The sequence below is a fragment of the Trichosurus vulpecula genome, chromosome 1, assembly GCF_011100635.1.
Source record: "Trichosurus vulpecula isolate mTriVul1 chromosome 1, mTriVul1.pri, whole genome shotgun sequence".
Lineage (NCBI taxonomy): Eukaryota > Metazoa > Chordata > Mammalia > Diprotodontia > Phalangeridae > Trichosurus > Trichosurus vulpecula.
Window position 1 is genome coordinate 229,978,897 of NC_050573.1, and position 279,866 is coordinate 230,258,762.

Here is a 279,866-nt window from a genome sequence, read left to right on the forward strand (position 1 = left end):
TTTTCTGAAAGAAAACAAAGCAAAACATTTCAGTGACCAATGAGTCCTTGTAATGTTCTTTGCAAGAAACAAAATTCTGTTTAGAAACCAATTCTTATCCCTGGGGTCAGGAAAGTAGACTTATTGGGAGAGGGGAGCAGCTGGGGTTTCTATGAAATTTAGGCCCTGCGTGAGTCACTAATAATAATAATAATAGCAGCTCACATTTATGTAACACTATGTACCAGGCACTGTGCCAAGTGCTTTACAATTATTTTCTCATTTGGTCCTCACAACAACCCTGGGAGGGAGTTGCTATTATTAGCATCCTTATTTTACTGTTGAGGAAACTGAGGCAGACAGGGGATCTAAATCACTTGCCCTTCTTATAAATGTCTGAGGCCAGATTTGAACTCAGGTCTTCCTCACTCCAGGCACTGAGATATCTAGAAGCCTGCTAGCTCTTCCTCTGTACCTTTGGTCCTCTGATTCTGGTCTGTCCTCTTCCCATCTGGGAAGACTAATCTTTAGAGAGAGGAGGCTGGTAAAGATTTTTGTCTTCCCTCCGGCCCCATCTGCGGCGCTATGGAATGGCTTAAGAATATACCTGATGTTGGGAAAGACTGGAGATAAAAAGAAAAGGGGGCGGCAGAAAGATGAGACAGAGAGATGGAATCATGGAAACAACGAACATGAACTTGGACAGACTTTGAGAGATAGGGGAGGATAGTGTGCCTGATGTGCCATGGTCCGTGGGGTCATGAAGAATCAGACACAACTGAATGACTGAAAACAACACATGTATAATCACTTTGGATACTGCATTCACTTTAAATGGCCTGTTCCTATAAGAAACACATCTAAGAAATTGCTACCTTTGAGTCTTTTTTCTCCCTAGCATATTTGCCACCTGCACTTTTCATGAAGACTCTGGGGAACTGCAGGAGGATCAGTAACTGGGAGGAAGGCAAGGGTATCCCAGGAAGTCAAAATAGTGTCACTGGCACCAGTAGGCAGCAGAGAGGCTGGTGGTTTCCTCAAGGGTATCATAGTGGAGATATGGCACCCTTACCCCTAAACCTGAGCACTTTCCTGTCTGCCTATTCTCACCCAGTTCCCGAATGCTAACAGAAGTAACACAGGCACCCACACAGACTGGATGCCTGCCAAGGCAGCCAGTGAGCAATTTTCCAGTTACTTGCATGGGCTGCAGTCATTCTACCTCCTAATGGACCAGAATCCATTAATGCCATTGATTGCCAGCCAGGATGTACTAAAAGCAACCCCTCTTTTGATTGATGGGTCGAGTTGCAGAGGCAAGAGGATTTAGTTCCCAGGAAGTTGGGAGTGCTTTCAACACGTCTTTTGTCAGAAGCAAAAATCTCAAGACATGGAAGGATAAATGTAAGGGAGGGGAGAAATTGAGGCTAATAGTCTGACATCAGTCAAAGATGTGATGGGAGGTGAGCTCTATGGAGATACAGATGAGATGTTCTGGGAACCTAAGCTTTGGGCAGGTACTGGACCCATGAATTTGAGAAGGGCCAAACAGAGGATGCAGCACCAGACATTCCAGGAGAAGTCAGAGATAGGGTTAAACTCTTCAAGGTCCCCAGAGAAGATCCTTGGGAACAGAGATGCCATGTTACTCATTACTCATGTTACTCATGAATCATCTCCCTGGGAATGAAGCTGTGGGTGACTTCAATCAGGTCTGGAGGAGGAAGACAATAGACTAGAGATTCTATTGCCTCTGCTTATGAGAGAGTGGGCAAGAGAGGCTTTTCTGCCTCAAGAGAACCTTCCCTCTTCATAACAAATGACCAACTATTTGCATTTGGACCTAGTGGAGACAGCCAGGGGATCTTAGCTTCCCTTGAAGGTCTTCGCCACCTTTTTGTGGCAGCAAAAGGCTGCTTGACTCAGATTAATTACAATGATCAATCTTGGTTGATCACTTCCAGAAAAATAAGGAGGGAATATATCTCCCTCCTATCATTAAAGAGGGGAGAGACCATAGGTGTGGAATGTTACACACATTATTATGGTCCTTTTTTTCAGTGGATTTTGCTCAAATTTTTCAATGGTACAAGAATGAAGCAAAAAACCCCAAACTGTTTTACTAGATAACAAGGATACATGGGAATACCTAACAAGGATACACGGTGCGTTGATGAGGGTGGCTCTTTAGGCCCGCCACTTCACCATAGATGATGCTCAGGACAGTAGACACCTCAATTTGAATGGGAATGAGGAGTCTGTCAGGTCCAAAGACCTCTACCCTTTTTCTACCATCTTTGCTGTATGTGTGGTTTCTTATATCACCAAGGGCAGGTCTCAGAGCATTTAGCCAATCAGTAAATCACTTAGAATTATATTGCCTAATTGAGAACATGAACAGGCTAAGTGTTTTAATATCCTCTGATGGGACTACTTTGATCCTCTTTCTGGGGTCACTACTTATATAACCAGGCAACTTTTGGGGCCAAGAGTGGCTCAGCATTGAGGGACTTTTCACTTTAGGATGATGCATCAAATCCTGGTGGTAATCTTGGTAATCTTCATGGTGGCTGAGAAGGAGGCTATATGAGAGAGGACTGGCCCACTAAACCAGGAGGAGAGGACCATTCAGTGGATCTAAAAAAGGAAGTGGCTTGAACTTTTCCTTCAATGCTCCATGTAGCATTGTGTGTGTCTGAGACTTCCCATGAGTCAGAGGTCTCTAACTTGGCAACATGGTAACTGCTTCCATGGGGCAATGACAGCAGGGACTAAGCTAGGTAAACTTTGGCCTGGGCTTTTGGCTGCCTCTTCTACTTTGTATTTCTTTCCAGAGTATAGTTGACCAAATAGTGATCCTGAGATGAATATATCTGGTCTTGTAGGCAACCTTGTGAATTCAAGAGATCTGGAGGTCCTGGGCACGTCAGGTGGAGCTGACTAGAAACAGATGAAGATCTGCAACTACTCCCTTGTGCACCATAGAACTGAAGAGGAGCCCAGACTTTGACTCAGTTTAGAGAAGATTTCAACCTTGAGGGAGCTGTTGGATAGTGTGAAGCCAAGGTGAAGGCAGTTTCTCAAATTGCTCTATGTTTTGATGGCTTTGAGTCTCAACCTTCTGGAAGAGTCTAATAGTAATTATGATCCTGATATTTGTTCAAGTTTCTTCAGTCAAAGTATACTTGTGAGTCTTCTGTGTGTGTTAAGCATTTCTTTTGGGAGGAGGAAATAGTTATCTTACGTTTTATCTACTCCGTACAATGAGTACCTTTCTACTTCCCTATTAGGGAAGAGCTAAGTATTAGCCAGACCTAAGAGTTAAGTAATTTTCCCCCTTTGGCTCCATAGTAAGTAGTATAAAGACCCAGACACTTGGAGAAAAAGAGGTGACCCCTTTCTTTGGAGGTCAGCCTGCCCCAAGATGGTGTCTAGAACTAAGGGCAGCACTTGAGTGGAGAGGGATAGAGGAGAGGCGTGAAGGATGAGGCACCTCAGCCCCCTGGATTGAGCGATAGTTTTTATTGTTACATTTGAATCAATCCAAGATTGGTAGGATTTAAAGAGCTTTGCTAAGGAATTAAGTTGGGAGGAGGAGAGGGAGTGAGAATATAGAATCTCAGAATTACAAAGGCTTACCCGTCTTCTTCACCTTAATCCTGTCTGACCCTGTCTAGCCAGTTATATTTCCACCGTAACCTATAAAGCAACATAACTATTGACAAGCTCTTCCCTTTAGTGAAGCCAAATTCTCTCCCCACTAACCAGCTAACATGTTAGCTTGACCTGAGTCCAGTCCCTGTATAACCCCTGAAGCCAATTTTAACCAAGGGCATAGTTTTCTATTCAATGCTTGGAATCTATTGACTTTAAAAAAATAGATTTTGAAAATATTTTTTATTGATGCCTTTTTCTTTTGTAGTATACCATTTTTGGATATATACTCTTCAGTCTTTTCACCCTTGACCAGACCCAGACTCCCCACCACACACACACACACACACACACACACACACACACACACACTAGCAGTCACTGAATCTTTCTTTGTAACAAAGAAAAACACAAAAATAACAGCTCATAGTTCATATTTCAGAGTTCCTATTTCTTTCAATGTTCCCTTCGTTTCCATCACTGTAGTCAATATATAAATATATATTACCTAGCATTTATATGATGATTTAAAGTTTAAAGCACCTTGCATATGGTAACTCATTTTATTCCCCCCATAAACCTGTGAGGCAGCTTTTATTACTATCCCTATTTTACAGATGGGGAGACTGAGATGAAGTGATTTGCTCAAGATCATACAGCTAGTAAATGTCTGAGGCAGGAATCAAAGTCGAGTCTTCCTGACTTCATGCCCTGCTATTTTCTGTACCAATATATGCTTCCCTAACTGACTTCCTTATCAGGTTACCCCTCCTGTAAAATCATCATCCTCAGTGCTTTCAGGGAACTAGAGTGGCTGACACAGGCTGGGTTCAGTGAATTCTCTGCACCTTTCCCTTGCCTGCTATAACATCCCTGTTTGATGTTGATGACTCACATCCTGGAGATAACCCTAACCCCTCAGTGGTCTTTTCCTAGGATCTCCACATGTGGTTATGGCTATCTGAAATTCCCATTGGGATTCATTCTTCCTTTTCCTCCCCAACACCACCACCTGGGCCTGCCTCATTTGGGGTGTTTTCAAATTCTAGGCCTCTCCCATCCTCTCTCTATAACCCCTGCCTAATTTATTTGGCCTATGTCCCAACTCCACAGAGCCTATAAAAGTAAACTGAGGTGTAAATGGGAAATAAAATATTTATATTTTAACAATACCTTAGCCTCAGAACACTGACAATAGGTAAGAGGCTTAGGCCCGGCAGCAGGTCCTGGGAGGGGAATATCTTGGAGTAGGATCCTTTTATGTGCCTCTGATCACACAATATAGGGTATTTCTATGTCTGATTGGTAGAGAGACAGCATCATTATCTCTTTTCTGAGTCCTTTTCTGCAGGGGGGCAATCATAGAAGGTTTTGAGCATCCTTCCCAAAGGCACTTGAGGACAGATTGCAAAAGAAATAGAAGAGAAGGTACATACATACCTGTCCTCTGGGTGCCAGGACACATAGTAAGGAAAGGACAAGGGACAAAGCAGCAACTATTACTGGGATCCCTCCTCTTGCCTGCCTTGGGGTGGTATGTAGTGCTTTTTCTGAATTTCCTCATCTATAAACTGGGTGGATTGGCCTGGAGAGGCAGGTTGAATTTAAGTTGGAGAATTTTACCTTAAACAAGGTAAAATTACCTTTATTTTTCTGGGCTTCAGTTAAATGAAGAAATTGGCATGGGTGACTTCTGATGTTCCTTCTCCCACTCAATCTATAATCCCTAAAGGCTATCTACTCCAACCTCCTCATTTTACAGATGGTAAAACTGAGATTCAAAGTTGTTAAATGACTTAACAAAGGTCACATGGGTAGCAAGTGCTAAAGGCAGGATTCAAACTCAGGATCTATGACTGCAGACCCTCCTGTTCTTTTCATTATACCACAATGCAGGATCAATCCTATGAGCCTTGGAGATTTCTAAGGTCTTTCCAGTTCCAGCGTTGAGTTCTAAGGTTGGGAGATATATCCCCTAATACCTCTATAAACTGCATGTCCCCATCTCCATCCTTGATATAGCTGTTCAGGGACAGTCCAATCTGTGCCTTTCTCACACTCTGTCCCAGGCTACAATAAAAATGCTGACAAGTACTTTATGGCTGGCTAGTGACTAGGAGCCAGCAGCAGCAATTAAGGAGGAAGCAGTGCTCATGTTTGCTTATCTTCACAAAGAGCAGGAAACTGCCTGCTGGGGTAGAGCTTGCTGCTGCGTAGTCATGTGAATTGGCATTAAGGAATGGGAAGAATAGTCTAGAAAATCAGCTATTAATAAGCTAAGAGTACCTAGGGTACAGTAGCCAGGAAGATGCTGAAGAGAAAGTAAGACTAGTACTATCAAGGATACCTTTCTGTGTGAGTGTACCTCATGACTCTGTCCGAGGTCCTTTTCTCTCTATACTTTCTCTTGGCAATCTAATCACTTCCCATGGATTCAGTTATCATCTCTCTGACGGTGACTTCCAAATCTATGTAACGAGCACCCACCTCTTTCCTGTGCTCCAGTCCCACATCATTAACTACCTGTTAGATATCTCTACCTAGATGTCTCAGAGACATTTCAAACTCAATGCAACCAAAACAGATATCATTATCATTTCCCCCCTTAACCCACTCCCACGGCTAGCTTCCCAGTTTCTGTTGAGAGTACAATTGTCATTCCCATCACCCAGGTTCTCAACCTTGGAGTCATCTTCATCTCTGCTTTTCCTCACCTCCCAAGTCTTACAGATTCCACCTCAACAACAGCTCTCAAGTCCAGTCACCCAGTTACTACCTTAGATAGGACTCTCATTAATTCTTATTTGGATTATTGCCATTTCTTTTGAACTGAATTCCTACTCTCTAATCCATCCTACACACACCTGACAAACTGATATTCCTAAGGGACAGAACTGTCCATATCACTGCCTTATTGAAGAAACTTTCATGACTTCCTATTACCTCTGGATAAAATACAATGTCCTTTGAAGGGCATTTAAAGCCTCTTACAATCCGTCTCTTTTCAATCAAGCTGGCCTAGTCACTGTTTCCCATCCAAAACATTCCATCTTGCACTTCTATATCCCAGGCTATCTGACTTTCTCACACCTGGAATGCTTTCCCTCCTTATTTGTCCCTTTGGGCATCCCTAGCTTCTTTCAAAGCTCAACTCAGGCACCATGCCTTCCATGGATTCTCTTCTGATTCTCCAGTTGTTTATACTCTTCCCTGCTTGAAACTATTCAATAATAGTCAATAAACATTTATTAAATGCCAACTATGTGCTAAGTACTAAGATACAAAGAAAGGCAAAAGACAGCCCTGCACTCAAGGGGATCATAGTTTAATGAGGGATGCAACATGAAAACGATTGCGTACAAGCAAGATATATACAGGATAAACTGGAAGTAATGAATAGAGAAAAGGCATATACTTTGTATTTATTTATCTGAGTACATGTAGTATCTTCCTAGCAAAATATAATCTCCCTTGAGGGTAGAGTCTGATTTTATTTTTGTCTTTGTATTCCTAGGGCCTATTATAGGCATTTAATATAATTAATTGAATTAAATCAATAAAGAAGAATTCATTAAGTACTTACTATGTGTAAGGCCCTAAGGCCAGTCCAACATTATAATTTTACAGATGAGGAAAGGGAGGCCCAGAGAGGTGATGTGGACTTCCCTAAGATCAAACAGGTAGGAAGTAGCAGAACCAGGATTCAAGCTTCAAAATCAAAGAGGATTCCCTATCATTTCCCTACTATACTACGGTGCAGGCTGACTCAGGCGACACTTGTTGTATGGAGGGGACAGAATCTGAATGTACCAAAGACCTAAGTCTGCTAGATCTGAACACAAATACAGAGGAGATGGAAAGAGGGAGTCTCACTTTTACTCAGGTCCTCATCCCATCCTCCTCCTCAAGGAGTAAATGATGCACAACTAGAAAGTGTAAATGTCATTTCTGCCTCGGACGGGGAGGCCCTTAGGAGCTCAGCTATTGTGGGTGAGACTGATTTGCTTCATGCTTCTTAGTCATGGATATCAGAGCGAGAACCATGACTCCTCTCTCAAACTTGACCTCTCCCATATTTCCCCTGCCACCATCCCAGGAACTGGCCTTTATTACCTCTTGCCTAGATTATTGCAATGAGAGGCAGTGACCAGAGGCAGCGCTCCTGCCAGTCATTTTTGCACCTGGTGTTGGGGCAGGTGATGGGCACCATGGTAGTGTCATCTAAGGTGCTGTTGGGAGTGGGGGGAAGTGGTCCTGGGGCTTATGTACTTTTCAACATGACTGGCTCCTCTTGGGAAGGGGGAAGAGTTGGACTTTTTCTCCTGAGAAGGAAGCCAGTGTCCGTGCATTGTGGGGATTGAGGTAAGGCAAGGGAAGAGCTATGGGGTTCAGGGGCAGGAGACAAAGCTCAGGATCTGAATATCTGAATCCTCTAGATTTCCCAACTGTAGGAGGACAGAGCCCTAGATTTTAGAGCAACTAGGTGGTGCAGTGGATAGAATGCCAGGCTTAGAGTCAGAAAGTCTGATCTTCATGAGTTCAAATCTGGACTCAGACTTACTAGCTGTATGACCCTGGGCAGTGACACTTCATTCTGTCTGCCTCAGTTTCCTCATATGTAAAATGAGCTGGAGAAAGAAATGGCAAACCACTCCAGTATCTTCGACAAGAAAACCTTAACATAGAGTCACTAAGAGTTCGACATGGCTGAAAGATTGAACAACAACAGGGGAGGGATGAGAAAGGAGGAGATGGGGTGGTATAACGATGGAGGTCCTTAGCGTTAAATTTCTCAATGAGTACAATTAAATTTATCAGTCAATACTTGCAAATGATACAAACATCAGTCCCTTCCAAGAACAAACTACCAACCTGACCCTTAGATGTTCCATCAAGAAGCATTTTTCATACTCGAGTTCACTAAGAGGTATTCTTTCTGCCCAACCAGAAGCCATGTGTCTCCTTCTGGCAAGTCTCTGTCAATCAGCATTGCCCTTAATGGAATGGTGGCTGCTTAAGTCTCAAGTTCCCAAAGGTAAGACCCAGTCCTTGTCCGCACCCAGGAGCAAGCTGATGGCTAGGCCAGGCCTCTGATGGACCTCTTAGAGTTCTAGCTACAGATATTCCTATTATGACATACCACACAAGTGCTTATCTTATTATTGAAAAATAGCTTACTCAAAATAATCAATCACAAAATGGAGGCTTAAGACAAAATGGTGTCAGTGATGCTATGTTGGCAAACTTATTCCTATCATCTAATTAAAAAAATCTATTCTCACTAGACACTACTCATATACTAAGTGTATTCCTATATAGTGGTGGTGTGAGAGTACAATCCTACAAGGTACTTCTAAATTTCTTGTCTTTGGTCCTACCCAGGTAAAGAGTCTAGCACATAGTAAGTACTTAATAAATGCTTGTTGATTGGTTGACTGACTGACTGTTCAATGTGGAGGTTTAAATACTGTCTCTGACACTGGTTACCTGAGGCCACAGGCAAGTGACTTAATTTCTCTGTGCCTCAGTTCCTTTTATTAAATTTTAGACAAATACTAAAATTTAATACATAATAAGAAAAAGAAACATTGTAAACTTAAATATAAAATAAGAAAAGAAAAAAACATGTCATGTGTACAGCAGAACATAGGAGAGGATTCAAAATATATAGCAATAAATAACATCATTTCGAGAAAGACTATATATTAAATTCTGTGTGTTATGTTGAAAGCTGTCCATCTTTTTTCTTTGCTTCTTTGTAGGTTTTCTTTTGTTCCCTGCTGTGCACATTTTACTTTGTTCTTTTTTCTCTTTCTTCCCCACTACTTGCCACCCCAAGGCTACAATTTCTCAGTTTCTTTATCTATAAAATGGAGACAATTACTGTAGTCCTTAAATGACATGGTTACTGTGAGGCTCACATAAAACTATGTATGCTTTACAAATTTTTTAAAAGCCAGTATAAAATTCAGTTATTTTCCCCTGCTTTATACATGGGGAAATGATCTATGATTTCATCTGGGGAATTCCCTCCAGTGATGAGAATTCGGTAGATAAGTGCTAGGCAGTTTCCTGAGGTATGAAGAGTTTAAGAGATCTGATCTCAGAGTCTTGTGATAGCATTAAAAATTGTATTTGAATGTAGGTTTCCCTGAGTATAAGCCCAGCACTCTGTTGACTAATAAAAAACGTATGTTTAATCGAATTGTAATTTTTGTTCAATTGTGTCTGATTCTCCATGATGCCATTTTGGGGTTTTCTTGGCAGAGATAGATACTAAAGTGGTTTGCCATCTCCTTCTCCAGCTCATTTTACAGATGAGAAAACTGAAACAAACAGGGTTCAGTGACTTGCCCAGGATCACACAGCTAGGAAGTGTCCGAGGCCAGGTTTGAACTCAGGAAGATGTCTTCCTGACTCCAGACCTGGCACTCTCTCCACTGCACCACCCAGCTGCCCCTATAGAGAGTTGTACCATATATAAATTAGAAGAGGCAAAAAAAATCCAAAAATTGTCTCTTTATTTCATGAAGCCATCTTGAAAGGATGTCTGAATGGGCTAGTAATGTAGCAAAATCAATAAACTTGCGCTATGGAAAGTGGAAGCCAGAATTATTTCATTGTGAATAATTCATTGCTCTCCAGCATTAGGAATTGAAATTTTGCCAACTATTGAACTCTTTAAAAGGCTCCAGTTCTTCTCCTTCCTGTAGTAGCTGCCTTAATCAAGGGCACCTCAAGCTAAGCTAGCTGAAACAATTATCTAGATAATTCAGATCTGAAAAAAAAGCTTTTACCTGAATCATCTATGATCCTATGACGTGATTCTGTGATCTGAGAACCCATCTGGATAGCTGTTCTACTTCAGGGAATAGTCTCAGGTCTGACCTATCAATGATGTAGAAATAAGGGGCTAGAAAACTATATGCCTGTTGGATATAGCAGGCTTATTTCCACCCTTCTCCCATCTGCTAAGATGATGAAGTAACTCAGCTGTCCTATGTGATCCTCACTTCTCTTCTGAATATCTAATAGAAACACCACAGATGAAATGAACAGAATGTGATTATCCTTTAATTGGGGCAGGGCTTAACAAAGATCCAAGGTTTTGCCTCAACCAGTCTAGCCACCTTGTTTGGAGGCAGATTTGTTGTTTGTTCTTTGTACTAGAAGAAGACCAATGACAGCACAATGTTGAGGTCAAGGTACAGTGTGTCTGATTGTGGCTGATCAGTCCAATACAAGCTTGGTAATCTCTGTTACAAGTCAGGCACAAAGAGTCCATTTGAACAGTTGGGATGGAGATGTCTCTAGATTTGCAGATCTCATGTTTCATTTGTGCTACTGTGACTCTGCTTCACTCATAGAACATAGCACCTTCTTTGATGTGGGCATGCCATAGGGTGGTCCTCTGCCAGGACCTGTATATCCCTTCTCTCACAATCAGTACTAAGAGTGAAAAGATGATGTTAGGTTCAAATCCAAGCTCTGCTATGTACTTACCTATGTGACCATGGACAAATCATGTGACCTCTCTTTGTCTCAGTTTCCTCATCTATAAAATGAGGCAGTTGGATTTAGGTTCCACCCAGCTTTAAATAGTATGAACAACCATCTACAATCTTTATGAGACATCAGAACTCATCTTACATTGCAAGCACATCTATTCATTCAATAAACTTTTATACAATGGATAGCTCATTGTATGTGATAGCTGTCGTGGGAGATACAAAAATATCGAGACTCTTTTCTCATTGAGCTTACAGTCTAGTAAACATACAATTATTACCAAACTATTCTTTTAATGTACCAGATAGGGAGTTTTTTTTTTAGCTGACTGTTGGATCAAATGGGAACCAGAGTTAAAATTTATCCCACATAGAGTTTCTTCCTCTTTAGTTTCTAGTCCCATTAAATAATGTTTCCAGGCTAAGGAAGGCCTGAGTTCAAATCTACCAAATATAATATGATGTGAGTATGTATATTTTCCTTCTGCTACCAAATGGCAGAAGCAGTTATGTGGTTTTGATGGTACTTTAAGAGACTTTTGCATGAGTAGAATGTGTCAGCTAGAAATGTTTATTTTTTTTACTTCATTTTGCATATTACATTAGGCTCTTTCTTAGGCCTACAAAATTGGCAGTACATTGTTAACAAAGTCTTTGTCTAGTTTCAGGCACATACCTCTTACCAGAGGACTCCCTCGAGTTCAGCTCTTCTCCCCTTAGGACTCTTTCAGAGTGTCCTTCCACTCCTGGCTGGCTGACTGGCTTTTAGGGACTTTAATTATTCCCATTTGTCTTACCTCCTGTCAGGTGAGACATCTTACTCCTTTTCTACAATGAAAGAGAAGAAGGATTAGTAAAGTCATCTGGGGTGTTTCTTTAACCTGGCATGGGAAGTTGGAGGACAGCTTTGGCATAGTGGATAGAGCACCGGACTTGGAATCAGGAAGATTCATCTTCATGAATTCAAATCCAGCCTCAGATACTTACTAGCTATGTGACCCTGAGGAATTCATTTAACCCTGTTTGCCTCAGTTTCCTCATGTGTAAAGTGAGCTGGAGAAAACATGTAAAATGAACTGAAGAAGGAAATGGCAAACCTTCTTAGTATTTTTGACGAGAAAACCACTTATGGGGTCATGAAGAGTCAGAAACGTCTAGACTACAACATCAAAGGGACGTTGGAATAAATCACTTCTAAGGTGCTTCCGAAAGCTAGGATTTTATAGTTCTTCCAGAAATTTTCCATATTTTCTGTCGGCAACAGTGATATAATTCTTTCTAATACAGATTTACTGAACAGGAGAACATCTCACAGGTTGATAAGCATCTCAGAGTTTCAAGGCATCTCAGAGACCATCTGGCCCAACAGATCTGTGGCACAGTGTATCTAAAGGGTTGGCCCCAGTGTTAGGAACGCCTGAATTCAAATCCAGTCTATGGCACTACACTCTCCATCTGCAGCTCCACTTGTTTTCGACTCCATGAAACAAGATGCCTCCATGTAGTGTCCCCATAGTGTCCCTCCCCTTCCCTCACTCTTTCCAGCTTCCTTTTGTGTGTTGTCTTCCCCCATTAGATTGCAAGTTCCTTGAGGGCAGGAACTGACTTTCTTTTCTTTTCTTTTCTTTTTTTGCATCTCTACTATTTAGCACAGTGCCTGGCACATAATTATTATGTGTTTAGTGAATTTAATTCAACTAATAGCTGTGGGGCTGTGGGCAAATCACTAAACCTCTGTTTGCCTCAATTTCCTCAACTATAAAATGTAGGTAGTAACAGCACTTATCTCGCAGGTTGTTGGAAGGCTCAAATAAGATACTTGTAAAAGCATTTTAGCACAGTGATGGGTATGTTTTGTTGTTCATTTGTTTTCAGTTATGTCTGACTCTTTGTGGTCTCATTTGGGGTTTTCTTGGCAAAGGTACTGGAGTGGTTTGCCATTTCTTTCTCCAGCTCATTTTACAGATGAGGAAACTGAGGCAACCAGAGAGAAGTGACTTGCCCAGGGTCACATAGCTAATAAGTGTCTGAGGTCAAATTTGAACTCAGGAAGAGGAGTCTTCCTGATTCTAGGCTGGGTACTCTACCCACTGTGCCACCTAGCTGCCCCTGATTGGCACATAGTATGTACTACAAAAATGTTAACTAGCATTATTATTATTATTATGATTATTATTATTTTGGAGACTCCCTAACAAGTGGTCATCCAACCTCTAGTTTAAGAGCTCCAGTGAGGGGAAACCCATTGCGTTCCATGGCAGCCCATTCTACTTAGGGAGCTCTGCTTGTTGGGAACTTTTTCTTTACATGGAAACAAAGTCTGCTCTTTTCATCTTGGGCTTACCTTGATCTTGAACTTCTGCCATTAGGAATAAAGCAGCTGTCTAATTCCTCTTACCTCCTCCATATCTACAAACATATGAAGATATCTGAAAATTTTTCAAGAGAGATGCAAAGAATCTGGAAATAGTATTTCCCTCATCTGCCCTCTCCCTAATTCATAGCAAAAACCGTTCATATTTACTTACTTTTTTAAGGTTTATGAAGTACTTTTCCCTCACAAAAATCTTAGAAGGTTGAGTACATATTATTATGCTCATTTTATGGAGGAAGAAACATGCTCAGCAATTTAATAATGTAAAGGGTCAATCAAGGCAGTTCCCCAATTAATTTTTTTTTTAAAGTTTGCTTTTTGCCTTTTTATTTTATTTATTTATTTATTTATTTTTAATGCAGTTTATTTATTTAACATATTTGGTTTTCAGCATTGATTTACACAACATTTTGAATTACAAATTTTCTCCCCATTTCTACCCTCTCCCCCACTCCAAGATGGCTTATATTCTGGTTGCCCTGTTCCCCAGTCAGCCCTCCCCTCTATCACCCCCCTTCCCTCTCATCCCCTTTTCCCTTCCTTTCTTGTAGGGCAAGATAAATTTCTACGCCCCATTGCCTGTGTATCTTATTTTTTAGTTGCATACAAAAACTTTTTTTGTTTTTGAACATCTGATTTTAAACCTTTGAGTTCCAAATTCTCTTCCCTCTTCCCTTCCCACCCACCCTCCCTAAGAAGTTGAGCAATTCAACCTAGGCCACACATGTATTATTATGTATAACCCTTCCACAATACTCATGTTGTGAAAGGCTAACTACATTTTGCTCCTTCCCAACCCATCCCGCTTTATTGAATTTTCTCCCTTGACCCTGTCCCCTTTCCAAAGTGTTTGTTTTGATTACCTCCACCCCCATCTGCCCTCCCCTGCATCATCCCCCTGCCTTTTATTATTTTTTTTTATCTTCCTCCCTCTTCTTTCCTGTGGGGTAAGATACCCAACTGAGTATGTATGGTATTCCCCCTCAGGCCAAATCTGATGAGAGCAAGGTTCACTCATTCCCCCCTCACCTGCCCTCTCCCCTCCTCCCATAGAACTGCTTCCTCTTGCCACCTTTATGCGAGATAATCCACCCCATTCTATCTCTCCCTATCTCCCTCTCTCAGTATGTTACTCTCTCATCCCTTAATTTCATTTTATTTCTTTTAGATATCTTCCCTTCATCTTCAACTCACCCTGTGTCTGCTCTCTCTCTTTTACATATATATATATACATAAAAACCCATATATACATATATATACATATACATACATACATATACACATAGATATATACATAACAACACATTCACTTATATATATACATAAACATATATATATACATATATATATATATATATATATATATATATATATACACATACATGCATATTCCCTTCAACTACCCTAATACTGAGGTCTCATGAATGATACTCATCATCTTTCCATGTAGGAATGTAAACAAAACAGTTCAACTTTAGTAAGTCCCTTGCAATTTCCGTTTCTTGATTACCTTTTCATGCTTCTCTTGATTCCTGTGTTTGCAAGTCAAATTTTCTATTCAGTTCTGGTCTTTTCACTGAGAAAGCTTGAAAGTCCTCTATTTTATTGAAACTCCATATTTTGCCTTGGAACATGATACTCAGTTTTGCTGGGTAGGTGATTCTAGGTTTTAATCCTAGCTCCATTGACCTCCGGAATATCGCATTCCAAGCCCTTCGATCTCTTAATGTAGACGCTGCCAGATCTTGGGTTATTCTGATTGGGTTTCCACAATACTCAAATTGTTTCTTTCTGGCTGCTTGCAGTATTTTCTCCTTCATCTGGGAGCTCTGGAATTTGGCAACAATATTCCTAGGAGATTTCTTTTTGGGATCTATTTGAGGAGGCGATCGATGGATTCTTTCAATTTCTATTTTGCCCTGTGGCTCTAGAATATCAGGGCAGTTCTCCTTGATAATTTCCTGAAAGATGGTATCTAGGCTCTTTTTTTGATCATGGCTTTCAGGTAGTCCAATAATTTTTAAATTATCTCTCCTGGATCTATTTTCCAGGTCAGTGGTTTTTCCAAGGAGATATTTCACATTGTCTTCCATTTTTTCATTCCTCTGGTTCTGTTTTATAATATCCTGATTTCTCATAAAGTCACTAGCTTCCACTTGCTCCAATCTAATTTTTAAAGTAGTATTTTCTTCAGTGGTCTTTTGGACCTCCTTTTCCATTTGGCTAATTCTGCCTTTCAAGGCATTCTTCTCCTCATTGGCTTTTTGGAGCTCTTTTGCCATTTGAGTTAGTCTGTTTTTTAAGGTGTTGTTTTCTTCAGTGTATTTTTCAGTATTTTTTTGGGTCTCCTTTAGCAAGTCATTGACTTGTTTTTCATGGTTTTCTTGTATCCTTCTCATTTCTCTTCCCAATTTTTCCTCTACTTCTCTAACTTGCTTTTCCAAATCCTTTTTGAGTTCTTCTATGGCCTGGGGCCAGTTCATGTTTTTCTTGGAGGCTTTGGTTGTAGGCTCTATGACTTTGTTGTCTCCTTTAGGCTGTATGTTTTGGTCTTCTTTGTCACCAAAGAAAGAATCCAAAGTCTGAGACTGAATCTGGGCGCGTTTTCGCTGCCTGGCCATATTCCCAACCAACTAACTTGACCCTTGAGTTTTTCAGTGGGGTATGACTGCTTGTAGACTAACGAGTTCTATGTTCTACATTTGGGGGGGAGGTGCCAGCTCTGTCAGAGCCGCACTCCTCCTTCCCCAAGGACCCCCAGTCTAGGCTGGGCTTAGATCTTCAGCGGGCTGTTGCGCTCCTGCTCTGATCCGCCACTTAATTCCTCCCACCAGGTGGGCCTGGAGCCGGAAGTAACAACAGCTGTAGCTGCCCCACCTCCGCTGCCCCCGGGGCTGGAAGCCGAACCGCGAACTCCTTCCACTCCTGCAGCTTTTCCCACTAACCTTCTCCGCAGTCTTTGGTGTTTGTGGGTCGAGGGGTCTGGTAACTGCCGCAGCTCACATATTCAGGGCGCTAGGTCCCCCTGCGCCCGGCTTCTGGTCTGGATCGTCCATGCCGCTCAGGCTGGGCTCTGCTCCACTCCGTTCCCAGCTCCCAGCTCCGTGTGGAATAGAGCCCACCCAGAGACCATCCGGGCTGTCCTGGGCTGGAGCCCTGCTTCCCTCTGCTGTTCTGTGGGTTCTGCCGTTCTAGAATTGGTTCAGAGCCATTTTTATAGGTTTTTGGAGGGACTCGGGTACGGAGCTCACTCTAGTCCGTGCTTACCAGCCGCCATCTTGGCTCCGCCCCTCCCCAATTAATTTAACAAGTTTAAGGGAGACCTTTGGGATTTGATGGGTTAGTGGGCTTTTATTGGGGACTTTTGATTTCATCTCTCATAGACAGTATATCTATATACCTGTTGACATCCTGTTAAAAATAATAACCAAAATTTAAGTCTGCAAAGTGCTTCACAACAACATAATGAGGTAAACACCACATGGAATATCCTTATTTTACAGATCAGGAAACTCAAGAGAAATGAAAAGACTTAGAGCCACCTAACTAATAATGTCTGTGAAGGGAGACTAAAAACATCTCTTTAGGTCTCAGTGATTGGGGCTGCTTCTAAGATGAATTGGTGCATTTGGAACAGATACTTGATGCTTCCTAAAGGGGGGATTTCTTTGACAGGGGACTTTGCCCAGGATGAATTGATTGGCTTATATTTGTGAAAGAAGGACTATTCTTTTGTGTTCACCTTAAAAGGGACAGAACATTTTTTCAGGCTTTTTCTTTTTCCACCATTATTCTGGAGACATTCCAAGAGGGCAGCAGGTATACGTGTGTTCACATATGTACGCATGTGCACGCGCATATGTGTACACTTGCCCACTTTGTGGGGCTGGCTACTGATTGGAGCTGTAGAGAGACATGGCAGAAGTAGAAATGTTCTCTCCCGTGTGGTTGAGGGAGGACGTTCTTGAGAAATGCCATTATGGATCCACTATTTACTAGTTAGAAGAAGGGGAGGAACTTCCTAGACAATATGATTCTAAAATATAGCCTTCTAGCCAGAGAAGGGAAACAGTGTAAGCAGTACCAGCCTTGGAGGTTGCCTTATGAGTAACTTCAAGAGTTTGAGAATCCAGTCTTCTCTCCAGAGAAGGAAACTTTCTTGAGCAGAATGTCTCTTGGAGATAGAAGAGCCTAGAGTATGTAGCTTCTGGTGCTAGGCAAAGTAGCAGCAAGGACTGAAAGCCACAGCCCAGAAGAATAAAGGGCCTTCTCTCTTTCAGTAAGTTTAGACAGCTTGTGTCTATTGGTAAAAGTCACTTCTCTTGTAGCCAAAAATCTATTTCCTCATTATTGGCTACTGGGAGTGACTACGTATTTTTCGCATTCGTTTTAGGGCTCCTGTGTGTCCTTGATATTTTCTGCTTTATCTAGGGGTAAAAGAAAGGTTTTTCTATACTCCCAAAACATCATCACCTTGTATGTGGAACCTTTTGCTCACATCTGCAGAAACCTAGATAGGCACTAATCTAGTCAGAGATTTTCCCAGAATAAGCTCTGAGTAGGGCTATAACAAGCCAAAGGGTGAGTTATTTATTTTGGGTAAGCCCCAAGATCAGACCTGGTCTGTGTAAAACTATACTGTTGGGGTGCTAGAACATGGGATACAGATGACTGGCCCATGGTCACATTGTTAGTTTCAGAACCAGGAGCTGAAGCCAGGTGTCCTTATTCAACGTCCAGTGTCCTTCAAAACACTCCACCAGAGGTGCGAAACTCAGATAGAAACGGATGCCACTGAACCATACGTAAAGATCCCTTCAGGCTGCTTACTGACTGAGTTTTAAATTATAATATTATCTGTTTTATTATATATTTATTTTGTTAAATATTTCCCAATTACATTTTATTCTCATTCAGGCTGCACTCAGGAGCTTTGTGGGCCACACGAGGGCCAGTCATTCACAATCTGGACACCTCTGTACCACACTACTTTTCATCCTGTATCATTTTCTATCATACTGCTGCCATTCCTGTGAATTCCTTTCTGTCCATTCCTTTGGTATGGGAACAGCCACTGGAGCAGGGGATGTCAGCTCTTTCTAGATTTTTTCCAATCTAAACCTTCTGCAAACATCAACCTTAAGTGGAGCTAATTTGCTCAGTACTTCCCAGAACACACTGTAACCCAAATTCTTTTTGTAATCACTACATCTGTTTTCCAGATTTTGAATTACATCAGACTATGTTTGAGACAGATGTGTACATATGATGTTTTAAAATGACTATATAAGAAATCATCTATTACAGGACACTAGTTAAAGTGCATTCTTACAAATCATATCATTTTTCCTTAAAGAAAAGAGGCATCTGTGTGAAAGTGGAATATTTTTTCTAGTGAGGGATTCTTTTAAAGTTGTTACAGTTTTCTTTTTACTCTTCAGCACCTTTTTTTTTTTGCCAAAACAAGGAGATAACACGTTTTTCAAGTCTATAAAGTAGAGTGTTTGAAATGTGTGGGGAGGTAGGAGCAGCCTCGAAATTTAACTGAATGCCTCACAATTTTTGACTAGCAGCAAACTCTGTACTTAGTTCACTTCAAATGAAATAGAAAGTTTTGAGGATAGATTTCTTGAAGTCAGGGTCAGGACCACCTCTTAGTTCATAGAGGGCAAGTAGGTGGCACAGTGGATGGAACATGGGGCCTGGAGTCAGGAAGACATCTTCCTGAGTTCAAATCTGGCCTCAGACAATTCCTAGCTGTGTGACCCTGAGCAAGTCACTTAACCTTAGCTTGCCTCAGTTTCCTCATCTATAAAATGAGCTGGAGAAGGAAATGGCAAACCACCCAGTATCCTTGCCAAGAAAACCCCAAATGGTGTCATAAAGAGTTGGACACAACTGAAATGACACATTTATGGAACAATAATGGTAACATATTTGTAGAACTTTTAAGGTTTACAAAGCACTTTCCTCAAGACAACAACATTAGGTGGGGAGTATATTACTGTGATTATTTTATAGATGAGGAAACAAAGGCTAGGAAGGTTAAAAGTGACTTGCCCAGGGTCACAAAGCTAATAATTGTAAGGATCCAAACCCAGGCCTTTTAACTCCAAGTCCAATGCCATAACACCGTGCTTTTGTGTCTTTCTTTGAAGATTGTTTGTCCTGTCAACAGACAAAACCTCAACAGTAGATACAACAGCCTCAAACTCTCTTTGACTCTGCTTGAATGACGTGCTTCCGTTCCATAGTCTCCTCTCGTTTGAAGGATTCATTCCCAGAAACTTCATTTAAGGAAGAGATTATGCCAGCCACCCTCACACCAGGTTCAGCCCAACAGCTCGGCCCATGTCCCCCCCCCCACCTATTTTACTCTTCACCCCGTTAGGCACCACCTCTTTGTCCATTCAGTTCCTTTGTTTGTATTGTTTTCATCCATTAGGAAAGGGGACAAGCATTTAGATAGTACCTGCTATGTGGTGGGCACTGCATTTAGTGCTTTTACAAATATTATTTCTTTTGAGACTCACAGCAACCCTATGATATAAATACTGTTATTATCCCTATTTTGCAATTGAGGAAACTGAGGACAAGTGATTTGCCCAGGGTTTCATGGCATGGGTGCCATAAACTGAACTGGTAAGAGGGGAGGGACTTCTTTCCTTTTTTCTCTCTCTTTTACCCCAGCTCTGAAAAATGAGCCTCAAGATGTCTCTATCCTGTGTTGTTTACCCTTCTCAGTTTCAGGCTCAGGAACTGACCTGGGCATTAGCCATGATGACTTTGGATGCAGACCGGATGTTTCAGCCAGCCCAGCAGGGAAGTCTGGAGAGGCGAGGGCGCCTGGGACTCGATCTCAGTGGGAGTTTTGCACTTGAAACTGGACCTGTGTTCCATAGCTGTGGTGTCAAGTATATACTTAGAAAATTACAAATTAACATTATCTATGTTGTACTATATTTGTATTTAGTTTGTCAAACATTTCCCAGTTACATTTTTATTAGTTTCCTGGCATTGGACAAGAGGTAAGCCCCAAGTCTGACACCCCTGCTCTATAGGAACTAAGCTAAGTAAAAAATTTCCTTCCCCAGAGAATGAAGTAGCAAGGGAGAAAAAGGGTCTGTGTGTCATTACACATTTTTGTGGTGAATATTTCCTTGTAAAAGCTAATCTCCCTGTTAGTGACTAGAATGGAACTGGGGCACCACCCCCTACTCTTGAGAGAATACCATCAATGGGGACTGGAGTCATCTGCAGAGACCCCAGATACCCCCAAACACTCTTAAGAGAAGAGAACCCTGGGGGAAGGATGAAAATGTAATATAGCTAGCTCTCCAGGCAGTGAGGACTAGGGAAGTCACTGTTATATCAATCTACTGACCTATCTCTTTTGTTAGGGTGATGAGAGGGAAAAGAAGATAGACAAATGCCATCCTTCGTTGCTCCCAAATCAACTCGTTTTGAGGGATCTGGTTCTTCAATGGCTGGCTCCTTTTAGACCAACCTCACCTTGTTGGCAGATTTAGCTATCTAAAGGATGTGGCCAATTTTCAGCATCACCTATTCGTGACCACTTCTGACTCAATTAGAGAGAAGTGGTCTCATTTTATAACAGGGACCACCTGGGACCAGCATGTTGTTATGACATTAGCACCCTGTCCCTGTCCCTATCACCCTAGCTTTATCAACTGACCTGGGGGAGGAAGGGGAACATAATACACAGAGGACCAAGGTTTAGACATGGAGAACCACAGTGTGGTAGTAAAAAAGATTTATTGAATGGGAAGTCAGCAAAAGACAGCTCCTTAATGACCTTGCAAAAACAAGCTTGTTGGGGAATCCTTTGGCATCATCAATGATACATATATTTCCAGGGTTCTTGTAATACTTTTTTATGCCATGGTCTCTTTCAGTAGTCTGGTAAAATCTATGGACCTCTTCTCCAAATGCTTTTCAATAATTGAAAGAAATACTAAATTGTAGCTAGAGGTTAGTGAAAATAAAGATACTTTTTTTTCCTTTCTAAGTTCATAGACCCCATTAAATGTGTCTATTGACTCTAGCTTAAGAACTCTTATAGCCTGGAGACTCACTGATAGGTCTCCACCTGGCCTGCAGGATTCCAGCTCTAATCTTCATAATCACTACCTGGTTTGTTTGAGTAGTTATTGATAATTTTACTTCCCAGGGTTAGACAATCGTCACTATTGCAGCTGTAAACCAAGAGAAAGAGCCTTTTGTTCACTTTATATTGCCGTATGTCTTCTGCAAAACCCCAATTTCTTCCCCTCACACTCTCCAGTTAAACATTTGTTGTCCAGAGTATATCAACTGGGGTGTTTTCTGGCAGGGTTCATATAGTACAGTTCATAGGATTCAGAAATTCACATTCTTTTATATGGACACAAGACTTCCATAGCTAATGGACCTAGTGATTAAACTCTTCAAATGGTGTTTATGTAATTTTAACAAACAGACATTTTGTAAAGTTCTCATAGGTTGCCACTTGTTGATGTTTACAGAGGCATTTGTTGTTCTGTCATGTCCAACTCTTTCTGACCCCGTTTGGGGTTTTCTTGGATACTGGAGTGGTTTACCATTTCCTTCTCCAGCTCATTTTACAGATGAGGAAACTGAGGCAAATGGGGTGAAGCGACTTGCTCAGGGTCACAAAGCTTCTAAGTCTCTAAGGCCAGATTTGAACTCACAAAGATGAGTCTTCCTGATTCCTAACCCAGTGCTCTCTCTACTGTTCCACCAATATCTGTGTCTATCAAGACTATGTCTTTCTTCTCTCAACTGTGTTTCAAAATCTCTTGAATGGATCCTTTCAGTACTGGATTCAGGGGTGGGGAACCTGTGGCCCAAGGCCACATGTGGCCCTCTAAGTGCAGCCCTTTGACTAAATCTAAACTTCACAGAACAAATCCCCTTAATAAAATGATTTTTTCTGTAAAACTTGATCAAAAGACCACACTCAAGGACGTAGAAAGCCACAGGTGGCCTCGAGGCTGCAGGTTTCCTACTCCTGATAGATTATATCTTTCTGGTCCAATGGCTCTGCTGCTAGCTTTTAGCATCCTGGTTGATGGAGAAATGGGGAGGGATGGGGAGAAAGAAGTTCCCTCTCAGATAGTAGTTGTTCTTTAATTACCAGCTTCTGCCAGCACTGCCTCAACTCGCTGACAGGCTTAACTATTTAAAGCCTCCAAGAGCTTGGCCAGTTTTCAGTATATGGCATTGCCCCTTCTAACTCAATCATAGAAGGGTATTCACATTTTGTGAAGGTATTACCTGGTGCTAACACCTTGTTACCACATTAGCACCCCATCAGTTGTGATTATATAGGGTGACTACATTAACCGAACTGGGGAGGAGGGACTAAGTAAAATGAAATTGTAAATGGATGTCATTTCTCTCTCCACTTCTTTTTGTTTTATGCACATCATATTTTTCTCTTGGCTTAAAACCAAACAGAACTTATAGTCCAAAACATTTGTTTTGTAGATCAAAGTCTTTTTTTCTGACATCCTTCTTTATTTAAACTCGGACTCATTTTCTATTTTATTCCCATTGCCTTTTATTTTCTTGCTTTAAACCCCACCTTAGATCTTTATTTCTGATGTCAGTTTTATCTACAACATTCTTCCCTTGCCTTCTCAAGTCAGATAGTCACTGGTTTTTAGTGAAGAATAAAGGTGCTTATGTTTGGAGCTTGATCAATCAGCAAATTTTTGTATTTGTATTAAATCATATTTCGTATAAATTCATGTGTTAAGCCTGTGTTTATATGAAAAAAATACATGTTAAATAACGTTTTAACCCTTTGTCCTTGCTGTTTCATGAAATTTTCCATTGAGCTTTGCTCTCTGGTTTGAAATTCTGATATTTTTTGCTTACAGTAGACATTGAAAACGTATTTGTAGAATGCCTGTGTAAATGAATGAAATGACTAAAATGATGTCGCTGATTAATGAACTCCAATGGCAAGAAATCTGTAATGCAAATAACAATTAGTTTGTTAGAGGATAACACAGGAATATGTTCTCTGTTGTTGAGTCATTTTAGTCGTGTCTGACTCCCCATGACCCCATTTGGGGTTTCTTGGCAAAGATATTGGAGTGATTTGCCATTTTCTTCTCCAGTTCATTTTACAGATGAGGAACTGAGACAAACAGGGTGAAGTGACTTGCCCAGGGTCAAATAGCTAGTAAGTGTCTGAGGCCATATTTGAACTCAGGTCCTCCTGACTCCGGGGCAGGTGCTCTATCCACTTATGCGCACTACACCACCTAACCGTCCTGTATATTCTCTGCTAAATATAGCAAAATAATAGCTACATTTAGGCTTTGCTACCAAAAGTATTGACTGATCTAAGTCAAAGGGACAAATCTAATCATAGGAACAAAATCTTAAAAGCAGTACAATATTAAAATTGAAAAACAATTTGTGAAATCTTCAGCAAGTGCCGGGCCTAACTTTAGAATGTAATGAAGGCTGAAAATTTTTAGAAATCACTGGGCTGCTTCCCAGTCCCTTCCCAGGACTTGTGTGGACTTTGGTGATGTCTATTTTTCAGCCTTTAGTTTCAGCTAAAGTTAGAACTGGCTCCTACTTGATTCAGAATTTGTCTTGCGGGTGAGCAGGAGGCCAATTCTGGGTTCTGACTCAGTCCTTGGCAAACCAAACCTCACCTGCTCATCTGACCCACCCAGAACACTTGGGTGATAAAAGCTGCCTTCAGTTAGAGGAGACACTACTTCAGCTGTTTGGAGGGGAGGAACAGAGAGGTTGTTGAGAGGGAGATCGACACCTGCTCCCCTCCCAGTCTAAGGAAAAATCTGCAGACTGCAGCCTGCCTTGCTTCAAAGATTCTGCAGTCCAGGCATCTCTACTTTTTAGCTGCCAGAAAATGACCCTCATAAGCCCCAGCAGACAACCCTGGAATTCCAATCCCATCCATTTACCCCCACCCTTGTGTTTCTTCATTATCTCTGGCTTGGTTTCCTTCCTCGTTCACTGTTTAACAAGTGGGCCATCTGATGTGCACTTCATTTTATTTATTGGCTCTAAAGAGAAAGAGAGTGTGCTCCCCAAACCAGGGCCCCCTTTTATCATTTACAGAAAGGAGTCAGGAAGAGAAGCCCTTTCACTATTGCTGTTTTGGAAACAGTCACAGCTTTCTAATTCTATGGCCTATTTTAGGAGGACTCAGCCAATCGATCACAGCAATGTACAACAGTTTGAAGTTGTTTTAAATCGGCCTCAAACTATAATGGACAGGCAGCAGCACATTGCAAAGCCTGCTGCATTAAATGGGGGTCATCTATAAAGCTGGGCTCTATGCCAAAATGTAAATGCTAACATTCCCCTCCCCCCCACCCCCAAAGAGAGAGAGAGAGAGAGAGAGAGAAATCCCAAACTGAAGAGCATTGTTAGTTTTCTAATCCTTTGTCTAAGGATAGTTTACAAGAGGAGCACATATATAGGACCACATATGAAGGTTATAACCTTAAGGATTACAGCCTTCATTCATTCAATATTCATTTATTTAGTAAACACCTATGGTATGCTTAGCACTGGGAAATATTACGATTAAATAGAGAGGGTTTGTATACTCAAGGACCTTGGAAATCACGTAAGGCAATATCAACTAAATGAGACTGTCAGAGAAGGATTTTTTTTAAATAAGAAAATGTGAATCTATTAAGTACAGCCTAGCTTTTTAAAAAGTATGTATTAAATTTAACATGGTAATACCGATACTTTCCTATTTGTTTGTGAATCCTTCTTTCTGTTTTCTTCTGTGTATTTTTAGATGATTCATTTCTTTCTTTCTTTCTTCTTTCCCTTCCTTCCTTCCTTCCTTCCTTCCTTTCTTTCTTCCTTTCTTTCTCGTTCTTTCTTTCTTTCTCTTTCTTTCTTTCCTCCCTCCCTTCCTTCCTTCCTTTTTTCTTTCTTTCTCTCTTTTTTTCTTTCTTACTTTTTTTTCATTACTACCAATCTCACCACTTAACCCTCAACAAGAATTCCACCCCTATCCCCCCAAGTCCTCCCTTATAACTAGTAAGTGTAGGAGTATACGCTAGTCAGTCCTCTGTTACATAAGAATAGTCAGGTAAAATAAATTTGTGTTGTGTTGGTCATGTCTAAAAATGGATGTCTCATTCCTTATCTATACAATTCATCACCTTCCCTCCAAGAGGAGGGAGACATGTTTCATCCTCAGTCTTCAGGAGTTATAATAAGTCATTTCGTTGGTCAGAATTCTTAAGTCTTTCAGAGTTATTTTCCTTTAAAGTGCTGCTAGTCAGGGTATAGATTGTTCTCTTGTTTTTGCTTACTTCATTCTACGTCAGTTCATATGAGTCTTCCCAGGTTTCTCTGAATCTGATCCTTTTGTCCTTTTTATAGTGCAACAATAATCCATTACATCAATATACCACAATTTGTTTAGTCATTCTCCAACAGGGCATCTACTCTGTGTCTAGTTCTTGACTACAACAAAAAAATTTGTTTCTATACAACAAAAAAAGTTGCTTCTATAAATTTTTTTTAATATGTGTCCTTTTCCTTCTTGTTTAATCTCCTTATTGTATCTCAGTTCAGTTCTTCATGTCACTAAACTCTAGCTCTGTAATATTGACTAGACAGGTAGGTGGTTCAGTGGATAGATTGTGGGACTTGGAATCAGGAAGATCTGAGTTCAGATCCTGCCTCAGACACTTATTAGCTTGCCCAAGGTCACACATCTCCCTGTGCCTCAGTTTCCTTATCTGTAAATTGGAGATAATAATAGTGCCTATGTCACAGAGCTATTGGAAAGATTGAATGAGTTAAGATATGTAAAGCACTTTGTGAAACTTAATGTGATGTCTAAATAGTAGAAATTTATATTATTATATTTATTATTGTTAATTTAATTATTTCAATTAAATTAATTAATTAAAAGCTATTATATTAATTACATTACTACTAGCTATATATATTGTCACTCGACCTTTCTAAGAAAGTTACAACTTCAGAGGAGGATTCCAAGGCAGCATATATAAGCAAGTGTGGGCTAGTGTACAGAATGTTTACCTAAGAGAAGAAGGAACACAGAAAAAGGACAAAATGGGGGCAGAGGGAACCATAAAATCTGAAAAAAAGGACCTCGTGAATATGTACTTCAGAGGAAACTCCACAGTGGTTAGATTCTTTATTTTTCTGACATACCCAAATCCTGGGTGAGCTCCACTGCTGAAATGATCTGGCTTTACACAGCTGTGAAAGAATAAAAGTGAAGTTTAGGACTGAGAGTTAGGAGGAATTGGGGTCTGTGGTCCAAATATCCTTCCCCTCCTCATCATCTCCCTACTGACTTTGAATAATCATACCCCGATTATATAGTATTTTATAGTTTAAAAAATACTTTCATATGCACTGTCTCACTTGATTATCACAAAAATCCTGTGAGGTAAGATGGAAAGATATTTTCATTCCAATTTAAAAGATGAAAGAACTGAGTCTTTGAGAAGTTACAGACTTATCTAGAGTCTTGGAAGGAGTAAATGGTGGGTCCAGCACTAGAATATGGATCTTCTCACTCTTAATTCAGTGTCCTTTCCCCTGTACCATGATGCTCATTCACTCTCACAATGAGCTATCAGACATCCTCAGACCAAGGTTAGACATGTTGTATGCCTCACAGCAATAAGAATGGTTTTGTAACATCAAGCTCTGGATGCAATGGAATGTATGATGTATCATAAATCTGGAAAACGTAATGGGATTGATACAAAGCAACCAAATGAATCTAACTTGATGTGAAGTAGGACAGAGAATAAACCACAAGACCTTAGTGAGTGCGGATATTAATTAATCAAGCTCTATTCCCATTTTTCAGACTTGAACACAGTAGGGGGAAGATTTGGTCATGTGAGTTCAAATTGTGGTCACTGATGACAAAGTATGCCATCATACTCAGCCAAGAAGCTGGGGTCAAGGAGTACATTGCATTGAGCAGGTGCTTAATACATGCTGAAGCAGCTGTATTGGCAACCAAAAATGGGCTCCTTAGCACTTAGTCAACAAGTGCCCTTGACTAGTTTGGCTTTTTCCCCTGAACTGAATGCTGTTTGTATCTTGGACTGGAGTAAGCTTGTCGGCCCCTTCACCTTGCTTCCCTTGCTTAAGCTGATGGAAAGAACCTGTGCTTTCCCGGTCAACCCCTTCACCTTGCTTAAGCAGATTGAAAGAACCTGTGCTTTCCCCGGCGTACCTTACACCCCCGCAGAAGCTGGATGGTTAAAAGCAGCTCCCGTTGGAGCCAGAGGCTGCCACAGCCACAGTCACAGCTGAAGCAGGAGCTGCCAGTAGCAGAGCTGACCTACAGGAGGAAGCTGAACAAAGACTTCAGGCCAGTGGGTAATCTTTTTACCATAGAGGGGGAAGCATGATTTTGCTTTACGCAATCATGCTTCTCTGTAGCCTCCTGGTTACTCTTTCAAGGCGTACTTATTGGGCCTGGAAGCTTTTGATCAATATATCAAAATGGGGTTGCTGGTTCATGGGTTGGTTACTGTGGAGCCTAAATATATGTTTTGATTCTTCTGCCTTCTACTTTGAGAGTTTCTTATATCCGGCGGTTCCGAACCTTTCAGACATGTTTATGATCCTCTTTGAGATTATAAACTCTGCCCTCCTATTACAGCAGCAGATATGGTAGATAGAGCACTGGACTTGGAGTCAGAAGGGATGGGTTCGAGTCCTGATTCCAACTTTTGTTAGCTGTGTGGGTGAGTCACATCACCTCTCTGAGGTCCAGTTTTCTCAACTTTTAAAGGAAGGTAAAGACATTTGTGCCACTTACCTCAGAATAATGTAGTAAGGAAAGATACCACAGTGTAATGGAGAGGGGGCTGGACTTGAGTCTGAAAGACCAAGCCACACTTTCACATGGAGTTTCAAGTCAGCAAACATCTATTAACTGCCTACGGTGTGCCAAGCACTATGCTAGAGGCTTAGAATACAAAGACAAAATAATGTAGTCCTGAACCTCTGATTATTTGGGCTCTCAAAATAATAAGTGGCTGCTAGGTGACATAATACTGAACTTGGAGTCAGGAAGACCTGAGTTCAAATCCTACCTCAGACACTTACTTAGTATTTCAGCCTCAGTTTCCTGGAGACAATGTTGGGATAATGGATATAATAATAAACCTACCTCACATGGTTGTTGTAAGGATCAAATGAGATATTATGTGTGGAGTGCTTTGAAAACTTTAAAGCTATATACAAATGCTAGCTGTTATTATCATTAATGACATATCAATAAAAGATAATAATAATATAATAATCATGGCTCAGCTTTATATAGCACTTCATAGTTTAGGAACCTTAAAGATCATCAAGTCCAGATAACTTTTCAGATGAAGAAATTGAGAGACAGAGAGGTTTTGACTTGCCCAGAGTTGTGGGGGGCAATTACGTTGCATAATGGATAGAGCACTGGGCCTGGAGTCAGGAAGACCTGCATTCAAATCTGGCCTCAGATACTTACTAGCTGTGTTACCCTGGGCAAGTCACTTAACCATGTTTGCCTCAGTTTCCTCATTGGTAAAATGAACTGGAGAAGGAAATGGCGAACCCCTCCAGTATCTCTGCCAAGAAAACTCCATGTGAAAGATCATAAGAGGCAGTGGGGCTCTCTGTTGGATAGAGAGCCAGTCATGGATGGTCAGGAAGACCTAGATTCAAGTCCAGCCTCTGATACAAGTTGGCTGTGTGATCTTGGGCAGTTCACTTGTCCCTTGGCAATTCTCTAAGACTGACTTATAGATCAGGTGCTAATTTGCATTGTCAGAGGGAAGGAATTTTGTACATTGATGAAATCGTAGGTTAGATACATAAAGAACAAAGCTTCTGGAAGGAAAGTCAGTCAGTCAATCAACATTTACTAAGTGCCCACTATGTGCCAAGCATGTGACTCTTCACCCAATCCTTGGGGTCTTTAGAAATGGAATGTGAAAATAAGGGCAACAGTACCCCTAGCACTCTGTTAAAACATCAGATCTGGGTAACTGAGACTCTCTCAAAAGATGCAGCATTTCTTTCCCCTTGTATTCACTTTGGTTGCCAGCAAGTCTCTAATGGAATTTCTACGATGAATTCCAGATATCCCAGAAATCAATTTCAAATAAAAGGCACATGGGGTATAAATTGTCTGGTACCATGTTACTGAGGATGACATACAAAAAAAGGCATTGAGGACCTCATCATGGACACATTCGAACAGAAAAGAGGTGGAATAAGGTATAAAAGATGGGAAACTCAGGGCCTGAATTAATGTCCATAAACATTATGAGACTCAACAAAGACCTCTAGCACACTGGTTAGACTCTCTCCCAAGAATTTATGGGAGGATGTAGACAGGAATTACACAGGATGAGAAGATGTGGGTAGGTGGTGATCTGTACTGCCGGAAGATACCTACACTGATGAGGTCACACATCCATTAAAGTAATTTTGAAATTCCACAGTTTCCATTAACAAAGGCCAACACTCAAGAAGCTGTTTATTTTTTTCTGAGGCATTTTGTCTGTTATTTGAGTAAGCTTGTGGTTATGTGACCTAAGGTCCAGTCTTTATTCTGACAGAGAAGGCAAAATTACGAATGTGTGATTTGTTATTCTTTTTTTAGATTAAAAGAAAATTGAACCCTTTATTAAAAGACCTAAGCCTAAACATTACAGGATGTAGTTCTAAAGGATGGTTCTGATTTTTACTATTACAACCCATCCCTCATCTTAAACATCTACCCTTTAAAAATGCTTTGGTCAAAATTGTCTTTGTTTATACTCCTTGCTATTCTATTCCCTTTCCACTGTATGGATTTGGTCTGGGTCAATTCAACAAATTTTTATGAAGCACCTACTATGTGTAAGATCCTAAGGATTCAAAGACAAAACCCCAAACAATCTCTGCCCTTAAGGTGTTTATAATTTAACATTAAGAATAGAATTTATTTATAGGACTTTGTCTTACAATGTGCTCTTCTCAAAGGATCAAAAGTATTTTCTTGGTTAAGAAATGGATTTATCTTAACATATTTTGTACCTTTTGTAGCAGATTAAGTGTTCAATATCCCAAATTTCTGCTTAAAGCCTTTCACAGGCCAACTCAGATAAAAAAAATGCCCCTACGTCATATCTCATTCCACTTTGTATAGGTATGTTAATGATCATTTAGCATTATCGGACATTATCCGTAAATTTTGCTTATGAAATGTAAATTCCAATGGACAATTTCCTTCACCTTTTCAAGAAGTACAGTTTTGAAAGTAACATGCAGAATTTATTATATACTTTAAAATAAAAAGCGAACTGCATGAAATGGAGATTCATGGTTTCATAGAGAATCCTCTTTTTTTGCTCTGTTATGTATGGAAGAGATTTTTTGTGTTTAAGTTAAATTTAAAAAAGTAAAAATTTAAAAAGAGATGATAAAGGAATACTGTGTAGTAGAGATACTCAAGCATGAAAAGACAAGGAAGGCCCTCTTTCTAATGGAGATTATACTCTAAGATTAGGAGCAAACAGTTTCCATGTGCAGATAGTTACTTACCCTACTGAGGAAACACAAACACTATTGTGTGAAAAGTTGAAAATAAGAAGATAACTGGATAATTTAATAAAGGGATCTCTTGTGCTAAAGAGACTTATACAGTTGTGTTGCTTACCATTATGGAAGGTTACAGCAAGGGTAGGAAGGCATAGATATGGGCTAGGGATAAGAGGCCTGGAGTATGGAGGAAAGACATTCAGAGGGCAAAAGGAGACAAAGATTATATTCTCAATACAAATAAAAAATGTGACCAGCTTCCCAAAAGCTAAACAATAATAGCTGACATTTATATCACATTTTAAAGTTTGCATAGCATTTACATATAATATGCGTATATTTGTATAGGTATATGTACATATACACATATAAATACACAGAGGGCTTTCCCCTCCCAAAGCCCCAAGTGGTCAGACAGTCCCAGGATAAGGACCTTGGAGGTGCCAGAGAAAGGCAATGGGCAGGAACGCTGATTAGCAGTGTGGCAACACTCAGATCTAAACATTCCAGATATATACATATAGAAATATCTATCTATATACACACATGTGTAAATATGTGTCACAAAATAATAAACACTATTTCACAGTTTACTTTATGATGATTATCTAGCTGGATTGTTTGACATACATGATTGCCATAAGAAGCACTTGAAAACATGCAATTGGGGAACTGGAGCTATGTTCACTTTTCTAGGGACATGGGTAAATGACAGCATAGATTTTTACCTAGGATCAATGTACTACTGTTTCAACAATCCGGCTAGCAGCTTCTGTGGGGGTGTAAGATCCACCCACAGCCAGCACCCGGAAAGCTGCCAACAGCCCAGGTTCTTTTGATCTGCTTAACTAAGGAAAGCAAGGTGAAGGGGTTGACAAGTTTACTTTAATCCAGCATACAGACAGCATTCACTTAGTTCAGGGGGAAAAAGCCAGCACTCTGAACTTTAGAATAAAATACAAACAAATTACAAACATCAACAGACAGACCCGATACAGATTCATAGTTACCAACATCTAGGTTCAGCCCGGGAGCTCAGAACAAGGGCTGGCCCAGAGTCACAAGCCGCCACTGCTGCAGCAAAGAGCTCCAAGGAACAGACAGCCAACCCCTGGTTTTTATATCTTTTTCAGCATCGGGGTGAGTCACACATGCGACTCACACACATGACCTAGAATCGTCACAAAGAGGGGACTTAAACCCACGTGGTCTAAGAGCCCCTGCTGTCCCAGACACGTAAACTAGGCCCTCCCTGGAGTTAGCCCCACCTTGGGCCCCACCTTAGTTGCCAATCCACAGCCACTAAGGTTTTACACCTAGTAGGGGTTTGGGCCTGGGGCTTAGCACTTAGTAAGGATTACTCAAAGAAAACAAAGGCCATTTTGCTTCCCAACACAACTACATGATTCTTAACACTATGCCAACTGGCATTCTATCTGTCTATCTATCTATCTATCTATCCATCTATTTATATCTACCTATCTGATAACATAACATAGGTATGTGTGTATGTATATATATATATACATACATCTCACATATACTATGTATAACATTTATGTATCTATTATGCGTATAGATACATGTACATGTATATGTGTGTGAGAAACAAAAGAAAGAATTCTGTTTCCACAGGATTAGTGTTAACAAGATGTAAGTCAGAGATGACTAGTTCTAATCAGAGCTGTGACCCAGAAGAACCAGGCTTCCAATCAGGTAAAAGGTCAGAAGCTTGTATGAATGCTTAACGAGCTGTTGGAGGGGGAACATATCAAACAGGAAAACATGAAGTAGGCGGTTCAGGAGTGTGCATCTATCGAGAGCAAGGGAGAAAATTCAAATTGGGAACAGGGCATAAAAAGCCTTGCATTTGTCTGAGAAAGAGTACTCCAGTTAGGGAGTTACCTATTCACTAAGAATGTAAAATAAATGTAAAATAAAATGAGAACTTTCCTGGCTTCACAACAAGCATTGTTCTTTCTGGAGTGAGCACATTTCTCACAACTGTATACAAATATATTATGAATATAAATATATACCTCCTCCAAACTCTAAGATAATTTCTACAGTTGCTGTTTATCCTCATATTACAGATGAGAAAACTGAGACTTACTTAAACAGTTTTAAGTGACTCACCCATAGTCACACAGCTACTAAGTATTGGAAGTTGTATTTGGACCCTGATCTCCCTTGACTCTAAATTCTTCATTTAATCCATTATACTACAACGCCTCTCCCAAACACTGATAATTTTTGGGGGTGGGAGGGGTGGGGTTGGAAATCGTTTACCAAATTTCTATTCCTTTCAAGGGTAACTGAGAATGGTAAAAGGATTTCTTTGTTGTATTTCCTCACAAAGCTTAGGAAAAAATCTCTCCTCTGACAGACCAGATATTTCTGCTGCTTTTCACAGAGCTGACCCTCTAGCAAGGTGAAATTTCATAGATACTAGAACATTAAGACTTTTAGCCAAAATCTAATGCAGAGGTTTGACAGCTGTTAAATGTGGACAAGGCATCTAGCACCTAGTAAAATAAGTCCAGATGTGAAAAGATTCCGTTTGCCAAACATGCCAAGATTTTCAGATCACACCATAATAAACAGTTTCACAGTTCACTTTATAGTGAATATACAGCTGGGTTGTTTGACAAACTTGGTGCTGTAGGAAGGACTTGTAGGAAAGTGGAATATGCAAAAGGAAAAGTGGGGCCATGTTTGCTTTTCTACAGGATGAATAAATGGCAATACAGATTCTTGCTGGGACTGGCACACTGTATATATACCATGGTGCCACATATTGATTTATGTACAATATATGTAGATATATGTACATAGTAGGCACTTAATAAATGTTTATTGACTAACATCATGACAAATGGTGTTTATATGTATACATGTATATGTACAATAGAAATGATGATAAAGAAAGGAAAAACTCATATACTTCAGGGGTAAAGATCAAAGACATTTCTCATTGCATTTCACAGTTGCCCTACAAATGTTACATGAGAGTAATAACAACTTACATTTATGCAATCCTCTGTGGTTTACCAAGAAATAGAGGAAAGAAATAATTCATAAAGGTGGCTGTTATTTATTTATTATTACATTAGTATTTATTATTATTATTTATGAGTATTATATATTAATAAAAATTAGGACACAGATCATTTTAGTGGACCTTTCCTATTGCAGCAGAGTTCACGGTTGCCATCTTTGTTCCTTCTCCCTCCCCCTCTGCTGGTATTTTGGGTACTTTCTTGAGGCTTTGGTGAACGTTGGCTTAATTGGCATGGCTTATTCTTGATCAGAGTGTGGTGATTACAGGATATGAAGATAGTTAGTGAAAAGGGGTACAAATGTTTTACCTCTGGTCTCAGAATCGTTGGGTTATGCTGATCATATGGGAATGGAAGGGACAAGTCACGTGACTTCTGTTTGCCTCCGTTTCTTCATCTGTAAAATGGAGCCAATGATAGTACCGACCTCCCACGGTTGTCATGAGGATTGAATGAAATAATAATTTTAAAGCACTCCGCACAGTACCTGGCACATAGTAAGCACAATATAAATGTTAGCTATTATTAGCTATTGCCCTCCTAATAGCTGAGGCATTTCCTATCTGGCTACACTCCTCTGGACTTCTCCATCACGTCCCAGGAACTTTGGAAGTCATACCTCAGCAGTACCTTCTGCCTTGGGGCCTCTCTTTGTGATTAGAGGGTGGAAAGCATAGAGCTCCTCTGCGAACCTCCATCTAAAGAGGACCCCAGGTTAGCCATCTCTTCCTATGCCGCTATGCTATGCTCCTCTGGACTTTTCTGTCATCTTCTTGCCCTACCCCCCAGCCTTTCAGCTTCCTTTTATGTGTTATCTTCCCCTATTAGATTGTAAACTCCTTGAGGGCAAGGACTAGCTTTTGCCTTTCTTTGTATTTCCAGAATTTAGCCCAGGGTCTGAGTAGGTACTTAGAAAATGTTTATTGACTGACCGACTGAAGAAGTGGATGGAATTAATTCATTGGCCCCAGTGGAAGCTAGGAGGGAGGGCTAAGGAACTGCAGTTAGGGTCAGTTGGGGCCAGAAAGTCTGGAAGTCTTTCTAGTTTCCTTAGGGATTCTTTTTTGTGCCCTCCAGGCATGGTTGTGGACCTGACTAATGAAAGAGCTGGTAATGTATTGATTTTTCCTAAAGTTACATTGGCCTGGGCTGGCTATAAAAGAGCTGTAACACTTGGCTGAAGAAACGGTAGCAACAGCAGTAGCAGTGGTGGTAATATCAGTCCTGTGGAATCATAGAGCCTGTAAGTCTCAGCCACAACAAAAGGCTCATAACAACTAGTGTGTGTCTGAGGCAAGATTTGAGCTCAGGAAGATGAGTCTTCCTGATTCCAGGACCTGTACTCTATCCGCTATGCCACCTAGCTGCCATTAATGTCAAACTGCTTGCTCATGGGTTACAGAGAGACAGCGGTAAGAAATGGGAGGAGGAGTTTTGTTTCCACAGAACTAAAGGTGTACTTCCCTCCCCTCCCCCACCCCAGCTTTAGCAGAAACCCGGCCTCAAGGTCGGTCAGGTGAGAGGTCAGAGGCTTGTGCATGCTTTTTGAGAAGGCAGTCAGAGGAATTAGAGAGGCCAAACACACTTGAACCAGTTCAAGCTTATCTAGGGTCTGGTCTTGGTCAAGAATCCAGCCCTACTGATTTGCATAATTTGCATATGTTAAAGAGGGAAAGTAGGGGAAGTAAAAGAATATAGTTTAATCCTAAACTAAGACAAGGAAAATCTAATTAACTTCACTTTTGCTTCTGTATCCTTATTATCCTACCTGTATAACCTAGAAAAACTATGTAAAACATAAAGATTGTAAACTAACGGTAACTCTAGCAGGAGTGGAGGGAATGGTTACCCCTGCTCCTGCAGCTGTATCAGTGTGTGTGTGTGTGTGTTCCAGTGAGCACTACACGTGCCCTCTCAAGGAGCGTCATAAAATGCTTTCCTCTGCCCACTCTGGTCTTGAATTCTTTGGGTGGGAATGGGTAAATCACATGGATCTTCCTAAGGTCAAGTGAAGGGAAGTAATAGGCAGCAGAAGCTCACAGGGCTTACTCCTGGATCTTGCCTTGGGGTGTCCTGTGATCCCCACTTTGGTGTTAAGAGGGCTACCGTTCCTGATTCCCTTGGGGAACCGTGTGGTCTACACAGCCTTCTTAAGGGGACATCACTTGGGACTTCTGGCCCTGTCTTAAGAGCCTTGTGATGTTACCCCCATTCTAAAAGGGGCCATCACTTAGGTCCTCCTTAGGGTCTGACCACTAGGAGGCCCTGTGATCCCCACAGATTAAGGGGGGGCTACTACTTGGTCTTCCTCTGGGAGTCCTGTGGTCTGTACAGCCTTCCCTAGGGATTATCACAGGGTTCTTCCTCAGGACTTTGGCCCTGCCTAGGAAGTCCAGTGATCCCCAAAGCCACGTTTCTCACAGGTACCATATGAACTTTGAGAGTCAGAGGCAATGATATTAGTAGCAAAATGATGTTAGTGTGAACATGGGCTCTGTAATGACTGTACTGACCAATTAAATATGCTAGAGTGTCTTTTTTTTTCACAGGGGAACCAGACAATGGAGACAATGAGTCAGCCAACCAGGAGGACTTCTGAAGCCCAGGGCTTCAGTGAGCCTTTGTGAGTAAACTTTAGCTGAACTCAGAGATGTCTGCAGTTGCTGAAACCAGTCTTGACTAGCTCAGAGGGAGGAGGAAACATCCTGCTTTCTGACTTATCTAAAGAACAGCAAACATCCTCTTTCTGATTTGTTGTTTGTAGATGTCTTCTCCCTGGGTCCCCACTTCCCTGACTCAGTCTATTGTGTTTCTCCCTTCACTTAGCCATGAATACCTTATAAAAAGTCATAAATACTTCAAATACGCATAAATACCTCACCCTTTCCCCACTCCCCTTTGACCAGTTGAGAACTTGTCTCTCTGCTCCAGTTTGCAAGCTTCTCAGACAATAAATGTTGTTACTATCTTTGTAAACTGTGATCGGACTGGCTCATTGCAAGTCCCCATTTTGGACCTGGGGTTTCTTCTGTTTTATCAGCTAACAAGGAAGTTTTATTTTAACATTTACACTGAGGAGAAAGATGAAAAAGAACAGTCAGGAGCCCTGAACTCAAGCCCAAGAGGTCAGGGTATGACATGGGTGAAGTGAGGCCACCAGAGAGGTAATGTTTTCTTGATCATCTGCGAACTTGTATATGAGTCTTTTCTTTGTTGTTTGTTCTATGGTCCCCATTCCAAGTTCTATGTTAGTTTCTTGGTTGCAAGAAAACTGAGGACAATTCGATGAGAGCTACATATGAGACAAATTTGGATGTTCCCAGGACAATTCTGGGCAAGAGCATGAGACAAACAACACCATTGCTGAGAAGCTTCTAAGACATGAACTTGGCTCCATGTGAGTCTAGAGATACTTTGAGCCATACATTATATTTTAGGGCTACTTTCAGGATGTTTGATTTTTTAAGGGGGAGGGTAGAATCTAAGATACTTACCTTAGTAGTACAGAAGTCACAACAGATCTCCCCAAACAGACCTCCTTAATGAATTATATTGTGGGGATTCATCCATGGTGCTTTTTGATCTTTTGCTGTGTTATAGACTACATTGATGATTTAAAAAAAAATCTAGATTTCCTGACATAAGAGTGCATTAATCAAGGCAGACCTTCCCATATTATACCTAGAAGGTGACATTTTGAGAACTTGGCCAGGATTGTTGATTTTTGTGTTGAATTTCAGCTTTCTGTCTTAGCTGCAGTCTAGTTCAGATGGCACCCTGGCAGGCACCAAAAAAGCTATGAGCCTGAAGCTTTGGAGGGTTGATACACAGTGATGGGCAAAGGCCTTTGCCATGGATTGCTGATTTGGATGAGAGGTGCAATTAAAAGAAATTTTCACATAGCACATTGGACTCTTCAGAAGAGGGTAAAGTACTACGGCAGCTAGATGGTGCAGTGGATAGAGTATTTGGCCTGGAAGCAGGAAGACTGATCTTCCTGAGTTCAAATCTGGCCTCAGATACTTACTAGCTGTGTGAACCTGGGCAAATCATTTCACCCTGTTTGCCTCAGTTTCCTCATCTGGAAAACGAGCTAGAGAAGGAAATGGCAAACCGTTCTAGTATCTTTGTCAAGAAAACTCCAAAATGGGGTCATGAAGGGTTGGACATGACTGAAAAAATGACTGAACAAAAGGAATTAAGGAAAGTATTAAGAAAAAAGGATGAGAAAACTTCTGCCTTGAGTAAGCTGCCTAATATTGTAGAGTTTTCCTGGGTTCCTAAAGAGACATGGAGAATTCAAGCATCTCACTGTTGGTGGAGTTGTGAACTGATCTAGCCATCTTGGAGAACAATATATGCCCGAAGGGCTATAAAAATGTGCATACCCTTTGATCTAGGAATACTACTCCTAGGTCTGTATCCCAAAGAGATCATAAAAAAGGGAAAGGTATCCATGTGTACAAAAATATTTATAGTAGCTCTTTATGTGGTAGCAAAGAATTGGAAATTGAGGGGATCTCCATCAATTGGGGAATGGTTGAACAAGTTGTGGTATATAAATATAATATAATACTATTGTATTATAAGAAATGACAAGCAGGCAGATTTCAGGAAAACCTGGAAAGACTTAACATGAACTGATACAAAATGAGGTGAGCAGAACCAGGAGAACATTGTACACAGTAACAGCAACACTGTGTGATGGTCAACACTGACTTAGCTCTTCTCAGCAATACAATGATCCAAGGCAATTCCAAAGGACTCATTGATGGAAAATGCTATCCACATCCAGAGAAAGAACTGATGGAGTCTGAATGCAGATTGGAGCATACTATTTTCACTTTTTTTGTAGTTTTTCTTTTTGTTCTGTTTCTTCTTTCACAGCATGATTAATATGGAAATATATTTTACATAACTGCAAATGTATAACATTTCAAATTTCTTACCATCTTAGGGAAGAGGGAGGGAGAAATTTTGGATCTCACAATTTTCTATAAAATGAATGTTAAAAATTGTCTTGGGGCAGCTAGGTGGTGCAGGAGTAGAGCACCGGCCCTGGAGTCAGGAAGACCTGAGTTCAAATATGGCCTCAGACAGTTGACACACTTACTAGCTGTGTGACCTTGGGCAAGTCACTTAACCCCAATTGCCTTGCCTTCCCCCCTCCAAAAAACAAACAAAAAAAAACAACAAAAATTGTCTTTACATGTAATTGGAAAAAAAATACTATTTTAAAGAAAAAAAAAAGAATTCAAGCTTCCCAAAGGCACTCTATTTCAATTTGCAGGGACAGATAAAAAGAAAGTCAGGGTATTAGTGTGAGAAACACAAACGAAATACATATATACACAAAATAAAGCTAAATAGATTATAGGGATAATGTGTGAAGGTCTCAAAACTCACTGGTATGGAACTCTCTCTTCATTGGCAGAGAAGATGTCCTGTCTTGTGTGAGGAGCCTGGTGGAGTTGGGAAGAGTGGGAGAACTTGAGCCTTCTTCAGTCTTCTTGTGGACTCTTTAAGTGTTGAGCCCCTTCGGGTGCTTCTGTCTTCCAGCTTCAAGAAGGAAAACAGAAGAGGCCAACTCCGCTTCAGTGTGCTGAGGTAAAAGACTCTGGAAAGACATGAAAGGAGCTGGCAGTCTCCATCATGTCCCTGTTCCCAGCTTGCTAGACTAGAGACTGTGGGGAATTTCCCCTTGAGAGCTCCAGAACACTGTCTCTTGGTTGAGCTGACTTATTTCACTCCCAATGGGCGAACTCCTTCATTCTGTCTAGTACATAATTCTCGTATGTATACCTTTTCTGTTTTCTGTTTTGCTATGATTTGGATAAGTAGGTTTCTTGGAACTAGTATTTGGTGAGAAAGGGGTCAAGACTTGGATGTAGAGTTTGGCATCTGCCTCCCCTCAATAATGAATAACAGTGATCAGAAGTTAGCTTGAAGGGGCAGCTAGGTGGTACAGTGAGTAGAGCACTGGCCCTGGAGTCAGGAGGACCTGAGTTCAAATTTGGCCTCAGACACTTGACACACTTACTATCTGTGTGACCTTGGGCAAGTCACTTAACTCCAATTGCCCTGCTTTCCCCCCTCCAAAGAAAAAGAAGTTAGCTTGAACCCTATCATATCCCCCAGACTAACAGTATTTTAGAGAGCAGATAGAAACAAATCTAGCCTGGTATGCCCTCTCTGAGGAGAGTAGAGTGACCCCCGGTCCCAATGTCCTGCTATGCCTTGTGCTAGGAATTAAAGTCTGCTTTGGAGAAGGGTGGGGAGTGAAAAAGCTAGAGATGTCTATCCTGGTTCCCTTTAACACCCCTGTGCCACAGGCTGATAGCCCCTTGCAACTTGTAGGTCCTCAATACACATGGGTCCTCGTTACACATGGGTGTTGCCATAGGCAGAGACTTTCATTACATTTATAACTTCTCTTTTAAAAAATGTATTTCATCATAAACTTAATTACAATCCTAATAGACAATATAATCTCAAATAAAAGCATTTACACTATGATAGCAGAAAAATTATAAACTTTAACAAAATAATAATTATAATTTATATGTTTGAATCTCCTTCCAATCTGTCTCCTTATAAACTTTTCCACATCAACTTATAGTTTTATTGTTTCTATTTTTATCTATCACTAACCAATGTGAGTTTCTCTACCAATTCTACATTCTTCTTTTTGCATCATTTCGTGTCCTTTATTATTTTGTTATCTTTTTCATTTTTTCCTATAGTGGCAATAATATTCTATTACACTGATAGTTCATAATTAATCATCCATTCCCCACTCAATGCACATGTACGTAGTTTGTCCTAGTTTTCCACTATTCCAAATAAAGCAGCTGTACAACTGTCTTTATTTTTTTTTCCTTTTTCATTTAGATGTAATACTAGTATCAGGAGCTTTGTTAAAGCATATGATTGATTTTATAACTCTTCCTTTATGTTGCCAAATTGCTTCTCAGAGAGTTTATGCCAATTTACAATTACACTAATGAGTTCATTTCTCAACAACTATGTTAGCATTAAATTTTATAATTTTGATGTTTTTTGCCAATTTAATAGATATAAAGTATCACCTCAAATTTGTCTGATTAGAGTGTTTGAATACCTTTTCAAGCACTTATTGGCAATTTATTTTTCCTCTTTAGAAAATCATCTGTCCCTACCATTTGACTACTCATTAGAAATTAAGCATTATTCTTATGAATGTGTTTTTGTGCCAAGGAGATTCTGAGTTCTAGATTTTAAATTAGATATATATCATGAAATTTTTCTAATATGTTTCTTTGTGAAATATTGCATTTTGTTATAAAAATCTTTTAATTTTTGTATGATCAAATCTATTTTCTTTCTAATAAATACATTTTTCTTTCTATGATTAAGAAATATATATTATATTTTCTTTGAGTATTCATGATGTCCTAAAATGTTGGTCACAGATGCAGTTGGAATTTCTTATGGTACATAGTGTGAGAGGTGAATGAAAACTAATTTTTAACCATATTGCCATAATATTTTCCTCAAAATTTTCCTGAAATAAAATTAGAAAAGTTGTCATTATGAGGTAAATATTAATATTTACCCCATAAAGACAACTTTTCTAATTTTTTTCATCTTAGATTTACCAAAGATTGATCTCAAAATTGTTTATTTCTGATATTTCTCTACTCTGTTCAATTAATATATGTTTTTCTCTTTTAGTCTTGTAGCAGATTCTTTTAATAATTAGCACTTTATTTTTTTGAAAAAATTTTATATTTATTTTGAAATATGGCAATGAATTACTCATCATCTATTTCCCCCAGTTTCATTTTCTTACCTATTTTTACTGTTTTATTTGATTCTCTGAATTGTCACTGATATTTTGGTGGGTAATGTAATAAATCTATAAATTAACTTGGAAAATATTGACATACTATCTGTATCCCAGATAGCACCAGTTCCTCGTGGATTTGGGTCCACACTTGTCTGGTAAATAGCCTGTTCTAAAACTAGGCTAACTAGAACACAGAATTAGTAAGAATATCTAATCAGAACAGAGATGGAAAAATAAACAACAGAAGTATTATCAGCAGTCATTCCTCCTACTTCTTTCTTTTCCGGAATAGTAAAGGAAGCTTTTCCACTCTAGATTCCTGCCTGTAAACTGGGCAAAACAGAAAAATCTCTGCAGCTTAGAGTGCTCTTGCCTGGAGATTGGTCTCATGCTTCATAAGTCAGGCGTTAGCTGATTCCCTGTTCCCACATGGTCTCTGGATTTGTTTTACATAGCATGAAGTTGTTGCCATGATCTCCTTTATAGCTCTTTAGAGCGTGGTATGGTACTGGAAGATCCCATCATAACTTGGCCAATAGTCTATTCGTTTAGACTATTTTGGTTTTGGTCAACTACATGATTTGGGACCCATTGCTATCTCTACATCATGGCTCTGCTTCTACTTCCTTCAGCCTTGCCACTTTGCCCTGACAACATACCCAACATTGCCAACATAGCAATGCATTGGAATTCAGTCTCATTCTCTCTTCAATAAGACCTGATTCGTAGGGGTTGGGGCCTTATAGGCAATGTAGCTCAAAACCTGGCAGATTAGGGCTTGCTTCATAGCCCAATGGGAACTACAGGCTTTCTTTTATATAATCCCTATTATATTTTTTTTTGCTATATTAGTTCCATCTAACCATATGCAAGAATATGGCTCTAATTGCTCAGTTCTCTATTTCTATCAAATAAATAATTTCCCTATGTACTAAGTTTCACCTGCACGTTAATGCTCAAATATTTAATATATTTTTATTACTGGAAATGACATTTTTCCTTCTACCATTGTTTCCCCCGATTTTAATTAGTGATGCATAAAAACAGACTTCTCTGTTTACCTTGCTACCTTGCCTGAGTCATTCATTACCTCTATTTTTTGAATCTTTTGCATTTTCTAGATATGCAATCAAATTATTGTGAATAGTTTTTTTAACCTTTCATTACTCAAATACTTAAGTCTGATATTTGTAATCTCATTGACTTGGGAATTCTACCCAGTGATACAGATTGTAACCCAACATAGCTACCCATCTTGTGCAACTCTTGTTTATGCTCTCCCCAAAGTCCATAATGCAGAGTCCACCCAACGTGCTAAAAGCATTCCTCATTTTTCTCCCAATATCACAAGGGTACCAGTAGACTATGTTGACTATCATTCCTCACTCTTACCACATTTTTTCTTCCTATGATTCAATTCCTTGATAGGGTCTTTTATTCCTCTTCTTTGGAGTTACTCATTAGTTATATATTGTAGCCTACTCACACCCACCATGCACCTCTCCGTTGTGCTCTGTGTGATACTCATCTTCAGCTCTTCTGAGATACCAGTAAGTATATTTTTAATATCCTGAAAATACTCCTGACTGTCTTCTTCCTCTTGTTTATCTGTGGGCCCAGATCGTTGTTCATCTATACTGTATGTTTCAAATAGACACATTATTGGACAAAGTATATGGGGTATCCATACAAACCCATGTTGGAATCTGGGTACTATTTCCTGTGTGGACAACCAGGCCAGAGTCCTTTAAATGAATAAAGATCTTTTCCAGAAGGCTCTCCAGTGTTTCAGGTCTTGGTGCATTCAGCGCAGGGTCATCCTTAAATGGGAGATGGTGGCAAATCTCACCATCCAGAAGAAATCCCTCTTGAACTTGAACTCTGCACCAGATTGTTTCCATCACAATAGCAAACATATCTGTAAGCCTACACTTTCCTGTTTTATGTCTCATTTAATGTTTCTTCTCAGCATTAGATCATCAAACAGTGTTATTTCTGTTGTTACTTCCTCCAATGCTTCAGAGCATTGCCTCAGAGCAAGTAATGTAACATTTCTTTATATGAAGATCATTAAAAAGAACTGAGATAAAAGTATTTTTCCTTAAGAAGATAAAAGGTATATATTCGAAATTAATAGCTAACATTACATGCAGTGAAGAAGCAATAGAGGTATTCTCACCAAAAAGCAATTTTGTTATTTCTATTTAATATAGTTAAGTAGGGGGACAGCTAGATGGTGCAGTGGATAGAGCACCAGGCCTGGAGTCAGCAAGTCCTGAGTTCAAATATGAGCTCAGAAACTTACTAGCTGTGTGACCTTGGGCAAGTCACTTAATCCTGTTTGCCTCAGTTTCCTCATCTGTAAAATGAGCTGGAGAAGGAAATGGCAAATCACTGCAGTATCTTTGCCGAGAAAACCTTAAATGTAGTCACAAAGAGCCAGACACAACTGAACAACAATAACAACATTTAACATAGTTTTTGAAATGTTAGGTATAGTATTTAGGTAAGAAGACAGCAAAGGGCATAGCACCGGCATTAAAAGCAGTCAAAACAATGCAGTTCTAACTGTGTGTTTTCTGTAACTTTTATTCCAATGGCATAGCCTGCAACAAGAACCCAAAGACATCCAAGTAGGAATCTTGTGAAGGATCTATTGGTTATATCTATTGTTGTAATTGTATTATTTTGATTAATTATTATATTGATTGTTTCCCTATTATTGAACTCCCTTTCCTTTCTGGTATAAATCTTAGTTGGTCATGATGATTTTTTTTTGTATTGGTGCATTCCGTTTGTCAATATTCAGTTTAAATATGTTTTTGTGTCAATAATTATTAATGATATTGGCCTGAAATTTTAGTTTTTTGTCTTATCTTTGTTAGATTTCGTCGTCAAAACTATATCTGCCTCATAGAAAGAATTGGGGCCTTCTGAAAAACATGGCCAAAAAGATGGAGGACTAGATATTTTCTCCAATTCTCACGTTCTCTCCAAAATAAGATTTATGTGCAAATTTCTCTCTATCAAAAAAAGGACATAAAAACCCTTAATAAAGTAAAACCCTGGGGAATTAACAGGGAAAGCTAATCCCTGATCCTTTAGGAGTCAGAGAGTTAGGTTGGGGAAAAGTGAATTTCCCAATGTGGGAGGAGTCTATGACAGCTTTGAGATCCAGAGCTCTCTGGCCCCATTTCCTCCACTGTGAAATCAGGATAATAATAGCACCTACCTCTCAGGGCTGTTGTCTGGATCGAATGAGAGGTTTTTAAAGCACTTAGTACGGTGCCTGGAACATACTTAGTGCTTAATAAATACTTGTTTCCCTCCTTCCTCAATGTCCCATGGTGATAGAGTGTGGTGTCAGTTTGTTCTTTCTAAAATTCCAGGAAAGAAGAGCTAATAGATCGGTAAGAATCTGTAGATCTAGTGTTGTTCAGTTGTTCATTTCCATCTCTTTGTGACCCCATTTGGGGTTTTCTTGGTGAAGATACTGGAGTGGTATGTCCTTCTCCAGCTCATTGTACAGATGAGGAAACCAGGGCAAACAGGGTGAATGACTTGCCCAGTCACTAGTAAGTGTCTGACGCTGGATTTGAACTCAGATCTCCTTGACTTGAGGCCCCCACTGAACCACTTAGCTGTCCTGTAGATCTAGTACTAAACGATTTGAATAAACTCATATTTATCATCACTTCCTCCTTTTCTCATCCCAAGATGGCAGAAGAGGATGAATAGCCAGAAGATACCAGGTACATGAAACATAAACTTAGCTCTTGAACGGGACTGGGATCTGAGGCCCTACTTTTGAACAAGATCTGGGGGAAAGAGGCCTGATATTTGAGTAGTCAATGGTTATAAAGAATTGAGGCATTCAGGGAAGAAATGCATAGGTTTTCCATACGTGGCAATAAGTTCTGGAGCAAAGAGAACTCCAAATCTAGTTCCTGGGTGCTTGTTGGGACACAGAACAGAGCTTTTATATGGTAAAGAGAAAGGAGGGTTCCAGAACCTGTTCCTAGGAGCAGCTGGGTAGAGAGTTTAATTCTCCCTGGGTCCAGTGGTGGAGAAAGGAGGAGTAAGTGCTTTGGGCAAGAAGCTTGGTGTTAGGAGAACCCAAACCTGTCTGGGAACTTAGTGGTGATAGAGAGACGTGGCTTTGTTGTGGCTACACAAAACAGAGTTTTACTATTTCATCCACCTAACCATGTGCAGGGATATATTTCTAATTCTTCAGTTCTTCTTTTATAAGATCAAAATACCAGGAAAGGGGCTCAGCTGGTCTTATAGTTAGGTCATTTGGACCACTAGGGCCAATAGATTAGACATGATCAATCAATCGTGAAGACAGCTGGAAGAAAGAAAAAAAAAACACTTGAGCATGCTGTGGACAGACTGTTCATCACAATGTGTCAACTCTGTCGTATGTCCTTTGTCCTCTTTTGTGTTTCTACTTCTTAAGTGAGAATAATGAGATCAGACCTGAGCCAAAAGGACAAGCACTGAATTGTTATTATTAACTTTCTTTTAAAATACGGGTCTTTAGTAACAAGCAAATCACACAAATGTGAAGATACATTACAACGTTATACATTTTATCTCAGTTGTGGAACATGAAGGTTCTGGAATCTTAATTCTGTACTGTAAGGAACAGTGAGTATGATACATACAGTTAAGCATGGAAAGTCTCATGAATTGATGCAAAGTGAAGTAAGCAGAACCAGGAAACGTATATAGATATATGGTTATCATTGTTTGAACCCTATTTGGGGTTTTCTTGGCAAAGATACTGGAATAGTTGGCCATTTCTTTCTCCAGATCATTTTCCAGATGAGGAAATTAAGCTAAACAGAGTTAAATGACTTGCCCAGAGTCACATAGTTAGTATGGGTCTGAAGCTGGATTTGAACTCAGGTCTTCTTGACTCCAAGCCTGGTGCTCTAACCACTGTGCCTCTTAGCTGCCCGGATTTATGGCCACAATGCTGTAAATGGAAAGAACACCCATAAAACAATTGAAATTGTGAAATTATGAGAACCAAGTTTGTCCCTGCAAAAGAAATAATACCAGAAGATATCTTCTCCCTTCCAAACTCCTTTTGCAGAGGTAAGGGTCCAAAGATGTGACACATTCTATATCAATAACATCAGACTTTTGATATGTTGATTACTTTTGCAGGTTTTTTCTTATTCTTTTTAAAAAATTCTTTGTTATACGGGATGATTTTTCTAGGGGTGGGGTAGTAATAGGGGAAAATGTATGGCTCTACCATCAAAGGGGAAAGAGTAAGAAAGTGAGTGAAAGAGGAATATAAGGGGAAAAGCCTGAACTTACCAAAGATCCCAGGAGGGAGAAATCTCAGCTAAAAATCTCGAGCACATTTCCCAGTTGATAAATGGCCAAGGTGACACTTGCATAACCTATGCCAAATTGCTTGCCTTCCCAATGAGAGGGGGAGGGAAGGAAGAGAGAGAGAGAATTTGGAATTCAAAATTTGAAAAAAGAATGTTAAAATGTTTTTACATATAATTGGGGGAAGATAAAATATTAAATTTTTAAAAATTAAAAAAGGATTGGGATATGAACAGGCAATTTTCAGAGGAAGAACTCAAAACTATCGGTCACATAAAATGCTCTAAATCAGTAATGATTAGAGTAGGGGCAGGGAAATGCAAACTAAAACAACTCTCAGGTACCACCCCACACCTATAAGACTGGCTAAGATGGCAGAAAAAGAAAATGACAAATTCTGAAGAGGATGTGGGAAAATGGGTATAATAATGCAATGTTGGTGGGGCTGTGAATTAGCCCAACCATTCTGGAAAGCAGTTTGGAACTATTCCCCAAAAGCTTTTGAACTGTGCATACCCTTTGATGCAGAAATACTGCTACTAGCCTATATTAGGTATAGGCTCTTTATGTGGTGGTAAAGAATTGGAAACTGAGAGGATGCCTATCATTTGGAGAAAGGCTGAACAAATTATGGTATATGAATGTGGTGGAATACTACTGTGATATAAGAAATGATGAAGGGAAAATTTCAGAAAATCCTGGGAAGACTTATATGAACTGATACTGGGTGAAATGAGTAGAACCAGGAGAAGAATTTATACAGTAACAGTAATTTTGTAAAGATAATCAACTACGAAAGACTCAGTAACTCAGATCAACTAAACTACCCATCACAAATCTAAAGGACTCATGATGAAATCTCTAGAGAGACAACTAATGGATCCAGAGTGCAGATTGAAGACTATTTTTTCTTTTTTCTGCCCCCAAAACATGGTTGATGCAGAAATTTCTTTTGCCTGTCTTCATATTTGTAATAAGTTTTGTATTTTTTGCCTTTTCCATGGGTTGGAGAGAAGGTAGGGAGAAGAAAAAATCAGAAAAGAAAAAAAATCAAAAGCATAAGCAGATAACTCAACAGAGAATGATATTAATAATAGAAGGGAAAGTGGCCTCTAAGACATCAACATATCCAAACATTTCAAAATTGCAAAACAAAGGAAAATAAATCAACACCTGATGAGGCAGAGGACCCAGGTGGATTCCCCAGAAAGCACAGAACCACAGCAGGGTGTTTCTGAATGGTTCAAGAGAACAAGAATTGTGAAAGTAGAATGTACACCCTGCAGAGCACAAATAATTGGCAGAAGAGAAAAATTTGAATACAAAATGGCAAGCCTCTCCAAGGAAACAAAAGATAGAACAACTGATTGGTAATGCAAATGCACAGAAGTGAAGGACAATCTGGAAGAAAGCAAAATGAAGGAATATTAAAAGAAAACATGATCTCTATAACAAAGAAAACATTGACTTTGAAGAGAGGGTGTGTAGATGCTATTTAAGAAGCATAGGTTTCATAGAAGAACATGATGAATCAAAAAAACATGAATACCATAATGCAAGAAACAACCCAAGAAAACTACTCAAAATTCTGAACACAGAAAACAAAGTGCAAATTGCAAGTGCACATATTGCCTTAAAAAAAAAAAACCCTATGTTGCAAACTGCAAGGCACACAGTGGTTAAATTTAACAATTCAAATGACAAACCAGCAAATTCTGCAAGTGCACAGAAGACATTTTGCATCCATTAGAGAACATTCAGAAAGGAATAAGATATTTTTTTTTCCTGAAGAACAAAGTCATTCACAAAGTGAGATATACTGAAAACTTGAGCCTAAACATAAACTTTCAATAAAAAAGAAGTATTTCAAACATTCCTCCAAAAAACCCGCATGTGAGCAGATTATTTGTTTTGCTCCAGACAACAGAAACACAAGGAAGGTAAACAAATACAGCAAACAAGGAAATCACAAGGAAATAAATTACTCTATAAATAAATGGGAAAAAATGACCCCCATTGGGTTAAAATGACAATAGCAAAAGAACAAAAGGACCATGAAAAGATCTATTTCTAAAAGTACACAAGTTTACAAGAGTGAAAGTGAATTTAAATAGAATTAGAAGAACAGACCTGAAACTCCATAGACCAAACCTTATAACACCTAATCTTACAGGTGAATCAATGATTTGTTGTTGTTTTTGTTTTTGTGGGACTAAACTGCATAATGAGAGGACTTATAAAATGGGGGAAGGGAGGAAGAAGATAGAGGAGAATGTGTGTTATACACTAATCAAGTCAGTTTTTAAAAATTAAGGGAAAATAACTCCTTAAGTCTCTCAGGATGAAGAAAAGGCTTTGGGAGAAAGGGTGAGGTGGCAAAGGGAAAGATTGAAACCAAGAAAGGGAGGGCAAAATCTTGATTCAGCAGCAGGAGGGGGTCCCGTTAAAGAATACTCCCATGGAGGGACAGAGATACTTTATAATGAGAGATAAGTATCTACATGGATATAATGTTATATGTTCAGGGATTTGATGCTTAGAGAGACAATTACCTCTGAGACAATATTGTGCCTCCATGGTGTAAGGTTAATGGGGTATAAGATCTTCCCTGCCCATTAATAGGCTTCATGTGGAGCCCATTAAGGGAAGCTTGTTTAGTGGAGGCTTGCTTGTAAGAAGGATTTCACACCTTTTGGTACTAAGTGAATTAGGCACTGAGTCATGAGCGTTGTGACGCCTTCTGGCTCTGAGAAATGTATATATACTCTGAGTTGGTATTTTGCTTTGGAAGTTGGCTTATGAAAAGGACCTTGTGATTCTCTGATTGAGACTCTGAGTAGCCCTATGTTCAGACACCCTGACTGCTCAGATGCAAAGGCTCCCTCCAGTCAGTGGTGTATGTAAACTGTATAGCAATATTGCTTTGATTCAGGCAGTCAGAGCCCTGCCTGTTGGTCTAATTTCTCTGTTTGTATTTTCTCTGATGTTCGGGGGACTGACTTTCCCCCTGAACTAGTGAATGCAATTAAAGAAGATTGTTGACCCCTTTAAAGTTACTTTTTTTTAAAAGCAGATTAAAGAACCCATGCTAGCAGGCCATCCTGGGTATGTGAGGGTGCTTTCTGCTACACATGGATAGCATCCTGCCTCACAAGAAAGAGAGTCAGAACTTCTGGGAGCAATCCAGAAGGGTAGGAAGGCATGGACTCTGAGAGATTTCGTGGCAAGTGGGAGAAAATGATCATGAGATGGTTCCTCCCATTCATTCTAATTCTTCTATACAACATGACTAATGTGAAAATGTGTTTAATAGGAATGTATATTTAGAACCTATATCAGATTGCATGACTTCTTGGGGAGGGAGGAGGGGAGACAGGGGGAGAAAATTTAAAACTTACCGAAGTGAATGTTGAAAACTGAAAATAAATAAATTAACTTAAAAGAAAGAAAAAGAAAATGATCATGAGAAGGTCTGCAGGTAGTAATGGACACAGGACAGGATCCAGGAAAATTTCTACCATGGGGCAATATTTCTGTCCTCGCTATCTCCTGTAAGAATTACACTAGAGGGGCAGCTAGGTGGTGCAGCAAGTAGAGCACCAGCCCTGGAGTCAGGAGGACCTGAATTTGAATGTGACCTCAGACACACTTGACACACTAGCTGTGTGACCTTAGGTAAGTCACTTGACCCTAATTGCCCTGCCTTCCCCCCATACCCCCAAAAGAAAAAAAAAACAAGAAACAAAAAAATTACAATAGGATTGAGACACAACAGAAAAAAGGAGGAGATGGGGCAAGATCTAAAAGGAAATAACATAGAAACTGTTTAGAAGAGAGAACTCAAAATAGGTATCTAAGAAGCTTTCATTCCATAAGGAATACAGAAACTAAAGAAGGAATAAAGAAGTTCAGTCGGTTTTCAGTTTTGTCTGAGTCTTCATGACCCCATTTGAGGTTTTGTTGGTAAAGATATTGGAGTGGTTTGCCATTTCCTTCTCCAGGTCATTTTCTCGATGAGGAAATTGAGGCAAACAGGGTGAACTGACTTGCCCAGGGTCACAGATTTGAACTCAGAAAGATGAGTCTTCCTGACTGTAAGCCCAACACTCTACTCATCTCACCACTTAGATGCCGCCAAATAAGTATAAGGACCACAAAACAAGGAACAAAAGAATACAACAGATGGAAATGAAAGAGAATTCATGAAGAGAATGAGGGAAATATATCCTTTTTTTGTTTGTTTGTTTGTTTGCAGGGGGGAAGGCAGGGAAATTGGAGTTAAGTGAGTTGCCCAAGGTTACACAGCTGGTAAGTGTGTCAAATGTCTGATACTGGATTTGAACTCAGGTCCTCCTGATTCTAGGGCTGGTGCTCTACTCACTGCGCCACCTAGCTGCCCCAAATATATCCTTTTTTAAGAAAAAGGCATAAATTAAAAAAAAAAACTGTAAAAAGTTGAAGAGAAGTTTGGGGACAGTAAGGCAAATTTTACTGAACTACTTAACTGAGAGAAAAAAGAGGGGAAGAATTAGATAACTAGATAAAAGGTAGAAAGAAAAAAGAATCAATAAATCAAGCAAAACTCCAAAACTAGGGAAAAAGGTGATGAATTAGGAGGGTGGAGTCCAATAGGGAGGAGAAGAGAGCCTGTGGTCATAGGATGGCCTTATAGTAGATTAAGCAAAAATTACTGGAGTCAAAGTCTTGTCTTTATGGAATAAGAGCAACAACAAGAAGAAACTATATTACAGACAAATGGAGGAAAATAAAAACTTAGCTCTCATAACTTTAAATGCAAGTGGATCAAACAGTATGAGAAAACAAAAGGGAGTGACAAATTGGATAAGAAAACAAAATCCCACGATGTGTTTCTCACTTGGAATGCGCCTAAAAAGCAAAGTAATACATAGAATAAAAATGAGGAGCTGGACCAAAATTTTCTATGCATCAAGTAAATTCAAAAAAGCAGGAGATCGTGTCATCAGGCAAAATAAAACAAAATGAGAATTACAAAGAGCAAGCTTGGCGCCAAAGAAGAGATTTGAGAAACACTCCTTTGAAGAGGTACTATGTTCACCAGTATTTTGTTGTCGTTGTATTGTTTTCAGTCATGTCCAAGTCTTCCTGACCCCATTCAGCATTTTCTTGGCAAAGATACTAGAGTGGTTTTGCCATTTCCTTCTCCAGCTCATTTTGCAGATGAGAAAACTGAGGCAAACAGGGTTCAATGACTTTCTCAGGGTCACACAGCTAGTAAATGTCCAAGACAAGATTTGAACTCGGGTTTTCCTGACTCTACACCTAGTGCTCTATCCACTACACCACCTAGTTGCCCTTTTTACCATTATAGTACACTGCTTACATTTTCACTTTTTTGATGTGTTGATAAGTTTTGCTGATTTTTTTTTAGTCTTTTCTTTTTTTTTGTCCTTTTCTTCATAAAAATGTTAGTTGATATTTAGGATGGCTTTCTGGGAGACTGAGAGAAATTCTGGTTGTGTAATTAACAAAAATATCAATAAAATTTTTTAAAAAGAAAAAAATGAATAGCACACTATCTTTCTCCATATTTAGAAACTGTCTGAATTTAGTAGTTTTTGAAGGTTGAAAGCCATTTTTAAGAATCTATTTGGTCTGGGTGGCCTTTTATAGGGCAGCTTTTTAATGGCTTCTCTGACTTCTTGTCTGAGATTGGTCTATTTAGGTCTATTTCCTGTTTTTTTCATTTGGGGTATTTATTAATTCATCTAACATACATTCTCAAATTTACCATCATAAAGCTAACATCCTTTATTTTTTCTTAATTACTTTAGCAATTTTTGTGATCTCCCTTTTTCATTTGATCTCTCTCTCTTTTTGATAATTTTTGCTGATCGTTTATCCATTTTATTGATATTTTTAAAAGCAATTCTTACTTACCATGACTATTTCTATTATTCTTTTGTCTTTCATATTTTTTAATATTTACATACATTTTAGTAATTTCCCCTCCTCTCCTTTCCTTTATTGTATTATACGGAATCACAAAATTTCACGCTAACGGAGTCTCAGAGGCCCTCTACAGGGAATCCTCTCTATAAAATTTCAGCAGGAGGTTTTTCCAACTTTTGGCTTAAGATCCCTAGTGAATGGCATCTACTGACTTTCAAGGAAACCTATTTTGTGTATGTATAACCAAGACAGTCTTGTTAAATGCTTAACAACTAGCTCTCCAGTAGAAAAAAATGTGTATACGACACACTTCTAAATTCAATTTGTACGATTAATATTTCTCTATCACTTTCATAAGTTTAGACAATCAACAAAACAATAATCAAGCCATGATGTGTAACTTGCTAATTTCCAAGGTGTGAATGCTCATATTGAATGTTAACACTAGGCTATCTAACTGTGACCTGACTACAGCATACCATTGTGAATTACATGATTTCTTAGGAAACTTGTTTTTTACATGGAGGTCAAGTCTGCCCCCTATAAAGTCTCTCCTATTCCTGCCTTCTGGTGCCAAACGGAATAAATCTAATCCTCCTACCGCAGGGCAGTCTTGGTAGTATTTGCAAACAGTTTCCAAGCCCCTTCCCTCCTCCCAACTCTTCTTTCCTCTGGGATAAACATCCCTAGTTTTTCAACCAATAATCATTTACCACATTCTCAAGTATAATGGTCATAACCTAGAGGCCTTTCCATTCATTAGTTCATATATTTTTGATTGCTGTGACCCATGTCATAGTCTGAGGTTCTACCTGCAGAAACTAAGGCTAAGTAATGGATGAAGATTGCCATTATAGTAGATGAGAAATAATCATAACAGTAAAAATCACAAAACTAAAAATATTATTATTACTTATCATCCGCTGTAACTATAGTAGTAAGCTCTGTTTTGTGAGACTCTTTTCCAAAGTAGAAGAAGCTTTTGTGTCAAGTATGTTTATTATCGTCTGTCTCTTTTGCTTGTATTTTGATCGCCTGGCATTTTCTTTGAAGCGCCACTGCTTATAGCCTTGGAAATTTTCTTGTCCGAAAGCCCCATGTCAGCCCCAGATCCAGGCCACCTCCCTCTGGCCTCTGAACTCCAAGGCCTTCAGCAGTGCTCAAGAGGCCATCCATGGACTAGATCTTCCACTGCCACCTCCTGCCTTCTGACTGGACGTTTTGCGGCGGGCCATACCTTCACCTGCTCCTGTCTGCTGTGAGGCCCCCTGAAGCCTCACAGTACTCAACTAAACATCCCCACCTGCCAGTGGATCTCAAAGAAGGACCTTGAATAGTCTCATTACGTGCTTCCCTCAATAGACATCTCTTCAACCACTGGTCCTCTGCCTGGACTCATGCATTCCTCACTGGTTAGTATACTTCTGCCTTCTCATCCCCTTCTTATGTTTGTGATTCTAAAATCTCGACAGCTGAAATCCAACCCAGTTCCCCATTCCTTACCCCCAACTTCCAGTTTCCTCATTCTCATCTCTTTCAATCCTACCTCCTATCTATCCATTCCAGACCGATCCAGACCTAACCTCCTTTTTCACTCCTTTCATTTCTGCCTCACTCCGAGAGCTGGCTCCCTCTTGTAGGTACTGCTTCTTTGGCCACTCTTCCCAGTGCTGGCTATACATTTTTGTCTTTGTATCACTAACATAATGCTGGCTCACAGTTGTTGTTGTTGAGTAGTTTTTCAGTCATTTTGTGACCCTCATTTGGGGGTTTTCTTGGGAAAGATACTGGAGTGGTTTGCCATTTCCTTCTCCAGCTTATTTTCCAGATGAGGAAACTGAGGCAAACAGAGATAAGTGACTTACTCAAGGTCACACAGCTAGGAAGTGTCTGAGCCTAGCTTTGAACTCAGGAAGATGAGTCTTCCTGACTCCAGGCCCAGGACTCTATCCACTGAGCCACCTAGCTGCCCTATCACACAGTAGGCATTTGCTATTGCTGGAGTCTTGATCATCTGGCATTTTACTCTGTAGTATTTTTTTCTCCTGCTATATTCGACTCTTCTTCTAGATTGTCTGTTATCTTTTTGGTGAGTTTTAATTTTCTTGTGATAATTTCTAGTACGTTTGTTTCTTTCCTGTCTCTGCTATTATTTTTGAGTGGGATCTTGCAGAGTCTGTCTCTCTTGAAACCTGGCACTCTGTCATCTTCCCACATAACCTGTCTTTCAAAACTGGGCTGGACTGTGAATCAGCTCGTATTCTTCCTAGTGAATTTTTCACAAGCATAAAACAACATCCAAAGAGAAAGAGAACAATTCCTACAGCTCTCTCTCTCCCAGGGAGGCAAACAAAACCATAACCCTTCCTTGCCATTTCCAATGGAAGAGTTGAGTGGGTCTGGGACTGATCTTCCCAAAGCAAAGAAATCTTTCTTACCAGCCCCTACAACAATCCACTTTTACTCTATCAATCACTGAAAGGCAGTTATCACAGCTGCTTTACTTATGAAGGGGAGATTACCCCCTTAACCAAAGAAGAAGAGTTTTTCCCACACTCTACTAGTCATTTCCTCTCTCTTCCTGTTCTCCAGTTAATTTAATTTTATCCCGAGCCTGAGGATATGATTTAAGACACACCTCCTGTTTAGCTCAAGCACTGAAATAACAAAGTAGGTGTTGCTACACTTTTTCTCTCCTATCAGTAGCATTTTCTCACTTCTAGACATTGAAAATGAACATCGTCGACGGATCCTAGTTCTGCCCTATTCAAATCCTTAATTCAGGCCAGGCCAGGCTCCAAATGATGCTCTGTCCCAGGTGGCTGTCAGAGCAGTGACTGACTCTCTCTACCTCATCTCTCTACAGGCCAATGTAATTTACTGCCGCCTGACCTCAAAGGCGGCAAGGCTGAAAAATGTTGCCTTGCACCTGAAAACTGGAAGCCAAAAGCTGGTCATTCAGTTTTATGAGGCATTCATCCAGACATCGTGTACAGGTGTCCCAAATTCTCCAACTGCAGAAGCAAGAAAAGAAACACTCAGGTCTGACTTCTCCCTGCATGTGGGTCAAGGTAAATTTAGATGAGCTTCTAAGTGGCTCGCCTGAGATTTGATTCAATTTGGATTTGATTTTTAAGGATGCTGTGTTCTCAAGGGGGAGAAGATGTTCCTTTCTTATTAGTCCAAGCTTCTGTTTTTAGCAATTTGACCTCTGAATCACCTCTGTTTAGTTTCTTTCTAGCAAGTCACATTATCCCAACAGTATAGAAAGAAGCAGTGTGATTCAGTGAAATGACCAATAACTCTAGTCACAGGACCTGGGTTCAAATCCTGCCTTTGATACCTATTACCTGTGTAATAAAAGAGCAAGTCATTTAACCTCTCTGGGCCTCAGTTTCCTCATGTGTAAAACAAAAAGGTTAATATGGCCTCAGACGTCCCTTCTGGCTCTAGTCCAGGGGTTTTTGAACTTTTTTTTGAAGTCGTGGACCCCTTTGTCAGTTTGGTGAAGCCTATACTTCTCGGAATAATTTTCTTAATGCATAAAATAAAATACATTAAAAAGGAAAAAAAGACACTTACCAAAATATTTTATAAAAAACAAATCTACAGACCCCAGGTTAAGAACTTTTAGACTTCTTATGAGATAGACTTTACCAAGACCCCTTCTAGCTCTTTGGAAACTTTTCTGTGGCCCCTGGGGGACATTTTTTTTTCACAAAAAACATATTCTGATTGCTCTTCAAAACTATCAGAGGCACATAGGCTTTCTAGTTATCTTTGTAGCCTGATGATTCTATTGAGGTACATGTTTTAAAGTTATAGGCAACACGATGTCCTTGGTGAAATTTTAAAAGTTTGTCTTCCTTGGGACCTGAATTCTGAGACTTTTTCTCTCCCTTGTTATTTTCCTCTTTCTTTATCTGGTCCAGTGTGCATCTTCCAGCTCTTGTCCTTATCGAAAGCTTAGGAAAATATTGAGGATGTAGAGAAATTTATGTCGGACCTAGGCCTGGAAGGAAATCTAAAAGAGGCAGCTAGGTGGTGTAACGGATGGAATTCTGAGTCTGGAGTCAGGAAGACCTGAGTTCCAAATCAGCTTCAGGTATTTATTAACTTCTGCTTACATGCTTCTTCAACTGTAAAATGGGAATAATAGTAATACCTATTTTGCAGGGTTTTTGTGAGAATCAACTGGGATAATATTTGTAACCCGCTTAGCATAGTGCCTAGCACATAGTAGGTGTTATATAAATGCTTATCCTCTTCCTTTCCCTCCAAGAGATGGTCTGCTAGGGGTTTTTAACCTGGGGCCCATGAACTTGTTTTTAAAAAAAGTTAATAACTGTATTTCAGGATAATTAGTTTCCTTTGTAATCCTATGTATTTTATTTTATGCATTTAAAACATTATTATGAGAAGGGTCCATAGACTTTTCACCAGACTACCAAAGGGTTACATGTTACAAAAAGGGTTAAGAACCCCTGTTCTAGCCCAATCTCATTTTACAGATAGGGAAACCTAGCACTGAAAGAACTAATTTGTCCAAAGTCATACTGGTAGCATATGAGGGCATCAGGATTTAAACAGGTCCAGGATTCTTTCTATGACACCACAACTGCCGCCACTATACCATACCTGATCCTTATACAAGTGTATATGACTGATATTGGCTTAAAATGGTACATCCCAAAGGGATTTGAAACTAACTTTAAACTAAAGGGATTAGAATTTATAGTATTACCAGACAGGGGAGGTTTGAGCAGAGGAGGAGACAGGGCTGTATCTTATCTTTCTTTGTATCCCTAGCACTTAACATATCGCCTGGCACATAGCAGGCCATAAATAAATGCTTATTGACTGACTTGGTGGAGCTAAGTAGTTGTGGGGTAGAGGGTAGGAGGGTGGACTAGGGAGGGGCAGGGCTTATCTCTGGGCTTTGCCTCAACTAAGGGAGACTTCTGAGCCCTTAGAGACAACACTGGGTAGTAGAATGGGGGTTGGAGGCTTGCCGGGATTTTGACCTGAGCTCCAGAAGTCGAGTGGGTGGGTAGATGGATGGCTTCCAAAGTCATTCTGTGGCTTGGGAATGGGAACTAAGGATACTTAAGAGCAAGTCTCTAAAAAAGAATCAGATTGTAGTTAATTGCTCTCCGGCCCAGGCAAGAGGCTTGAGGACACTGATTCTTAGAAGTCATCAATCATATAGAGCAGAAGTGGGGAACCTTGGACCGCCAATAGACACTGAGACTTTATTTATGTATTTATGGCTACTCTAGTCGTATGATCTGGAAGGGACTCCAGAGGCTGTGTAGATGAGGAAACTGAGATTCAGGGAAGATAAATGACTTGCCCAAGGTCACACAGGCTGTCAGAAGTGAGCTGTGAATTCAGGTCCTGCGCCATGCTATGTCCAAGGCATGAGTTAACTCTAAGGGTAAAGAGAAGAGGGCATGATTTCCCAAAGAAGAAAATGACTGTGATGTTTGTCTTACGGTAGCTTCAGAAGAGCCTGTTGGCACACCTTGAAGAGTTAATAAATACCAGCGCCCTTTTTGGATTAGCCAAGTAAACTGATTTATTAGTTTTCCACTCACCCTGCAATGTCTTCTTTCTGTGTACTCCACAGAGCTCATCAAAAGCCTGTTTAATGTTTCATAATCACAAGGCTCCCTTTTCTCTTTCATGTATCACCACGTATTCCTGACACACTTAAAACAGCCCGCTACCTTTGCATGAGAAGAGAGAGGGGAGAGTGCCATCTGACTGCTCCTACCCCAGATTTATTGTAGTTTACAGGAGAAAAACTGTCTTGAGCTGTTTGGAAGCAATATGACCTACTTGGCAGGGTCTGGCCACAAAGCTTGAGAAAAATGTTGATTTTTGTTTCAGGAACTGGTTCCTGTTTTTTCTAATGTCTAAAGCAATACTCAAAACTTAATAATAACAGCTTCAAGGGGTGAAGGACTGACAGCTCTCAGGCCTTCCCTTCACACACTGCTGCTCCTTTCAGAGATTCATCTTACTCAGCAGTCATTTGGAAAAGGTAGAAAATAATAGTAATGATAAAACTAGCATTTATGTTGTGCTTTACACATATGTACCTTGATTTGATCTTGACAACAGCTCTGTGAGGTGGATAGTACTATTATCTCTATTTTACAGTTGAGGAAAATGAGGCTGAGAGAGGCTAAGTGATTTGCACTAAGTGTCTGAGCTAGGATTTGGCTTAGATCTTCTTGAATCCAACTCCCATAATCCATTTACTGCACCCATTCATTATTTTGACTTTTGTATTATTGGACAGATTCTACCATCTAATCAGGATAGTCTAAATCCATCCACCCATCCATCCATCCATCCATCCATCCATCCATCCATCTATCCATCTATCCATCCAACAATCCACACAGATGTGCACACACACACACACACACACACACACACACACACACAACCACCAAGACACAGGAGGAGCAAGGTGGCCCAATGGGTAGAGCACCGGACCTAGAGTCAGGAAGATCTGGCCCCAGACCCTTACAATCTGTTCAACCTTGGATAAACCACTCAATCTCCTTTTGCCTCAGTGAAAGAGGGATAATAATAACACCTACCTCACAAGATTGTAGTGAAAATCAAATGAGATAACTGTAAAGTATTTAGCACAGTGCCTGGCACATAGTAGGTGTGTTATAGAAATGCTTATTCTCTTCCTTTCCCTCCAAGAGATGGTCTGCCAGGGGTTCTTCACCTGGGGCCCATGAACTTGTTTTAAAAAATTAATAACTGTATTTCAGTATAATTAATTTCCTTTGTAATCCTATGTATTTCATTTTATGCATTTAAAACATTATTATGAGAAGGGTCCATAGACTTCATCAGGTTACCAAAAAAGCTCAAGAACCCCTTTTTCTAGACCAATCTCATTTTACAAATAGGTAAACCTAGCACTGAAAGAACTAATTTGTCCAAAGTCAAATCTAAATGCTGGCTGGTACTGCTGTTGTTAGGAAACTGAGTTAATGGGATTGAACCCCAATTGGCTTTCAAAGCATCACAATGGTCTGGCCGTAGTACGGTTCTCCAGTCTTATTTCCCATGAGTCCGCCAACAGGAATGCCTAATCTGCTCCATTATGGAAGCAGCATGGTAAACTGGAAAGAGCATTGGCTTCATCAAGGATTTGTGTTCATTTTCTGCCTTGGATACTTCCTACCTGTGTGACCTTAGACAAGTCACTTGGTTTCCTCATTTGTAAAATGGGGTGGAAGTATGATTGGATCAGGGCTTCTTAACTTGGAGCTTGTAAACTTTTTTTGCTGGTTTTTTTTGACAGGCAAAGGTAAAGCAATTGGGGTTATGTGACTTGCCCAAGGTCACATAGCTAGTAAGTGTGTCAAGTGTCTGAGTCTGGATTTAAATTTAGGTCCTCCTGACTCCAGGGCCAGTGTTGTACTCATTGAGCCAACTAGCTGCCCCTATAAACTTTTTTTAAATAATATTTTGATAATTATATTTCAATATAATTGGTTTTCTTTATAATCATGTGTATTTTTATTTTATGCTCTTAAAAGCATTATTCTAAGAAGGGATCCATGATATAAAAGAAAGTTGAGAATCCCTGCACCAGATGGCCTTTGAGGTCCCTACTATTCTAAATCTAAGATCCACCGACCCTATTATCTTGCACTGGAAATAGCATAGTTGGTTCTACCTCCCTTCTGCTGTTGCTCCTGCTGTTATCCACCATGTGCAATACCCTTCTGCTTACCTGATCCCCGTCTTCTTCCATCAAGCTCTGGCCAACTCCTCCAGTCCCAACTGACGTCACCCTTCTCTGACTTTTGTCATGATATTGTAGGATCATAGTTCCAGAGCAGGAAAGGACCTTAGAGGCCATCTAGTTCAATCTCCTTATTGTTCAGATAAGGAAACTGAGCCCCAGTGAGGTTGAGTGACCAAGGTCTCTCAGAAAACAAGTGCCAGGGCTGGGATCTGAATGAAGGATAAGGGCAGTACTAAGAAGTTTAGCACCTAATTGTTAAACCTAGGTCTTGATTAATTTGGATAATGATTCTTCAAGGTAGTTTAATTATTTGAACTTGAATGGAATTATTTCCAATGGTCTAGACCCCATACTACCATATTTTACATAATTATAACTTCAACTAGTTTGAGTTCAAATACATAAAATTACTTCAGGAGACTCGTTATTCACACTAATAGGGACCTAGTTGTTTGAGCTCTTTTTACGTCCCCCAAAGCAAGTAGTTCTGGAAATGTAGTAGCATATATTTAGTCAGCTAGCATACTATGTACCAGGCACCGTGCTAGGTACTAGGGACCTAGTTCCCTGCCTTAAAGAGCTTATGTTGTCTCAGGTGAGATAACACGCACACAGGTATATATATATATCATATATATATATATGATATAAGTACAAGGGAACTTTAGAGGGGAATACTAGCAGATGGAGGATCAGAAGAGACCTCACTGAGAGAGTAGAAGGAAGTTAGGTATCTAAGAGGCAGAGAGAAGGAGGGAGAATATTCCATGGGAAAGAGACTGAGAAAATGTATAGACACAGCATGTGGAATGCTCTATGTGAAAAATGGTAAGAAGGCCAGGTTGGCTAGACCATGTGGTATTTCATCCTCCTTACCATCAGTGCTAGAGTTATATAGTACTTTAAGCTCTGCAAAGCACTTGACAAATAATATCTTATTTTATCCTTATAATAACTATGTGAAAGTTTTGCTGTTGTTCAGTTGTGTCTGACTCTTTGTGACCCCATATGGGTTTTTTTTGGCAGTGATACTGCAGTGGTTTCCTGTTTCCTTCTCCAGCTCATTTTGCAGATGAAGAAACTGAGGCAAACAGGGTAACACAGCTAGTAAGTATCTAAGGCTGGATTTGAACTCAGGTCTTCCTAAAATCCAGGCCCGGTTCTCTATCTACTGCACCACCACTGTTTTTATCCCTGTTTCACAGATGAAGAAACTGCAGCTGAAAGAAATTAGGTGACTTTCCTGAAGTCACAGAGCTAGAGAGTGTCCAAGGCAGAGTTCAAACTCAAGGTAACTGACTCTAAGTCCTTTGCTCTATTAATTGGGGTAAGGAAAGTCAAAAGGCATTTATACAGTACCAACTCTGTGCTAAGGGCCCTTTTATAGATATCTCATTTGACCCTTATAACAACCCTGTAAGGTGGATGCTATTTCACAGCTGAGAAAACTGAGGCAGATGGAAAATAAATGACTTGTCCAGGGTAACACAGCTGATGAGTGTCTGAAGCTGAACTTGAACTTGAGTCTTCCTGACTCCAGGCCAGGCACTTTATTCACCACACCATCAGCTTTCTCTGTGCTACTTAGGGTCAGAATGTCTAATAGGGCTGGAAGGTAACAGGCAGGTCGTTGTCAGCTTTAAATGTCTGACCAGAGAGTTTATCTTCTGCTCTGTTGGCAATAGGAAGATGTTAAGAGTTTTTGAATGGGATAGTGACATGTAGCAGCTGTTTAAAGGCTCTGTTGGAGAGGGGAGAGACTTGTGGCAGAGTACCAGCAAGAGGCCATAGTCATAATCTCTGTGAAAGATGATGAGGGCCTTGGATTAGTTTGGTAGTAATGGAGAGTGGAGGATTGTTGTAAAGCTTATTCCAGGGGCAGGTCCTTGTTCTCAAGGCAACTGCTTTGATGTGGTGCTAAGAGAAAATGTAGAGCCTAGGATGGCTCTGAGATGTTGAAGTTGAGCGACTGAGAAGATGGTGATGTTCTCAATAGAAAGGGACATATATAACGCGACCCCTTCTCCTACGGTGTAGTCAGTTAGTGGAGTTGATTGATCTGATATTGCATCTATGACTTCGCTTTATACCCTTAATTTCTATTTTGTAGAGTAGAATTAGGGGCCTAACATTTCTTTTGTGATTTTTCAGTTTCTGGGAAGGCTGTCCACCTGACTCCTAATCCTATCTAGTCTGCTGGTTTACCTTCATTTAAAAATATGATTATTGTTATGTGAACACTGTAGATTTTGACATTTGGTTTTTATCTTCTCTTAATTTTTGTGTTTCCCCTGGGTCAGCAATGACCTTCTTCCTCACATCATACACACACACACACGCACACACACACACACACACACGTGTTGTTTTGGTAATGCTCTATTTTTGGTGTCCCAAGTTGTTCGTCCACTCCCTAAAATTACTCTTTGTTTTGTATTTACTTATTTTGCTCAGAATTTAAGCCTGGCATATGAATCTTCTCATTCATGGAAAGAACGGCTGCATACCTCTAGAGCAAAGCTGGCCTGAGAGGTCTGGAGAAGAGAGACATTTTCCCTCATTCCTGCTTCAAGAGAGGACACAAGTGGTTCCAGACACTCCTCATGGAGAGACCCATGGAGAGACTTCATAAGGGAGACATATAAGGGAAAGTCAGTGCCTCAACACCTCCCTGAATTCCAGCTTGCCTTCCTAGAGACTTTGGGGTGAGAGAAGAGCATCCCTCTCTTTTGGTTGAGTGAAATCTCAACTCACTCCCATCTAAAGAGATCATTCACTCTGTATTTTCTGGTATAACCTCTCTGATTTTATTTGCTATATCTGCTTGAATAAGCTAATTTACTTGCTATTCACTTTTTGTGATTTTTAAAAATATATTTATGTGTGTATGTCTGTATGTATGTACTTGGCAGGAAGGAATAAAGCCTGCAGATATAAGCTTGGGTTATCCCTCCTCCTTTAAGGGATAGCGTGAATCTAAAAAAATCAGTTCCCTTAACTAGCAATAATTTGGAAAGCAAATAAATGTAATTCTGGTCTAGTTTCCAGGAGAGTGTGGCCAGACTTATGGTCCCTTCTCCTCTACTCCTCCAGGCAGTATTTCAAGTCCTCTTGGAGACGGAGGAGAAAAATTCCAGATTTATCTATCAGAGCTTCCCTGTGAGCCTCATTTAGACAAACCCATGGGGACATGCATAACTGGCCTGGGCAACACACCCTACACTTGGCACTTGTACCCTGTTTCACTCAATAGAAGGTAGGCTTTTTGAAAGGAAAGATGATTGTTTTTATTCCTCCCTCTCCTCCACTTTACATAATGCCCGGCACACAGCTGATGCTTGGTGAATGCTTGTTGATTGAATTGATAGAAGTAGTTAAGGGTCTAGTGGTTGTTGGGTTTTATCACCTCTTTTTTCAGGACGTATGCCCTTGTGTAAGCAGCTCACTCAATGATCTGCTCGTCTTGAAATTCTGTTGTCATTTGAGATCATTTCAAGGTGAACGAATCTCTTGGTTTCTTTTCCAGTTAACCATCAAAGCTCTAGCTAGAAACACTTCCCTTCATCTTTTGATCCTGCTCCACCCTCTAGCATGTGAGAGACCAAAGCTGATTATTCAACTGCAGAAGAAGGCATGGTTATGGTGTAGGTTGAGACTCCCTTCTCTCCTGTCTGTTGGCCCTAAGTCTACCTTCTACGATAAAAACATGATTAATTCCATAGATAGGACATTATCTATCAATTCATTCTTCTATCCAACGCACTGGAGCTTTGTGCTGCATAGTGTACAAATGCAGGGTCTCCAAAAGGGTCCAAGCACTTGAAATTATTGTGATTTAAAGTAAATGTTCCCTTAATCCCCTTAACTGCTCCCCCATTCAGAAACGTGGGTTCTGGGTCAACAACTTCAGCAACAGTATCAGGAAGGAGAACACTTGTTTGCTTTTAGGATTTTCACTTCCTGACCTTAGTGGGCCTCCTAACTAAGGATCTCCTATAAAGAGGGGAGTTCACATTTTTTTTAACCCAAGGGTCTCAAATAGCATCTTTTTTCCTCTTTATATTTTATCTCTGGTATGGCTGAAATAAAATCTGTAGCCAGGTAAACCTCTTATATACAGATAAGAGTTAAATTGTAACAGGATCCGTACAGGGTACATATACCAAGCTATGATATACTCTATCCCACACGATGCATTTTTTTAAGACACAGTACCTAGATCCCCATCTAAAGGACTCATTTGACCAAATCACCAAAATAAGGATAGAAGACACAGGAGAGGAGAAAAAACTAGGCCATTCTAACATTTTTTTAAATACCAAGGATTTTATTTTTATTTCACCACAGTCTTATACAGTGACACAACCATCTCTTACAGTTTGGTATTCTCATGTCTTTTCTTAATATATTCTCCAAGCAAGGAAGTTCTCAGTAAACACCGTACATTGCTAGCTGAACTTGTAACAACGATTTAAAAATGTGTTGTATTTGTTGCTTCAATGCAATGGTACCAACAATAAAAGTACAGTACAGGGAAATTCACAACAATACGACAGTTAAACATACTGGTTCACATTTAGGCGATGGTCAGAGTACAGTAGCAGTATGTACATGCACGCAGGAGCTTGGAACCCAAAGGCATGCAGGTCAAGCATGGCGTGTGGATTATATAGCTAACATCATAAGCCTTTCAGGGGCCTTCTTTGTGACTTTTTGTGTGTGTGTTTGTTTGACCTGTATTCCCTCCAGTCTATTGAATACCATTCTAGTCAGCTAAATTGCTTTCTTTACTACATAAAATTTAATGTTTCATATAATCTTAAACATTTCAAGAATCTTCCTTTAAAAAAATAACACTGACATCAAAATAGAACAAAATTAACTTAAAACACCCTAAGTCAACATGGAAATAAACCAAACCAAAATGGAACAGTGCAAATTGAACAAAAAGGCAGTCAGTATTTGGGGAGCGAGCGCATTCAGAATCTCTTAAAATGTACATTTTTAAAATTCTTACTCTTTAAATTTATATCTTATTAACCTTTTGTTTAATATACTGTGTGTAGAAAAGATGGAGACAAAAATAGTTTTTTGAGCTATGAAAAAAATTAAGTTATTACAGGCACATTAACTGTTTCATTCTAGAAACATTTCTGTTTCACAGGTTGAACATTCAGCAGCTGTGTTGTTTTTGTTTATTTGTTTTTAAACATTCTTTGACCTTGGGAAAACTACATCTCTCCTTACGGACAGGGATTGGGTCATGATGATGGTATGGTAATGCCAAATACAGTGAATTATTCAGTGATAATTCATGCCAACTTGCATCAATTTTTTGGCTTCTCCACTGCTGGTTCCTGTCCGCCATGTTCCTCCAAGGATATCAGGTCTCCGGTTGACTGAGACTGTGAGGCAATGGGGGAGTGTGGGGCCCAACGGGAAGGAGGACGACGTTTTGCTGGTCTCTCGGGCCGGGAGAAGCAGGATTCTAGGGGTGGAGCTAACGCAGAACAAGGTAGTTCCTTCACAGCCAAGACAAGAAAAAGACAGTTACTAACACTGATAATGTTGCTGTGGTTATATCCTCAAATGAAGCCAAGGTGAAGACCTACTAAACTGGTGAAGCACACTATAAACAAACAATGCAAGTCTTTCTATGTTCAAATGCCAAATGAAAGCTAGGGAATGTTTGGAGGAAATGAGCAGAAGAAGTGGGCAATTTCTAATTATTACTTTTGATCATTAATCATTCCTTTCCTTATGAGAGAGCAACTTAAGATCAATACTGTTGAATGAAAATTATCAATGCATACGTTAACTTGCAGACACGACAGCATGAAAAAATCAGCCAATCTTGTGTATAGAAAATTCATGTAAAGGAGTGTCATTATAGTAATGCTTCACGGTATATGGGCTGGATTGTAAGTAGGACATGGAGAGCAGAATTTGTGGCTTTAGCTAGACAATTAAATTGGTCAAATATGTGTTCAGTTGATCCAAATACTTTTCTCTTTTTAATGATGATCTGTGTAGTTGAACAAGGATGTCCAAAATGACTAGTTAAGGCATGCCATGGTCTGCAATGGTGTCCATGTAGGGATAAAGCCTGAGATTAGTCAATTCTTCCAAATGCATTAGCAATGAGATGTACAGGAAAACAAACCTGGCCACAAACTACTATGTATTCCAAGTTAAATGACAACAGGCTCAGCAAAGACCTACAAAGTAGACAAAAAATACTATCTAATGCTATAGAAAAAAAATTCTATCTACAGATAGAAATCATACTTTGGGTCTAGTTTTACTCAAAATTGATTCATTGTAGCAGCATCAGAAAAATGAGAGGCAAAGCACACCTGTGATTTTCCATTCCAGGCATGCTACACGTAGACCCAAAATGGTTATGTGTAACACATACTGAACTATTGTGCGATGCCCTAAATAGCTAAATTTAAAGGGTTCACTGGTATATCAAACTTGAAAAAAATGTTGAGTTGCCAAGTTTAGTTTTTATCTGATAAAATGAGGAAGCTATAAATGGAAACTTGATGGCATTTGAAAATATATACAGCAGAGATGAGGAGAGTTAATGACACAGGGTGTATATGTTAATCCTAGAATCAGTCATACAACCAAAAGTTGAGATGGCAAACAAGATGGCAGAAAGCATAAACCATATTATGCAAAGAAAGAGCAGTGATAAAACCAGAGGACTGATGAGCACTCAGGCAGTCGATTAACCATACAAAGATTTGATACAAGGGACATGAAGCATGAAGAAAACAGGATGATAAGAGAGAAATCTAGTTAGAGCAAGAGACATTGTAATGTGATGTCTGGATGACATGAGGCAGGAAGCAAAGATGGATGACATTGGGAGTGCGAGCAAGAGTCAGTGGCAGCTTCAGAAACAGAGAGTAGCTGAAGTGGACTTTTGAACTGTTTGAGTGGGTACGAGAGGACAGGAGAGTAAGGGTGCTCCCCCTACCTCTCTGTGTAGCAAGCAGAATGAATTTACGGATGACCACTGACATTCAAGAATATTTTTAGATGTACCCTGCCTTCCAAGTGGTCAGTGCTACAAGTTAGGAGGGGAAGGTCTAAAGTTAGTGATGCTCATGGCCTCATTGGTACTGTATCAATAAGGATGATTCTCCAGGGAAAATACTATCAGCTGCTGAGACACAAGTCAACAGTAAGAGCACCGGCTCCATGTCCTTAACTCACCTCAGCTCACCGAGTGTAAGGAAACATTTGCTTTGTGAAAAATACCTCTGTTTTGGACCTTTCTGACAGAAGGCCTTATGTGCTGTGATACCTGTAACAGGCACAATTGACTGAGAGGAAGTACTGATTTTAATTGATTTGTGTTCCTGCTTCTGATATTTTAGTAGGACTCTGTGAAGTTTTATCATGGCTTTTATGGCTTTGTTTCTTTGATTGGAATTACCACAACTCTTACTCTTCCTACCCCACCACTTTCCCCTCTAGTTCTCACACTGACTAGGAAAAAGGGCTTTTATTAGAACATTTTGTCTGCTACAAAACTCTACTCAAAATAAATTGATATCATCCACATACTTGCCAGTTCTCACAGTAAAGAAAGGTTCTGCATGAGGTGTGACTTCAAAATAACATGGCCTATTTTGTGACATACATGCCAGGACCTCTATGTCCACTTAAGAGAGGGCTGTCTCCTTCAAAAGATTCACCTTATGAGGCCATGCTTTTGTTCCATTGTCTTATTCCTTTTGATAGCCTTCAGAACCCATGACATTATGTTGAATATCCTCAGTGATGCCATATTTTGTCTTTGAGGGTGCACTTGTTTTTGGAAAAAGCCAAAGGTAATTCAGGTTCATCTGCTGAGTAAGATTATTGAATAAACTCTGTGCTGATGTTTTTGGTCAGGAAAAAAAGGATATGATTATAAATCTGGAGACAAATTTTCTTGTGTGAGCTATAAGCTGCCTCTAAAAGCAATTTTGGAGGAAAAGTTTCAAAAATGTTTCAAGTATTGGCAGCTTGACTGGAATAAGAGATCTTTATCAAGATAAAGATCAATGTGCATTTGGATGCATATATTCCAGTATCTTTTCTTTTTTTTTTAAAAAAAATAAATCTCATTATTTTTTGGTGACAGTTTGTAGATTACATCACTGTTTCTGTTGGGCAGATTGTAAATGGCAAGCAGGTCTGGACTTTGTGGAAAAATAAGGGTTCTGTCAGAAGCTTAGATGGAGAATTCTGGGTGAGACCTGTTTGTCATAGAAAACAAGAGGGCCCCTGCAAAGTCAATACCTCTTCATACTGTGAAGAAGTCTGGCCCTGCAGGTAGCTAACTCTTTTCATTGTAATGGCTGCAAAATGCCTCTCTCCTAGGCACCGAGGTAGGATCAATCTTGACCCAATCTAAGTGAAAATCAATTTCTTCCCATTAAGTGCTAGGGAGTGGCTTACAGGGGTTATTCCATATACTGACCTCCACATAACAACTGGGCTGTGCTGGGGAAGGCTAACCAGTACAGAAAGTAACTGTTATCTTTTAAGTACTCTTGCTTTGTTTTTGAGGGTACAAATACGAACTAATAGTTATGCAAAATGATACCTTCAGACAGTTTTGGAAAACAAGGTAGAAATCACTTACAGCAATGAGGCAGGCAAGGTTAGAGTCCCCAGGGGGTTGTTAGTAAGACAGTTTGGTTCTGGACAGAACAGACAGAAGAAAGAAAAAAAAAGAAAAGCAAAAAGGTTGGAAATGATTTTTAAGAATTTTTAAGAAAACAGAGTAAAGATTTTATAGTCAACAAGAAGGATGGCTGTGGATAACTCTCCCAGCCATCCCCTGTGGGAAGCAAACTGGGTAAAAACATCAAGCCCCTGACAGAACTGGGCACATTTATATCAAAGCAGACAGATAATCAGGGCCCATCATCTCTCATCATTTCCGAGCTGAGAAGCAACGACTGAAAAAATAAAATGTATCATTGAGAAACAGCACAGCAGAGATCCCTCTCCAGCTTTAAGCTGCTTCCCCACTTTCTCTGCTTTTAACTTTTCAAATTCCTTCCTGGTGAACTAAGATGAGGAAATCTGAGTGATGTGGCCTGTGGTCCCCAAGCTATAAGAAAACAGGAAAACAATTGTACTGCCTGTCTTATTTTAGTCACAAAGATCAGGATGCCCTGACTGCCCATGCTAAAGATTTTGCTTTACTCTTTTCCAATGAGATCTGTGAGAGGAGGATGGCCAAGGTGGAGAATTTGACCTTTGGAGGATAAACTCTCTCTTTGTGCTTTGGCTTCTCACTGTTTCCTCCTTGACCACTGAAACAGGTGCCACCGTGATCGGTGGGAGGTAAGAGGAACTAAACAGTGAGCTTAGCGACAGAGATGGACTGTTCTCTCCATAAAAGACTTATCAGGATGCACTATGGTGTCACTCTGGTTCCTTTATACCAAGAGCAAGAATCCTTTGTGCCTAGAACAAGATTCACTTCTGCAGATCTGAATGTCTGAGCGTTTGGGGGATATGCTTGTGGCAGGAAGTTCAGAGAGTACTTTAATGAACTAAAAGGGTTAGGTACTATTAAGTGGCATTGAGGGGGAACTGATTTACTTGGAAGTCACTCTGATTATGTTGGAGTAAGAGCTGGTACATCAATATGGATGAAGGTAGGGAAACGTACTCCTCAAAAAGTCCTATTGCATCAAATCAAGCTAGAAAATGAAATAACTGAGTTGGGACATAGAAACCAAGCAAAGCTCTAAGAGAAAAGGAAGAAGGGGCGCCAATCAATGCTCCATGCAGGTGCTGGACTGCCAACATCATGCCAGGCTGTGGAGAAGGAGGCCAATCAATGCCATTGGCTGGAAACAGTTGGAAAAGGAAGAAACACAAAGAGACTTTTCTTTCTTTTTTTTTTTAAAAAGAAACTCAAAGGGCACCAGCTTAGTCATGATAAAAACCATTTTCTATGCACCTTAATGGTGTGACTCATTCATTAAGCCCTTTTATTCCTTTCATTGCAGGTTTATAGAGAAACTCGGCAATCTGTAGACAACCCAAAGCACAGGTTCGTTTCCTAAAACTTATTTGCTGTTTCATTCCCAACCATGGAGCAACAACTGCAGGCACAGCCAAGTTAATGCTTGAGCGCAAAGCCCTTGAACTCATCCCCCAGATTCCTGGGGGAGGCAGGACATTCACACATGAAGATAGCCTCCATGGCTACGTGACTGACAAAAAACCAGCACTTACCTAGGAGACCTGGGCCCCTGAGATGGGGCTGATGGAGAACATTCAGAAGGCATCATTTGTCACCTAAGAACACTTAATCAGCAATATTTGTCTTTTGCACAGTATGTATTTAACTACAGAGGATTTTTGTCACAGGAAAAGCCTTACAAAGACAGTCATATTTTATGAATTATTTCCCTGAAGGAGAGGTCCTATTTATTATTCAGCGGGCAAAGAATGGGCCTCAGAGGCAAAAATTCTCCCTTTGATACACACTGGCCGTGTGACTATGGGTAAGTCATTTAACCTCTCAGTTGCCCCTAAGACTAGAAATTCCAAAACAATCTATATTTGTATAGCCTTCCCTAAAGAGATAAAACAGCAGATCCACACATTTCTTTTTTTATCTGATTCTAATAGATCTATAGATTCAACAAAGAAGAATGTTTTAGTTCTGAGGAGTGTATGTGTGTGATAGGGTGGAGATGGGTAAAGGGATTAGGGAGTGACACACAGAGAATGGTTATATCCTGGGAGGGAGGGAGAAGAGAGCAGTCATTTTATTTCCTGATGTACAACAAAGTGGGCAAAAAGAAAGGGAATGAAGGACACGGGGGGGGGGGGGGAATGATCTTTCAGTTAAAGAGTCAGGAGCCTCTTGAATGATTCTGAGAGGCTCTGGGCTCATCTGGGAGAGTCAGCAGTCCTACTCAAAAAGTATAAGGAAACTCATAACCAGCATATGAAAAACATGTGGAAAATCTTTGAGTTTGCTCCTGGAGAATAAGCTAAGTGACAAGCAGAAGTTGGGATTGCAGTAATTACGGGCATTTTAATCAGAAAGTGAACGGTAGAGAAAAGGCTACATAGAGAAGCAGGACATCGTAGGGGATATCCTAAACCAGTGAAATGGAATCACGGAGTTTAGATATCACTTAAGTCTTACTCCCCATTGTGCAGATGAGGAAACTGAGGCCCAGAGAAATTAAGTGACTCACCCAAGGTCACTCACAGTGAGCTAGTATCAGAGGCAGGGACTTCTTTCTTTACTTTTTGGGGGAATTTGTTTTCACAATTCCAATTTTTTTAGAAGTAATGGGAAATGGCACAAATAAATATATATCCTTGAGTAACCAGCTTTATTGCAACATACTCTGCCAAGAGATGGGAAAAGTAGTATTTGAAAGCTATAATACAATAAAATTTTTATAACCATGACTGTAAGCAAATTTAAATATCTAAGTATACACACATTTAAAAAATGTACTGAAGGCAATTAAGTACTGACAAATTCAACATTTCACAAAAATTACTGCAGCCAATCAAGAAGACAGAGTCAATGTCCTAATAAAATCATTAACCATCCTAAACAAGTGTATGAGTAACTTAGACTCTTTAACTGTAATATTGAGTAACTACGTACATTATCCACATTTTAAATAAAAGCTTTCATTTCAAGTCACCTGTCCCTCTGATACAGAAACTTATTTCTGGTACAAAATGTCCTTGCAGCACCTGAATGTTGTTTTCATTGAGTTCTTCATTTGACTGAGGAAGGAGAGAGCAAATCTCATTTGTCATCACTGCATCATATGTTTTGATTTTCTGAAACATTTTCTGGGCATATCCTGTAGTGTATCCATGTCACAGCACATACTTTGAAAATCATATAGTTTGCCTAAACGTGTTTGGAAATAACTGAGAAATCATTAACCCTAGAAGGGGTGGGAGGGCATGATTGCTTGGCTAGGGTAGAGAGGATGGATGACCTGGGCATTTAATGGAGGAGAAAAGAAATTAGCTACAGAGATGATGGCTAACTGAGGCAGAACCCTGATCACTGAGATCTTGGTTATGACCCAATAAGTACTGTTTTAAGCAAAGGAATAACAGTAAACACTAAATTAGTGTTTCCTAGTTGTCTATCCATGGACCAGCACCAGTCTGAGGCACATTTTATTGGTTCACAAGACTTTTACTCTCCCCTTCTCCTTTTTCTTCTCAAAGCCTATGACTTAAAAAACTGACACCTTCCTATGGCCTGCTCTTCCCATATGTCAGTATGGAGTAGTAGCAGGAGTAGGATCTGGAATCACCTTCTGGCTTTGACAATTCCTAGTTGTGTGACTGTGGCCAAGTAGCTTACTCCCTCTGACACTTGTCAAGTGGGGATAACGACCTACCTTGAAGGCCTGTTGGGAGGAAAGTGCTTTGTAAATCTTAAAACTTGGTAGGGTTAAGTCTTTCCTTTCACTGTTAGAACTGTTGCACTAAAACTTTGGAGGATGAAGAGGACTGTGGTAGAGAGTTTAGATATTGTACTGGTCTGGAGCATAATTTGGGTTGGGAAATGCTGCTTTTCGAAAGAGATTCTTGTTGACATATATGGCTATTTGGACAAGTGAAAAGACTGGAGGGGGAAGAGAACTCTGAGAGGAGGTTCCTGAAGGCATCTGAACACAAGGTGATTAAGGCACATACTAGAATTACAACTATTGGAATTATATCATGTGTAAAAATATACAAAGTGTTAGTCAATTTATTAAGTGCCTACCATGTGCCAGGCGTTGCTAAGCATGTAATCCAGAGAAATGCCAAAGAGAGAAAAGTCAACAAGTCTGGAGGGAAGACTATATATGTTATGGAAGGCAGAAAAGTGTGGCTCTCAACGTTCCAAATCATAGTCCTTTCTAAAGGAAGTAAATTTTAGGGATAGAAACAATTAGTAGAATATAGTGTGTGAGCTAGACACTTCAAAATTTCAGACATGTGAAATAATCTAAAAGAGCTTATAACAAAGAGATGTTTCATCAGAGAAAGCAAAATGCCTAGAATGCAAAAGCAGAATTTCAAAGATCTCTCGGGAAAAGCTGCTTTGTGAGTATATGCACATCTGTGTATGTATATATGCATGTAAATGTGGAAATAGGGTTAAATATGTACGTGGACTGAAATTTGGGGAAAATTTAAAGGCAGCAGTAAATGGGAAGAAGAGGAGAATTTAAAACATCTTTTTAAAGAAAGTTCTCTTCAAGTTGTTTACGAATTTCAGAATTACAAATTGAAGACAAGGCTACACAAAGTGTATTTTGAACTTCATAATGTGTACTTCTGGGATCTGTGATTTCACCATTGTGACCCTTCACTAATGCTGTTTACTTCCATTTAACACGGTGTCTATCTTGTACATACATAGCCATTTGCATGTTGTTTATGCCATGAGGAGACACTTGAGCATTTTTTTGTTGTTCAGTTGTGCATGACTCTTCGTGACCCTGTATTGGGTTTTCTCGGCAGAAATACTGGAGTGGTTTGCCATTTTCTTCTGCAGTGGATTAAGGCAAATAGAGGTTAAGTGACTTGCCCAACTCATAGCTCTCATAGCTAGTGAGTGTCTGAGGCCAGATTTGAATTCAGGTCCTCCTGACTCTAGGCCCAGCATACTATCCCCTGAGCCATCTAGCTGCCTCTTGAGAAAAGGTGTTTTCATTTTTCTTTCTATCCCAAGCACAATGCGTGGCACATAGTGCATAAATATTTATTGATTGACTAATAACCTTTCTGCGTCTTTTTTTTGCGGGGGGGGGGAGGAATAGAAGGGGTTTGCTTCTGTGATTTCATTGATAAAAGGAACTTTTAGCAAAGATAATGCCTTTTACCAACCCAGATAACAACTGTTCTGCAACTTAAGAGTATCATACAACTAATATGTGTCAGAAGCAGTACTTGAACTGAGGCCTTCCTGACTCAGGGAATGTTTCTCCGCTCCTCCATGTTTTCGTAAGTGATTTTTGTGAGCTGATATGGCACCCCAAATTCACTGCCAAGTAATTGACATTCTGCTGTGGACCCCCTCTAAATTTAACCAGATTATTCCTTCTATGAGAGATATACAATCTGTTTTAGGTTCGCAGCCAAAGTCTTTTCAATGTGGTGGTCTCCACTATACCCCATTCTTCACTGTCAGAGCTTCCAAGGGCCAAGGTGGCCTCCTTGCCATGAGGATGAGCATCCATCTAGGAAAAGCACCTTAAATCATTTACTAGTAAAACTCCTGGGACTGGCTAGTCCAACAGAGGCAAGAAGGTGGTTCTTCATGATTCCATGTCTGATAGCACAGGGATACCTGAAGGCTTTAAGGGGGATCATTAATAGGTCACTCTTTCTTTAGGATCTTTCATATTGCCAGGAGAAGGAAGAAATAAATAAGCAGTTCATAAGCTGGCTCATTACTGGCTTAGATTCCAGTGTCAACAGAAACAAAGACATTACTGAAACTGCAACATAGCTGTCATATTTCCAAATTCAGGAGAGTGCTAAATGTGCTGTTTAGACATTGTAAAAACATCATCGATGACTTGAGTGAGTGGGAGTGGGAGAATAAACAGGGCATGGGGCAGCTAGGTGGTACAGTGAGTAGAGCACCAGCCCTGGAGTCAGGAGGACCTGAGTTCAAATCTGGCCTCAGACACTTGACGCACTTACTAGCTGTGTGACCTTGGGCAAGTCACTTAACCCCAACTACCCTGCCTTACCCCCTTAAAAAATTAAAAAAAATAATAAGCAGGGCACATCAGGTGAAGTTTTAGGGGGGACAATGTGGCATTGAAATCAGAAAGTCCTGGGTTCAAGACCTGCCCCTTACAAGTGGTAACCATGTGACCCTGGGCAAGTCCCCTAACCTCTCAGTACCCCAGGCAAGCTTCTAAGGCTTGAAGCTGCAGGACATTAAGCTGTAGGAAGTTCCCTAGAGCAACGAAACCATAGGTTTGAACCACATAACTTGAGAAACATCACATATACAAGAGAAAACTATTCAAAACAAACATTAGACAAACAGGTAGAAACTGGAAAAAAGAAATGCCACACAGATCTACAAAGGAAGAGAGCAGCGTTACTCCATAGTGGTTAGCCTTTCTAGTGCTGTGAGCTGCTTGTGAAAAGATAATGGAAGTCCCTTGGAAATGACTGGGGATCTCACCTTCAAAACCCATTACTTAGAATAAAATAAATTGAAGAGACCCAGAAAAGGAATGGGTGGACTGATGCGAGAGACCCGTTATTTGTAAAGGGCAAATAGAATGAAGAGAGGGAATACTGGTGGGAATAATGGGGATATTAAACTAACAGGAGAGGAAGAAATTAGTTGAATGGAAAATTAAGAGGGTTTTGTTTTTGTTTTTCTTTTTTACAGCTAGAATGAGCAAACCGTAAGAGATACTTGTTGAGGACTAACCAGTAAGCCAAAGTGTAGATCTGGCTTTCCAGCTAGCTATATTTTTTCCATCTATAATTCTTAGAATTTTTTTCCAACCTGTTTGCTTACCAAGGCAAACGGCAAATTAGCACTAGAGGTCTAAGTAGGGGGCAGGTGATCAAGAATGTAGATGGACCATCTACGATGATAGCAGGTCAGAAATATTTCATGGACTCAGAAAACTATTGGCTCACATCTGGATCTTACATACTTAAGAATGGTGATTAGGTGTTCATAGATTCCTGTGAAATGAAGTCAAATACCACCAGGAAGCACCTGGCACTAGCTTCCATTTGGTTATACAAGCAAAGCTCACTTTTAAAGGAGATTACCCACCACCCACCCAAATTCACCGATTAATTAGTTGTTTAGAATTCAAAGTGTATTTTCCCATCAAGCAGTGCAGATGAAATCATAATTAGGTTATTCAACTTAACCCAGGGCCTAGGCCAAAGCCATATTTGGATAGACTTTCTAGATTGTCCTAGAAATCTAACCATTACTTATAACAATGCTTCAATGGGAAAAATTAGCTGTGGCACTTGGCCAGAAGGGAACCTGGTGGTGCTGGGATAATGTCTCCTCTTTTGCCTACCATGATATCTGGGGGAGCCACCCAACCTAGAACAAGAAGGAAGAAGGGTGGCATAGCTGTCACTATGTGTAGGATGTTTCAAAGTCCAGTGGTCAGCTGTCAGAGCATAACTGCCCTAGGATGCCAAGTATACAAAATATTAATTTACTCATTCATTCTACATTTATTAAGTGCCTACTGTGTGATGAGAGGCACCAGGAATACAAAAATGCAAAATGACATCGTCCCTGCCGTCAAGGGGCTTACATTCTAATAGTGGGATAATATACACACACGATTCAGATACAAGTTAGAATGAGATATGTGTATAGGAGAAACCAAACACACAGAGATAAGAGAAATGGGCAAAAAAAGAGATCACTACTAGCCAGGGGATCGGGTAAGTCTTCATGGAGTATAAGGCAACTGAATGGCGCCTTGAAGAAAGGGAAGGATTTTAAAGGGTAGAGATGTGGAAGAAGTTCATTTATTTAGCTGTAAAGGGTCAAGATACTCCTAACCCAGTATATCCTTTAGTTCACTTATTATAAATCACTACAGTACATATTGTTGTATGGCAACTCATTCTCTGAAAAAAAACTATAAGGCAGGTTTTATTTTTATTTCCTGACACCAATCCTACGATAAGGTTTTGTTTTATTCCTCTAGCTACAGAAATGAGGACAGTAAATTTCTTTCCAAAGATGACACGTAAACATATAACCAAAACTAGAATGGTTTTGTGCACAGTTGGCATATATGAAAGAAGACAAGACTCCTGATTGGCGGACAGAATGCTGAACCTTACCTGCATAAGGGTCTTAATGAATTGGTTCCATACACTCTTTGGGAGAGACACATGGATAGGGGATACTCCAAGGAGGCAGGGGAGAGAGAAAAAGACTTTGAAATGGTGGCCATGGGTGGGAATCCAGTCCCTTTATTTTCCTGAATTTGCTTGAAATTCTAGAGGCTGCTGAGAATGGATTGCTTCTGGGTGAGATAGCTCCCCCTCTCTTAGTTTGAGCTGAGATCTTATCTCACACCTCGGTGGGAGAGCTCATTTATTCTTGTGTATTTTTTGGTATATTCTAATCTGTTCAACTTCTCTGATTTGCTTGGATAAATGGGTTTGCTCAATATCCATTCTCTATAATGGCATTTTGTATTACTAGTAAGAGAATCAGAGGCGAGAGATTAATTACATGTCCAAGGTCACATAGTTAGTATGGGGACAGGATTAGAATTGAAGCCTTTTTATCCTGGTTCCTTCAGAAAGAAGAAGAGAGTTTTTGATATGCTAGTATACACATTAACAGCAACTTCACAACTTAACCAAAAGGAGTTAGTTCCAAACTCTGAATGATTTTGTCATCTTTAAGATCTGTGGTGCAAAGAACGGAGTCAGTTTTGATATATACACTTACCGCCAGAAAAAAAAAAAAAGAATCCTAGTTCACCATATTGATGCACACAGTGATACACGATGACCCTAAATGAAAGTCCTTAGTAAAATAAGCAGGTGTCATTGGCATATGACTGACAGGGCAGCTTGGGCCAATCCATATTTTCATTGGCTCCATGAAGGAAATGATATGACAACTTCTCTTGAAATAGCTTCCAGTTTACCTTTCTGCCAAATCCCTCTTTGCTAAGCCAGACACCTCCCCATCCCACAACTCTCTGCAATTCCCCTCAACTTTTTAAAGCCAAATGACTTGTGTAGTCCTGAGCTCAAGCTATATCAACCCTTTAGCTGAAAAAAAGCCAAGGGGTAGGAGCTTAGGATACAAAGACAGCGAACCAAGGGAGGGAAAGGTGCTCATTACCTCAATGGACCCTGGTTCAGCTTTGATCATTTCTCCCATGTTGCTGTCATTATTAAGACTTGGGGGGATATAGGCAGCCTGTCTCCTCTCTTCCTTTAAGGCATGCTCCCAGAGTTTCTTGTTCAGGATCCTGGCAGTATTTTCAGTCAGTGTGTGGCCTGGAGGAGCAGATAAGTCCTGTCTCACAGGTGTACCTTCCCCGCCTTCTTCTCTGGATGTCTCGGTACCAGCCCCACTGGGGCTAGGTGACCTTCCCCGGGAACTTGTGCCTGTTTCCTGACCTGGGCCCAGATCCGGGCGGGGTTCAGCTGAGCGAGATCGGCTGCCAGCTCGGATTCCCTTCTGGAGGGTATCATGTACCACAGGAGTGTGATCAATAATGTTGAACAGGCTGGAAAGTCCATCATTGATGGTGGTATGCACGGGGCTCTCTCTTGTGGTGGTTGAGCGGGCCCAGGCAGATTCACTGTACCCCTTTTGGGGTGTCCCTGGCAGGGTCCTGTTATTTGGCTGGTCAGCTTTGGGGAGACTCTTCCTCTGTAGCTTAGGTGAACCATACTTGGGGGAACAGCATGTGCGTTCAAATTTGGCCTGCACCTTCTCAATAGCAGGGGCTACCTGCCGGCTCCGGAGGTTCCTGGAGGGGGATGACACGGGAGTGGTACCACCCCCTGCCTTTGGTGTGAGACACTTGTGGGGACTGCTGGTGATACTTCCACCACGCAGGGTTTCAGTCTGTAGGCCAGCATTCGTGGTCTGGGTGGTCTGTGTCCCTCTTGTCTTGCACCCGTTGGTCTGACAGGCCATATCCTTGAACTGGGGCTTCGTGGGGCTGGAGTGGATAGCATTCCTGACAGAGAAGGCAACCTCTTTCATGTCGTCACTCATGTTCTTGGACATCTCAAGGGTATGCAGGGAGGAGGAGGAAAAACCCATGGCAGTGCAAACAGGGCCTTCCATAGAACGGAATCCACCCTCCAAGTTGTCTCTGTGGTGCCCTGGGTGTTCACAGGGCCACCTGCCAAATGCATGCTCATGGGAGGTGCCTTTTGCCTCCCCCATGTTCCCTTTGGCTTTGTTCACAGAGAGCAACAAGTCAGGGTCTGCCTGGTTCTTCTCCTCGCTGCCTGCCATCACTGAACTATCAAACCTTCGGACTGCTGGTGGGCTATGAAACACACGCACCCCCATTTTATCGGTAATGACGTGGCTCTTCAAAGGCTGCTTCTGGCAGTGCTCTGGGCTGGTCGTGGTGTTGGTGGTCATGGTGACACTTGTGGTGAGGTACCATGATGACCCGGGGACATCATTCCCTGACCTCCCCCCCTCGGTCCTTTCTGCCCAGGAATCTGGTGGCTTCTCGGCCAACCCATTCCTGTGGCTCTGGGGTGGAGTATAGTCCCAGTTCTTGTTAAATTCCTCAATGTACTTCAGGTCATCAGGGGATAAGGGAGGAGTGATGTCCTCCTTGTGGTTGGCAGAAGGCATGGCCTTTTCTGGCAGGAAGGGAGAAATGTCCATCAGGCGCTGGAACTCAGACATGGAGGACACTGAAACTGCCCTGAGAAAAGCAGAAAAGAAGAGATCACAAACCCGCCACATATCCTGCTAGATACAGTTCTGGCACGGTGAAAGGAAACCGGACCCTTGTCATTCTTTTTGCTCCCCCTTTGTAGATGGAACTTCCCTTTCCTAAAGAGCACTCTTAATGCTTGTGGCACACTTCCTTGTTTGATGGTGCTTTTCAGGCATCAGCTGATCCCACAGGGTGTTTTCATGGACCCTGGTATAATTCTAGAAATGTTCAGGCGGCTTTGCGTTAGTCAGAACTTAACATAACCGACTCTTCCCTATGACAAAAGGCAAGATTGCATGGAATATTTTGACTCATAAATAATATCCCTGAATCTCAGTTCAGTCGACCGTTTCAACTTCCCCACCAAGCCCTGTACTTCTCTTATCTATTGGCTCCTAGCCGTTCTCTGGTGGTCTTAACAAGCCATGAAAGTCCCCCAAACTAGACAGCAAAAAGAAAAATGACAAGTAGGGGTTACTCCACCCGGTAAATAATTCACAAATATTTCTACTACACAAATCTATGTGTTCCTGTCCACATTGACTCATGGCCCAAAGGCCCCTTCTCCTTCTTCTGGCCATGCCCGCTGTGTACTATGGCTGTCCAATTCACTAGATGAAAAGAACACCTTGGTGGCAAAGATACAGAGCATTCTGCCTTTCTTCTCCCTGCCCTCCCCCAACATAAATTATTCTGAAAGTACATACATAGACAGACAAAAGATATGGAAAAGAAAGTCAGAGCCTGCCCAAGCCTTCCCAATTTCTCTCAGGCTTCTTCTGCCAGATATCTTTAAGGTTTCATGATATATGATACTTAGTGTCTCCCCTAGGGTAAACTGCCTGTCATTGTATGGAACAGAAGTGGGCAATTAATGGCTGTGATGCCAACCACTCCAGTGACTCTGTGAGAGCTCAGCAATCCTTGGGCTTTCTCCCCTACATACACCTTCAGGCTAGCCCATGATGCTTAGAGTCTAGAGTCACATCTTGAGCATTTGTGGGAAAGGGCCGATGATTCACTTCGGAGTCTAGCTTGGTCCCAGAGGAATTTCTTTATCTCTAAAATGAATGGACTGTATTGAATGATCTTAAGTGCCTTCCAATTCTTATTTTTCATGAGTCTACAATTCCTTGGATTCTATGCCTTTAGGAGCATTCCTTAACAGCTAACCAGAGACTTAAATACCCCTGGATAAATCTCTGATCTGGGACTCATCTTCCCAGGGGGAATGGAACCCCAGAGAGATCATCTACCTAGAATTCTTCCTCAATGGGAATGATTGACCATTACTGGTTTGGACCAGTTATCTTGCCGTGGTCTTATACGTCTTTCCTCCACAACTGTGAAACTTTTCCCCTAAGATTCAGTACATGAAGGAAGCCAGCTAACCCAGGTCCCATTAACACTATTTCTCGTCCAAGTTTTTTCTCTGGGGAAAGGCGAAAAGGAAAAAGGTCCCTCCCTCCTGGGGACCATTTTACCATTCCAATCAAGACATGATGGCCAGTGTCTATTTTTGTATCAGTTTGAAGCAATCCACAAATTAGCTAATAAGCACTTGGAATAAATTGGTGGCTCCTCGTAATCAGTGCTTAAAATGAGAGAAAAAGGGAAACGGCATGGCTTTATTGACAAGTACAGTCCTTTCAGGCAAGCATGCTGAAAGTTATGAGGAAGGAGGAGGCTGAAACCTCGTCCTCTGCTCTTCCTGGCTCACCTCTAACCCCACTCCCCAAATACAGACAATAGGTTCGGTACCACATGAGCTACTAGAATCCCTTGCCTTTAAGGAGCTGAAAGCGGTCTTCTAGTGGTTTAATCAAGCCTCAGTCCTTCCCATATTTCACTGAGGTAACAAGTACAGCCTGCTAAAGCACTGATCAGTTAAGTTCCTACTCTCAGAGTTGACAGTGGCACAGACTAGCATAGAATTATGATGGAGGGTGGTGGTACTGGCAAGAATTAGAGCATGGATAGATATTGAGGACAGAGGGTAGGGTGACAGGGGATAGGTGGAAGCTCTAAGGTGGCAAAAATTGTAAGTTTTTCTCCCGTAAGAGAAAACAGGAAAGGTTAAAGGCAGGAATTAGCTCCAATTTAAGCGCCGAGGGTTGAGACTGTAGGGAGGATGCAGAGGAAGTAAACTATGAGGGAAGTGCAGATTTGAGAGAGAATGCAAGGTCAGCAGCTGATGAAATGTAGTTTAAAGAGGTCCAGGGGCTACAATCCAAAGACCTCCAAGGTCCCTTTCAACCCTATAAGTCTGTGACTCTGAGAGTAGGGGAAGAAGTGAGGTAAACAATAATTGACGGAGTCAAATTTCACAGGAGAATCCAGGATGAGGACAGCTCGAAATGTCACCATGACCTGACAAAGGCTTTCATTTAGTACAAAAGCAGCTACTTTTATAGACTGAAAGAAAGCGTTGGAAGAAAGGTAGAGAGGGACTAGATAAAAAGAGAATGGGGGAGAAAAACATAGCAGGCAGAAGAGGAACAGTTCTTAAGCTACTTCATAGCCTCACAGGCTTAGAGCTGGAAGGGACCTTAGAGATGAAGTCTCACCCTCTCATTTGGCAAATGAGGAAAATGAAAGCCAAAGAGGTTGGCTCATTTGCCCAAGGTCAAAGAAGCAGTAAGATGCAAAGCCAGGATCTGAACCCAGGTCCTCTTCCTCTGATTTAAGGGAAAATAAATCCAGTGCTCATTCCAACGTACCACGGCCACTATTTCCTTTATGATTTCCTCAAGAGAGATGACCAGTAATCCTTAAAATAAAAACTTTTCATACAGGTTTTTAACCGGATGAAACATGTTGCAGCAGACAGTTTCTTACATTTGCTTTATATTGAAAAGGAACACACTATTGTGAATTTAACTTTCAAGTAATCGTTTAATGAGACTCCTATCTGCATTATATGTATAAAATTATAACACAATTTAGGTGAATGTCAAACCAAAGGATGTAACCATATTTGATCTTTGAGTTATTCGTGATCAATGACATCATATTAATGGAACATGATAAAACCGGATCACATTTGTGTTTTTCATAATCACGAAAAGGGGACTAGGCTACTACAAAAGAGGTGAATTACATAGATCACTAAGAAATTCAGTTCAGGCCTACTTTAGCTAAGGTGATTTTCATTCACCTTACCTTTGAAGATTTCCTTTGTAGTTATCTTCTTCCTGTAAGAAAAACAAAACAAAACAAAACAAAACAGATAAATCCCATTTTGGTTGCTTCATTCTGTGGCTTCTATCCTGAGAAAATACCTCATAAAAAAAACACTTTAAACAAAGTAGAGAGACAGGTATGGAATGTTGAATGCATTTTCAGATAAGGTCCCTTGTATTGTTAGCTTTTGTTAGTTTGTTAGAGTTAGTCTTTGTTAGTTAACTGTTTTATTTTGTTACAAGAGAGCTTTCACAGGGTGAGGATAATCTAAAAATGTATTGAAAAAATAAAACATGTCAATACATTTTTTAAAATGAAAATACACCTTATAGAGATACATGGCAGACAATAGGGGACGGGATATATGTTAGGAGGAAGGTGCTGGTCAGAGAAATGCAGAGAAACATTGTGATATAGACACCACGGAGAATGGAGATGGCAATCAGGTTAAGGAGATAGGGAAGTTGACAGAAACTACTGTCACAAGGAAGGTTAGTTCTTCCATGCTCCTTTAAAGGGGCATAATTCATAATAATAATAATGATAATACCATATATTATCACGGCATTTTATAGTTTTTAAAGAGGAAGCTAGATGGTACATCGAATAGAGTGCTGGACCTGGAGTCGTGCAGACCTGAGTTTAAATTCAGCTTCAGACACTTACAAGCTGCATGACCTTGGGCAAGTCACTTAACCTAGGTCAGCCTCAGTTTCCTCACCTGTAAAATGGAGATAATAATAACACCCATATGACAAGGTTTTGTGAGGATAAAGGAGATAATGTTTGTAAAGATCCATACAAATGCTAGCTATCGTTATCTTTGAACCTCACTCTCCTTTTCTGTAAAATATGGATAGTAAAACCTGTAGTACTTTTACAAGATTGTTGTGCGGTTAAAATGAGGTGATGCAATCTCAGCATTTTGTAAAGCATCATGTGAATATCATCAATTACTATTATTAGCTACACTCTCTATAAACTTTGGTTTTAACTGTAATTCCTTCTCAAGGCTGTCTTTGGAATCCCAAGCTTCCTTAAGGGCCTAGCTCAAAGTGCCATCTCCTACACAAGACTTCTGATTTCCTCCAATTGTTGGTACCCTATTCCCCATATTACCTTTTATTTATTTTGCCTACATTTTGTATTTACCTATATGTATACATGTTGGTTTCCTCCACTATGATGTAAGCTCCCTGGGAGAGACTGGGAACTGTCTTTATTTATTTATCTATTTATTTATCTACTTGCTTGTTTATCTATCTGTTTATTCATTCATTCATTTGTTTGTTTGTTTATTTATTTTTGTATATCTAGTGTCCAACTGGCACAGAGCAGGTATTGAATAAATGCTTGTTGATTGAGTTAATTTATTAATTCATTTTCCTCCTGGGAGAGTTGCCATTAGCTCAGAGGTACAAGGAAGCACTCAAAGCAGAGGTGGTGCTAAAATACAAATCTCCTAAATCCCTCTCTGGATCCCTATGATCCCAATCTGTAATCTCATCAAAGTGGACACTTCCTCCAGTGATGAAGATTAACAACCTACATACACCTTCTCTCTCTGTGAGGCCTTGTCCAAGCCCTCCACAAGGTAGTGGGGAAGGGTATACCCCATATACTGAGGACCTTTCCTGAGATCTCTGGGATGTACGGCTGGCTGTCCATAGGCTTTTATCTCCTACACTGCTGATCAGGCATTCAGTTATTCCTCCAACACACCATTTCCCTACATTCCAACAAAGGCACTCTTTGACATTTACTCGATGGGTTCCATTAAATGTGTGGGAGGCTGCCTGACAGATGAAGCAGCTGTTATAATGGTTCCTTAGTAACAATTCCTTTAATCCATCCTTTAAACTCAATGTCTCAACTGCTTGAGTGAAAGGTATAACTGGGAGAACTCAAGTAATGCAGTGTTAAGAACATGTCAGGATATAGTGGGACTCAATTTGTTTGGCCCAAGTATTGTAACTCCTAAATTCAAAAAGCTTCCCTCTTCCCTATCTTCCCATAAAACATCTATTACACCCAAGGCACACTGGCACCATTCTGTCCCAAGAGGATAAATATAGGATTTAATTCAAACATCCACTTTAGTTTTCCAACGGTTGAATCCTTTCTTACTTATATAATACAACAATTTTCAAAATGTGTTATTATCTAGTGACATTTTCTCATTCTCTGTATGAAGACTTTTTAAAAGCATTTTTCCCTTTCAGTTAATAGATTTCTAGAATCAGAATGTTTTCCTGTCATTTATAGAATAAGGATTTCCTAGCTTTTTCCCTGCCTCTTCTGAAATTTCCTGAGCATATTCATATTTGTAAAGAACTCAATTAGATTCAACATTTATTAAGTACCTACTCTATGCAAGAAAATGAATGGTCCTTGCCCTGCCCCAATTTATGGGGGGTGAGGATACAAGTATACACATAAGTAGGTGGAAGGAAAATTGAGGAGGGAAAGAACATTACCTTCAAAGAGGACCATAGATGACTTAACCCATGAGGAGGACCGTATATGGCTTAATGGAGATGGAAGCACTTGAGGCTGAGTCTTAGGAAAAGGCAATTATTCTGAGATTTGGAGGAGAAATGGAAATGCATTGAAGGCATAAGAGGAGTGCTTGACATATATAAAGACCCAAGACAGGTGATAAGGTTCAGGGAATAATTCAGTTAGTAGTCTGGTTGACTGAATCACAGAGTATACAGGATGGTAATATAAAATAAGGCAATATGAAATACAAGAAGGAAGGTGGGATCCAGATTTTGAGTGTGGTAAATGTCAACCTCAGGAGTTCTCATTTGATTCTATGGGCAATGGGAAACCATCGAAAGGTTATAAGGAAGGGGCTGACAAAGTCAGACTTGTATATTAGGAAGATTCTTTTGGCAGCTATGTGAAGGGAGAGTGGATTGGTGAGGGGGACACTGGAAAGAGAGAAACCAATTAGGAAGATATTTTAGAGGTCTAAGTGAGGGGTGTTGAAGGCCCGAGCTATTGTGGAGTTAGGAAGAGAAAGGGATGGATATGACATATGGAGCAACTGATTGGATGGGGAGGGGGGGGATGGAGAAAAAAAGAGTCAAGAAAATTAACTCTGGTGATTCTTGGTGGCTGGGAAAAGATTTAGGAATAATCCTAATTCTAAATGACAGGTCTAGTTACTTGTAAATCTGACAGTCTCACTACCATCCCCACTTTTTCTTGTTATGTTCAATCTCTCCTTATTCCTTCCCATGCTGCCCATGAACAAGCCCATGTCTCTTTTGTCCTTACTCAATCTTACTATCCCTAGTAGATATCATTCTAAATCTCTCCTCCACTTCTCTTTGATAAAGTGATCTATATTTCGTGTTTCCATTCCTGTACTCTTTCTTAAAGTACCTGCAATCTGACTTCTAACCATTCAACTGAAATTGCTCTTTCCATAGTTACCAGGTCTAATGGCAATTTCTCAATCCTCGTCCTTTTGGACCTCTCTGGAAGGAAGGAAGGAAGGAAGGAATTATTTATTAAGTGTTTTCTGTAAGCTAGGCTCTGTGCTAAGCACTGGGAATACAAATACAAGCAAAAAGAAAATCAGACCCTGCCTTCAAAGAGCTTACACTCCAATGGGAGAAGACAACACACAAAAGGAAGCATAAAAGGGAACGGGGCATCTCAAACTGATTTTGTCCAAAAATGAACTTTGAATATTTTCTCCCAAACCCTCCCCGCCCCCCCGCCTCTTTTGAACTACACTATTACTGTACAGGGCATCACCAACCTCCCAGTTACTCAGGCTCCCAACCTTGGTGACATCCATGACTTCTTATCTTACTCTCCCCACACATCTAATCTGTTGCCAAATCTCAAAATTTCTTCCTTTACACCATCTCTAGTTATATCTTCTTTCCATTAGCTCAGCTACCAACCCAATTCAGGTCCTTATTATCTCTCACCTGGAGTTCTAATTGTTCTGCTTGTCTCAGTTTCTCCCTGCTCCAATCCATCCTCCTCCCAGGGGCCAAAATGGATTTCCTAAAGTTTGGGTGTGACCAGATTTTTCTTCACCACTTCCCTGCCCCAATTCAATGAACTCCAGTGAGTGACTCTCAATTACCTCCAGAATCAAACATAAACTCTTCTTTTTGGTATTTAAGGTCCTTTCACAACCTGGCTCTTTCCCACCTTTCAAGTCTTACACTCTCTTCTCCTCCATGAACTTTATGACTCAGCTGCATTAGCCTACATGCTGTTCCTCAAACATAAGACTTCATTCCCTTTTCTCTGGCTGACCCTCATCCCTAGAATGCTCTGTCTCCTCACCTCTGCTTCTCAGTTTTCCTGGTTTCCTGTAAGACCTAGCTCAAATTCCACCTTCTTCTGCAGGAAGTCTTTCCTGGTTACTGCAGTAGTTAGTGTCTTCCAATAGGAGATTTTCCACTTATTCTGTATATATCTTATTTACACACAGTTATTTTGCATATTGTATCCTATCTAGCACAGAGTTTTTGCTATCCTTGTAACTTCAGTACTGAGCACAGTGCCTTGAACACAGCAGGTGCCTAATAAATGCTCAGTAATTGATTGACTGAAGTTTGGTTGGTTCATGGAGCACAACTGGGTTATAAAGCCTAGGCTGTCAACCAAATAGTGGTTTCATTAATGTGAAATTAATATGATACTACATGTAAAATCTAAAGGGAAGTAGGCAAATGAGAGAATCTTATTGATGCATGGAATCCTACCCTTATTCCACAGGAGGATGTCTTTGGTTTTACTCAGCATTAGGAATCATGTGTGAATTGGAATAGATCCAATTTGGCATAAAAGATTCTTGGCATCCTGGACTCCCTTGGGAGTCAGGATGGAACTAACAGTAACTGAAGTCCCCTCTAGGGCAGGCAAAGCCCTTTGTAAATCTTGAATTTCTATGGAAATGTGATCAAGGAGTAATGGTTGCCATTGTCATTGTCTTGGGGGTCCTGTACTAAAAAAAGGCACCCAGCATTGTCTTGTGGTTTTTGGTGGGAGGTCTCTTTTCCCAGTATGTTTTTCTTCACTGAGGATAATCCTGAGTTGGACCAGGAGAATTTGGAGCATCTTCCTCAAATTTAATTCCATTGAAGTAGACAACTGAGATATTCCTCATCCCTAACACAATCCAATTCCCATGAATGGGTAGGTACTGAGGAAAATTATGAGTCTTCAGGAACGTGTAAGGAACCAAGCACTCTCAAACTCACAGGAAGATAGATCTAACTTTCATTCGCATTTGATTACTGGTGTGCTAGCCTGGGAGTGACAGAAGCATTTACTTTTAGTTCTTTCTCAGCCCTTTTAACTCGTATCTTTCAATATTTTATACCTTCCCTAAGGATTCATACAATTCTAGAATCTCAGAGCTGGAAGGGACCTCAGCATCTAGTCCAACATATAACTGCATAAGAATCCTTTTTATACCATATCAACAAGGGATTATCCAGCCCCCCTGCCAAGAACTCCAGGGATAGGAAACTCACCATTTTCTGGGGCAGCCCATTTCATTTTGGGACAGATCTCATTGTTAACAGTTTTTCCTTTAGAATCTGGAGTTCAAGAGGACACTGGGGATCGTGTAATTCAATTGTCTTAATTGACCTATGAAAAAAATGAAGCCTAAGGAGGCTAATTAGCTTAGTCCCATCTTTCCTATTAGATTGCGAGCTTTTTGCTTTACTTTGTAATTCTCAGTGCTCCCAAGGTCACGGAGTAATAACGCCTTATGTTTAAATAGCCCTTTAAAGTTTGCAAAGCGCTTTACATATAATCTTACTTTGATTACAACTGTGTGGAGTAGATGCTATTATTATTCTCACTTTGCAGATGAGGAAATGGAGGCTAAGTGAGTATAAATGACTTGCCTAGAGTCACATAGCTAGCAATACCCAAGGCAGGTCTTGAACTCAGATTTTCCCGACTCTGCATCCAATATTTTATTCACTACAACACTTATCTGTCTTACTAATACATTAAGGGCAGACCCAGGTCTCTCCACTCTCAGCACACTTTCTTTTACATCATTTGGTCTCATATGGATGGATGGAATGTTTTTTTTTTTCTCTAATCAGAGATCTACATTAGGGTCTAGGTTATTTGAATAGCTCCAATTCGGACTTAGAAATGTCTAGACATCTTGTGTACATAGCAAAGATTAGAACTGGTGCTACTGACAACACTGATGAATATGGAGTCTGTTTTCATAAGAGACTTCACCTTTCATAGAAAACAAACTGAGTCTATCTGGGAGCAACTAAATAGCGGTGTTGTTGGCAGGGACAGCAACGTGGCCAGGAGAGATGACATGGAAATATAAACACCTATTCTCCTGTCCCAGTATCCCTTTTCTTTCCTTTAGTTTTTAATCTTGACACTTTCTGCGGTGGGAAAGGATCATGTTCCATTATTGCTTAATTATAGCTACTTCATTAGGGAGCAATTAAAAATAGAGAGAATATAAGGATTACTTCATGCAGGCAAGTGATAAACTTCTCTCGTGTCACTTTCCGAGGCTGAGTGTCATCGGGCTCATCGTCCAAGGCCAATGCATCCAAGAAGATGTTCTCTGTGGCAGAGCATCGGTCCGTCTGCTTCAACTTTGACAGTGTCTGGTCTTCAAACTGCATTGGGTCTGGATTGGAGTAAGACCAGTTTCCCATTGAACGAGGCATGTGATGGCTCCCTTGGTTGGAAAATACACGGATGCTGACTTCTTTTGGTTCCCTAAAGAAACTGTCATTTTCAAGGAAGCTCATTCCATCCTGTAGCTTAAAATGTAAAAATGAGAAAGTTAGTACAGATTTCCATCAGCTGTCTTTGTAGTAGATTGTCTCTTGCCACTTGGGATTTTATTTGGACTGATTCCATAGAATGTTAGGACACCATAATAGTCCTTCTTTCCTCTTTTCTCCTACCCCTTGTCCACTCCACATCTCCCCAACTGGATGCCAAGTTTATATTAGTTTTTAAAATTCATATGGTGCACATCTAGAGAAAAGAATTGACAGTGTCTGAATGCAGATTGAAGCACACTGTTCTCATTTTCTTTATTTTTTGTAGTTTTTTTCCTTTTGTCCTATTTCTTCTTTTATAACATGACTAATATAGAAATATGTTTTACATGATTGCCCATATATATATATAACCAATATCAAATTGCTTACTATCTTAGGGAGGAAGGAAAAAAATTGGAACTCAAAATTTTATTAAAAAAAGAATGTTAAAAATTATCTTTACATGTAATTGGAAAAACTGAAATGCTTTTTAAAAGAAAAAATAGAAAAGAAATAGGGAAAAATTTTAATTTGGTTTCAGTATCTATAGTTACATCTTCATTTATTAGGCCTCTCTACTTCTTTCTTTCTTTTTTTGCCTCTGTGTCAATAGGTTTTGAAAACAAGAATATCTTCTGATAACAAATAACTCAGGAGACATCTTGTATTAATGCCCCAGAGACAAAACCAAAAGATTTTTAAAAGGAAAATTGGGGTGATGGTTGACTCTTCATTATTCATACTAAAGAAAGGTAATAGAGGTACTGTCAATCTTAAGACCCTGGAAGTTTAAAAAAAATCATTTATACCAAATAAGTCTTGGAATAAGTCTATTTATTTTCCCTAATTGTGTTTAACTGAAGTAAATGCTGAGAGGCAGTGAATCACAGTGGCTAGAAAACTGGCCTTGGCCTCAGGAAAGATCTGGGTTCAAGTGTTGACACACATAACTATGTGATACTGGGCAAATCTCAGTGGCCCTTATAGTTTCAGATTCTAAGTTGCAAAGAAGGTGTTGCAGGTTCAGTACAAAAAGAAAGTCAATGCTAAAAATAATTTGCCTTTCCCAAGCACCTGCTGCCTGGATAGTCAGGGGAGATAAGGAAAGGGTGGGAAGCAGCTGCACTCACATGGAAATTCTGTCCCAAATGACTGGCAAGGTAGACGATAAAAATCTGATGACCCTGGGAAGGACTGTTAAGTGAGGACACTGCTTGAAATGGCAACAACCTAAATTTATCAGAACTCAAGACATCCAAATGAGTGCAAAAGGGTCACCTACTTATTCTAATGATGCTACTACCATTTTGAAGGCTTCTCTTTTGGAACTGCCTGAGGGTCAATGAGGCCCAGAAGAAGAACCTCGGCCTCAATACCTAGCGTAAGTTATATCTTGGTTTTGGCCCGAGGTAGGTCATCTACATTTTTCACTAGATTTGGCCCTGAATGATTTTTGGATATTTCAAAAAACCAAATGCACCTTCAAAGGATGAAGTCTCCCGCCCTAAGGATATTTGAAAGAATGTAACACAACCTCTAAAGGCAGTACTCAAAGCAGAGCTCCCCAGGTATTTTGAATGGAAGCCTCACAGAAATGATTTCTTGCACAAAATTCTGGAAAGATTTCTGGATGTGGGGTCAGGAGGTCTGGCTCCACCACTTACTTGTGTGATCCTGGGCAAATTACTTAACCTCTTGCCTCAGTTTCCTCAACTGTAAACTGAGGGGGTTGGACTTCATGAGACTGAAGGTCCTTTCCATTTTAAAATCTATGTTCTTGTGACTCTATAACATTGACTACCGTGACTCTATGACATTGACTATTGTGAAGGGGACATGACTCACTTGGATGTATACATTCTGGTGTGCTTGTCCAAAGAGTTGTCTCCTGAATTTACAGTCACACCTGACGTAGATGACCTGATTCCTCATTTGTCATCACATTTCTTTTTAGTATTCTTCCTGTCATACATTTAGAGCTAGAAAACATAACTAATACAAGGTCCTCACTCTATATATGCAAAAACTAAAGGCCAGAGGTATGAAGTGATTTGCCCATAGATACACATTTTGTTGTTTCAGTCGTGTCTGATTCTCTGTGACCTCATTTGAGCTTTTCTTGGTAAAGATACTGGGATGGTTTGCCATTTCCTTCTCCAGCTCATTTTACAGATGAGGAAACTGAGGCAAACAGAGTTAAGCGACTTGCTCAGGGTTGTACAACCAGTCAGTGTCTGTGGCCATATTTGTACTCAGGAAGATGAGTCTTCCTGACTACAGGCCTGGAGCTCTACCCACTGTACCCCTAGCTGCCCTAAATATATATTTAGCAAATGGTAGAGTTGGGATTTGAATGCATGTATTTTTCATTCTAATCTATCACATCTTGCCACACCATGCTTCCTGTCGATTAGTGATCCCACCTGGGATTCCTTTAGGCTTTGAGCATGTGGTCAAACACTATTTCTCTGGCTGCCCTCTGTCATTGATTGTTTTGGCCCATGCAGACATTGAGAGGCTTAAGCGAGGGAAATATGCCAGTGTCAAACAACAAGGAACTGTAAAAATAGGTGGGCAACTTGCTCCCAATGAAACTTTGTTTTATTTAGAAAACTTTATAACGTTTGTTGACATTTTAATTTGGTCATTTTTGTTATTATTGCCTTTCTCCATTATAAATATTTATGCATGAGCAAACACTAGACCCAAGGATATTTTTACTTAACTACTTTTAATGAGTCCTTTATTGGCTGACATACTTGAAAATTCTATTGGGTTGACTCCTGTTTTTTTAATAAGTGAAATATTTAAAAGACTAAAGTGACATTTAGATCCAACCCAAAGGCAAGGAGGAATAATGATTTTCAGTCATTAAGTACTGAGATGCTGCCAGGAAATGCTATAAATTTCCTTGGGAGCATATCAAGATTTTCAAAAGCATTTTTCAAAAACTTAACTATGGGTCCCAGTGTGCAGCTCTCCATCTACTCCTGCTTGTGTGTGAGGATAGCCCATATAAAGTCAGGCAGCATCAGACAGACTTTGCTGGGGAGGGTGGGTTGGTGGCTACTTTGATGAAAGCACTTTGCAGAACTCTATGGTATTATTTTTTGTTTCAGATTTCAGATAGAGAAAGGCAGCAAGGTCTCTATCCATTGATAGTATTGAGTATTGGCCTCAGTGTCAAGAAGACCTAGATTCCTGTCTCTGGCATAAATTGGCCATCTGACTATGGTGAGTTACTTTAACTCAGTGCCTCAGTGCAATGTTAATGGGATAATAAGATCTTCCTCACCCATTAATAGGCCTCACGTGGAACCCTTTGGGGGAGGAACTTGCTTATGGGGAGGCTTGCTGGTAGGAAGGCTTTCATACCTTTTGCTAATTTCTAATTAGGCACTGAATAATGAGGGTTGTGATGCCTTCTGGCTCTGAGAAGTGTATATATACTCTGAGTTGGCATTTTGCTTTAGGGGTTTGCTTATGAGAAGGATCTTGTGATTCCCTGGTTGAGACTCTGAGTAGCCATATGTTCAGACCCCTCGACTGTTCAGCTATAAAGGCTCTCTCAGTCCAGTGATGTATGTAAAGGGTATAGCAATATTGCTTTGATTCAGGTAGTCAGAGCTCTGTCTGTTGATCTTTATGCTAATTTCTCTGCTTGTATTTTCTCTGACATTCAGGGGGCTGACTTTTCCCCTGAGCTAGTGAACGTAATTAAAGAAGATTGCTGACCTCTTTAAAGGTGCTTTCCTTTAAAAGCAGATCTAAGAACCTGTGCTAGAAGGCCATCCTGGGTATGCCAGTGTGGTTGTTGCTACATGAAGACAAGTCTCTCAGGCTATAACAAGCTGGAGAACAGGTGCCAATATGTGAAAGGTGAGTTTCCTATTACAGTGAAATTGCACAAAGTGCTATTTAAATGTGATTTACTGGTTTTTTGTTTGTTTAATAGTTACTAATATTGAAAACAAAGGTCAGAAGTGTTACTGCTCTTCTCCCTCACCTCCCAAAGTTTCCCAGTGCTATTCACTAGCTGTGTGACTCTGGGAAGTCACTTCAACCTTTGTGTACCTTGGTTTCCCCACCTGTAAAATGAGATGATTGGATGAATTGGTATGTAAGGTACCTTTCAGCCATAGCAATCTGTGAGTTGTCTCAGCTTATCTGCAAGCACAGAGGCTATAGGACTAGGCTGTTGAGCTAGCTTTTAGTTCTGTTGCCTTGTCCTCCTTTTTTCTTCTTTCCCTTCCCTTTCAGTGATGTCCCCATGCTTTCCACCCCATTACAAGTTTTCCTTTAAAAATTCAATTCAATCCAAAAAAAATTATTAAAATACCTGCTCTGTGCTAGCCATTGGAAAATCCCTAAGTCCAAGGCTAGCCCTCAGAAACACTTTACACATTACAAAGAGATTTTCAGAGACTGGTCTTTATCTTGAGCAGACAGCTAATTTGTGTGTTGTAAAAGGGAGAATTAGGTGTTCAGAGGGTTAGATTTAGCAGGATAGATTTAGAGCTTGAAGTTACCTTAAAACTCATTGTCTAACCCTTCATTTTGTAGAAGAGGAAAACTGAGCCCCAAGAGATTAAATGGTTTTCCTGGTCTCAAACAGCTAGTAAGTGTCCAATTTGAACCCAGAACTTCCTGACCCCAAGTTCAACATCCTTTTCACTACACCACAACTGAACAATAAGTCTTGTCTTGTCTGCATACGAACTAGAAACCCAACTCTAAGGGAAGATATGGTATGAATCCATTAAAAAAGTCTGTCTTGAAATGTGAGAGGAAAGGCATGCTAGGAGCTAACATTCATAATCAGGCTTTAGCTGAATCACCATAGACATTCATCATATAAAGGGTCTTACACGGTGGAGAAATCATGTCGGAATTTTATGACACCCGATAAGCAAGAAACATATGCTTCCAATGTGGAAAATGGATTTAGAGAGACTCTTGACCATTTGTATGAGGTTATCATATTCAAGGTTATGAGGCTTACAAAGCAGTTGTGTACCCGAGCCACACATTGTTAAACATTCCATGAAGAGTCGTTGATATGCTTCTTGCTTCTCTTAGGAATGTGTGACTAAGAGTTTAATGAGTGAGCAACAAACTGGCTAATGGAATAACCTCTGCCAACTTCCTGTTATACATGGAATGTCCCTTTGCTGTCTTAATTTGCAAGGCTGGTTACCATGATTTTTAAAAATCATACTTTCAAATGCTAAATACTTGGGGAGAGAGAACAGATTTATTTTTGTACAAAGTACAAGCTCATTAGGAACAAATATATCTCTGAGAATAACAGAGAAAGCACTGCACTAACTGACTTAAGGTCCATGATCTGAGATTTAATTTCATATGTAGGTTAAGAATACATTTATACTAAGGAGGTACTACTATAAAGGGTGAAGTTCTGAGGTCACTGCTTGAATAGATGCCAATTTGGAAAGATTTCCATTTATGTGTATTTGGTCCAACAAGGTAAACTGAACATTTGCTTCTTTTACAGACTCTCTTGCAGACTGTACATCTTTACATATGTCTTGCTGGTCTTTTTATTAGGAAAATTAAATACTCTTAAATGTTTAAAAATGATGTTGGAGGTCATGATTGTGATACATGGCCTATATTTCCCAACTCTTTCAATGTATTTATTGATCCGTTTTGCTAATTTTTTTCCTCCTTTTTTTCCTTTAAAAATACTGTTATACGGGATAGCTCTCTTGGAGGGGAGAGGTGTGATCCTGGGGGAAATTCTGGTGATGTAAAAACAAAAGAAATCAATAAAATATATTTTTTTAATTACAGAAAATTTTTTCTACAAATCTGAAGGGTGGCTTGTAAAATGAGTGCTGTGGTTGAGCCAATAAATCATTACGGTTGCTATGGAATAGTCACCGATGATGTAAAAGGGTCCTGGCATTAACCATGACAACCATGTAGGTTATTTTCAGGTACAAGAAAAGCTATTATCACAGGGATTGGTCCTGGCTAGCCAGCATTCTATTCAGGAACTAGTTGACCTCTTCAGGTTATAGCTGACTTATGATAACTGAAGTTGTATGCTGATAAATATTTGATTCCAAAGTTTGAAAGATTAGGAGTTACTTAATCAAACAGGACTCCTTTGGGAAAGCAAAGGAGTTGGAGAAGGAAAAGACTGAATGTAAGATCAGGTGAAAAAAACAAATTACCTCCTGCAAATAAAGGCTGCTTTTCACTTTTAAAAGGTTTAAAACCTTCACCGCTAATCATTGACCCACCCGGACGCAAGAGCACCCAGAGGTGTTAACCTAAAGACTCTCCTCTTGATGAGGAATTGGGGAATTTGGGATGGTAGCCACATAAAACACTCAGGAGGCAGGTAATAAAATCCATGAAGGATGGAGAGAGGAGTGATGTCTAGTCTCAAACACTCCTCTCAATCTGTACCGTCCTTGAGTTTTACTAGGGTCCCAAACAGCCTAAATCAAAAGCTGCCAACCCTGTCCCAGCATTTGAAATATTTCTTTCAATGTTATACACACACACACACACACACACACGTATCTACAATATCTACATGCTCAAGTGAGAAACATTCATCACAAAAGAGTAATTTCTCACGTAACAGGGCATGCCAGGTAGCATAGTGAATAACGTTGGATCTGAAGGCAGAAAGGCCTGAGTTCTAGACTCAGACACCTCCTAGCTCTATCACTCTAGGCAAAACATTTAGCCTTTCTTAGCCTCAGCCTTCTCCTCTGTAAAATGAGCATAGTAATAGCACTTTCCTTATAGATGAAACAGGATAATAGATGTAAAGAACTTCACAAACCTTAAAGTGCTATATGAATGTTAATTATTATTATTATTATTTTCTGAAAATAATGACCGAAAGGAAAGTAACAAGGACAACTGACATTTCTCTGGACTCACATTTTCCAAGATTAATAACATTTCTTAAGATCTCAAACATTTCTAAATACGAAACATAGACACAAATAAAAAGCAGACTTTGCAAAACTAACCAGGGATAAAAGCCAAGGCTGCATTAGTCTAATTTGTGCATCATTCAAGAATGACTGCTGCCACCCCAAATCAAGAGAGCTGCAGTGCGGACACTGATGACTGGAAATGCACAAGACGGTCACATGTAAGTGAAAAACCAATCTCCAATAATCCTTTTTCCTCTGAATTTTTGGTCCAGATAAAGATTGGCTTTGGGCTGTTTGTCTTTTCTAATGGTGGTCATATTTGATCACCACTCAGGGATATGCCCAGCATGCCGGGTCATCATGGAACAGCTTGACTCCCGGCTTTATTCAGCGCTTCCTTTATTATTAGGCTACATCTGAATTCAGGCAGAAGCAATCACTGGGACTAAATTACTAGCAGTGCACTTAAAAGTTAGCCTGCCCACCACATTTAGAGTTTAAATCAAATCTCTCTCCCTCTCCCTCTCTCCCATCCCCTCTCCTTCCCTCCCTCTCTCTCCCAATCTCTCTCTCTCTCTCTCAATCTCTCTCTCTCTCTCTCTCTCTCTCTCTCTCTCTCTCTCTCTCTCTCTCTCACTTTCTTTCTTTTTTTAACCTTTGGTATGGCTGCAGGGAAAGGAGAGATGTGAAAGATAGAGATGATTTTTCATAAACAGGAAACCCATGTTGGTCATTTTAGAGTTTTCCTCTTGTTTTCTATGTGCCCTGTATTTTCCACATTAGATAATTTAGAGAGGAAGGAAACTTAGAGATAATTTAGTTCAATCTCCACATTTTATATGTAAAGATGAGGACTGATTGAATTAATTGCCCCCAAACTACTTGTTCCCACCTCTCGCTGTTCCAGTTGGGCAAGAATATATTTCAATAGAATCAGAAGTGTAAGCTAGGTATGAAAGAGGCCTGGATACTTCTGATGAATTAATCAATCATTCAAAGGCATTTCAATGAAGTATGATAGGAAATCTGTTTGAATTGGTTGAGGGACTTGATGACACTATGAAGCTTGCATAAAACTACTGAGCTAGTTTGGAGTCAAGGATTTGAGCTTCTGACAGCTTAGTGGCAGGATCAGCTCCTGAGAACGAATAACATGGGGTGGGGAAGGGAGCTTTAGTTTCTCCCTTAATCTCTTTCTTCCTCCCTCATGATTTGGATTAAGGAAGACCCAGTGAATTTCAGAGGGCTGTTTGTTGGCATCCTAGAAGTGTTCCTGGGATAGCATCAGTAGGAAGCACTGTCTGCATTGGGTACCAAGGAGCAAACAGACACATTGAAGAAAGGAAGATTCAAGACTCTACAAGGAGCCCAGAAGACAAGAACATTTTGAATACTAAAGCAAAGCGACTTCCAGGAGCTATCAGTTATCCCTTTTGCCATACATCACTTAATCTTGAACCCATTTTCCCTTGAATTATTTTTGCTCTAGTGGGAAAAAGTATCCTAGACTTTTGGGGGGAATGTTTTGATACTCATTGATACTACACCGCCACAGTAAATGCCCCTTCCTAAAAGCTAATTAGGGCATCTAGGTGGCACAGTATATAGAGTACCAGGCCTGGAGTCAGGATGACTCATATTCCTGAATTCTAATTTGGGCTCAGACACTTATTAGCTGTGTTGTCTTAATCCTGGGCCAGTCACAATCCTCTTTGCCTCAGTTTCCTTATCTGTAAAATGAGCTGGAGAAGGAAGTGACAAACTACTCTAGTATGCCAAGAAAACTCTAGTCACGAAGAGTCGGAACTGAAAACAACTCGACAACAGCAACAAAACAGCAATGAAATAGCAATTCCATTTGCCCTAAAAAAGAAAATTTGCCCAAGGTCACACGGTACCTCAGCTGGGATTCAAGCCACAACCCCACAATGCCTTTCAAACCATTTTGAGGTGGCAAGAATCACAAAAGGACTTTGGTTTAAGTTTATTTTTGGCCTAGATTTGAGACTTCAAGATTATAGGTAACTCCATATGTGGAAACTTCATCCTCATACATATCTGCAACTTCTAGTCCTGGGGAATTGCCTGGGGCATTGAAATGTCACGTGACCGGCTCAGGGTTACATACAGGTCTTCCTGAGTCCAAGTCTATTCTCTGGCTACAGTACCAGATCACTACGCATCAAATGGTTAAGTTCTTTTTTTCCTTTCTTTTTCTTTGACATCTGTGTGAATTTATTTCATTAATTTCATGCATTTGTTACCTTCCCATGTGGTTCCTTCCTTACCTGTTGCATTCTCCGCAGCATCTCCTTCTTCTGCTGCTCCCAGTCCTCACGCTCTTTGTCCAATCGGTCAAGAAGTTCCACTTTTTCCCTTTTCCAGTTTTTCTCATTGTGATGGACTTGCCAGCGTAGCTCCATCACCAAGCTGTGACTCTCCGCAAGTAGCTTCTTCAGCTCCTCTCTCTCCCTCCTAAAAGCTCCCTTTAAATCAAAGGAGGGAGAAACTTCTCCCGGGTTTCTCTCAGAATTCTTTCCTTCCAGCTGTCAAAAAGATAGCGAGGTGACAGTCACCAAACCAGATTTGTATCATTTCTTGTGCGATGCTGATTTGTACACCTCCTAGCTCAATCTCTGTTTCTCTTCACAAAGGCTTGTGGTTCCAATACTATTGATTACATATTTGTCCGAACCAAGACAGAACAGATTGAATAATAATAACCTGTGGTGCTTTGAGGTTTTTAAACAATTTTAGAAACATTGTCCAATTTGGTCCTCATAATAACCTTATGGCTTATCTAGTCCGACCTCTTCATTTCACAGATTACAAAACTGAAGCCTCAAATAATGAAACGATTTTTCTGAATCATACATTTAGTGGAGTGGGAGGCTGAACCCAGGTTTCCTGACTCCAAATCCAGTGCTCTTACCATTTCACCACACTGCCTCTCAAAGATGATCACATCACTGACACCGTATTTAGGCCCAAGATTTGAACTATACAAGAAATATTTTTTTTTGAGCAATAAGCCACATAAGCTTAGGGCCAATTTCTCGGTTGACTACACAGAGGATGCTCTGGGAGCCTAGAGTTCAAGGACAGTGTTCAGATAGGTTTGTGTTAACCATCAACATCCTTTCTGTAATGGTAACTGTACCCATGGGGAAAAAATGGTGCCTGGTAAGATCCTGATGAATGAAGGGAGAAACCAGGAGACCAAGGGCAACAGATCAGATTTTACTTAAATATAAAAATGCTGATATAAAAATGGAAAGAGATCAAATCAGGAACTGAAAGGGGAGAAAAAAACCACTATTACAAGTCAGAAGCCAACCACTCTAGCCAGCCATGTTTTATCCATCTTCCCTACTGCTATACACTCCAGGCCACCTTGCCTTCAGGATCATGAGCTGAGTGACTTAACCCATTGGTTTTGGAACTGTCACTCTGGGGCCCAGTTGTACTATTTGGTGATTGAGTGAGGACAAATTGACAGATCCCCCTGTATCTAAATAGTTCTAGACCAAATCATACTTCATATCCCATAAAGCCGAGCTCCTCAGATGTCTTTTTGCCACCTAGAATGCTTATGTGTATTCCGCTTTTCCCACATCTCCCCTTTCCACCTTTTGTCCTGGAAACCATATTCAAATGAATACTACTAGCTAGTATTTGACACCTACTATGTGCCAGGTACTGTGTTAAGTACTTTATAAACTTATTCTCATTTGATCTAAGTATTGTTTGTGGAAAAATCAGGTCCATCAATTTCCCAATAGATCCACTGAACATTCTTATGACCTGTTGGACCAAAACACAGTTGTGCTGTCTCCTTTAAATAGAAAGTAAGTTTTTTGAGGGCAGAGACTATTTTGCTTTTGTTTTTGTATCTACATCATTCAGCATGGTGCTCAAAAAATAGTTAAATACTTGATAAATGTTTTTCATTTCATGAATTCAGACATTAGAAAATGTGCAAAATAATCAAGGGAATTCCCAAACCAAAATCTTCCTGACAGTCCTTGTCTAAGGTGAAAACACTACATTTTAAATCCCTTTTGGAAGTAATAAGCTATTTGTAGACTCCTGCCATCCCGATGATCTAAATTCCATACCTTTTTTAATCCCTCTACTTTGAATCGGGTGGTCAGCGGACAAGGCTTCTTTCAATATCCACACAGCCTTTAGATAACTATAAAATGTTGTCCTACATCCTCTCTGGTCTTTTCCCTGCTTTCCTTGCTCTTTAACTCCCTCAGTGACTGACATCGATTGGAATATCTTACAGACAGGTAGCATATCAACGTTAAATGGTTTGCTCCAGGTTACTCAGTAAACAATAACGGCATTAGAAATGTGGAATTGAACCCAGGTCTCCTTACTATTAGCTGGTCATTTTATCCCAAGGATCGAGTCATTTCACAAATCAAATTCTATGATTTGCTTAATGGTAAAGAGTAGTACACTGATTCCCAGTTCCTGGAAAGGAGGAGAGGGAATATCAAGTAGTTACTTAATTGAATCTTCTGTATATAAGCTATGTTCTTAAGGGTCCCCTGGGAGGAAAAACACAAAATCTCCCTTGGTGTTGTATAATATGGCTTTATGCCTTTGGTTGGCTTATCATTCTCTTCTCAGAAGAGATGAAGAGGTTCTGATCATCATTTCCTCTCTAATCGCCTTTTTTCTAATAGCAACTGAACATTAGCCATGGTTCTTACACAAGCTGATTGTGTGACCCTGGGCAAATCACTTAATATCTCAGTGATGCGGGCAACAAAGACCACAAATTGTAGATGAGTTCCTGAATTTCATTGGGAGGAGGTATTTCCTCATGGGTGAAATCACAGGTCCTAAAAGGAAAGTGAGAATATAGGAAAGGAGAGGAGAGGAAAGGAAAGGAGAGAAGAGAAGAAAGAAGAGAGAAGAGGAGAAGAGAGGAGAAAGGAAGAGAGGAGAGAAGAAGGGAAGAGAGCAGAGATGGGGAGAGCAGAGGAGAAGAGGGTTAAAATAGCACCTGAATTAAACACAGAGGATTTAGAGTTGGCAGGGAACTTGAAAAAAATCCTTCACAACCAAGAGATGACAGGGGAGACATCAGCATGGAAGAGGAACGTCTACACAGACAAGGCAAGCTAGGGAATTGTGACCTGCTTTGGAAGTCAGGGTAGCTGTGCACATAGTACTGCATATACCTGTTCCAGGCGGCTTTTCAGCTCGGCCCACTCCACCTCCCAGGCGGCCTTGTCCTTGGCATACTGTTGTTGCAATCCGAGACGATCCCGTTCATCCTCCCTCATCTCCGAGTGGAAGTCATCCAGCAAAGTCTTAAGGGAATTTATGAGATTCCGGTTTTCCACTGCCTGTAGGAACATGAATCAAATCCCCATCATTTGCTTTTTCTTAACAATCTTTCGACTAGGAAGAGAGAGACAGAATCATTCAATCCAATTTAAAAGTGATGGCTGTTGAAAGACTTAGGTTTAACTTAAGGTAGAAAAAAGTTTGTATAATGTTTCCTTCTATGATATGGTAAGAGTCTCCTGTTATTTGACATGTTATTCGTTATATGACTCAGCCTGGGGAGGGGATGTTTGGCAGGACTTTGCCTAATGGGAAGCCATTTTGAAAGAGGGAAATTATAAGAAATGGTTGTCAACCGCCAGTGAGAAAGTGGAACTGGATTATAGAGCTTTGGGTCCCTCAAGCCTCCTGGAGCCATGGGGAAATAAGAATTCTGGGGTACACAGGCATTTTAAGCCAGATCCCTTTGCTAAGAAGGTTGGATGAAGATGGCAGGAGGCCACAAGTAGTTTAGATATTTTTCTAAAACTGCCAAAGCAGGGAATCTATGTGAAAATCTAAGAGAATATAGACAGTGTTGATGTGAAGGAATCTGGAAAAGGACTATGCCATTGAGGAAGGAGGCAGGAGTCTAGAGCTTCTGGAGAAGTTGGGCTGCCACTAATAGGCCCCTTGAGCAGTCATCCTAAATGAAGAAGGAAGGCCTGAAAAGTGTGTTGCGGGGTAAACACACACGTATGGACCAAGACTATACTGTCCAGATGGTCTTGCAGGGTCAGTATGCTTTCTTGGATAAGAGAATTTATGGGGGCTAGTACTGGGTTAAATTTCAGCATGCAAAAGGCTGTACACCTTCTTTTAGGACAGGAACAAGATCTTTGATTTCATATAGAGAACTCCCAGAGTAGGAAATGGTCTCTGTCAAAACAATCACCACCTTTTCTTCAGTTTCCAGTCTTAGAGGGTTGCCTAGAGCACTGAAAGGTTAAGTAACTTGCCCAGGGTCACACAACCAAGGGCAGGACTTGTGGGTAGCCACTCCACAGACATAGACTGAAAAGCTTCCATATATTCTTAGATGAAATGTGAAGTCGGGCTTGATGAAAGCAGTAGAACTTCATTTAGTCAAATGGTAGGATTTCCATATTATGAGGCAACAAGGTGGTGCAGTGGATAGAGTGCTAGATCTAGAAGCAAGTTACTTAACTGCCATGTGCCTCAGTTTCCTCATCTGTCAAATGGGGATAATAATGGAACCTATGTCCCCAGGTTGTTATAAGGACAATATTAGATAATATTTATAAATTGCTCTGCAAAACTTAAAGCACTGCATAAATGCTAGTTATTATTATGGTCCTTTGGCTGAAGAGTAAGTACTGCTTGGTATTATATATATGGTATTAATTGGAATGGTGCTTTAATATACTTTAATATACTTAGGCCATGGGCAATCAACTTAAATGCATTGCCTTTTGTCTAACATTAATCATAACATTAATCATAGCACAAAACAAGTGCTCGATCGAGCCCCAGTGTGGGCTATAATGGGAACAAAATATTACCTCCTCCCTCCAAGAGGACTAGTTATTATTAGTCATGATTTATAGCATTTGGTCTGGAAGGAAACCATAGTGCAAAATATAAGCTGATTTTGGGTTGCTAGACCCAGAGAAAGAATGATCTTCAGATTTGCACATCCTCTCTCCTCCAGATTTGCTATCTCTCCTTAGTAAAGCCACAATCTTCTCCTTTTCTTTCCCTCTTTCTCTTCCTTCCTTCCTTCTTTCCTCCCTCCCTCCCTCCCTTCCTTCCTTCCTTCCTTCCTTCCTTCCTTCCTTCCTTCCTTCCTTCCTTTCTTTCTCTTTCTTTCTTTCCTTCCTTCCTTTCCTTCCTTCCTTCCTTCCTTCCTTCCTTCCTTCCTTCCTTCCTTCCTTCCTTCCTTCCTTCCTTCCTTCCTTCCTTCCTTCCTTCCTTCCTTCCTTTCTTTCTTTCTTTCTTTCTTTCTTTCTTTCCCTTTTTCCCTAATATGGAGATAATGATAATGATATGAAGTACCTCATAGGAAAACCAAGTTAACAAAATCAATTTTATCTCTTCCCCCTTCTTCATGACACTTATTGGACCATACATACATGCTCTGTAACAATGATGACATCTCCGGGCAAACTCTACATGTTATTAGAATTGTATTATGTTATAATGTGGATTTTTTAAACCTTCTCAAGAGAAGCAGCATGGTGGTATAGCAGATAGAGGACATCAGAGTCTGGAAGATCTGGGTTCCAGTCTTGCCTCTGATACATACTTTCTGTGTGACCCTGGGGAAGTCAATTAATTTCTTAATTTCTGGGTGCTCTAGGTAACTTTCTATAAGGAGAATTGCCAACCTGTGTCGGTAGAAGGAATTTTCACATCAGGAAAATCTACACTAATGAAAACACAAGTCCAGATCAAAAGATCGAATGCTTTGAAACAATCCCTATCAAGTCATGAATCAAACTTAAAACCTCCTGACAATAAAAATTTCTTTTTGTTCTGTAGCTTTCTTAAGTTCCCACCACCATTTCAGGCTATGTCTCCATGGACTTTCTCAAGGACAGTTTCAGTTCCAATGCCATTCTTTCATCTCTTCACAGATCAAAAGCAGACATGCCTTCCACCAAATAAATGAAGAAAACAGTTTCAACTATTCTGGCCTCCTCAAAAAGGGTGCTTAGGATTTTATCCTTTCCCATTCAGGGTCATTTGCCTTGAGTAGAACTCAGAGTAATTGCAACGTCGGCACCCTCAACTTGACTGATGTTACTGCTAAACTGTCTTACCTATCCCAGGTCAGTTGAACGGGCTCACATTTGACTACTGAAATATATAATAAATATCATGGGTCTTAAGAAGGAAAAGTGAATGAGAAGATATCTAATAAACTGATATTTTTGTAGTACAAATGAGAGCTATTCTTCAATATCATTCCTGCCTAATGGCCTCAATTTTTTTTTAGTAAAATGGGAGGCAAGGTTCTTAACTAAGAGGCTGGGGTGACGGAGAACCATGAGAGGTTTGAGAAGGGATTAAAAAATTTGGGAAAAGCCATTGTGGTGAGTGGGATAGTGAGTCGATTAGGAAAGTACAAAAGTTCTCTTTGCTACAATTTTGTAGTGGACCAAGTCAGCATGATTTGTAATTTTCTCCATGTTCTTTCAGTGGCACATGAATGAGAACAAAGTGGGAATAATCTAAGACTGAGGCTTGTTGTCAGGGCAAGACCGGGGGAAGGGACTTGAATAAGATGACTATGACAAACACTTTTAGCAACCATATATTCTGCCTCTTAATATTAATAATCATAGGGTTGAACAAAATGAACTCTGCTGCTACCTATTTCAAGGAATCTTATAGGATTTTGACATCTGCATGGGAGCCACCTTGATGTAGGAGAACCTTTAAGATATCCTTTTGCTTTACCAAATCACATGCTTTTTTACAGTCAATAAAAGTATGCACAGCAAAACCAAAACAAAACCAAAGATCATTCCTGTCTAAAGATGAGACTAAGCAAATATGTATAATATGTGAGACTGGACCTCCATTAAATAGCCAAACCAGCATCATATAATTTGGTTATAGTGCAATTGACAATTTGGGGGTTGACTTTAAAGCCACAATGGATATACAGGCCTACTGTTAGCTACAGATTCATTAAAAGGCAATCATAACACATGGGTTGTGCGATATTTTCCTACTAACTCAGCTTGTAATGTATAAAGCAAATGTGTTTTTGGACATGCAGAATCAAGATACTCTGCATCTATTTCCTATCTGATGTGAAGTGCAGGTGGGGAAGCAAATGTTTTGTCCAAGCTAATCCAAGGCAATCTCCTGCAGCGTTCATTAAAAATACCTGCTCTATCGGCAGGGGAGCTGAGACGTGATTAGTTGCCATGGCTCAGCTCCTTAAGTGAGATTAGCTCCAAGTGCAGCATGAGAACACCATATAGCATCTAATAGGAATGATCATTTTACTGTCCTCACCACTGTTGCCACTTTAATTGAGATGAATCACGGAAGGAATGATTGTTTCCTCATAATTTATTTTCTTTGCAGACTCTTCAGCAGCAAAGGAGACACTGTGAAGAGTGGATATGAAAATCTAATATATGATGGAGGTTTACTGAGGCTGCATTTTCATGTACAAGTAAGAATATGAGGTGAACACAATTGTAAGTTCATCACCCCAATATGCTACCTTAGTATATTTCTCACCGAGAGTTTCCTGAAGGAAATAGATGGAAATCCATTAAAACTGCAGAGTTATAGGCAGTGAATAAGGAAAATAAACATTGACCCACCAGTCCAATAGCTACAAGAAATCAGGGCAAGACTGATATAAATCAGGGGGTGGAAAATAAGTTTTTATTTTTGTTTAAAAACCTAATGCTGTATTTCCAAGAGTTTAACAATGTTATATTGAGGGAAAGGGACATGATCACCTTAACAACAGAAATGTGTCTGGAAACAAAGTCTGTAAAGCTGCAGGGAAGTTACAGCACTGTATGATAAGAAACATTAAGTGCAAATTAGGAAAAATTAGACTCTGGCTTCAAGGGCCAAAGAGTTAAGATTAAGGACAGCAGGCAGGTGGGGAAACTGTTTTCCAACTGGAAAAAGGCAAGCACAAAGATTTGTAATGCTGATGTGAAAATGAATTGGTTTTAATTTAAAAATTGGCTCTAATCATTGTTTTTTTCTTCTTTAGACTTCTTTCAAACCACATGATACAGGAAGGGACTTACATGAGAAAAGATAAGGGGACATTGTATAGTCAGATAACAAAAATAAAAAAAATTCTCTCTCTCGCTCTCTCAGGAAAGGCATCAGGAGTTTGATAGGTGGTAAAGTTGCTAAAAGTCCCAGCACTAGAGACAAACTTGGGACAAATCAAGAAAGGGTGAGGGTGGATTAGATAAGCAAACTCTACTTTCGTTTGGAAATAGATTTGGGATTAGTCTAAATTATGATTAATCACAGACAAAGGTAAGTGAGAAAGGTGTCTAATTGAGCCATGGATATTTGTATTTCTTGAAATCTTGTGCAAAACTGTCACTACAATGAGGAGGCTGAGAAAGCCTGGAAACCAGTACATGTAGAAAACACCTGATCTCCTTGCCATGTGGAGAGGCAGGGAAGCCAATGGCAACACTGGCTGGAGAGTTCAGCTTCATTTATAAAACATTACAAAGAGGCAAGACATATGATTTTGAGCAGTATTATCTCATATAATAGTAAAAAAATAATTGAGAAGCAAAAAAAAGCTTGCAGAGAGCTTGACACAAGACACCAGGTAAACCAAATCATCTGGAAAGCATCTGGGAAGAAGTGTAACAAAAAGATGTTATATGAAACATCTCTCTAACATTTTCACGGCAATCTGCTCTCATCATCGACAATACTGAAAACATTGCCCTTGGTCTTCACCACTTCAGTGCCTGATGTAAGGAGGTGGCAAGAAGATTTAAGAAAATGCAGTCAGGAAGAAGGGCTGGAAAGAATGACTACAATAGAATTTGTTAAATGCTTAATAATAATGATGATGATAACTTCAAGGTTTGCAAAGCACTTTACAAACGTCATCTGATTTTATTCTCCCTAGAAGGTTCTATTATTATTCACATTTTACAAGTGAGGCAACTGAGTCAGACAGAGGTTAAGTGACTTGCCCAGGGTCACACAACTAGTAAAAGGCTTGAAGTCAATGTAAATGACAGTCAGACCTCTATTCACCGCACCACATGGCTGCCTACATACCAAACACTATGCTAAGTACTGGAGATACAAATACGAAAATGAGCCTTTGACACTAGCCAAATACAGGAGAAATCTCTATGGAGAATGACAGTTTTCCAATTTTAAAAGTACTCAAAGATCAGTTTTCAGAGAAAGAAAGATTAAAAGAATGAAAAGATCACGCGTGATAGATACCATTAGCAATAAAAGTCAACCAAGGTAACATTAACAATTATGAATCCACATCTTCAAAAAGCTCTAAGAATTGTCTTTATATATGTATATATATATATATTTATATAAACATAAAATATAAATATAATATATTTAATAAATATAAATAAATATTTATATAAATATATATTTATGATATCCTTGATGAAAACTTGGAAGGGAGATGTTGAGGTTATCACAGATGGTTTTCTTTAGGCAACCACATCTTTATTGTTATAAACTAACTGAAACAAATAAAGGAGAGCCATCCACACTTGAAAAACATAAGCCAATTAGTTTATGACATGTAGCTGGATGGATAACCAAATGAGTTAATTCATCAGCATATATCTCTATCTCTAGCTGTCTATCTATCTTAGACTGCTGCACAGGGATAATAAGTTCAGCCTGGAATTGAACAGGGGGAAGAAATGGGGCAGTATCACATATGGGAAACTGAAGTGCTTTTATTGAATCCTGAATTGTATTAGTATTGGTAAGTATCCAAGCTGCTTATTGTCCCTCTATCTCCCCAAAAAAGTTACCAATATTATCCTGATGATGCTATCTCATTAAAATTGTGGGTAACCCAAAGGACAGTGGAAAGATGCATGGTAGCTCTAAGTAAATTATTGTTCAGTTGTGGCTTACTCTTCGAGACCCCATTTGGGGGTTTTCTTGGCAAAGATACTAGAGTGGTTTGCCGTTTTCCTTCTCAGCTCATTTTATAGATGAGGAACTGAGACAAACAAGTTGAAATTATTTACTTGCCCAGGGTTACACTGCTGATGGGTGTCTGAAGCCAGATTTGAACTCAGGAAGAAGAATCTCCCCGGTTCCCAGCCCAGTGCTCTAACCACTGCGCCACCTACCTACCCAAGTAAGCTACAGGATATTGCCAATAATGACTTGAATATATAGGAAATGGATTGAAAAGTATTTTGAGGTCATATATAACCAGAAAAGTGGGTTGGTTAATGTAGTGAGAGAGAGATGATAAGGGGGCAACTTAAGTATTACACTGGCATTCAACAATATTAAAAGAACCAGAAGAAAGCCCTTAACGCATGGGACAGATCTTCTATAAAGAATTTTAGATGACCAGGATCCACACAGGATGAGAAGATATGCATGAGTTGCCATGTGCACTAATGGAGGGATGATATCATTATGAAAAAAAGGATTTCTACTGGGTTGTTTTTAATAAAGGATTATAAAGACTGCACGGTAAGGTAGAAAGGGACTGGGTGGGTAGTCAGGAAACAGCATCAATTCTTGGTTCCAATACTTAAGAACATCTTGGAGCCTCAGTTTACTTATCAATGAAATTGGAGTAGTACTCCTTGAGCTATCTACCTTACAGGATTGTTGTAGAAAATTTTTTACAAGTACTATGTTAATATGAACTATTATTGTCAATACATAAAGGAATGTTGACCAGGAAAGCATGGTATTCTCTCTTGATTAGTTAAACATATCTACAGGAATATGGACAGCTAGGTGGTACAGCGGTTAGAGTGCCAGACCTAGAGTCAGGATGACCTGAGTTCAAATGATTTAGTAGCTGTGTGACCCTGGACAAGTCACTTAAACCTGTTTGCCTCAGTGCCTCATCTATAAAATGAGCTGGAGAAGAAAATGACAAAGCACTCCAGTTGTCTTTGCCAAGAAAACCCCATATAACAAAGAGTTGGACATGATTGAATAACAACATCTACAGGAAGCCTAGCCATTCAGATCACAAGGTACTGTTTATCTGGCACCAGGGTTCATAAATGTTAGAAACAATCCTTCATAGAGGAGAATGAATGAGGCCCTTAAAGTAATGTCAAATAGCTTACTAAGAATTATATAATACTTTTATCTCTCTTTTCTAATAGCTTTTGGTTTGGCTTTTACATGCATTGATATTGCTAGAGAAACTTGTCTGTGCCTGCTTAAGACAATTTATATTTGGAATGAAAATGGAATAGCATTTATTAAGCACCTACTATGTGCTAAGCAATGTCCTAGGCAGAGTTATTTCTATAACCTATTGTAACGTGAAATAGTAGCAATGCTGAGGTGGTGCAGGGATATAGAATAACTGGATCAAAAGATTAGGGAGTGGAAGGAATCTTAGGGATCCTCTACTCTAAACACAACATGTTTAAAATATGGAGATCCAGAGGTATAAAATGACTTGCCCATGCGGTTACTCAATAGGCAGAACTAGATTTCATTTAACAAGAGGGTAAAACTTCTTGACATGTAATGATTATTGAAAACTACTTCCAAGGCTGCCTTAAGATAGATTGAAAGATTAATAGATGGCACATTTATTATATGCACACTGCATCAGGTATACAGTAATATGTATAAAATAGGAAATTTCTTGCCTCTAAAGACATGACAAATACTGCCATCTCTTGTAACCAACTGTGAGAATGCCAAAGGTGAGGCAAAAAAAAAATCAAAGTGCAGACATGTTGGATGCTCAATCCCATTTCACTATTCTGCCTATCACCTTGACTGCTTTTCCAGTTATTATGGCCAAAGAAGGCCATAGCATCTGCTCATAAGCTTTACATGTTCAACCAAACACAAGTCTCTGTATAAATGTTCTCTGGCTAATAATAGTACTCATCCTAGCAGGAGACAAACCTCAGCTGAGAATGCTCTCATGCAACAGCTGTCGCTTACAGTAGATTTCATATATCTATTTGCTGCAGAGCCACATTTATGATGTCATGTGCACATGAGCTGCTAAACCAATCTCACCTCTGGTTTAGATGACACTACCATAAGCCTTAATTATTAAAATTCAAGTTGTTCCCAATGGATTCCACTCTACTGAACATACCTGCATCTTTGTCACATACTATGTGTAGCAGACCCACCTAATGTCTGCCTATTCAGAGGAAAGGGTATTGTTTGGGTCAAGGGGAAGGAAGGGGAAGGAGATATTAAACATGCTGTTGTGGTGAAGTTATGACTGCATAGTGTTTTGTGTCTTTCTGCTCCATTTTTTATGGCTATTATGTGGAAACCTAAGTGGATTCATTTCTTGATTTCTTCTTACCAGACAGATCTGGATGTGCCCCAGAGGAACAACCATCATATTCTTAAATGCAGCAGGCTAATGCATTAGCAGTCATGAAACATTGCTATTGGGCTAACAAACTCATCATTCAGAGACCCTTACATTTCATCAGATCACAAAAAAGAAAGGAAAGAATGGAAAATATTAGCAGATATTAAAATGTTATTAGGAAATATAGACTAACATGTCATCGCCTAACTAGATCATGGCTGGAAAAATCATTTCCTGACCTAAAATCTCTCTGTGGATATCCACATTGTGATGTATTTTCTATTTTATGTATATCTTATTTTACCATTTAAATCAAGTTTTTTTATTTTTTGAGTCAAACAATTTTGGCATTAAACTCAGCTAAATATTTATAGAAAACAGCTATTGTGTTGGAGAAAATGGATTTCTGGAGTGGGGGAGGGAAAAGCATTTGGGAGGCAAATAAGCCAAACAAAAATGTACTTCTTTACTGGGGCCAAGAATCTTGCTTTCCCCCCCACTCCTCAATTGGCAAGAAGTCAAATGTCTGATGGCAAACTCCATATTCCCCTAACTTGAGGAGGTTCCCTGCTGAGTGGGGGCTGGAGTTAGTAGCAGCTGTTACAGTGTCATATACACAGGGAGTGCCCAGTAAATCTTGGAAACTGTGGGGTTGGACTCAGGCCCAAGGTGACCACATCCATCAATATGCACCCAGCCCAGCCCAGCCCAGAACACAGAAATCTCTAGTCTTTAGATAAGTTGAAACTTTGCTGGGCCTATTGAGAAACAGACTATGAAAACAGGGATAAAGAAGACCAGAAAATAAAAGACCTTATAAAAGGGTTGGTATAAGGTGAACAACCAGTTTTACTTTGAATACTTGAAGTGTCTTCTAGATACTACATTTCTATTCCAGAGTCCATATGGTACCAGTGGTGCAATTTAAAGTGCTAGTTTGGGACTACTGTGTTATATTTTTATGGTGTTTGGCAGCATTGGTAATTATTTTAAAATTACAAAATTAAAACCACACTGTTCTTTATGCTGGCTTTAATGAAAACAAACGCCTCACATCAAAGATTTGTATCTTTGGCATGACTTTTCAGATGGCCCAAAGGAAAACCTGAAGCGTTTTTTACATGTTTGGGCATATTTTTTTTCCTTCTGTATCTTTTTTTTTCTATTTGGTCAGGATCCCAGGCACTGGTGCTGTTAATACCGAGTCAGATGGTTATCAGATGCCGGGGATATGTATGTCTGGGCCAAGTACCATCTCCAAAAGTGAAATTCACACTGGCCAGCTTGCCAACATGACAGCCCACTGTGATCCTGACTCTTTGTCAGTAGCGCATGTGCCCTAAATGATTTTTTTTCCAGTAGTGGTGATAACTTTGCTCTGGGCAATCCATGTTCTTTACCCAGATCCCCTTGAGAACAAGAACACACATTTCTAAGGCAGCTGACCATTTTCATGGAGGGAGAGTGTGACTAGGGAAGCCAGGCCATTTTATTGGGAGCCAACCCACGTCCTTGTCCTCAAAAAACATGGAGGCAGCTCGGTGGTGCAGTGGATAGAGCAGCTGAACCCTGGGATCAAATCTGGCCTCAGGTGCTTACTCACAATGTGACCCTGGGGAAGTCACTTAACTGATGTTTGCCTCAGTTTCTTCAATTGTAAAATCAGAGTAATGATAGCACCTACCTCACAGGGTTGTTGTGAGGATCAAATAAGAACATATTTAATGTAAAAAGCACTTAGCATAGAGCCTAAAACATAATAGGCCTTCTATAAATGCATATTCCCTTCCCTTATTTGTCCCATGCTTTAAGTAAACAATCTAACCAGCCCGTACAAAGAAAGGGCCGTGATAATTATGTAATTCAGTATAAATATTATATTGTATACTGTACAGTAACAGGTCACTATAAGAGTAGAGGTTTAAAGTTTACCAAGCATGTTCCTTACAATAGCCCAGTCGTATAAATATGATTGCCTTCATTTGATAGATAAACAAACTGTCTCCAAGAGGGTGTAACTTGCCCAAGGTCACACAGGAAATGCCAAAATTGGGACCGAACCCACATCTTCTAACCACAAGTCCAACATCAATGCCACTTCTCCATGAGCGGCTGCCTTCCAAAACTTTCCGATAATTAAAGCCATCTCAAATGGAATGGATGGTTCACAAGATAACCAGCAGTATTCAAACAGGCTGTCCGCTTTCAGGGATACTAGAGGGAACATTCGTCCATCTACCAGGCAGATGAACTTTTGAGGTTTTTTCATACTCTAGGATTCTATTGTTTGACTATTCAAGGTCAAAATGTTACAGCAGATGCCATGGTACTGACTTCTTGTTGGAGGCTGCGGAATGGGAGAATCCTACTCAATGTTAGAGTTAAAAGTATCTGGTGCTCAGGGCATCCTGTGTACCTGCTTCTGGTGCTGCAATATCTCTGCGGTTTGTAGCTCTGGTTCATCGTCATCAATTTCCATGCTGGAATTTTGGGAATAATACTCCATTGGGGACCCAACGCCTCTCTCTTCATCTTCGTCATCTTTTTGTTCATTCTGAACTCCAAGTCCTGGTAAATTCTCAGGATGCTCCATCTAAAAATAGCAATACATTGTACCCACAGTGCCCACTTTTAACAGTAACAGAGCCTCCCCTTAGTCCCTATTTTTCTATAGCCCATCTTTGATTATTTGGGGGCAATTTTCCACTTTTGAAATTAAAGTCTTTGGCTTCTCAGGCCTCTATTTGGGTGCACATATTCTGGAGATTAGTACTTCTTTCAGATAACAGGCAGGTTTGGTGATAGAAAAGCCTCACTAATCCATCATTTTTTTCCCCAGAGTTATAATTATTTTTTAAAAATACAGGATGAAGAGGCTGAATTTATTGGTTAACATGACTTTTTTGGATAGTCTAGGGCTTTTGATTATCCATAAGCATCTATGCCCCTGGTCCCTGAAAAAACAGTTGGTTGAATTCATTTTTAAAAATACACTCTTCTTAAATTCTGGGAGAAAAAGGAGCCACTTTCTCTCTGTCCTGCCCACATTATTTTTCTGACATTGTGTAGGCTTTCTATCACAATATTCAGACAAAACCACCATAAGGAACAAAATAAAAACAGAAGAATAAAAACGCCAAACCCAATCCCATGCAATGCCTCTAAAAAGGTAATAAGGTTCATTTTCAGAGGAACAGACAGGCTGGGTGACTTGTTAGATTCTTTCCAGTTTCACTATCTAAATCTGTGAGAAGTAGAAAGGGATTCAGGTTGAGAATTATAATTTCAATTTCTTCCCAATATGAGCCTGAGGGCCCAGTGCCAGGATCTAGAGCCTCCCCTCCCTCTCCCCCATTGTGCCAGGTGCTCTTTCTGCCTTCCTGGGCTGCCGGAGCTGGCCTGCCTGCCTCAGGTCAAGGCTGCCATTCCCCAAGTGAGAGAGAAGAGTGATTACCTCCATGAAATCCTCTGTTTCCTCTTCTCCTTTCTTGCCCCGCCTCCAGTGTTTCAGAAGCCATTTGAGCTTGACATAAAACAGGAAAGTGTTCTGCCTGAAGTTACGGAGATCCTGCTGCAACAAGTTCTTCTCTTCTTCCCATGTCCTCCGCTCCAGGGTGTTCTGCAAGGATAGGCTCTGGACTTCTAGCTCCTTCCGGCGCAAGGCATACAGGTGCTCCTGCTCCATCTTGAATGATACAAAAGACAGACTATGGAGAAGCTGCTGGTCTTGGAGGGAACGCAATTTGCCCAAATACACCAAACCCCAACCAAAACGCAACTTATGATGCAATACCTGACAAAGGTGTTACTTTTCCAGAGCCTTGAAACCCTGAAAAATCTTTAGTCCCTGTGATACATTGTGCAAATCAATCTCTGACAAGAAGGCTGTTATATTTCCTAAGTTTCCTCAAGCGTCAGGGTTAAGTACTATTCAAACATAAAGCAATGTTATTCATAGTATTACTCAAATCCTTTCAGAATGTTCTCCAAGAGTTCCACATCTTGCCAGGGCAAACATTTTTTGACTGTGTCAGCTGGGGTTGCCTAAAAGATCAAGTCCAATTTCCCCTTTGCACATGGCAAGAGCTGTGTGTCATCTGAGTGTATAAAAGGGACCATGGAGGCCCTACCAATCCTAGGGTTGAAAGAGGCTCCCCCTTTACCTGTGTTCTTCCTACCCAGGCCTAACTAGAGAGGACACAACCTAAGCAAGCAATAATTTCTGTAGTTGCCAGTGTAGACAAAACTACATCTCTTAAAGTGACAGTTAATCTTTCCCTCTGTTGAATAGACTCTTAAAGACAAAGGAAAGCACAAAATTAAATTACTTTAACAACATGGTCCCATAAAAATTCCATCCTCACCAGGTACTTTATATCAGCCTATCTCTTGGAGAAATAATTGCCCTGCTCAGAATCAAAACTTTTCAATCTCTACATTAATCCTTTTATCTCTGACCTTTAAATACCTGTGTAAGCTTTCTTTACCTCCCTCCACAGATCCCAAAGGCCTAGATGTACATAGAACAGTAGACCAGGTGTGCCAGCACACTGTGGGATTGAATTCCCTCAGGGCAAGGGCCAATAGGAATAGTTCTTCAGGATCTGCCAGTACACCCAAGTCAAACTCTATGCATGACTTTCCTTTAAAAACTATTTACTGAACACCTGTTATACAATGGCAAAACACAGCCAAGAATGCTTGGTCAGAATCTCAATCCAAGTATAGTTTTCTAAGGACAAACAATCCTAAGGCCAAGGAAATGGGATTTTGGGGGAAAAATAAAGACTTAAATTGTTTTTTACTTAAGTGATTGCCTCTTTCGAGGTTTCATTATGATGTGATGTGCCACGGGAAACTAGAAGAGGTCATGCAACTTGGCTTCGAAGCCAACATGATCTCTAAAATGTGCCATTATATACTTGGACTTCTAATATTTTGTCATGATATCCAGACAGGATTCTACAGTAACATCTGTAATAATGAGAATATCATATAATTTTCCCCAAATACTTTCAAGTCTATTATCACAATGTCAGTTCTTACAAGCCAATATGAATAATGGCAGTGATGGAGATTTTATTCATCATCACATTCAACACCAAAGAATGAGCCATGAGGTACAAATTGGTTGCATTTTATTTGAATGAGAAACCACCACCATGAAGAATGGTGGGAGATTCTAATACCAGCAGTTGCCCATTTCAAATGATCTCTATGCTCTACCATGTTACTATTATCCATGGGCATAATTAGAAGACAGAGTGAATAGTTGCTCCAGAGCAGGGAGTCCCATCCTCTTTGACTAACCGAAGCCATTACTCACTACCTCCTTCTTGAAACCTCCTTCTGTGGCTTCCATAATATAATATTATCCCAGTCCCCCTCATATACCTCTTTCTGAAGATTCTATCTTTATCTTTTTCATTGGGCGATTTTCCCTCTTCTCACAGCTAGCCATGGGTGTTCCCTAAAGCTCAGTCCTTGGATCTTTGTGTGGATTGAGGAACACCTAGCTTCTCACTCTGCACATAACATGTCAGCATCATAGCTAGTGGTCTAAGTATATGACCCTACTGCTCCCTGTCTCATTCATCTCATTATTCCCCTGTTCCACTGCTTTGAGCCCCAATGCTGAGTTGCAAAACACTGCAGATAATCAATCCCTCTATTTACAATGTGAGACTCCATTTTTCAAACACGATCTTTGTAATATATAGAAAATAAAAATGTGGATACCTACAACAAAACAAAACAAAAGCTCCAAACAACTCCAACTCTGATTTTCCATGTAACATGAAAAGCCTTTATTTTTCTGGAATAATGAAATGCAAACTCTGACCTTCAATTCAGGCAAACCACTTTAATATTCCATTACATTCATATACCACAATTTGTTTGGCTATTTCCCCAGTTGACGGGCATTCCGCTATGTTTCCAGTTCTTTTCTACCACAAAAAGTGCTATTATAAACATTTATAGATATGGGTCCTTTCCTTCTGGCTTTGACCTCTTAGCGATATAAGCCTGAAAGTGGTCCCGCTGGATTAATACAGGCATAAACTTCTCTAAGACAAGAGTATACCATTGGTAAGGGTCACCAGAAAGATACTGCAGTATCTATATTCTTATTTTCAATGAATTAGCCAGAAAGATACTGCAGTATCTATATTCTTATTTTCAATGAATTAGCTTCTAAGGACATAAGCAACTCCAAAAGATGGAGGCTTAAGAATAATGGTAGCCAATCCCTGAAAATAAAGGCAGAAATTTTTCAAGAAGTCAGAAATACAATTTTACATATGATCTGTACAATTTACAAAGCTCATGAAATTGAGATCAGTTGTTTCTCAAGGATATTCCTATCATTAAAAATGTGTATGTGATTTTTTTAAAAAGAAGCTATTCTAAGCCTTACTTGGTATTTACAACTTAATTAGACAGAGGCCTGATGGAGACTGGATGTTCTTCAGGGAGGCCTGAAGGCAAAGTTTGCCTTTATCTGTGATTCTTTTCCACCAAGAAACCTGGGAAAGGATTTGAGGGATAAGGGGTAATTAGCTGGTATTGGCTTGTTCTGTACTAGCTAGGAGAATTAAGTAGGAGATAACTGGACTCGTGATTATTTTTTGCAGACAGTATTTCAGAGTAAGACTATCACTGTGGTTGCGCCCTATCTGGTACAGCCAGGACTAGGAACTGTACTTTCAAAAGATACAGAAATACCAGTGGTTCATGTTCAAATGGGCCCCCACTACCTTATTTTATTTGACTTTATTCACTGAAATAGCAAGGGGATGGTTTCTCATCATGCATTAGGAAAAACTTGTTGATTCTAAGGGTTATAAGATACCAGAATACAATACTAAAAAAAAAAAGCCAAGGAGTCAGGTGCTCTCTTTCTGGGATAACAAATATTGTGATGTTATTGCATGACCTTCTGATATCTTTTCTGGGCTTGGGAGTCTATGATCCACTTTTATGCTGACCATGTTGGATTTTCTGGGACGATCCTGATTTTGGGAAAAGAGAAATACTTTTAGAGAGAATTTGCAAAAGAAATATCTTTTGTCAGATTATATGTCTCAACTTATGGTTTGGCAAATATGACCACTGTATCTTCCTTTAAGACCTAGTTCACAGGATCATAAATCTGGGGCTAGAAGCCATTTAATACAACCTGTTCACTTTAGGGAGGCCTAGGGAAATTAAGTGACTTGCCTAAGGTCACACTGGTAGCAAGTGTCAGAGGCAAGATTTGAATCCAGCACCTCTGATTCCAAGCCCAGTGTTCTTTCCACGGTACCTTGTCATTGTTCCTGACGGGAAAGAATATCAGGGTTCACAACACGAAGACTCCAGACAAATTAGCAGTCCCAGTTAAGTCTGGCTTATGTATTTACCTGGATGATCTTCGCTTTAAATTTTTCTTGATCCTCTTGGTGAAGTCTGGTCTCCTGCTCAAGCTGAGCCTGGAGCTCCTGTATCGATACATTCTGGACAGGTAAGACAGGGGTATCCCTGAGCTGATTGGCAGGATAAAGGGATAGGTTTAGTAGAGAGGTGAATTCTGACTGAGGTGAAAAATGTGTGGTGGAGACATGTACACAAGTCACAGTCATGGGCGGTGAGGAGTAACATGGCTTATGTATGCATGGGTCTGTAGCAATGGAGTGAGCAGGGCAGAATTCCATGGGGAGGAAGAATATATAGCATCAGATCTTATCACATGCTTTTCAAAACTACCCGCATGATCTGAACAGAAAAGTCCTATATGATGAAAGAAAACACAAAAAACACACCTATTTTTTTAATGATGTCTATATGAGAAAGTAGAAAGGAGGTCATGCTTCATTTGAACAACTTAAAAGTTTTCTTATACAAAATCCTGTTCTCTGCAGAAGTCCCTATCTGCTACCATAACTGACAATTAGAAAAAGATGGTGGGGAAATCCAAGGCTCAGTCACTGTGGTTAAGTCATATTTAGCTATTTCTTACTAATGCTTATCTTTTTGGCAAACATGCCAACCTTTTAAAAGCATCTTTTAAAATCACATTTTTAATTTGGCCCTATCTTTTCATATGGGAATCCACCCATGCACATCAAAGAAGGCATTTTTTCTTCGGACTTCAGTGTCACTTTAGATATTCTTCATTTCCCATGCTGACTTGGACTTATATAAGCATTCCATTTTGATTTCTTTGTGGATAGAGTACTGGATAGAATAGTCAGGAAGATCTGGTTTCAAATCCTCTCTCTGACAGTTACTAACAAAGTGACCTACATTCTCTGAGCCTCAGTTTCCTCTTCCAAAGAGTGAGGGTAATAGTACTTCACTATTGTTATGAGACGTAAATGAGATAATCTATAAAATGGTTACCAAGCTTTAAAGTTCATTATAAATGTCAGTTATTATTATGTGTTCAAGGCCATATAGGGGTGAAGGAGCTGCTTCATAAAAGGAGTGTAACAAACATCAAGATAGTCTATTTGAGAGTAGAGAAGGCTATAAAAAGATATAATGTTATTTTCTTTTTTTAAATCAAGACTGACCATCTTTTATATTTAAGTATTAAAGGGCCTACAGCTATAATTTAAAATGTTATGTGTTTTGAGAAATGAAAACAGTAACAGCAGAATTTTTTTTAAAAAAATCTTAGTATCACTTTTTCCCCAAAATGATGCGTCATCTGAGAAAACAATTTGCTGAATCATTTATTAAAAAGAGAATTAGAGAAAATTACTGTAAGAAAAATGTTTGCCATTGTATGTTGTTTTTCATCTTTTAACTAATTCATTTTCCAGTGAATGTGACATTTGCACTTCCTGACAGGATGTTAATCTGTGATGTGGCATGCCTATGCAAACATTTATTTGATCATTCTCTGATCTTTTAATAAGAAGTTGTTACTACTGTCACAAAAAGTTCAGATTCAGAAAAAGATTGACTTGTTTTTCTATCCAGATACTCAGAAATGTTATTTCTGAAATTGTTTTTGAAGTGGAGTGTTACTCTCATTGAATTTATCTCTCTCAAACTGCATATACTTGGTAAGTATAGAATTTAACATTTTTAAAATATCTTCCACCACCTTTAAATAAATCAGGTTACAAAACATTTGTACTATGTTGTGTGCCAAAATGTCACTTTGGTGGCAAAACATGGTGTCATATACATAGTTAGAAAAGCTGACAGAAAAATACAAGTTCAGTCTCCACACTTCTTGACTAGGATACTTAGTATTGTTCTAAACCTAGAGTATTTAATTTGAGCAAAAAATACTTAAAACAAGGATATGGTCCTCAGTGCTGGTTAATTTGACTTAAATGCTTCTCTTTGAATAGGCAGCTATGAAGTGTCTCATTTTGGGAGTTCAAGTTTTATCCTATCTTATCGGACCAGGTATATTGAGGTAGTAATAGCTACATATAACTATACTTTCTTCCACTACAATTTTATTGTATATGAGATATTAAACCAATCTGGGCAACTGTTCCCCAGTCAGTATGCCAAATGTCACTCCAGTGTTACATCAGTTGAGGTGCTCACAGATATAAAATACAAACACAATACAACACCAACTGCAGCTTAGAGTCATTCTCTGGCCACAAGACTACAGAACATTCACATGTATATGGAGGAACATGTAACATGTCTAATGCTTCCAGCCTCCTCCCCCCACTCAAACAGTTTCCCTTGTTATTCCTTTGGTCACTTACCACAATTTTTAAGATAAAAACCATTGCAAGATTTTTTTTATTAGATGCTTTGATTTTAGAGCAAACCAACTCATTTTGATCTCTTTCTCAGAACAAGTTATTTAAACATGATACTGTCATTGTTCACATCATATGCTGTCAAAACGCATTCCTCAGTACATCATAATCCTCTTTACCTTTGTTAGTTAAGAGCACAGAGCTCTATTCCCACTCCACAGAGGACCCATTGTGTTTCTTATTATGATTTATTTATTCAGCCTCCCAAATATCCTGAGGACAGGTGGCTGATAAATTATTTACCACTTTTCCAATCTCGACAAGCCAAAAACTAATGCTTTGCATTGTGCCCAGTGGGTTACTATCACTACATTTGGTGGTGAGTCCCCTTTGGCTCAGGCCAATTTTGTGATCATCTCTTTCAAATGCAGTGAATGGAATCTGTGGGTGTATATAAATGCATAGTATGAAATCTTCATCTTTCCTATTTCAGATAATGTTTCTCAGTTCAGGAAGGAAGGATTTCAGATGCTTTGTGGACTCTCATGATTGAAAGAACAAAAGAAGGGCAAAAGAGAAGAGCCCTGTGAGAATTCTGACCCTGAAACCTGACCACTGATTGCCTCTGGGCAATGGCTAGACTCACTTCTATTTGAAATGTGACTACTGAACATGGGTAGTGGCTTCTCTTTCAGAGCTATTTTTAAGCCACCCATCACATTCCAAAATACATATGATATATACAGGAAAGAGTGAGCTTCTTTCCTCATTTATACATGTAAATCTTTCGGGCAACTTAATGAGTGCAACAGAAGTATAGCTAAGAGATGAATTTAACCCACAGTATGAAAGACATGCCAATGCCTAATGAGATACATGGGCAGACACAAATATCTGCTCTTACAAACCCTGGCTTGTTTGGATCAGTTCACTCTGATATGAGTTTTATAAAATCGCTTCTACTTGGTAACAACTTGTATGTTAATGTGTCTAAATTCTGCTTTGTTTGGTCAATCTAAAAAGAAAAAGTGATGGTGTTCACAGGCTCACAGATTTAGGGCTAGATGGGATCTTTTAAGAGATTGATATTCCTCATTTGACTCATTTTACAGATGAGGAAACTGAGGCTTAGAGGGTTTAAATAAATTGATCAAAATCATACAGGCTCTGAGCAATAGATGGGTCTTGAACTTGAGTCTTCTGAGCCCAAACCCAAATTGTATTGCACTAGGCTGTTTCCTTTTTATTCATAAGAAGACTGTGACTATATGTAATTTTTTCTTCTTAGGTAATCGAATTCAGAGTTGCAAACCTTTTATATTGATACATATAAATGTACCTATAAATACATATAAATGCAAATAAATGGAGTAGACCTTTGATTTCACTGGTATAAGAAATAACCAAGCGAGGAAACTCCCGTTACCAATCACAAGTCAATGCTCCTTTTCTGAAATGGATAGTTTTAGAGAATTGCCTAAAGCAGAATGGAGACATTTAACAAAATAAATAAAAATATCATAGAAAATAGATAATGTTAACATGTGGTTTTCCAAGTCAATCTGTGGTCTGTAGGGATCGTTATGTAGTGACATTTCTATTTGAGTTGGACACCATTGAGCTAGAGCACCGAAGAGTTAAATCATTTATCTAGGACCACTGAGGTCACAAGCCAGTCTGAGTTGGATGCAGGATTTGAACTCAGGTCTTACTTGCTGCAGTCATGTTGCCCCTCCTTATTTCTTTCTCCTTTCCCATCTCTGTCACTGTCTGTCTTTATGTCTCTGTCTCTCTCTCTCCCTCTTCTCTGTGTGTGTGTGTGTGTATGTACATGCAAAATACATACAAAATCCTCATTATTTTAAGAATGAGAATACAATATTCTTCTCACCTAGTTAGAATACCCATATAATACAAAACTGGAAAATTCTTTTCTCTTGAATTAAAGGCTAGCTAAACCCTCCCATCTCCACCTGTCCTCTCTCTGAGAGAATGAATACAGAAGGTACATGACAAATGGAATTACAGAAACCAATAATAAGACTTCTAGTAAATTTAGAAAGCTGTTTTACTTGGCTGAGCTAAGAGTGCTGTGGACCAGAACTGACATATGGGAATTAAGGAAAAAAAATGCTAAATCAAACTCATACACTCATACCAGCGGCTGGCTTAAGACAGACCTTGACAGTTGTTTAGATGCAGCATCAGATATAGTAAAGAAAATTTCTGCCTTTACAAATAGCTTCTTTGCAGCCTACACTCTAGGTGCCGAGTGTAAATATTGGCCTTTGTTCTCCAATTACCATAGTAATCTTGGAGAGGTTGGACTACACATGGTGGTGACTGTGATAATCTCTTATTTTTCAGCCTATTTATTTGGCAGCTCCATTTATTCTCTATTTCTATTACAGTATAAGCAAGAACAATCATTCTCCACGGTGGATATAATCACTTCCAGAGAATCTAGTCAATATATATTTGGAATCAAGCAAAGTTTAGGTCTTAAAACACTTTTTAATATTCAACTATGTACAACTCCTAACCACATTTTGGCATACAAACAGGATCTAACAATATCGTCAGTGGCATTTAATAGCTTTCTCCTCTAAGACCACCTTTATTTTATTTTACATTCATATATATATATGCATATACATGCCTATACATATATGCATGTGTGTATATATGTATATATATTGTGTGTAAATACATAGATAGGTATATAAAGACACCTATTCATATATATATATATATGTGTGTGTGTGTGTGTGGTATGTACTTATTTGGTTGTATGTTGTCTTCTTCCATTAGAATTTAAGCTTTTAGAGGGTAGAATTTGTTTCTAAACTGCTTCTAGTCCTTCCTTTGTGTTTCTAGTGCTTAGCATAGTGCTTGGAACATAGGAAATGCTTCATAAATGTTTGCTGGTTGAAGGCAGATCACTAGATCATAGACCTAAAACAAGTGGGACCTTAGAGGTCATCTTATCCAATGTCTTCACTTTACAGGTTGGCAGCTGAGGCCCAGAGAAATTGTGTGACCTTAGATTTGCCTAAGGTCACACAGGTAAGAGGTAGCAGAAGTAGGATATTGACCCAGAGGAGGAAAACAGAAGAAGGGATCTCTGGCCGTATTGTCAGATTAGAATTTGGTAAATATGTGGGCAAGAGAAGGCAAACACTATTCTTTAGGGAGTGGTTTCCAATAAATCCAGTAGCAAGGAGACTGTGGAAACATCAACGAATAGTTGACTGTGGCTATTCACCTCAGATTTGTGACGCTAAACCCAAGTTATAGCTCTGATCTTTGTGATAGGTCATGAGAAAGAATTTAGAAGTGAGGAGGAAAAGAAGAAAGGGCAAAGGGACTATATTTGGCAGGGGAAACCTGACAAAGGTCAGCTGGGCATAGCTGGCAACGGGCTGACCTTGGAGCCAGGAAGAGCTGGATTCACGTCCTGCCTCTCACACACACAAGCTGTATGATCATGTGCAAGCTGCATAGTTTCTCAATCCTCCCTTCCCAACTCTCCGCTCCCCATCCCAGCAAGTATCTAAGAAAATAAAGTTACAGATAAATTACCTATCTGAATTGGTGAATGATTTTTCAACCTGGGAGTTCTCCATAACCAATGCAATCACAAGTCTACACCCAACAACAAAATAAAAATTAAAAGCTTGCCCTGAGATGCCTGGAGGTCTTTAATAAAGGTCCCACTCTGAGATAGACTGGGGATACAGTTCTGATTTAAAATTGGGAAAGGTACCTTCCTTTTAATTCCCCCTACTGACTCACTAAAGATTTATCAGGGCTCAGAAGTAATAGAATATTAGGGCTTGAAGAGACCTTAGAGATCAAGTTACTAGATATGCATGTCAAGCACGATTTTGTTACTAAATTAAAGTTTAAGGAAACACCATTCTTGCCTAAAAGACCTAGTTTGGAATGCAGATTGATCAAAGTTGGAGGATAAGAGTCAGGGGTCTTAATACTGCAAAGAAGTCTCAACTATCCTAGCCCCTATGACTAGGATGTGCCTAAATAAAGTATCCAATTCTAAGGCCAAATAAACTAATTTTAGATATTTCACTGAACAAATGACAAATTCTTATTCTGGGCAATGTTTGTTTTTCAGGGCCTTCCCTTGCAAAATACAGAGATATGTAGCTAACAGGCAGTTTCTGAGGTATCCATGTGACAATTTTGTTCTTGCTTGTCTGCTAAGGCTAAAAAAAAGTAATGTGCATTGTAGTGCTTTGCATGTTAGCAAAGGAAACTTGGTCATGGCAGATACTTGGCTTTCCAGTGTCCCCTGACTGTTCCTGGGGCTGACTCAGATCTGCTTTGTTGGTGTACATGAGCCTCCCTGGAGAATCCCAAGCCGCTTTCCTTTGAATCAGACAATCCTCTTTCCAGGATATCTTCACACCATGCCACCAAGTGCACATCTCCCTCCATCCTTTCCAGCTCCCCTTTATTTGTCATCTTCCTCCAAGACAATGTAAGCTCCTTGAGGGAAGGGACAATCTTGCTTGCTTTTATTTGCATCCCCATCTGCTTAGAATACCTCCTGGCACACAGTAAGTGCCAAATAAATGTATCACCTATCTTTTTGAATGGCCTCCCTGTCCATTTTAGGACAACATTCTTTTCCAACATCCAGGTTTTGTGTGGGGTACTGCCACTGTCACTTCATGATCACCGTCCTATAAATATTATATTATTTACTGTGGTTCAAAGGGCTGCTATAAGGAAAAGGAAAAATCCTAGCAATAGGAATATTTAAACTTATAAATATTTAATGTCAATTTGAGACATGCTGCCTCATATTTTCCCTTGAAAATTAGACCACCAAATAGTATTAGCTAAAAAGCTCAACAGAAACAAAATCTTTTCCTAAGAATCTCTGCTCCCCTGGTTCCCTCCTTTTACTTAGGGAAGCAACAGTTTGTCTTCCAGCTACTGGCTGATTTTCTGTTATTTGTATTCTCTGATTAAGATGCCCCATTTCCCTCCTCCCCTTTGCCCTTTTGTAACCAGCAATAAATGCTCTTGGGACAGAATCCTGACATCCCTTTTGGAAGTAATAATTAAAGTCTTTGGCAAAATCTGGGAGATGCGACTATCCCTTTTCCATTTAGGGTCCGCTGGCTGGGCTGATGCCACCAACCAGCTTTCTTCCCTCTGACAGTTTCAATCACAAAGTTCATAGGACCCCTGGGGGAAATTTTTTTTTAATCTTTAGATAGAATTACTTGCTTCTTGGAGTTTTAGTTTGCATGGCTGTTGGCAAATGTCTCTTGACAGATACAGAAGCGCATAGTGTGGAAAGATTCATTCACATGGAGCCTATTGGGACAGCTGCAGGGTTGAAAGGTCCAGAGGATATTCATGTCCTTTTCCACAGCCCTGCCCTGATCATGTCAGTTTTCAGAAGGCATGTTCCTTGTCAGGCTTCATTGTATTGCCCAAATTTACTATTAAAAAGGTCTGATTTTCATCCTGACTTCCTCAATTATTCTACAGGTAGCCATTAAATGTTTTTGAATCAGTTTCACTTGTCAAATTACATACATGGGTATTAACTTTACCTGAAAATACCATGTCTGGCATAGGAAAGGAGGGATGTTATGTCAGTTCTGTTTAAATGTATGCATCATCATGTAGAAGGAAACATGTATTCACCTCTGGTCTTTCAGAGCCACATATGAATTCTCCCAGAATTCCCCTCTGATCATTTACATTTCTAGCATATTTCCCAAAGCTATAAAAGTTACTAGCCCTTGCTTTGCCATAGCAAGATGGAATGAGATGGAAGAAAAGGTTTGGAGGGGGAATGTTGTTAGGAAGACTTGCTGTGACTCTGACCTCTAGACTGAAACAGCCTTTGTCTCCTGGCCTGTAGATTTTAATGTCTCCATCAGCTCTGCGGTGTGGTTCCGTAGTGGCTCGAAGGCGGTGAATCTCTCGCTCCTCTCCACGGTCTTGATTGGGCTGCCACTCCAACTGATCCCTCAGTTTGGACTGTTGGGTGCATGTGCATTTTATAACATAAACAAAGAACAGGAGGGTAGGGGAGGGAATAAAGAAAACAAAAATGGGTAAAGGTAGACAACTGGAAAAACTACAAGACAAAGAAAAGCGTGAATAGAAAAACCAACTTAAACACAGTGGCGTAAGAGAGTGAAGAGAACACAACCAAAATGAAGATGAGCAAAATGATGGGCTGAAACATCTGAAAAGCAAACAGAGAAAGAGAGGAAAAAAAAGAATGCAAAACACTGGTTATGAGGCGCATGCAATGGGGGATGCATGAATCAAAGAATCAACAGCAAGCATAGTTGTCATGAAGGATACGGGTAACAAGGCTCTTCCTTCCTTACTTGCGCTGTGAAGCAAAAGCCATAATCCAAGGTGATGGTTTTGGCCATGTACCCAAGGGTGATGCCTTGGAAAGTAGTCCTCTGCTGGCTGACATTCCTCCCTCACTGTGCCCAGGTCAGGGGGAGGGGAGGGGAGCAGGGAGCAAGCCGTCAACAAGAGTGTTCAAAAAACATCATCCTCTCAGAAATTTTGTTCCTCTCCCCCCATCTTATACTTTTTTTTTCCTTCAGTGGGAGTGGACAGGCCTGGGATAGACATTGCTTTTGAGAGCTGTGCTTCGCCCCTTCTGGTAACGAAGCCAAGAAAGATTCAAATGCTTGTTAATAAGTCTGCTAATTATCCTGACTGCCAAAAAATGAGTTTGTGCTTTGTTTTCGTTCCTCATTGCTTCTTCATCAGGATTGCAGGTGGTGGGAGACCAAAAAGAGGAAAAGAGGAAAAATCACGTTGATCCCTATATAAGCTTCCAGGGGGATTTAGCCTTGTATCATGAGCCTCTGAACCCAAAGTGGCTGAGCAGTTTAAAAAAATAAAAGAAAGAAAGAAAGAAAAAAAACGAAAAGAAACCAAACCAAACCAAAAACAAAACAAAACAAACCCAACCAATATGAAGGATTTGGTTGATCTTTTAGGCTTTAATACAAAAAGCAATTTGAAATCATAACAAAGCAGCCGTGAGTAGAACAAACTCGAGAAGAGCAATGCCAGCGAGAAGGAGAAACAGCATAACAGAGTGGGGAGGCAAACCAAGGAGCCCCCTTACCTGGAAGTCTGTGATTAGATCCTTTCCCAAGTTACCAATAGGGGAGTCCCGGGACATGGAGGTCATGGTGGAGAGGAAGCTAGAAGACTCCGTGAGGTGAGGCAGAGGAGAGAGGTCTTCCAGGTGCTCTTTGAGTCCTTCCTTCACCTGGTCCACCTTCTCTAGAAAAGCCTGGAGCTCCTTCCTAAAGATCTTCATCTTTGTGTTGATCGCATCCAACAATTCAGGTTCATTTTTGTCCCCTTCGCTTGTCTCCCCTTCACCCTGGAAGCCCGATTCAGGAGAAGCATCACCGGTGACGTGCAGTTTGGCATCATACATCAGGCTATCTGTATCTGTGATGAGGCGCTCAACGGTTCTCTCCAGCCTCTCCGCTACCTGCTTTATTTTGACCAAGGACTCAGTCTCCTGTTTGGCCCTCATGAACTCAGCTGAGCACAAGTCACTGGCCTCGGATGGTTTTCCGCTCCCAATGCCTGAGGTCTTCTCGCAGACATCCTCAGAGTCACTCTCACCACCAATGGGCCCCTCTCTCCTGGGCTGCCCTGGGCGAACCTCCTCTCCATCACTCTCCTTCTTATCATCCTCACTCTCGGTGTCACTTTCCCCAGAGCTGGACGCCTCCAGCCCTAAGTGAGAAGCCAGGTCATAGCGCTGAACGTTGGAGAGAAGCACCCGGTTTTCGTACTGAAGTTTCATAACTTTTCCACTCAATTCGTTGATCTGTAGCCGAGCCGACTTCAACTCTTCCTGCAGCATCCCACCACTGCTGCTGCTGCTACTGCTGCTACTGCTGCTGCTGCTGCTGCTGCTGCTGCTGCTACTGCCACCGCCACCTTTGCAGACATTGTCATCTGGCCACACTGACTCAGGGCTAGGCTCAAACTTGAACTTGTTCAGCTCATGGGTCAACTGCCTATTATGATCTTCAATCTCAGAGATAGACCGCCTGAGCAGATCCGCTTCCTCTTCAACAAACTGAAGGTGACGGCGCAGCTCCATGGATGATTCCACAGAGTCACCATAAGGAGAGGTAGGAATGCTTGGGATGTGGTCCCGGCTAAGACACTCTTTCTCATACTGGCACCTCATGTCCTCCATTTCCGCCTTGATGCCACGGTTTTCCACCTCTAGCTCCACAATCTTCCTGCCCAGGATGTTGGCTTCCTCCTCAACTAATTTGAGTCTCAGCTTCAGTTCTGCCTCCCGGGTGCTAGGTGGCCCCCCAGCTTCCCCGGTAGGCAGTGGGCTGTCCACATCACCATAAAGAGACTTGTATTTTTGGAGTTCCTGTTCCAATTCATCTTTCTCCTTTCCGAGTTTGGCCATTTTTTTGCGCATCAGGGTGGCTTCCTCTTTGGCAAACTGAAGCTGGCATTTCAAATCAGCACTGTCATCCTGCCAGGAGAAAACAGCCCAAAAAGAATTATTTTAAAATGTCAAAATTCTGTGTTTGGGATAATTTATCTGCCTTGCAGCTTGCCCCCAGCTCGTGGGCACACAAACACACACACACACACACACACACACACACACACACACACAGGATTTCCATGCTGCTAGGCACATATACTTTGTCTTTTTGTCACAAGAAAAAAAACATGCCACCAAAAACTCTCATCTAAAACGGAACAGAGGAGTCATTTTGGGAAAACGGAGCACATGGAAAACATTAAACAGGTAAGGAGCAAAGGAGAATAAAGACAAATGAAACCTAACATTGACCTGTAGCACCATGAACTCCAATGCCTTCCTCTCATTCTCCTTTCTCCTAATTAATTCCTAAATCTAACTTAATGAGTTATCAGCAGCAATGATGGGAAGAAGCCCGCACCACTACTGTGACCTGGTACTGGACAAGCATCGGTTGATGCTGCTGTTTTGGCTGCTGCTACCTTCAACAATGCTGGAACAAGGCAAATGAAATTATCATTGCACAGAGAGTGGTGGCAAGAAACAACTAGTCATTTTTGTGAAGACCTAAGGCAAAATGGAGTCCAAGGCTCTAAGACCTGGGGATCCAAGCAACTGATAATCTTGTCCTAGAAATCTACTGATTTGCTGAGAAATAGTCTGCAAATCATCAATCATACCTATTTGGCTGAGAAGCAAATGTCTTAGGAGAAAGTTGTGGTGATGAATATTTCTGTATGGGCTCTCATACTAGCACATCTGTATCATTTAATATGTTTAACCAATAGTTTTGCCATCTATAATATTCACCTTTTCCTGGAAGCCCTTCCTGATCACCTCAGCTGTCCAAATTTCCACCTTGTCCAAAATTCCTTACATTCTTCTTGTACAGATTCTGTACACATTTATATAAGCACACATTGTCTCCTCAATTATAATTTAAGTTTCCTGAGAGTAGGGACTTGTTCCCTTTTGACTTGTTATTTCCAGTGCATAGTACAGTCCCTGACACGTGGAAGGTGCTTAATAGACACTTGTTGATTGGTTGATTGCATATGATAGACAAAAAAAGCCTGCCCCACCCCATGTTACAATAATGTAGTGAGGGTAACACATTAGATGAAATACATGGATGTGCTTGGAAGCCAAAGTACCAAATAAAGAAATGAGTGAATTAGATTGTTAGTAGAAAGAATTCACTGCAAACCTAAACACCTGAGTTACTCACAAACCTTCACCATGCATAAGCAACATCAAGCTCTTTGGTTAGATTCCTTTCCCTTTAGTTGCTGGAATACGGCAGGAAATTCAACTCAGAAATCAGAGATGAGGAGCTAAGCGTCACATAACCTGATGAGGAGCTCTTTAGAGAATGCCTCTTGGGACTTTGAGAAGATTTTTGGAGGATTAGCATGGGGTAAATACTAAGCTACAGTGCAAGAAGACAACCACCAGCTATGATTTCACCAGGGGAGACACTTTTGGACAGCTTGGAAAGTTGATCTCTTGAGGGTGCTGGCTTCAGTAAAATCAAAAGGCTCTGGAGCTATGTGATTTATTCTGTGCCCCTCTCCCCTGCTTTGATCTCATAAAACAAAATTTTAAGAGCTACAACTCTCACTCAATGTCAGCAGCAAGGGAAAAAAAAAGAGGAAATAGCCTCCTTGCAAAAAACTCCCCATATCCCAATTCTGGCATTTTCACTGGATGTCCCCCTTGCCTGGAATACCCTCCCTCCTCATTTCCATCTACTGACCTCTTCAGCTTACTTCAATTCCGAGCTAAAATCCCACCATCTATAAGAAGCCTTTTTGGATTCACCTTAATATAAGTACTTTCCCTCTGATAAATCTTCACTTTGTCAATATGTCATATATCTATCTAGTGACATATCTATCTATCTCTTATTTATTCATAGTTATTTGCATGTTGTCTCCTCCATTAGACTGTGAGCTCCTAGAGGGCAAGGATTGTCTTTTGCCACCTTTGTATTCCTTAGCATAATGTTTGGCATCATATTAGGCACTTAATAAATGTTTTTTGTCTGACTGAAATGGCCAGTCTTCTCAAATTATTCCTATTTAGTGCAAAATGAAATACACTAAAAGACTGTTTTGGCAACAAAGGCCTAGGTAGTAGGTTACCTCTATTCTGCTTGGCAAATCTACATTAGCCTTAGGGTGAAGTCCAACACTTACCAAGAAAGACCAATGTAAATTATATTCTTTGAGCTATGTTCTCCTAGCATATAATCTATATCCTGGGGGTGGGGTGAGGAGAGGGGTGGAAGAGAAGCCCTCTGGAGAGGTGACTTAATTCCTTCAGGGAATTGGTATGATATGGAAACACTCATCAAGTAACTAGTTAACTGGTGCCCAAATGGTCTTAGAAGAGTTAATAATATACTTCTATATGTAAGGTCAATTAGGCTGAAGATTATTTTGACATAAATTCTCTTTTGAGCACCAAAACATATATATATCTCTTTGCGTCCTTCCTCTCTACTGACAAAAACACATACCCAATAAATTGCCTACCCATGGCTGAGAAGACTCAAGGAAAAGAATTCTAGATCAGCCTATACTCCATTCAGAAAGCATACCATGGTACTATTTGTGTGTTCTCTCATTGCGGCACTGCAATCCTCACCTTTTTTTTGTACACTTTCAGATAACTTCCTCACCTCTTTGAAATGAGTTTGTCAAGATAGAGGTGAATGAATTTTAACTATAATAAAGTTCTTTACATACTTGTTCAGTCTTAACATACCAAGTGTTAATTTTGTTAGGAGAAAAATAAAAGGAGTTTCTGTGACTGAAGAGTAAACAATTCCCAGAAGGCAACTTATTCAAAGGTAAAATATTATGTTATTGGTGCTTCTGAGAGAAGTGGAATTTTAAAATAAATCATATAGAATGGCTTAGATGACATCACCATTCAACACCAACCATGAAAGCACAATGTTGTCACAGTCCACTAGAGAAAATGCATTGTACTTTCAAAAAACAAAATAGTATCAGAGCTTTCTAAAGTAGAACAAACAAAAATGTGTTTATTTTCACTTTCTTAAAAATAGAACTGTGAGTAAACCAAATACCACAGACTGTAATATATATTCCCAAATAAGGACTCTATTTTGCAGATGGAGTCAAGGAGTTGAAGTGAAGAGAAATAGAGATGGAAGAGTTTTATGTGATTTTAAAAGTAAATTTAGAAGTCAGCTTTATCTGACAGACAAGGAAAGCATCATGGCTCCACCACTGATGTCACAGTCACAGTCACTTTGGGCAAATCACTTAAATGACCATTTTCTCCACTTTATAAACAAGGACATTCACCTTCTCATGTATTTAAATATCTCATCTTCTAAGGATTCTCTTCTCAGCACTTTAACCCAGTATGATGTGAGGAGTCTGGGCAAAAGACAGCAGTCACTAATTAGATATGTATATGGTACATGTGCACAGTGGCATCACATCTTAGTTGTGCCATACCTTACACACTCCACAGGGGAGTAGCACTGGGAGGCTCTGGGACCATCACAAAGATGGGGGGTCTCACAGGGGACACAGTCGGGGATGGGTTTCCTGACCACTTTCATATTTCAAGGATTTGATCTCATTGGCGTATTCTTGCCACTGATGTAAATGGACTTCCTGTCCATACATTATCAATGGTTTGCCACTAACCAAAAGAATTTATCACTTGAGAGCCAGCCTTCTGGTAATAAGCCTTTCTCGGAAATTAGTTAGGTTCGTCCTCAGACAAAACAGAAGGTCTATTGCTGGGCCCATAATAGAAGGTTTTTTGTTTGTTTGTTTTTTAGCTTGATAGACTTTTCTTCAGCCTATACTTGTACTTGCTTCTTTGAGAAATCTGGGACACCTTCACACCCTGCTGAAGCATCAGAATAGGCCTTTAGTCTTACAATGCTTTCAGTCCAATGCTTTTCTCCCAAGATGGTGCTGAGAGGTAAGTGATGGAGAGGACATACTTAAGAGTAGTGCTACACCATAGGGACCCTCCTTCCCAGACCTGAGGTAACTCTAAAAAAGCCCCAGGATTGCCTGAAGACTATGGATATTGACCAGAAAGTCCTTAGGCAATCTCAAATCAGGAGTCTTTTACCATGCCAGGCTCATCCTAAAAATCAGGGGCAAGATGAGTTCTGCATTTGCCCCAGAGTTCTGAATCTCTCTGAGATTTAAAGATCTATTTGAACCTCCCTCAAGCAAATTTGAATCATTACACCAGGGGTTCTTAACCTTTTCTATGTCTTGGACTCCACTGGCAGTTTGCTGAAACCTATGTAACCCTTTCTCAGAATAATGTTTTTAAATGTATAAAGTAAAATATATAGAATTACCAGTTATCTTGAAATTCATCTATAAAAATAATAGAAACAAACAAACAGAAAACACGTTCACCAACTCCAGGTTATTAATTCCTGCCTTAGGACAATTGCAGCACCATTCTGACCTTGGGGCCCTTCCTTCGCTTGGAGGCTCCCAATGACTGCTCACCAGATCAGTCCTCCTAAACCTGCATTGGATTAAATCCATATCCTTGAATTTAACTAGAGGAGTTAGGGAGAGAGGAGGGACTTTTTGCAAAGGATACCAAGAGACCTCAACTTCCATCTTATTTGATGACTGATTAAATGTCTTCTGTTTTCTGTTCCTTAAACAAGCATTTTCTAAAAACATTAAGTATGTTAATTCAAGAGAAAGGCATAGTAAGTCTTTTACAGACTCCATGCAGAAGTCCACAAAAAGACCTTAAGCATTCTGTGTAGCTGAAAGGCATCTCTTAGAGGCAACTTTTTTTTCTTTTATTACCAGGTTCAGTACATCTGCCAGGTGTGATGTCAGAAAGGGAGGGCCCATGATTTTCATTACAGTGAACGTGTGAGGAAAAGGGAGACACAAGGGAGTCCATAGTTAGCCTGCTCAGAATGGAGGAGGACAAGACTGCTGGACAGACATTCATTCAATAGGGGAGAGCCGGCATGAATCAAAACCTCACTAAGAGGCAGCAGGTGGTTTGGATACCCATCTTATCTTGTAATGGAGAACTTTCCCAAACTCTGCCAGACTCTGGGGGAAGGGCCTGGGTTTCTAGACATTCCCAGGTGCCCTAAGCTTAAGAATGTCAGGCTCAGGTTTCTGGAGCTCATCAGATATGCTTCAGGAATGCAGTCTGAAGGCAGAAAGCCCAATCAAAGTTTCCACATGGAAAGATTCCTTTTACAGGCAGGAAAATGCAGGCATGGCATGGAGGGTGATACATACACAAGACCATCACCGTCACCACCACACTACCAACCACCACCACCACCACCACCACCACACCACCACCACAAACTGAAAAAGGTCTTGCCAAGCAACAACAATATATAAATCGATGTATATATTATTTGGCTTGCAAGTCTGATGTCATGGCACCACCTACCAGCACCCCAAGCAGCGCCAACTGCTTATACTCCTACCTTGCGCCGGGGAACCAGCTTCCTTTGCGCTTTGGCTCCTGCCCTGCAGTTCCCAAGACGTTCCACTCCTCCAGTCTGCTAAACAGAAACTCCTTTTCTCAATAATACTGTCAGGAGGAGCATGGCTAAAAACATTCCCCTTCCATTGCTTTGGAGCCCTCCAGAGCAGTGACACATCTTTTCTTTCCCTCCTTCATTAGGAGGTGAATGAAAAGTTCAACTCTGTCTAGTTCATAATGGGCTGTAATTACCCTTTAAGGACCAAACTCTTTCCTCACAAAGAAGCACTAAGTAGAAAATGTGTTCCTAGCCCATGAATATTTAAGTCCCAGCAGCAGGGCTACAGCTAAATTCTAATTTAACAATTATCCCTGGCTGCACAACCAGGTTTTCTGGGGGCAGAGGGCGTATAAAATTTTTCAAATCTGCCACATTCCTGTTGTTCTGCCAGGCTTTGGGGCTGCTGAAATAACACACTGGGGATAAGTAGTTTGGAGAATGAGGAAATCAGAGAAAAGAGGTGCATGGGGGAATCAAGGCCTGGGGGTGGACAATCAACTGCACATGGAATTATGACATCGCTCTAATTGCTACTGGTTCTTGAAGCTCTGTGGGTTGATATCTCACAGTGATATAACACTTCTGTTCTACCAACTACCCAACAGGAGTGGAAACCCCCTCAGAGGAAAGAGAAAGAAAAGAATTCAGCAAAACATCTAGAAAGATCTGTTTAACTAAGGCCATATCCATATATGGCAGACTGAGGTCACAATCATTCTGTTTCCTTAATTTACTGAACTGTTAATCAACAATGTAAATTCACAGGGCACCTTCTACGCTAGCATATGTCCAAGACAATGTTTCACAATTGCCCATAAATCTACAGGAGGAGTTGATAGATCGTGTGAACCACTTTTGGTGCCAAAATACTTGTTAACCAAAGGAACCAATGCTTGAACATCAATTTTTAGTCCTTCCAGGCCTTGAGCTACAATTCAATGATGTTTTGTTGCAAAATAGTATTTTTGATTTCAGAAATAAAATCACTGGCTGATTATAGCCATAAAAGGAAACAAGAGAGATGGTTTAGAAAGAAAATTTTCAACTTACAGTATATAAATATATATAGTATACCCTGAGTGAGTCTGAAACCTTCAAAAGGACAAATGATAGGTTTTGCTTAAATTTTTGATAGTTGACACTTTTAAAGAAGATTTGAAATGAAAGGATTTCCTCGTTCAAATTAGTGAAAATGTAACATTTATTTACCTGATTGAATGTTTTCTTTTCTTTTTGCATTTCCCTGCTGCCTCTTCTCTTCAGGGTACTCTGAAAGGAACATAAATGACATTGTCTTACTAACAAATTACACGTCAAAGTCCAGGTTCCCAGGCTTGAGGTAGAAATTATATTGTTGCTACTAAGCTAAATTAGTGAAAGTATGTGATTCAACAAATGTTTATTAAACCTCTATTATATACTGGGCATGATTCTAGGTGTTCTGGATACAGGAATAAAAATGAAAACAGCCCTATCCTCAAGAGGCTTACAGTCTACTGGAGGAGGAATACAACATGTACACAGAGAAGTAAATACAAAGTAAAGTAAAGTAATTTCAAGAGGGAAGGAGCACAAAGAGGTAGGGAGATATGGAAAGGTCTCCTGTAGGCCATAGCACCTATGCCATCAGAAATATTTTTTTCTTCTCTGAAAATAAGAAACACTTCTTTTTTAAAAAAGTTAATTTATTTATTTATAGTTTTCAACATCCACTTCTACAAGTTTTAAATTTTCTCCCTCTCCCCCCTACCCTCCCCAAGACGGTATGTAATCTGATATAGGCTCTACATACATGTTTCTAATAAACATATTTTCACATTAGTCATGTTGTATAGAAGAATTAGAATGAATGGGAGCAACCATGAGAAAGAAAAACATGAAACAAAGCAAAACAAAAAAAAAGAAAATAGTCTGCTTCAATCTGCATTCAGACTCCATATTTCTTTTTCTGGATGTAGATGGCATTTTCCCTCATGAGTTTTTTGGAATTGTTTTAGGTCCTTGCATTGCTTAGAAGAGCTAAGTCTATTAAAGTCAGTCATCACACACTGTGGCTGTTACTGTACAATGTTCTCCTGGTTCTGCTCACTTCACTCAGCATCAGTTCATATGTCTTTCCATAAAGTGTTTCTTAAAGGTGTTGGAATCTGTTCTATGATAATACAAAGACCTCAGAATACTCTTGTATTGAGAGAATTCCCAAAAGAAAAGAGAAAATTATATACTGCCAACCCTCAATCAGCCACATTAATGAAGAGAAATGTGGATAATCAAACTAGTACTACACAGCCCTCCCTCACTTAAATTCAATCTACTTGCAAGTCATGGCATCACCTTCCTGATGCCATGGTCCTCTTTGAGAATGAATGACAAACAACAACTGCTAACAATAATAACAGCGGTAATGATAAGTGTTAATCTTAAGATGTGCTATTTTGGCAGCTGGTTTGCTTTCTTAATTAGCTTTTTCTTCAGCTATTACTTAAACTAGCTGATAGCCCTGAGGCCCGTCATTTACCCCAAGAAGGAGAATACTCCCTCATAAAGCAGTACCTACACAAAGGTGATAGAGTATTGACTGGTTCATACCAAATCATGTATTTCATGACAGGACCTGGTAGAAAGCAATTTAGAAATCCAATTGAATTCAACTCAACAAACATATATAAGCACCTACTATGTACAAAGGTGATCTAAAGTTAAGTAGTCCTGTGCATAGGATCATAAGTGTTGAGCTAGAAAGAACCTCAAAGGCCATTGGGTCCAACCCCTACATTTTACAGTTGAGGAAACTGAGACCCCCTGGACTCCAGTGACTTGCCCAAAGTCAACCAGGCAGTGTCAAAAGCAGAATTTTAAATCAGTTCCTCCGACTGCAGAGTCAGTGGCTTTCCCATTGCATCCAGCTGCTGGACTCAGTTGGCAAACCTTGTCTTTAATGCCATTGGCCTTAACTTTCGGCAAAGTTTCTCCTACCTCTTTGGTACCTTTATCCAACTTTGAGTTGGCCCCAGTGCCTTCTTGATGTCTCCCCTTTCCACCCTTCCTTCATCCCCATAAAACCTACTATCAGGAGAGAACTGAGAATGAATTTAAGTCAACATTACCTCTCTTAGAGACATTTCCTCCAAAATCCTCTAATTGTGGCATGAAAGGCTTTGTTCTTTCTTACATGATTTCAAACAACACCAGTGTGGGAAATTACAACAAGTAGGTCACCTCCTTCACATATCCTTAAGGATGATCATAGCTAAATACTTAGGAAAGAAACTAGTTGGGAACAAAATAACTATGGGTAAAGGGACCAAGGAGAACATAGTTACCAGCTTAGGGTGTTGGAGAATTATCTGTGTAGAAGCAATTTCAATCTGGACCAGAAAAATTGCAGTGCTGTTTGGAGAGCTAGTTGGAAAGTGACCAGAAGATTGAGAGACAACTCTCACTGGCCTGATGGGTAGAAGTAGATTTGAAAAAAAAATGAACCAAAGACAGCTGAAGAAATCAAACTTCCTGGTGGACCCAGACAAAATGAGCACTGATAGCAACAGGGCTAGATATGGTAATTATATCCCTATAGATTTTATTGTTGTTATTCAGTTATGTCTAACTCTTCATGACCCAGTTTGGAGTTTTCTTGACAAAGATACCGGAGTGGTTTGCCATTTCCTTCTCCAGTTCACTTTACAGATGAGGAGCCTCAAACAAGGTTAAGTGACTTGCCCTGGGTCACAGAGTTAGTAACAGTCTGAGGCCAGGTTTGAACTCAAGAAGATAAGTCTTCCTGACTCCAGGCTTGGTGCTCTATCCACTGCACCACCTAGCTGCCCTATCCCTATGGTTTGCTTGCCCTTATAAAGTCTGTACCCCAAGGTGTTCAAACGCTAGGATGAAGTAGTTTATTGTTCTCTAAATAAAGAGGACAGATATGGAAGACAAATAAGAGGCTAGATTTAAAAAAAAGGAATTTAGGGTTTAAATCATATATCAGCATCAAGGGGAACAAGGAGATTTGGAATTCCCTTGGTATTTCTTCATCTGTCCCTAGTGAAAATAACACAGCATTAGCAGAAAGGTCATTGGACTAAGAAATGGGTCAGTAAAGCTTCAGTCCCTATTCTGCCACTAACAACTACGTGAACCCAGTCAAATCATTTTATTTCTCTGGGACCCAATTTCCCCACCTGTAAAAGGAGGAGATTAGCTCTCGAAAGTCACTCCTACCTGATTTTATGATTCTGCATGATCTCAAAGTAATACTCTCTGTAATGAAATAGAGAAATGAATTAGCAGGTGAATGAGACAAAAATCTCTGGACCTCTGAGCTGAAGCTAATTTAGAGATATGAAAGAAAGATGCTATGTATGCCATATAATTTGAATAAATGGTTTTTGCGGGGTTGGGACTAGATTCAGGATTTCATTGGTATAAGGAACCCCCTCCCTGTATCAATGAAGGTTGAAAACTTCTCTGCACTTTATCACCTTAGAGATGTTCCAGGGCACTGGGAGGGTATGCGAATTGCCAGTATATGTTAGAAATGCGACTTGAACATGGGTCTGGCTCTCTATCCACTACACCATACTCTTCATTCTTTTCTAGTATAATGAGACTAGGGCCAGTTGCTAAACACAGTAAGGCAATATGGCCTTCATTCAATAAGGCATTATAATATGCTTTCTGAAAACCCACTTATGAAATAATGAATAACTGATTAAATTTAGCTCTATTCTGACATTGCAACATGGACTATGTAACACGGAGCTAAAACTAAATACATAAAAGCAATCTCATAGTTCTCATAAATCCAACTCAGTTTCTATATTCTTAAAAAAAAGTACATTCTACCAATTCCCCAACTATCACAATCAGTTAGTGGCCGATAGCTGAGTGAGACTCAGCCAGGGGTGTGCTGGTGCCAGCTTGATTGGAGCAGGTTGTTAAATGTTCAGTGTGAGCATTTACACCTGGGAGATCAGCAAATGCAACAATTCAGGTTTGATTTATTGTTTTGTTGACTCTCTAGACTTTACAAAGTGGTGGAGAAGATGGCAATAATATAGACTGAACTTAAAAGTGTATTGGGGGCACAGTGGATAGAGCACTGTCCCTGGAGTCAGGAGGACCTGAGTTCAAATCTGCCCTCAAACACTTAGAAGCTATGTGACCACGGGCAAGTCACTTAACCCTGATTGCCTTCTCTTCTCCCCTCCCACCTCCAAAAGTCTACCAGGTGCACATTTTTTCCGTGGGTAGTTAAACCATTGCTCTCAAATCATATAATTTCCTCACAACAGGACACTTTTACCTCTGAATTTAAGGGGATGCTCAGACTGTGCAAATGTACTTTGGAACATGAGTCAGAGAAATGTTGGGACTCCATATTTGATGAAAAAAGTAAATTTTCTCAAATCTATTTATTGGCCTCAAAATTAGAGAAGTGGGTATTAGCTGCCCTCAAGTTAGGTAGCTGTGTTGAAGCTCAGGAAAATTAATAGGCCAGTCAACTTTTATTTTCACTCCTTTTTGCCAAATTTGAAAATAGAAGGGTCAGGGTTTAGGAGAGGGCTTCCACAAAGTATGTGTTATTCCTGGCTGGGATGAAAAAGTGACATTTTGTAGACCCCCTAAATGACAACCTAAGACCCCTAAACAACAATCTTAAGACTTCCTTCCCTAAACTCTGGTGATACAGGACAGAGGTATTGGATAATAAGGCTATGATTGCCAGGTGCCCTGCTGGTCTCCAGGTCTCTTGGCATATGGCTGAATGACCAAATGCCAGGAAGTTCTGGTGTCCCCTGCGGGACAGCAGATTGTCATTGTACCACAAGTATGGGTCAAAGACAGGTGCATCTTTAGTTCATCTACTAAGAACTGCTTGCAATAGCTGAGCAGAACATGCTGTGTTTCTGCTGCCCTGTAGTTCTGGGTATGAGCTAACCTGGGTGACTTATTTATGTCAATGCTATTTATTCCCTTGGATGAACTGGGAAGTCATGGCCAAACTAAGGCCCTCAAAGAAGTAGTATTCATATCATATATTGAGTGAATTGAGCCACAGGATGGTTGGAACATTTTGCTAATTAAATCCGTTCCAGTTACTTTAAGTCAATTGCTGACCAAAGATTCTGGATTCCTATGAGGGGGAAAACCCTTAAATAGCTTCCACTCCTCAAGTCATTGAAAAAAAATCATCTTTCCTATTGAAGATAAACTAAGATAAAGAAAAAAAGGCAATTTTTCTTAGACTAGTATGGTTGCCTCTTGACTGGTCTCACTAGTATGGCAGTGTTCTCTCCCTCCTCAAATTATCTTGTTGTGTTGTGTTTGTCCTTCATTTTCAAAGAGGACCATGACATCAGGGAACTGATGACATGACTTGTACCTGACTTTGATTTGAGTGAAGGAGGGATGTGCAAGGTCACCAGCCTTACTTTCTCCTCCAGAGCCATATGGATCCATTGACCAGATATTCACCAGGATGACCGAAGATGACCCAGGATGCAAAGGGGGACACTGGTCCTTTTAGGCTAAGCCCTTTTCACGTACTCACTTAGAGTGAGGTAATGCCCATTCAGTGAATCGGCCTCTTTAAGAAGTGAGTCAAGGGACGGCCCCTTATATCTTTGGAAATGTCTCCTCAGTATAGTAATTCAGATTTAGTGTTGGAAGGACTCTTTTAGACCATTTAGTTCAAGTTCCTCAATTTACATAGAAAATGAGAAAATTCAGAAGGGTTAGATAACTTGCCTAAGGTTGCACAAATAAGGGGAGTTTCTTGCAATCAGAAACTTTTTTCCTTCAATCGTCATATCCCTACTACCTTGCACAAATCCTGTGCTGAATAAATGCTTGTTGAGTTCAGTCTTAAATCCATACAAGGCTTCTTCTGAGAATGGAATATAATTAAATAAAACAGATAACTAGGCGATTGCTAAAACCTTCCTGTGTCTTCATAGTATTTGCTGCATGTCTCCATAGCAAGCTAGTATGCTGCTCCCAAAAACTGTCACAAAAACCGACAAGCTGCTGAAGAGCATCTCAGGTGCCTCACTTAAAATTCAGGCTTAAAATAAAAGGCAAGGAGCCACAGTTTGGGAAATTTTAAGTCATAAGTAAATGTGTGGGGGGAACAGGGCTTTGATAGAGGCGGATAATTTTAAAGTTTTTAATAGATGTTCTCTCCCCAAAAATTCCTTTCCCTAGCCTATTTATAGAACATAATCACAAACCCTGACTCAAAAAATTAAGATACACATCTCCTTTGTTTATATTATCCCAGGGGTTCTTAACCTTGGTGTGTCATGGACCTTTTGGGCAGCCTGGTGAATAAGCCTTCTTCTCAGAATGTTATTGAATGCATAAAATAAAATACATAAGTTCATAAAGGAAACAAAGGTTAATGAAAATTAAAAGGTATTTTTTTTTCTAATCCAAGTTCACTGACTTTCTAAAATATATTCCTAGATACATTGGGAGTCCATGGATCCAAGGTTAAGAACTTTGGCTGTAACTAAAATTCTCATTAGAATTTCATTGGATTTAGAAGATGGTTCCTATATTAGTTTTACCTTTAGATTCAATCTCTCTTTTCTATTGTTAAAATATTCTTTTGCCTTTTTCCTTCTTTATGGGTCCCTATACTCACTTTAAAACTCCTCCAGGGAAACACAATGAAATTATTCCTCCAGATTAGTACATTTTGCAGCAACAAAGTGTAGTGTTTGTGGTACATTGCAAGAGCATATTATGCCAATGTAAAATCTTTGTCTTCTCCCCATGCCTCTAAATCCAGGTCCATAGGCTATATCCCTAGAAAACTTTGTTGCAAGGACAACATAGCATTTGTGAGAATCAAATGAGAGGTATGTAAAATACTTTGTAAACCTTCAAGTCTTATGCAGATGTTAGCTATAAACCTTCTGAAGCTACCCACTCTATTGATGAATAGACTCTATGAGTCTATTGGTAGTTCAACTTCCAAACTATCCCTCAAAGGCTGATTATTATTTTGTAAAACTCCCATTTTTTTCGTTTCTTCAGTCTTTTAAACCAAAAACTGTTTCTGAGTGTTTCCTTATTCTTCTTAAAATAATAACAAAATCGTAGTCACGGAAATTGTATAATGTGAGAATAGCTTTCATAGCAAACGAACCATTAAAACACCTCTGATGACTGTCACCAGGGTTATGAAAATATAAGGTGCAAGCAAAGTAAATATTTCCAATTGATAGCAAGTTTCTCTAAATGATCTTACGCACAGATGACCTTGTTTCACTTTCATTGAGCACTGAAAGACTACAAATTGTCCTTAGTGGAATCCTCAGTAACTTAAGAAAGAAACAGTTTAACCATCCACAGCAGAAAAACAAAGTGCATGAAAAATGCCTATAACATGTGGCTAGACAAGCAGATGATTGAATTAAGTTTAAGTATTGTAAGTAGATAACCAATTAGACCTAGGATTGAGTAGTATGAAGGGATTTTGCTGGATTGCATTTGGAAAACTATACAGTACTTTTACTGATCCAAAGTTGCTTCCTGCTATAAAAACCCATCTCTCTAAAACAATTTTTCAGTGATGTTATGTCATTTCAAATCATGGCATTTCATGGTCCCAGAAAAATTAACTGGCAAATAACTTCTCCCAAGAAATTCCTTTTTCAATAAAAAGATAAATGGTGGGGGTCTGTTCTATTGGGGGATGACTAAATATATTATAGCATATAAATGTAACAGGATACCCTAAGAATACATTCTATTATGCCCTAAGAAATAATGAAATGTATCATTTCAGAGAAATCTGAATGGCCCATAAGAATTGATGCAGAGGGAAGTGAGCAGAAAATGGAGAACAATTAATACAATGACAAAAACTTATTAAGAAAAACAACTTTAAAACATCCCAAACCACATGATTATCCCGAGATGAAGAAAAAAAAGCCTTTGAAAAAATATTACACTCATCTATGCTAAAAGACTCTATCAAGTATAGGCATAGAAAGATCTTTTTAATGTCATTAAAAAGTATTTATCTAAAACCAAAAACAAGCATCATATGCAATGTATACACTAGAAGTTTCCCCAGCAAATACAGGAGTTAGCAAGAATGTACACTTTCCTCACCATTATTTCATATAGCTCTGCAAATGCTGGCAGTAAAACTAAGAGAAGAGAAAGAAATTAATAACATAAATATAGGTAAAGAGGAGAAAAAGCTATCCCTATCTGATGATGATACGATGGTTTACTTAGGAAATCTTAAGGAATCAGAAAAGATATTAGTTGAGACCATTAATAGCTTCAGCAAGATTGCAGGCTTCAAAATAAACTCAGAAAAATCAACAGCATTTCTACATGATAGTAAACAAGTCCAAGAGTCAATAATACAAAGGGAAAGAACATTCAAAATAACTACAAAAGGCATAAAAACTTGGGGATCAATCTATCAAAACATACCAACTCTATGGATTCAAGTACAAAGTATTCTTTAAAGAAATAAAAAAAAATGAGCTGGAAGAACATTCAGTACGTCACGGTGGCTATGCCAATATAATAAAAATTATAACACTACCAATGTTAATTTACAAGCAAATTATCAAAAAATACTTTACAAAACTTGAGAGAATTATAGCAAAATTCATTTGGAGAAACAGAAGATCTAGAATATCAAGAGAAATAAAGAAAAGTGGTGGGATGAAAGAGAAATAGCACTTCCACACCTAAAATTATATTATAAAGCAGCACTCATCAAAACCATTTGATATTGGGTAAAAAATAGAAAGGCAGACCAATGGAATAAACTAGAGGGGGAATCAGGAAAAATGGAACTCAGCAACTCAGTGTTTGATAAACCCCCAAACTGAAATTACTTAGGAAAGAACTCCCTACTTGAAAATAAAACTGCTAAGAAAAACTAAAGCTAAGTGACTTGTTCAGGATCACACAGCCAGGAAATATCTGAGGCTGGATTTACACTCAGGTCTTCCTGACTCCAGGTTCGGCACATTATCTATTTCTACCTAATTACCTATAAGTTAAGATAGGAAGAGAAGAAAAGGAAAGAATGGATGGAGGAAATGGAGGAAGGGAGGAAGAATGGAGGGAGAGGGAAGAAAAGGAGGAAGGAAAATGGAAGGAAAGATGGAAGGAAGGAAGGAAGAAGAAACCAAAAAAAGGAAAATAATGAAGGGTCTTTGAGGCATCTTTTTAAAAAAAATTGCAGAGAAGAGATCAGAAAGTAGGCTGGAAAGAAATATAAACAAGCAAGACTCCTTTGGAAGCTAAAATTTTAATTCATTATATACTTAAAAGGAAAATCAAGCTGTATGCAATAGAGATATGTAGCTTCAGGTAAATACAATGTATATGAAAATGTCCATTTTATTTGGTGTTTAGGTTAAGAATAAAAATAAAATTTTTAAAAGACTCATGGTGGCCATAAATAAGACCACAACACATTATCATTGATAATTTGTGTGAAAGAATGGGCATAAATTATATTATTGAAGGTAGAGGTGACTGAAAAAAGTAGGGATGTACTATACTGGAGATGCCAGCTTCCCAACCTACATTTTCACAAAAGATCATATCGTAGGCAGATAATAAAAATGGCATAAAAGAGATAACAGATGGTCAGCCTCAGTGATACACTGCCATCTCTCACATACTAAAAGGAGAGCAAGACTTCTGCTGTATCTGAATGGAAGATTTATGGGCAGATATATCCAGGAGTCACATAGGATAAGGAGCTGTGGTGGTGCTGGGATTTGTATCATGGGAGGGCAAAGCCACAAAGATGAAATAATTTATCCATCAAAGTACCCAGAATGGGAGCTATACTTTCCACTCACAAAGCACTTCACACCCACCAAATGATATAATTGAAGTGAAAATCCTCTGGGGTGGGAGTGGAGGGAAGACCCAGCTGCATAATGCAAGGTTTCATAACAACAGCAATCCTCTTTTCAGGGGAAATTAATATAGTCCATTTTAGTTCATCCACCAAACATAAATTTAAAAATACTTGAGAACAGAATCCTTTTAAAGGGGACTTTAAAAACACAAGCCTGCTAATCCTTCAGCTAAGAGAAAAAGCTTCAGGTCATGTCTGAGTCTCTTATGATGTGATAAAGAATAATCCAATAATGCAAAAAAAATCCTGCCTTATTTTTATCAAGTGACTTGTTTCATCATAACCTATCTGAAGTTTGGAAATCATGGCTTTTCACTTGTAGCATCTTTCACATTGAGAGAGAGAGACAGACAGAGAGACAGAGAGAGAGAGACAGAGACAGAGAGAGACACAGAGAGACAGAGAGACACACAGAGAGACAGAGGCACACAGAGAGAGGAAAAAATTGAGCTAGAGTACTATCTCCTAGGCAGGATTAGCTAGGTGGCAGTGATGATTATTAGATCACATCTTCACAGAAAGGACAAGAGGGACATGATTTGTATTTGGGAAGTACTCACGGAACTGTAAACTTCTAATCTGCTTCTGGTTAGCCACAGGTCTTACTTTCCTAACAGGCCAGTCTAGTAGCAGCCTGTCTGCCTCACCTGATCTATATCTGCATCTCTCCCCCATCTGATCCTTTTTATCTGGAGCTCATAAGCTCGGTTCCATTAATCATCTCACCCCTCCAAACTGCGTCTGAAATATCAAACGTGTAGCTGTCTAGCATTCCAAATAAAAGCTCTCTGTTTCCCTTGAGGAAACTATACACAAAGCTCATCTCTAAGGACAGAGTCCATTTCAGAGACCTGCCATTATCTCAGTCTATGACACAGACTCAGGAATGAGATTTTGATGAAAGGGAAAAGGGGGATGCTCCTCTCCCACCCTTACTCCCTCTCCCACCATGAATTCACTAGTTCTTCAAAGCAGGTACTTCCCTCTCTAGTCTCCATCACTATTCACCACTACAGCAGTTGCTCTCTGTGGTCTAAACCCATGTCACTGGGTTTTCTGGATGATTCAGTCAGACAGGACTGTAAGCATTGTGCCAGGAGGAAAAGCCAGATGTTTGCTACCTGCTTTTACAATATAAGACATCCTTAGTGGCAAGACTGCAAATCTGAGTTCTGAAATGGCAACTCCAGTATTCAGTTCTAAGGGAGGATTTCATCTGAGATAAAAGATTGAGAGTGGTTAGGGAGCTTAGAGAACCTCTGGATCAGGAGTTCTTAATGTTTTGTGTGCTGATAGATGTTTAACAACTGGCTCTCCAATATGCTGGACACATCAAACAATAAACCAAGCCCCGATTCATAGCATTTGCCAATTTCTAATGCATTCGCTTACACTGAAAATTTAAAAATCAGTAGGAGATGGCTGCAACATGCCCCTTACATGGCCCCTTGGCCTGTCTGATGAAGCCTATAGACTTTTCAAAGTAATGTTTTTAAATGCATTAAATAAAATACATAGGATCACACCAGGGAACCAATTATGTAGAAATACAATTCTCAAAATATTGTTTAAAAACAAGCTCATGGTTACGTATCAGGTTAAGAACCTCTGACCAACCCACCTTTTCATTTTACAGATGGGGAAATGGTCTCAGAGAGGTTATAGGGTCTGCCCAGAGAGCACACAGGTAGTAAGTGAGAGTGTTCTCTAATCACACTGCCTTGGGTTATGATAGACCAGGGGGCCGAAGAGCTATACTCCAGCACCAGAATCCTGGGGACCAAAGTAGGGTCTTTGGACTTAGGTCTGGCAAAGGACAATAATGAAGGAATGGTACAAAAAAGCATGACCCTCCCCCACATATATCCATCCATTTGGCCCAGCTCTTCCCATGGCTAATGATTGCTGCTAGACAGTGAGAATTCCATCAGGGGCTGACTACAGGCCACTGTTTTATCTGATTACAGCCAAATCCACTGTTTTTATTATCTGTTAAGTTATGCTCCTTTGTGAAAACATAGTCTGGGAAGCTTCCAGCCCCAGAATTATAAATATTTATGAATGGCACTCGATGTTTATGAGCTTGAAAATCCCAGACAGTATAAAGGAAAAAAATCTTTTCTTCGCTCAAAGACCAGGTTTGTTTCCACTTTATGGCCTTTAACAGCTAAAGCAAAGCAGCAGGAATACAAGATGCCTCTCTGGCGGCTGCGCACCGCCCCCTCCTTCTCCCCCGCAGGCCAGACTGACTGCAGGGTGACGCACACAAAGATGTGCGCCATCAGAACCTGCGTGATGCTTTCAGCCTTCCACCCGCATCTCTGCAGTGTGAATTCCCCCCAGAGTACCTGTTCTCCTCCACCCTCAGAAGTCCGACAGTTTGAGTCTGGCTGCTGACTTTGATTCATGAATCACATTCGGAGGGGCTCGAGGATAATGTCTCAAAAACTTGGTGATCATCTCCCTGCTTTCCTTAATCAGTTAGAATGCAACAGGCAGATAATTTATTTAGGAATCTGGCCTTCCAGCACATAGAACATCTGCTCCATTTGTTTACGGCTGCACCAGCCTAAGTCTTTGCTGATCATCTGGCTCACCCCCTAGCCATCAAAAACCATCCAGATTTTTCACTTGAAAACGCAGCTTAAAAGGATCTCAATTCCTCATGGAATTGTATCTGCAGCTGTGAGAATTTGGGTCATCTGGTGAGTTTAGGTGAGAGAGATGAATCTGTATCCAAGTTCCCCTTTGATAGAGCTGTGGCCTCCTGGCCCAGATATATGTCTGTTTGTGTGGCATAGATCTGTATCCACCAGTGACTTTAAAGAAGACAGAAGGATTCTAGCAGCTGAGGAAGAAAACTCAGGAGTGTTTGAGTATCTCCTGGGCAATCTAGCACTTTTTTCCCAGGGAATTAAGTGGCCTCTACCTAAAGCTTTTCTTTGCCCTATGTTTATTGCAACACACCAGGTACACTTATCAAAATTGGTGTATTTCCTCATTTGATCCTCACATCTATCTGCGACAAGCTCAAGGCTGAAAACTGAACAGCTAGGTGGCATAGGAGCTAGAGCACTAGACCTGGAGACAAGAAGACCTGAGTTCAGATCCTGCCTCAGATGTACCTATCAGCTGCATGACCCTGGATAAGTCACTTAACTACTCTCAACCTTTGTTTTCTCATCTTTAAAATGAAGATAACAGTAGTGATTGTGAGGGTCAAATAACATAAGCAATAAACATGTATTTATTATAACATAATATATGTGTATATAATATAAAGTACTTTATAAACCTTAAGGTACTATATAATTGCTGTTCAGTCATTTTTTTAGTTAGGTCCAATTCTTTGTGACCCTATTTGGGGTTTTCTTGGCAAAGATACTGGAGTGTTTCTTCTCCAGCTCATTTTACAGATGAGGAACTGAGGCAAACAGGGTTAAGTGACTTGCTCTGTGTCATACAGCTAATAAGTATCTGAAGCTGGATTTGAACTCAGGAAGTCTTCCTGACTTCAGACCCAGCACTCTATTCACTGGCCACCTAGCTCCTAACTCTTATTTATTATCATTTCCCCCATTTAGACTGTGAGCTCCTTGAGAGCAAGGAAGGTTGTTTTTTTTTTAATTTTTAGTTCACAACACTCAGTTCCACAATTTTTTGAGTTCTGAATTTTCTCTCCCTCTCTCTCCTCCCCCTTCCCCCGCCCCCAAGATGGCATGGAGCCTGATATAGGTTCTACACGTACCTTCACATTAAACTTATTTAGATAATAGTCAAATTGTAAAGAAGAATTATAACCAATGGAAAGAATCATGATAAAGAAGAAACAAAACCAAAAAAGAAGGAAAAAAAAAGAGAGCAAACAGTTTGCCTCAATCTGCATTCAGACTCCATAACTTTCTCTGGATGTAGATAGCTCTATCCATTATGAGTCCTTTGGAGCTGTGTTTGAACCTTGCATTGATGAGAAGAGCCACGTCTATAAAAGTTAGTCTTTACAACTACTGTGTCTATAATCATGTATAATGTTCTCCTGGTTCTGCTCCCCTCACTCAGCATCGGTTCATATAAGTCTTTCCAGGTTATAATGAAGTCCGTCTGCTCCTCATTTCTTATAGCACAATAGTATTCCATTACATTCATATACCACAATTTGTTTAGCCATTCCCCTACTGATGGGCATCCCCTTGATTTCCAATTCTTTGCCACTGCAAAAGAGCTGCTATAAATGTTTTTATACATTCTGGTCCATTTCGCACTTGTGTGATCTCTTTGGGATACAGTCCCAGAAGTGGTATTGTTGGGTCAAAAGGTATGCACATTTTTATGATCCTTTGGGCATAGTTCCAAATTCCTCTTCAGAATGGCTAGATCAATTCACAACTCCACCAACAATGTAACAATGTCCCAATTTTCCCACATCCTCTCCAGCATTTATGATTTTCCTGTTTTGTTACTTTAGCCAATCTGACAGGAGAGATGTGGTACCTAAGAGTTGTTTTCATTTGTATTTCTCTAGTCAATAATGATTTAGAGCATTTTCTCATATGACTATAGATATCCTTAATTTCTTCCTCTGAAAACTATATTTATCAATTGGGGAATGACTTGTATTCCTACAAAATTGACTCAGTTCCCTGTATATTTTAGAGATGAGGCCTTTATCAGAGACACTAGTTGTAAAGATTCTTTCCCAATTTTCTGCTTCCCTCCTAATCTTTGTTGCATTGGCTTTGTTTGTACAAATACTTTTCAATTTAACATAATCAAAATTGTTCATTTTGCATTATGTAATTCTCTCTAACTCTTGTTTGGTCGTGAATTCTTCCCTTCTCCATAAATCTGACAGGTAAACTATTCCTTGCTCTCCCAAATTGCTTACAGTATCAGCCTTAATACCTAAATCATGAACCCATTTTGACTTTATTTTGGTATACGGTGCAAGATATTGGTCTGTGCTCAGCTTCTGCCATGCTATTTTCCAATTTCCCCAGCAGTTTTTGTGAAATAGTGAATTCTTAGCCCAGAAGCTGGATTCTTTGGGTTTATCAAAGAGTAGATTGCTAGGGTCATTGACTACTGCATTTTGTGTACCTTTTCTATTGATCCACCACTCTATTTCTTATCCACTACCAAGTAGATTTGATGATTGCTGCTTTATAATACAATTTAATATCTGGTATTGCTAGGCCACCTTCACTAGCATTTATTTTCATTAATTCCCTTGATATTCTGACCCTTTTCTTCTTCCAGATGAATTTTGTCATTATTTTATCCAGTTCTGTAAAATAATTTTTGGTAGTTTGATTGGTATGGCACTGAATAAGTAAATTAATTTTGGTTAAATTGTCATTTTTATTATATTAGCTTGGCCTAACCGCAAGCAACTGATGTTTTTCCATTTATTTAGATCTGACTTTATTTGTATGAAAAATGTTTTGTAATTGCGTTCATATAGGTCCTGGGTTTGTCTTAGCAGGTAGGCTCCCAAATATTTTGTAGTGTCTACAGTAACTTTAAATGGAATTTCTCTTTCTATCTCTTGCTGTTGGGCTTTGTTAGTAATATATAGGAATGCTGAGGATTTACGTGGGTTTATTTTATATCTTGCAACTTTGTTAAAGTTATTTATTATTTCAAGTAGTATTTTACTTGATTCTCTAGGATTCTCTAAGTAAATCATCATATCATCTTCAAAGAGTGATAACTTAGTTTGTTCTTTGCCTATTCTAATTCCTTCAATTTCTTTTTCTTCTCTTATTGCTAAAGCTAACATTTCTAGTACCAGATTGTTAATAATAGGGGTGATGATGGACATTCTTGTTTCACCCTCAATCTCACTGAAAATGCATCTAGCTTATCTCCATTGCATATAATGCTTGCTGGTGGTTTTAGGTAGATGTTATTTATAATTTTAAGGAAGACTCCATTTATTCCTATGCTTTCTAGTATTTTTAATAGAGATGGGTGTTGTATTTTGTCAAAAGCTTTTTCTGCATCTATTGAGATAATCAGATGGCTTCTGCTAGTTTTGTTGTTGATATGATCAATTATGCTGATAGTTTTCCTAATATTGAACCAGCTTTGCATTCCTGGAATAAATCCTACCTGGTCATAGTGTATTATTCTCATGATAAGTTGCTGCAATCTTTTTGCAAATATTTTATTTAAAATTTTTTCATCAATATTCATTAGGAAAATTGGTCTATAATTTTCTTTCTCCATTTTGACTCTTCCTGGTTTAGGTATTAGTACCATATTTGTGTCATAAAAAGAATTTGGTAGGATTCCTTCTTTGCCTATTTTTCCAAAGAGTCTATAAAGTATGGGAATTAATTATTCTTTAAATGTTTGATAGAACTCACATGTAAGTCCATCTGGCCCTGAAGATTTTTTCCTAGGGATTTCATTGATGCCTTGTTCAAATTTTTTTTTCTGAGATGGGGCTATTTAGGTATTTCACTTCCTGTTCTGTTAACCTGGGCAATTTATATTTTTGTAAATATTCATCCATTTAGGAAGGTTTTTTTCTTCTTTTTTTGGCCTTTTTTTTCTATCCCCAGAACCCGGCACATAGTAGGTGCTTAATACATCTTTGTTGACTGACTGACTGACTAACTATACTATCACACTAGGGCCTGGACTTGAAACCAGGTCTTTCTGGGGTGGCGGGTGGAGTACCAAACTAGAAAATGGACATTTTGGCTCACTCCACTCCACATCTGCTGCTCTGCCTGGTTTCAGCTCCATGGAACAAGATGCCCTTCCTATTTTTTATTACCTCTAATCTCATCACTGCCACCCCTTCCTTCAGCTTCCTCTCCCCTCTGATAGGACAGCTAGAGAATGGAATACCAACCCAATGCCTTCCTTTCTAGGGAAGGCAGAAACAGTACCTTTGGGCTTACTCCACTCTGTATTTGCTGCTTTCTCTGGTTTCAATTTCATTAAACAAGATGACAATATCCCCTGCTATGTCTCCACCTCTGCTTTCCTGCCTCCTTTGATGTGCCCTCCCCCCATTAGATTGTAAGCTCTTTGAGGGCAGGGACTGTCTTTATTAATTGTATCCCCAGTGCTTAGCACAGTGCCTGACACACAGTAGGTGTTTAATAAATGTTTATCAAATGGATACATTCCTGACTCTGAGGTCAGATCTCTGATACTGTCTCTATGTTCATTGAACATACTACTACACAATGAAAATATCAGCTTTGAGTTATGCAAAGGCAAACCCATCTCCAAAGAACATATATGTGAAGTAAACATTAGCAGCCTATAACTAGTCCCAAAGTACTATCTCTAATATTTTTTCCCATTTCATTTGCCCATTTAGACAATGGCCAGCAGTTAAATCAGTTCATTCTAGTTGCTACCAGTGCCCACCATGGAACTGAATCCATCTGCATTCACTGCTACCTACACTTTTCATTAATTATCTCAGATCTAGAGCCAGAAGGGACCTCAGATACAATCAACCCCAGCATGACTCAGGAGGCTAAATAATTTGCTCAAGTTTAAACATGTAGTAACTACAAAGGTGGTATTTGAGCCCACTTGTTCTTTCCATGGTATATATTTTCTAAATTGGCCACAAGTTCTAGACATAGCCTCATTTTAGATGGCACAATATTACCACAGTGAGTAGCACAGCCTAAAGATTTTCCTTTCATTGTTTCAATCATATTTAGAGCTATACATACAAGGCCAATATCCATCCTGTAAAAATTCTCTTGAAAGATCTAGCAGTTCCTCACAAAATTCTGTGGATTCCAACTGAAGACTTCTCTGGAAATTTTGGTAGACTCATGGGCATGTTGACAGTTTATTTTATCTCTAGGGAGGATTTTCCCAGTCTCATAAGATATCAACCTACTAGTCCTACTTTATACACAATATCTATGCCATCTCAGTATCTGGAGAGGTAGATTACTTCTATGACACTCATCCATATACCACTTTTTGACAGTCATTTTTCTCTACTACATTTTTTCCCCTTTCTCATATGACCTAAAATAAATCAAGAGATAATTCCTAGATAAATATGCAACTTGCATTGTTCTTTGTATTACCAGTACAAAATATGAGTGCATAGCCAAATGAAGCATCCTGGGGCAGCTAGGTAGCACAGTGAGTACAGCACCAGCCCTGGAGTCAGGAGCACCTGGGTTCAAATTTGGCCTCAGACATTTGACGCACTTATTAGCTGTGTGACCTTGGGTAAATCACTTAACCCCAACTTCCCTGCCTTCCCCCTCCAAAAATAAATTAAAAAAAAGAAATGAAGCATCCTATTCAAGACTTGGCCCAACATTTCCTCCAATTCTCTTGTAATCTAGCAAGTATCCCCTTCTGTTATATAGTGCAATGTTGCCTCATGGTTTAATGCCCTGTTTTGCCCAGATTTCCTACAGAGACTGTTACTGTATCTTTAAGAGTTAAATGAAGTGCTTTGGGGAAGGTAGCTTGACTAGGAATGTCATAATGGGAAAAAGCAATTTCTACCCTGGTCCAAAGTATCATAATTGTTTTTTCCTGCCTGTTTTTTTTTCTTTTCAAAAATGGCATCCTTTAATATCTCTACCCTGCACAAAAAAAGAGCTAACATTTTACTTGTCAGGCTCTTCCTTCCTCCACCTGGAAAAAACAAAATGTTTAAAGAAAGGACTTTTTTGTTCTGCCTGAAAAACACACACCCAGAGCCTAAACTTTTCCACAGATTGTGATTTCTTTTTATCCCTTTCCTTCTGGAGGTTGATTTGTTTTGTTTTTCTTTCTCTGAATGCATCCAATTTATTTGAATTCAGGTGACATAACCCCATTTCAGAGCACAAAACACCTCAATTCTGTACTACAATTGTACTACTACTGCTTACATGTTAACCTAAAGTAGCAGAAATCTCAATTCATCTGACACAAGAAAAGCTCCAAAACACAGAGGCGTTGACTAGAATCATTGCCGATGAAAAAGGTATTGTAACAGAACAGACCAACACAAGTATAGTTGACAAGCCAGGGAAAGAAGCAATGTCACAATGTGGAGGATTGGTAAAAATAACTGCAGAAGTAAACTACATTTGATGGCTTCCCCCCTGATTTTACCTCAGTTGTGAATAGGAAAGCCATATTTCAACACCTCAGGAAGGCATGGAGGTTTACCTGACTTCTTGAAGGTTACAACATCTGCACCTGAGCTCAGACAAGTTCCATCAAAGATGGAAAGGATTTGAGTATGAGCTTAGAGACAGATGGTGTTTCTTTCACTCAAGGACCAACCTAACTAAGTCTAGTGGCTCATTGTCAGGAATTTGGCCATCAGGTGATTTTTTTTTTCAGTTACAGGAATTCATAAAGACTGTCTACTAAAATCCCACACTGATGAAATCACAGATGCTTGAAATGAAGGGAAAGACAGTCTCCTTTAGAAATTTCAAATATTTTTTTCTTTAAATTTTTTTTATTTTTAAAATTATCTGTTGTTTCAAAAAATTAATCTGTCCCTTCCACTTCCCCCCATTGAAGAAAAATCTTTAAAATAAAGCCTTAAGTACATAGCTATATTATTTGGCAAAAGAAATTCCCACATTGGCTATGTCCTGAAAATACACATTAAAAAAAATCTTAAAGGAAGATAAATAAGGAAGTTAAGAGAAAACTACATAGAAAAGTGAGAAAAGGAGGAATTGGAAATGAAAAGGAAAGGAAGGTTTTTGATAAGCATAGAATCATGTTTATAATAATTTTAAATGTTTTATTGATGTTCTTGTGTTTTTTGACATCTTTGTCACTTTCCATTGATTTCCCCTCCTGTACATACTTCTTAATAGATTCCTCCTGTATTAATAATAAAAATAAATCAGTACGTTGGTCATATCAGAAACAATAGTTATAATATTCTCCTAGTTTACTACCTCTTTTTATATAGTTATAGGTACTTTGTGTCTCTCCCATCAGAATATAAGTTCCTCCAGAGTAGAGAATGTCTCATCAATTGCTTTTGTATCTCTGCCACCTAACTATGCCTGACAGAAAGAAAGTGCTTAACAAATGCCTGTTGATTGATTGGAAGTATGCTTCTCAATCAGTCTACTGAAGTCATGATTACTCACTGAATTAATTAAAGGTTGTATAATGGATAAATTGTTCTTTTGATTCTCCTCACTTTATTCTTCATCAGTTCACACAAGTCTTCCCAGCTTTCTCTCAATTCTTCATATTTATCTGACAATTCCAAAGGGAAGCCAAGGACAACTATGTTGTATTAAATTAAACCTACTGGAGTGACATCAGCTTAACTAGAACATCAATAAGAAAAGCAAGTACAGGAAATCATATACTTACATAAAAGTTCTCAGGGTAAATGAGACTATCAATTCTATTATGTCTTATTATTGAATCATGTCTTCACATGCTAAGATGCATCCTTCACTCTAGATCTTATCTGTCCTACCAGGCCTCCTTCCTATTGATGTCATCTCATTTTTGTACATTTTTCTTTTTTCATCCTCATTTTTCTTGTCTTTACAACCCTAGCCGTTTCAGGGTTCACTGTTAAGCTTGACTTTTTCGTAAGTATAGAAGGAGGGGAAAGTGGGCAGGAATTGGAACAGTCCTCTACTTAAAAAGCCTTTTGAGTCAATATCCTTCTGGCCAATGATATAAATGATATAGAACTGTAATTCCTACAGAGAATTTCTTCCTACACTTAGCAGGTTATATTCTCAAATTTAACAGTGTAGTCTTTAAAACTTTTCCCAGCTAGCATAAAAGAAGAATGTGTGTGCATATGCGCACGCACACACACACACACACACACACACACACGTTAAAGGACAATTTTCCTTACTATAAGCATCTCTTCCTAAATCTGAACTAAGTTTCTTTAGACTCCTGTCTCCTTTTTCTGTGTCTTCTTTAAAGCCTTGTCTCTGTTCTGCTTCTCTAATGGTGAGGATTCTCTACTTTTCTTACTAATTCTCTACCCAGTCTTCTGGCTTCCATCTGTGGAACTTCTCAGTCACAGTGGTGAATGCCAATCTCTCTCCTGTCACCAAAGTAAGGGTGTTCTTAAGAGAATCTTGTTCTCTGGTCCCTGGTTCTTTATCACTCTCCACTTTTTTTTTCTTTACAACATCTTTCCTATTAGCTCTTTTCTTTCCATTCTCACAGCCAAGACAAGGCCTTGGCTATTTATTTGAACTATATTATAGTCCTTTCTAGATCTACCAATCTCAGAACCTTTGGTTCTATCTTCTTCTTCAATGAACTGCTCACTAATATACCTCGATTCAAGCTCTGTTTCTACCCTAATCTTTACTAACTTCTCGAACAAACCAACTGCGGAACATGTTCATAATTTAAATTTTTATGATGATTCATTCATCTGAACCTTGCCGCTTTGACAGCTTTCTGGCCATTGTACACTTGGTGTTTCATCGCTTGTGCTTACCTCCAGGTTGGCTACTTTAAACTGTAAGCTTTAACAAAGAGAGAACCCAGTGTATATATTGGCGCATTATTGGCATGGAACGATGTTGAATAAATGATTTCTGATGATGTAAAATAAGAAAATAAGTTATATGTTCCTTGAATCTCCAAGAAGACAAGATTTACCTTACAGGAAAAAAATGTGCTTGTGAGAAAGGCAATACTTCTAAGAAGTATATTTTTAGAGAAATACCACGTGAGGCAAACAGGACTATGATTTTATTGCCATTTTTATTTTGTACTACTATGGAAGAATTGTGTATTGAATAACCTGGAGACACTGTCCTGTACTGCAGCATGTAGGAAAGACTGGAGAGAAGAATAATAGGATATTATGAGGTTCTATGTACTATGCCATATTTGTAATTTTCCCCTTTTTTGGCCAGGAAGGCAATTCTAGCCAGTACTTATTTATTGAGATGTTTAATGTGTAAAATGCACATTTAGGCTCACATTGTTTACAAGTGCTTTGAAGACAGCTTTTAAATAGTGACCAATAATACTTCATGAGGTTTTTTTTCCTGTGAAGATTTTCCATATAATTTTTTAACTGTGACATGTTTTCAGTTTTTAAAAGCTGTCTGAAGACTTGTATTTTTTTGTACCCCTCAATTAAGTTTCTACTCTCCTAATCTTTCTCAGATTGATAGGATTACAAATGACTGAAGCATACATAAGTGGTTTTCTTACAATTTTTTTGGTGATTTAGTATGGGGAAAATATACTTATTTTCTCTTTATTTTTCTTATTTATGTTCTCCTTATTTTTCATACTTACAGGTCAAAGAATTTTGCATAATTCATTAGTTTTAATAATGAGGAAATGTAGTTATATTCTAAAGAATTATAGGACTTTCGTTGAAAGAGAATATTGACATATAGGGTTTAGAGTTGGGTGGGATCGTGGAGGAAAAAAACCCCTTCATTTTCTAGGTCTGCCTGAGAGTTCATCTGAAAGGTATTATGACAGAAGAGAACGAGAAAACCCTGGGTTCAAGCCCTGCTTCATTGACATGGTAGCTGTGTGACCGTGGGAAAGTCACTTTCCCTCTTGATGCCCCAGGCAACTCTCTAAGAGGAGAAGTTACAGATGGGTTGCTGATTTGCACATGTGGAGTGAATTTCCAGGCCAGAGGTCCCCTCTATCAATAAGATCACAAGCAAAAACCCAAAACAGAAGGTCATTCAGTCCAACATTCTATCCAAAGCAAAAAGCAACAATAACAACTTCTGGTTTAGCTTTGTTTTTCGCTTTGTTCAATCAATTAACAAACATTTCTAAAATGTTGCTCATATGGCAAGGGCTGTACTAGGTCTCTCTCTCTCTCTCCCCCCCCCCCCCCCTCTCTCTCTCTCTCTCTCTCTCTCTCTCTGCCTCCCCCACCTCTCCTTAACTTTTTAAGTTTAGAAGCTGTCAAAGTTTAGAAGAACACAGAGTCTTAACAATGCATCTTATTACTAGCTAAACCTTGAGCCCTCCAGGAGACTGTTCACAGCCTTAATTTTCTATGTAGTTGAGAAGGAAAAATAGTAACATTTGCCTCCTAATGTGTCAGCTTTGTGCTGGAGATAAAGAGGGAGGAGACAAGCACTTTTAAGTCACTGCTATGTGCCAGGCTTGGTGCTAAGCACTTTACAAAATTATCTCATTTGATCTGGTTTTCTAAAGGATCCAAACCTGATTGCTAATGATTTACCATTAATTTGATAATGCTATGACACATACCACCAAAGGATTTTAAAAAATTCGTTTCAGATGAATCAGCAAGGAAATAGGTGGCTTGAGCTTCAAGTTTAGTGATGTAGAGTTAAAGGCAACACAAAACCAAGATACCAATCATCTCTACAGCCATAGCATTTCTTTTTGGTGTTTCTCCTTGGAATCCTGGTGACATTAGGTAGGATGATGCACCATTTCTCAAAAGGATGAACCACAGTGTCCCAGAGCATTTTACTAGAAGGTATGCTAATCCAAGAAAGAGTGACATAATGGATAGAAAGCTGGCCTTGGAGAGAGGAAGACCTAGGTTCAAGACTTTGACATATTGGCTATATAACACTGAGCAAGTCATTTAACCTGTAATTGTGCCAAGTGACTTTCCAAGATTATAAACTGCAAATTAGCTGGTAATATGAACTGATAAATGAAATTTTCCGCTCTAGTAGTTTGCCACAGTAATGAAACAATTGTCCTGGACCCCATGCCTTCTTCCCTTTCACTCCTCCGAAAATGCTAAATAAAAAGGATATTGCAAAAACTTATTGAGGATTTCTCTGAACTGAAGTGGGATTATCCAAAAACTGGATCAGACCTTTAAGCCTTCTTTATTGTACAATCCCTCGGGGACTGTTCTGGAGCAAGGTATATCCCCATACCAAATCAACCCAAGCTGCCAAGGCCATGGCTCGCTGATGTTCACCAGGCATGCACTGTTTCCTTTTCTAGTCTCTATGACCACAAAGATCCAGGATTCTACTATTTTCTGTACTACTAAGGGAAATAAAAAACCTATCATCATCGCAAATTAGTATTTATGCCAATTGTACTCCTTTCTAATAATTCAGGCCTGGGTAGAATTATCTTAGGGCAGCTAAGTGGTGTAGTGGGTAGAATGCTGGCCCTGGAGTCAGGAAGATTTAAGTTCAAATCTGGCCTCAGATACTTACTAGCTATGTGACCCTGGGCAAGTCACTTAACCCTGTTTGCCTCAGTTTCCTCCTCTGTAAAATGAGCTGGAGAAGGAAATGGCAAACCTCTCCAGTATCTTTTGCCAAGGAAACCCCAAATGGGGTCATGAAGAGTCAGACATGACTGAAACTGACTTGATTATCTTGCAGAAATGAAATCAGATGTGTAAATGACAAAAAGCTAGGAGGAATAGCTAACATGTTGGACAGTGGAGTCAATTCTATTACATAGGTTGGAATGAAGTTAAGATGAAATTTGGTTCGGACAACATAAATCCCTGCTCTTGGGTGCTAAAAATCAGCTGCACGGGTTCAAAAGGGGAAAAATATGACTAACAGTTTTATATGAAAAATTCTTGGAGTTTTAATGGATTGCTCAATATTAGTCATTAGTGCAACATGTTAACCCAAAATATTATTACCGGTCCAGGCTGAATTAACAGAAGCAGGGTATCAAGAATGAAGGATATGGCAAACTTGTTGTACTCTTCCTTGATCAGATCACACCTGAAGTAATATTCTGTCTATTTTTGACTACCACATTTTAGAATGGGCTCTGACAAGCTTTTGTTAGCAAAAGAAGAGTAATCAGGTCTATATGAAGAGAGTAAACTAACAAGGGACAGGGAAGAAGCAATTTATTACACCCTCTAGGTGCCCGGGACTGTGCTAAATACTTTATAAGTATGATCTTGCTTGACAAAAGCATTTGAAATGAAGATCATTAAGCCTGAAGAAGAAACTTAGTTCAGGAGGTAAGAGAAGAGAAGAGGGCATGATAGCTATCTTTAAATACTTGAGGAGTTAGCATATGAAGGAAGACTTAGTCTTGGCCTACTTGGCCAAAGGATGGAAGTTATAGGAAGGCAAACTTTGAATCAAAAATCAGGAAAAAAAAATTTAATAACTAGATTTGTCCAAAATGGAGTGAGCTACCTGGGGGACAGGGTAGTGAGTTTCTCATCACTGTAAGTCTTTAGATGGAATCAGGACACTATAGATAGGATTCAAGCTTCAGTTAGGGGATTGGATTAGCTGCTATCCAAGATAACCCTTTCAATTTGGCAATTCTCTGAATATTCAATTGGTCTGTTTTTTTTCTCCCATTTTTCTCTCAGCCAGCCCTTGAAATTTTTCAAGTTGCATATCATAAGAAATGTATCCTACTTTCTGTGTATATCTTCATAGTGAGATAATCACTTTAAAAAATGAAGGGAAAAAAAGAACCCAAAGAGACTTTTATACTTGGAGTTTTTGTTTTTTGTTTTTCTGTTTATAAAGAAGCAGCTTCATATGTATAACCTACATCAGATTGCTTGCCATCTTAGGGGGGTGGGGAGAGGGAGAAAAATTTGGAACTCAAAATCTTTCCAAACTGAATGTTGAAAATTGTCTTTACATGTAATTGGGAATAAAACACCCCATTAAATAAAATTTTAAAAAAAGAAACAACTTCAAACGACTCTCTAACCTAGAAGAGGGTGGGCTTCAACCACAGCACTTTAAACTCAATGGTGATTCCTTGAGATTCTTCTTAAACTCAGCTTCCCTATAGAATTAGGGAGGAATCATAAGGCTGTTAAGCTTTTCAACATCATGAGGTCAAGTCTTGAGCATTAGGCATAAGCTTGAAAACATAGCCCACATTTCTTTTATCCATCAAAGACACAGTTGCTATCATGCTAAAACTGAAGCCACTTGTCTCCAGCCCAGACTGCAACAGCATGTGTTTTGTAGTCTGACAAGAAGGAAGAGTATCAAAAATGAAGAATATGGTAAATTTGTTGTACTCATCCCTCATCAGATCACATCTGAAGTAAAATGTCTGTTTCTGGGTAACACATTTCTTTTAATTTAGCAATTGACCTTAATGAACGGAAAGATGTTTGGAACTATTTTTCTGATTGTTGAGATCCAATACATACTTGATATAAAGCTCATGTGTTAACCCCTCCATAAATACTTCCCTGATTTTTCTAGTGGATGGTGACCTTCTTTACTCTGACCTCATATAGCACTTTGTACCCATCCCATCACTCTGTGCTTATCTTATACTCTATGGCGGTCCTGGTGAATATCAGGCACTGGACCCATATGGCTCTGGAGAAGGAGGTGAGGCTGGTGACCATGCACAGCTCTCCCTCACTCAAATCAACTGCAAGTCATGTCATCATTTCCCTGATGTCACGGTCCTCTTTGAGAACGAAGGACAAACACAACACCCTATGGCCAAGTAGGGCAAGACAAAGTCTTCTTCATACATTAACCCCTCAGATATTGGAAGATAGCTATTATCCCCTCCTCTCCCATCCCCTGAACCAATTCTTCTCTTCTAAAGGTTAAATGTGCCTCATTTCTTCCAAGGATGTGCCTTTATCAATCAACTTTATCAACTGACTTAATATTTATACCTTTATCAATTTTATCAATTGACTTAATATTTATAAAGCACTTACCACACTGCCACAGTAAACACTATATAAATGTCAGCTACTACTATTGCTGTATTGTTATTCTTATTTTTATGCACCTAACTATAGCACAAAGTAATGCATGACTTTTATTTGTATGTGTCGCATCTTCCACCTTAGGCTGTATTCTGTGCTTTCTGTTCTTTTAAGCCATTTTTCTCCCAATCTGATTATGAAAATAAAATGGTCTAAAACTGTTGGCTCCTTTCTTTCCTTCCTTCTCAGTCTTACTTTGTTTCTTCTTCAGGTTTACTTTAATAGTCACGGACCCCATAGTTTCATTGGGCCATTTGAACTTTTGGAAGAGACCTCAGAACTCATTTAGTCTATCTCCCTTGTTTTACAGAGAAAACAGAGTCAGCAAGGTCACACAGGTCATAAACGTCAAAGGTGGGATTCAAACCCAGGTCTTCTTACTCCAGAGTCAGTACTCTTTTCATTATGCCTCATTATTGCACACAAACCACTTTGGCTGTTGTCAGGGCTTCTGTTTTCTTTAACTTTCTGTCTGAAATGATCAGCTGGTAGCTGGGTAGTACAATGGGCAGAACGCTGGGGCTGGAGTTAATTAGACCTGAGTTCAAATCTGGCTATATGGCCCTGAACAAGTCACTTTTCTTTACCTATGCCTCTCTCCATTTCCTCATCCGTAAAATGGAGACAGCACCTACCTCCAGGATTGTTATTAGGATTAAATGAGATCATTTGTAAAGTGCTTTGTAAACTGTGAAAGCACCCATACATGCTAGCTGGGCCTGACACTGCTAATACTTTACACAATTTTTCAAGAGAGAGAGAGCCTTGTTTTCTCATGCCGCCATGTCTAGCTTTTCAACCAAATATTCAGTCACAACAATAATGATTTGGGGGTATCCTACAATGTCCTATTCACAGAAGGTGAACATTAAAGAATATTAAATAAGTTCCCAAAAATGGTGGTTAAGTTTGGCAGGACCAAGTAACACCCTGCCAACAAAACTAATCTTAGTTCATTCGAGCCAAACAGGCTTTAAAAGAGCCCCAAATCTTCCTTGAGTCTTATGTGCTTTCACATAAACCCTGGCCTGAAGCCTCCAGCTGTTTAAATATATGGCATACCATCGACCTGAACGTCCAGATAGTGACTTTAGGGGTAGTAAATTGCTGGGTCCAATGATTTTGTTTTTTGAAAAATGAGTTGCATTGTAAGTTTTGGTAATGTACAGCAGCCTTCTTTGCTCATTTTTGGCTTGTGGGCTGTGTTCCACATGACCGAACTTTCTAGAAGCCTATTTTCTGATAAGTGAGGTATGGCTGTATATAGATATAAATATGAAGTTTAATCACTCATATTACTTTACTCATCAAAATCCTTCCTTCTATCATTCTCAAAAAAGATTACTGATGCTCTAAGATCCCCATTCTCCACAACTCTGAGAGACCTGGCTGATTCACCAACTAATAGCTTCCGTCTCTGATCAGTATAATAACCAGTTTCTCTTCCATCAAATTTATGGTAACTACGTATATAGACATATATGCATACACATACATATGTACTTATGTAAGCGTGTATGTATATATGTATATACACATATACATCAATTAAATAAAAAGTACAGACACATGCACTCTGTCTGCACACACACACACACACACACACACACACACACATACACAGAAAGGGAGAAAGAGACAGAGAAACAGAGAGAGACATGGAGAGAGATGAGATATCCTCACAAATGAGCTAGTTTCTCACATCAGTGAAATAACAGGTCCATAGATAGATAGATAGATAGATAGATATAGATATAGATATACACACACATGCATATATGTGTATATATGTGCTTGTGTGTGCATGCACATGTATATGTATGTATACACACATATGTGCATGTATACACACTGTGTAGGCATATATTTCCCTCTACCAATAAGATCAACAACTGTCCTGCAACTTACAGTCTCAGAGATATAGAGTTACTTGAGGCATTAAGGCATTGAATGACTTTCCCAAGGTCATCTATCTTTATCTGACACACATATATCAGAGGTGAGACTTGAATCCAGATCTTTTTTACTCCAAGGACAGTTTTTGAAAAATCTATCATTCCCTGTTGCCTCTTTTTGAACCTATGTACTACTGTAGTATAGAAGTGAGCAAGTAATCAGCCCATAGGACTTATTGAGTACCTACTATGTGCCAGGCACTGGGAAAAGCGCCAACACACTGTCAGAAACATCAATTGTCACCTATCCAGTGACCTCGAGTCTCTGAAAGACTTTGTCCTCAGCCCTTTTCTCTTTCTACACATCCTCCCTTGCCAATTTTATTCATTTCCAGAGCCCCATCTCTCACCATTATACAAATCTTTATCCCTAGCTCTGACTTCTCTTCTGAGCTCCAGACCTGAATCTCTATGGGAAGGACACCTTTACCCAAATGTCCCCAACATATCTCAAATCTAATATATACTAAACTAACCTTTTCTCCAAAACCCACTCTTCCTCCTTGTTCCACTATTTCTACCAGTGGAACCATCATTTTTGCCACCTTCTATGATTGAAATCTTGGTGCTATCCCAAATGCAATCATAGACTGACAGATTTAGATATATAGAAGGGAGTTCAGAGGTCATCTGCGCCAACCCTCTCCGATGGGAAAACTGAGTAAAATCAAGTCTTGATCTATTTTGGAAATCTCTCTCTCACATCTGCTCCTTTCTCCACATTACCATTGCTGCCAGCTTAGTATCTGCCCTCATTACTACCTAGCTGGACTATTGCCAAGCCTGTCTCCCCCAAACTCCACTCTTCCTCCCTACTATCCTAATCCCATCTTTCATAACACTTTGCCAGGTTAATTTGACTAATACATTTTATACATATACCTGCTCATCTCATTTGCTCCAATCTTCCATTCACTCCCCTTTGTCTACTGAATAAAGTTCAAACTTACTTAGGTGTCATTCGGTGCCCCCTGTATAATGGAGCTACTCTATCATTTCTACTTTCTAGCCCTTCCACTTATTCTATGCTCCAGTCAAATTCTATTACTCCTCATCTCTCATAGACCTGTCCAACTCTGGGTCTTTTCTTTGCTTTACATTCCTAATCCTGGACTACCTTCCTTTTCCTCCAAAGCCACCCCCTCCATGAATACTTCCCTGACTTGCACTGTAGGCAGCGACTTTCCTTATTCTAACCCCACATTGTACTTTATACTCATCTCTTGTAGAGGCAGATGGTGGCAGGAAGACCTGAATTCAAATTCCAATTCAGAAATTTACTAGCTGTGTGGCTCTGACCAAGTCACTTAACCTCCATTTCCTCAGCTATAAAATGGGAATGAATATTAATGGCACCTACCACACAGAGTTGTGAAGATCAAGTGAGATATTTGTAAAAAGGACTTGACACAGTGTATACCTCATAGTAGGCACTATATAAATGCTTAGTCTCTTCTCATATGCATTTAACTATGACATAAGAAAACATAATTTTAAAAAATCTATATCTTATCTTTCTATTAAACCAGGGGTGGGGAACCTGTGACCTCAAGGCCACATGGGGCCCTCTAGGTCCTCAAGTGTGGCCCTTTGACTGAATCCAAACTTCACAGAACAAATCCCTTAATAAAAGGATTTGTTCTGTGAAACTTGGACTCAGTCAAAAGGCTGCACCCAAATACCTAGAAGGCTACATGTGACCTAAAGGCCGCAGGTTCCCCACCCCTGTGCTAGACTATAACTAGTTATCATCCTATTTCTTTTCTACCCTTTGCAGCTAAACTCTTCAAAAAAGCCATCTACGATAGGTGCCTCCACTTTCTCTCCTCCCACTCTCTTCTTAACCTCTTACAATCTGGCTTCCAACTTTATCATTCCACAGGAATTGCTGTCTCCAGAGTTATGAATGATCTCTTAGTTGCCAAATCCAATGGCCTTTTCTCAGTCCTCATCTCTTTGACTTCTCTGCAGCTGTTAATACTGTTGATCACTCTCTCCTCCTTAATACTCTCTTCACTCTGGGTTTTTGAGACACCACTCTCCTGGTTTTCATCCTACTGATCTGACTGCTCCTTCTCTGTCTCCTTTGCTGGGTCCTTCCTTAGATCACACCTTTTAACTATGTGTGCCTCAAGATTATGTCCTGGGTCCTTTTCTCTTCTCCCTCTATATGTTACTTCCCTTGGGTGATCCCATCAGCTGGAATAGATTTGACTACCATCTTTATGTTGATGATTCTCAAATCTACCTTTCTTGTCCCAATCTCTCTCCTTACCTCCAATCTCACATTTCCAACTGCGTTTCGGACATCTTGAAATGGGTATCCTCGTTTCTTTTATTTCCCAACTAAAATCTCACCTTCTACAGCAAGCTTTCCTTAACCCTTCTAAACTTCAATGCTTTCCCTCTTTTTAATTATTTCCCATTTATCCTGAATTTAGCTCACTTTGTCTACATTTATTTGCATGTTGTCTCCCCCATTAGACTGCAAAAACTTCTTGAGGGCAGGGACTGTCTTTTGCCTCTCTTTGTATCCTCAAGTATTTAGCACAGTGCCTGGCACATAGTAAGTGCCTAATAAATATTTTTTGAATGAATAAATGAATAAACTTCATGAAGGTAGGATTATGTCTTAGGTATTTTTTATCTCCTCCAGCACCTGATAGTGCTCTGTGCCCAGCAGAAACTTTAAAAACATTTGTTGAGTTGAATTGAACCTGGAACATAGCTGAAAAAAAATGGAAATCAACAAAAAAGGCCTCTAAGTTATCACTAAAACAAACATATTTATCAAAGACTCCCTTGGGCTCTTGCTCAGTATCTATTTACTTCTATTTTTGACATATTTCTAATAAGCTTTTATTATCTGATTATCTGATAACTTCATCTATGCTAGGTGAAAAGCAACAAACTGAATGAGCTGCTACGGTAGGCACACCGACAGCAGCAAGAAGTGACAATTACTGACTCGGCAGTGAGGAAATAGATAGAAAAAGTATAAAAAGCAGTTGTAAAAACTCAAAAAGAACAGTAGTCTGGCACTGTTTAGCACAGGAACAATCAGCCCCAGATGCTCACTAGCTCCTGAGGGTATCACAGTATGACTACACAACACAATAATTGACATTATAACAAACAGCCCTGACTCATCAAGAAAAACTTAATCTGTCTACAATAAACTTTAAGTAATAGGGTAGGGTATGATGCCTTTGAGAAAAATATTTGACCAAAGTGGCTCAATTTTATAGACAGACAGATAGATATAGATCCAGATCCATAAAAAATATAGATAAAATACATACTTGAATAAGTAAATGTTAATTAGGGAAATGCATTTGTACAGAATGACTAATTTTCTCTGATAATGATGAATAAATGCAATGTTACTGTACTTAACGTTTCAGGAAGTCCTCTTTGGAGGTATGAAAGAAATTATTCCATTTAGAATATGCAGTATTGGGGAGCACAAATATTTACTAGGAATGATATACAGTTATCCCTTACATCTTGCAGGGGTTAGAGGGTATGGCACTTCTGCAATCTGGAAAATCCACGAAAAATTTTCTGGCCCTTCCTTCATGCCAGAGAAGGAGTGTGAATTATTATGGAATTAAAAGATAAGATATGTTGATATTCTGAGTTTCTACACTTTTTCTTTGTCAATTGCTGGCCTGTATGTGTCATCTGTGGCTTCCTCAAAACTTCCTGAAAATTCCCATATAATTTCTTATGCCAAGCTGTGATATATCAAAACTACGATGAGGAAAGTCACAATGTGGAAGGGACTGTATTGCCTTATCCTTTTGGTGACAATGCTTTTGCAATACTCCTAGAAGTTAGTATGATCCTAAAGAGTTATTGCTCTGAACATATCGTTTAATCATTTTGGGAAGGTAGGAGAGGTGCTGAAGGGAGGAAGAGGAAATCTTTGGTTTGGAGATCAATGGAGAAGTCAGAACTTGAGACCAGAACAACTGGTTTTTTTTTCCTTTCTCTTCCTCTGACAGAGATTGAAAGACAAGGAGAATGGAACAGCATAACCTTCACAATTAAGCACTGTACCACCCAAGTGTCTGGGAACAAACTTCTATTGACTTTACTAGAATTTTCAGAAAGAAGAGGACAATTTGTAACAGCAAATCCTAACACTGAGGTTTAAACTTTTTCTGTAGCAGTTTAGGCTTTAAAAATAGTAATGATCAATCATAAAATAGGCCAGGTTATCCAGCAGGCTTCTGGGAAATGCCCTGGAGCTTCCGTAGACTAAATTAGCCCCAGTGGGGCTTTCTGGGACAGGGCTAGTCACAGCAATAGAGATGGCGTGAAATTCCTTTTCATTGTTTCTGATGGAAGTGAGTCTCTGCTTCCATTACTACTCTATAGTGGTAGATGCAGATTCCATAGAGCCATAGATTTATTCTGGTTCACTGATAGACTTAAGTATAATCAACTTCATAAAAGGAAAACAAGGCCTAGAAATCTAGTAGCAATATACATTGATGTAGTAGGTTTTTTTTTAACTGAAAGCACATTGATTAAGCTCTGTATCATTTGTAAAGGACCACTAACAGCCTTCAAAACAATTTTCACAATAAATCTAAAGAAAGGAACAAAAGAAATGATGGAGTGAAGGAAAAAGGGAAAAAAATAAGAAAAAAAGAGAAAGGCAGAAAAAGAATAAGAGAAAAACAAATAGAAGATGGAAAAAGAAAGTGTAGGAAAGAAGGGATGCAGGGAAGGAAGAAATTGAGAATGAGAAAGGAAAGAAGGAAGAAAAAAGAAAGAGGAAGAAAAGGAAAAAAGAAACAAGGAAGAAATCTTTGAAGGTATATATAAATTAATGCACACATGCCAATGCATGCCTACCTCTTCTAGGAAAAAGCAGTACAATTTAAGAGTTATGGAAATAATCAAGGACTTAAGTGATTCATATTTCATTCTTGCCCCTACCGCTGAGAATCTGTACAGACTTGAAATAAATACCAATTTACCTTCCCATGCCTCTGCTCCTCCATATGTAAAATGAGAATGTTGCTGCCAGTGTAATCTATTTTAACCAAACAGGTGCAACTCTCTCTATCCCTTTGGTCATCCTCCCTACCCCATGTCTTCAACGGACTCTTCCACCTTCTAGATCAATCTGCTGAGGTTCCTCCCTTTCTCCAGGTCCTTAGAAAGTAAACACAGCCTGTTGCCAGAACCGTACTTGAAATCTTTTTGCATGGTGGAATCTACCAGAGCTCATGCTCCAATGGTAGAGCAGAACTGTCAACCCTGAAACACTCCTAAAGTCTGCCTGAACCAGATGAAAATGTAATTAGGAAATACTTAACAAAATAAGTAGCAATGCAATAGAACATAGATAATATTAGCATGTAGTTTTCTAACTCAATATGCAGCCGATAGGGATCCTTAGTTTAGTAGCCCCATTCCTGAGTTTGACACCAACGGAGCAAAGAACTGGATTGCTTTGAGGAAATTGATATTGTGCCATTAAAAATGGTTCCGAGCTCCTCTCTGATATGAAAATCCATCTTTTGAATATCAGTATTTATATTATTGTGCTACAAGAAATGATGGAAGAGATGGTTTCAAAGAGACCTGGGAGGATTTGTATGAATTAAAACAGTGTGATGTAAGCAGAACCAGGACAACAATCTATACAGTAACAATGACATTGCAAAGACAAAAAAAAAACTTTCCAGGACTGAAGAACTCTGATCAATGTAGTGACCATCTATAATTAAAGGAGACTAATGATAAAGCATACTGCCCAGCTCTTGACAGAGACACTAGATGCAGAATGAGACACACATTTTTGGATGTGACCAATGAAGGAATTTGTCCTGCATATTTATTACAAGGTTTTGTTTTCTTTTTTTCCCTCAATTTGGGGTGAGAGAAGTGTGAAAGAGAGAAAATAAATGCTTGTTAAGAAGTAAAAGAATATCGATATTCTTCTGATTATCCTGTATAGTTGGGAGTCACAGAATACCACATTCTCCAAAGATTTACAATTGTAGCTCACTCAAAAGGCAATGGAGGGGTGCGCGGTGAGGGTAAACAGGTGAAAACATATTTTGTTGTTCAGTAGTGTCCAGCTCTTTGTGACCCCATTTGGGGTTTTATTAGCAAAGCTACTGGAGTGGTTTGCCATTTCCTTCTCCAGCTCATTTCACAGATGAAGCAACGGAGGTAAAGAGGCTTAAGTGACTTGGCCATGGTCCCACAGATACTAAATGTCTGAATCCAGACTTGAAATCATGAAGATGAGTCTTCCTGACTCTAGGCCTGGCACTCTAGCCACTGTACCATCTGGCTGCCCATACTACCAATATATTACAATGAAGAGATGCACAGGGAAAGCAGCACAATATGTCATAAAAGAGATGTGTGACCAGGAAAAGAAATCACCTAATCACATAGAGAGACCTGAGGATAACTGGTGGATCTGTATGATGTCAAGAACTCTCAAGGACACCACCCTGCCACCGCCTTTGAAGGATGGAAGAAATATTTAAGGAAAGAAACAGTACTTGGTAATAATGGACTGTATGTGGGTCATACAGGAGAAAGACGAGCCTTTCCTAATCTTTTGCTGATCGCTTGATAAAGGAAACATACATTTGTTAAGTACTGACTCTATGCCAGCCACAGTTCTAAGGGCTATGGACAGAAAAGTAAAACTGTTCCTATAAAGAGATATACTCTAATGGCTGGGGGAGACAACATATACATCTGTAGGTATATAGAAAACATATACAAAGAAGACACAAGGTCACCTTAGGGGAAAAGGTACTAGCATCTGAGGAGAGCAAGACAGGCCTTCTGCAGAAGATGGCATTTGAGCTTGGTCTTGAAAGAAATCAGAGAACCCTAGGCACAAAGAGGAGGAGGGAAAGCATTTCAGGAATAGGAAACAGCCGGTGCGGCACAGAGGCAAGAGATAGGGCACTGTGTGTGAGGAACAGAGAGTAGGCCCATCTGGCCCCACTATAAAGAGCATGGAGGTGAGTAATATATAAGAAGACTGAAAAGGTAGAAAGGAACTAGGTTGTAAAGAATTATAAACGCCAGACAAAAGAGTTTATACTTTTGTTTGATCTTAGAGTTAATAAGAAGCCACTGGAATTTACTGAGTAGGATCCTCCTGACTCCAAGGACAGTTCTGACAGCATCCATGAAGCCATGCTAAGTTGGGGAGCTAGAAGCAAGATTTTTCGATTGATTGGAAATGTGGAATGGTTCAAGTGAGAAGCCAAGGATGATGCCAAGGTTGTGAGAGGTGACTTAGAGCCAGGGACCCAAGTTCAATTTCTGCCTCTGACATACTGGCTTGTAAGTCACTGAACCTCTGAGTATTCTGGTCAATTCCCTAAAACTATAAGTTGAAGAGAAGGTAGTGGGATGGAGCATCATCACTGAGAGTTCCCTATAACAATGACATCCCAGGCCTTGTTCCTATCCCAATTATGTGTTTAAATAAGTATTTTAAAATTCTTTGTAAACGTTTGTTCAAGAGAACACATACAGGAAGCATTCGATTAAGACAACTACATCTATTTCCTTTTTTAAGAGAGGGGAGATGCACACGAGAATCCAAGTGTGTTAGATTGAAATGAGGACAGTTAAGATATGATCTAACAGATGTCAGATTTGAAGGGAGGTACCAATAGATCTTAGAACATTCCCAGGCCTACCTACTTGAAGTCAAACTCTGCACTCATTTGTCCTCCCACGTATCTGTTCCCTAATGGCATTTGCCTATTATTAACAACTTCCCCTCTGCACAGTCCTGTCTGGAGGACCCAGAACAGCATATTAGCAGAAGACACACTGCAGGGCAATGATACAGTAAATCTGACCTAGCAGCTGCTCACACACAGACCTCCAGAGAAACTCTCCCACTGTATTTGTAACATTGCATCAACATATAAATAGAAAAGAACTATGCTTGCTTCCATCCCAGCAAAGCCAAAGGTTAATAACTCGTGACTCTCTGAAATAAAAGATGTTTTCCAAGCAGGCTATTTCACAGTAACGGAGATAAAACAGACAAGCTTTATCCCCTCTATCTTCAGGGCAAATAAGATCTGTTCTGATTTAAGAGGATGAGGCACTCAGGAAGCCTTTTCATAATTATAAAACCCTTTCACCTCTAGAACTCATTCCCTCAGTTTACTTCAATTTCTCTATCCTCTAGAGCAAGGGTTCTTCATATTTTTGGTATCATAGACCCACAGATTGATAGTTTGCTGAAGCTAATGGACTGCTTCTTAGAATAAAGAATAAAATTATTAAATTAATAAGATAAAATAACTAGGATTATAAAAGAACCCAATTATATTGAAATAAAATTATTAAAATAATTTTTTTTAAAAACAAGTGCATAGACCCCAGGTTAAGGACCCCTGATTTCATTTCATTCATTAAACATTTATAAGCATCTCTATATGCACAGAACACTCCGCTAAATGCTAGGGGATAAAAAAATCGTAAACAACTGGTGTTCAAGTATGGCACCCAAACCAGTTCCTGGTGCGTGGTGTTTGATTTCTCCCACCTACCCCAGCCACCCTCATAAGAAGATAGGACCAAGAACATGAGGGCCTTGAATCTTCCTTGAATCTATCCACAATTCTATTTGGTTTCTGCCAGTAACACAACAAGAGCTGTACCATAGGATGAAGGGTTAAGCTTCTTGATATCAACCTGAAGCAGCCTGGTCTTCTTTAATAATCCACCAGACAACAAACAGTAATCCAGGAATTTGTCAAAACCTTTTAAAAACCCATTTATATTTTCCGGCTGATAACTACGTATTAGGGTGAGTTATGTAAGTCACCTGCTATGAAAAATGGTATTTCCTTTATTTGTCCTGAAGTTACCTTTCTCAAGCTTTGAGAGCTCCTGCCTAGCTTTAATATGCTGGGATCTGGTTAAAATGAGCATACAAGTTCTTCATAATTTTATTGAAAGGCAATGTAGTTTCATGGGAGATGAGTTCAAGTTCTACCCCTTTTGTCACCCGGCTGTGTGACTTTGGTCCAGTCAATGTCCCCTCTTTCTCTTTCTGGGCATCTGTTTTCTCATATTTAGTATTAAGAAAAGTCAAATAACATAGGATCTGTTCAACTTACCTCACATCATTCAACAAGGATAAAATGAGAAAATAATTGTGAAAGTCCTTTGGAAAATTTAAAACACAATACAAATATATACATTATTCCTTAGTTAAGACTTTAGTTCCCCAGGACAGCTAGGTGGCTCGGTGAATAGAGCACCGGCCCTGGAGTCAGGAAGAGCTGACTTCAAATCTGGCCTCAGACACTTGACCCTTACTAGCTGTGGGACCTTGAGCAAGTCACTTAACCCTGATTGCCTTGCCTCCACCCTCCAGAAATAAAAATAATAATAATTCAGTTCAATAAATTAAATTCAATAAAAAAAGACTTTAGTTCCTGGTCCATCATCATATGACAGCCCTTACAATTTCCTTAATTATTTCAGTAGGCCTTCTCTGAATCTCCCTCAATTCTACTGTGACATCTTAGGACGTGGCAACCAAAACTACATGCAGTATTCTGGATGTGCCACAGTGTCATACAGGGGCAGAGTAGTGTTTTCCACTGCTTCTAATACTTTTCTTGACTAAGCCCAGAATTTTGACAGCCTCTCATGTGGGCTAAGCCTAAATTTGGCTTACTCCACCATGTTCAAGGTTTTCCTTTTTTCTTATTGCAATTGGCACTTATGAGCCATAAAATCCAATTAAAACGACTTTATTAATTTAAGTTTAAAAACACATGAGGGACAGATTAAAAAGGATATAAAATACAATTCCCCATCCTCAGTCACTGAGTCTAGAACTGAAGAAGGCAGCCTAGAGAGAGCTGCATTGGACCCATGTTTTCAGGAAACAGTCTACAATGATTCCTAGTTTGTCTTCTGGATCATAATTAGAAGGCAATTTCCCACCATGTCTCACAATATAGATCATTTCCCCCTGTCCTTTTTTCCCTTTATTGTTTTGTTTTTTCCTTCCCCCCACGCCCTATGTCTCCTCTCTCACTTTTTTGGGGGGTGGGAGTGGGGTAGGGAATAGGGATTGGAGAACAAGTTCTTGACATGGAACATAATAATAGAATAGAAAGCATTTAGTCAGCACCTGTGTGCTGGACCCTGGGAATACAAAGACAAATATGAGAACTGATCTGTCAAGAAGCTTGTATTCAAATAAAAGACAACATATATATGAGAATGGTATCCTAGCAAGAAAGGTCTTGATTTTTTTAAAGTGGGGGGGTGGGGTAATAAAAATGGTAAGTGGAGTCATGGGATAATTTATTGTCACACCTTTTCCAAAAGCAATAGCTCACCCAACTAGTAAGTGTTGGAGGTGGGATTAGAATCTCCTTCCTCACTTCAAAGGCAACACTACACCATTCTGCCCTGCAAACTTTCTGAATCATCATTAACTTATGTAATTAATGATGTAGCTTGACTATCATAAAACTGAGCTTTGCTTTAGTCCACTCCAACTTTATCTTCCAACTTATCTTATGTCCATAGGAAGGGTAGGGATCCTGCGAGTTGAGAAGTGTGTTGATCATGAGGAAGCTCTTGCTTCCATTACCAAGCGCCCCAGAGAGGTAACAGGCCAAAACTCTCAGGAGGTCATCTGAGGCCACTGCAGGATCTCCATTTAGAGCAGAACTAAAAGTGGAGATGATGCATGACATTTGGAGGGCAACATCATGTGCTAGCTACACAAAATGTACTTGTCCTTGTGCAAAGGAAGCTGATTTAGAGGCACTGAATATAAGAGAAAGTGATAACTCCAGAGGAGGGTCCAAGATCACCTGTGACATTATGACTGGGAAGAGACAAACATCTCAGGGCTTTCAAAAACTGCGTTGCTGTCACTGAAATTATACACTCGATTCAGATACCGTCCTACTGAAAGACCAAATGCTGTATGTATGTGTGTGTGTGTGTGTGTTTTAATAAAAAGTAAAAGAACTGCTCAAGGGCTCAGACTAATATACCAGTATTCTTTTTCCCATTTCTAAGCAGAAACTATATATTATATGTAATATATATTATACACATATTATACTTACATAATGTATATGCATGTATATTATATATAATGTATATTGTAGATATTTACATGATATCTACATGTATATATAATCTCTGTCTCTGTCTTGGCCCTTCTCTTTTCCCCTTCCCCCTCCCCCTTTCTTCCTATTTGTATATGTGTATGTATGTTTATATATAAAATATTTTATTTATGATGAAAATGAGGCCCAAAGCACGTTAAGTGACTTACCCAAGGTTACTCAAGTAGTAACAGTGCTGGTATTTGAACTCTGGCACTTTGACATAAAACTCAGCATTCTTTCCACTATACTACAACTCCCTCTCACCAGCCAGATATGGAGGGTGAGAACTGCTGACTCCAATTTATTAAGCTCTGGAGAGTCCCTGACTAAAGAGATCATTCTCTTCTTCAGCATTATCAGCCCTTAACCTGGACTCTAAAAAAGGAGGGAGGAAATGAATCCTTAAGAAGAACTATGCCTCTTGACTTGGTCCCTTCAAGAGAATTGGCTGTCCTTTAGTTTAGTGGCCTCGAAAGCAGGGGCCAGAGACTCCTTGGTAAATATGACCTGACCCCAAAGACTGAGGGAACTCAACCATCTCATCCTTTCCATTATAGTCATTTGTGAGGTTTGTCTCCAGTACAAGGGCTCTTACCCTCCCTCCTTCTGTGGTTGTCATTGGCCACTCAGGGCACCTATAACCTACCTTCTACCAGCACCTTAAGCATCAGGTGCAGCAGGCGCCATTGGGAAAATTTCACCCCAGACCTTCTCCTCTAGATCACTTTGTGGCTGTGGCAGATTCTGTGTTGTGGGCAGTGGGCAATGACCACTGAATGAGAGCCCTGCCTTCCCACTTTTCATTTTTGATGGGACAGAGTGAGTCACAGCATTAGCAGACACAGATGAGTTAGGACTGACTGCAGATTTCATTTCAGTCTCTTCCCCACCCCCCACCCCACCAAAACCTACCCCTCTTCCAAACTTCCTTCTTACTGTCAAAAGTATCAAGATCCTTCTAGTCACCCAAGTTCATAACCTCAGTGTCATCTTCAAATCCTCACTTTTCCTCATCCCATATGTCCAATCAGTTGTTAGACTACCTCTACATCTCTCTCCTCCATACCTCTCTTCACTCTTTTAGCTCAACTACCTTACTTCAGCCCCTGTATCAAGGGAAAGGGAATAAGCATTAAGTTCCTACTATGTGCCAGGCACAGTGTTAAATACTTTACAAACATTATCTCATTTGACCCTTACACCAACCCTGGGAAGCAGGTGCTATTATTAGCCCAATTTTATAGTTAACTGAGGAAAACGGAGGTTAAGTGATTTGCCCAGGGTCACACTGCTAGGAAATATCTGAGGCTTACCAAGTTTCTTCTAGTCCATCTTCCACACCGTTGCCAAAATGATTTTCCTAAATCACAAGGCCATGTCACCACCCTACCTACTCAATAAACACACCAGTGGCTTCTCAGCCATTCTAAGAGCAAATATCCTTTCATTTTGACTGTATCCTTTTCTAATTTCTATTTTTGTGCGTTTCATAATGCAAAAAAATTATTTGCATAATAGTATGTGTACATAAGTTATAAATAAATACAAACATATTGAGGATATGTGATCAACATTTTTTTAACCAAAAGGGTTGCATAATACAAAAAGTTTTGAGACCACTGCTGTGGTGGACCAAGAGGAAAAATTGGATATGGCTGGAAACTTCCATTTCAGACCACTAGTCTACACCTACTTTAAATTTATAACACAAAATTATTTGTGATACTAATTATATTCAGATATTTGAAACCTAAATTTTTAAAAGATTATTCCTTCTTCCACTGGGTTCTGCCTATGAGACGTAGCATATTTTTTACCTATGAGAAGAAAAGCCAACCACCTTTTAAACGAACAGTTCAGTTGAAGCTCTGATTTCTAAGCCTTGTGGGGCCAGAAGAAAAAGGCTTAATGTGAAAACCATCATGTGACAAGTTTGAGAACCAAACCTACTGGGTTCCATTTATCCCCTGGTACACCCAATTCATTCATTGTTACCGCAATTAACTTTTTAATAACCCAAATGACTCACACCCGCAACTCCAATAGCTTTGCCAAACCCTTAACAAGGGCTCTGGCTTTCTCTAAAAGGAAGGAGACTAAATAAACACTGGAGGAAATGTAAGAAGTTGGAGCTAGACCCGTGGGCAAGGATTTTAAAATCCTTTTAAAGTATTCCTTTCCACAAATAACCTGGGTCTTAAGGGAGGAGTAGGGGAGAAGCACAATCTTATCCCTAATTTCTCTCAGCTCTAATGGAAATTAAATCATGGTAGGACAAAATGTCTTCTTCATGTAGCCAGGGTTTTTAGCACTTAAAATTGGGTAGGGTCATATGGAATCTTGGCTAATCACATCTTTTTGTGTAGGCACAGAAAAGAACGAGTAAGGAAACCTTGGTTAGATTAGGGAGAGGAATATCTGATGTTCCTTCTTATTTAAACATTGTATCTTACTTCATGCATTTTGTGCACATGCATTTACCAGTCTCCTCTCTTTACGATCTAACAAAAGGAGTTGGATTAAATATTAAATCGTGCCGGACTTGATTCAGCATGAGCCTGCCGGTTTGAGCTCTGACCGCATCCGAAGAAACAGGGTAGCTTTAGACCAGAAGTTCCCAAACTTCCCAAACTGTCCTACTGCTTCCTTTTCAAGAAAAAAATTATTCAGCACCCTCCTGGAAATCTACTTTCTTTCACCATTTAATAGTTTAAAAAAAATTTTGTCATTTCAAAAAAACATAATTTTTAAAAAAAAATGCTGCATCTTAAATTTAATAATTTATTATAAATTTGTGGATTTTTTCCTGCATTGAAATTTTGATGATGTAATACTGTATCATGTAATCTCATGTAATGTATAGTATTATATTGTAAATAAGTCATTACATGTATATATTCCTGCAGATGCATGCTGGACTTCCTGACAATGCAGGATACACAGGCCTGCCAACACTTGTTAAGGCCTGTCAGTGGATTTGACCACTGATCGGTTATAACTTGCACTTTGTGTGTTTATTTGCAAAATAGTGTAATCACTCTGACTTTAACTCTGTTGCACAACAGATGAAATGTACAATGGTTTTTCAAAATTTTCTTCTCTTCTCTTCTTTTTTTGAGCTTCCACTGCCCCCTATTTTTATTCAAGGCCTCCTCCAATTCAATTGCACCTGGGGCTACTACCTACCACAGCCCCCCATCATTCCAGTGCCCCCAAGGGGGCAGTATCGACCACTTTGGGAACCTATGTTTAGACTATACAAGGATCCCAAAGTTGCCACCGCCATTCCCTTACTTAAATTCTCCATACTAAACTCTTGCTGTGTGGTTCCTCCTTCACTGTGATTGTTAGTTCTAAATAGTTCAAACTGGTGCAGGTTTTTTTTTTAAAGAGGTCCATTTCTTGGGTCTAATTCTCTATATTCAATCAAACATGCCCTGAAACTAAAGAAAAACAATGATTTATTTATGTAATTTAACTTTATCTAGGAGTTCAGACTCTAAATCCCTTTCAAGCATTTGTTTTATTTAAGAGAACAATGACCTTTTCTCTTTATATTGATATTACCAAGATTCTTTGGTTACTCCCCTTGCCCTCCATTCCCTGAAGAGCTTACAGGATACCTAAGATCTAGAGCAGACAGCAGGATATGGCAAAGTTGGATGGCCTTAACTGTTTACTATTCTGCTCAAGTTTCTATGACAAGGACATTCCTTTCATAGGTCTTTTTAAACATTCAATAGAAAGTAAAAATAAGAGTGCTTACTATATGCCAGGCATTGTAGGAAGTGCTAAGACTACTCCAGAGCTGTGTAGGTTTTGGAAAACTCTCTTCTTGTGCAGTAGCCTTTAAGAAGAACCAGCTACAATAGTTAACAGCAACCAATCCAAGTTTTACAAAGAGTCTCTAGCACTAGCCAAAGGTGTTAAGGAAGAGGAATAATAAGAAAGACAAAAGAATCAAGCCAAAGAGAAAAAAGAAATATGGAATTCTTTCATGAAAGAGGTACATGGGTAGGTGGTAATAGAAAACATGAATTTTGCAATTCATTTAATTTCCATACAAATTGTGCATTCAAAATGGAGTCAATTGACAATAAACTCTTGACCCAAAGGGATTTTTTTTAAAACATGGTTATATAAAAGGTATTATTCACATGATAAGATCAAAATGGATACATGATTTAGACATAAAGGGTGATATAGAAAATTAGGGGAGCATGGAAATTTTTATTTATCAGATGTCTGGATAAGGGAAGAAACAATAGATAGAAAAAGATCACAGGAAGTAAAATGGATAATTTTGATAACATGAAATGAAAACTGTTTTGCACAAACAAAACCAATGCAGCCAAGATTAGAAAGAAAGCAGGAAACTGGAGTGGGGAGAAATCTTACGAGTTTCTCTGATAAAGGCTGCATTTCTCAAATATGTAGAGAATTGAGTCAAATTTATAAAAATAAAAGCCATTCTCCAATTGATAGATGGTCAAAGGATATGAACAGGCAGTTTTCAGATGAAGTAATAAAGACTCTCTATAGTTATATTTTAAAATGCTCTAAATCACTATTGATTAAAGAAATGCAAATTAAAACAACTCTGAGGTACTACCTCACACTGATCAGCTTGGGTAATATGACAGAAAAAGAAAATGACAGATGTTGGAGGGGATGTGGAAAAATTGGGACTAATGCATTGTTGATGAAGCTGTGAACTGATCAAAATATTCTGACTTAGGTATTTTGATCAATTGAATAATCCAAGATAATTCCAGAAGACATTTGACGAAAAATGCTACCCACCTTAAGAGAAAAACTGATGAAGTCTGAGTGCACATTGAAACATATTTTTTTCAATTTCTTTATTTTTCTTTTTTTGCAACATGGCTAATATGGAAATGTTTGCATAATTTCACATGTATAATTGATATCACATTTCTTGCCTTCTCAATAAAGGAAGAAAGGGCAGGAAGGAAGGTGAGAATTTGTAACTCAAAATTTTTTTAAAAAAACAAATGTTGGTGCAGCTAGGTGGTTCAGTGAGAAGAGCACCAGCCCTGGAGTCAGGAGGACCCGAGTTCAAATCCAGCCTCAGACACTTGACATATTTACTAGTTGTGTGACCTTGGGCAAGTCACTTAACCCCAATTACTCTGGCTTCCCCTTCCAAAAAAAGTTTAAAATAAATAAATAATATTTTGAAGAGTCCAGTGAATATTTATCAAGCACCTTTTATGTGCCAGGCACTGTGCTTAGCATTGGGAATATGAAAGAGAAGAAGAAGAAGAAGAAGAAGAAGAAGAAGAAGAAGAAGAAGAAGAAGAAGAAGGAGGAGGAGGAGGAGGAGGAGGAGGAGGAGAACAAGAACAGGAAGAACAGGAACAAGAAGAAGAACAAGAAGAAGAATGAGAACAAGAAGGAGAAAAACAAGAAGAAGAAGAAGAAGAAGAAGCAGAAGCAGAAGCAGAACCAGAGCAAGAACAAGAACAAGAGCAAGAAGAAGGAGGAGGAGAACGAGAACAAGAAGAACAGGAAGAAGAAGAAGAAGAAGAAGAAGAAGAAGAAGAAGAAGAAGAAGAAGAAGAAGAAAAAAAGAAGAAAGAAGGAAGAAGAGAAGAATGGAAACAAGAAGGAGAAAAAACAAGAAGAAAGAAGAACAAAGAAGGAAGAACAGGAACTAAGAAAGAAGCACAGAACAAGAAGAAGAAGAAGAAGAGAAGAAGAAGAAGAAAGAATAGAAGAAGAAGAAAGAAAGAAGAAGAAGGAAAGAAAGAAAGAAAGGAAGGAAGGGAGAGAGAAAGAAAGAAAGGAAGGAAGGAAGAAAGAAAGAAAGAAAGAAAGAAAGAAAGAAAGAAAGAAAGAAAGAAAGAAAGAGAAAGAAAAGACACTCCCTGTCCTCAGGGAGCTCGCAATCTAATAGAGATATAGTATCCAGAATGAAGACAGGTGATCTTGTACTCTGGCTTTTACTCTGCTCTGGTCAGACCAAATCTGGAGTACTGTGCTTGCTCTGGGCTTAGATTCAGGAAAAGGAATGTGTCTCTGAGGAGTATCTGGGTAAATGCTTTTACACAGCTTCTCCCTAGGACTTTTCTTTCTTGAAGTTGAACTCTATTACAAGGTTAGGTACACCTCATGATTAAGTCAATACATCCAGCCCATCATTTCCCACAGACTACAGTTGACTTGTTTCAAGTACAATTAAACTCACTATAAACTCACTTTAATTAGCTACTGAAAGTCTCCAAATTCCTTCATGAAAAATACTTCCAACGGCAAGTTCATTCTAATTAATAGTATTCCATTAAATGTCATCTGAATCCATAAAACCAAGCACCAATTGTGATCAGTTTTTGAGTTGTATTTCCATGTTCTATTTGGTATGTTTGTTCTTTTTTAATATGTTCTTTTCCTCCCTTGAAATTTATAATTTTAGCTGTTAGACTATTCATTTCTCTCACTCCACAATCTTGCTCTTAATTGCACTTCTTGCTGTTTCTTGCCATGTAATTTTCTCCATGGAAAAAAAAGCCAATTTCTTCTATTAAAGAAAACAACTAAAACCATCCTTTAGAAAGTCTGTGTGACAATGAAGCAAAAATTATTTACAATCATAGATAATTTTTCTGTTAGAGAATCTTGAGCTACAACAAAGAATAAATCATAGTCTTTGGGCTGGAAGTCCAACCCACTCACTTTACAGATGAACAACTATAAAGAAAACAAAAAGTCACACAGGTAATAAGTGGCAAAAACAGGATTTGACCCCAGATCTCTTGACTCAAAATATGTTTTCTTTCCATGGAACTGCTAGATTGATTAAGAAACTGAAAGAATTTCATATACATTAATATCATGTAAAAAATAGCCCACAATAAAATCTTAAGAGATCTCCTAATCCGGTGTTCTATCTCTAAGCAGATCTCTAAAGCCACTAGACCTGGTCTTCTTGACTTTTTTGTGTCATGGACCCCATGACAATGAAAGTGAAGCCTTCTCAGAATGATATTTTAAAATTAATACAATAAGATACAAGGGATTACAAATGAAGCCAATGACATTGAAATACAGTTATAAAAATTTTTAAACCCGACTTCACAGAACAAAGATTTATAATCACTATAGGCCTAGACAAACTCTTTAATCACCCTCAAACTCTTAAAAAGCCATCCTATTTTTAAATTTCTGGCATAAATGAATCATTTCTATGTGAGAAAGTATTGTTTAAAAAAACCACCTCACTTGTATGGAGGAGAACTGGATCCTATCCAGGATTTGACAATACTCACCTATAGAAACAGGCATTGCTCCCTTTTTGGGGAGTTATCTTCTTTATATATTAAATGATGATACTGAATCAGATGATTCATTAAATTCTTCAACCAAAATTCTGTTCTTGTGAGTTGTTATTTTTGTTTCTCCAGTGTCTCGCAACTACTAGCAGACACTTAACATACAGGATTTCTTGACATCCTCTGACACACTTCACTGTGTTCCCATCTTTGTTCTCAATCCCTGTAGTAATGAATGACCTCCTCCCTGCTGTCTGCTGAATTCCTGACCATTCTCTAAAATTCAACTGAAATTCTCCAAGAAGCCTTCCTTAACCTCTTCACCTAATAGTTCACTCAGCAGTCAACTAACAAACACTTTGTGCCTCTGTCGTTCATATATCATAGATTACTTTGTACTCTATTTATTTGTGAGTATATATATAGATAGGTAGATAAATGGATAGATAGACAGATAAATGGATAGAAGGATACACAGACAGATGGACAGATAGATAGATAGATATGTGGATAAACATATGATAGATGTAATACCCCCCATTAGACTGTAAACTTCATCAAAGTAGGGAAAACATCTTCGCTAAAATACAGTAGAAGATTATTCAATGTTTATTACATAGAATGGAACTCAGAGTAATATCTCACTCCCATATTCTGATGTATTTGTGATCTCATCTACACAGGTGCTTCCTGTACCAGAACAGATTGCAATCCCTCCACAGCTTCTCATCCTGTGCAATTCTTGTCCATATCTTTCTCCAAATTCTCAGCCCAATGTGTTGGAGGCCTTTCTTTTGGTTTTTTTAAATATTCCATAGCTGCTGATTTTGCACTCTGGCTACATGAACGGGTCTGCTTCCATTTATAGTCAGATATATACCTGATCATTTTTTAAAAGATCTCTATTTGGTCTCTGTTAATTTAGGTGTTTTATGTTTTTGAAAGTATTCCTCTTTCTCTAAGGTTCCCAGTTTTGCTGGTATATATCTCCGAATAATAGCTGCTGGTAATTCTTTTTCTTTCTTCTGATTTTGTTGTGATTTTACCACATTCATTTGATATTTTGTTGATCTTCTGCACTCCTCTTTTTAATCAGGCTGGCTAAATGGGTCTATTAGTTTTATTGGTCTTTTCAAAGAATCAGCTTTTCATTTTATTTATCACTTCTAAAGTCTTTTTGATTGCCAGTGTATTTATTTCTCCTCTAGTTTTCAATATCTGCTCTTTTGTGCTTATCTTAGATTTGTTTATTTGTTGGCTTTCTAATTTTTTTTAATTTAAATTCAGTTCATCAATCCTTTCCTTTCTATTTTGTTAATGTGTGTTTTTATTGATGCAGTTTTCCCCCTGAGGATGACTTTAGCTGGCCAGAAATTTTGGTATGCTAGTTCATCATCATCATTTTATTTTACATAATTATTCATTGTTTCTATGGCTTGTTCTTTTGCCCAGTCTTTTCTGGGGATTTCATTGATAGGTTTCCATTTGGGTCTGTGTTTTTTGTTTGTGCTCCCTGAACTGATTACTATTTTTATTACATTATGGCCAATAAAATATTTTTTATTATTTCTGCCATTTGATATTTATTTGTAATCTCTGTGCTCTAATAAAATGAATCATTAAAAAATTTCCATAGGATGCTGAGAATACACACACACACACACACACACATATATAAACATACACACACACACATATATATTCTTTAGCAGTCCCACTTAGAAGATATCATAAGTCTTTTAGCTCTAGTTTCTTCAGTAATTTGTTCAATTTTATCTTTCCTCTTTTGTTTACATTTCTATTAGGTTTGTCCAAGACTGAGAGAGGAACACCAAAGTCTCCTGCCAGATGTGTACTATTTATTAATGTTTTCTTGTAATTCAGTTAATTTTTTTATTAATTTAGATGGTAGGGCTTTTAGAGCCTATGAGTTTAATACTGATACTGGGTTGTTGTCTATAGTTTCTTTGAGCATGATGTAATTTCCTTGTTGATTTCTTTTTATGTTGTTAACTTTTGTTTTTGCTTTGTTTTGGAGGCTGAAGCAATAAACTCCTCCATTTAAAGGGTAGAAAGAGACAGACATATCCTTAAACATTTTCTCATTTCTCATGGTAATATTGGTACTGAACTGTAATTACCTTCACAATGGTCTAACCACTGCAAGGTAGGATGGCCAAGTATGCCATGAAATAATGTCTTCTCTTGTCTTCAGGCTAATGAAGCCATATTTGATAGTCCTTTCCCTTCATTTTCCTTTCCACTTGTGAGCCATCCCTCCATTTAGCTGAAATGTCATTAATGATGTCATCCAATTCCTTCAGTTGTGTCATGAGACTGATTGGTCATTGGGCAAATGTAGCACACAATTAAAATATCAGTTAAACTGATGTTTTTAGGAAGTCTATGATAGTGGTGTCAAACTCAAACAGAAATGGGGGTCACTAAACTATATGTAAGGATCCTTGCTGGCTACTTATTTTGACTTAGAAAACCATATATTAACATTATATATGTTATGTTGCACTTTTACTTATTTTGCTAAAAATTTCCCAATTGCATTTTAATTTGGTTCCCCAGGAGTATTGTGGGTAGTGTGTTTGGTCTAAGAAATATGCTTCTTCACATCCTCTTCCTCTTTTCCACTATCTGCCACTAGTGTGGAGAGATACAGCCCGTCATCCCGTGTGGTCCCTTTTGATTCCACAAAAGTGCCATCATGGTTGATTTCTTTGAAAATGATTAAGAAAGCTCTAAGAATTGGAATTTTGGCTGGTGAAGGAGCACTAAAGACATGTGCATATGGGTGAACATTGTACAAAACGAGCCAAAATAATCCTTTCGTGAGCAATCACTAAAACATATTTAAGCCCACATCTCTCTGCAGAATGGCTTTAAGAAAACATTAGCAAGTAAAACAAACATTACAGTAATGTCTTCTTTGCCTACTTTATAACACCAATATTTGTATAAACTTTTATTCAGTTAATAATGCTTAAACCCATCCACCTCCTTAACGGACTTTTGAGATGATCAAATGCTGGCTCCCATCAATATGTCACTGATTTGATATTTACCTAGACCTTTGAATTATAGAACTTGTCCTTCTGGATACAGGATAAGGGTAGGTTCACAAAAGGAAACACATCCTTCAATACTTCTGTCTGTATCTTTATAAATAGTAAATCTTAATTGTGGCCATTTGAGGCCCTCTTAGAACTGACCAAAGACCAGGTCCACAGGGAATCCTGGGGAGTAGTGCATTCAAGCTTCTGAAAAGGCATCATCTAAGAAATGCCTATTCTCACCAGTGGCCTCACTAACCTCAGGGGGTTAAGGCACCTGCTACATAATCCTTCTAGGAGAATACATTTCCTAGTAATTGGCAGCCTCCAGTCCTGGCCTTTCTTATCTCTTCACCACAAGCTCTCTAATCCTCCCCACCACTCATTCCTTTCCTGCCCTTCTCCCCCCACCTCCATATACAACTTTGCTCTTTAAATCTGAAGTACAAGAGAATGTGACATACTTTTAGAGACATCAACCTCAGACATCTGGGACATCTTCTAAGAATTCTCTAAAAACACAGTATCCCTATGAAAAGTGAGGGTTCTGGCTCTGGTGCCCAAACAGGGAAATAAAGTCAACCAAGAGAAGAACTCACATTCCTATGTATCAAAGAGATGACTCAGCTCTATAGAGCTAATGATCGGACCTGTGATTTCATAAGTGCAGGGAACATCAGGGTGAGGATGAGGAAATTCCTGCTAAAACTGCAGGCACAGGATTGCTTAGAGAGCTACAGTCACATAGCCAGTGTGGGTCAAAAGCAAGCCATGAGATTCCTCTTCTTCCAGGCTGATTCTCTACCTGCTGCCCTATATTCCCCCTCATTCCTCGCTTCAAGGTTAACTCTCTATCCATTACGCCAAGCTAATAAAGCTAAGAGAATTCAAAATAACTAATAATAATGATAATAAATTGTACAGTTTGGCAGAGGTGAGATGAAAACATCTAGTTAATCTGTCCTGGGACAGTTAAGGAGGATAATCTGTGTCTTGCCTCAAGCTTCTAACTCATCTTTCAGCTTTAGACTCTAAAGATGGATTCCTCCCTCTCCCCACCCCCACCTGGATTTCTTGTATTTGTGCATCTACTGGCCAGGCAAGCTCCCAAACTTTAAAAGTCTCTACATTTCATGAGGTGCTTCAAATGAAGCCAGGAACCTCTGGGGCCTCTTTATGAACGGGCTTGGCACCTGTAAAGCCTAATCTTGCAAAAGAACCCAAGAGTCATTGGTTTATGCTTTGGGTTCTTAGCCTTTTATAAACTGCTGTTGATGGCTTTAGCTCTTGGGGATACCGGGTATACGGCTTCCTTGGATGAAAGGTACAATAGACCATAAATGCACAACATTATTAGGGTCCCTTTACTTGCCACTGCTTTGTGATGAGGACATGAAAACAATCTTCATAAGCTCCAGCATAGTCTGGTATCTGCCATGGCACAATAAACCTATATTGAGAAAAATTTCACAGGATTCCAAATGCAAAGTTCACTTTCACATTTTTAGGACTATCAATTCTTTTGGACCAGCCCTATAGGGGCTGGGAAATATCTTTTGGATTTGTAATTTACTAGGAAGGAAGGAGGAACCATGAAAAACCAGACTAAATGTATATTTCTTTGCCCTCTTATAAGAAAGAAATAAGTAAGGGACTTTTCCCCCATTCCAGACTAATAGGGGGTAAGAACTGTACCATTGATTTCATTGCTATTGATAACTTCCAAGTGAAGAAACTCCCTCTATCAATGAACCCTTTCTGCAGCTCAATAGTCTTAGTGTTTTGGGGGGCACTAGGAGGTTAATAACAATTATTATTAACATTTACATAGCACTAACTATGGTGCAAGGCACTGTGCTAAATGTTTTTCAAATATTATCTCATTTGATCCTCACAATTACCCTGCATTTTACAGTTTTACATTTTACAGTTAAGGAAACTGAGGCAAACAGAGGTTAAGCAACTTGCCCAGGATCACACAGCCAGTGTGTGTCAGAGGTAGGATTTTCATCCAGGTCTTACTGGGTGGCTCACCTTCCACTCTGCTATGCAGTCTCTTTTCCAAATTGATAGCAGTGAATTAATACAAAGCAACAGCTGGAGGATTCAGTAAAAAAACAGTCATAAATGTCTACTGTATGACCGTATCAGACAGCAAGGGCTTAGTTTGTGTTCCCTACAATCTGATTTTGAACCTTTTGAATCATGTAATTAAGATCTCTTGCTATCAGCCTCTCTCTGGATATGCATATCTAACCGTGCCAGGCAGACTTTCCCAGGCAATCAGAATGAAACAGCAGCCAGATGCTCTACCCAACCAGATGGAAGGGCTTGTCATGTTTACAATAATCCTGAATGGAATTAAGATGTGACAATCCATATATGTATCACTGCCCACCAGAAGCCTGTTGCAATCTGACAACTCAAAAAAATGTCATTGGAATGCAATCTTGAAGTAAAGCTACTCCCAGAGATTCCTGCAAACAACCAGTCATAGAGCTAGAGAAAGAAGGTGTCCAAAGGCCAGGTAGGCCAACCACTAGATTTTTAAAATGAAGAAACTGGAGCCCAGAGAGATTTATATAATCTCTTACCCAAAGTCAGACAGACTCTAGATCCAATATTCTTTTTACTCTATTGTAAGACCATAATGACTAGGAGATCCAGGAGGCAAAGGGTATGGATCAGACAGTCAGTTATGCCAGGACTCCCATTGACAGAGACATTGTATTTTCTTCCAAGCTCCCCTCCTTTAATTTAAAACATCCTTTAATTTTTTATCTATATCTCCCTTAAAGGTGTAGACCCACTCCTATCTATCACTCTTAAGTCCAAATTGTTTTCCTTTGCAAAAACAGCTCAACCAAGCCCGTGCAGTAGCACTTAGAGCTTGCTGGAGAATCAGTGGCCAATCCACCTGACCATAATGCCCATCACCTAGGAGGGAATAATATGTGCAATCCTTGCGTTTGATCCTTTTAAATTCTGAGGGCTGACAATGAATGTTTTCCTCATTTCCTCATTTCAAGAGGAACAGAGAACTCAAATGCAAAGCTAGGTCATCCATTGTTCAAAGCTTTCCTCCTGAATTTTTAGAAATGGAAGAAGTAAGTCATGCCCACTAAAGTGAGCTGCACAAGATATATTAAAGATTTTAATGTCTCTGGCAATCATCTTTCATCACTTGGATTCTAAAGTGGGTATGATGAACACAAAGTTTGGTAAATAAATATCTATTTCTATCAAATTATTGGCCGTAATCATTTTCATTAGCATTCTAAAAATAATCTAAAACTCTTAGCTTTAAGAATGGCACTAATATAGAAAATTACCAATGAATTTTTCTAAAAATAAGTACTAAAATCTCTTCCTAAACTTTTTTACCTACTTTTCCATTGTGAAAATGTGTAACCATTTGTTAAAATATAAATGCTAACATATGAACTAATAACTAAAAGTATGTGTAGAGAATTGCAAACAGTTATAATTAAGAAAAAAGTACTCATCCGGTGCATAGGCAGAAAAACAGCATCCATATAATTTGACTCTAAAAAATATCAAACAAGCTTAGAGATATATCTTAGCAAAATACATTCATTCAACAAACCTTTTACTGAGCCCTGACTATACATAAGGCATTGTGCAAGATGCCATGGGAGGTGCAAAGATTCATTTTTGTTATTCAGTTGTTTCAGTTGTGTCTGTCTCTTCAGGCGTTCTTGACAAAGAGGTTCACCATTTCCTTTTCCAGCTCATTTTACAGATGAAGAACTGAAGCAAATACAGTTAAATGACTTGCCCACAGTCACACAGTAAGTGTCTGAGGTCAGTTTTGAACTCAGGAAGACAAGTTTTCCTGACTTAGTCCTCGCACTGTACCACCCAACTGCCCTTCAAAAATGCATACAACACAGTATTAACCCTGAAGGAATCTATAATAGAATTATTATAATAGTTAGCATTTATACGAAGCCTTAAGGTTTCCAAAGCATTTTACATATATTATCTCATTTTTACCTTCACAACAACACTACGATTTAAGTTCTATTTAAAGTTTATTTAAAGTCTATTTAAAATTAGGTTCTTTTAAAGATGAGGAAATTGAGTCTGAGAAATGATAAGTGACTTGGCCAAGGTCAATTACTAAGTGCCTGAAGAAAAATTTGAACCCAGATCTTCAGGACCCAAAATCCACCATTCTAGCTACTCACTATTCAACGCTATCACAGTGCAAGAACTGTACATGAGTAAGCAAGATGAGACCACGGGCAGGAAATTCCACAAGAATGGCACAAGATGCTTATTCTTAAAGACAGGTCTCTGGTCAAGTTCCTGAGGTTCTATAAGCCATCCCTTTAAAAAGTCCTTTTGACTGGATACAGAGGCAGAACATGTCCACAAGAGCATGAAAACTCATTATTAGGGTAGGAAAAAAAATATCAAGTACCAAGAAAATTGGTTTTGTCAAGGGTTAAGTTTCTAAAAGGCAAAAATCAGGTGATTGGAGATACCCAGATGAATTCAATCATAAGACTCTATAATTAAATTTACCTTGAAATAGCCATATCAAATATTCACTTCAACTAAATTCAACAAGCATGGAAAACTTCTCAATTGGAGAGTTTTTTCAAAGAAATCAAATGAAGTATACCTTTAGACTATCAAACATGAACCGTCATATATGATTGTATAGCCCCACATCTATATTTTATATACATACTCTAACATCCTACAATTGACTAAAGAGGGAAAGATATTTTTCGAATATTAAAGTATATTATTTTACCCTTTAATTTGTCCCTTATAATCAATGTAGCTCAAGACTTGTCTACACATACTGCATTTTAGCCCCTTCTGTAGAATTTTTAAAAGTAATGAAAACTACTCATGTCATGGGTCAACTCTCTTCGTTTCTTCATCCCATTTTCCAAAATCTTTATCATTCCCATTTCAGGGGGAGTAGAAAAAAATCACATTCCAGGACTTTGAATGAGATGGATTGAAGCACCTAAGTGAGAGGATTAGAAGCCTAGCTCAGAGAATAAGCAGGCAGCCCTTTTCAGAGAACTGTGTGGACTGTGGCAAACACTCACATAACCAGTACTGCATTTTAATGAGCATTCCTGTCGCCTTCCATTATATCTGCTTGTGACCTGGAATAATACAGCTAGATACAATCAATGCATACCTTCTAAACTAGTTAGAATGCCATGTTATTGGGTTTTTTTAAGGTGAGATAGAATTCAAGAAGGGAGCAGAAAAAGACTAGGAGGAAGGGCTCAGGAGAATTTTATCAGTAACTGGTTCAAATTAACCTTGGAAAAACAACGGCTACTTTCATGAGTACATTTGGAACTAGCCTCTGATATGTGTTAGGAAAACCATAATTAACAAGGAGAAAGACCATATAGTTTACTAGTCTTTTCTTGCTTCTTTGGTCCTAAATATAAAATTCAAGATTAGGACATGGCTAATTTACTGGAGAAATGGAAAGATATAACAAACAGTTCTCCTCTTCAGTCCATTTAGTGGCAGAAAATTTTTAAAAATATGAGCAGCCAATAGTTTAAGAATTTCTATACGCATCTGAGATTGTTTATGCCAAGCCATCCCTTGGGGTACTCTATGCAAAATTCCTTCTCCTTTCTTTTGAGGTGACCCTGAAACTCGACCTTTCCCTGGGCTGCCCACCACTATATTCATCTCCAGACTCATTTATCAATCTCCAGAATTCCATTTACAGTCACAGAGAAGCATGAATACAAACTATCTTACAATGCACAGGCAGCAGGCATGCTTAAAGGGAGTTAATCCTTGGCACACACTTTTATCATCCCTTTCACCTCCTAAACAAGTACAGTAGCATAACAAATATCTTGTTGAAAAGTTACCCTAAGCATGGCTGTTCTCTAATCCCCCACAATAAAAACAAAGATCCAAACTTATGCATAATCATTTTGAAATACTCTTGACAAAAGGGGTACCTCAAGAAACTGAGAACAATGGTAAAACTTGGACTACGCTCGTCCTGCTCACGTCTGCTCCTTTTTCCAAAGCCCTTTATGGAATTTGCCCCTATTGCATCATAGGGGCAACTAGGTGGCACAGTGGATATACAGCCCTGGGCCTGCAGTCAGGAAGACCTGAGTTCAAATCTGGCCTCAGATACTTGGTACCTGTGGGAATGGGCAAGTCACTAACCCTCTTTGCCTCAGTTTCCTCATCTGTAAAATGATCTGGAGAAGGAAATGGCAAACCACTCTGGTATCTTTGTCAAGAAAATCCCAAGTTGGGTCACAAAGAGTCAAATATAACTGAACACACATATATCATAGCATATTTGAAAATATTTTTGTGTTTGCATATATATATATATATATATATATATATATATATATATATATATATATCTTTATAGTCTCTTAAGACTATAAGCTTTTTGAGGGAAGAATCTGTGCCTTTTTCATCTCTGTATTCCCTATAGTGCTGATCACAGTAACAGTTGGTAGTGAGCTTTGAAGTTTACAAAATACTTTTCATTTGAACTTAGTAGGCTCTCAACCAACATGCTAAATGAATAAATACATTCTAGCATCCATCCTGCTTTTTTTTAAACCAGAGCACCACACACCTTTCACTTATATTTAGCTTCTGATTCACTGTTCCTTGAATTCTTTTTTCTAACACCAATACACAAAGCATATTTTTTAAAATTTAAAATTTAATTTTTTGTTATATTTTAAATTCCAAACTGTCTACTACCCTCCCTCCCCACTCTGCACTAGAGAAGGCCATCATTTGGCAGAGATTTATAAATATATGTAAAACCATATGATGCATATTTCTATTTATCAATTCTTTCTCTGGAGGTAGCATCTTCCTTCATAGATCCTTTATAGTTGATTTGAGTATTTATAGTATGCAGAATAGCTTGGTTGTTCACAATTATTCTTTGAACGATATTGTCTTTACAGTATACATAGTTCTCTTGGGTCTGTTCACTTCACTTTTCATTATTTTGTGCAAGTCTTTCCATGTTTCCTAAAATCAATCTGCTCATTTCTTACAGTACAGTAGTATTCCATCGCAATCATATACCACAACTCGTTTAGCTCTAAACATTCTAGAACATATAGGTTCTTTTCCTTTTTACCTGATCATTTTGGGAGACAGAATTAGTAGTGTCATTTCTGGGGTACATGCAGTTTTATAATATACAAAGCATATTTAACCTAAACCCTGAGCCTGAGGATAATTCTCTCTTCCACTACACAAAGAAAACTTTCTCGCTGAAAGCACACTCAACAAAATTATTTAAATTTGACATGAAGACTAGAAAAATAGTCTGTGGTTAACAATTAACTAAATTAGAGTAAATCCCAATATTTTGGCTATTCAGACTTAGTGGCTTTAATTCATTTACTCCAGGCATCTAAATTTTAAGATTTTGTGATCTTAAACATGAAATCTAAACTAATTCTGAAAACCTGATTCACATGTGTATTTAAGTATTCTTTTGTATATCTGTTGCCATACAGGCAACCAGTAATGAAAGTAACTGATAGTGCAGGGCACATTGAAAAGAGAACACTGGAATGGAGTAAGGATGACCAGGGTTCAAATCCTTACTGTTCTACTTACTACCTGGAAGTCTCAGTCAAATTATTTAACCTTTACCTTGTTTTTAAAATAAGGGAGTTAGACTAGATGAGTAGATGTCCTCTAATGTCTCTTCCAGCTCCAAACCTATGCTCCCAGGATTCTGTGACTAATGATGATCCATTTGTAGGCATTCTTCTAAATTATTGACATAAATTTGACTGTGAAGTGGCATGGGATATAGATAATGTGCAGAGACATGGGCAGGGGTTGGCATCAGTGAGGGAGAGAATAAAGAGAAAGGAAAGGAGGATTTTCCCAGATGCACTGGGACAGTACGATGCTCGTGTCCCAGGGTACAAGCTAAATGAACAAACCCCCAAGTCCAAGTCACTTATTGACATTGTTATCAAGTGGCCATTACATGTCAATATCAACATTGATTTGTTCATCAGGGCTAAAGCAGGATACCTTTCACCTAAGCCATGGGTGGAATGGAAGGATAGGTCCCTATCTGCTAGTCTTTATGTTTACTTAAGTCTGTAAGAACAAACAAACCACAACTCAGTCCAAACAGAGTTCTCAAAAAAAAAAAGATTTCTCATACAATAAGAGCTACAGAAATGATTCTACCCTTTGGCCCACTGTTACCACTACTAGAATTGTATTCTAAGGAAGTTATCGACAGGAAAAAAAGATTTATCAATACAAAAATGTTCCTGGAAATGGGACTTTTAACAGCCCCAACCCGAAAATAAACTATATCTAGCTACTGAACAAACTATGGTATATGAACAGCATATTATCAAGGCATAAGGTATTATCAATATGGAAAATATATAGAGATAATGGGAAGACATATATGAAGAGAGCAAAGCCAAATATATATATATATGTATATATATATGGAATAAAAGTAATTTAGCTAAAAACAATAACAGCAGACAAATCATATACAGAAAAAATAGAAGGAATCATGGAAACAAACAGGGAGATTTTGTGACAACCTTGTTAAGCTACCACCACAACAAACATTTATTAAGCACTTATTATGTGTCAGGCACTGTACTAAGTATTAGAGTTACAAAAGAAGGGCAAAAACACCATCCCTGTCCTCAAGAAACTTATATTCTAATGGGAGAGACAATATACAAATAACTATATATATATATACAAGATATGTACAACGAAAGGTAATCTCTAAAGAAAGGCACTAGACATGCGGGCTAGAGGGGAAGACCAGAAAAGGCCTTTTGCAGGAGGTAAGATTGAGCTGAGTAGTGAAGGAAGCCAGGAAACTCAAGAGGGGAGAGCAAGAGGAAGAGCATTCCATGGAGAACAGCCAGTGAAAAGGTATGGCGTCAGGGGATAGAGTGTTATGTATAAGGTTAAAGTTTTTTTAATATGTTGTAAATTACAAAAGTACATGGAAACATGTATAAATATTTCCAGTTAAATTTTCTTTTGTTTTCATTTTCATTTACTTTTGCTTCTTTTTGTGCATTTGAAAACTTCTACTTGTCAATGGAAGACAAAATAAAATAAAAAATAAATAAATACTAAGGATTCCTGAATCCATGCTTACTTATCGTTCCTCAGTGAGGTTTGTAGGACTAGCAGGCCCAATTACTTTGCACAGTCAATCAAAGTATCATAAGAATTTGGAGTACATGGGGATCCTATGTGAGGTCTTTTTTATATATAATAGGAATACTTCTTTACTGAAGAGATGGCTTGTGAGTCTCTGGAAAAGAAATTGCTGATCATTATGAGCCACTACAGGTTTATCAAGAATGAGCCATTCCAGAATAATTTCTTATCCTCTTTGTGACCTTGTGCCTAGCCAAGAAGCTCTAGGGAAGGCCATGAACACAGGATACCTGAATTTCAGGGAAGTATTGAAAAACTAACCTGTGCACAAGGGATGGTGGTTTGGATTATAGTGTCTGTCTTAGATAGATTTGACTTGGGAGAATGAGAGCGACCAAAGGGGATTTTGTCAGTCTGGAGAGAGAACTCTAGTGGATTTTTTTAAAGCTAGCTTTAAGGTTTGCAAAGCACTTCACGAATATCTGGTTTTTAATCCTCCTAACATCCCTGAGAGGAAAAGGTTATTAATAATAATAAATTTTAGCCAATTTGATAGGTATAAAATGATATCTCAAGGTTGTTTTGAGACCTCATTTCTCTAACCAATAATGATTTAGAGTATTTTTTTCATATGACTCTAAATTGTTTTGATTTCTTCATTGGAAAACTGCTTGTTCATATCCTTTGACCACTTATCTATTGGGGAATGACTCATATTCTTATAGAATTGACAAAACATATCAGTTAATATTTCTATAGCACCTACTATGTGCCAGGCACTGTGCTAAGCATTTTACAATTATTATTTAATTTGATCCTCACCATGACCAACAACCATGGAAGGCAAGTGCTATTATCCCCATTTTACAGTTGAGGAGGCCAAGGCAGAAAGAAGCTAAACCACTTGTCCAAGGTCACACAGCTAGGAAGTATCTGAAGCCAAATGTGAACTCAAATCCTCCTGACTCTAAGCTTAGCGATCTCTCCACTGCACCACCTAGCTGCCTCTAAAGATGTATCACTACTGGGAAAACTGGAAAATGGTATGGCAGAAACTGGGCATAGACCAATATCTTACACTGTATACCAAAATAAAGTCAAAATGGGCTCATGATTTAGGAATAAAGGCTGATACTATAAGCAATTTGGGAGAGCAAGGAATAGTTTATCTGTCAGATTTATGGGAAAGGAAAGAATTCATGACCCAACAAGAGATAGAGAGGATTGCAAAATGCAAAATGGATAATTTTGATTATGTTAAATTGAAAAGTTTTTTGTATAAACAAAGCCAATGCAACAAAGATTAGGATAAAAACAGAAAATTGGGAGAAAATCTTTATAACCACTGTCTCTGAGAAAGGCCTCATATCTAAAATATACAAGGAATGGAGCCAAATTTATAGGAATACAAGTCATTCCCCAACTGAGAAATGGTGAAAGGATATGAACAGGCAGTTTTCAGAGGAAGAAATTAAAGATATCTATAGGCATACAAAAAATGCTCTAAATCACTGTTGATTAGAGAAATGCAAGTCAAAACAACTCTTAGGTACCACATCTGTCCTGTCAGACTGGCTAACATGATAAAACAGGAAAATCATAAATGCTGGAGAGGATGTGGGAAAGTTGAAACACTGTTACATTGTTGGTAGAGTTGTGAATAGATTCAGCCATTCCAGAGAGCAATTGGGAACTATGCCCAAAGGGCTATAAAAATGTGCATACCCTTTGACCCAGCAATACCCCTTTTAGGGCTGTATCCCAAAGAGATTACACAAGTAGGAAAGGGATGCATATGTAAAAAATATTTATAGCAGCTCTATTTGTGGTAGCAAAGAATTAGAAATCAAGGGGGTGCCCATCAATTAGGGAATGGCTAAGCAAGTTGTGGTATATGAATACTGAATCAATACTATTGTGCTATAAAAAATGGGGAAGATACAGACTTCATAATAACCTGGAAAGACCTACATGAGCTGATGCTGAATGAGGGGAACAGAACCAGGAGAACATTGTACACAACCATAGTCATATTGCCTCTGTGATGACTAACTTTGATAGACTTGGCTCTTCTCAGCAATACAAAGCTCAAAGACAGCTGCAAAGGACTCATGATGTAAAGAGCTATCTACATCCATAGAAAGAACTATGGAGTCTGAATGCATATTGAGGCAAACTATTTGCTCTCTATTTTTTCTCTCTTTTTTTGGTTTTGCTTCCTCTTTTTCATGATTCATTCCATTGGTCATAATTCTTCTTTACAACTTGACTACTACATAAGTAAGTTTAATGTGAAGGTATATGTAGAAAATACATCAGATTCCATACCAACTTGGGTGGGAGGGGTGAGGGGAGGGGAAGAAAATTTGGAACTCAAAAACTTATAGAACTGAGTGCTGTAAACTAAAAATAAAAAAATCTAATTAAAAGATTAAAAAAAAAGATGTATCACTGGCTTTCTTTTATTTAACATTTTTATCAGTACCTAAGATGAATCATACATAGTACACTTATCAAAAACATTCAGAGGACACAGAGCTGGGTGGGATAACAAATATACTAGGTCATGAACTGAGATCCCAAAAGCTTTCTACAGGCTGGAACCACGGGCCAAACTAAAGATAACGTTGAACAGGAATGAGTTGGAAATTCTACAACTGGATTAAAAAATTAACCATACAAAGTAAAGGTGATAAAAGAAGTGACTTCCTAATGCTCCAGACAAAAAACACTTGGGGGTTTCAGTGGACTTCAAGTTCAATCCTGTATGACTATGAACTGCTAATGCGATCTGAGGCTGCATTAACAGAGGAAGTGGGATTTTTAGGCTCAGGCAGGTATGAATACTATTATCCCTTGTCCTGGACAGACAACATCTAGCCTACTGTGTTCACTTCTGGGTGTCATATTCTAGGAAAGAGATTGATAAACTGAAATACAGGACAGTGTAGGGCAGCTAGGTGGTACCGTAGTGTATAGAGGGCCAGGCCTGGAGTCAGAAAGACTCATCTTCCTGAGTTCAAATCTGGATTCTAGCACTTAATATCTGTGTGACCCTGGGCAAGTCACTTAACCCTGCTTGCTTCAGTTTCCTCATCTGTAAAATGAGCTGGAGAAAGAAATGACAAACCACTCCAGTATCTTTGCCAAGAAAATTCCCAAAAGGAGTCATAAAGAGTTAGACATGATTGGTAAATGACTAAACAACTAAAACGAGAAATAGAAGAAACTTGAATATTAGTATTACCACAGAATGAGAGGAGAAAGAACAATGATACAAGCAAAAATACAGTGAGGGACTTGATGCCCCCCCCCCAAAAAAAGGGGTCAGCTGAAGGAATATTCACCCTGGAGATAAGATCGGGAAGAAAACAACAGTTGTCTTCAAATGTTCAAAGGGTTATCATGTGAAAGAAGGATTTTATTTGTTTTATTTGTCCCTAGAAGGCTGAATAAAAACCAGTAAATTAGAAGCAGGTTTCTGCTTTTCTTTTTAACTGTTAGAAAATCTTAATAGAGTCATCAAATATGGAAAAGTGTTGGTTCCACAGGTACTCAGTTCTTATCCACTGGAGATCTTCCAATGGATACTACATTGTTGTTGTAGTTTGTCCTTCGTTCCCAAAGAGGACTCTTAATAGATATGCTGCATGGTGGGACCACTACATAAATATGGGTTAGACTAAGTGACTTTTGAGGTCCTGTCCAGCTCTGAGAGTCTACAATTCTATGAAACAAAGGAGTATAGGGTGGTCTGCTATGACCTACAGGGTCACAAGCTAAATGCATGTAAAAAGACTGAAAACTTTTAAGGTTAATTGCTTCTTAAAAAATATGAAGAAAATTTTTGAATCCCATCAAATGAAATGTTAAATGGAAGAGAAATCATCTTAATTTCAAAAAAAACTTTGTAATAAATCAAAGAATAATATTTCCCTTATCTTTCTATAATACCCACAGTGAAAGCCTTTAATCATTCAGGGTTATTTCAGTCCAGATATTGTACCAGAACAGACCAGTTATGTGCTCTTTGAACACAGTTATAAAGTAGCATCTCCAGAATTTTCCAGAAGTGGTCTTGATCACTAATCCTTGTTTTTGTTTTTTTTTTAAGTGGAGGTGATCAAGAACTCAGAGACTTTTTTCACTCCCACTCCCTTATACGGTTTTTTGACTATCAAGAGCCAACACACAGCTCTGATCACAGTGTCTTCTTCTCTCTAACAATCTGCCTTGCAGCCCTTTGACCAGAGTTCCAGATGTCAGAAGAGGACTGCAGTTGTAATGGAAACACAACTGATAATTGTTTGTTGCCAACCAGCCAGAGAGAGACACAAAAACCCAGTGTAACTAAGATTGCTGGGCAGCCAACTCATACAAGCATCCAATGGGGGACATTTCACACTGGCTGAATCCTATCTACATGCAAATACCAACTGTGGGATGCACACACCCAGCATTTCCTAAATTCCTCCATTGGGGGCAAACTGGGGTGAAACACATCAAAGGTTTGTGTTCATCTGCTGTGCAGGGACACCCAAGCTAGAAACCCATTGCCCCACACAAACCTCTTAGGAATAAAATAATGCATTGAAGATAAAAAATCAATTGATAGGAAATAATGATCTGAGACAGGCCTTGTTCCCCCCCCCCACCCCCATCCCCACCACCTTGGGCCCACACTGAGCTATAGAAAAAAATACTCTTTGATCCACTATCCTACACTAAAAGTTCTGCCAGCCTGTGTGACATTTCATCTGGAAGCAAAAAAAAATACATCTCACTGTATTTATAGTGCTAAATAACTTTCTACTTCACTAAGGAAAAAACCAAAAAACAAAACTGTTCATTCAGCTTACAGATATCATATGGCTGAGTCAATTACAGCTCAAACATGAGTCAGAGACCCACAAGCAGCAAGTCCTAAGAAAGGACTACTTCGGGAGGCAGCATCTCTGTTTCTCTAATTACTACAGGTTTCCATTCCATGACCAAATTCACAGCATTAAGAGAAAATTTACATTATACACTCAAACGAAATATGGAGACAGGCACCAATATTCACCTGAAATGAAAGCTATTTCTTAAAAACAGAGGCATAAATATTTTGATTACCCCTAACAATCCAATTAATCCTTAAGACTTGGTCCACTCTAAGAAACGATGTAGAATGAATCAAGCAGGGCCAAGAGAACAGCGGATACAACTAATCGCTACCATACAAGAGGAAAAGTGAATTAGAAGGAATAGACAAAGAACCACAAGACAAATTCAACGGAATAAGTCAAAAGCTGTTATGACATTTTATGGGCTGAATTTCAATTATTTAAATGTAAATAGTTACAAAGCAAGCTTAATTAATGTTATGGCTCTTCAATTAAAGCTAGTATGTCAGAGTGAATAGACAGCCAGCTAGGGAATCAAGAAGACTTAAGTTCAAATCCTGATTCTGATACATACTACTAGCTGTCTGACCAGGACCAAGTCACTTAATCTCTCAGTGCATCAGGAAACTTTCTAAAACCACATCCTACAAAGGAGTTGCTAATCTGCATCAATGGTGGGAGTTTCTACACCAAGAGCTCCCTATACCGATAAAGTCAAAAGTCCAAAACAAAACCAATTTTTCAGTGTAGCAAAACCTTAAGTTTTTAATGGTCAGTTTTTAAGCATCTACTATTTGTTGGGCACTGTGTTAAATGCTGAGGCTACAAAGAAAAAACAAAAAACAGTCCCTGCCTTCCAAGAGCTTATATTCTATGGAGGGAAGCAACATATACCCATAAAATTATATACAGAGTAAATCCAAGATATTTTCAGGAGAAGAACTAGTAGCTGGAGGTGGCATGTGTGCTGTGCTTTGATTAGAAGGAAGCTCAGAATTCTAAGAGGTGGAAGTGAGGAAGGAACGCACTCCAAGAATGGGAGACAGCCTATACAATGCATGGAGGTAGCAGATGGAATAACATGTGTAAGGAACAGCGAGAAAACCAGTGAGGTTGCATGAAAGGGAGTAATGTGTAATCAGCCTGGAAAACTAGGGAAGCTCTTTATAACCTACTGACATTTTATAGGTTGAATTTCCATTTATTATTTATAAATATATAAATTATTGTTAACAATATCAAAAATCAGTTGTAAGGAGTTTTAAATACTTAATAGTGGAGTTGGTATTTGATTGTAAAGGAGCTACTTGGTGGAGTAACTGTCATTTCTGAGAGATTATCAAGATATAAGCACAGTACTTTTTATATTTTATTTTTTAAAGAAAACAATTTTAACATCCAATGTCTCTTATTTAAATTTATGTATGCCCTTCTGAATTTTCAAGTAGTGGAAACCTCAGACAATTTCTTGCTCTCAAAGATATTCAACTAGTGTTTATTGGGAGGATAGGGAAAAGGTTAGAATTAAACCTCTGGAGGAAATGAGTGTTGGCATCCAGACCAATCAGCAGCAAATACAGGATCACCATTTCAGATGTGGTCATCCCAAATGGTAACATTACCTCCTCTGAAAGGTCAAGTGAGGTCTCTAAGCATGCTTGTGGGTGAGACGGTGAGGGACAGACTGAAGGAGGGAGGACAAGTCAAACCTGTACAACCAAAATGGGAGGACTCTAAGTTTATTTGAATATCAAGGATATTGATCAATAGAAGCATTGTTACTCACTAAACAGGACACTTTCCATGGTGACCGCACTGCCTGTAATCATTGTAATCACTGTCAAGAAACGAGTGCCTGAGGCAGGTCTGGAGGTTATGATTAATCAGAGCATCCAAAGGTCATGAATGACTTAGAAAATTACTCATGGAGAGATTTTTTTAAAAGGATAATGGTTATTTAATAAAGGAAAAAAATATGATAAAGTCCTCATTCATTTAACAGATATTTAATTCCTTTCCACTATTGCTAAAATACTACTAGGGATGCCGAGAGGGGAGGGGACAATGTTACAGATTTATGAGACTAAAGACCAACGGTTAGTAGAAAGCTACCGCAATACTCCTGGGGTGAGGTAATAAGGGATTAAACTGGGGGTGGTGGCAATGTAAATAGAAAGAAAAAGAGAAATGAAGATTGTAAAGGAGGAACTCAAAATGTGCAGGATAATCACAAAGGAATTTTTTAACTGTCATCAACATTTTCTGAATTGTCTTTAATCTCAGAGGTGAAGTTTCTTGACCCTGTCTGTGCTCTTTTAAATGGTCTTTCTCCTTGTTTTATCCATTTCTAATGGCCAAGAAAGAGGAATAGTGTATCTATGTATACCATGGTAGCCACTTATTAAACCAATTCTGGATTATGGGACAGATTCTAGGATTTAGGAATCTTAGAATTTGAGAGTTGCAAAGAATTTTCAAGTCATTTTGCAGATGGGGAAACTGAGGTCCATGACACCATAAGTTAGTAGGAGAGTTTAGAGTTCTGTTATTTTGCTCTTTTCTTTATACTTAGCTCCTGATGAATTTAGTTCTTTGTCCACTCTAATAAATCAAAAAGCATCTATTACATTTCTACTATGTTCTAGGGTCCTTTTCAGGTGCTGGGAAGATAATGACAAAGACATAATAATCCCTCCCTTCAAGGAATTTACATTTTAGCCGGGGAAACAGTACATATGGACACGAAAGCACTCGTAGAGAGTAAATACAAGGTAATTTCAACCAGACTGACAATAGCAGCTGGGGGGATCAGGAGAGGCTCTATAGAGTATGGTATAGGGGGTGGCAAATCAGATGAACCTTGATGAAATGAGTCATTCTAAGAGGAAGAGGTGAGATGTATTCCAAGAATGCAGGGAGAGCCTGCTCAAAGGCACAGAGATCAAAGGTAGAATTTTGCAAACCAGGAACAGCAAGCAGGGGAGTCTGGCTCTATAATAGAAGGTTCGAAGAGGGGTGAGGCATGATGAGCTGGAAAGGCGGGGGTTCAATTCTTCCCTTTTTTGAATTTGTAGCTAGAAAGTGAAGGGCTTTGAACGCCAAACAGAGGAGTCTGCATTTACTCCAAGAGGCAATAGGAAGTCATAGGAGCTTTCTGAGCAGCGGTATGACATAGTTCAACCTGTGTTTTAAGAACATCTATTTGGCAGCTGTGTGAAGGATGCACTGAAAAGGAGAGAGACTAGAGGCTAAGAAACCAATTACCTACATAATCCAGGTGAGAGATAATGAGGGATGGAACTAGAGTCATTCAGTGAAGAGGTTAGATAAGAGAAATGTTGTAGAGACATAATCAAAGACCTGGCAATTGATTGGATATGGGGGTTAAGGGAAAGTGAAACATCAAGAATAACTTGCATTCTAACTGGGGAGACAAGTACATACAAATATAAAATGAATTAAGTAGAAATATATGTGAATCAGTTAAATATTAGGAAGTTTTAGAGGAAGAACACTGTAGTTGGAGGGATCAGGAAGGCCGTCATGCAGAAGATGGTACTTGAGGAGTGTTTTCAGGTAGAGAAGGACCCTATAAGACAGAGGTGAAGAGGGAATACATTTTAGGCATATGGGATGACCAGCCCAAGGAGTACCAGTAACTTGAGTTACTGGAAGAATGGTGGTACCTTTATCAAAATAGGGAAGTTAAGAAAAGAGATGGGCTTTGGCAGGAAGATAATGAGTTCTGTTTTGAGCTAGTTGAATTTAAGGTGCCTATGGGATATCTCACTGGAAATGAACAAAAAGCAAGTCATTTAATCACCTTGGGCTTCAGTTTCCTCCTCTGTAGCATGGGGGACAAAGGCTTAGATTAGATGGACTCTGAGGTCTCTTCATGCTCAAGGATCGGAATTGGCCTGCAGGCTATGGCTTGCCAACCTTTGCTCTATATCCACTACGTATACATATGTACATACATACACACATATGTATATGTATATATTATGCATGTATCTGTAAGTCAACTGCATCTAAATAATTGAACCCATCAGAGATGATGAGATCACTGAGAGAGAAGATGGAGAGAGAGAAGAGGGCCCAGGACTGGGCGTTGGAAGACATTCACCAAATTAAGGAGGTAGAACATGAATGATATTACTGAGCAGTAATCAGATAACTGGAGAACCAAGAGAGAACAGTGTCATAAAAAACCAGAAAGAAGAGAGTATCCAATAAGAAAGAGTGATCAACAGGAACAAGGAAAGGCAAGGAACTGGCATGGTGGATAGAGCACTGGACCTGGAGTCAACAAGACCTTAATTCAAATACTGCCTCAGACACTTGCTGACTGTGTGATCATGGGAAAGTCACTTAAACTCCACCTTCCTCACTGTCCCAATGGGGATATTTCTAGCATCTACCTCCCAGGATTGTTGTAAGAATAAAACGAGATAAAATTAGTAAAGCACTTTGCAAATCTTAAAGTACTATATAAATGTTAGCTATTATTATTATTAAAATTATAATTATTTGCATTAGAGATTAGAAGACTGAGGAGAGAAAAAAGGCAATTAAGATTTAACAATTAAGAGGTCACTGGTAACTTTGGAAAGACCAGTGTCCAAACTGCAGATGATGTCAGAAGCTAGATTGCTGTAAATTGAAGTTAATGAGAGGTAAGGAAAAAGGAAGCGAAGACAAGAGTAGGCAGTTTTTTTTCCTAGAGATTGATTGTAAAAGGAGAGCTATAGAATGATAGTTTAAAAGCATCAAGTGAAGCTATTTTTAATGGTAGAGAAGAACAAATTTTATAGGTAGTAGGAGAGGAGTCATGGGAATGGAAGATACCAGAGATGAGGCACAAGGTATGACTATAGCAGGGGTTGATCTGCCAGATTGAAGATCCAAACCAGAAAAAGGTACTTGTTGAGAGGGGTTACCTCTTTATCAGAGACTGAAGTAGAGGTGGAAAAATTGCGAGATGATGTCAAGGGGTTCTGAGGTATAGAGTAAGGGAGAAGAGGAGGAAGTTTGAGGCAAATGGTCTCTATTTTCATAGCAAAGTATGAAATGAGGACCTCTTCCAAGAAGCAGAGAGAAATCAGTGTCAGAGGCTTAGGGAGAAAGAAAAAAGAAAGCTTGGAACAGTCATGGTCCAACCTTAATAATGATTTTTGTAACAATCACAAATTACTACCTGGAAAACATATTCTCAGGTCAAAGAGTAAATAAGATTTTTGGCCACTTTGCTTAGGGAAGTATGAGCACTGTGGAGACCATTAAAAACAAAAGGAAACCAGAATTCACAATTTTTTAATGTTAAACCCTATCCTCTTCCACCTCTGTTTGAGAAATTCATGGGAAGTATGATATGCTAAATATATACTTCATAGGGTGAACTGAATTTGTTTCAGTACTTTAAGAGTTTGAAGAAGAAATTCAAGTTCCTTTCTTTAATGTATTGGCCATTTTCTATTGGATAGTGACTCATCCTAAGAGTGGGTTATAGAGAGCAAAGCATAATAACCAAGAGGGAGGGACCACCTGATTCTTAAACCAAGCTCCAACACAGCTTCAGCCCAGGGAGCTGCTCACTCAGAGATGCCCCCTTGGCAGTGACCTGAAAGGTTAGTGTCCTCAGGCCCTGTTTTCTAGCCTCTTCTTTCTCTGTCCACATTTTGTCGATGTTTAAAAGAGTCGAATCCAAGAATTCATGGTACTCTAAGACATTGGCGTCAAACTCAAATAGAAACAGATCCCCCCAGGACCACATGTTGACTTAGAAAACCACAAATTAACATCATTTATTTTGTATTGTATTTTTATTTATTTTGTTAAAACATTTCCCAATTACATTTTAATCTAGTTCAGGCGCTGGGGAGTTGTGCAGCTGCAAATTTGACAACTCTGCTCTACTATTCTTTCTGGCATAAACCTTCATTGTGCCTGTCTTCCTCTCTAGTAGGAGAAAAATTCACTGTCAAATCCAGTTTGTTCTCATTCCGATCAATTCATGCACATTTCTGTGAGGGAAGAGTTTTCTCTTTCTTCCAACCATACACATAGACACACAGAGAACAACAAACACTGTAGATGGCAGTGAGATTCCTGTGATTGCAGGAAGTGATTTCTTTAAATGCATATGCCCAGAGAAATGGAAACATCAAAAAAACTTCACATACTAGCTTGATGTAGCAGAAAGAATACCAAACTAGGAGCCAGAAGACTTGGGTTCTACTAGGGACTCTGCTGCTTTCTCTGTGTGACTTAGGGCAAACTGCTTGAGCTCTCTGGGCCCCATGTGTATATAATATAAACTTGCTCTACCTACCTCATAGGATCATTAAAAAGATCAATAAAAGTAAACTATTTGGAAAGCTAAAGTGCCATTACAAATGTTAAGGTATTGTTATTAAGCTAGAAAAGTCTTCTAAAATGGTTCTATTTCGGAATTGACAAGAGTTCTTTTTAAGAGAAGGGAAAAGAGGTTTTGTCGTGATGCCTAAAGACAGATTGTGATAGCTTCTCTATCTCTGCTTTTCAACAGCAATGAAAATACCTCATTAGGGGCTCTCCATGGTGGCTGTATTGAAAACAAATCTCCTTTTCTCCCTAGCAACCCAAACTCATTCATTTCTAGCTTTACCATTTCAAAACATTTATGCCAAATCTTTCTGCAGCTGCCGCCCTGTTCCTAATCCTCTCTGTGTTTTGTCTTTTTCTACAGGACTACCTTTTCATAGCAGCTTGAATCCTGAACTACCCAGTCTGACTTTTTCTGTTGGCTGGCTGAGTCCCAGTTCAATCAATCCTCTTCCTCCCCCACACCCCCTCCAAGTCTAAACAAAATGTATATAAAATCACACATTTGCAGGTGCAAATCACTCAGTTTTTCCTTCTGCTGTTATTACTATTAATGATAAAAAATAATAAAATTTTTTACTACCACACAATGCCTTTGGGGAAAAATTTAAACACAAGCTCCCCTAACTTTTCCCCCAAGCTTTATTCACCAAGCCAAACCGTTATAATCTCTTTAACACCAGCCTTTCTCTCCCAATAGATTTTTCAAAGCCTTATCTTCACTATGACCACTGGTAAACTGTAGAGAAGCCTTTACTAAAAGGATAAGCAAGTAGAAAGGTTCTCCATTTTTAGATTATTCATTATACGTGGCAGTGAGAGCCCTGTAACTCATGCACAAAAGAAACAGAACTCTGGGATTCTTTTGACCATCTTTTGAATGAATGCATGCATGCATGGATGGATGAATTAATGAATGTAGCTGGAAGGAATCTCTAGAGATTGGCTAGTTAGGTTCTCTGCCATCAGACAGGCAAAGAGCTACTATCTCCATTTTATAGATGAGGCATCTCTAAAGGCCAAGTCCATAGCTCAAGGTTGCATAGCTAGTTTAGTGGTGAAAGGAAGAATGAACCCAAGTCTTGTGCAGACTAGTAAACTGCTCATTTCACTATGTGGGACGCTTAAGCTTTCTTTTTTTTCGGCAAATCATTAAGCTTTTATTTGAAGCTATCTGTGCTCTTTCCTTTCTAAAAAGGTGGGTCAAACAGGGCTGCAAAAAAAGACAGCAAGAAGGATGCTTCAGCCTCTAAGCAATACTATGATCTTGAAGGACGTGCCAAGGATTACCTAAAGGCACAGGAATAATTGACTTTCCTTTTGTCTGAGCCTGGGAGTAGAGGTCTTTTTTTTACATTCCAGAGCCCATTACAATATAAAGGAAGCCAGGGCAGCTGAGTCTGAGTAGACACTCAGTACTGAGCCTCCCTCCCACTGCTAAGTTACCTACAGGAAAGAAATGAAGATGAAGATGAGCCAGAACTTCGGGGCTGGTGGTTGCTAAAGCCTAGGATGTTTACTGCTATTGTAGTTATTTGTCTTAGCAGGAAAGAGGATAAGAGAGCCAGGTGAAAACAGTGGGGGCCTGACATTCCTGGGGGCCTGACATTCCTGGGGGCCTTTCCAGTGTGTCCCTGCTTTCCCCTGGGTCATGGGTGCTCATAGGGAGGTCCTGGGTGTTGGATTGTATAGGAAGTTACAGGAAGAGTCAGGGCAATGATTTGTGTCCAAATCTTAGCAACAGTATTAATCATCATGGAAATGTATACTAGAAAAAGTGGGAAAGGGACCTGTATGTACAAAAATATTTATAGTAGCTCTTTTTGTGGTGGCAAAGAATTGGAAATCAAGGGGATGCCCATCAATTGGGGAATGACTAAGCAAGTTGTGGTATGTGAATGTAATGGAATACTATTGTGCTATAAGAAATGAGGAGCAGATGGACTTCATTACAACCTGGAATGACATATATGAACTGATGCTGAGTGAGGGGAGCAGAACCAGGAGATTATTATACATGATTACAGACACACGGTATCTGTAAGGACTAACTTCGATAGACTCGTCTCCTCTCGTCAATGCAAGGTTCAAAGACAACCCCAAAAGACTCATGAAGGAAAAAGCTATGCACATCTAGAGAAAGAATTACCAAGTCTGAATGCAGATTGAGGCAGACTATTTGCTCTCTTTTTTTTCCTTCTTTTTTGGTTTCATTTCTTCCTTTTCATGATTCATTCCATTGGTTACAATTCTCCTTTACAATAGGACTATTATGTAAGTAAGTTCAATGTGACGTATGTGTATATGTAGAACCTACATTGGATTACATGCTGTCTTGCAGGGGAAGGGGGAGGAGAAGGAGGGAGAGAAATTTTGGAACCCAAATATCTATGGAACTGAATGTTTTAAACTAAAAATAAAAATAATAATTAAAAAATACTTCACATACAGCCTCTAATTCATGACTTCCAACAACCACAACAGTGGTACTATAGGTGTATTATTTGCCTCATTTTACAGATGAGGAAACTGAGGTTCAGAAGGCTTAGTTAAATGATCTGCCAATGGTCAGAGAATTAATGGCAAAAGCAGAATTTGAATCCAGACCTTCCTGACTCTAGCATCTGTCCTGACAGTGTGCATCTGTCTACCATTCCTCTGTCTCTCTGCCTCTGCCTCTCTGTCTCCCACCACCACCTCCTGGTCTCTCTGCTTCTCTCTTAGTCCTTCCCTGTTCTTTTGAGGGTGGCAGTGGGGAAGGGAGAGTGCTAGTGTCAAAGTTTGCAGGACCATGGCAGTTAGAGGTGGCAGTTAGCTACCACTATGGATAATCAATGCTTATAATGTACCAGATATTCACCTTTTCAAATTATCACACACATATTATTATTAAATATGAGTGTCTGTATTTGTAGGGGGTTATATAGTAAATAAAGGAGTTTGGAATAGGGAAAACACCTAAGATGCTTTTATCCTAGGATCCTTTTGTCCTTTTGTCTTTGCTCTTCCTTTTGCCAAGAAATAACTCCCCAAAATAACCCCAAAAAATGAAGCAGTTGGCAAGGTGTCCTTCCCTGATAAGTATTTTTCCATCCACCTGTGAGTAGTGCCTTTTAGATCTGACACCTTCTGCTTCTAGTGGAGAAGAGAAGGTGAGTCCATGTCACGTCCTATGAGATTCAAGGCTGCCATCAATGTTTTTGCTCTCCCAATCATTAAAAAAATGACCATCTTCTGGAATACCTGAGTATAGTCAACTGTTAACTACACAAGTCTTTGTGGTACAGTGGATAGAGTGTTGGACCTGAAGTCAGGAAGACGAGTTCAAAGCCTTCCTCAGATACTTACTTGCCGTATGATGCTGGGCAAGTCACTTAACATGTCTGCCTCAGTTTCCTCAGCTATAAAATAGGAATTATAATAACACCTACCTCCCAGGGCTGTTCTGAGAATAAAATGAGATAGTATTTGTAAAAGCAATTTGCAACCCTGAATGTATTATATAAATGCTATCTATCCTTGACAGTGAGCTTACATGATTAATAGAAACCTGCAGTACAATAGGCTCTCTGAAGCTAACAGTAGCTCTGGGGATAAATGACTTATTTCATTATCATTGAATACTCCTTTTCAGCCTAGTTTTTGAATGTCTGGGGAGGCAACAGGTTGACAACATTCAATCAGAATGATAAAAGTGCGTGAGAACATCAAGGGAGTAGGAGGAGGCAGATTGCCCTCGCCTCTCCCCCCGCGTAGCTGTCCTAAGCAATTGTGTTACTTTTTGAAGGTTCTAGGTATTAGCTACCATTTTGAATATTTCTGTGTTAACAACCATGGAGATCACGTCTATTCCCCAATGATTGCTTATGATTTGATGTTATCAGATATATTGGCAAAGGACATAGGGGTATATAGCTAAATCTATATCTATCTGCATGGATATGTGCATATACATACATACATACATACATATATATGGAGATAGAAAGAGAAAGAGAGGGGGGAATAATTTCAGAGGGAAGGCATTGGGGATGGGGCACGCCTGGGGAAACCTCTTACAGAAGTGGGTCTAGGAGGCAGCAGTGAGGAGGGAGAACATTCCAACACAGGGGACCATCAGTAGAATCAGGAGCATCGACTGTCTTCTGTGAGGAATGGGGAATAAGCCAATATAGCCAGATAGTAGAGTACGTGGAGGCTGAGAAAATGTAAGAAGACTTGAAAGGTCAGTAAGATCTTAAAAGGCTAGAACATTGGCATGAATAGAATAAATCAATAATTTGGTGGGAATAAATATAAAATCTTATACTTGGGTCCAAAAATCAACTTTAAAGTATAAAATAGGGTGGGTATGGCTAGATAGTTCTTTGCCTGAAAACCCAGAGGTTTTGTGGATTACTAGCTCAATCTGAGATAAGTGTGAAATAACCACCAGAAAGCTAATTAATGTAAGATATTAGCTTACATTAAGAAAGGCATAGTTTCTAGGGATAACAGGGTGTTCTCTGCCTGCCCTAAAAAGACTACATGTGGAGTATTAAGTGCCACATTTTAAGAAACACATTGGAGTCATAACTGGATTCTTGCAGTGCCCCCGATGGGATACCTAAAGGTGGTATCTAAGGAGGTACTAAGGTATTACCACTCCTGTGAGCTGTTAAGGTAAACTGGAGATAAGATTAAATCAAGTTCTAATATGCTGAAAAACTGGGAGCATTTTCAAAAGTAGCAACAGTTTAGGGTAGAGAAGATGACTATAGTCAAACATTAATATTACTTGGGAGGAGAGAGAATGACTTGAAATTCATAGCTGACAATAACAAAGATCTGGCTCGGATGGCATGAACTTCAAAAAAAGAGCTGTGTTTGCTAGGTGACAGCGGTAAAAGGCGGGGCCTGAAAGTGAGAATGGGAGGTAGCAGTGTAGTTGGTCTTGCTCCTGGAACTGTGGGTCAGGGCATATGAAAGAAGAAGTGAGCAGCCTCGGATAGGGTGGGTGCCAAGAGATGTGGTGTGTCCAGAGAGGCAGGTCTCAATGAGCACAAGGAGAGAGAAGAAGTGGTAAAAGAAGAGTTCTAGGATCTCTTAGAGCTGGAAAACACCTCAATTCAACCCCATTTTTTCCAGATGAAGAAATGGAGACCCAGAGGGGTGAAGCAACCTATTAGTTATGTGATGATGAGCAAGTAGAAGAACCAGGATTTGGGCTGGGGACCTCTGACTCTAAACCCAATCAACTTTCCACAGTGGAAATGGAAGGCATAGGAGGATAAGGACTGGGGAAGGCAAAAGATGAATTTATTATGGGTGTGAATCAGGTTTAAAAAGGTGGGGGAGGGGAGATAGCTAGTACATGAAGCTTTAGCATGGCAGAGTGGAAAGTGTCACATGTGGAATCAGAGGACCTTAATTCAAATTCTTTCTCCATAATATACTATCTGTGTAAGTAACTCTGTGTAATTCACCTAACCTCTCAGTTACCCTTCCCGTAAAATGAGACCTATGTTAGATAACCTCTAAGACTTCTAAATCTCTGATCCTAATCCTCCTTGCCCCACCCAACTGATCAAACCATATGAAGGTCAACAGTCCAAGGGAGGCCTTGGGATGAGAAGAATCTCCCTAAAACCAGTGGCAAGGCAAGAGAGACACGAAGGCCCTTGAACTCTGGGGTTGGGGGTGGGGCAAGGGTTCAGCGAGGGAACCAACGTGAGAGTAGGCCAATTAGGCAAGCAATGGGCATGGGGGGGGTGGTAAAAGAGGGTAAAGAAGGAAGGAAGCAAGTGCCCCAGAGGAATCTCAATTCTCCTCCAACACCTTCTGTAAAGTTCTGGCTCTGAAGAACATTGATTTGCTCAAGATTCATGGCAACTAGGAGAGTGAGGGAAAGGAAAAAGCACTGAAGGAACTGAGGATATTTAGCCTAGAAAAGAAAAAAAATTCAGGGAAGATAAAGACAGGTATCTCCCAGTATTAAAAGTACAACCACATGGAAGGGGGATTAGGATTTTTTTTGTTTGGCCTAAGACATCAGAACTAAGTTGCAAAGATGCAAATTTAGATTTGTTATCAGGAAAAACTTTATAACAATTAAGCCTAAAGTGCAATGACCCTTTAGGATGACCACTTGTCAGTGTATTATAGATAGAATTTGTCCCAGGTATGGTTAGTCCCTGAGATCCCCACCTTCTACAAGAAGATTTTCCCAATCCCTCTTAATTCTAGTTCCTTCTCTCTGTTGACAATTTCCTATATACCTTGTATCTAGCTTGTTTGTACATAGTTTTTTGCATGTTGTCTCTCCATTCAATTGTGTTCTCCTCAAGGGCAGGGACTGTCTTTTGCCTTTCTTTGCATCCCCAGCTCTTAGCTCAGTGTCTGGCACATCGAAGTTTCTTAATAAACGCTTATTGACTGACTTACTGACTGATCTTTGCCTTATGAAATTTGTATACCTTTCAGTCTACTGTATTTGGAATAGCTCTACTTTTTCTGAGTAAAATTGGCATGTAGAACTCTGATCATCTATACAAAAAGTATAGAAGAGGGAACTAATAAAATTTATACCAACCAAAGATTAAAATTCAAAAGATAACATGATCCAATCTCAAAATTCCTCTTAAAATGGTGGCACCTTTTGGCAAATCTACACAAAAGGAGAAGGTGAAAAGTTTCAGAAACTTCAAGTGTAAAATCAGAAATTCCAAGTCACAGGAAAAATGTCCAGGGTCTCGTGGTATTTGTGCTGGTGACAGAGGGAATGGGAAGATCAACAGACTAAAGAGTGAAAATGTATGCCTGACGATGGAAGGGAAACTTTAGAATCAACAATTTATTCAAAGGAAAAGCAAAATTGAAGGTGAGTACACCAGACCCTGCCAGTGTGAACTGCCATGGGGTTGGCCACCACTTTAAGCCTTTCTTAAAACAAATAAAATGTAGGCTCAGCAGAAGTTGTTTCATTCGTAATTTTGTATCCCCAGCACCAAGCATTAACAACATCAAGAGCAACGAACAACAGTAGCGAACGTTTACATAGCTCTTTAAGCTTTGCAAGGTGCTTTACGTATATTATCTCATTTGCTCTTTACTATAACTCTTTGAGGTACGTGCGATCATCCCACATTTACAGATGAAGAAAATAAGGCTGAGAAGGATGAGATCATTTGCCCCCAGTCACACAGCTAGTAAATGTATAAGGCAGGATGAACTTCAAGTCAGGCAATCTATGAACTACTCCACACCTTGCATATCATGCTTAAGAAAGGCCTGTTGAATTGAAGTTAATTCACCAACAGTTGTCAACTTGATATTCCTGGGGAATGGGGACAAGGGACCAGACCTGGTTTATGGGAATAATCATCTTAAAACTAATAATGGGGGGAAGCTAGGTGGTGCAGTGGAGAGAGTACCAGACCTGGAGTCAGGAAGACCTGAGTTCAAATCCTGTCTCAGATACTTACTAGCTGTGTGACCCTGGACAAGTCATTTAACCCTGTTTGCCTCAGTTTCCTCATCTATAAAATGAGCTGGAAACAGAAATGGCAAACCACTCCAGTATCTTTGCCAAGAAAACCCCATACGGATTTTGTCAAATACTACTGAACAACAACACCACCACCATCAACAAAACCCCCCAAAAGCCTGATTCTCTAAACTAATATCAGAAGTCCAAGGGAAAATAAGACTTCAACTGCAACCGACTTTTGGAACACTCATTTTGCAGAAGCAAGATGAAAAATATCCATATTTATATTATAATAAATCAATAAGCATTCATTAAGTGATCACCATGTGCTAGGCGTAAAAAGAGAAAACAAAAACAACCTCTGCCTTCAAGGATCTTGTATGCTGATGAAAATACAGAGAATGAATAACCCATTCACTAGACCCTTTTTTAAGGGATCACTGTCCTGTTTCCCAAGTCTCTGATAGTTATCTGAAATGGAAAGTTCTGCATTACAACCAACCAATGATCTCTGTGTATGGCACAGTGGATGGAGTATTAGATTTGGAGTCAAAAGGACTTGGATTCAAATCCTGCCTCAGACATATTAGTTGTGTGATCCTGGAATGGTCATTTAACTTCTCTGTGCCTCAGTAGCCTCATCTGTAAAATGAGGAAATTGGACTCCATGGTTTTCTAAGATCCCTTCCCATTCTAAATCTTGGAGTCCAAGACCTAGGTTCAGGTTTCCCCAAAGCAATGCACAAGCTACATGGTCTTGGGAAAGTCACTTAATCTCTCAGTGCCTCCTAAGCAATTCTCCCACAGGTGGGGAACCTGCGGCCTTGAGGCTACACATGGCCCTCTAGGTCCTCAAGCACAGCCCTTTGTCTGAATCCAAATTCAGTGAAAGGGCCATGCTTGAGGACCTAGAGGGCCATGTGTGGCCTCGAGGTTGCAGGATCCCCACACACCCCTGTAAAAGACTATTCAACTGTAGAGATGGTGCTCATCTGCCTTAGAAGTGGACATTCACTCCACAGGAGTTCCTACATAAATGAAATCACAGGTCATATAAAACACAAAAACAAGTATCCTTATGTTCTACTAATGATACACCTCACTAGACACGCAATCACAGCACAAAAGCCGATCATTTAAATTATTTTCAAATGTCTAAGGTGAATCGGCTATTGGTGATCAAACTGACAAATCATCTCTTATCAAAAGCAAGACTCTGCCGAATGTCATCCTTTACTCACATCTTTCAACTTGTCCAGTTCATTTTGCAGGGCCTGTTTGGAGATTTCCACTTCAATTATCTTCTGTCGTAGAGTTTCATTTTCGTCTTCAGCTTTAGCACGTTTTTCCTCCACGGTCTCAAGTTCATGGTGCAGTCTGACAGACACATCTTTGGCGACCTGTATTGAACCATGTGTATGATGATCATGAGGTTATGAGGCTTGAAGATAAGTAACGGCTGTCACCTAAATATGTGGCCCCCCGGGAAAGCTCAGAAGAGAATGAACAAGAATTGATTTTTACCATTGATTCAAAGCCTGAAGTTCATGAACTTGTGCATATTTCAGTGTAGTGGTTTCCCTTATAATCCTCTGTATTCTATTTTATGCATTTAAAACCATTATTTTAAGAAAGGGTCCAAAGGCTTAACCAACTGTCAAAAGTGTTCACAGCACAAAGCTGATTAAGAATTTCTGTTTTATACCAAACAGAAGAGACAATGGAAACATCTACACCTGATAGACCTATTATGAAAATCTTGAACTGTTACACTGATCTTCTAGTTTAGAAGTGGCAATGTGAATAGAGCGCTGGGCCTGGAGTCAGGAAGACATCTTCCTGAGTTTAAATCTGACCTTAGACACTTACTAGCTATGTGACCCTGGACAAGTCACTTATCCCTGTTTGCCTCAGTTTCCTCATCTCTAAAATGAGCTGGAGAAGGAAATGGAAAACCACTTGAGTATCTTTGCCAAGAAAACCCCAAATGGGGTCATGAAGAGTCAGACACAACCCAAACTACTGACCAACAACAAGTTTAGAAAATGGAATACAAGATCAGAGACACTCAAAGATGAGAGGTTGTCTTCTCTAACAACTGTGTGAATTGCTTCTATGATGCTTTTTGACAAGTCATCCTGCAATTAAACTACATATCTAGTCAGGATATAAAGTTACTCTGAATCAGGAATTTTTAACTTCTTCTGTGTCGTAGACCGTGTGCCACCCCTCTTTTGGCAGTCTGATGAAACCTATGGATCCCTTTTTATAATAATGTTTTCAAATGCATAAAATAAAATTCATAAGCTCATGAAGGAAACCAATTATATTGAAGTAAAGTTTTCAATATATTAAAAAAGTTCATGGACCTCAGGTTAAGAACCCATGCTCTAAATTTAAAGATATTTTTCTGCAACCCAGTTTTATAGTCGATCACACACACATACACACAATGTTTTGCTATGCCTTACCTGCTTTACATTTTTAAGAGAAAAGGGGATTATTTTAAGAATAAATTAATTTTAACTTAAAATTAGTTAATTAATTTTAGATTTTTCCCCAGAGAACAGATAATGAAATGTACCCCCCTTCTCTGTGTAGAAAAGTGAGATCTACAATGAAATGTTGCATACACTGTCAGCTTGGGCAAGGGCAGGGTGGAGGGATCTCACTACTATCTCTTTCAATAATTCTTTACTGATTCCTTCAGTTACTACTTGCCCTATCTTCAAATTACTATGTATGTATGTGTGTATATATATATATATATATATGCATATATATACATATATGTGTGTGTGTATCTTGTATCTCATACTACATATATTTTCTATCATCTACCATCTGCTTATCAATTTATTTATATCTTTTATCTTACTTAAATGTCAATATGTTCTCCTTCCCTCTCTACCCCGACAAGGTAAACTCCTTGCAGGTAAGTATTATATTATTTTTTATTTGTATATATTTATTTTTGTATACCTATGCATGTATGTATTTTTATTTTTGTATATATTTGTTTTATGTATATGTTTGTTTGTATGCATATACTTGTATATATTTATATTTGTATCTCCAGTGCCTATCACATGATAAGTGATTTGTTGATTATAGATTTATTATTACATGTTTATAGAAAGTTTTTGTTATAAGGGAGGGGCCAATTTAGAGGAAAACTGGATATTTAGAAATAGCTACAGCAGCTATCAAAAGGTACAAAAAACCCAAAACCAAACTAAACTAATCATTTAGGCCTTGTAGGAAATCCCAAACCCTCTTGGGAGAAAAAAAAATGTATGTGTATATATATATGTATATATACATTAATATACAGAATATGCACAGATATGCATGTATAATTCATTAGGAATTCAAATTGAAAATATAGCTAAAAGTTTTCCATATGTATGATGTGATAAGATACTTTAAATTAAGAACCAGTTGACCATTTTTACCATCCAGCAAAGAATGAGGAAGAATCTGTTTTTCTATCATAGATGGCAGAAATATCACTACAGAAATACCAATCTCCATCACATTATATTTAATGGTACTTTGATTGCTAGTGTTTTATCACCTTCAATAGAATTGAGAACTTTTTCTGTTCTCATAATGAAAGGCTAAAATGACATTTCTCAGAAGTGCTCAGCTTTAAGGAGAGGCAGTGTGATATATAATTAATTTTTAGATAAATGACTTGCTATGTGGGTCATTAGAGAGTCTCTAAAGTTCAGTGGAGAAAGCAAAAAAGGAGAAATTCTAGAATTCCATCATTTCATTCCCCTTTTCTACCCTTAGCTTCCAGAAAGACATGGGCAAACCAATAATGCTCCGATTTCCTATTCTGTGACATGGTGACCCCAAGACTCCCTCCTGTGTTATGGGAATGTCAGATTGTAGCACCATCTGGAAATAAAAAATGACCTAAAAATGCTAAATGACTATAGGCATCTTTAGCGAGTGACCTGAGAAACTGAACTCCTCTTTAACATACTCCAAAATTATTCGATGTGTATTCCACAGATGTTCATTCACTCAACAGCTGTTATGTTAAAGGCATTGTCTAGTGCCATGATGGACTCAAGTAAGAGTAAGACAATGTATATGTCCTCGTGGAGCTCATGGCAAGATGTAATATGTATCAATAACTAAATACTTGAATTAAACTGAATTACAAAGGCAGTTTGAGGGAGGAGGAAATTATTTTTCATTTAGGGCTTTGGGAGAGGGACAGGGCAGAGAATGAAATCAAAGATGGTTTTCTGGAAAAACAGCAGTTTAACTGGACATTGAGAGATGGGTAGGAATTACACAGGCAGAACTAGGGAAAGAAGGATATCTTAGGTGGAGAGGTCAGTGTGAACAAAAAGAATGGAGGTATGTTTGAAGAACAATGAGGAGTCTGGTGGGAATGTAGGGTGTGTGAGGGAGGTTTGTCAGTGGAAAAGTCTGAGCAGGAAATTCTTGAGGTGTTTTCATCCTATTTTGGCACCAATTGACTTTTTTACTCTAATAATTCTTTTTTCTAAATGTATTTTTAATTTATGGAATAAAACAAGCATTTCCATAACATAGCATAATAAAAAAGATGATTGCACATGAAACTGCAAATCTACTTTATATAACTTGCTATTCCTTTTAAATATACAACAAAGTTACCATGTAAGTTTCTTTTTTCTTTTTTTCTTTCCCTCCACCCTAGAGATGGCCACCATTAGACAAATAGTTACATATGTATGTATCTATATGTTTGTGTGTGTGTGTGTGTGTGTGTAAAATTATTCTATACATACTTCTGTCTTTCTCTGGATGCAGATAGCATCTTTCTTCATATGTCCTTTATAGTAAATTTGGTTATTTATAATGATATTTATTCTAATGATGCTTAACCTTTTTGTGTCATGAACCCCTTTGGCAGGTTGGCAAAACCTGTAGAATTCTTTTCAGTATAACATTATTAAATGAATAAAATAAAATATATAAGATTTAAAAAGAAACCATTTTATTGAAATATAGTTATCACAAGATCAATTTTTTAAGTTGACCAGACCATAGGTTAAGGATCTCTGATCAAGATGTTTCACTAATTTTACATTGTACATATGTCTGGTTGTTCTTAAGCTTTGCTAAGAGATAGCCTAGTGTACCCAACAATATATTGGGATAGACCTCTGAAAAGAGCAGGCTACAATTAACAATACATGAAAAGTGCTTTGTAAACCATAAAATACTTGTTAAAGTTATCTATCATCATCATCAACATCACCATTCTTATACTTCAAATTTTTATAAGCAACATACTTCCAGCTTAGTGTCGAAATACAATCTTTCCAAAAACAAAGAATTACCACATAAACCACAAATGTGAGAATTCCTTAGGTTTTTTTTTTTAATTCCCAGAACCAAGATTCTATCCACAGGGGAAAAAAAACCAACAACGACAAAAAATAAACCCCTGTCTTTTGTCAAGAAGGCATGCTTGAATTCCATTGATTACATACCTTTAAATCTTGCTCCAGACTTCTGATGAGTTCTCCATCCACCTGACCAGTCTGAGCAACCTTCAAGCTTTTTTGTTCAGCTTTCCTGAGACGGTACTGCAGGATGCGGCAGTTTTTATTAGCACGGTCCAGTTCTCGTCTGAGTTCCTGCAATTGGTAAACATCTTCTTCTAAATAGCTGTCCCGCATCTCTTCCATTTCTGCACGGAGTTCATCCAGTTCATCCTGTACAAACCCAAACCGAACAGATTTACAAGCCTGTTTCATCCAAAACAAAATAAAGCAAAAAACCACCCAGTTTTACAGGCCCACAAAAACAAAACCCAGCACCCTTAGGAATTAACTTTGAATGTATAAAGTTATTCTTATTGATGCCTTACTGGCCTCTGTTATGATAAGAGGAAGTGTTTGGGATTTGCCATCCAAAGTGATGTCCTTAAAAGCCTTGGTCTAGCCTTATAAACCCAGACATCAAAAAGTAGAGGAATATTACAAGTGCTAGCTTCTGAGATGGATTCCACAGCAATTCTTTTGCTGCTATAAGCACAGCTGAAATGAAAGTCCTTTGGTCTACAACTTTAATTTAACTGTTTCTTACTGTTAGAACCACAACATACATTTAAAGGTATATAAATTTCTGCTTTGCAACATGCGTCTCAGCTTTCAGATGAGAAGCCAACTATTCCATATCAGGATCATTTTGATTATTAAGAGCAGAATTTTTCCAAACAAAAATTTTAAAAAGAGCAGAATTTTGGGGGGGTAATGTACTGTTTCTCTCACATAGAATGTAAGCTCCTAGAGGGCTTATTGACCTCCTATATTTCATTTCTCATCCATACCACTACCTTGACTCTTTAATATAGATGGATGATCCATATACATAAAAAAGACTTAGTCATTTGGTATGACAGATGGCATAGGAGATAAAGGGCTACCTTTGGAGAAGATGTGGTCCTTTTTTTCCCCTCCACATTAACCATGATGAGGGGGGGAGGGGGGAAGCAAGAAAAATAAAGTGAAAGAAAATATGCTTCAGTCTACAGAGTTCATTAGTTATCTCTCTGGAGGTGGACAGCATTTTTAATCATGAATCCTTTGGAATAGTTGTGGATCATTGTGTTGATCAGAGAAGCTAAGTCTTGCACAGTTGATCATCATGACAATATTGCTGTTACTATGTACAAGGTTCTCTTGGTTCTATTCACTTTACTTTGCATCAGTTCATATAAATCTTTCCAGGATTTCCTGAAACCATCCCGCTCATCATTTCTTACAGCACAATGGTATTCCACCACGATCATATGCACCACTTGTTCAGTCATTCCCCAATTGATGAGTGTCTCTCAGTTTCCAGTTCTTTGCCATAACAAAAAGAGTTGCCATAAACATTTTTATACATATAACTATATATGTATTTCCCTTTTTTTCTCTTGGGGCACATACCTAGTACTGGTATCACCAGGTTCAAGGATATGCACAGTTTTATAGCTCTTTGGGCATAGTTCCAATTTTTTCTCCGTAATGGTTAAACTGGTTCGTAGTTCCACCAATAGTGCATTGGTATACCTATTTTTCTACCTCCCTTCCAGCATTTATCATTTTCTTTTTCTGTCATCTTAAACAATCTGATGGGTACCTGGTAGTAACTCAGAGTTGTTTTAATTTGCATTTCTCTAATTTTTAGTAATTTAGAACATTTTTTCATATGGCTATTAAAAACTTCTACTTCTTCCGAAAACTGCATGTTTGTGTACTTTAACCATTTGTCAATTGGAGAATGACTTTTATTTTTATAAATTTGCCTCAGTTCCCTGGATATCTGAGAAATAAGGCTTTCTTTAGAGAAAATTATTATAACCACCCCCCCCCACCAAGTTTCCTGGTTTCCTTCTAATTTTGGCTGTATTAGTCTTGCTTTTGCAAAAACCTTTTTATTGAATGCAATCAAAATTATCCATTTTACCTCTTATGATCTTCTCTATCTCCTGTTTGGGTCATGAATTCTTCCCTTTATTCACAGATCTAACAGGTAATTTTCCCCCTACTTTCCTAATATGCTTATGATTTCACCCTTTATGACCAAATCATGTACCATTTTTGACCTTATCTTGGTATGTATAGTGTGAGACGTCGGTTTTCACTTAGTTTCTGCCAGATTGCATTCCATTTTTCCTGGCAGTTTTAGTCAAATAATGAGTTCTTGTCCCAATATCTTGGATCTTTGGGTTTATCACATATTAGTTTACTGTGGTCACTTACTTCTATATATTGTGTACCTAATATACTCCACTCATCAACCACTGTTTTTCTTATCCAGTATCAGATTGTTTTGATGATTACTACCTTTCAGTATTGTTTGAGATCTGGTATTGGTAGGTCGCCTTCTTTCACTCTTTTTTTTTAATTTATAGTCTTGACATTCTTGACCTTTTGTTCCATCAGATGAATTTTGTTCTTATTTTTTTCTAGTACTATAAAATAATTCTTTGGTTGCCTGATTAGTAGAGCATTGAATAGGTAAATTAATTTAGGTAGTATTGTCATTTTTCTTATACTACCTTGACCAACCCATGAGGAATTAATAATTCTCCAATTGTTTAGATCTTCTTTATTTGTCTGTGTGTATCTTGGCAGGTAGACTCTCAAGTATTTTATACTGTATGCAGTTATTCTAAATGGGATTTCTCTACCTCTTTCTACTCAATTTTGGGGGATATATGTATATACATACACACATACATATATGTATGTATATATAATATAAATATATATGCTGATGATTTATGCAGGTTTATTTCACATCCTGCAAATTTACTAAAGCAATTAATTGTTTCAACTACTTTTGACTACTCTTGTTTTTCTACTTATACCATCATATCAACTACAAAGAGTGATAGTTTTGTTTCCTCGTTGTCTATTCTTATTCCTTTAATTTCGTTTTCTTGTCATTGCTGTAGCTAACATTTCTAGTACAACATTGAATAATAATGGACATCCTTGTTTCATCCCGATCTTATTAGAAAGGTTTCTAGCTTATCCCCATTACGAATAATGCATGTTAGATAGATACTACTTATCATTTTGAGAAAAGCTCCCTTTATTCCTATCCTTTCTAGTGTTTTTTAATAGAAATATGTGTTGTGGTTTAACAAAAGCTTTTTCTACATCTATTATCACATGGTTTTTGTTCTTTTTAAAATTTATATAGTCAATTATGCTTATAATTTTCCTAATATTGAGCTAGTCCTGCATTCCTGGTATAAAACCCACGTGGTTGTAGTGTATTAACTTTGTGACATATTGCTGTAATCACTTTCATTGTATTTTATTTACCACCATTGCATCAGTATTCAGTAGGGAAATTGGTCTATAGTTTTCTTTCTCTATTTATCCTCTTTCTAGGATAGGTGTCAAAACAATATTTGTGTCATAGAAGAAATTTGGCAGGACTCTTTACTTATTTTTTTTTAAATAACTTACGTAGTATTGGAATTAATTGTTTTTTAAGTGTTTGGTAGAATTCACCTATAAATCTATCTGGTCCTGAGGATTTTTCCTAGGGAGTTCATTTAAGACTTGTTCAATTTCTTTTTCTAGAGTAAGGCTATTTAAGTATTCTATTTCCTTTTCTATAAAATCTAGGCAACTTACGTATTGGTAAATATTTATCCATTTAATTTAGATTGCCATTTTATTGACATATAGTTGGGCAAAATAGCTCTTAATAAGTGCTTCTTTTCCATTTCATTCGTGGTGCATTCTCTCTTTTCATGTTCAATATTGGCAATTTGGTTTTCTTCTTTATTTTTTAAATCAAATTAACCAATGGTTTATTGTATTTTTTCATATAATCAGCTCTTAGTTTAATTTATTAGTTCAATGCTTTTTGTTTATTTTTTAACTTTCAATTTTATTCATCTCTACTTTGAGGATCAGGATTTCAATTTTGGTGTTTAGTTGGGAATTTTTAATTCGCTTTTTTTCCTAGTTTTTTTATCTGTATGCCCAAATCATTGATCTACTCTTTCTCTCTTTTACTGATATAAGCATTTAAAGATATAAAATTTTCCCTAAGTACTGCTTTGGCTGCATCCCACAAATTTTGGTATGTTGTCTCACTGTTATCTCTTTAATGAAATTATTGTTTCTTTGATTTGTTCTTTTACTCACTCGTTCTTTAGAATTAGGTTATTTAGTTTCCAATTAATTGAAAATCTATGTTTCCATGGCCCTTTATTGAATGTAATTTCATTGCATTATTCTTTGAAAGGTGTGAATTAAATATTTCTGCTTTTCTGCATTTGTCTGTGAGCTTTTATGGCCTTAATAGATGGTCTATTTTGTGACATAAACAGCTAAGAAAGAGGTATACTTCCTTCTATTCCCATTCAATATTCTCTAAGGGTTTAACATATTTAACTTTTCTGAAATTCTGTTTATCTCCTTAACTTCTTATTTTATGGTTAGATTTATTTAGATCTGAGAGGGGAAAATCGAGTGCCCCCACTAATATAGTTTTACTCTCTATTTCCTCCTGTGACTCATTTAACTTTTCCTTCAAGAATTCGGATGCTATGCTATTTGGTTATATATACATACATATATATATATAGATATAGATATAGATATATAGATATATAGATATATGTTTAGTATTGATATTACTTCATTGTACCTTTTAGTAAAATGTAGTTTCCCTGAATATCTCTTTTAATTAAGGCTATTTTTGCTTTTGTTTTGTCTGAGGCTACAATTGCTACCCCTGCCTTTTTTGCTTCAGCTGAAACACAATAGATTCTGCCCTAGTTCCTGATTTTAACTCTATGTCTTTTCTTTTCAAGTGTGTCTCTTGTAAACAATATATTGTTGGATTCTGGTTCCTAATCTATCTTTTACCTGCTTCCATTTTATGGATGATTTCATCCATTTACATTCCCAGTTATGATTGCTAGATCCTCTTCTATTTATCCTTCTCTTTTCTTACCCTGTCCTCTCTTTAAAAATCTATTTAGCTGTTGATCACTACCTACCTTCCCTAAACTATCCCTTCTCTTACCACTTTCTTTCTCAACTCTGTATGCACATGTGTGTGTATGTATATTGTTCTATCTTTGAACCAGTTCAGATGAGAATGAGGTATAAGCATTGCCCACTTACCCCCATTTTCTCTTCTATTATAAAAAATCTTTCCTGTTTGCACCTCTATTATGTGAGATAATTTTCCCCAGTTTTCTTCTTCCTTTCCCATTCTCCCAGTGAATGTTTCTTTCTCATCCTTCCATTTTTTTGAGATGATCCCAAAATAATAGCCTTATATGCAAACCCCTGTGTATATAGACTCCATCTAACTGCCCTACTAATGATAAATTTGGGAATAACATATATCATCTTCCCATTTTGTTGTGTCATTTCAGTCATGTCTGACTCTTTGTGGCCCCATTTGGGGTTTTCCTTGGCAAAGATACTGGAGTGGTTTACCATTTCCTTCTCCATTTCATTTTGTGGATGAGGAAACCGAGGCAAACAGGGTTAAGTGACTTGCCAGGGTCACAGAACTAGTAAGTGTCTGAAGATGGATTTGAACTCATGAAGATGAGTCTTTCTGATTCCAAGCTCAGCACTCTATCAACTAGCTGCACCTCCACCTCCCACATCTTCCCATATAGGAATATACGTAGTTTTCATGCTTAACTTTTTGTGCTTCTTTTGAGTCTTCTGTCTGAATGTTGAACTTTCTATTCAGCTCTGGTCTTTTCATTAGGAATGCTTGAAAGTCCTCTATTTCATTAAATAACAATTTTTCCCTCTGTTGGATTTTACTCAATATTGGGTAGGTTATTCTTGGTTGTGATCCTAACTCCTTTACTTTCTGGAATATAATATTCCAAGCCCTCTTCTCCTTTGTAGTTGTAGGTGCTAAGTCTTATGTTATCCTTACTGTAGCTAAACAGTATTTGAATAGCTATAGAATTTGGCTATAGTATTCTTAGGATTTTTCATTTTGGGAACTCTTTCATGAGGTAATAAGTAGATTCTTTAAGTTTCTACTTTGCCTTCTGGTTCTATGATATCTGGGAAGTTTTCCTTTATAATTTGTTGAAATAGAATGTGTAGGATCTTTTTCTGGTCATGGTTTTCAGGTAGTTTCATGATACTTAGATGATCTCTCCTCAATCTATTTTCCAGGTCAATTGTTGTTCTGTGAGATATTTCACATTTTCTTTTATTCTTTTGACTTTGTTTTATCATTTCTTGATGTCTCATGGAGTCATTAGCTTCCACTTGACTGATTCTAATTTTTAAGGAGTTATTTTCTTCAGTGAGGTTTTGAACCTTTTTTTAACCAAAATATTAATTCTCTTTTGATATAGTTTTCTTGTGTTGCTCTTATTTCTTTCCCCAATTTCTCGTCTCCCAATTTTATGTGATTTTGTTTTGATCTTTTTTTGCTTCTTTGTTTAGCTCTTCTAGGAATTCTTTTTGGGCTTGTTTCCAATCTGCATTTTTTTTTCTTTGAGGCTTTAATTGCAGGTGTTTTCAAGTCCTTGTCTTCAGAGTTTGTGTCTTGAGTTTTTCTGTCATCACAAATGATTTTTATGATCAGGTTCTATTTTGGTTGTTGTTTGCCCATTTTTCCAGACTATTTTTTGACTTTGGACTTAATGTTAGAGTTGGACTCTGCCCACTTCCGAGTGGAAAGACTAGTCTAAACATCTGCAGCTAGGTCTGGTGGTATATAGGTTTCAGTGCTTCAAAGCTGGTGTGATCCACAGAGAGTTTGGGTTACTGTCCTATTGATCTGTGCTCTGGTCCTTACCCAGGTAGGACCTTGGCTCCATTGTGATTGCAGACGATGAGCACTCCTCTCTGCACTGAAACTGTGACCCAGAATTATGTAACAGATAAAGAACCTGCCAAATGGCATCTGGTTCTATGCCAGGTGCTGGCATATCATATCTTTCTAACAAAGTCTTTAATCCCCTTACTGTACATAGGTGTTTAGCACTTCTGGGACCACTGTTGCTTCTGCTGTCACTGCCTTCAACTTCCATAGCCAATGTTGCTTCTGCCATGACGAGATCCTGGCCAATCCTTGTTCCAGTGTCTGCATACCTTTCTTTTTGCCCTCTTAAGCTGTCCGCGGCTGGAAAAATGAGTCACGGTGACTTTTTTCTTGGTTACCCAGATCAGAATTTGGTTTGATGGGTTTTCAAAATGTTCTTTAAGAAATGCTCATTTCACTTCACCATCTTGGTTCCATCCCCAAAGATGTGCTTTCAAGTTCCATCTATAATATATACTGGTAGTATGATTATAGGCAAGTCACTTAAACTCTCAGTACCCCAGGCTAAGACTGTGTGTATAAGAACTATAATTCTTTATCCGTGGAAGAAGTTCCAACAGTGGAGCTTTCTTCAGGTATAAATTTCAGGTGCTGATCAAAAATAACAAATCGGGACATAAATACATCACTATTTCCTTACCATCTTTTGTTGTCCTAATTCTAAACTACTCTTCCCAACTCCAAGCAAAATTTTCCAATACTCCAAATATAAATTCTACTAAGTATTGGAAAAAAATGTTAGCTGGGATATCAAATTTACTGTGTGGACTAAGAAAGGCTTTGGAAGGAAAGGGATTAAGGCAACAGTAACAAACCTGTTCTTTGCACAGCAGGATTACTAGAGATTAAGAAGCCTCCAGAGCACAATAAACTGTCATTCCCATTCATTTAATCTTTGTATCATTGATGGCTCTTGAGAGAAAAATTTTTACACAAACCTAGCTACCTTAAACTATAAACTTTTACATTGCTGCTCTGTTGCACTAGGATTCTTGCTATTTATTGTTAATCCTGCATTCAATCAAAAACCCAGAGATCTGTAGACAGGAAGGAGAAATGTTTTCCCTAAGCTAGAGACTCCTTTCTTTCCAGTGAGATATTTTACATTTTCCTTTATTTCTTTAGTCTTTTGACTCTGTTTTATTGTTTCTTGATGTCTTGTGGATATCACAGCTCCCACTTGACCAAGTCTAATTTTTAAGGAGTTATTTTGTACCTCAGTGGCACTACCAAATTCTACTAAGGCATTTTTAAAATTTGCTTGGGGTTCGGTCCAAAAGATACAGTGATAGTTCTCATGGAAAACAAAACAAAATAAAAAACTACAGAATGACTTGTTACTTATTGGGAGTAGAGGTCCATGGGATTTAGACAGTTCTCCATTTGACCTATGTTCAACATTGTCATCATTTTCTTTATAGAAAACATCTCCAAAGTAATAGCTTTCTTCCTCTACACTGTTCAAATTACTGCATCACACAGAATGACCAACCTAATTGACTATTATCTGGAATGAGATCTACTGTAAAAAACAAACTAGCCAATAGAAAAGATGTTTTTTTTAAAAAAGCTTTACCACTTACTAAACAACTAAATGAATAAAATTGTTCATCCAGGTTTCCGAGAGTCTGTAGAGTTTACATAATAATGAAAGATGACTTCCTTGAAAACATCAATATAATAATTAATTAATAACTAATTTATGCAGTACCTACTTTGTGCCAGACACCGTGCTAAGTGCTTTACTCTTTGCTAAGCACTACAATGTCTACCAAAGGCATATAAACCTCAAAGATGAAAATGGGTTCATCTTCAACAGCAGTGACTGTTGACCTTTTGTCAAAATCATTGTGTAGGAAGCTCTGGCTTGATTGACAAAAGTGCCCTCCTTGCTCTTCATGAACTAAATATTTCAAGTTCTCATCTGAAAAGCTTAAAGTCTCACACAAGCTATTCCAAGTTTTCCCTATAATTTTAGCATTTTTGTCATTGTCATCTGTATTTCTGTAAAAATACCAAAGAGAATTAATGAGAGCATTTTAGTACAACATGAAAATATTTTCTGAGAGATAATACTTGTAGTAGTGAGTTCTTTTAAATAAACACTCCATATAAAGCATAACAGTACTTACACTACCAACTTTCTAGAAAAAAAAAAACACTTTGTAAAGCTGAGAGACCTCTATCCCAACAAATCTTACTAATGTAGCACTTCATACATTAAAAATGGTTTTACAATAACCTCATGAGGTAGGAAATACCATCTTCACCACCATTGTACCAACGAAAAAATGAGGCTCAGAGATAGTGATTTGCCCACAGTCACACAGTGCTAATAATTAACAGCACCAAGATTTCGACTCAGATCTCTTGATTCCAAGTTCTGAAATCTCTCCATTACATCATACTTATTAAATGTGAGTTTCTGTTTTGAGTCTCTGAACTTCCTCAAACAGATTTAAAGATTTTTTTTTTACTTTTTGTATTTCATAAAATTTGAAATTAATTAAGATTATTCATTCATTCAAGACAACATGCCTATTCACCACAGTGGCTAGCACCTCCCCCTAAAAATTACTTTTCTTATACTTTCTATATACTTATATGTGTGTAGTTGTTTCCCCCTATAGAATATAAGCTCCTTGAGGGCAAGGACTGTTTTCATTTATGTCTTTGTATACCCTCAATGACTAGCACAATGCCAGGTACATAGTAGGTGCTTAATAAATGTGCATTGGTTGATCCAGGTAATGATGTATAGTGCAGGTATAGGGAACCTATGGCCTCGAGGCCACATGTCACCTTATAGGTCCTTGGGTGTGGCCTTTTGACTCAGTCCAAGTTAGACAAAACAAATCCTTTTATTGAGGGGATTTGTTCTGTGAAGTTTAGATTTAGTCAAAAGCCTGCACTTGAGGACCTAGACAGCCACATGTGACCTCGAGGCCACAAGTTCCTCACCCCTGGTCAAGGCAATGAAAGAATAAATTTAGGGCTCTACTATCATGTCTTGAGTCACCACTAGACATTTTTCCATTTAAGTCTTATGTTTAGGAAAATGTTTTTCTAAAAACATGTATATATATATATATATATATATGTATATACATATATATACATACATAAAATCATAACTATAACATTATATATATATATATGTTACCATACCTGGGATAACAGAGTTTAAAATATGTGCAAAAAGTATCTCTAAAACCTTTAAGAGGAATGGAGACTTTGGCTATTCCAAAAGAGCTCATTGGACAAACAGAAAATAATCTCTGTGGCCTGCCTCAAAATCAAGTTTTAATGAATAAGTGTGGGAGAATAAGAGTTTAATGAAGAAGCGTGGGAGGGTGGCCACTGACTGCTCATGCTAAGAGCTGTTGCCTTCACTTTCTGTCATTCTTGTGGCTTTTTCCAACTAATCAAAACAAGGCAGCTCTGGGCTCTGAAAAAAAAATCTCAAAACTAGACAGGACATCAAAGGCACCTGGTCCAACATCACCAACACCACCATCATCATCACCATTGTTGTCGTCGTGGTCATCATCATCATCACCATCATCATTATCATCACAATAACAATATGTAAAAATGATCTAGTACTTGAAGGTTTGGAAAATACTTTACATGTTAATTCATTTGATCTTCACAACAACCTTGGTGGATAGGTGCTAATATTATTCCCATCTACAGATTATAGAGCTTCAGTCACTTGCCCAGAGTCTCATGTCCTCTCTAAGTGATCATAGAGCTTTTGCTTATAGGACTCTAGGGAAGGGAACCCACCGCCTCTCGGGGCAGCCTGTTCCACTTTTAGGTACTCTAATTGTTGGGAGACTCACCTTACATTAAAGCTAAATTTGCTCTTTTGCCAAGGCCACCAGCCATTCTGTGGATCCAAACAACAAGCATCATTTTTCTCCCTTGTGACAATCCTTCAAATACTTGAGAACAACTATTATGTCATAGGATCGTAGCTTAGAGCTAGAAGGAATCTTAGAGACCTTTCAGTCCAGGGGTGGGGAACCTACAGACTCAAGGCCAAATATGGCCATCTAGGTCCTCAAGTGTGGCCCTTTGACTAAATCCAAACTTCACAGAACAAATCCCCTTAATAAAAGGATTTGTTCTATAAAACTTGGACTCAATCAAAAGGCTGCACCCAAGGATCTAGAAGGCTACATGTGGTCTCCAGGATGCAGGTTCCCCTCCCCTTATTTTGCATATGAAAAACTGAGGCCCCGGAGAGGTAAATTATTTGAATACAGCAAAAAAGACCTTACAGCTAGTAAGTAGCACAGTCAGAATTCAAACCCAGCTCCTCAGACTCTAAATCCAGTGTTCTTTCTACTCTATGACATTACCTCTCTAATGTCCACTGCGTCTTCTCCAGGCTAAACATTAATAGTCCTTTCAACCAATCCTTGTATAGCCTGGGCCCAAGCCCCTCACTACCCTGACTGCCCCTACTTGTCCATGGACCCAGAACTAAACACAATAGTTCAAATATAGTCTGACCAGGGTGGTCTGTCATCTCCCTTGTTCTGAAAATAATGATTCTATTAATGAAGACTAGCATTGCATTAGCTTTTTTTGGCAGAGATACCATGCCTGGCTCCTGCTGAACTTGCAATCCACAAAATACTCCCAGGTTTTATACACATAAATTCCTACCTAGACACACCACTTCCATCCTATAATTTGTGTGGAGTGAAATGGTAGAAAGCTAGCATAGAAATTATCAGGTGCTCTCTATGGATCTGAATGCTAAAAAGAAATTCAGGAATGAGCCAATAGACAAGACTTTGCCCAAAGGGCCAGGTAGCTCTTTTCTATCAAGTTTCCACTTGAAGACAATCTCACTAAAGACATAGTCTTCAATGATAGTAATCAAGAACTATGTAGAATGTCTCCTCAAAGAGAGGGGATAGTCAGGGTGCAGAAAGGGACATATAGTATTTGGACATGGCCAGTACAGGAATTTGTTTTGCTTGATGATGCATATTTGTAACAAGAGTTTTGTTTTTCCTTATTTTTTGTTCCTCAGTTGGGGTGGGGGAAGGTGGAAAGGAAAGAAAATAGAAATTAATTTAATTTAAAAATAAAAACTATATATAGAAAACATGAATTAACCCTTAGAAATAATATATATATGTATATGTATACATATGTGTGTGTGAAAGAAATGCACACAAATTTTGTTTGTACAAAGCTTACTTGTAAAGGGGCTCAAGTCACCAAAAGCCTGAAATTATCTGCTGCTCAATTAGCGTCTTAAAAATGCTAATTTTGTCCAAGAAAAGAGAGGTTAACAGAATGCACCCTCTTTTCTTAGTCAGACTACCAACCCAGGATGAGCTGAAGCAAGGATCTACATATATACCATCAAGATGACAGTAGTTCAGTCCATGATTCTTTCACTTAAATTGCAAATAATATTTGAGCTACTAAAAAGGGGAAAGAGAGACCATTGCAGTGTCAAATCTTATTCTTAACCTAAGTCATTCTTTAGAACTAGGACAAAAGTAGTGATTCCTTGTATTTTTATTCCCTTATCAGGGTGAAATAAGCTACTACTAAGGCTCATTTTGAAAGGTTATAGAAGGAATTATAAATATTATTGGTAACAGTATGAAAGGCATGGCCATCAATAGTATTTAAGATCATAATGATAATTTTTAAAAAAATTTTAGGATGTTAATGTTATAACAATGTCCTGATAACATGTTCCTGTGTAGAACTATTTATATCACAAAATTTAATACGTCTCATCTGCAATTTAATTGACCTGAGCATAAAGTTGTACCTATGAAACCATTTTGATATTGTAAAAACAGTCATTTTTGCATATGCAGAAAATACTAAGGAAAACCTGAACTATATCCAATTCCATATATATTAAGTTATCAGTGTCACTTCTGTCAGGTACATAGATGCTATCTATTACCTAGGTGAGAGGTTAGTCTGATTTTAAAAGAATAATTTTTTTACTACAAAAGAAATCCTCTTACCACACAAGTGTTGAACTGTCAAACTATCTTCCTCTTCCTACATTACAAACTAAACCTTACTATGGATCTCAAACCAATGTACCATGTATTGGAGAAAATCCTGAATGAAAATGTATGTGTTTTTAATATTTATGGAAATCTATAATTAGGTATTACCCTTTTACAAATTTTAAACAAAAAACAAATCCCTGGTTTTTCTTGTGCACTGTATTTTTGTTTTTATTAAAATTTTTACCTTGATTACATGGCTTTAAATCAATTTTTTTTTCATATTTCAATAAGGTTTCTTTAAATAGACACAATCTAGACAGTGAGAATAGTCATCTGGCTAGTGTTACAATAATGCATTCTGCTGGGAGCTTCAGACAGAAGCTATTGTCTCTTGTAATATACAAATAATCCACTTCATTTCCCCCTGGACAATGGAAGTGTTTGGAGCAGAGTCACAGCTGTGGCTAACAAGGCCTATGGACCTGCTACCATTGTTTACCAAACTGATATTTCATTCCAACAGCTGATGAACTCAGTGAGCTTCCAGTGATCAACATGATTTTTTCTCCTCAGATTATTGCATCTATTCTTTCACATGACTAATACAGATCAAGTTTGGAAAGAGAAGCTGTAGGAAAAGAATCAGGAGTAACTTCTGTTTGCAAAATGAAAGGGGGAGGGAAGAATAAGTGAATTAAGAAGGAGAGGGAGGGTTATTTTAAAAATACCGCATCATACAGGCACAGGCTTCCCTGGCAGTGTCTCTGTTCTAAACTATATGGAGCTTTTGAGCTCCTGTCTGCACAACTGCAGTTGTAACCATTAAGGATCTGAGGACCCTCCACAGTCACTGTCATGGCCCCCTTTGGATGAAGCCTAGAAGCACTTAATTTAAAGACTACCCTAAGAAAATAGAAGCTGTGAAATAGGACCAAGGACCCACTGTGTAAGAGGTTTAGTGATTTGGTATTAGGGGTGGGGGAGGCAGAAGTAGAAAACAGGTCACCAGCCCCTTTCAGTCTTTTCCTCTTGGCTCCAGTGATTCGTTTAGACCATGATTATCATCAAGAAAGGAAAAAGACATTAAAGGAATTTTCTCACTTTCAAAATTTAGTCTGAGAAACTCCTGGGAAGTCATAAGAGTTCAAAAACCATTTAAAATGACTAAAGGCAATAATAGAAAGGAAAATTCCATTCCAAATAACTATGAAATGCATAAAATATCTGGGGAATTGACCTGCTTAAGCCCATAAAAGACATAATGATTCAATTACAAAGTGCTCCTTAAAGAAATAAAAAACAACTTAAATAGATGAAAGAATATTCATTGTTCATGGCTAGGCCATGCCAATATAATAAAAGACAATATTACCAGTTATTTTATGCTTTTAATGTTCTACCAATCAAATTACCAAGGAGATATTTTATAGAACATGATAAAATAATAACAAAATTCATTTGGAAAAACAAATGATCTAGAACATCACGAGAAATGATGAAAATAAATAGGGATGAAGGGGAAATACACTTCCAGACCTCAAACTATATTATAAATCTGCAGTCATCAAAGCCATCTGGTACTGGTTAAAAAAATAGAGATATAGATCAGTGTAACAGACTAGACAAGACAGGATCAGAAATGATGGAACTTAATAACCCATCGTTTGATTAAGTAGAAAACATAAATTACCTAAGAAAAAGCTTTCTATATTTGATAAAAACTGCTGGGAAAACGGGAAAGCAATCTGGTAGAAATTAGGCTTAGACCAACATCTTATACCATATTCCACAATACATTCTAAAGGGATTCACAACCTTAATATTAAAGACCATACTATAAAAAAATTAGAAGGGAAGCATATCATACACCCCTCATAGCCATGGGTAGGAGCTGTATTCTTAACCAAAGAAGAGATAGAGGCAATTACGAAAGATAAAAGAGAAAACTTTGATTACATGAAACTGAAAAGCTTCCACACAGACCAAATTAATGCACCTAGGATAACAAGGGAAGTGGTCAAAGGTGGGGAAAAAATCTTTATATAAAATTTCTCTGACAGAGGTTTGGCATCCAAGCTATACAAACCACACACACACACACACACACACACACACACACACACACACACACACATAATTCCCTGATAGGTAAGTGGTCAAAGAGTATGAAAAAAGTCTTAAAATAATTGTAGAGCATTCACAAACATATAAAATAACTCTAAGTCTATATCACTAACGAAAAAGAAACACAAATCAAAACAATCCTGAGGTTTCACTTTATATCCTCCAAATTGGCAAAGATGACAAAAAATTGCAATAATCAATGACAGATAAGTTATGGAATGATAGTCACACTAATACACTGTTGGTGGATCTGTGAAATGGTACAACTATTTTGAGAAGTGATTTGGATTTATACAAATAAAGTGATTAAAATATCTATTATCTTTGAGCTAGAGACTTTATTCCTGAGCTTATACCCCGAGGAAGCCATCAATAAAGAGAAAGTCCCCATATACACCAAAATAGTTAAAGCAGCACTTTTTGTGATAACAAAAAATAGGAAACAAAGTAGATGCCCATTGATTTGGGGATGGCTAAACAAATTATGGTACATGAATGTAATAGAATAGGACTATGCTATAGAAATTATGTCTGTGATGAATACAGAGAAGCATAGAAAGATCTTCATGAACTGATGCAAAATGAAGAAAGCAGAGACAAGAAAACAATATATACAATAATCAAAATGTAAATGGAAAGAACAACTATAAACCAAAAAAATCAGAAGTGAATGTAACCCAATTATATGTATATATATATATATATATATATATATATATATATATGTATATATATATATATGTAGAGAGAGAGAGATCTCTTTTTATAAATTATAAAATTTATTTTTTATTATAAATTATAAAAACCAAGCATGACTCAATTGAAGAGATATGAGAGAACACCCCTAACCCATCCATTAGGGGAGGTAGGAGATCCACAGATACTCATATTTTCAGACTTTTTCAGTGTATCAATCAATTGTGCTAATCTTTTCCTCTTTAAAAATCCTATTTGTCATATGAGATGGCTCTCTTGGAGAAGAAGAGGGAGGGATACTTTATGGATAACTATGATGATGTGAGAAACAGAAGACAGCAGAAAAAAATTGAAAAAACAAATAATTCAAGGATATACTACCTGGGGCTGGCTGGTACCTGCATCACAAAAGAGCAAAGGTAGCTCAGGTCTATAAGCTTAAAGGCTGGGGGCGGGAGGGAGGGGAGAGGCAGGGGTGTGAATTATAGAGAAGATACAGAAGGATATTGGAGATCATCTAGTCCAGAGGGTCTTCACCTTTTTTGTGCATCATAGACCCCTTTAGTAGTCTGACAAAACCTATAACCCCTTCTCAGAATAAATTTAATGCCTACATTCAAAACTGAAGGAAATGCTAAATTTCAGTCAGAGGTTAGTGAGAACAAATATATAAAATTTTTCCCATCCAAGTTCACAGAACCTCAGGTGAAGAACCCCTGATGTGGTCCAACTCTCTCATTTCATAAATGTGAAAAACAAGACTCATTCCACTTAGTTGACTTACCCAAAGTTATAAAGACATCAAAGGACAGATCTGTTGTTTTTCAGTCACATCTGACTCTTCTTGACCCCATTTGGGATTTTCTTGCCAAAGATACTAGAGTGGTTTGCTATTTCCTTCTCTAGCTCATTTTATAGATGAGGAACTGAGGCAAACAGGGTTAAGTAACTTACCCAGGGTCACACAACTAGTAAAAATCTGAGGCCAGATTTGAACTCAGGAAAATCAGTCTTCCTAACTCGAGGCTTGCCACTCTAACTATTGCATCATCTAGCTGCTCCATTAAGTAACAGAGCCAGAATTTAAACCAGGCATTCTCCAACTCCAAGCCCAGCACCTTTTTTTTACTGCACATAATTCTTCTCCCACATCATCAGAAAATACAAAAGATGGCAGCAGAATCCAGAGGTGGCTCTGCAAAGACAACCTAGCAAAGAACAGCTCTGGGAAAAAAAAAACCAGTAGAGAGCAGTATGATAACATGAGGCAGCCTACCAAATTGGATATATCACTGGACTTGAAGTCAAGAATGAATGAATTCAAAATCTGCCTTAGAAATTAACAGTGACTCTGGACAAGTCTGTTAACTTCTCTCTGCCTCAGTTTCCTCATCACAAAATGAGGGAATTGGATTCAATGACCTCTAAGATCCCTTCTACCTCCAAATCCATGTTCCTATGATCATCAGAGAACATAAACTGTAGTAGATCTGCAGCATGAGGTGGTCCTCAAGGAATGTCCCCTCTCCTACTAATGGTGGGGCAATTTGTGTGGCAGAATACCCCTGCAAATATTATTTTGTTGGATGGGGGATTATTTTTGTCACTAATTTTGCTATACTCTTTGACTCAAGGCCTTTTGTTTGAAATATATGTGTATAGACACACACACAGATATATACATGTGTGTGTGTAACTGGGTTAATAAAAGTAAACAAGTTGCGGTTTGAGGCTTTGAATGGATGGAGAATAACAAAGTACCTCAAACACAGGATAGTTTTCTGTGGACCCGTGTGTTACGGGGGCCCTGGCTACTACATCTAGAATTACTACAGAAAGCAGAGTCCCCTTAAGAAAAGATTTTTTTTTCCTATATCCAACTTTATCCACCATCATGACTAGAACATATTTACCCCAGATAAACCAGTGTCGATCCCTAGCAAGGACAAAACAAAACAAAACAACCAAACAAAAAACTCTACCACACGTGAAGGCTATGAGCACTGTTAAAGGGCATTCTTTGAAAGAGTTGTTGGTGGGAGCACATGGTGAAGTACCATTGGCAGCTTTTCTTATACATGCCCATAAACACAAAGTGCTTAAGCTACCATGAAAAGCAGATGAGAAAGTAAAGCACTAGTTAGCATGTTAATGGACATAATAAACAGTGAACCTTCTTAAGCCTTATTTTGTTGTGAGGATCAAATAAGATAATATTTGTAAAGTACTTAGCACAGTGCCTGGCACATAGTAGACACTACATAAATATTAGCTATTCTTATTATTCTTATTATTCATAGGATATAGACTTTGATAAGCTTTCCTCCCCTATTTAGAAACATGGGATTTCTTTTCTTGGATCAAGAACAACCCAAGCCAGAGAAACTTCAGGGACTTAGTGCATACAAGCCCATTTGTCACTTTAAAATTAGAGCTGGCTGAAATGACTTTTTAAAAATTGTCTTGCATTTGGACTTATTAACTCAATAAGACTACCTTCTGTTGGTTTCGTTCTTCTATGTGATGAGTTTTTAGTCATTTCAGGTCTCTGCTGTGATAGTTTCATAGAAATGGCAAAGGCAGAACCTACCTCAAAAAAACAAGCAATAGCAATACTTTGTAGGCTCTTTTTTCCCGGCTATCCAGGCCGAAAATTTCTAGGTTAAGAAACAAAAACAATTGGCCAAGAGTGTTCTACTAAAATCACAGAATCATAGTGTGTTAAAGCTAGAAAGTGTATAATTGATTATCCAGCCCAACCACTCCCCAATCTCATAGTTGGGGAAATTAAGGCCCATTTACTTGCCCAAGATTACACAACTAGTTCATGGGAGACAGGACTCTTGTTATGAAATAATACATTAATAGATAAACACTATTTGTGAGCCAGTCTCACAATGGACAACAATGTAGAATACCTGAAAAAAAAATGATAGTTTTCTATATGGGAGACAATATAGCATAGCAAAAAGTATTAGACCTGGAGAAGGTACTCAGCAACCTTTAGAAAACTTCCCCAGGCCCTATTCTCTCCCTAAATTTAGCTTTTTTCCCCCCTCTTTTGAATTAACAAAAAAGTCTAAATAAAATGCACATATGATATTATTTATCATCCTCATTTCACAACCAACTCTTTCAGATTGCCAATCCCTACGTCTTCCTTTCTATGCAGAGGGGATGATGGGAAATAGGTCATATGGATGGATGGTCATGGCTGGTCCTGGAATATACCTTAGAGAGTACATCATTTTCAACAAATTAACCATTTCCTCTGGGATCTGGCCTGCTGTTTGCACAGTCCTGCCTAGAGTGTCCGTTATAACCTAGCCAACCAGAAAGAAAACAAAAGCCCCTAAGGAAAGTTGGTATTGGGAGTAGTTCAAGTAACTAAAAAAAATTTTTTTTTAAATCAGTATGTTCCCAAAAGAATATCCTTAGTGCTTGTCCCTGGACAAGACCAGACAACCTAGAAATGGATGGCTACACTGCATTCTTGGGGGAGTCGACTCTACCAAAAGTCACCAGAGAAAAGATGTCCAAAATAATACACAAAAATAAATACCCGATAATGAATCCTGAAATGATGGGAAATTGACTGTCTTTTAAAAACCAAGAACTGATGGGGAGTATCTTTTTTAAAAGAAAATGGGGTTTCTCATAATTGTGTACTTTAGGGCTCAGCAATTCTGAGAATATTTTAGAAGGAAGAAAGTACAGTACTTATATTAGGCTGACATATAATATATTTATTCTTTTTGCTTGTTACCTTTTGAACTTAACCTTGTGGCCAATACAAAGAGGTATATATTATTTTGTTAATCATTTAACTTCCCTTTCGACACCTCTCCCCCTAAGCCCTCTGAGCCCCACTTTGCATATTACTCCCTTTTTCCTCATTAATATTAATGAAGATTATTATTATTTAACTTGGTTAAAGCACCTGCTAAAAGATCCATTTTGGTAGATTTAGTACATGTATGGACAAGTTAATTAATAGACTAGGGACTTGGAAGGGACCATAGAGATCCCTTTAGTCTGGGACCTGAGGCCCTGAGAGATTGTGTGATTTATTTATGGTCATATATCCAGTTCATGGAAGAATTAGGACGAAAATCCAGGTCTTCTGATTCCCATTTCTGTAGTCTTTCCAGTTCATCATGATTCCACTCTGTTTTTGCTTAGACTGAAACATTTTCTCCAGCCACTACAACTACCATATAAGCTGTCTTGATAATGTGTGTCCCTGTTTATAAGGCAGCTCCAGAGAGTGTGATGAATCAGTGCAAGGCAATCACTGCTAGGGAAAAAAATTAGTTGAATATCTAACTAGATGGGATGAGGGTGGGGTAATCATTTTTGGATTGGGAAGATTATATATTAAGATCATAGTATTTGTTTCTGCTATTAGTAATATAAATTGAAGACCAAAGTAACTGACAAGACAGGTCATATTAACAAAATCTTTATTTCCTCTTTTCCCTCTTTTTACTATCTAAATAGCATTCAGACAAGCTGGTTGTGCAAATAAATGTCCCATGGTCCCAGTAACTATTATTTAGATATTCCTTTCTGCATGCCTGGCCCTAACAGCTTCAGAGAAAAGTCTGAGAGACAAACTTTAAGCCATTATACAGTGTAACTGTGGGACTATTGTTATGCAGTTCCTATTTTCAGACAATGCAGCCGGGAAATTAAAGATACAGCAGCTGAGGGCAGATGGAAGTGGCTATTCCCTGGAAAGTGCAGTGTTTGTGTGTGACAGAAAACAGAAGCTTCTCTTGGCAGATAAAAGGAAAACATAACTTTGGGGTTCCTCTGATAACTACACACCAACTAAATCCAACTGTCTCACAGTTCGTGTCATACTCGAGGCTTCCAGGCTTTCTTACACAGTTTGTCTAGTTAAAACACCACCATTGGTCCTGGTCTTGCATTCCTTCCTTTCAATCTGGTCATCCTTGTTCCAGATCAGAGCAGAGTGTTCCTTTATTGATGGAGGATTCTGCAGTTTAGTGGATAGGGTGCTATCCTAGTTGATAGACAGACCTGCATTCAAGCCTCTCCATCGACACATATTGGCTGTGTAAATCTTGGCGAGTCACTAGACCCCTCAGTGCTCTAGGCAGCTCTCTAAGACTATACAATGCCGAGAAAGCGCAGTCCTGCCTTGGGAGATGGTTTCTTCACCTGCATGCGAGGTCTCCATACCAATCAAATCACAGGTACAATTCGTATCTATATTTCTGAAGCCTGATCCTTGGTCTGCAGGGATCTTCTTCACGGACATGCTAAACCCTACAAGTGATCTTACCTCTAATCCGCAATTACTTTCAGGAACCCAAACATATATTTTCCCCGCTAGAATGCGAACACAAAATTATTTCCCTCTTTTTTTTTAAACCAGGTAGAAATGAAGGCTTGTAGTGATTCTGCTGCTCATTAATTTATGAGGAAATACTAATAGAACTGCCGAGGGTGTGAAGAAGCATTAGCATGAAGCAGAAGGCCAGGAATAAGAGAAACCAAAAGGTTTGGAGAACGTGCCAAGAGCAATTCCCATCTACCCACCCCCGAGCTCCCACCACTCCCTTCTTGCAGAGTTTTCTGCCCAAGTTAAGTATTAGGATGTGTCGGGGCGGGAAAAGAAAAGAGAAAAGGGGAGGGGAGGGGAGGGGAGGAAGAATCAGAGCCTTTTAAATTGAGCGGTGGTAGCTAGTCTGCCCCTCCGGCACCAAGTAGCGCGGGCTGGGAGGGAGGAGCTCCGGGGGGCAAGGATGTGATCAACAAGCCCCAGGCTCCCACCTACCTACAGCCTTGGCCGTGTTCCCTTCCGCCCCTCTCACCTTGAGATAGTCGTTCTCTGAGCGCAGTTCCTCCATCTCCCGCAGCAGCTCCTCCTCCTCCTCGGCTAGCACCAGCTGCTGCAGCTCACACGGGCTGGGGGCCTGGTTAGTACCACCGCTGCCAGGCCTCCCTTTTCCGTCTTCTCCCGGGCCGCCCCTCCCGGGGGTCGATTTCGGCTGGGTTCGCCCCCCAGCATCCTCCCCCACTCCAGGCCCCGGCAGACCGGGGGGGACCACTGAAGGACTGGCCCTGCCGCCCCCGCTCCCGGGGGAGGCACAAGTAGGGTAGTGAGGTCCAAGGGGCTCGGGGCTGCAAGGAGGTCCCGCTTTCCCGTTGGGATTCGGGGTAGGGGCTCCTCGGGGCTCCCGATCGCTGGAGCCGGTGCCCGACTCAGCGTCGCTGCTGGCTGTCGGGATCAGGCGTTGTTCGTCAGACAAGGGCTCAGAAGCGCAATCTGACAGGTCCGAGCTGCTGTCTGTGTGGCTGATGCGGGAGCCCAGAGCCAGGGAACCAGAGAAGTTGGGGACTTGGGCAGTGGGGGCTGAGTGGCTTGGGCTGGTCAAAGAGCAGACAACTGGAGGCGAGGCAGGGGCCGGAGTCTGGGCTGTATTCCCTTGGGGCCCGGAACCTCGCTTGCCTTTACGGCCTTTAGCAGAAGCGTTCCCCTGTTCTCCACCTGTAAGTGGCGGCTGCGGCTGCGGCTGTGGCTGCGGCTGTTGCTTTCCAGCCTTCGACGGCTGTTCTCCCGTCGGTGCCCGGGCTGCCTTCTTGTTGCAAGGGGAGGACTTGGCATTGCCCCCCTGCTTGCTCCCGGCTCCCACCCCCTTGTCCTTAGCTCCCAGCTGGCCGCCCCCACTGCGTCGGGAGAGGCGGCTCTGGGTGGCCAGGAGCCCGGGGGACGGCGGCGCCTGCGATGGACTAGGATGCGCCTTGCCCGAGAGGCTCGGGGATTTGGGTGCTGACGGCGCGGTCGCCGGAGGTCTAGAGGTGGAAGAAGAGGCGGAAGGCGCTGGACCCGGAGCCCGAGAATGAAGGTCCTTCAGGAAGGGTCTGGCGGGCGAGGGGGTGCGGTGCAGCCGCTTCTTCTCCGCCAAGGGGTGGTGGTGGTGGTGGCGAGGATGGTGTTGGCCGTGCGGTGGCTGCTTCACGTCAGTGCCTCCGCTGCTGCCGCTGCCTCCCGTGCCGTTCGCGGGCTCCATGATCCCTACGGGAGGCGGAGGGACAAGGGCAGAAGAAGCTCGGACCTCTGTAGCAAGGAAATGCCAAGCGCTTGCAGCTTCTGAATCCCCGACGAATCGCAGCAGGAGCAGGGGCAGGAGCGGCAGTCCTCCACCTCCTTGTCCTCTTCTTGGTACAACGCAGTAGCAGCAGCAGCAGCTTCCAACCTTCCTGCTTGCTTTCTCATCACTTCTGTTTCTCGCTCAGCCTCCCACCCCCCCGCGCCCCCAGCCCAGGCTGCGACACCCCCTACCACCCGCCCTCCCAACTCTCCAGCTCCTCCGTAGTCTCTGTTCCTCTCTAAGCACTGGTCTGCTCGGGTGAGAAGATGCCCCCAGCGGAGCTCTCCAACGCCTGCCTCACTCTGCTCCTGCTCCCCCCTCCTCTCCTCCTCCTCCTCCTCCTCCTCCTCCTTCTTCTTCTTCTTCTTCTCTCTCTCTCTCTCTCTCTCTCTCTCTCTCTCTCTCTCTCTCTCTCTCTCTCTCTCTCTCTCTCTCTCTCTCTCCCCCTTCCTCTCTCCCTGCCTGCTTTTCTCTCCCCCCCTCCCCTTCTCTCTCCCTCTTTTTCGCTCTTGCTCGCTCGCTCTCCCTCACTCTTTCTCTTGCCTCTCCCCAATCAAGCTGATGCTGAGGCTCAAGTTATTTTGCAACAGCACAGCATCGATTTCTTTCCCCCTTAATCCAAAGAGAAGAGCGCTCGCCCCCTCCTCCCTGCTCCTTCTGCTGTTGCTGTTACTGGGGGGCCGCCAACGCGTTTGTCTCTTGCTCACACACCTCCATTCATCAGCTCCAGCACTTACTTGCACACACACTCACTAAGCCTTCCCATCTCCTGCTCCTTTCCCATTCCCCAGCCACCCCAGCCTTCCTCTGCCTGCTGCACCGTTGGCGCCTGCTCCTAAAAGAGAGAAACTGCTAACGTCGCTGCTCTCTGCCTCTGCTCTGCTCCTGACGCTTGGGCAGCTCTGTGCGCATGTTCAGGTCCTCAGCCAGCCCGCTGCCTCGTCTGGCTATTTACAAGTGTCTTCCTGGAGCTCAGGGCTTGGTGCGGGGGAGGTGAAAGAGGTGGAGGAGGTGGAGGAGGGTTATACATATGTGATTCTGAAAGCCCGTGTCTACGCTTTGTTCCGTATCTTTCGACTGTTTCCCTCCAGCTACGACTTTCCTAGACCACTGAAAAACGCACTTAAGGGCCAACATTACAAGGGATTGAGGGTTCAGGAACTGGCGGGGAGTGGAGGTTTGCTGTTAGACTTGGAGGGGCAAGGAGAAGAAGGATTGACGCTGTTGCTGGCTTAGTATACTTTGAAGGGCTGAGTGGCCACCATTGATCCAAGAAGGGTTTTTATAGCTTGTAAAGGGGTTGGGAGGGAGTGTTTCTGGATAAATGTTTCCTATCTGAAGGTGAAACACAAGTAGATATAATCATAGCATTTTAGATTTAGAAACTTAGAGATTATTGAATCCAACTCCTTCATTTTATGAGTAAAATGAGGTGTTGGGAGACAAAGGCATCCAGGTAGAAAGTAATGAGTCAAGATTGGAATCTTGGTCTACTAACTCCAAATCCAGGGTTCTACTGTATTACATAGTGTGTGGGATGGATTTTACGAATCCAAAAATTAAAACAGAGGCATCTCAAGGTGAAAGTAGAAAGGAAAATTTATTACGATCCTGCAGGAAAGGGCAACCCGGACATCGAGAGGACTGGGGGTCCTCTCAGTGTCAGAGCGCACTGGACACAGAAAATTGGGGTGTTTATATAGGTCCCTAACCGCAATTCCCCCTCCCAACCTCCTTCCTCTCAGCTTGCAGACGTAAGCTTTGAGGGTACAATCTGGACGCGATAAATCTATCCCAGGGACAATAGCAAGGAACAAACAGTATGGTTATTTTTGACAAGCAGGTGACGAACATGAACTTCCCACCATTCTTATTTCATTCTACTATCAACCTCAAGGTAGTAAATCTGTCTTAATAACAATGACAATGACGATTGAACAAACAGTTCAGTTATCGGTAACAGGCAGGAATTGGTTGTTGGTTACCTCATCTTCACATCTGTGGCAAACTAGCCTTTCCCATCACCCTTACATCTGTGACGGATATCCCCAGCACCCTTACACCTTGTCTCCCATCATTCATACCTGACTGGTCTTGCACGTCTACATTGCACCTGGCTTTCCGGCTTTTCATTCATTTTTCTGCTGAGCTGAGGGTCCCTTATCCTGGGGTCAATGCACAGGGGGTGAGCATCCTGTGTCCTATCCTTACTTTCAGAGGATTTTATGGTTGCTGACTTATTCACCTCAACCCTTCTTTCTTTCAGGCCTCTCGCCATTAGGTAAATACACAGGATGCGAGCATCCTGTGTCCTGTTCTTAACCTCGGGGGCCTTACGGTCACTAGCTAAGCTTGTGGAGGGGAAAATAGCTAAGTGGAGAAATGGCTTTACAGAAAGGAAAATGTCTAAGCAGAGAAATGGGACTCACTATCCTACTTATTTCTATTTATCTAATTTGTTCCCTTTTATGAGAGGTCTTCACTCGTCCCACACAGACCCTCCTCTTTTATTTGCTCAATGAAGACCTCTCACACTAATCTTGATGTATTTTCTCCTTGAGTCTAATTAGCCTATTGAGGATATAAATTGGGGTTCTATACCCCCAGCTCCCATCTTGAGCCCAAGTAGCTGGTTTATAAGTTTGAATGATCCTTTCTGGGGGTCACTCATTATCCCATTAAGTAAGTATGGGAAGGACTGATCGACACATTGACAGATCAAAGGGGCAGTCCCCTTTATCAATACAAATACAGACACCCAAAAGAAAATAATGATGCAATTGTCCCTTTAAGATTCAAAAAGTCTTTTCCTATACAGCTGTCTGGCATCATCAACGAAGTCCTCTGGCCCTTGGTATTCGTTCCACCCGTCTCCAGCACAGCATCCTGTCAGCATCTTCTTCTTCTTGTCTTCTTGTAGGAACCAGTTTCTTCCATTCTCCTACAAAAGTTACCTCAACACAACTTTGAGTTATCATTCCTATAACCTTTTAGTCATGCCATGTTTCCTTGATGGCATTTACAAAATAAATCACGAACCATTCCTTTAACATGACTAATTGTAACAAAACTTTAGACAAGTTTGATGTTAACCAAATAATATTCTCACAAGCACTTGATCTACTCCTTCTTTCTTCCAAGAATTAAAAGACCCCAACTTCTACAAGACCTTATACAAGGCCCTTATAAACTACCCTTAATTTATATGGGACCACACCCAGGAACACTAGTCCCAGTCCTATAGTAACCTAAGATGTTCCTTAATCAATTATTTCAATAAATCTATTACTATACTTACAAAACTTTCTGATTATAGAAATTTGCCACCAAGAGATCAGGAATTTATAGTCTAGTTTCCTGTCAACTCCAGGTAGAAGTTATGTCAAACTGCAAACTGCATTGAGCCAGGCTCAAAGTCTGCCAAGCTTCAGCTAAGGGATCAAGTCAAGAGGGTCCCACCTCAGCACAGACTGAACAGTTGCCCTCTCAACTTTACCATGAAATCATACCTGCAGTTCATGCCTGTCCTTCACAGGGCTGCTGCTGCATCATAGATCAGTGGCTCAGACAGCCTTCCTTGATATTCACACCTGGCGTTAGACTCAGAAAAACAGTCAGTTAACAGTCCCATTAAGTCTCTGAATGGCAAGTTTCAACAATCAGTTTCTTGAGGAACATCCTTAAAGTGAGCCTTAAGTAGCTTGTATGCATTTTCTCCCTTGTTCATAAAATCTTCCCATTAAGATCATAAGTTATTTTTCTAACACATTTGCATCAGTTTCCCAGACTCTTCTATTCTCCTCTAACTGTGCCTGATCTGAAAGAATGAGATATTCTTCAAGAACTGAATCATATAAATATGATGGGTTCAAATATTAACTTCATCTTTACATTTTGGACCATGGAATGAATTCAAATTCAAACAACCACATTTAACTTGTTCATCAATGCAAAAATATTCTACAACTTATCTCTCTTGAAGAGACTTACACATTGAAATTCTTTCTCCCAAACTGGAAATGTCTCTGATTTAATTCCAGTAATTAATTACACCATTTGTCTTAATATCCAATTGCTTTTACATTTAAGGGCCTTACTCCACATAGATACAGAGTAGCTTTAAATCCCAGCCTTAATCTATGGGGTAATGATTCAACCTTACATTTGTATCTTTATTTTACAAACTTCTAAATTGTTCCCATTAATATTTAGAAAGAATATTATCTTTCATATGACTATACCAGAGCACCAGTTTACCCAATCATTTGAAATTACTGGATAATTCTTACTTAATATAACTTAGTACAATCACTCAAATTTGGTTTTCCATTTTTGAAACTTCAGAAAATTTCAGTTTATATATATATATATATATATATATACATATATATATATATATATATATATATATGTATATATATATATATATATATATATATCATCTGTTGTTTTCTATCCCTACCTAGACCTTGTACCTGGTATAAGAATCTTTAGAAATGAGCTCATCTGCCTTGTTAAATTATCAGACCAATATCTTAATAAAGGAGAAATAATCTTGCTTTTACCATTATCTTATACAATTTGTGCAAAAATCCAAATTTAAAATCTATTTATCAAAGCATAAACCAATAATATACATCTGTATATAATTCTTAGAGAAATCAATATGATCCTGTTAATTTTCTCAAATTTTGCTTTCCTATTTAATTAGACATCTATCACATTACATCTTTGTCTAATCATCTCCTCCTTTTGTAGGATGTTATCTCTATATGATATTTATTTGGGGAAATATAGGTCAAAATTGTAAGCTATTCATTCTTGCATCCCATTATAGTAACTCAGAGATATTCCAATATTCATCTATTATCTAATAGATATAGCATTGTTTACAAAACTTCTTGACAACATAAGTTTGCTATGAAAGAAAAGAGGGACAATATCATATATCTCAACAGAAGGAAAAAACTTCCTTAGCTCTGTTTGATTCCAGGCATGAGTCACACCTGACAGACGATCATATAGTCACTAGATGCTGAAAGCAGGGCTTAGAAGTAGTTCTCAACCTGTAGCGCATGTCATTCTACTATTGGCTTCATGGCGCCTATCCCTGTAATCAGAGCTTAAAATAATAGTAAATCGAAGTCCCATAGAATCTTAAATAGCAAATGAATGTCTGCTGTTGTCCTTCAGATAGAGCCATCCCAAATTTGATTGAGCATTAATTATCAAATCAAGTTACATAACTTTCTGTCTTCTAAAATATTTCCTCATATTTTCTCAACATAATAACTATGTAGGGGACAGGAGGGGCTTGAATAACTCCCATTTGTCCCCAGACCTTCTTATATGCCTTTTGTATTTCCAATCAAACCTTTATTTATCTTTTCCAAATCTCTCAAACCCATTATTCAGCTTTCCTTTATGTTTCAACCATAAGACAAAATAGCTCATAAATTAGTACTTCTTACTGATATAACTGTCTATACTGGAATCCCATTCCAGCTTCCTAAACAAAACAAAGAGGTTAATGACCAACCTCACAGGCTGATGGATTTATGTCCCTGCTTACTCATTCTGGAGGAAAGGGACACTTTAGGAATTAAATCTTATACACATTGATAAGCTCTAACTTGCTTAAAATCACAAAAATACTTTTCATCCTGATGTTAAAAGGAATACTCACTAAACTTTTCTGAAGAAAATTATTAGGAAAGTTTTAAAATGATAACATCTCTTTTTTTCTTTCCTTAAAGCAAATTAACCCTTAAGCATTAGAATTCATTAACTAAGTTGGTGGAAGATGTCCTCATTCTCAAATATTTATACAGAATTCCTAGATATTACAAAGTTCCTTAGTTAAAAAGGTGTTGCAATGTGGAGGACACTTAGTTTCTTAAGTTAAGAACGTACCCAATTAAATTAGCCTTATCTTTGTTTCAGTTAAACCTGAATTTCAATTCTTAATATAACAACATCCAGATTATAAGAGGAATTGTTTTTTTTTTTTTTCTAACAACATAGGTCAAATCAAATCTGGAGTCATAATCACTAGTGGTAACATTTTAATTTCTAAGGCCCAATACTCTTAGCATTGTAAAGATTATAAAATCACATTTCTTAACAGTTTATAATGTATCCTGAATTGACTGAAATTGCAAGAGGAGATTCTTGTTTAAACAGGGCCTGTATAAATACTTGACTTATAGCAAAAACAATTTTAACTGAACTTCCTTTTAGATAAAGACAAAACTTGGATTTCTTAGGTTATAGCAATTGTCTAGCTTCTTAACCTAATACAATTCTAACAAATTTCAGATTATAGAAACATCAATCTCATTACCAACACATGGAGATTTAAAAGTAATATTACTTGCTCATAACCAAATATAACAGTTTCAAACTATCACATTTTTATCACACCCCTTTTTAAAGACCAATTCATATGCATGACAAAATTTAGACCTCACAAAGGTTTCTCAAATTTACAGCTTAAGAGAACTATAAAAATACAATTTAGAAATAAGATGACTTCAATTACGTTTTCAGATTATCACATATAGAAATTATTAATCCAATTACTTCTGGTATTTATATATATTAATACATTAATATATATAAATACATATATTAATACATCAATACCTTAAATATTAGCTTTAGCCAAATTAAAATGCCCCAGGAATTTGAGAGAGGTGTGGCCACGTCCCTTTGTGTGGCGGCAAGAACTTGGGGGCTTGAGAGGAGAGGTTCCTCTGCTTGCCTCCCCCCTTTTCCCAATCAGAGGAGGATAATCTCAAATTCCTTACCATTACTTTCTTCCCTTATCTGATCCAAGGTGGGAATCTGCTAAAAGGTTTTAGCTGCTCTAACTTTTATTGCAGCCCTGGCTCGGTCAGAGACAGGACAACAACTAGCTTTCACTCAAGTAAACTTCACTTCTATGTTCACTCCTTAAAAACCTTCTTTATCCAATCAGGAGTAACACATTTCCCTTAAATCTGAGGGAAAAGTTTCCCACTCTCTTTCTTATTTCTCTCCACCCCAAATTTGGCCAGAACTTGGAAGGGAGGGAAAAAGAAAGAGCACTTCTCCTACAACTTCCCAAAAGTTTCCAAAACTTTTACTCTCAAAACCTCTATTCACACTGTCCATGCAAATAGGTTATATCTTCCTGACACTTCTCTTACTCTCTTTAATGAGCGACTGTTCAGTCTCTCAACCTGTTTCCTTTTCTCCCCAGCCTTCCAGGGACCTTTCTTTTGTTAATTACTTCCTTTTCAACTTCCCTTTTTCCACCTAAAAATACTTTTCTCTCTCTTTCTCCCCCTCCTGCCCTTTCATGCTGCCTGCTGCCACAGTCAGAGAGGAAGGGGAAAGAAAGGGCTGCACTCTTAGAGATAACACACTCTCTTCACACAGAAACACAGACAGATACAGAGAGAAATCCACAGAAAGAATCCAAAAGCTCAGGGGGGATTGCCAGACATCCCCAGATTCCTTTCTTTTCTCTTTTTCTATCCCAGCATCTCTAAGCCTACTCCCAGAGAGCTACCTTCAGGGATATTAGCTGTCTTACACTGTTCCTTTCTCAAGACTTCCCAAAGTCTTATCGGGGGGACAGGGACTCTACAGACACCAACTGTCTAGATTCTCCCTCTCTCGTTCCCCTCCCGGTCACCCAAGACCCCATTGCCCTGGGCCGTGTGCACACCACTTACGGACCGATCAGCAACCCAGCTTCCTCAGCTGTCTCTGCAGTCTCTGCAGTCTTCGCTAGCACAATCAGGAGCTCCATTCTATTTCGTCTCTACTTTCTCCGAGTTCCTCTCTTCGAGATCTTTTGTCCTGCCAGGACGAGCTCTCCCCAGCGAAACCCCAGGGCCTCCGGAAAAACGGAACCGGTGGGTACCCTGCCCCAGGGGTCGCGGCGGGACAGCTTCCTCCCAGGCGAGGACTAAATCTCGGTGGGACCTCCAACTGTGTGGGATGGATTTTACGAATCCAAAAATTAACAACAGAGGCATCTCAAGGTGAAAGTAGAAAGGAAAATTTATTACGATCCTGCAGGAAAGGGCAACCCGGACATCGAGAGGACTGGGGGTCCTCTCAGTGTCAGAGCGCACTGGACACAGAAAATTGGGGTGTTTATATAGGTCCCTAACCGCAATTCCCCCTCCCAACCTCCTTCCTCTCAGCTTGCAGACGTAAGCTTTGAGGGTACAATCTGGACGCGATAAATCTATCCCAGGGACAATAGCAAGGAACAAACAGTATGGTTATTTTTGACAAGCAGGTGACGAACATGAACTTCCCACCATTCTTATTTCATTCTACTATCAACCTCAAGGTAGTAAATCTGTCTTAATAACAATGACAATGACGATTGAACAAACAGTTCAGTTATCGGTAACAGGCAGGAATTGGTTGTTGGTTACCTCATCTTCACATCTGTGGCAAACTAGCCTTTCCCATCACCCTTACATCTGTGACGGATATCCCCAGCACCCTTACACCTTGTCTCCCATCATTCATACCTGACTGGTCTTGCACGTCTACATTGCACCTGGCTTTCCGGCTTTTCATTCATTTTTCTGCTGAGCTGAGGGTCCCTTATCCTGGGGTCAATGCACAGGGGGTGAGCATCCTGTGTCCTATCCTTACTTTCAGAGGATTTTATGGTTGCTGACTTATTCACCTCAACCCTTCTTTCTTTCAGGCCTCTCGCCATTAGGTAAATACACAGGATGCGAGCATCCTGTGTCCTGTTCTTAACCTCGGGGGCCTTACGGTCACTAGCTAAGCTTGTGGAGGGGAAAATAGCTAAGTGGAGAAATGGCTTTACAGAAAGGAAAATGTCTAAGCAGAGAAATGGGACTCACTATCCTACTTATTTCTATTTATCTAATTTGTTCCCTTTTATGAGAGGTCTTCACTCGTCCCACACAATAGCAATGGTCTAGCTAGGGTCTATTTGCTGGTCCTCCCTCACACAGGACACTATTTACAGTATCTGTGCTCTTGGTTGTTCTCCAAGCCTGAATTGTTGTCCCTCTTCACCTCCACCTCTTAGAATTCCCAGTTTCATTCAAAACTCAGCTCAGGCTCCACTTTCTGCATGAAGCCTTTCCTGATGTCGCTGGCTTCTGGAACCTTTCCTCCCCAAACTGTTTCTGGGCCCAGAAGGCTGAAGCACTTCTCTCTCTCCTGCTCCACTAGTAGGTTCCTGTGCTCTGAACCCAGGCATATGATTTAGATTGGGTTCAGTCCTTTACGACCCTGGCTTCTATAATAAAAAGAGTTAGACCTCATTTTCTTTTATTTTTCTGCTTGTTAAATTTCCACTTTGGTGCTCCTTGGGGACAAATTATTTAAAACTTAGGTATTGTCTCATGTCTAGGAAGTCTCCCTGAAGTGAGGAATAAAAAAGGTATTTAGTGTACAATGTAAAACAGGTATGGGACAGATATTTTATTCCTACAAACAAATGACATGCTAATAGATACAAAAGACTAAAACAGCATTCAGTAATTTAAGTTATAACCACTACTATACTCTCTTTGAAAGCTGAAACTTAAAACCCTAACTACACGTAAAGCAGTTGCAAGACTGCTAAATTGTCATGGCCACATTTCGCTTTGCTCCTATGCCCATGGGTGTTGGTGGTGGTGGTAGTGGTGGTTGCAGTGGTAGTGTTTGTGTTTGTAGTGGTAGTGGTCCTTTGTTCTGGAAGAGGACCAGTGACTTCAGGAAGGTAATATTTTGACTTGCAAGTGAATTGGATTTAAATGAGGCAGAGCTGTGATAATCCTCTGGACCTGTAGAATTCAAACAGACACCCTCAAGTCTGAATACTTCTATTTTGCTATTTTGATGCTGATGGTTGATCACCTGCTCAGGAAAGGAAATAAGAAGATGAAGAAGTAACCAGAACTCAGGCACAAGCTCACCTATTCAAATCCTCTGCTCAACCTGCCACGTGGCTATTGTCAATCTGATGCTAGGGTAGCAATCACTTCCCCACCTCTCAGTGGAAATTTCAGATTTTCAGTCAAAAGAAGAAAACAGTGTCTAAAGATGGGGGTGGGAGAGGACAAAAGGACCACTCAGAGTTTTCTGCCTCATACCAAAGCAAGAAACTCTTTCAACTGATGAGACACCGCATGGCTGGAAGCAACCAGGAAGTTAATCATTCCCAAAGGGCCCATACGCTGAGTCACACATGTATGTGGTCAAGGAAGTAAGCAAGGCAATATCTTCACATCCTCTGTACAAACCACATTACATCTGTATTCATTTTGTATATGTTTTAAATATATATGCCTATGTATATGCTTAAACAGTGTCCCAAAATATAGCATTAAGCTATTAAAGCTTAAAGTTGCACTAAGACGTTTGGGACACCATGTGTATGTATATGTATATATATATATGTGTGTGTGTGTGTGTGTGTGTGTGTGTGTACATATATCCATACATAAAGGCAAGAACTGTCTCACTTTTGTCTTTGTATCTCCAATACCCTAAAACAGTGGCTGTCACATAGTAGGCACCTGTTGAGTGAGGCGTGTTTTTATTATACATTCTATATTTGTGCCTGTGTGTTCCTATTTTTGTGATAAACAACATCTTAATGGCCCTCTCCAGCCCCACAATATCTTTTTATGATTCCATATCAAAAAGTTTCCCCTAACTCCCTCAGTCTCAACCTCACTACTGGCTCCCTAAGGGCAGGAATGCTGTCTCAGCACTCCCAGCTCAGCAGCCAGCTACACCCCAATATCCCTCGTGTGTGGAGATGGGGGTGGGAAGGGTGGCAGTCTGGGGCAGTGAGACTATGGGTATCTTTAGCCTTTCTGAAGACTGGTGATGCTGCTGCCTTGGGGGTGGGAGGTGAGAGAGTTTGGGGTTTGCCAGGGCTAGTCGCTGTTATAGGATTAAATATGGCATTGTGACAATGGGTTTGAAGAAAAAACATTGCAAACTCCATTAATCTATAATGATAGCAACTTCCATTCCTACAGGTCTTCAAGGTTTGCACAGCACTTTCTCCAGCTATTCTCCAGGTATTAACCATCCAGGTTTGGAAGAGATGCCCTAACTGGCCACTAGTTACCTTCTCTTATAACATTTTACAGTAATTTAAATTTTTAGAAAATTAAAAAATAATTTATCGATACTTCAAAAAATAGTCATTTTTTAGAGCTAGGAAGGACTTTGGGTATCACAGTATGGTATAAATCCCTTCCTCTTTCCCTTTCCATATCATACGCATTTTAAGGATGAGAGAACTTTGTGCCCAAGTTCACAGTCAGCAGAGCCCAGACTGAAGCCCAGGTATCCTGATCCCTAATGCTCTGCTCTTTGTCCTGTGCTAACTGTACACTTGGCACTCTGTCTAGGATAGTAAAAAATGATTCTATTGATGATTTACATGATGACAACTCAAAAGAAGAAAGCAATTCATTTCTGACTCCAGCCCTACCCTCTCCCAACCCAACTAATCATCTCTTGTAAAACAAATGAAAATAGGTAGCTAGGTGGCACTGTGGATAGAGCCCTGGGCCTAGAGTCAGGAAGATTCTTCCTGAATTCAAATCTGACCTCAGACCCTTACTAGCTGTGTGACCCTGGGTAAGTTTCCTCAGTTTCCTCATCTGCAAAATGAGCTGGAAAAAGAAATGGCAAACCACTCCACTATCTTTGCCAAGAAAAGCCCAAATGGAGTCACAAAGAATCAAACATGACTAAAAAGCACAACAAAACAAATGAAAAACTGTTTAAGAAGAAAGAAAATGTAGTTCAGCAAAAGTAACCATACCATTGACTATATTTGATATTATATATTGCCTGCCTTGTTATGCTTTCTTCATTCCATATTAGTTCATATGCACTGCTCATGCACCTCTGAATTCTTCATATTTGTTATTCCTTACAATGCAACAATATTACATTATATTCATGGACTACACTTGTTTTTACAGTTTTCAAATTTGTAGGCATTTACTTCGTTTCCACTTCTTTGATCTCACACACACACACACACATACACACACACCTGCTATGAATATTTTGGTATATATGAGGCTTTTATTTTTATCTTTGATCTCCTTGGGATATATGACTACCAATAGGATCTCTGAGTAAAAAGATAAAGGCATCTTTATTTTTTAAAATTATAATTCCAAATTACTTTCAAGCTTGGTTGTACCAAGACATAGCTCCAACCACAATGTATTAGCATGCCTGCTTTCCCAGAGGCCCTCCAAAACTGATCATTCTCATCTTTGGTCATCTTTGCCAGTTTGCTGGGTATGAGATAAAACTTCAGAATTGTTTCATTTGTATTTTTTCCTATCTCTATCCCATCTTTATCCAATGGCTGCTTCCCTTCTGCTTACGAATAACATACTCAGGTCATCCTCGTCCTTGAAAAAATCTTACTTGATCCTGCCATCCCTTCGAGCTATCTGATATCTCTTCTTTCCACCAACAAACTCCAGCAAAAGATATAAAATGAGTGGCTCCCTCATCTCAAATCCCTCTCAAACTCTTGCAAGCTGGCTTCTTTGTAACTCAACTGAAACTACTCTCTCCAAGATTATCGGTCATCTGTTAATTGCTCGATCTAATAACCTCTCTTCATTCAACTTTCTTGATCTCCCTGTAGCATTTGATACTGCTGACTATCTGCCTCTAGAAACTCTTGTCTTCCTTGGGCTTTTGGGACATGGCTCCCTCATGCTTCTCTTACCTGTCTGGCCATTCCTTATGCTCATTTGCCAGATCATCAGCTATAACCTGCCCCCAGCTGTGGGTTTACCCCAATGGTATCCCAGGTTCTCTTCTTTTCTCACTCTTTGTTCTCCTTTCTTTCCTGAACTTCAATCTCTCATCACCAGCTGCCTATTGGACATGCCCTACTAGATATTCCATAGTCATTTTAAGTTAAACATGTAGAAATCAGAATTTACATTTTCCTACAAACCCTTTGCTCTTCCTAACTTCCCTATTTCTATCAAGGGAGTCATCATCTTTTCAGCCATCCAGATTCACAACTTTGAAATCATTCTTAACTGCCACTCTCCATCCCCCCACTCATTCACAATCAACTGATAAGTGTTATCTATTCCACTTCCAAAATATCTCTTACATCTATTCCCTTCTCTTTACACATACTATCACCATCATAGTTCAGGCATTCATTAATTCTTGCTAAAAACTATTGCAATAATCTCCTATTTCGTCTCCCTAGCTCCAGTCCCTCTCTTTTCCAATATATGTCTTCCATGTAGTTTCCAAATTTATGTTTCTAACATATAAGTTTGACCATGCCACTCCTCTGCTCAAGAAATTCAAGTGGCTGCCTCTTATTTCTAGGATCAAATATAAACTTCTCTACTTGGTAATTCAAGACCTTCAAAATCTAGCTCCAACCTACCTTTGCAGGCTCATTACACATTATGAAAAATTAACACTCACATTTTCTTTTTTCATTCTTCCCACAATATAGCAGTTGTAAAGAAAAACCAGAACTGTCTAATTTTTTAAAATTATCTTAGGGGGAATCTGAGCTTGATGAACAAGAAAAGCCATGCAATGATGAAACAGGAAAATGATAAATGTTGGAGAAGATGTGGGAAAATGAGAACACTAATGCATTGTTGGTGGAGTTGTGAACTGATCCCATCATTCTGGGGAGCAATTTGGAACTATCCCCAAAGAGCTATAAAACTATGCATACTGTTTGATCCAGCGATAGCACTACTATCTGTAGTCTGTATCCCAAAGAGATCATAAAAAAGAGAAAAGGACCCGCATGTATGAAAATATTTATAACAGCTGTTTTTGTTGTGGCAAAGAACTGGAAATTTAGGGGATGCCCATCAATTGGGGAATGGCTAAACAAGTTATGGTATATGAATGTAATGGAATACTATTGTTCCATAAGAGATGATGAGCAGGTGGTTTTCAGAAAAACCTGGAAAGACTTACATGAAGTGATGCTGAGTGAAGTGAGCAGAACCAGGAGAATACTGTTTATAGTAACAGCAACATTGTCCAACGACCACTTTTGATAGACTTAGCTCTTCTCAGCAATGCAGGGATCTAAGACAACACCAAAAGACTCATGATGGAAAATGCTATCCACATCCAGAGAAAGGACTATGGAGTCTGAATGCAGATCAAAGCATACTATTTTCTCTTTTTGTTTGTATTTTCTTTCTTGTGGTTTCCCCCTTTTGTTCTGATTCTTCTTTTACAACATGACTAACGTGGAAATATATTTAATATGATTATACATGTACAGCCTATATCAGATTGCTTGCTGCCTTGGGGTAGGGAGTGGGGAAGGTGGGAGGGAGAAAAACTGGAACCCAAAATCTTATAAAAATGAATGTTGAAAACTAAAAATAAATTAATTAATCTAAAAAAAAGAAAAAAGAAAAAGAAAAGCCATGTAATCAAATGAATGGGACTAGTCAGGGATTTTTTTCTCTTTGAATAAATTCATTTATACATAAACTTTCCATTGTTTGTTTCCCCTCTTTTTCCATTACACTGTCTTTCTTCTCTTCTTGACTATTAAATTTAATGTAGTAGTGCCAACATTGCCCTCCTTGTCTGTGTATTCTCTCCTGTCTTTTTTGTGCATTTTTAAAATGTTTCATTTTATGTTTTCATTTCTTTCCTTTCTTCCTTTTTTTCTTTCTATCATTGTCACTATTTTCCCACTTCTGCCTCAACTCTCCCACACCCAAATAAAAAGTTTCCCTTTGTAACAAAACTATCATTAAGCAAAACAGATTTATGGTGTAATAGTCTATCTAAAAATACATCTGATTTTTCACTTACTATCTACCACTTCTCCACTAAGAGTCTTCTGTAGTCATCTTTGGTCACTTTATTGATCAAGATTCTTTACTTTTTTTTAACTTGTTTTCCTTTACAATGTTGTGCTAATTATATAAATATCCTGATCCTACTTATTTCATCCTGCATCAGTTCATACAAGTCTTTCCTGGTTTCTCTGAATCTCTTTTTGTCATTTCTTATTACATAAAAATATTCCATTACATTCAAAGACCATAATTTGTTTAGACATTCCCCAATAGATGGATACATCCTTTGTTTCCATTTTTTGGCCACAACAAAAAGTTTTGCTATTAATATTTTTGTGCATATTAGTCCTTTTCCCTTTCCTCTGATCTCTTTGGGAATATATGACTAATAATGTTATTACTGGGTCAAAGGGTATGCAGAATTTAGTGACTTTAGGGTCATGGTTCCAAATTGTTTCCTAGAATGGGTGGACCAATTCACAGCTCCACTCTAAATTAATGTACCAGTCTTCCCACTGCTCTTCCAACAATTTTTGCTTTCATTTTTTGTCATCTTTCTCACTTTGAAACTTAGAGTTGTTTTAATTTATATTTTTCTTGTGATTAGATATTTGGATAATTTTTTCAAGTGGTTGTTGATAATTTGGATTTCTTCCCCTGAGAATGACATGGGCACATTTTTGACCCATTTGTCTATTGAAATCTAGCCTTTATTTACTTGTGTCAAATACATTTTGGATTTCAGAACTTTAACAGAGTGATATGCTTTAAAGATTTTTCCTAGCTCTTTCCCTTCAAATTTTAACTGTCTTTCTTTCATACAAAACATTTTTTAATTTTGTATAACCAAAATTGTTGTTTTTCCTCAGAAGTCTTTCCATCCTTTTCCCCCAGAACTCTTCCTTTTCCCATGAACATAGAGATATATCTTTCTATTCTCTTAATTTATTCACAATATAACCTTTTATATGTTGGTTATACATCAATTTATTAATATATGGTATAAGATCTTGATCAAAGTCTAATTTCTACTAGACTGCTTTCCAATTTTCCCAACAGTTTTTGTTGAATAACAGGTCCTTACTCTAGTAGTTGGTATCCTTTGGTTTCTCAAACACTACACCTCTATATTCAATTACTTCTGGATTTTCACTATCTAGTCTATATCATTAATCAACTTTTCCATTTTTTAACTGGCACCAAATTGTTTAGATAATTATTGCTTTGTATTGTAATTTGAGATCTGGTACTTCTAGGCCCCTTCCCTTCTTACATTTTATCATCATTTCCTTTGATAATCTTGAGTTTTATTTTTTTGTCCTTGACCTTTTTTCTTCTAGTTGAACTTTGTTATAATTTTATCTTGTTCTAAAAAGTAATAGTTCTTGAGTAGCTTGATTTTATTGGCACTGAATCTTAAAATTAAGTGATATTGCCATTTTTATGATATTAGCACAGTTAGTTTTTTGAAATTATATAAATATTCCTTTATTTCTGTAAATAGTAGTTGTGTTCATATAATACCCATGGGTGACCTAGTAAGTGGATTCACAGATATTCTGTACATGCTATAATAATTTTGAAGGGAATTTCTTTTCTATCTCTTTATGTAGGGTTTGTTGGTAATACACAGAAAGGTGGATGGTTTCATAGTTTTAATTTTCCATTATTTTACTGAAGTTGTTGCTTTGACTATTTTTAACTAAATCTCTAGAATTCTCAAAGTAAATCATATTATCTGGTAAAAGTTATAATTTTGATTTTTCTTTGCCTATACTTGGTTTTTTTGTCCTACTACTATAACTAATAATTCTAGAACTATATCAAATGATAGTGTGAAAATGAACATCCTTTCTTTACCCCTGATCTTATTGGAAAGGCTTCTCCATTACATTTCTCTGTTATATATGATATTTTCTCTTAGTTTTAAATAGATACTGTTTAAAATATTAAGGAGATTTCTATTTATTCCTAAGCTTTCTTGTGCTTTAACATAAAAAAAAATTTTCTCAATTTTTCTGCATCTATTGATATGATCATGTGATTTTTTTATTGTTATGTTATTAACATGACCATTATGGTTATAGTTTTTCCTAATATTGAACCAAACCTGCATTTTTGGTATAGATACAACTTGTTCATAGAGTATAAACATTTTTATTTTGCTATTGCCTCTTTGTTGATATTTTATTAAATATATTTCATTGATGTTAATTAGGACATTGATCCGTAGTTTTCTTTGTTTGATTTCTTTCTTCTTGGTTTAAGTATCGAGACTGTTTTTATCTCTTATAAGAAGTTTGGTAGGATGTTCTCTTTCCCTATTTTTAAAAGTAATTATATAAATTTATGTGTGTATATATTTTTTAAAATGTTTGATAGATTCCACTTGTAAATCAAACTATTCCTGGTTTGTTTTTTGTCTTTGGGATTTCATTCATTATTTGTTCAATTTCTTTTTCTGAAATTAAATTGTTTAAATTCTTGAGTCTTCCTCAGATAATATTAGTAATTTTTTTATTTTTGTAAATGTGCATCCATTTCACTTGCTATCATTTTTTGTTGGAATGTAACTGGGCAAAATAGTTTCTGATAATTTTCTTAGTTGTTTCATCTGTTGTGAGTTATTTTTCATTTTTGAGATTGGTAATTTAATTTTACTCTTTTTATGAGAGTAGTTAACTGTTTATTTCATCTCCTCTCCCTCCTCCCCCCCCCAAAAAAAAAACCAGTTAAGGGACCATGGTCAAGTTATATAACCTATTTAAACTTCAGGTGATTATCTGTAAAATGGGAATAATTATACTTGCATTACTTAAGTCCCAGGTTAGTGTTAGTACCATAGCCAGTAGTTGTGCCAAAGCTGAAAGTAGTTGGCTGGTTCAATGATGAAGGCAGCAGCTGACAATGGAGGCTCTGCAGCTGAGTCGGCATCATTGAGGATAGTTAAAGAGGCAATAGTGTTGTTACTGGGCAGCTAGATGGCACAATGTCTAAAGGGCTGGGACTGGAGTCAGGAAGACTCATCTTCCTGTGTTCAAATCCAGCCTCAGACACTTAGTAGCTGTGTGACCTTGGGGAAATCACTTAATCCTGTTTGCCTTGGTTTCCTCATCTGTAAAATGAGCTGGAGAAGGAAATGGCAAACCACTCCAGTAGCTTTGCCAAGAAAATCCCAAAAGGGGTCATAATGATTCAGATATGACTGAAAAATGACTAAACAACAAAGCTATTACTAGGGTTAGTAGATTAAACCAGGCTGGCCAATTTGGGTGGTTTGGATTGTTCCACAAGAGCCTCTAGAGCATAAGAAGGTACCAAAGTATCTGGGTTCCCTGAGAAAATTCTCTTTCCCTTTTGCTCTAAATGCACTAAACCACAGAGAACCAGCTAGGGAAGGGTGTGTTTGTGTGATCCCTCAGTGTGTGTGTGGTTTTGTGGCAGCACTTAATAGCATCCCTGCATAGCATGGGGTTGATCCAGTATAGACTGAGTCTCTTATGAAAGGCCTTTCAGAGAGTACAGTGATCATTCTAAGACTCCATATCATCACTCTTTTGGGAAGCCCACTATCCATTCCAATACAACAAGCATGTATTATAGCCTTTACTATATGTAAGACACTGTGCTAGATGCTGAGAATAAATGAACAAAATGGGAAATAGCCCTTGCCCTCAAAGAAGTACCATTCTACTAGGAGGATACCACATGAAAACACATGAGTATACCCGGAATCATATGAGGAAAGAGAGATAAGTAGCTACTGAGTTCAGGATAGACTTCCCATAGGAGGTGATCAAGGTTCTAAAGGTGAGGAGGGAGCATGTTGCAGGGATGGGAAACAGCATGTACATACACAGGACGGAGGTGAAAGGTAGAATCTGGGGAACAACATCTAGGTCAATTTGGTTGGAAGAGAGAATGCATGAAGACAAAGTAGTGTGAAATAACCCTAGAAAATCTGGTATCTTCTCTAATCTCCCCTTATCCCATCAGTCCTCTGGGATGAATGTGCATAGTGGATGAAGGAAGGAAAGAAGCAGATATTTATAAAGTAAAGTACTTGCTTTACTATTTGCCAAGCACTGTGTTAAGCACCGAGTATATACACTCAAACAAAAAGAAAGGTAGCCTTGCCCTCAACAAGCTGACATTCTAGTGGGAGAAGACAACATCCAAAATGGAGGTAAAAGGAAGGGGGAGGAGCATGAGAGCCAGGGGATGATGAAGGTACCTGATAAAGGGGCATGTTTTTTTACATCTTTAAATCAGGAATAGGGCAGGCAGAGAAGTGAAGGTCAGCTTGGTCCCCTCCACAAAGTGGAGGCCTCAGGAAGAAGTCTTCAAGGGGAAATGAAGACAGGTCTTACAAAGGCTGCAGGGATAGTTGGACATTACCGGGCAAGGTGGCCACAGGCACTAAGAGTAGTTCCAGGTGAAACAGAGACAGAGGCATCATGTTGAAATCCAGAAGCCAGGAACAAGTCCCCTCAAAGACATTATTAATGACTAGCTAGCTACTTGACAAACTGAGTGCTAATTCGCCCAAGGGGCCTTAGCCAGGACCCCTCCCATCCTGGAGAGCAGTCACTTTCCTTGGCTTGCTCCTGGAACATGATGATGACAGTGCAATTCTGTGATAGTTTTCATATCCCTTATACTGACTGAATGAAAGCTTTTGCAGCTATAAAAATTATCTCTTTTTACCTTGCCTTCTTCCCTCCCCCTAGGGAGGGGAGGTCACTAGTTTTAGAACTGCTGTTTGCTTTAAACAAGTCTATCAAAGACAATGCTTTTAAATCTCTTAGCTCTACAAGGTTTTCAAATCAAAGGGAAGGAAAACTAACCTTTACCTTGATGCTGGCCTGAACCCTAACTTCATGGAGAACCCAAAGCTGTTATGAATAGAAGTTAATTTTAGTCTTGATTATGGAATTGATATAATTCATTTCCAGGGAAGAAGCAATAGCATCAATATCATTAGGTTCATAAGATTTAGAGCTGGAACGGACCTTGGAAATATAGCCCCCTCCATTTACTGATGAAGAAACTGAAGGCCAGATTGTTGAAGAGACTTGCTGAACGTCATACAGACAGTGAGTCAGAATTCAAACCCAAGTCATTTCACTCAACTAGTCCAACATATGAGGAAACTGAGTATTAGGGAGTTTAAATTACTTGCCCAAAGTCATAGAGGTATTAAATCTCACAGGCAGCTAGATGGCCCAATGGTTAGAGCATGGGCCTAGAGTCAGGAAGATCTAAGCTCAAATCCAGCCTCAGACACTTATTAGCTGTGTGACCTTGGGCAAGTCACTTAATCTTTGTTTGCCTCAGTTTCCTTCACTATATAATGGATGTAATAACGTGTTCAAAAGAGACAGTATCTGTAAAGCATTTAGCATGAGACCTGGCATGTAGTAGGTGCTACATAAACACAAGATATTATCGCTATTATTATTTAGTACATGTGAGATTCAAACTCAGGTTCTTTGACTCTAAAATCAATTCTCTTTCCACTCTATAGAAAACATTGTCAATAAAATGTTCTTCCAGCTTGGCAACACCAGCCACACTTGACCCAGCTTAGTGCTGATGGGAACTGTTGTAATAGGGTGCTCAGTGCCCATCTGCTTCCAACTCTTTTCATAAAACTGGGTGGAAGGTCAGACTGGCCAGTAACTGAACTAAATAAACATATGACAGGTAACATAGATTTCATTAAAAAAGATTGCTGGAGCGAGGAGGCCTGGTCTTGAATCCTTCTCCAACACTAGCCACGATATCATAGGCAAGTCATGTAACTTCTCTATGTCTCACTTTCCATATCTGTCAAATGGGGGTTATGATACTTAACCTCCTATCTCAATTGGATGCTGTGAGGAGCATGCTTTGTAAACTCAAAAGCACTATATAAATTCAAGTTAATGTAACACCCATTGTTGTTCTTCATACTCGAAAAGGACCCAAATGACATCATGATGTTGGGGTCAATGTACAGTGTGTCTGGCTGTGGCTGATCAGAGCAATATAAGTTCAGAAGGCTCTGTCACAAGTTGGGCACAAATAATTCATTGACCATTTGGGAGGAAGATATCTCTAAATTTGAGCAACTCATATTTCTTTTGAGCGACCACAATTCTGCTTTGCTGATGGAGTACAGCACCTTCTTTGATGTGGGCACACCATGCTGGACAATCCTATGCCAGTGTCTTCCCATGTCTCATAATCCATACCAAAGTTCTTCAGAGAGACCTTTAAAGTGCCCTTCTATCGCTTCTTCTGACCTCCAAGTGAATGCCTACTTTGTGTGAACTCTCTATAAAATAATCTTTTAGGCAAATATACATTTGGCATTCAAACATTGTGGCTAGGCCACAGGAGTTATGCTAGAGCTTGAATGCTTGGCAGTTTAGCTCGAAAAAGGATCTTAGTGTCTAGTACCTTATCTTGCCAGACAATCTTCAGAATCTCCCTAAGACAATTCAAATGGAATCAGTTCAATTTTCTGGCATGGTGCTGGTAGACTGTCCAGGTTTCACAGGGATACAATTAATGAGGTCAGCACAACAGCTCTGTAGACTTTCAGTTTGGTAGGCAGCCTAATACCTCTTTTAACATCCACAAAGTCACTCAGAAAGGATAGCTGATTTCCAGCATTGTAAGTGAGCTGCCAACATCCCTAAATGACCTGCTGCAAACTATGGGGGATAAGAACTAAACCAGTGATTTCACTGATATAAGAAAGTCCCCAGTGAGGAAACTCCCCCTACTAATGCAGGTTACCTTCTCTGCAACAACAGATGGTCTTAGAGAGTATGCATCAAAGGCAGGATTTGAATGCAGGCCTTCCTGACCCTCAGGCAATATTCTCTAGTATGACATGCTACCTTTCAGCAGCAACTATTAATCTCTAAAACCTTAAACAAGAAATAACAATCAGCTATTTGAGCTCAAGATTGTCCATTGTGGTGTGTGGAAGATCTGCATTCTCATAATATGGAAAGACAATGAATCTGAACAAAACAGAATGGGCCACACATCAAATATCCAAAGTGACTGGCGTCATGAGAGGCAGCATTTGAAGTGAACAGAGAACCAGCTTTCATGACCTTTGGCGAGTTTATAAATCAAGGAACTGCTGAATAGCAGACAAGTTCTCTTGAAAACTGATAGTGTAGGTGCTAAAGCTGCAAAGAATCACAGGGTCTGCTTTTTATGAGAATTGTGTGTGTGTTGCACCTCTCCCAAAGACAAACTGTGGACTGGAGATGCAATTGTAGTAAGAGCAAACTTTTCTGGAATGCATTTTAGTCATCTTTTTCCTATCAAAACCACAGCTGGCCCTTTTTTGCTGTCATCCAGTCATTTTTTTTGTCAAGTCCAACTCTTTTATGACCCCCCTTTGGGGTTTTCTTGGCAAAGATACTAAAGCGGGTTGACATTTCCTTTATCATCACATTTTACAGATGAGGAAACTGAGACAAACAGGGTGAAGTGACTGGCCCAGGGTCACACAGCTAGTTAAGTGTATCAGGCCAGATCTGAACTCAGGAAGATGGTCTTCCTGACTCCAGGCCTGGCACTCTATCCACTCTGCCACTTAGCTGCTGTTAAATTTCAAACCAATTTAACCACAAAATCTTCCCTTGGCCCTCGCTGGGATACACTTATAAACAACTGTACACACACAAGATGTTAATATTCCCAGGGCATCCTTCTTCAGCTCTTGCTTTCAACACAGTATGCCTGTTTTCTCTAGTCATGGCCCATGTAAGGAATGGTCCTATGAAATGTAGACCTCATCTATCTCTGTAACTTATACTCATGTACTGAATTTCACTGGAATCCACTAAAAATAGTTCCAGGGGCAGAAAATGCAGATTCGAATACTACCTGTTATTTACTACCTGAGGACTTTGGGGCAAGTCATATAATGTCTCTGGGCCACAGATTCCTCATTGGTAAAATGACAGGGTTGGACTTGATTACTTCTAAAAATTTCTTCTAGTTCTAAATTTCTGATTCTTCAAACTACATTTTCCTTTCACACGAAACTAAAGGATCCCACCATATTGAGTTCCACCTTTTTGGTGTTTAATTTTGTCTTCTCTACCTGCTTCCTCAGGTAACAATGCAAATGCTATGCAAACAACCCCAATTTGTAAATATCATTCCTGATGATGCAAATATGATTCTGTAAAATTCTGAATGACTCAATAGTTGGTAGAAAATCTGCCTTATAACTAGATGTGCTATTATGAGCACGGAATGCATTTGAACTCTTCCCTTGAAATAGTATCCAGTATGAATGAGATTTCATAGTATTTTTGAGCTAAAAAGAACCATAAGGGAGTAGTGAGGAGGAAAGTACATTGGACTAGGAGTCAAAAGAACAGTGTTCTGGTCTCAGCTTTGCCATTGTCCAGCTAAAACAAGTCAATGGAAAATGGAAAGATTAGATTCCATAGTTTCTAGGTAACCAGTCGTAAAATCCTCAGAGTAAATTCATCAAATCCAACCTATTCATTTTATAGATGAAGAAACTGAGGCCCAGAAAAGTGACATGATTTACTCAAGTGGCAGGTTTAAAAGCTCCTGGTTCATAATCCAAGTCTATTTTCACTATACTCTCATGACCAAATTATGCTTTAATCTTATTATAGCACTCACAAATAGAAGGCTAGACTTACAAACATACATGTCAACTTGGGTTCAGGTTATGTGACATTAGGTAAGTAACTTTACCTTCCTCATCCATGAAACGGGAAGGATATTGTCTATAGGGCCTATCTCAACAGGATTGTCACGAGTCTCAAATGAGATAAATCATACGTAAAGTCTTTTGCAAATATCAATGTACCACATAAATGCCTGCTCCCATTTTTAATAAATAAATCAATAAAACAAATGTTTTCTCTGGTCCCTACCCATGTAATGAATGGTTCTATCAACTGTAGATCTTTATAAATTATGATCGTATGCCAAATTTCACTGAAATCCACTAAAAGCTGCTGGAGTTTTATCCATCGGAGAACTTCTCCTATTAGCCAATTTGTCCCAAGATGAAAGAGGGCCACAAATCAAACTTAAGCTACAACATAGTACCCTTTAGCAGTGTACCAAGCTTCCAAAAGATCAGCTATTTCACTTAAAGGTTATCATGCAATTCATAAGATACACTCAAAATACTACACGCTTGGATCTATCTATTCTTTGCTTCAACACGCTCTTATTGAGGCCTCCTGTGGGCGAGTCACTGTGAATCAAACACATACTTCAATTTCTTGGGTCAACTACTGATGGGTAAAATGAAATAAGCTGATCATGTGCTGTTTCTGAAGACACTCCTTCGGCATTTGCTATACACTTAATTATTCAGGAAATCGTGGGATCATAGATTTAGATCTGGAAGAGACTTTAAGGATCATTCGGTCCAAACTCCGCATTTTGCAGATGAGGAAACTGAGGCCCAAGTTATTTGCCCAAGATCAAGTAGGTGGTAAGTTACAGAGCAAGGACAGGTAGGTGGTACACTAGATAGAACACCAGGCCTGGAGTCAGAAAGACTCGTTTTCCTGAGTTCCAATCCTGTCTCAGACACTTACTAGCTGTGTGACCCTGGACAAGTCACTTCACCCTATCTGCCTCACTTTCCTCGTCTGTAAAATGAGCTGGAGAAGGAAATGGCAAACCACTCCAGTATCTTGGCTGAGAAAACTCCAAATGAGTCACAAAGAGTTGGAAATGACTAAACAACAATAAAATTACGGACCCAGGATTTAAATTAACACCCTTTAACTCCAAATCTAGCCCCTGTGTCACTGTCATAGTGAACATCCCCACCCCAGTCTCAACTAACTACATTGCCAAGTTTAATAAGGAAGTCCGGATCCCTAATACCCAGGGAAATGTTATTGTCCTGACTTCTAGGAGACTCATAAAAAAGAGACACTAATGAGAACCTGTTCCTATAAAATCTTTCATCTGAAAAGAAGACAAAAAACTCTCACTAATTACCACCTGCCTCACTCAAGAAAGCTTTTAACTTTGGGAAAGTAGTCTCATCTGACAACAATCCTCTGGGTCACTTTTTACATTTTGGATACCGTTAACTTTCCTCATGAAGCCTTTTGCTAATCATCATCAGAAACAATTTAATGCTTGCGCAAATAGGTTCACGCTGATGGAGTCAGTAAGAACAGCCCTCGCAGTGGATTATTCATTATAGAGAAAGAATCTGCAGTCCTGGGGTAGGCCTGGCAGATAGGATATCTTTACTGGGCCAATAAGCACCATGGGCCTGGCTATGGGCCTAGAGCACCTATGATGGGCTGCTCTCCCCAAAGTCACAGAGGAATGAATGAAATGTCCCCAGCAGGGTGACAGAAATGTTCACTGGCCACCAAATTGTGTTTTTCTCCCATTAAAAGTTTCAATAGTATGACCCCACGTAGACATGCTCATTTCTAGGGATGGAAGAAGGCTTACCCTCTGAGTCTTGAACCAGTAGCCTGGGGTGATAAGGGGTCGGGGGTTGACAGGGGGCTAGCAGAGCACCAGGCAGCTCAAATGGGCCTTGTAAGGCCAGAAATTGAGAAAAGAGTGGTTCAAAAGAAAGCTGGACTCAAAGGTCCCCTCTCTTTAATACTTCTGTGTATTCTAGCATTGTCGATGTGATTTCTTAGAGTCACCCAAAACAGTGTTTTTTCCATAGCATATACATACGTATATAAGTGCATATGTAGATGTATTCATTATACATGTATATAGACATATGTGTATATATATGGTGATGGTAATGATGCTGGCACTTAAATAGTACTTTCAGGTTTGCAAAAACTTTATACATATCTCATTTGTTGACAATAACCGTGTGAGGCAATTATTACCATTCCCATTTGGTAGATAAAGAAACTGATGCTGACAAAGAATAAGTGATTTGTTCAGGGTCACACAGCTAGTGTCAAAGGTAGGATTTGAACTCAGGTGTTCCTGACTCCCACCTTCGTTGTTCAGTCTTTTCAGTCATATATGACTCCTTCTGACCCCATTTGAGGTTTTCTTGGCAAAGATGCAGAAGTGGTTTTGCCATTTCCTTCTGTGGTTCATTTTTTACAGAGGAGGAACTGAGACAAACAGGATTAAGTGACTTGCCCAGGGTCACACAGCTAGTAAGTGTCTGAGGCCACATTTGAACTCAGGAAGATGAGTCTTCCTGACTCTAGACCCAGGACTCTATCCACTGCACCATCTATATATTTGAGAGGCAGCATCGCATATTGAATAGAGACCTAGCTTTGGAGTCAAGAAAACTTGGGTTCAAGTTTTGCCCCAAACACATATTGTCTATATGACCCTGGGTAAGTCACTAAACCTCTGTTTGCCCCAGTTCCTTATTTGTCAAATGAGGACAATTAGCACCTATTCGTAGGGGTTGTTATGAGGATCAAAAGAAATAATGATATGTTAGCTATTATTATTATGTAGGGCAGCTAAGTGGGGCACTGGGTAGAGTGCCAGGCCTGTAGTCAGGAAGACATCTTCCTGAGTTCAAATCTGGTCTGAGTTCAAATTCCAGCCTGAGTTCAAATCTAGCTGTGTGACTCTGGGCAAGTCATTTAACCTTGTTTGCCTCAGCTTCCTCATCTGTAAAATGAGTTGGAGAAGGAAATGGAAAACTGCTCCAGAATCTTTGCCAAGAAGACCCCATATAGCGTCGGTCACAAAGAGTCAGATATGACTGAAAATATGTCTGAACATTGAACTTTAATGATTAAATCCCATGTTTTGTCATCTCTACTTATTTCCCAATTATCCATTTTAAAATGTAATAATTTTTTGTGCCAGGGGAAACATAGGTGAGGCTGTGGATAGAGCACTGAGCCTGGAGTTAGGAAGATCTGAATTCAAATGTGGCCTCAGACATGTACTAGCTGTGTGACCCTGGGCAAGTCACTTAACCCTGTTTGCCTCAGTTTCCTCATCTGCAAAATGAGCTGAAGAAATGACAAACCATTCCAGTATCTTAGCCAAGGAAAACCCCATGAAGAATCAAACATGACTGATCTCAGAATTTCCTCCGAGGATGCATCCAAGTGATTACACTTGGATCCAACTGTGTCTTTAACAGATAATATTCTAAAGGTTCAACAAAACTCAGCGAACTGCTGGAGGGAAACCAGAAAGTGGCCAAGTGCAAGCTGGATGAGTCTTCTTAGGCACTAACAGCCAGCCAATCAGGATTTATGATGAAATGGATGATTCTATCGATTTAGGCAATCTATACGGAGCTGACTCATTTTCTAGGTCAGTAGCTTCAACCTCTTCCTTTCATCCTCTGCAACAGTGTGACCCACATCACATTTGTGTGCGCACACATATTCACCCACAGGCGTGTTTTCACTGCTTCCTACCTCCTCTAAGATCTCTGGGTGTTAGATGACTCATATTCCTTTCTTCTTTCTCCACTAAGAAGGGAAAACGTTACTGTGGTATAGTTTTTTTCAACCCATTTGAGAAAGATCAGCATCCCACCTAACCTATGCTTCACTTAAAATTGGATTTTTACAGGCGAGAGGTATAGGGTAGTTTAAGAAACAAAACAAAACCTAACCCACTAGCCTTGGAGTTAGCAGATTGTTAAAATCCCAGCTCTGACACATGGCAGGTGACTCACAGATTAAGTCACTTTACCTCTTGAGCCTCAGTTTCCTCATCTGTAAAATGGGAATGCTTATATAACTATTTCATAGGGTTGTCTCGAAGAAAACACTTTGTGAACCTTTCAGGATTAAGTGAATAAAAGTTATTTTTAGGCAGTGGGGAAGGAAAATGATGAAGCAGGATGAACAGAGAATGAGATCCTAACAGGAAAAGGAAGTTTGGAAATGAGGTAAATTTGACTAGAGGCAGACAGACGGTTAATGAGGAAGGGGACATGGCTACTTTTCCCTGTTACATTTGGTAGTTTTGAGTATTGGGTATTGAACAATTGCTCCTTATCCAGGCCTGCTCACAATGTTCACCCTCACTTACCCCGAGGTCTTTGGAGAAGTCTCACATCATTACTTTCAAGACCTTCTTAGCTAATCCATTTACACTGGAGAGGGAAGATAGAGGACTTATAGTATGGAGACAACTCTTGTTTAAGCCTACATCAAATAGTTGGGGGTGAAAGTTTGGCCAGACTTCTGAGCAAACTGTCTGATCTGCCTTTTAGCAACTGAAACATTATTTGAGAGAAGAAGGCCCAGTTACAATTCTGTTTGCCGTGTGATAATCCAAATGCCCAGCTGCAAATATGATGCTTTAATCTTGCTCTTAAATTTCCACAAGAGGGGGATACACTCTGCCAAGCCATTTGACTCTCCAAATCCCAGATAAGAACAAGATAAAAACAGCTAGAAAACAACTGATTGCAGAAACATTATTGTTCCCAGAAATTTGACTTTCAATTTCACTGATGACTGGGAAAGAGAATGATACTGCAGTTCAGGAATCAATATAAGCAGCAGTTGTTTGTGTTTTTAATTAAAGCACCCACTTAATGAACATATTTGAAGGTATTTATCAAGACTAGTGATTGGAGGTGATAGGTATAATATAAAAATACCTAGATGCATTGACATTCCCTGAGTTGTATTGATGGAGAGAAGGCTCATCAGAATAAGTTCAAAGTCTGAATTGTAGAATTACTGGGTTTGGTTTTTTTTTAATCCCACAATAAACCATGTCTTCATTTTCATGCAGTTGGCTAAAAGGTTCAGAGAAGAAAAGATCCCACTGTGCCTAAAGTACATGTTGGTTTAGTTATTTGGAGAGACATGATAAGTTGCAGAATTTCTCTGCCTCTTCATCTGCCACAAATGTTGGTATAAAAACTGCATTTAACTTCAATCTAAACGAAAATTTTATGGAAAATTCAATATAAAGATCTGGAAGAAGTATAAGGAAGAAATAAGGAAAAGAAATATAAGGAAAACATAAAAGATCCGGAAGAAATATAAGAAAATAGACTAATTATAAGGCACTCATTAAGGTCAAACTGTTTACTTATCATATTAGTAAAGGTTATCAATATTCTTAAAACTGTCATTGCTAAAGTAGTTTGAAATAAAGGATAGGGCTGAGTTGTGCCTGATGGGGTGATGCTAAAAAAAAAACAAAATTGGGTGTGAAAAAATAAAAAGGAGAAATTATCTCATAAAATAAGGTGCGAAAGAAGAACTAATACAGAGGAAGCAGGTTGGAGTGGAGGGCTGATAATTTTGCGAGTATTCTTACCAAACTGTTACGCAAGATGACCAAGCATCCCTTACAATTTTTCTTGTTGCTATTGAATGGACAATGAATCCAGCTCATTTACTTGTTACCCCTAACTGCAGCTTCCTTTTGTTTAGTAGTTTGATTGATAGGAACAATGCGAAGGTTGATATAACTTGCCTTGTTCATTAACATGTCAGTGTGGTCGGTAGATGACAATCTCACGTTTAAAGTACCAACAATTGTTTGTAGATGGTACACGTGTGTGTGGTGTGTGTGTGTGTGTGTGTGTGTTTCTTAGCCTCTTCCTCCCCTTTCTACCACTTTGCCATAGTCACCACAGAACTGAGGGACTTTTCACATATTTTTAATGGGCTGCCATGGGCCAATAATGCAGTAGCCGCTTTCTGGTGATGAGCTTCCATACACTCAGTTTGGTTGTCTCTCCCTAGGACTGTACCTATCCTTTCCAGAACAGAAGAACCTGTCAGATCTTGTTCTACAGGAGAGGCTTTTAAGAACTCAGAATCACTTCCACACCATTGGAATTGGGGACAGTTCACGAATTAGTGTATCATAAATATAAGCTTTTCTAGAATATTGTTAAAGAAATTTAGCTTGATGACTTTCATAGACATACAGTAATTGAGAGTAGGCATTATGGTGAAGTGGTGGGAGCAATGGGCTGGGAACAGGTTGTTTTGACCGTACATTAGCTGCTTCTTCTTCTTTTTCTTTTCAGATTCAGAGCAGGTTAGGAGAATGGTTTTTTAATGTAGTCAATATAAGAGGATGATTAGAGGGTAATTAGAAGACAGCATGGTGTAATGGAAAGAATACTGAGCTGGGAGTCAGAATTCATCAATAACTTTTAAAAGTTTTTAACTTGTTTGATATCTTTTGGTTTTTTTTTACCACCTTCATTTGCAAGCTTATCCTTCTGTCTTTCCCTACCCAGCAAGCCATCCCTGTAACAAAGAATGAAAAAGAAAGTAAAGAAATAAAATAGATAAAGAAAAATAGCAAAAAAAGAATAAAAAAGAAAGTCAGAGTAAGACTAACCAACAACATCCACCAAGTCTGACACTGTATATGATATTCCTCATCCGCAGTTTCCTACCTCTGCACAGAAGAGAGGGTAAGGAGCATTGCCTCATCTCTTCTTCGAGGAGGAGGGTAATGTAGCAAATATTCATGAAGCAACTATTACATGAAGGCACTGTGCTAACTGCGGGTCATATGGATATGAAATACGGCACAGTATCTGACCTCAAGAGCATCTATTATACTGGATGGATACCACATGACAAGGTAGGGAATAAAGTGGGGCAAGATCAGGCTGAAACACAGAATTCTAGGGGAAAGAGAGAGAAAGAGATAGGGGAGGGGAGACGGGGAAAGAGAGGGGGGAGAAGGATGAAAAAAGATAGAGAAAAGGAGAGAGAGAGAGAGAGAGAGAGAAGAGGAAGAGAGAGAGAGAGAGAAACAACAAGAATATAGAAGGAGAGGAGAGGAGAGGAGAGGAGAGGAAGCAGAGAAACCAGAGAGAGGAGAGAGAAAAATAACAAGAGAGAGGGAGGGGAAGGGGGAAGGAAGATGGGATGGGGAAAAGGGGGGAGAGTGAGAAAGTGAGAGAAAGAGTGGAAAGGGAGAGAAAAAGAGAAAAGGGAGATGGAGAGAAAGGGAGGAGGGGCAGACAGAGAGAAGTGAGACAGACAGAGGAGAAAGGGAACGAAAGACAGAGAGTACACTAAGAAGGGATATCAGGACAGGTTTCATGGAGAAGGTTCCAACTGACCTGAGCTTTAAAGGAAGAAAGAGTGAGTTACAGGCATGGGGACAGAATGTGCAGATGCACCAGAGGTCTGAGTCCAAGGAACAAACAATTCTGTTTGGCTGGAATATTGACTGCATGAAGGGAAGAAATGCTAAACAAAGCTGACTAAGTATGTTGTGGAGAACCTCAAATGGCCAAGCTAAGGAATTGTACTTTTATCCTTGGGACAGTAGGGAGTCACTGAAGGTTTTTGAGCAAGGGAGTGACACAGTCAGATCTCAGACTTAGGAATATCATTTTGACAGCTGTGAAGGGTAGACTAAACAGGTGAAATACCGGTGACAGGAGACAGGTTAGGAGGCTATTGAAAGTAGGAGGAAAGGGGTGTGTGCCTGAACAAAAGTCTGAGTTCCATACCAGGAGGTAATTGCTTCAGTAGTCTTGGGCATGCTGTAACTCCTTGGTCTTTAGTTCTTCTGTAAAATCATGAGGCTACATTGGAGGTTTGTTGATGTCCTGTTCTCTAAAATTCTATTCTAAGTGGACCCAATATTGCCTGGCATAATAAACAGATGGAGTGCTAAATTTAGAGTCAGAAAGGCCTGAGTTTGAATCCAACTTTTGAACACAAGTTGATTGACACTGGGAGAGTCATAACATCTCTGACCCTCAGTATCCTCATCTATAAAATAAAATTAGCAATAGCTACCTCTCAGGGTAGCTGTGACGATCCAATGAGGGCATAAATGCAAAGAGCTTTGCAAACCTAACATAACGTAAATTATTTTATTCTTATTGCCAGGTCAATTAAAAAAATGATTCTTCGCTAACACATCCAGCACCAGCCTAATTAGCATTGACTTTTGTTCACATTAATTTCTACCAGGCCAATAATAATAGCCAGTATTTTATAGGCTTAGTAGTTTGCAAAAAATGCTTTCTATCAGTGATTCTTAACCTCATGTCCCAGATTTTATTTTTTTAAAATTTTTATAACATTTAAATGCAATTGTTTGTCTTGATATCCTTTGTATTTCATCTTACGCATTGAAAAATATTGTTCCTGGGAAATGGATTCATAGGCTTCATCAGTCAGCCAAAATGGGTCTCTGACACAAACAACATTAAGAACCCTGTTTTACATATATTATCTCCCTCAATCTTCGTAACAATCCTGCAGGTAAATACCACTATCACCTCTATTTTACAGATGAGGAAACCAGACTAGGAAACACAATAGCAGGTATACAAACCGCTGAGGAGGCTGGAGTCAAACCCAGCTCTTCCTGACTCCACATTGACATTCTATCTGCTCTATTATGTATTCGACTCATAGTGTGAATGACCTTTCTAGAGTATGGAGAACTGGTTCTCTTAGTAGGTAAATATTCTCTTCTCAGGGCAGCTAGGTAGCTGGATAAAGTGGATAGAGTGCCAGGCCTGGAGTCAAGAAGACTCATCTTCATGAGTTCAAAACTGACCTCAGATACTTACTAGCTGTGTGACTCCGGTTGCCTCAGTTTCTTCAGCTGTAAAATGAGCTGGAGCAGGAAATGACAAACCACTTCCAGTATCTTTGCCAAGAAAACCCCAAATGGGGGTCACGGAGAGTTGGACACGACTGGAAAAAAATGCTGCACAACAACAAAATTCTCTTAATTGTATTTATACTCCTCATTTTTTCCATGTGCACTTTTTTCACTGGTATTACAACCACTTAAGATTAAGAAGTGCAGCCTCGGGAGAATCACCACTAATGTGTAATTAATGTAGCGGAGAGTTCCAAAACTTACAATGAAGGAAACACAAATGATTATTCATGGGGAACGCAATATAAACCCGCAATGTGAAGACTCATAACCACTACCCATCCACCTCATCCCAAATGTGCACTCATGCTTGAAGTCAAGAAGGCCTGAGTCCAAACCTGACCTCGACATTAACTAGCCATATTACTGTGGGAAACCAGCTCAGATCTATGTTGCCCAGCATCCATGGGCTTTATCTACCAACCATGGCCAGGTAGTAGATTAGCTGCATCCTTTGGATTCATTCAGTGAATCCGACTATTATCACAGTCATTTGAGCACTTTATATTAATAACTTCTAAAGGAATTTTAAGTGAATTGAAATCACTGCTAAATCACCTGGTACCTACCTAGTCAAAATAGCAGCTGAATTTTGTTTGGTTTTGTTTCATTTTGTGGGGGGTAATTGCTGGTTGGTTTCATTCTTGTTACACATGGAACAGCCTTTATATAAGGCCTGGTGTAAGCTTAGCTCTGGACTTTTGCAGCTTATTCTTCCTCACTCAGGAAGCAGTTTATTTCTTTTTTTTAAACTAAGAGTTGTTTTGAAGTTCACAGCCACCAGCTTCTGATATCTGCCTTTCTGTGAGGCCTCCTTGCTGTGGAGAGGATGATGTCATCCCCAGCTAATGATTGCAGGTAGTCAGGGGAGATCAGCACTGCTTAATATCATTACAAGTATATCAAAAGCTTAGATTTTGATCAAGTTTTACTGACTCCCTAGAACTAGAACACAGAAAAGCATACCAAAGAATTACATGAGATGCTCAGGATCTGCCCTAGATATGGCTAATGGGGAGGCCTGAATAGATATCTCTAGAGTTTGCTTCCTTCCCCGGTTCTTCTCCAAAGGAAGACTTTGAGTCCTGCAGGAAGGAGCAGGGGGTTGGGCCAGAGCCTGGTATTATGCTCTTCTCCGAGAGAGAGACTAAAAGGCCTCTCTCTTCCACCCCCTAAATATTGTTAGTCTACGGGAAATAATTTTTAGTTTCAAGCTAAACTCCTGATCACTCTCCTTTAACAGGAAATGTGTGACTCAAACCACTTACGAAAAGCTTAACTCCCTTGGCACCAAATGCCAGTTCCAAAATGAACATGAAGCAAATAATAAATAAGCCCATTTATCCAAGCCAATAGTAAACAGATATCTGAGAAAGTATATGAAAATATATACCAGACAATGCACAGAGGGAAGAAACTCTCCCATTGGAAGTGAGAAATCTCAGTTCAACCAAGACAGAGACAAGAGTAACAGAGAGAGAAAGACAGAGACAGAATCCAAGGTCTCACCCAGAGGAAGATTGCTGGAAGTCTCTAGTATAGTAAACTGAGTACAAGGGCATGATTGAGGTGCCAGCTCCTCTACATTTTGGCTTCTTTCCAGAGTCTTTCCTCCCTTCAGGTACCTGAAGAGAATCTGGAACCATGTATCTTTTCTCTCAAAAGCTGGAAAGCCAAAAGACCATGATATCTCTTTTCCCAGTTTCTCACCAAACCCTCATGCAGGTGTTAAAAGGAAATTCTTTGGGCTTTCATCCTGATTAACAAGGTAAAACTCAGGAAAAAGAGAATTAAAAGTTTGTAAAAATCCATCAAGGATTTGTGGGCTGATCACTAGAGATGAGCAAGGGTTTCAAGATGGAGCAGCTTTATTGATAACTTTTGTAATGAGAGAAAGACAATTTGGATAGGTCACACCAGTAAAAGGGGATGGACCATTGCATCTCAGTTCCTCCCAATTGCTAGTATGAAAAGTTTAAAGGTAGGAGACGACCTGCTAATAGGTAGAGACACATGCTGGATAACAGGTAATACAAAACTTCAGACTGAGTGACACCTCCCCCAATACTGATTGACAAACTGGACTGGGAACATTGGGTTACTGAATCAGCATAACTTTCAATGCAGGCATGAGCACTGAGTAATCGAACTCTTCCAATAAGGAGAGTCCTATGTAAATGGCCTTGAGGTATAGGTTACACCAATAAAAATTTATTTTAAAAATTATTCTTTAAAAATTAATTCTTATCACATGGGATAAATAATTTGGAGTAAGGTAGCATGGAATGGTGTATAGCTGACTGATCTTAGAGTCAGGAACATCTGGGTTCAAGTGCTGTCTCTGACATATATTGGCTATATGACTGTAACAGGTCACTTAACATTTCAGTGCCCTCAGGCGAGTGTCTCAGACTAAGTTATTGAGGAGTTGCTGCGTGAATGAAGTTTCCATAGCAGGAATTCTTTACATGGATGAAATCAGAGATCCCTACCACCCATCCCTCTCTCCCCCAGAAAAAGGATTTGCAATATCTTTAAATATCTCATTTCAAACACTCAATAGGTCAAATACAACTGCATTTGAAACCTTTCCCACCAAGAAAGTCAAGCACAAAATGCCTTGTATTTTCGATGTATTTGTCAGCTTTATTATTTCTTTTTGCCAACTTTTTATTGGCTATTGAGGCACAACTGAACATGTACGCAAAAGGCTTAAGCAGAGGAAAGCTCTTTCTTTCCCTGGCACCTTTCACAGGAACTGGCGAGGAGGAAGAGCAGCTTTAAAGTGGAGAGCGGGGAGAGAGGCGCAGTTTGTTTATTTGTTTTGGTCAGGGAGGGAGGCAGCAGCTGTGCAAGTCTCAGAGGCCTGCTGTCTTCTATTTCCTCCAGACTGCCTATTCTCCCCACTTGCCATGTGGCTGTGAACACATATCGTTCCTCTGTTTCTTCTGTTGCTATAGATTTATTCTTTCTTAACAGACAAAGTTCTAACCTTGTGAGCTTCAACACTACAGTCCAAAGTCTTCAGTCAAGACACAAATCCAGGGCAGAGTCAGCCTGAGGGTAACCTACTTGACCCAGCCCAGCAGTGAATTTGGTTAGGGGAAAATGATTGGTACTCTCAGTTGGAGTCTATTTTTCCCAGCGATGGGATAGGTATGTAGAAGGGAGAGTTTGTCCCTGGTTCAGGAGGATATTTTTTGTACTATTGTCCTTACTATACTTTCTTAGTAAATATCCCTTTGAAAAAGTGCATCGATGTTAATTGGTTAATTGATATTGACAAGAATCAGCTAGTCAATTGCTATTGGGAGGTATGCATCCAAGTTCTAAGGACTCAATCTACTAGTCCGAGTGGGGTTTGAGAGAGAGAACCCAAGGTCTATGTGTACATTTGTAAGACCTATCTCAAGTGGTGAGGAAAGTACAGAGTGCTGGAAAAGTAATCTTAAGAGTGTCAAATGAATAAGATTTGTTATTTTTATTGTATTTGTGTTGCCCTGTCTAGTCTAATCAGGAATGCTTTTTGGGTTAGGAAAACTATGGGACACAATTAGTGATAAGGGATTTGGGAACCAGCATTTGAAATCAGAAGACCTGGGTTCAGATTTCAACTCTGCTATTTCATAGATATATGACCTTATGCAAGAAACTTAACCTGTCTTCCTCATCTGTACAATGAGGGTTTTCTCCAAGGTCCCTTCCAGATCTAACCTATTATCCTATGACCTTGCCAGAGACACAGCCATCCTCCTTAGTCCAACCCCACTGAACTCAACGGGATTTAGAGAAATCAGCAACTCTCATCTCCTCCCCTCTACTTTTCTTCCTCCTACCATCGGATCCTTCCTCTCCTCCTCTTCCTCTCCTCCTTCTTCTTTTCCCTTTCCCTTTCTCAAGCTGAGAGCATATTTCAAAAAGCTTTCTCTTCCACTCTCCAACAAAATAAGAATCTAGTCCAGATATTTGCCTTTCTAGTTAAACTGGGTTCTGAAGAATAATATTGTTTGTAAAGGGAGACCTGGGCTCAGCCTTTAATTCATTCTATTTACACGAAAGCTACAACATTTTTCTTCAGGTTCAACCAGTGTCCTCAATCTTATCCTGCTCCTTGATGCCATTAAGACAGTGAGATTTTTGATGGGGCTCAACATAAAATGCTTCATCATTTATCACAGCAATTTTGTTTTTGTTTTATTTTTAATAGAAAAAGTGGCAGAAAACCTTATGGGTGTTTAAAAGCACAGCTTGTCACTCAAGGTTTTATGCTCTATCATTAACTGCAACATAATCCCTATTAAGTAGTTCATAGTATACATGTTATTTCATGCCCATTTAATATAAAAGAGGCCTTTTAATCTTAATAAGCAGAGGTAATTTTTTTAAGCATGAAAGACTTACATAGGAATGAAATGTATTCAAACTTGTTTTTAACAGTAGCTTAAG

General features: G+C 39.1%; 1 protein-coding gene across 1 annotated transcript; it reads right to left on the reverse strand.

Moving 5' to 3' along the window:
• Nucleotides 1-65,371: 65,371 nt before the first annotated feature.
• Nucleotides 65,372-242,865, reverse strand: MTCL1 (microtubule crosslinking factor 1). The gene is made up of 14 exons (XM_036743573.1): nt 241,666-242,865; nt 220,151-220,375; nt 215,891-216,049; nt 135,605-135,679; nt 128,704-130,101; nt 127,425-127,580; nt 115,292-115,522; nt 114,254-114,430; nt 102,662-102,829; nt 99,752-100,009; nt 90,235-90,534; nt 83,717-83,748; nt 78,979-80,539; nt 65,372-66,601 (listed from the first exon to the last, which is right to left on the reverse strand). Exons 1-14 carry the CDS (start codon nt 242,863-242,865, stop codon nt 66,407-66,409), a joined length of 6,135 nt encoding a protein of 2,044 aa, XP_036599468.1. The 3' UTR covers nt 65,372-66,406.
• Between the last annotated feature and the right edge of the window lie 37,001 nt (nt 242,866-279,866).

Coding starts and splice junctions, on each gene's coding strand:
- MTCL1 (XM_036743573.1), bottom strand. CDS start 242,865: ATGGAGCCCGCGAACGGCACGGGAGGCAGCGGCAGCAGCGGAGGCACT. Junction 100,010..102,661: donor TGAAAAGCCGCCTGGAACAG/GTATATGCAGTA, acceptor TCTTTTTGACAG/CTGGAAGGAAAGAATTCTGA. Junction 66,602..78,978: donor CTGAACCAGGGTCCATTGAG/GTAATGAGCACC, acceptor TTGGCTGTGAAG/GAACTACCTTGTTCTGCGTT.